At 44.8% G+C, this 288,358-nt stretch overlaps 1 protein-coding gene across 2 annotated transcripts; it reads right to left on the bottom strand.

The window, feature by feature from the left end:
- Positions 1-65,279: 65,279 nt before the first annotated feature.
- TMEM51 (transmembrane protein 51) lies at positions 65,280-269,799 on the bottom strand. Of its 2 annotated transcripts, none has more exons than XM_069240772.1 (3): positions 269,486-269,799; positions 128,635-129,094; positions 65,280-67,739 (listed from the first exon to the last, which is right to left on the bottom strand). In XM_069240772.1, exons 2-3 carry the CDS (start codon positions 128,982-128,984, stop codon positions 67,331-67,333), a joined length of 759 nt encoding a protein of 252 aa, XP_069096873.1. In that variant the 5' UTR covers positions 128,985-129,094; positions 269,486-269,799; the 3' UTR covers positions 65,280-67,330. The 2 variants fall into 2 exon arrangements, with proteins under 2 accessions (XP_069096873.1, XP_069096874.1); XM_069240773.1 differs by lacking the exon at positions 269,486-269,799 and adding an exon at positions 269,158-269,479.
- Positions 269,800-288,358: the final 18,559 nt, after the last annotated feature.

Below are 288,358 nucleotides of genomic sequence, written 5' to 3'. Positions count from 1 at the left end.
ACACCCTCTTAAAAAATACAAGTATGATGTCAAATAATTTAAGGATGTGTTCGTTTAACAATCTATAGACATTGCAATTAGACTGTACAGTTATGTTTACATAGGTATGACCTGTAATGTGCTGCAGTCAATACACCAGGAGCCAGAGTAGGGCAAAAAGATCTGTGAATAGACATGTCAAAGTGTACAGTAAGTGGCCATAGTAGTGGGAACAGCACCCTGCCTAGAGAAAAATAACTACACTGCAATGGAAGGTGAAGTTACAGTGTCTTACCTGTGTGTCACTGGAAGTACTGTTGTATGATAGTTGTTCTGTTTTCCACATCTTCATCCTCTGCGTCCTCTTCGTCACTGTCCACAGGCTCCACAGCTGCCACACGCCCATATCCGGCACCATCCTCCAACAGAAAAGGCACCAGGCGTCTCAAGGCTAGGTTGTGCAACATGCAACATGCCACGATGATCTGGCACACCTTCTTGGGTGAGTACCACAGGGATCCACCTGTCAGATGGAGGCACCTGAACCTGGCCTTCAGAAGGCCAAAGGTGCACTCAATAATTCTTCTTGTACACCCATGTGCCTCATTGTAAAGTTCCTCTGCCCTTGTCCTAGCATTACTCACTGGGGTAAGTAGCCATGAGAGGTTGGGGTAACCAGAGTCACCTGCAAATATCGAGGGATACCTCTTAGCCACACACTCACCCTTAGTGCCAACCCCACACCCATATAACAACAGACACTGGGTGGGGACCATGGGCTCACCTATTAGCCACACTGGGTGCCTCTGGAGTTGAGCTATCACATATGGGATGCTGCTATTCCTCAGGATAAAGGCATCATGCACAGACCCGGGATACTTTGCATTCACATGGAAGATGTACTGGTCCGCAAGGCACACTATCTGCACATTCACATGAGAGCGCTTTCGATTTCTAAACACCTGTTCATTTCTCCAGGGGGTGGGGGAACAAAGGCAATATGTGTACCATCAATTGCCCCAATGATGTTGGGGATATGTCCCATTGCATAGAAGTCAGCCTTCACTGTGCCAAATCCTCCACCTGGGGGAAAACGATGTAGCTGCGCATGTGTTTCATCAGAGCAGACAACACTCTGGTCAGCACGTTTGAGAACATTGGCTGTGGCATCCCTGCTGCCATGGCCACTGTCGCTTGGAAGGAGCCACTTGTCAAGAAATGTAGCACTGATAGAACTTGCACAAGAGGGGGTAACACAGTGGGCTGGCGGATAGCTGAGATCAGGTCTGGCTCCAATTCGGCACACAGCTCTTGGATTCTGGCCCTATCAAGTCTGTAGGTGAGGATAATGTGCCGGTCCTCCATTGTTGCCAAGTCCACCAGGGGCCTGTACACGGGAGATGTCTCCAACTCCTAATCATCCTCAGCGGTTGTAATCTGGAGGGCAAAACGGTGAGCAGCTGGTCATTTTCAAACATCCTCAGAGTAAAATGTATTGTATGTTGTGACATAAACAGAATGTTTACTTGTAGTCCCTAAATGTGCTTATGTCTGATGTGACGCAGTTATGTGCCATGGCCTGCCCCTCACCCCCCCCTGAAATGGCAGACGCCTGTCCTGTGAGGAGGGACAGGTGAAAATGAGGTAATTCCGCTGACGCTGTGACCGTTGCGGGAGGCGGTCGAGAACTGCTGTGCAACTCCTAATTGGTTCCAGTAGCCAATGGTGATGTACGCCGGTGGTGACGGTTACGCACCGCCGCGGACATGACTGCCATTTTCTATTTGTTCACTCACTTGCTACCTGACCTTCAACAGGAGAGGACCTACACTGCAAGTGCTGCTGTGACCTGTGTCTGGAAGCGACCATGGCTCGAGTCTCTGGGGAAAGGGCCCCGGCCTTCACTTCGGAGGGGTTGGAGAGACTGGTGGATGCAGTCCTACCCCAGTACTGATTGTTTTATGGGCCTCCAGACCAACAGGTGAGTACACTGTGTGCACGATGCATGGGGCATGAATGCATGGAGTGCTCTGTGTGAAGGCCTTTTGTAAGGGGGGTTGGTGGAGAGGGGTCCTCGGCAGAGTGCTGCATGTATGGTGGGCAACATATGTGCATAAGGGGATGGGAGGGATATGGTGGGCCATGGGTGTAACAGGCCGGATGGTATGACTGATACCTTTTTTCTATGTTTATTTGTCTGCAGGTCAACGCCCATCAGAAAAAGGGTATATGGCGTGCCATCACCAAGGATGTGCGGACCCTGTGGGTCTAAGACAGGCGGAGCACCCACTGCCGCAAACGGTGGGAGGACCTGAGATGCTGGGCAAGGAAGACGGCAGAGGCCCAGCTGGGAATGGCCTCCCAACGAGGAAGGGGTGCCCATCAAACTCTGACTCCCCTGATCTTCCGCATACTGGCGGTGGCCTATCCGCAGTTGGATGGGCGCTTGTGGGCATCACAGCAGCCACAAGTGGGTGAGTACAGTTTCCAATTCTGCAAATTGAGCGTGGTGGGGTGTTATCTGGGTAGGGGGATGTGGGCCTGTGGGTGCCCCTAGGCCAGGTCAAACATTGCAGCGTAGGTTCCATGTTGGGCAGGGTCTGTTGCACTCCACCCCCAAACATGCTAGTGAGCATCTACTATTGAGTAGGGTTCTGTGGGTCTCAGGTATGCTGCTTTTGGCATTAGGCATTATTCTCCATGGCCTGGTGACTAGCATTACGACTGGTAGTGCATCGCCTAGTGCATAGGGCTGTCCCCTGTGTGTTGTGCACGCCAACGGTGGTGGTGTTGCTGGCATTGACCAAGTGTATCCTCTGTCTCTTCCCCCCCCCCCACCTTTTTGTTTTGTCACCCTGTCCTTAAGTGCATTAGCATCATCTGGCGGAGGAGCAGAGGCACCGGCGACGGGGGGAGCTGCATCCCACATGGCCCTGGAGGGCGAATCCACCAACCCCGAGGGCACCAGTGGGACGGAGGGCGAGGGGAGCACCACAGAGGAGTCTGGAGGGGACAGTTCGGACAGTGATACCTCCTCTGATGGAAGCTTCCTGGTGGTGGCGGACACCTCTGTGGCCACCCCAACTACAGGTACAGCCACGACCCCCCGTATCAGCACCAACCTCCCAGCAGCCCCTCAGCGTGTTTCCCATGCCCGCTCACCGAGGAGGGTGGGCATCACCTTCGCCTCAGACACCTAAGGCCCTGCTGCCCTGAGTGAGGAGTCTATTGACCTCCTGCGATCCATCTCTGTTGGGCAGTCAACCATAGTGAATGCCATCCAGGGGCTGGCAGGGCACTTGCAACAAACAAATGCATTCCTGGAGGGCATTCACTCTGGGGTGGCGTCCCAACAGAGATCATTCCAGGCTCTGGCCTCCTCCCTGATGGCAGCCATTGTCCCTGTCTCTAGCCTCCCACCTCCAACTTCCTCTACCCAGTCCCATTCCCCTCAGCCCCAGCCTATCCCAAGCACACCATCAGACCAGCATGCACCCAAGACAACACACAGGAGTCTTTCAGGCAAACACAAGCACCACACATCATCACACAGGCACTCACACAAACACCATCCAGAATCAGACATGCCAACATCCACTGCCTCCACTGTGTCCCCCTCCTCCTCACGCCCAGTTGCGTCTCCACTCATACCTGAATGCACTACATCCTCAACTACTGCCTCCATCACGCCCGTCATTACACACCCCTCACTGGCAGTCACCACCCCCACATCCATGCACACGTCCCCTGTGTCCACTCCCACTGTGTCTGTGCCCCCTCTTCCCAAAGTACACAAACACAAGCACTCAGACACCCAACAGCCATCCACCTCACAACAGCATCCAGTCCATGCACCTGCATCCAAAACAGCAGACAGATACCTCTAACCACCATTCCCTCTTCCTCCACTCCCAGACCTTCACCCTTTCCTGCACCAGTGTCCCTAAAAAGCTTTTCCTCTCCACCCTTGACCTCTTCCCTGCCCTCCCCCCCCCCCCGGCCTTCACTTCGGGCCAGGGTGGGCAGAACCCAGGCCAGCACCTCAGCCACCCAGTCCACGGCCACTGTAGTTTCAGCAGCTACTGCAGGTGTGAGATTCTCCAAGAAGACACCTGTCAACACTGCCAGTGGGCTTGCACCAGCTGGCAAGGAGGCACCACCAGCTACCAAGGGCAAGGAGGCATCACCAGCTGGCAAGGGCAAAAAGGGACCACCAGCTACCAAGGGCAAGGAGGCACCACCAGCTGGCAAGGGCAAGAAGGAACCGCCAGCTGCCAAGGGCAAAGACAAAGGTCCGGCCACTGCAGGCAGGATGGATAGGGGGCCTGGTGCTGGAGCTGAATCTGAGCACACAACACCAACCATGGCACTTCAGCTGTCCGAGGCTGCAGAAGAGGGCCTGGAGCCTCCCCCCACCACTGCCAGCACCGCCACGCCACCTGCACCAATGTCAGCACCACTGCCAGCAGCACTGCCAGTGGCAGCAGCCCCAGTGGGCAGCCATCCGAGGCTGCAGGGGAAGGGCTGGAGCCTCCCCCCACCACTGCCAGCACCGCCACCTGCACCGCTGTCAGCACCACTGCCAGCAGCAGTAGCCCTAATGGGTAGCCATCCGAGGCTGCAGGGGAAGGGCTGGAGCCTCCCCCCACCACTGCCAGCACCACCACCTGCACCACTGTCAGCACCACTGCCAGCAGCAGCAGCCCCAGTGGGCAGCCATCCGTGGCTGCAGGAGAAGGGCTGGAGTCTCCCCTCACCACTGCTACCACCAGCACCAGCACTACCACCACTGTGCAGCCGTCGCTGCCTGCGGTTGGACTGTAGTCCTGCATCCATGGAGAGTCATGCATCCTGCCCACTGCAAATCTCGTGGGTTTGACACCCACTCCCAAAGTGCTACATCACTGGGCACAAAGCCCCCACCAGAACCAGTGGAAGGCGGCATCCACTCACCCCCTCCTTGCCAGGATGAAGCACACTGGGCACAAAGCCCCCTCCAGAACCAGTGGAAGAAGGCATCCACTCACCCGTCCCTGTCAGGATAAACCACACTGGCCACAAAGCCCCCTCCAGAACCAGTGGAAGAAGCCACCCAGGTGAGAGACTGTGGCTTTGCACTCCCTAGGACCAAGCAGTGGGCAAACCATCCACTTGAGAGACTGTGGTCTTGCACTTCCCAGGACCAAGCAGTGGGCAAACCACCCACTTGAGAGACTGTGGCCTTGCACTCCCCAGGACCAAGCAGTGAGCAAACCACCCACTTGAGAGACTGTGGCCTTGCACTCCCCAGGCCCAAGCACTGAGCAAACCACCACTTGAGATACTGTGGCTTTGCACTCCCCAGGACCAAGCAGTGGGCAAATCACCCACTTGAGAGACTGTGGCCTTGCACTCCCCAGGACCAAGCAGTGGGCAAACCACCTACTTGAGAGACTGTGACCTTGCACTCCCCAGGACCAAGCAGTGGCCAAACCATCCACTTGAGAGACTGTGGCCTTGCACTCCCCAGGAACAAGCAGTGGGCAAACCACCCACTTGAGAGACTGTGGCTTTGCACTCCCAGGACCAAGCAATGGCCAAACCACCCACTTGAGAGACTGTGGCCTTGCACTCCCCAGGACCAAGCAGTGGGCAAACCACCCACTTGAGAGACTGTGGCCTTGCACTCCCCAGGACCAAGCAGTGGGCATGTAGCCCCCTCCCCTTTGTGCTAAGGGCGGTACTCACCTTGGTCTTCTTTGTCGGCGTTGGTATTCCTGGTGTAGGAGGAGGTAGAACAGCACGGGTAACATCGTAGTTCGGGCTCCATGGCCTTGTGGTTGTTCCCTGATTGTCCAGAGGTGATTTGTTTCCCTTCTGTGTACTGTTTCCTCCGTGCTTTTGATGGCGTTGGTACCGCCCCAGAAAAGGTGGCAGATAGGCCTGTTGTAATAGGGTGGGCATACATTGTCTTCCGCCTGGCTGTTGTCGGTTAACGCTTTGGTGCTTGTTGCTACCGCCATGGCGGTCGGTGTTTCAAAGTGGCTGTCTGTGTTGGCGGTTTCCGCCGTGGTCATGATTCCATTTTTTTTCCGCCGGCCTGTTGATGGTATTAACACACTTTATCACCGACTGTCAGGGTTGTAACGAGGGCCATAGTCACACCCCAGAAAATCACAGGGTAAAGTTTATGGAGAGTACTAAACTTGGTTCTCAAACTTGGATGGAGTATGTTGACTCCTTTTAAAGAGCACTGCATGGTTGGGTGAAGGGCAGCGAGGTTACAGACTATCAGGGGCTGCACAAATAGATTGCATGGGAGCATTTGTCTAGTCTTTTTCTACAGTTGCACCAGCATTTGACTGACCGCAAGTTTACTGACCCCAGGAAGTTTGCCACGGAGGCGGACTGCTGGCACAGCACCAGGGTCCAAAAGAAGTTGTATGTGGGGGACTAAGCCCAGGGTGGGCAGAGTCCCCAACGGAAGAAGGAAGAGAGGGACATGGATAAAATTAAGGCGTTCTCAAAAGGGCCCCAAACGAGTTCCGAGGGTAAGAATTCCCAACGCCCTGTTGAAAAGAAGAGTTGGTTCCCTTCAGGAAAGCATGAAGAGAAAGGAACCCCTAAAGTGTTTCACCTGTAATCAGAAAGGGCATTTCAGGGAGGGAGTCACAAGTGTTCCAAGCATGCACAGCCCCCCACCAGTGGGCAGTCATTAGGAGCGGTGAGTGTAGCACTTAAGGAAGAGTTTGCCCCAGTTAGTGGTGGGAAGCCAGCCAAGTTAACCCAAGTCTCCCTGAGTGAGGGTGAGGTGGTCCAAAGAATCCTCATGCCTGAGAACACTAAGAAGTACAGGCAGTGAGTGACCATCAATGGGAGGTGGGTGGAAGATCTAAGAGACACAGGAGCCAGCATGATAACAGTACCCAGGCATCAGGCTAACAGCAATGAGGACAAGGGCAGTTGGCTGTTTGGGCCTGTTCGGAGCTGGCCTAGGGCCGGAGATGTTGCCCAATTTCTCCTTTGAAAATTACCACCTCAAGCCCTGAACATCCTCTTACATCCAACACAATATCAGCAAAGACATTCTACAAAGGCACCATAAACAAACCTCATACAGATTTCGATTTCTCAACAACCACTACAAAACTCGACAAACCACACCTATGGTAAATTCTACCACAACTATAACACTATGGCACCTTCATTCTCATACAAAACACAACTCTGTCACATACCACTAACACATCCACACATCACAAACACAAAGCCCCATTATATACAACTTTAATGCATCCAGACACCCCCCCCAGTTCATACAAAACACTAGCTCTATCCTCTACTTGTTCCTAATAGACCCCTTTTTTGTTTGAATCTGTTTTTATTGCATTTTGTTTAAACATGTTTTACATATACTACGACAGAAGCCCGACATATACAGGTGAAGAATTGGCAGTGATAGACACATCACACCGTATGGTATACTTGTTAAAGGCTTACTCAGTGCGGCTAGAATAAAAGCATTTAGTTGCAAGTTGGTAGATTGCAAAGTCTGTATATTTGCATGCCTAGTTATAGATCCTGAATTAAAAACAATGCACTAAGTTCAACATTTGTAAACAGGTTATAACTATAGTACTAATAAAGGGAACGGTGTAGGAGATCAGGAGGGGAAGTGCTGGGTCCGGGGGGAAGAGTGGGTGAGGGGACTATAGGCATGTAGACACAGAGCCATCTTAATTTAAATTCAGAAAATTGTTAGTGGTGCTCCTCCACTTCTTTGTTGGATATGTTTGTAAGCATGGCAGTGAAGGCAGCGTTGGAACGTAATAGGGTGTGTGGTCACAGGAGGAGTCACTGGGGTCCACGCAATGTGCATAATAAATCAGGTGGTGGGGGGGATTCCGGTACATCAACAGTGTTGTTTTGCGATAGCGTAGCTTGATGTACTGACATTGTGGGTATGGGCGTGTGAAGTTCTGCCTATTTCGTGTCCCAGTTGGTGGCAATTGGGTATCTGCGGAGGCTATCCTCTCGAAGGGCGGTTCCCGCTGCAGTCTCTGAGTGGCCAGGTGCAGGCAGCCATGCTTCATAATTTGGTGGATCTGGGGAGTGCCATCTGCAAGTGACAAGTCGTTTATCTAGTATAAGACCCAGGTCTAGAATCCAGGACACATCTCTATGTGTGTTGTCTTTGCAGACGAGTCCCAGTAGGCAAGTTTCCCAATTGTGTGGTATAGTTCAGTTCACACAGCGAGACAATCGGCCTAATACCATGTTCCAGTAGTGATGTAAGCATGGGTATGTTCATAGCATGTGTAGGAGGTCTGCGCATATCAAGTGACAGCGTAGGCAATCGGCATCAGTTTGTTTATAATATCTATTAATCTTATCTTATCTATTAACCTTATCAAGTTGTGGCTGTTTGCTTAGGTCTTGTGTCTCCTCTGTTTTTAGCTGTAGCAGCTGGTGTTCTATGGCGAGCACCGCTTTGTCTAATTGCTTACTTATGTTCCAAGTCAGTCCCAGGCAATGGCCAAGGAGGGTCACTTTAAAAGCGTCCCATTGCATGGAGCGTGTGATAACAGAGCCTTTGTTTAAGTCAAAGTAGTCGCTAACCTTTTGACTTACAGAGGCTCGAAACGCAGGATCTTCAAATGCTGTGGGCTGCAGCTGCCATGTGGGAATAGGGGGCGGGGAGGCCTGCATCATAATTTAGGTGAAAATACTGGGGGGTGTGATCCAAGTGTGTTCAGCCTAGATAGTCAGTTTGTGTGATTACTGGAACAAGGTCTGGCGTACAGACCAGTCTGTCAATATGTACATGTTGTGCATGTGGGACCGAGTAGGAGGAGTATATTCTAGAGGAGGCATTATGGAACCGCCATGTGTCTAATAAATTCCAGTGGTGTAACAGTTCATTATTGAAAGAGCATTAGAGGACGTAGCAGTGCGGGACAGTGGTGGGAATGAGCGATCTATTTCTGTATCCACAACACTATTGAAGTCTCCCTCCAGCAACCAGGGAAGGCTACTCCAGCGGGAAAGTACATCAGTGAGCATACATAAGAAGGGGCTTTATCAGTATTGGGAGCATTAATGTTGCCAATGGTTATGTGTCTGCCATCCAGTCGCCCCTTAACAAACAGAAAGCGTCCCTCGACATCTGTGACCTTCTCCTCCACTACAAATGAGACCCCAGGACAGATCCATATTAGTACCCTGTTAGAAATTGTGTCTCTAGTTGGCAAGGGGTATGCACCCTGTCCAAGTAGGGACCACAATCCTAGTCAGAACCAGGCACAACACAAACTAAATTATCCTGTGCTCACCCTCTGGTAGCTGGCACAGAGCAGGCAGGTGTAACTTGGAAGGCAATGTGTGAAGTATTTGGCCAGTAACTCATACAACAAGAGTGAAAAAAACACTAAAATGCACCACACAGAATTTAAAAAAATAGATACTATTTATCTGAATAAAATAATGTAAAAATGATCAAGATCCAATGTACATAAGCAAAGTTTTCACTTTTAAAAGGTTGCAAATAGTCTTTATTCACAGACACCTGTAAATGCGTTGAATTTATCACAAACTACCTGGAGTGCGTCACAAAATAACAACGCATCAGAGGACAAGAAGCGCTGAAAAACAGAGCAATGCGTGGATTTTTCTGGCACAGCAGAGGCGATGCGTCGTTTCTTTACACATGGCCAGGAGATGTAGTGATTCTTTTCACGCTACAAAGTGATTCATCGATTTTCCGTTGCGCAGCCTTGGTCCTCACTGTGATACAGGGATTATTTTGACACCCAGGGACGATGCTGCAGAAATTCGAAAGTGCTGGGAAGACGAGGCAGGCGCTATGTTGATAGGGCAGGCGGTGCAGCGATTTTCCAGCCGTGAGACAGGCACTGCGTGGATTCGGACATGTGGTGTATCAAATTTTGTAGGCGTTGAGCCGATTTTCTGACGCACTGGATACCTTTGAACAGGTGAAGTCTTTGTTGGCACTGAGACTTCAGGAACAGGAGGCAAGCTCAATCCAAGCCCTTGAAGAGCACTTTAGGAGAAAAGCAGAGTCCTTCCACCAGAGTCAGGAGTAGCTGGCAACAGGGCAACAAGCAGGAAGTAGTCCTTCAACAAAGCAGTCCAGATGAGTCTTTTGGGCAGCACATCCCAACTTCTGACAGAGTCCAGTTGTATGTCCAGAAGTGTCTGATTTAGTGGAGTTTAGAGACCCATTATATATACACCCAAATGTGCCTTTGAAGTGTGAGAAACTTCAAAGAGTGGTTTTGAGGTGCACAAGTTCCCTGTTCAGCCCAGTCATGTCTGCCAGGATCCCTGTGGGGGTTATCAGTCCTTTGTGTGAGGGCAGGCCACTGGCCTTTGAAGTGTAAGAGAGAGCTCCTCCACCCATCCTGCCGAGGGAGACCCATTCAGAATGCAGATGAATGCAGATGTGACTGAGTGTCCTGTGTTTATGGTTGTCTGGGTGGAATGCATAAGGGGAGCTGTCAACCAGCACAGACCAGACAGGGATTAGAGACAGGCTGTAAGGCAGATGGCACGAAGTGCAGAGAAATGCCCACTTTCTAAAAGTGGCATTTCTAAAATAGCAATATTAAATCCAACTTCACCAATAAGTAGGATTTTCTATTACCATTCTGGCCATATTAAACATGGCAGGGCTACTCCTTTCAGATCAGAATCTAACACTTAAAAGTACACAAGGGCAGTTCTAATGCTGGCCTGTGAGAGGAGCAGACCTCACAGTAGTGGAAAACGAATTTCACTACCAAAAAACACATACGTACATGTCCTGCATTTTACTTCCACTGAACACTGCCCTATGAGTTTACATAGGGCCTACCTTAGGGGTGTCTTATATGTGGAACAAAGGGAGTTTAAGGCTTGGCAAGTAGTTTTACATGCCAAGTTGAAGTGACAGTGAAACTGCACACACAGGCCTTGCAATGGCAGGCCTGAGATATGGTTAAGGGACTACCACACTCAGTGCTGCAGGCCCACTAGTAGCATTTAATGTACAGGCCCTGGGCACATGTAGTGCACTTTACTGGGGATGTGCAGGTAAATTAAATATGGCAATTGGGGAGTAACCAATGTTACTGTGTTTAAGGGGGATAGCACATGCACTTCAGCACTGGTCAGGAGAGGTAAAGTGTGCAGAATCCTAAAACCAGCAAAAATAGGGTCAGAAAAATGGAGGGAGGCAGGCAAAATGCTGGAGGAGGACCACCTTAAGCCTGTCAGGTCTAACATGTGCCACCCCCCAGCTGAAAGTAGGCAGATCACTCAACCCCTTGGAAGCTCTCATCACTAAGGCAAAAGAATCTGGAGAGACCATCAGCACTGGCGTGGTCAGTCTTCGGGAGATGCTCCACCGTAAAGTCCATCCCCTGTAGGGAGATGGACCACTTCATGGGTTTAGGATTTTCACCCCTCATCTACATAAGCCATCTGAGGGGCCTGTGGTTGGTCTGAACCCAGAAGTGAGTCCCAAACAGGGATGGTCTCACAGCTTCTTCAGTGCCCAGACCACAGCAAACGCAGCTCTTTCAATGGCACTCCACCTCTGTTTCTATGGAAGTAACCTCCTGCTTGAAGGGTACAGGTTGCTCTAGGCCCTCTCCTCATTCAGCTGTTCTAAGACTGCCCCTATGCATCTGTCTGCACTATGAATTCCTTGGAGTAATCAGGGACCCTGAGCTCAGGTGCTGTGAACACGGCTTCCTTGAGGAAATCAAGGGCTTTCTGGCAAGCCTTTACCCCATAACAAATCTCCTGTTTTAGCCAGTGAGGCCTAAGAAGACTTTCACTTCAGTTTGGTTTCTAGGTGGTTGTCAAGCCATGATTGTTTCAATCTTGGCCTGGAGGGTGTGCACCTTGCCCCCACCTACCAGGTGTCCCAAATACACCACGGAACCCTGCCCAATCTGGCACTTACTTGCCTTGATTGTCAGTCCTGCCTGTTGCAGGGCCTGGAGCAACTCTTGGAGGTGAAGCAGGTGTTCCTCCTACCTGACACTGTAGATGGCAATGTCATCTAAGTAGGCAGCACAGAACGCCTCTTTACCAGTCAGGACCCTATTGACCGACCGTTGGAAGGTAGCAGGGGCATTCTTCAAGCCAAAGGGCATGACCCGGAATTAGTAATGTCCCACAGGGGTTGAGAATGCTGACCTCTCTTTTGCCTCCTCAGTCAAGGCGATCTGCCAGTACCCTGATGTCAAATCAGAGGTACTGAGGAATTTGGCAGCACCTAGCCTATCAAGGAGCTCATCAGCTCTGGGTATGCAGTGTGCGTCAGTCATGGTGACAGAATTGAGTCCTCTGTAGTCTACACAGAACCAAAGCTTTGGTTTGGCGCCTGGTGGGGAAGCCTTTGGTACCAATACCACTGGGCTGGAGCTGGGACTGTTAGAGGTTTCAATCACCCCTAAAGCTAGCATCTTCACAACTTCCTCCTTGATACTGGCTTTCACCTTATCTGACAACCTGTAAATTTTGTTCTTCACAGGAGGGGTGTCTCCCGTGTCAATGCCATTGACACACAGATGTGTGAGTCCAGGGGTGTGGGAGCACAGGGGAGCAAACTGTCCCAGCAACTGGTAGCAGTCACCCCTCTGTTCTAGGCTCAGGGAGTCAGAGACGTTGACACCCTCTACTGACCCATCTCTTTCCTGTGCAGAGAGGAGGTCAGGGAGAGGTCCACTCTCCTCCTCCACACCCTTTATCTTTCACAAGGGGCATGCCGACTTCAGACCTCATAAAGTGAGGCTTTAATCTGTTTACATGGAGCACCCTTAGGGGGTTTTCTAGGAGTCTGGAGGTCTACTACATAAGTGGCTCCCCCTTACGCTCCTTTATTTTGTATGGGCCAGCCCAGCGATCCTAGGGAGCTCTCGGCTCTACTGGCTCCATGACTCATATTTTGTCATCAGGTTGAAACTCCACCAGAGTGGTCTTCTGGTCATAGCAGCGTATCATCACCTCTTGACTGGTCTCAAGATTGCTTTTGGCCTTTTTCCAGAATCGGTGCATCTGCTTGTGGAGGATCAACATTTAGCTGACCACATCCTAGGGAGTGTTTCCTGGGAGCTTTCTCCCACCCCTCCTTGACAATGCTTAGAGGCCCCCTCACAGGGTAGCCATAAAAAAGTCAAAGAGATGAACCCTACCACATTCTGGGACACCTCTCTGTAAGAAAGTGCCCCTTTTAGCATGGTTACCCCTCACCCCCCCCCACACTTTTTGTCTGATATTGATGCTGACTTGACTGAAGGTGTGTGGGGATCCTGCTAACGAGGCCCCAGCACCAGTGTTTTTTCTCAAAACTGTACTATTGTTCCACAATTGGCACACCCCTGGCACACAGCTAAGTCCCTTGTAAAAGGTACCAGTGGTACCAAGGGCTCTGTGACCAGGGTGGGTCCTTAAGGGCTGCAGCATGTACTGTGCCACCCTAAGGGATCCCTCACCAAGCACATGGACACTGCCATTGCAGATTGTAAGTGATGGTGGGGAGAAAAAGGTAAAGAGGACATGGCATCCCTCTCAGGGTGTCATGCCCAGCAACCCCTGCCTGTGGCAGAGGTAAGTCACCCCTCTAGCAGGCCTTGCAGCCCTAAGGCAGGGTGCAGTATACCACAGATGAGGGCCTAGCTGCATGAGCAATATGCCCCTACAGTGTCTTAGTCCATTTTTAGACATTGTAAGTGCACTGTGGACATAATAAGTACATTTGCTGCAAGTTTGTCACTACGAACTCTACAGCTCAATGATGGCTTCACTGAAAGCTGGGAAGTCTGGTATCAAGCGTCTCAGCACAATAAACCCACACTGATGCCAGTGTTAGATTTATTGTACAATGCAAGCAGAGGAAATCTTAGATATGCCCCCTGTATTTTAACCAACGTTTTAGTGTAAGGCTGACCAGTCTGTGCCAGCCTGCCACTAAAAGATGAGTTTCTGACCCCTTGGGGTGAGGGCCTTGTACTCTCTTGAGTCCGAAACAAAACCTGCTCTGGGTGGAGGTGCTTCACACCTCCCCCCTGTTAGGAACTGAACACTTGGCGGTGAGCCTCAAAGGCTCAGGCCTCCTGTTACAGCGCCCCAGGGCACTCCAGCTAGTGAAGATTCCCACCCCTCAGACGAAGCCCCACTTTTGGAGGCAAGGCTGGCAGGAAAACTAGGAAAAACAGGGAGGAGTGACCACTCAAACTGGGACCACTTCTAAGTCATCCAGAGCTGAAGTGTTCCCCCTTCCCTGCAGAATCCTCCATCTTCCTTTGGGGGATAGGGACCAATAGGGTTAGGAATGTGCCCCCCCAAAGGAAGTGGGCACAGAAAGGGTGTTGCAACGCTCAGCTGTTGGCTACTACCCTCTGACCCCTATAACACCCATAAATCTAGGATTTAAGGGCACCCCTGAACCTGGCTCACCAGATTCCTGGGGACCTCAACAAGAAGAAGAGAGAAGCAAGAAGAAGGACTGCTAAGCCGACCCCAGGAGAGAAGGCTCCAGACACCAACTAACTTGGCCACAGCCCTAACGGCCTGTCTGCACCTTCAGAAGTCCTGCTACAAAAAGGGGACACATCCTACACGACCAGACAGCTCTACAAACCCCCAAAGGGCTGCCTGCCTACCAGAGGACCAAGAACTCCAGAGGACAGTGGCCCTGTCCACAAGTAACCCCAAGAAGAACTCCAGCACCACCCCAGATCAGAGAGTCCTGCCCCCTCTGCACCCGACGCAGAGGGCCCGAGCCCAGGTGGCTCACCGGTCCGGAGCAGGTTCCCAGGAGCTTCTGACCTTGTGTCCACCCTAGTTTAACCTCCCCCTGGCCAACACAACAACACCTGCTGCCTAAATCCAGAGTACCCCCCCTCACCGGCTCTAGAACCAGATGAAGATACCCAACGCCCAAAGGTACCCGTGCACCCGCAGCCCCTTGGCCTTGGGGGGGTTCAACTGATGGTCCAACAATGGTCAGCAGGTGGCTCTCCTCCTTGTTCAGCCTTTGGTTTTCTGGAACAGACCCCCTGGTTCCAGCCTGCAGCATCTTTGTGACCCCCGGGTTACCCTATTGAAAAGCATTGGGAGCCAGACGCTGTGTTGGCACCCGGCCGCCTGTGTGCCGCTGAGAGTGTGTGTTTGGTGCTAACCTGTGTCCCCCTCTGCCGGTGCTCACCTAAACCCACCCAGGTCTGCCCTCCGACATCACAGGTATTTACTTGCCAGCAGATCTTTTTCCGAGTGCCCCAGTCTCCATAGTATCCCATTCTAAATCCAGCCTCAACTTTGACCTCTGCACCCGGCTGCCCCCATCTTGCTAGTGGTGTATGTTTGGGGTCATCTTAAACCTTGACCAGGGAACATCCTAACCCGCAGAGACTTGAACTGTAAGGTAAGAACTTACCTCAACACTGCACTAATACCCCCTCAAAAACTGTTCTGAAAATTGCACTATTAATTTTTGAAAGTGAAAAGTGTCCCTTGCCTGTAAACTGTTTTATTTGCCAAACTCAAATAAAGTACAATTGATACACATATTCAATACTTACTTGCAAACATACTTACCTGCAACCATATCCTTTTAGTTCTAGCAATAAAGTAACAAAATATATGTTTCCAATATAAATGCATTGGCCTGGAGTTAGTCATTGAGTGTGTGCTACATTTCTTGACTGTGTGTGTACAACAACTGTTTTGCACAACCCTCAGATACGCCTAACTGCTTAAACACACTACTACAAAAGAGAGCATTAGTATTATCTACTTTAGCCTCTGTTAAGCCTCTACGGAACCCTGGACTCTGTGCACACTATGGGGGTTATTCTAACTTTGGAGGAGTGTTAATCCGTCCCAAAAGTGACGGTAAAGTGACGGATATACCACCAGCCGTATTACGAGTTCCATAGGATATAATGGACTCGTAATACGGCTGGTGGTAAATCCGTCACTTTTCCGTCACTTTTGGGACGGATTAACACCTCCTCCAAAGTTAGAATAACCCCCTATATCTCATTTCGATATAGTATATACAGAGCTACCTTGCTACATTGGTGGATCAGTGGTGAGGTCTAAGACTTTGAATTTGCTGGACTACTCAGGAAATATCTTAACACAACTAAATTCCAAAATTACCTTTAAATTCAACAGATTTTTTAATTTGACAATTTTTCTAAATTTTTAAAAGTCTTGCTAGGGCCTTGATTAAGTCCCCTTTAGCATTTCTTTTGAAGTTTTAAATGTTACTATAATTAGGGGTAATTAGCTAGAAGTAGGTTTTAGTTACTAAAAGTGATCCCCAACTTTAGTCACAAAATGAGCAGCTCAGTGGACATGGTTGTGGAGTTCAACCTCACCCCTTACCTCCATCTTGGCAAACACCCTGCTGAGGAGGAAGATCTCCCCCTCAGATGGGGAATAAGTTAAGGACCAGGAAGATAAACTTCCCCCTCCTAACCTAACTAGGGCGACAGGGACCCAAGGTCCCTGTCTCCAAGGATAGTGCTCACAGGATCTGGATCTCCCACAGGGGAGTCCAGCTCCTCTAGGAACATTGAGGGCAGTCTCAATGAAGAGGACCTCCTGTTAGCAAGGATGGTCAAAAGGTTAGCCTTGGAGAGACAGCTACTGGCAATACAAAGGGAGAGAGCAGAAATGGGCTTAGCACCCATTAATGGAGGCAGCAATACAACAGCTAGGGACAGGGAGCACTCTCATACCCTTAAAATCACCAAAGGGATTGTCTCAAAGTATGAGGAAGGTAATGACATCACCAAGTGGTTCATAGCTTTTGAGAGGGCTTGTGGAACCAGAAAAGTGAAAAAAGTCTCAGTGGGGAGCTCTCCTTAGGGAACTGTTCACTGTTAAGTGTAGGGATAAGCTCCTCACGCTCACTGGTGCAGATGCTGAAACCTACGACCACATGAAGGCTACCCTGATTAAGGGCTTTGGATTCACCACTGAGAAGTATAGAATTAGGTTGAGGGGGGCTCACAAATCCTCAAACCAGACCTGGGTTGATTTTGTAGACTATTCAGTGAAAACACTAGATGGTTGGACAACTGGCAGTGAAGTGCATGACTATGAAGGGCTTTAGAATTTATTTGTGAAAGAACATCTTTTAAGTAACTGCTTCAATGACGAATTGCATCAATATCTGGTAGACCTAGGTCCAATTTCTCCCCAAGAAATGGGAAATAAGGCAGACCATTGGGTCAAGACAAGGCTGACCAAGACTTCCACTAGGGGTGACCAAAAGAAAGGGGCTACAAAGCCTCCTCAAGGAGAGGGTGGTGAGACATCTAAAGATAAAAGTAAAGAATCTTCTAGAGAGCCCCAAAACCCAGCTCAGGAGGATGGGCCCAGAGCCTCTTCACAGTCTTCACATCGGTACAAAGGTAAATCCTAAAAAGGCCTGGTGTTTCAACTGTAAACAGCATGGAAACCAAAATGGAGACTTGGCATGTCTCAAAAAGAATCCCCCTAGCACTGCACCAGTTAGCACTGGTATAGCCAGTTTTAAGATGGGATCAGCAATGTGCGTAATTCAGTGTGAACCCAGAGTAAATCAGGGTTCACACTGAAGCTACTTTAGTTTCTGAGGAAGTGTTAGATGTTGCAACTCTTGCTGTCTGCGCTCCTTAATATGAACAAATACAGGCATCACCCCTTAATTAATTGGACTAAGATAGAAGCCCTGGGGGATACAGGTGCCAGTGTCACCATGGTGACAGAAAAACTGGTTTCCCAAGGACAGTACTTGGCTGGCCAATGTTGACAATGTGACTAAGGTCCATCCCATGGCTATGGTGAACATAGAATGGGGAGGAGTTACTAGCCTGGAAGAGGTTGTGGTCTCTTCTGCAATCCCAGTTGAGTGTCTGCTAAGGAATGATCTGGAGTCCTCATCTTGGACTAAGGTAGAACTCAAAGCCCATGCTGGCATGCTGGGAGTCTCTGAGATGGTGTGTGTGAAAACTATAGCACAAAGCCGGGCACAGGGTGAACAAGAAATGTTGGAGCCTGGAATAATGGCCCATCCTTCCAAAAGAAAAAGAAGGGAGATTGGGAGACCAGCTTCTGAACAGAAAAAGACACAGGACTCCTCTTCTTAGGGAGAGGGCTTGACTTCCTCTGAGAGAACTGAGCCCATTGAGGTTGATCCTTATCAGGTAGAGTTCTTGGGCTCAGGAGGGACAGACTAGGGACCAGCTGTGCCAGGGACAGAGAATCTGTCCCACTCTTGAAGGCCTGAGGCAGCAAGCAGCTACACAGGAAAAGGGAGGTGTCAGTGGCACCCACAGGGCCTATTGGGAGGAGGGCCTCCCTTACACTGAGGCCAGAGACCCCAACCCTGGTGCAACGAGGAGAGTGGTAGTGCCTCAGCAGTCTAGGTAATCATCCTCACTTTAGCCCATAACATGCCCATATCAGGGCCAAACTAAAACATGGAATAGGTTTGTCAGCTCAACATGTCCCAAAAGGTGAAGAAGTTTTGCAGCTCCTGTGTCACCTGCCAAACAAGTTGTAAGGAAGGTGGACACCCAAAGGCCCGCCTAATTCCACTACCAGTAGTTGGGGTTCCCTTAGAAAGGGTTGGTGTGGACATAGTGGGTCCACTTGAACCACTCACAGCATCAGGAAACCAACATATACTGGTACTAGTGTATCATGCTATCAAGTATCATGAAGCAATTCCACTTAGGTCTACTACAGCTCCTGCAGTGGCCAAAGCCCTTATTGGTATCTCTACCAGGGTAGGGTTTCCTAAGGAGGTGGTTTCTGACAGAGGTGCCAACTTCATGTCGGCTTACCTGAAACACATGTGGAATGGGTGTGGGGTGACCTACAGATTCACCATACCATACCATCCACAAACCAATGGACTTGTTGAAAGATTCAACAAACAAAAAAGGGCATGATCATGGGTCTCCCTGAAAAACTCAAAAGACGATGGAATGTTCTCCTACCATGCTTGCTTTTCGCCTTGTGGCAGGGAGCCTCCAGAAGATGGGGATGGAAGAGCCCCGAACTGTCCCTCCAGTGCCCCAGGGGACGAACAAGAGAGACCTGTCAGCAGGCATAAAGGAGCGTGCTGACATTGAAGAAGGAGAGGGCGCGGAGGCAAAAAGTAAAGCGAGACGACGAAACATGTAACAAGAGGAGGAGGCCAAACTGAGGGAGAGATGATCGGGATCTTGAGGCCGATGCAATAAAGGAGACCTGCCCAGGAGACAAAGGAGTAGCAGACTGACACGGAGAGATCCAGGAAACCTGAAGGGGCCCGCCACGTCCCAGGATGGACGTGGCTTGATCAGGTAAGTGACTGCTTGCGTGGTCATCTGGGGCCAGTGTTAAGGAGGGTGGGGGTGAGAGGAGGAAAGAGGCGGAGGGTCCAAGACACAGCAGACTAGGCAAGGAGGTGCAGGCAAAAATACCTCCTGCGGAATACTAATGCACACGGAGTCCTGTCACTGCAGGGATTCGTGGGGCGGAGTTGGAGACTGAGAAACATAAGTAATAAGCACAGACCTGGTGACACTAGAGCATGTTCGGTAGCACATAAAGAACCCCTCACCCATCTACACCCCTCCCTCTTTGCACGCACAAACTTAATATATCGATAAAGAAAAAAACACTTACCTGACCCAGTCCTTCTTGTCTTTTCCTTTACTCCCAGAGCCCACATGTCGGTGGCGACTGAAGGATCCAGAAGACCTAGGTGAAAGAAGAATGCACAAAGTGAGAAAGTGCAAACCAAGGAGAAAACAAATAAAAATCACACAGAACAAAGCCATTTCTGTGAAAACAACAGAATAAAAAGCATTTCTCTTCTAAAGCACTTCCCTCACTGGTCTGACTTTATGTTATAACCTTGAAGAACAGTGTCCTCCACGGTTAGACCCAATTACAATGGTGTCAGAAGTGGGATTTAGCCTAAGGAAATGAAAGGACCATGGAGGCTAAACCATCTCTAGAAGATATAATCGCCCAACTTGCAGAGGGACAACAACACCTCCAACTAGTGTGGGAAGAGCAAGCAATAGAAGCCCGGGCAGGCAGAGTTGCTACAGAACACCTTGAGAACCCAAGCAACAATCATAGCCAACAACCAACTAGTATATGAAACTGCCCTACAAAAGCTTACTGACACCATTGCAGTCACCAGAGTGCACCCGAACGTACAGAGTTCAGTATTACAGGAATACCAGGAGAGCGAGGATCCTGAAGCATTTTTACCAATTTCGAATGAGTAGCCATGTCCACAAGCTGGCCCCAGGAATGATGGGGACAGTATGTAGCCCCCACTTTTTGACTGGGGCTTTCAGTCAGCTTATCAAACCGTAAATCCAGGAGGGACCACACTGTATAAAGAAGTTAAGAAGGGTATATTGGAAAGAGTCAGGTGCGATAAGGAAAGCTATGCGATAAGGTTCCGTAGAGCAAAAGGGAACCCCTCAGAGAATCCAAGGGCTCTCTTTTATAGGGTTCAAGCCATGGGGTTTAAGTGGCTACCCCCACAGAAAGCACCAAGGAGGAGGTGATACAGACCATACTATTAGAACAGTACCTACAGTCTCTACCTACCAGTACCCAGAATTGGATAAAGCAACATCCGGACGTTGCAGTAGCCACCGCAATCAAATTGGCCCGTGCATTTTAGAGGGCACGTGACTTCAGTGTGATTCCGGTGAAAGGGCCAAACCAAATTCCGAAGAGTAATCATACAGTTCCACCCCTGAAGACCCACCATTGATACCCCCTGGAGACTAATCTTACTGGATGCTTTCCGGCCAGGGAACCCAGTCGAGTCCCTTAATGCTATAATTGTGCTGAATGGGGTCATTTTCGTTGTAACTGTCCCCACAAGATTCCCAGTCCTGACCAATGGAAATAGGACTAACAAATCAGCAGAGGAAAATGCAAAGTAAACACCTCCACGAGAATAATCCTCCTGACTGTCCCGCAGAAAAGAGAGTCCTGTCTACATCAGGGGAGTTCATAGCATGCCAGAGGGAGCACCCCTACCTAAAACACGCCTGGACTTCCGCCGTCTCTGACCCGACAGATCAGGTGGGTCCATATTTTCTTGTTAAAACTGGGCTCTTATATAGAGCGGTTCAGCGGAAAGGAAACCGAAAAACCCAGTTGGTTACACACTACTCATTCTGGATACAGGTAATGCATTTAGCGCATGGATAGGTAGGGAGTGGACATTCTGGGAGGGTAAATATGGAAGAATACCTACTAAACCGCTACTATTGTCCGGGAGTGTATTTAGATATCAGGAGACACTGTAGCACATACCCAAAATGCCAGTTGGTACACCTCAGTAAAGACCCTAAGGCCCCACTGTTTCCTTTACCCATCATTCAGGCCCCGTTTTCAAGACTAGGAATGGAATTGGTAGGGCCCCTTGTACCCTCGTCAAGAGGATATCAATATGTACTAGTTTTAGTTGATTATGCTACTCTGTTCGCAGAAGCCATACCCCTAACCAGTATGACACCAAGAACATAGCCCATGCCATGATTGTTTTTTTTTTCTAGGGTAGGATTCCCTCGGGAACTCCTTACCGATCTGAGTACCCAGTTCATGTCACATCTGATGGCACAGATATGTCAGCTTCTGGGGTAAAACTGGATACATACATCCATCTACCACCCCCCAGACAGACCGCCTGATCAAGGGTACAACAAAACCATCACAAAACTGTTAAAAAAGACAATATCAGAATCTGGGAGGGACTGGGATGAAAAGCTACGCCTAGTCTTATATGCCATTAGAACACATGTGCAAGCATCAACCAGGCATAGCCATTTTGAGCTAGTCTTTGGCAGGTAACCAAGGACTCTCCAAGACATGTAGGAGAGCAATGGGACAAAAAGGAGAAAGCCTGGGATATCTTTACGTATACCCAAGAGTTGAAAGAGAACCTGCACACGATATGGGAGGATGTGAGAGTTAACTTAGAAGGAAACCAAGAAAAACAGAAATGACAATATGATGCAGGAAAAAAACTAAGACGATAGACAGTAAGGTCCTAGTCCTGTTGCCAACAACAGAAAAAAACTGTTAGCAAAGTGGCAGGGCCAATATAGGGTTATAGAAAAAAATAACCCTGGTTACTTATAGGGTCAAGAACCCACAGCACCCAAGAAAGACCCAGATCTATCATGTCAGCCTTCTGAAGATCAGGGAAGAGGAAGACATCCAACCCTCCAGGAGTAGGTCCAACCTCCTCATTACTAAAACTGGAACCTTAGAGATACCCCTACTACCCTTATCGGAAGGAGAGGGAGATCATACCCTCTCTTGGTCCCTACCTATCAGAGGAACACAGAACACAAATGGTAGACTTTGTCGAGAGGCACAGAGGTGTCTTCTTAAAGTTCCCCAGGAAAACATAATATAACACCACAACCAAACGGAGGGAGGGAAAACGGTACAGCAAAAACCATATTGTATCTCAGAAGCCAGGAGACAGATGGTAGAAAAAGAAATACAGGAAATGCTGAAGGTTGGGATAATAGAACTCTCAAATAGCCAATGGAGTTCCCCAATAGTCTTGGTACCAAGGACACAAAGGTCCATACGGTTCTGTATAGACTTCCGGCAACTTAATGCCATTTTATGCTTTGACACATATCCAATGCCCCGCTCGGATGAAATAATCGAAAGGTTGAGTGATGCCCGCTACCTCACCGGCCTAGACCTCACTAAAGGCTGTTGGCAGATACCCCTGAATCATGAAGATAAAGAAAAAACAGCGTTCTCTACCCCTCCAGGCCTTTATCAGTTCACAGTGTTACCTTTTGGGTTACATGGGGCCCCAGCTACCTTTCAGCACATTATTGATGTGGTGGTAAAACCCCATCAGGAATACGCAGCCGCTTGCCTAGACGATACAGTCATATGTAGTCATACATGGAACCAACACTTAGAACAGTTGTCGGCAGATCTGCAGTCCCTAAGAGAGGCAGGCCTAATGGCTAACCCAGAATAATGTAGCATAGCCCAAAGTTCAATCAACTAACTAGGCTACGTTATAGAAAACGGTAATATACGACCTCAAATGTACAAAGCTGAGGCAATCAGGAAGGTACCACCCCCAAAAACAAAACGTGACTTATGTTCTTTTTTTGGGTATGGTGGGTTATCATAGATGGTTTATTCTAAATTATTCCACCCAAGCAGACACATTAACAGACGTACTAGAAAAGAACCGACCAAACAAGATACCTCACTTGACAGAACCCCAATACAACAGCTATCAAAGACTGAAAGTGTTATTGGTCACCAATCCGGTGTTACGATGTCGAGACTTCCATAAACCTTTCCTGCTACAAACCAATGCCTCCGATCACGGATTAGGGGCCATCCTTTCACAAGATGATGAGGGAGGACAGTCCCACCCCATAGCCTACATCAGCAGGAAATTACTACCAAGAGAGAACTATCCAACCCTCGAAAAAGGAATATCTGGCCCTAAAATTGGATGTCGGAGCCTTACAATATTACCTGTTAGGCCGACCCTTCCTACTTCTAATTGATCATACCCCTTAACCTGGTTGGCCCGTCATAAGGATATAAACCAGAGAATGTTACGGTGGTTCTTATCTCTCCAACCTTTTATGTTTCATGTGTGTCATACACCTGGCTCCACACTGACCAATGCTGATTACCTATTGAGATACTCTAATGACCTTTGGCTGAATCAGCCACCCACGGGGGTGAGCGAATGTGGCTGGGAGCCTCCACAGGAAGGGGGCGGAAGAGCCCCGACCCGTTCCTCCAGTGCCCCAGGGGGACGAATAACAGAGACCTGTTAGAACCCATAAAGGAGCATGCCAGCGATGAAGGAGGAGAGGACGCGGAGGTGAAAAGTGGAGCGGGACGACAGGATGCGGAAGAGAAGGAGGAGGCCAACCAAGGGAGAGATGATCAGGATCTTGAGGCTGGTGCTACAAAGGAGACCCGCCCAGGAGAGGAAAGAGTAGCAGAGGAGGAGAAGGTGACGTGGAGAGATCCGGGAGATGTGAAGGAGCCCACTACGTCCAAAGAGGGACATGGCTTGACCAGGTATGTGACCGCTTGTGCAATCATCTGGGGCCAGTGTTAAGGAGGGTGGGGGGGCAGAGGAGGAAAGAGGCTGAGGGTCCCGGACACACCGGACTAGGCAAGGAGGTGTGGTGATTCGTGGGTCGGAGTTGGAGACTGAGAACCATAAGTAATAAGCACGGACCTGGTGACACTAGAGCATGTCTGGTAGCACATGGAGAACCCCTCACCCATCTACACCTCTCCCCCTTTGCATGCGCAAACTTATTATAGAGAGAAAGAAAAAACACTTACCTGACCCCCATCCTTTGTGTCTTTTCCTTACTCCCTATGCCCGCGGGTCGGTGGCATCTGAAGGATCCAGAAGACATAGGAGAAAGAAGAATGCACAAAGTGAGAAAGCGCAAACCAAGGAACAGACGATAACAATCGGGCAGAACTAAGCTATTTCAGTGAAAACAACATATTAAAAAGCATATCACTTCCAAAACACTTTCCTGACTGGTCTGACTTTGTTATAACCTTGAAGAACAGTGTCCCCTACGGTTGGACCCTATTACACGCCTACAGAGGTGCCTAAGGCGGGAGTAGGGTTTTCCCCCTTTGAACTTCTGTTTGGCCACCTTGTTAGGGGACCACTTGCACTTGCGAAGGAAGGTTGGGTGAGACCGCTCCATGGGCCTAAGCAAGATGTGGTGGACTATGTACTTCGTCTTCGCTCTAGGATGGCTGAATACATGGAAAAGGCATCCAAAAACCATGAATCTAGCCAACTGCTCCAAAAGCAGTGGTATGACCAAAAGGTTGCACTGTTGGAGTTCCAACCAGGGCAGAAGGTATGGATTCTTGAGCCTGTGGCTCCCAGGGCAATTCAGGACAAATGGAGTGTCCCTTACTCTATCGTGGAAACGAAGAGTGAGGTCACCTTCTTGGTAGACCTGGGCACTAGTAGGACACTCAAAAGGGTGATCCATGTGAACCGCCTCAAACTCTACTGTGACAGAGCTGATGTAACCATGTTGATGGCTACTGATGAGGATCAGGAAGCAGAGAGTGAACCTCTACCTGACCTCCTCTCATATAACCCTAAAGTAGGGTCAGTTGATGCAATGGTTTACTCAGACACACTCTCTTCTCAACAGTAGGCTGATTGCAGGCATTTCCTGCAGCAGTGTGCTAAGCTCTTCTCCTTAACCCCTAGACAGACACATTTGTGTACCCGTGATGTGGAAACTGGAGACAGCTTGCCTATCAAAAACAAAAATGAATGTCATTCTGACAAGGTTAAGGAGAGCATCAAAGTTGAATTCAACAAGATGCTGGAGTTAGGGGTTATTGATTCCTCAGAAAATCCCTGGGATAGCCTAGTGGTCTTGGTCCCCAAACCTTATTCCAAGGATGGAAAGAAAAAGATGAGGTTCTGTGTGGCCTACAGAGGACCAAACTCTGTCACCAAGACAGATGCTCACCCTATTCCCAGAGCAGATGAGTTGATAAATTAGGTGAAGCAAAGTTTCTCAGTACGTTTGACTTAAATGCAGGGTACTGGCAAATTAGAATGGCACCAGGAGCAAAAAAAAAAAAATCAGACTGCATTCTCTACACCTGATAGGCCTTATCAGTTCACTGTTATGACCTTTGGTCTAAAGAATGCCACTGCCACCTTCCAAAGGTTGGTGAATCAAGTCCTTGCTGGCTTGGAGATCTTCAGTGCAGGATATCTAGATGATATTGCTGTCTTTGGCTCCTCCTGGCAGGATCACTTGATCTACCTGGGGAAAGTCCTGCAGGCTCTGCAATCACCAGGCCTCACTATCAAGGCATCAAAATGCCAAGTAGGGCTGGGCACTGTTGTAGACTTGGGCCACCTATAGGTGGAGGCCAAGTGCAACCTTTTCAAACCAAGATAGAGACAATTCTGGACTGGGAAGCTCCAAAAACCCAGACTCAAATCAGGGCATTTCTTGGCTTAACTGGTTAATACAGAAGGTTTGTGAAGAGGTATAGGCCCATTGTGACCCCACTCACAGAACTGACCACTAAAAAGATGCCCAAAAAAGGTGAACTGGATTCTTGGTTATCAAAAGGCATTTGACACCCTGAAAGGAATCTCCAGACTACTCTAAGCAGTTCATTGTGCAGACAGATGCGTCTGAACATGGGATAGGAACAGTCCTGTCCCAGACCAATAATGATGACCATGACCAGCCTGTTGCTTTCATTAGCAGGAGGTTACTCTACAGGGAACACAGTTGGAGTGCCATTGCCATTGGTTTGGTCCCTGAAAAAGTTGAGACCATACTTGTTTAGTACTCATTTCATTATGCAAACTGACCACAGGCCTCTCAGATGGCTCATGCAAATGAAAGGTGAGAACCCTAAACTTTTGTGGTGGTCCATCTTCCTACAGGTAATGGACTTTTCAGTGGAACGTAGACCTGGGACTGCCCATCCTAATGCAGATGAAACCCCAAAAAGGACTCCAGAACTGCACCAGATCCTAGAGCCATACCCACTCAACATCCGACACCCACAACCCAAGTCCAGGTGGCCCAAGACCAGAAGGTCACCAAGTGCTTCTGACCTTGTGTCCACCCTGGGTTGACCTCTCCTGTCCAATACGATGACACCTGCAGCTTAAATCCAGAGGACTCCCCCTAACTGCAAGAGAACCAGATGAAGATACCTGATACCCAAAGGTACTCCTGCACCCGTAGCCCTCTGGCATGGGGGAATTTGACCGACGGTCCAGGAATGGTCAGCAGGCAGCTCTCCTCCTTGTCCAGCCTTTGGTATTTAAGAACCGACCAAATGGACCCAGTCTGCAGCATCTTTCTGTCCCTCAGGCCCCCCTATTAAAAAGCATTGGGAGCCAGACACTGTGTTGGCACCCTGCACCCAGCCATCCCTGTGCCGCTGAGGGTGTCTGGTTGGTGCTAACCTGTGGCCCCTTCCAGTGCTCACCTAAACCCCCCAGGTCCGCCCTCCGAAATCCCAGATACTTACCTGCCAGCAGAGCTGTTTGTGAACACCCTAGTCTCCATAAGATCCCATTCTAAACCCAGCCCCAACTTTGACCTCTGCACCCGGCCGGCCCCGTATTGCTGCTGGTGTATCTTTGGGGTCATCTTGAAACTTGACCAGTGGACATTCTAATCCCCAGAGACTGGAACTGTAAGTCAAGTACTTACCTCAAAACTGCTCTAACACTCCCCCCCACAGGACTGTTCTGAAAATTGCAGTCGACTTTCAGAAGTGAAAAGTGTTATTTATTTATTTGCCAAACTCAAAGTACAATTGCTACATATGTTCGATACTTACTTGCAAATGTACTCTCCAGCAACAATATCCTTTTGGTTCTAGAAATAAAGTAATAAAATATATTTTTCCAATATAAATACATTGGCCTGGAATTAGTCATTGAGTGTGTGATACATTTCCTGACTGTGTGTATGCAACAAATGCTTTGCACTACCCTCTGATAAGCCTAAGTGCTCAACCACACTACCAAAAAAGAGATAATCAGTATTATCTAGTTTAGCCTCTTTTAAGCCTCCGGGGAACCCCTGTACTCTGTGCACACTATATCTCATTTTGATATAGTATATACTGAGCCAGCTTCCTACACACTCTGTTAACAAAGAGAAGGCATGACAAGAGGATGTCCCACTTACTCCTCATGGCCTCAGCTAGGCCTGCAATCATGCGCTTCAAGATCTTGTTAAATCTCTGAACTAGACCACTGGATTGAGGGTAATAGGATGTGTTGAACTTTTGAGTTACACCACACGCATCCCACATCGACTTCATGTATGCAGACATGAAGTTAGTGCCTGTGTCAGACACTATCTTTTTGGGGAACCCCACATGGGTATAGTTCCCCATCAAAGTTTTGGTCACCACATGTGCGGTCACCATCCTCAGAGATTGACTGTGGGTAGCGTGTGGCGTGATCCACCAAAACCAGGATGAATCTGTTGCTTAGGGCTGTCTTGGGGTCCAATGGACCAATGACGTTGATACTCACCATTTCAAAGAGGGTACCAATGACAGGAAGGGGGGGGAGGGTGCTCAGGCGAGCCTTCAGCTTTTTTCCTGACTTCCTACTGGTCTGTCAGGTGGGACAGAACCTGCAGAATGTATCTGAGGCAGTCTTCATTCGTGACAAATAGAAGTGGGTGACAAATGTCCTGCCAGGGGTATTTCAAGAGCCAAACCTGGTAGGAAGGCCTGGTAACACTGGGTGACCACGAGCACATGTGCTACCCCAGTATCAGAAGCCTTAGGCTCACTATATAGGATATCAGTAATAAGGTGATCCCCAGAGGTTTCACCTGCTGCATGGGATGAGGCAGGTTGCGTCAAGCCTTCAAGAGTGGGGCACTCTTTCTGTGCTTTGCAGAATTCCTCCCTGGTGGGCCCACCCACAACTTGCTAGCCAGCAAGCTCAGGTAGGTCAGCTAGGGCAGCGATGGCCTGCCCAGTGGGCTCAGAAGCCTCCTCCTCAGGGACCCCATCAACATCCACTGTGGGAATTTCTGGGACTGGTTTCACGCACCCCTTACCCTTCTCCTTGGCAGAGGTCTGGGCCATTCTTCCAGGGTCCATATGCCCTTGACACCCCTCCCGGGCAGCCTTGGACCGTGTGGTCATACAGACCCACTCAGGCAATCCCCATCATCTCCAAGTGAGACCTGAGCTCTACCTCCCTCCAGGTAGTGTGCTCTAGGTCATTGCCTAACAGAATCTACAGGCATGGCAGAATTCACAGCTACTTTCAGAGTACCAGAGAACCTCCCCCCACTCAAAGGGAACCAGAGCCACTGGTAGATGGCTCTCACAATTGTCAGCAACTATGACTTGGTGGAATGTGTTCAGTATGACCTGCTCTGCTGACACCAGCTAACCCTTGACAGTAGTGATGCTGGCTCCTGTGTCATGAAGAGCCTCCACCCGTTGTCCATTAATGGTGACCCACTGCCTATACTTAGAAGTATTGGCAGGCATGTGGGGTTTTGGCACCATATCTGCATCCCCCAGGGACACTAGTGTTACCTATGTATGTTCCAGAAAGCTATTTGGGACTACTTCCTCTCCGAGCACTACACTAGCCAACCCAAGTGTTTGCCCACTAGTGGGGGGCTGTGCCCTCTTTGGACAATTTGAGTCGGCCTTCGAGTGACCATACTTGGAGCACTCTTCACATTGGGGAACCCACCTCCCTGTCTTATGGTCAAAGAACACTTTCTTCCTAGGATCAGACTGAGACTGGTTACCACTATTCCCTTGGTTTTTCTCCCCCTTTTTCTTCTGTTGGGAACCTTGACCACCTTTGTAGGTGTCCCCCCAGGGACCTTTTTGGACACTCTGGTGCTAGCCCAGAGACCCGCCTCCTCACATAATCACTGACTTTGCTGCCCTTCACCCAGTCATTCAGTGCCTTACTGGAGTAATCAAAGAAGTCTATTCAGGATTGGTAGGGGAGCTTCAGAATGTCCCTGAATCTTTAACAATACTTCTCAGGGGTCAGTCCAAATTTGGCAATCAAAATGGTTCTCATGGAAGTGTACTTGTTCTTGTCTGCAACAACTAATGTAAGAAGTGTGTCCCTCCCAAGTGTAAGCATGTGTGTTAGACCTGGCAGCTTGTTGGAGTGTCTCCCCTGTCTTTTTGCCTGCTGACCTCCTGTTTTTATGGTGTACTGGACTCTATTTTTGCTGGTTTTTAGTCTCTGCACACTTTACCACTCCTAGTCAGTGCTAAAGTGCACGTGCTCCCTATATAAATAGTATTGGTGATTGGGTTATCCATGATTGGCATATTTGATTTACTAGTAAGTCCATAGTAAAGTGCACTAGAGGTACCCAGGTCCTGTAAATCAAATGCTACTAGTCAGTCTGCAGCACAAGTTGCGCCACCCACATGAGTAGCCCTGTGAACAAGTCTCAGACCTGCCACTGCAGTGTGTGTGTGTGTGTGTGTGTGTGTGTGTGTGTGTGCAGCTTTAACCCCTTCGCTGCCAGGCCTTTTCCCCTTCTGTCCTGAGCCTTTTTTTGGGCTATTTGGGGCAGTTCGCACTTAGGCCCTCATAACGTTTTGTTCACATAAGCTACCCACGCCAAATTTCAGCTTTCAGGAACAGGCAGACTTGAATTAGAAAACCCCATTTTTCAACACAATTTTGACATTTTACTGGGACACACACCATTTTTACTATTTTTTGTGCTTTCAGCCTCCTTCTAGTTAGTGACAGAAATGGGTGAGAAACCAATGCTGGATCCCAGAATGCTAAACATTTCTGAAGAGTAGGCTAAATTATGAATTCAGCAAGGGGTCATTTGTGTAGATCCTACAGGTGTTTCCTATAGAAAATAACAACTGAAACAAAAGAATATTGAAATTGAGGTTAAAAAACAGCCATTTTTCTCCACGTTTTACTCTGTAACTTTTTCCTGCGATGTCAGATTTTTTAAAGCAATATACCGTTACGTCAGCTGGACTCTTCTGGTTGTGGGGATATATAGGGCTTGTAGGTTGATCAAGAACCCTAGGTACCCAGAGCCAATAAATGAGCGGAATCTTGTAATGGGTTTTCATTCTATACCTGGCATACAGCAATTCATTTGCTGAAAAATAAAAAGTGAAAAATAGGTGTCGAGAAAACCTTTGCATTTCCAAAATTGCCACAAGATAAGGTGTTGAGAAGCAGTGGTTATTTGCACATCTCTGAATTCCGGGGTGCCCATACTAGCATGTGAATTACAGGGCATTTCTCAAATAGACTACTTTTTTTACACACTGTCTTACATTTGGAAGGAAGAAATGTAGAGAAAGACAAGGGACAATAACACTTGTTTGTTACTCTGTGTTCCCCGAAGTCTCCCAATAAAAATAGTACCTCACTTGCATGGGTAGGCCTAGCGCCCGCGACAGGAAACACAAAATGGACACATCACATTTTCAGAAAGAAAACAGAGCTGTTTTTTGCAAAGTGCCCTGCTGTGGATTTTGGCCTCTAGCTCAGCCGGCACCTGGGGAAACCTAGCAAACCTGTGCATTTTTTAAAACTAGACACCTAAGGGAATCCAAGATGGGGTGACTTGTGGGACTCTCACCAGGTTCTGTTACCCAGAATCCTTTGCAAACCTCAATATTTGGCAAGAAAAACACTTTTTCCTCTCATTTCGGTGACAGAAAGTTCTGGAATCTGAGAGGAGCCACAAATTTCCTTCCACCCAGCATTTCCCCAAGTCTCCCGATAAAAATCATACCTCACTTGTGTGGGTAGGCCTAGCGCCCGCAACAGGAAATACCCCAAAACACAACACTGACACATCACATTTTCAGAAAGAAAACAGAGCTGTTTTTTTTACAAAGTGCCTAGCTGTGGATTTTGGCCTCTAGCTCAGCCGGCACCTGGGGATACCTAGCAAACCTGCACAGTTTTTAAAACTAGACACCTAGGGGAATCCAAGATGGGGTGCCTTGTGGGGCTCTGACCAGGTTCTGTTACCCAGAATCCTTTGCAAACCTCAAAATTTGACCAAAGAAACACTTTTTCCTCTAATTTCGGTGACAGAATGTTCTGGAATCTGAGAGGAGCCACAAATTTCCTTCCACCCAGTGTTTCCCCAAGTCTCCAGATAAAAATGATACCTCACTTGTGTGGGTGGCCCAGGTGCCTGCAACAGAAAAATGCCAACAACCTGTAGAGACTGAAGGCACAGCACAGCGAGTTGATAAGCACAATTTCTTTTTTAAACATCTTTTAGGCTGACTCTGCTTTGGGGGCCCACGCAAGTGAGGTATCATTTTACTTGGGAGACTGAGGGGAATGCTGGGTGGTATTAAATTTGTGCCGCAGCGGTGATCCTACAAAGAAAAGTGAGGAAAATATGATTTTGTAAGCACATTTTGAGGTTTGCCTAGGAGTCTGGGTAAGAAAATGTTAGGGGATCCAGGCAAGCCACACCTCCTTGGACTCCTTGGGGTGTCTATTTTTAAAACATATCTGGGTTTGCTAGGTTTCCCTAGATGAAGGCCGCACCCGGGACCAAAAACATAGGTGCTCCCCCCCAAACACAGGTAGTTTTGCAATAGATCATTTTGGTATGTCCACATACTTATGTGATGTTCCAAACACTAAAATTGTTAAAAGAAACGCACTTAGGTTATGTTAAAAAGACCCCTCACACACCAACCAAGTGGGTGGCATGCTTCATCATCGGGGTCCCACCAGAGACACCTAGCATGTCACAGGTGTGCTGCGACGCCTGATTACAGCGGAGCAGGTTTTGTCATTTTTACCACACATTCTGGTGGGATTTGGCACGAGGGTGAGTGATGGTTCAGTGGATCAAATTTTATTAACAAGAGATTTCACAAAAATTAAATGCACTGTTAAAAACTGAAAGGCCAAAAAACTGAACCAATGACTCACAGGTCGTGAGCTGTAAAGGCACAGCAAGGCACCAACCGCTTTACAGTCCATTCACACACCTTTCATACATGACACGCACAAGACCATTCACGCTGCCAGCCACGGGCCCAGCACATTACAACACTTGCATCGACAGACAGTACCACTCAAGGGCCCATCACTTACATATGCCCACATGCCTGATACAGCAATCACACCAGTTGATGGTAGTGTGTGGACTGGCGTTTGAAACTGAACACATGAAAATATAAAATGAGCAGTTTACACTCATGGTAGTTCCCAGTAATTCTTCTGGGTGTGGTAATTCTTGAAACAACCACCCACACACAGACCAGGCATTGAAGGACAATCTGGGCAGTACATTTGAGTCTCCCTCTGAATACCTCTTCGAGCACAGACTCTACATTTCTTAGCTGGAAAATCTTTTTTGGGCGTGGGAGGAATGTGCTCAGCAAAGTGGTGATCTTTCAATCTAGCCACATCCTCCACCACTGCTTCTCTAGGAACTCTTGCCTGTTCCACCACAAAAAGGCTCTCTATCACTGACTCCTGAAATTTCACATATGTCATCTTTGACTCTGGAGACCTATCCTTAAACACAATAAAAGCATAAAAAGTTGCAAGTTGAAGAGGTGAATTGCTAACTTCTTATACCAAACGTAAGACTTACGAATAGCAGTATAAGGTTCCAACCTCTGATCAACTCTATCTACACCTCCCATGTGCTTATTATAATCTAAAATGCACACAGGTTTGTGCACTTCAGCAACCTGGCCCCAAACAGTCACGGGGTAAGTACTCTCATCATGTACTTCGCATGTAGACATCCCTCTTGTCTGAAAATTTCAAAGCTAGCAGCTCATCATTCCGCAAGGCACTGCACTGTCCCCTCTCAAGTTTTTGTTTTACAGACAAGTTCCCTTGAATAGCCTTTCCAGTTACAACGAATTGTGCCACAAGCAACAGTGTCCACTCTAAACAATTCCTTGAACAACTGCACTCCAGTGTAGACGTTATCTACATACCCACACAGTATTCTCAGTAACTCCAAAAGTGGGAGGACAACCCTGGGGGTCAATACTGGAATCCCTACCAGTATAGACACGGGAACTATACACATATCCTGTACTACTTTCAGACAGCATATACAATTTAATCCATATGGTGCCCTCTTGCTAGGAATGTACTGCCTAAAAACCAAACGACCCTTAAAGAGAACCAAATACTCGTCCACAGCTATTTCTTTCCTGGAACATAGACCTCTGAAAAACGATCTACAAAATGATCAAGGACAGGCCTAATCTTAAAAAGAGAGTCAGAATCAGGGTGATCTTGTGGCAAGGCTAATGCATTGTCAACAAAATGCAGCATCCTAAGAAGAAGCAAATACTGATTACGACTCATGGTTGCAGGAAATATAGCTGTTGCCATCAAGGGACTAGTAGACCAATAAGAAGCCAGTGACAGCTTATCAACCCAATCAAAAGAGTCAAACCCAAAAACCTTTTAATCTTCTATAAACATGTTTGGGGCAACCCAGAGTTCAGGTCTTCTAATGGGAAACCTTTCAGCCCCAGGTTGCTACACTAATGGCACATCAGTGTCCTCCTCTAAAACAGGCCCTTCATCTGCACTGCCTCAGATGCAGAGTCCGTCTCATAATCATGATCAGACAATGAATCAAAAAGCATACCAACCACCTGCTGAGCGGTCATCCTGCAGCTAGCCATGATCTTTCCTACGAAAAGTAACTGGACAAATGCACCACCAACAACCAGCACTGTGTAAGATAAGTAATAAAGTGTAGCTTTATCAGTAAGAGTTATCATTCAAAAACTATACTGCTGACTTGCCTGAAAAAGCTTGACTCACCAGCAGCTACTCTGCACAGACAAAGCAATCACCAATGATATCCCACTAGAAAGAATGAAAGAATGAAAGAAAAGCAAATTAGAAATAAGAAAACACAAATATCTTTGTGCACAAATTTAAGGGCAATTTCACACACAATCCTGCATTTAGTACACCACCTACAAACATGTCATCCATGCATGGCAACAATAATCCTTTGGAGTAAATTGTTTTTACTTACCTAAAACATGCAACCATGCAAACCACAGGTCAACCACCACAAAAACCACAAGGAGCCACAGCAAAGAAAGCAAACGTTTTGAACTAGAACAAAAAGGAGAAACAAAAATTATCACAAATGCAAATACTTCGCCAGTTGACAAACACCCCACCATCAAGCATTTAGAAATTGGTGCTGAAGTGGATTCTGCCCCCACAGGGGCAGATGGGCATACTAAAAATAGGCCTATCTGCCCCAAGGGGGGCAGAAAATACCTTTAGTAGTGTGTCCCCATGGGTAGCGACCCTTGCCCAAGTGGCCACCCCCCAAACAAAAATAAAACACACACACACTATCCCTGGTGCCTAGGTGGCTTCTGCCCCACTTGGGGGCAATGGGCCCGAAAATAAATAGGCTGATCTGCCCCCAAGGGGGGGGGGCAGAAATGGGCAACAGTTCTATGCCCCCCTTGCCCAAGGGGGCGCCCCCCCCCCCCACATAAATAAACATATAAACAAACATCCCTGGCATTCTAGTGGTTTCTGCCCCCCTTGGGGGCAGATCAGCCTAAAAATAATAGGCCGATCTGCCCCCAAGGGGCCGCCCCCCATCCACTAAACACACACACACTATCCCTGGTGTCTTAGTGGCTTCTGCCCCCCTAGGGGGGAGATGGGCCTAAACTAAAAACAAATAGGCCCATCTGCCCCCAAGGGGGTGGGGCAGAAATGGGCAACAGTTCAATGCCCCCTTGGGGGGCGCCTCTTGCCAAGGAGGTTCCCCCCACATAAATAAACATATGAACAAAAATCCCTGGTATTCTAGTGGTTTCTGCCCCCCTTGGGGCAGATCAGCCTAAAAATAATAGGCCGATCTGCCCGCAAGGGGGGCAGAAATGGCCACAGCAAACATGCCCCCCAAATGGGAACGACCCTTGCCCAAGGGGCTGCTCCCCGACACAAAAAACATTCAAAATAAACAAAAAGAAAATATCCCTGGCGTCTAGTGGGCATTCCTGCTACCCGATCGCATTGCAATCGGGCAGCAGGAATGCTCAAAGAGACACCGGAGGAAGGGAAAACCCTTTCCTTTCCCCCGGTGCCTCTTTGATTGAAACTCGCCGCCCGCCGGAGGAAAAACTCACCTGTTTCTCCATAGGTGGGCTTCTGCAAGCATAACGGTTACGTCCTCGGCACAGGAGCACTGTGCTGGTGGACGTAACAGTTACGTCCCCTGCACAGAACGGGTTAAACTGCCAATTGGACCTGGCAACCCCAAACCTTCCCTTTTTATACATCTAAGGCACCCCTAAGGTAGGCCCTAGGTAGGCCCATGGGCAGGGTGCAGTGTATGTTAAAGGTGGGACATGTACTGATGTGTGTTACATGTCCTAACAGTGAAATACTGTTAAATTCAGTCTTCATTGTTGCAAGGCCTATCTCTCTCAAAGGTTAACACAGAAGCTGCCTTTAAATAGCCTTAAAGGGCAGGTGCCCTCTGAGAGCAGATAGAAATATGGAGTTTGGGGTCTCTGACCTCACAATTTAAAAATACATCTTTAAGTAAAGTTTGTTTTTAGATTGTTAGTTTGAAAATGCCACCTTTAGAAAGTGGGCATTTTCTTGCTTAAACCATCCTGTGACTGCCTGTTTGTGGATTCTCTGTCTAGGTCAGTGTGACAGTTGGGCTGTTCACCCCTCTCCTCTAGACAGTGACACAAATTTAGCTGGGGTGTAGCCTGCATATCCTAATGAGCCATCAGAGCTGGAGTGGAGGGAAGAGTGGTCACTTACACCTGAAAGGACTGTGCCTGCCCTCACACAATGCAGTCTCGAATCCCTGGTGTGTCTGGGGCCTGGCCTGCACAAGGAAGGATCTTGCAAACAACTGAGACTTTCCTTTGAATTCTGCCAACTTCAAAGGCAGAAAGGGGTGTAAGTATTGGACCCAAAACCCCAGACTTTTAGAATCTTTCTGGAATCAAGAGGAACTTCTGCTAAGGAGAAGAGTTGAAGGGCTGTAGGAGGAGTACTGTTCCTTTGCTTTGTTGCTTTTCTGGATTGGCCTGCAGTTGCTGCATCTACCTTAAAAGAGAGCTAAGGATGAACTTTGCTGTGTATCCTTTTTGAGAAAGTGCTTGAAGTAGAGCTTGCATCCTGTTGGAAGTCTCAGGGCTATCAAAGACTTCAGTTTCAACTTTCTACAGCACTGGAACTGTGCGTTTTGAGCTGTTCAACCACCACAATGCATTCAATGACACCGCTGGCCTGCACGTGACCTGCAGACGCCGCACGGAGCCGCACTGCCCAGCTTTGTACCGCTACCCTGGTCTCACCGATGCCATCATGGGACGACTTCACTGAGCTGCAGCTCGCACCACAACCTGTGGGCCCCGCACTCTGGCATCGCCTGCTCACACTGCATCCCCAACAACGCATTGACGCTTGTCATCCTACTGGACCACTTTGGAACCGCCTCACAAAGATCTGAAATCATAAATTAATGGGGAAGGACAAACCATATTGTGGACAGTAGATAACAATAGACTAGGGAATGGTCTGTGTTGTCTCCCCCATGTTGATGTATTGTCTGGTTTTTTAAATATTTTTATTTGTGAATTTAGACTTTTTATTGGAACCTTTTATGGCAATAACTATTATTAAATTACCTTTTTAATTGAATTTCCTTTATCAAAATTGATTGTGTTATACTGTATGTGTGTAGTTTGTTAAGTGGTAACGATTGATCAGTGGGTGCCCTTAAGGGGATTTCTTTTTCATTACTGGACACCGCACGTTGCACCACCCCCACAGCTCTGGTCTCACCAATGTCACTGGACGCAGTCACAGAGCCATTGCCTGCACTGTGACATGTGGACACCGCATGTCGCATCTTCCCGCTTCGCACCGCAGCCCGACGCCATCCACGCCAGCGTTCCTGAGTTCATCAGCCCGGAGTTTGATCTGCAACGCATGTAACTTCAAGGGCCCAACGACCCCAGCACTAACTCCAGCAATGCCGCTCTCCGGAGCTCCCTGTGAGGACCACAACACCCTGCAAATCGAAAGGTACTGTTTGCAGGTCTTTCCAACACAGTAGCTGGCATGCGACGCCGCGGCCAGCCTGAACTGTTGGTTTTGTTGATCACGATGCCGAGATAGCCCCAGGTGGAGCTATCGACTTCAAGGAACTGTATTTTTAAGTTAACTTTAGCACTGTATGTTGGATTCTTCTTGTTTTGGTCTTGTTTTACATAATAAATATTGGCTATTGCTCTAAAACTGGTGTGGTGACCTTTTGAAGTGTTTTCACTATATTGCTGTGTGTTATGTGCAAATGCTTTACACATTGTTTCCGAGATCAGCCCGACTGCTCATGCCAACCTACCATAGGCGTGAGCAGGGGTTATCTGAGCTGGTTATCTCCCTTATCCCGACTAGAGTGCGGGTCCCTACTTGGACAGGGTGCAAACCGACTGCCAACTAGAGACCCCATTTCTAACAATATGTTTCTACAGACCCGCCACCCAGTGCTCCTCAGAAACTCCATGAGCCCTTAGTGCAACTTCATAAGCAGAATACCACTTATCAATGTTATCTCCCACCACATAGTCCTTGGCTATTCGAACCTTCTTGTCTCCAGTAGGTCCTGCACATATGCTGCCACCATCACTGCTGGATTCAGATTGCCTAGCCATGAGCTCCAGCTCTTTCAGACTCAGTTTCATGAGCCTATATAAGTTTCTTCTCAGCTAAGGCCCTTTTATCCTCATCTTGCCTTTCTGCTCTCCTCTCCCTCCAGTTTTTATCTTGTCAACTGTAGCTGGAATTCCCTCTCCTCTTTCCTTTCCCCTGCGGTCAGAGCATGACTTGAAACACTGCTTCCTCCCCTCACAAGAGCAACAAATCCAGTAGTTGCATCCTCAACCACTGCTGTTGGCATTTCCTAGAGAGAGCCATTCTCATGCTCCCCCAACTCATGCTCTTGGGAGCAGGATTCCGCCCAGGCCCTCAGCACCATTTGGAACTCAACCTTCCTAGAAGACCCATGTGTAGGTACCCCCATCCCTTTGCAAAAGCCCTTCAGCTGGTTAACAGTGTAATCATCCAGATTAGCCAGGTCAAACTCCTCAGCTCCATTTGTAGACCCAGCCAGACACATGATGTATAGGATTTAAAAGAAAACTGTAGAGCAGGGAAAACTTGCAAACAAAAAAAGAAAATCAAAAATCAAAATGACATTTAAATGTGGGTGGGTAGTGTACACGTAGCAATTGTATGGCACTGCACAAAACCAAGTCCTATCCTCACCGCTAATCACCAATGTTAGAAATTGGGTCTCTAGTTGGCAGAGGCATGCACCCTGTCCAAGTAGGGACCATAATTCTAGTCAAGGTCAGGCACAACATGACCTAAATTATCCTGTGCTCACCCTCTGGTATTTGGCACAGAGCAGGCAGGCTTAACTTAGTATGCAACATGTAACGTATTTGGGCAGTAAGTCATACTGGAACAGTGAAAACACCACAAAAATACACCACACAGGTTTAGAGAAACAGATGATATTTATCTGAATAAAATAAAATCAAAATGTTCAAGATCCAATGTACATGAGCAAAGTTATCACTTTTAAAACGTTGAAATAGTCTTAATTCACAGAAACCTGTGAATGCATTGAATTTATCACAAACTTCCTGGTGTGTGTCAAAAATAACAATGCAGATGGCCGCAGATAAAGAGGAGCTTTGAAAAACAAATCAATGCATGGATTTTTCCAGTGCGGGAGAGGTGATGCGTTGTTTCTTTACATGCGGCCAGGAGATGCGTCGATTATTCTCCCGCTACAAGGGGATGCGTTGATTTTCCTTCACCCAGTCTTGGTCCCTAGTGCGATGTGGGTATTTTTTTTATGCTTAGAAACGATGCAGCAGGAATATGGTCATGCTGGGTAGACGAGGCAGGCGCAACGTCAATCGGGCAGGCGGTGGGTCAGATTTTGCAGGCATTGCATCAATTTTCCGATGCAATGGATCTCCTTGAAGAGGTGAAGTCTTTGTTGGCCCTGAAACTTCAGGAACAGGAGGCAAGCTCAATCCAAGCCCATGGAGAGCACTTTAGGAGAAAGGCAGAGCCCTTTCAGCAGTCAGGAGCAGCTGGCAGCAGGGCAACAAGCAAGAAAACAGTACTTAAGCAAAGCAGTCCAGATGAGTCCTTTGGGCAACACAGCAGAGCTTCTGACAGAGTCCAGTTGTAGGTCCAGAAGTGTCTGATTTGGTGGGGTCAGAGACCCAGTAAATACACCCAAATGTGCCTTTGAAGTGGGGGAAACTACAAAGAGTCTTTTTAAAGTGCACGTTACCCTTTCACCCCAGTGCCAGGATCCCTGTGGATGTTATCAGTCCTTTGTGTGAGGGCAGAACACTGGCCTTTGAAGTGTAAGAGAGAGCCCCTCCACCCTATCTGCCCAAGGAGATCCATTCAGTATGCAGATGTGACTGAGTGTCTTTGGTTTACGGCTGTCTGGGTGGGATACGCAAGAGGAGCTGCCAACCAGCACCGTCCAGATGTGTATTTTAGAAATGCTGTAAGGCACAGATAGCAGTAAGTGCAGAGAAAAGCCCACTTTCTAAAGGTATCACCCTTAATCAGCCAGGTTAGCTTGAATCCAGTGGCATAGTGAGCACGGGGCCCACGTCTGGGCATACGCGGCACACTTATGGCAACAAAAGCAAACACACACAAATGATGGACGGAATGCAGAACCAATCAAACATTCACCCTCAGTCACAGATCTGGGTTTAATCCATCAATTCTTTTGCTCACTATGCCACCCCAGTTTGGACTCAGTCATATGAAAATCAGTCTTGACCCTGTTCCCCATGGGAACAGTCCAGCCCGAACTTCTAGGCCAGGTCCTCCCTCGACCAGAAACAAGCATCCTGGGACCGGTTTCAGGGTATCACCCTTCATCAGCCAGGCTAGCTTGAATCCAGTGGCATAGTGAGCCCGTGACCCATGTCTAGGCATACCTGGCGCACTTATGGCGACAAAAGCAAACAAATACAAATTATGGACGGAATGCAGAACCAATCAAACATTCACCTGCAATCACAGATCTGGGTTTAATCCATCAATTATTTTGCTCACTATGCCACACAGTTTGGACCCAGCCACATGCAAATCAGTCTTGACCCTGTTCCCTATGGGAACTGTCCAGCTCGAACTGCCAGGCCAGGTCCTCCATGAACCGGAAACAAGCATCTTGGGACCGGTTTCAGGTTATCACCCTTCATCAGCCAGGCTAGCTTGAATCCAGTGGCATAGTAAGCCCGGGACCCAGATCTGGGCATACCCATCTGGACTGCTTTGCTGAAGGACTGCTTTCCTTTCTAAAAGTGGAACTTCTAAAACAATAATATTAAATACAACTTCACCAATAAGTAGGGCCTCCCTGGGTGGGGGACTTATATGTAGAAAAAGGGGAGTTCAAGGCTTGGCAAGTAGTTTTACATGCCAAGTGGAAGTGGCAGGTAAATTGCACACATCGGCCTTGCAATGGCAGGCCTGAGATATGGTTAGGGGGCTACCGACGTGGGTGTCACAATCATTGCTGCAGGCCTACTAGTAGCATTTAATTTACAGGCCCTGGGCACATGCAGTGTACTTTATTAGAGACTTACAAGTAAATTAAATATGCCAATTGGGGAGGAACCAATATTACCCTGTTTAGGGAAGAGAGCACATGCACTTTAGCACTGGTCAGCAGTGGTTAAAAGCACAGAGTCCTAAAACCAGCAAAAACAGTGTCAGTAAAATGGAGGGAGGCAGGCAAAAAGTTGGGGGATGACCACCCTAGTAAGGCTGTCAGGTCTAACATATCCCCCAGCATAAGAAGAATAGTTCACAGAGTAAACCTTGCCCCGCCATCTCCTTCTGAGGTTATTAGCTTCTGGGGTCGTCAGATGGGATTCTTGGCGTAAGGCAATGTGTGCATCTTGCCACCTGAGATATGAGTAGATGGCATATCGTCTGGCAGGGGCATGAATTCTGTGCACATTCCAAGTCAGTACTTTAATGCGACTCACAGGAAGTGTGAGTGGTTAACATGTGGTACACCATGCAGTGCCTAAAGGGCTTGAATGGTGGTCTGCGAGGTGCAATAGTAACATGGGTGGATGATATTTCGAGTCGCCGGGGGGTGGGGGGAGGCCAGGGTAACATTTGGAAGAAAGAACAATCAACAGTATATGCAACCAGCAACCTGGTAAATACCAAAAGAGCAGTAGCCGAGAACATGTGTCCACCCAAACCATACAAAGGCGAAGGCTAAGCGAGACCCAATGTAAATGGGGAGACGTAGGGAAAGGTCTGTGCAGTTCACCAAACAGGGGCCACCCCGTATCATCTATTATGCATAAGATCTGCCCAGCCTTCATGCTTCTCATGAAGGGCATGAATCTCGTACCAGCTTCTGTTGATGCAGCATGGTGCCTTTTTTAAGCTATGGTGTGTTACATTCATATGTCAGGCACGAAGGTGTGTTTAATACAGGAAGCACCCTACAAGAGCAGCTTGAGCAGTAGAATGTGTATGTCTCCATGAGAGACAAACAAGGGGTATTGGGTAGGAACATTTGTCCTGCTTTCGGATAGATGATGTTGTCAGCTGTTTGCAGGGTTATGTCTGGCGGGGCGAACGAGTCTTGTCTGGAAGACCAAGTGGCGATGGAGCTTTCTCTGTCAGAGGAGTGGGAGTTCAGGGTGTCAGGACTGGAGCATTGTTGGGTGTCCGTGAAAGCAGCTGTCTGTTGTAGTACTTGCTGGAGTTCTGCTGTTATATGTTTCAGGTAAGGGGCGGCGGACGGGCCATGCTGTGTCTGCGGTCGTGCCCCATGATGACGCCCTTGACTGTTCAGGGGGCACCCCCTGTGTTTTTGCTCCTGGAGTTATTGGTTTGGAGGCCCACTTCTTCTAGCCAGTTCCACAAGTGTTCTGGGGTGTTGAGGAAGTGTGTGATACCATCTGCGACTATGCATAGTTTTGCCGGGAAAAGAAGGGAATAGCTTAGTCCCAATTTACTCAAGGATCATTTTACTGTGAGGAAGGAGCCACGGTGTCGCTGAACAGCTGCTGTAAAATCCGGAAAAAACATTTTGTTGTTCACTTTCACTTCAGGTAGTTGTTGTGTTTCCCTCAGGACTGATTCTCTATCCTGGTAGTGGAGAAAGCGGATCACCATTGGACGAGGATTGGCGCCAGGTGGAGTTCTGCGTGTGGTGATCTAATAGGCTGAGAAAAATTGTGAGAGTGCAAATGAGGGAAGAAGTTCCCGCAGCCAGGATTCTACGTATTGTACTGGACCACGCCCTTTCGCACCTTCTGGTAGGCCCAACACAAATATTATTTCTTCGGGACATCCCCTCTGCTTTTTCAGCGCGCCTTTCCAATATTTGCCCACATTCCGCTAGTGTTTGTAGGGAGGACTCCAGGCCTGTGATGATCCGTGTGCAAGCAGGTAAGATCCAATGCAACAGTGTCTATTTTGGCTTCCATTGAGGTTCTGGACTGTTCAGTGGCCATTAGTACCACATTCAATTTATCCTCCAAGGAAGTGGGATGCTCGTTACGATCCCTTGTGTCTGGTGAGGTAGCCATTTTTACAGGAGATGCTCGGGAGTTCGAGACGGTGTGCTGTCCCATTGTACGTAAGCGGCCCTTTTAGATATTTCAAACCCTTGAGGTTATGTTGGATGATTGTAATCAGGTTGTTCCGTCAGTGCCCGCTTGTCGGCGACTCCGGATATTGATCGCACCACAGTAGGAGCAGCTCTGGTTGCACCCTTGTGGTTCAGCGCGTCGCTGTGTTAATGTCAGGGCTAGTCCATGCCATGGGAAGATGCTGGGTGGAAGACTGTGTCTGGGGTTCGGCAGCAAGTCTGGGTCCCGGGGCTAGGTAATTGACGCCAATAGGCATCAAGAGGTTCTGGTGTTGAACTGCACTAGGGCAGGTAGCACTTAACAGGTCATCACACCAGGGAGCCACCCGGGAGTTACAGCCCAGCGCAACATGGTCTTCCCAGCAGTATAATCATTCAGGCTCTAATGGTGACTCAGTATTACATTTAAGTATTAGGCCTGGATTTGGTTGTGGAAAAAGTATTTGCAAGAGGATACTTCTGGTGGGGCGCAGAGGCAAGAGTCACATACTTGTCACAGCTGATTCGCCATGTGATTCGAGTCAATGTTGGGAGGCCTTCATGAACTGGGCGAGTGGGGCTGCATGCAGAGCTACTCTATTTTCAGGCTATCTTGGATGGGAAGCAACTCTGCACACTACAGGTTGGGTTATGTGGCCTACAATGGGTATGCGTCATTACGACAGGTTTCAACTGCTCCCCCACTCACCGCTGTGGTCCAAGCCTTCCATTGTGTTGCCAGAGCCTAGCAAGTATTTGCCACTTCTGTCACCTTTGATAGTGCTCTCTTTCCAACGCACGCTATCTCAGTTACGCATTTTAAGAAGAGGGAGTTGGCTGGTTTCTTGATCGGGGGGCAGGTCTCCTCTCCTCCCGCATCAACGGCGCATGCCACTCACCCCCAATGGGTGCATTTCTGGTCCTTCTGTGGTGTTAGTCGGAAGGCTGGGTTGGCACCACAGGTTTCCCTGGGCTCCCAGCTAGGACTCACTCACTTGCGGCCCACAAAACATCTGTCAGGCACTCCTCCACTATTGCAGTGTTCGCAGAACCCACCTCAGTGCATCTCCAATTTTCTGCCAACGGTAGGTGCACTAAGCGCGACAGGGTATGTCGGTCGTGTGAGTGTCAACCTTATCCCACGCTTTGTCCGGCAGCAGGGTGGTGCGTCGTGTGGGTTAAAGTCGACAGACTGGATCTGGCTCTCCCTGGGAGGCCGCAATTCATGTTGATGAGGGGTCCTTCAGCTCCAGTGGTCTTAATGTGTGCGTTTTAGGGCTGGATGGCAGATGTTAGTTTATTTATGATTTTATTTCAGGGCAATAGGGTGGTGTAGCGAAGCCACACTAGAGTGCGACCACCATGTTGGTCATGCCTGCCACGCCACCAAATAGACCCCAAAACATATACTCAACCTTCCATCACACCATCCACAAACATCCTCCTCCTCTTTTTACCAATAACACTCAACCATACAACCCTTACACTCCACTGAACCACACAGTACCTCTTCCAGTGATCAAATCTAACACATGCATAGCGCTTGTCAATCCCCTCTTACACACCACATACACTCTTCTCCAAACACATGACCACCACCTGTACTATTAAAATACCACTCACCAGCAGTAAATCGCACACAAATCCTCTATATAAAACCACTACACCTATATCTTCTCTAACTACTCCACAAAATCAAAACAAAATACACACCAAAATCTCACACACTTTCATAGTACTTCCCATCACACCCACTCCCACCCTCATGACTACACAAATAATACAAATCGTTAACCAACTTTACTCCAAAATTCTCATTCTTCACCAACATCTACCACAAACACCCCAACACAACATTCTTTCACCTCCCCTCATCCATTGCACAATTTAGAGCCTTAGAATATGACCCCAGGTGCTCCACCACCACCCCTAACCAATACTCTTTCCACTATAAACAGATGCAAACAAAAATAAACATGCCACGCTTCACAATTTCACATCCCCATGTCTATTATACCACAAGTCTACTCTACAAAAAGAACACAACTCACCATGTCACTCGCAACCACCATCTCAATCACAGACACACAAAGACCCAACAAAATGGCTTCTAAGCCTGCTGCAAGGTGAAGAAAATATAGAAAAACAACACTACACAACCACCAGGAACATAGTTCTCCGACGGGCTGACGGCGGTTGGAGTCGTGGTCAGCTACAGCAGCGCTGAGTTCAGCGCCGCTGCGCAGATCACAAGTCCTTTTTCCGTCAGCCTTTACATGACAGAGGCCCTGCCATGAAAAGGCTGGTGGAAACTGTGCAAGGTGCCACGGGGGAACCCCGCACAGCCCATGCCCATGACATGCTTTGTAGAAAGTACGTATTCCAATGGTGCTGGTGTGCTACGTTATTGGCCTCAGCTTCCTTAAGGGAGCCAAAACCATTACTGTAGCACTGTTCCCATTAGACTGGCCGGTGAGAATGTCTTAAGACATTTTGCCGACTGCCTCATCCCTGCGAGTTTGGTGGTCAGCTTGTCCGACCACCAAACTCGTAATGAGCCCCAGTTGGCATATAGGGGACTGCTCTCTAAAGGATCACATCCTACCTTCAAAACAGAACTAATGTCATTCATACTCCCCCTTTCTCGTCCAAACCCTACTTCACAAAAGCAGGGTCCCTCAAGGCTTAGTCATCTCACCCATGCTTTTCAACATCTATATGATGTCATTACCGGCAGTGATCAATGATTTTCAACTCGCATGCTACAACTATGCAGATGACACAAATACTCCTTAAACTGGAATGACATAGGAAACTCACAAATCTTCAATTGCCTCAGAGTCGTTGGATGACATGGAGCCATCTCAAACTTAATGCTTCCAAAACAGAAAACACAAATGTGACAATTGGAAAAATTATGATCCACTCTGCACCTGGCCTGACGATCTTGGACCACCTCCTAAAGTATCTAGGGCAGTAAGAAACCTTGGATTTACCACAGACTCCAAGTTAACAATGAATGCTCAAGTGGACAAATTAGCAAGATCAAGCTTCATCACCATGAAAACTCTGAGACGCACATTCCCCCACTTCAGATTTCCACACAAGGTGCAGCTACTATCTCTTATACTATCTAAACTGGATTATGCCAGCGGCCTCTACCATGGATCATCTCCATCTACTATGAAAAAAACACATTCACAACTCAGCTGCCAGACTACTCTATATGTAAAGCCACAAGCCCACACCTCTCCTGCCTTGAGGGCCCTACATTGGTTACCTTCTGCAAGAAGATCTACCTTCAAGCTGCTTTGTATTACCCACAAAGCAATACATGGAACAGGACCGCTTTTCATCAGCAATAAAATCACAAATACAATCAACAAAGAAACCTCAACTCAAGATTGGCACTCCACCTCAAAACACCATCATACAAGAAAAATACAATAGGTGGTACATCTTTCTCTGTTCAAGCAGCCAAACTATGAAATTAATTACCCCAAATATAAGATCCACTGATAATTATCTTATCTTCAGAAGACTACTCAAGAGATGTCTCTTTCCTACATAACCACCATACTCAAACAGCAATGGACTGATTATCCCTGTGCATGTACACATTTTATAATCTGATTATCTGTATTTATCTAGATATGCCTATTGTTTTGTATAAATATGTATAATAACCATTTTATCTTACAAATATATACATGCTTGGGGGGCATGGCCTAGAGAGCCGACATGGCAGACTCTTTCAAGGTGAACTCCTGGCAGTCGTTACATTTATCAGTAACTATCCTACTCACTTCCATCCCACATCCTGCTATTGCCACTGGGGATGCAGTGACGACAATGAGATGCCCCCTTGGTGCTTTGGAGTGGCTGTTCAGAACTCGCAGAGGTGGCGCCGGTGGCTTGAATTCCTGTGACCCGGTGCACTGTGGCTGAGCCTGGCACCGGGATCGCTGAGACAGATTGGATTGCGGGTGTGACCAACTTTGAGGTCCCGAGGGCTGTCACAGCCAAGGTGCAGCCCTGCAAATTCAGCCCCTTGGTGCTGGGATCCTGTGCGGCTTGGCGGTGTGGAGTGGCGAGTCCCGTTTCAGAACGTGCCAGCCTGACGGTAGGTGGGGCACAACACGAACTCTGTTGGAGACTGCTGCCGCCACATCCTTGTCTGGATTCCCCATGACAGATAGCAAGGCAGAAGGGCTCGGCCATGTCCTAGTGGGTTGGACGGTTTCAGTTGGGGTTCCGGTGGGGCGGCATCTACCTGAGGGCCTTCAGATTTGTGTGCACAGTTTGAGCCTTGGTTTGCTGTAGGTCCGGGTTGGGCGATGCCCGCGACACATGCCGGCCCGCGATCACTGTACTGGGCCCCATGTCTGGCAGTGGAGGGTCTCCAGGGCCTTCTGCATCCGGCCGCAGGATTGTCCTTGGGTGAGGGCACAGCACCGAATGCGGAGGTAGATCTGCAGTTGCACTGTCTTGATCAATGTCCGTCACGTCTGAGATGCCCCATGCGATGTCTCACCCCTCAGCCAGAACTCCATTTAACGGAATTTCTGGAGCTCTCACTGGCCCGGACCACAAACTTAAAATGATGGTAGGGTGCATCCGTTGAAACAATAGTTTGGAGTCCTCACGCAAATTTACGATTGTGGGTGCTGGACCCCGTTGGGGTTGCTGCACTGTGGCTTATCCCTTGGTTGCGGAAGCGGTCATGCTAAGTCCTGGTGGAGTTTGCTTCCAGGAACTCCCTGACTTTTGCAGCTGTTTTTGTTAGCCCGGATGTTAATTATTGCCAACCGCTTGTGCTGCCCTTCGGAGACATAATAATAGGTCTGGCGGGTCGTGCATTGGCTGCCACAGATACAGTTCAGTAGAGAATCTGTGATTTCGTCACCTTGGCATGACCAAGGATAAACTTCCCAGGGTGACGGCCGAGCAAAGTACTCTTGATAAATTTACCAGCACAGACAACCCTGCCCTGTTGGCGTCCATCACGCAGTCTGGATGCCAAAATAAGGGCGGTTGGCTCTGAAGTCACCTACTGTGCCAGGATCTCTGGAACGCGGTGGGTTGGATTACGTTGACTAGGCTGTCGGGTGTTGAAGACTCTGTAACAGCCCTCCAGCAGAAAGTCAATAAGCAGACGGTGGTGATGCAAGAACTCGCCACGCGCATGGAGGGGCAGGCTCACCGTAACAATTTGCACCTGGTTTCCGGAGGGTTGTGAAGGTCCTTAATCGGACAAGTTTTTAGGGCAGTGGCTCCTATCCATAAAGCCTGTAGACTCCCTCTTGACATGATTTGTAGTTGAGCATGTCCACAGAGGTGGCCTCTCCTGGGTGCAGGCCCAAGCTTCTTAACTACTTTGACAGAGATGACATTCTCAAACATGCTTGGAATCATGGCAAACTCCTCTTTGACTCACACCATATAATGATGTTTCCAGACTATACAGTGATGGTCCAGCAACAGCATCAATCCTTTATGATGGCAAAGCAGTGACTGCATGAGCTTAAAATTCAATACATGCTGCTTTACCAGGCTCGTCTGAGGGTGGTCTTTAATCCACAGACCCTATTTTTCGATACTCCAGAAGAAGTCTTCACGTGGATGGATGAATCTGTGTCACAAGCCCCAGACTCTGCTGTTCACGGACTCCGACTCATCTCTCAGTGATAAATGAAATCGTCACACAAAGTCCACAATGAAACATCGTAACGGATCTGGATCCTCCTGGAGGTATATACGTACAAATGTTGAACACTAGCAGCTACAAGAAGGTGTGGTAATGCAATTGGACAAATCCCCTTGTGGCACCCGGGCGGGTGCCACCCTTCATTCTTCATTTTGTTTTAATGTTTTTAATGTACATTGGACTGCATTTCTAGAGTAACACGGGTAAGTTTCATTAGTACAAACATCAAGTTGCTTAAGGGGTTATGGGGATTCATTGGTGAATTCCCCTCTTGGGCTCCCGTTGGGTCTAGATGGGGTTTCTTCCACGACAGACACTTCTTGTTCCCTGAAGTACTGGGGCGGGGTTGTGGGGAGGGGGGGGAGCTGGTCTGTGTAACTGTTTTCTATGTAAGGATACTACACAGTCCTTCTACTCATGACTTTAGAGGTCCGCATGCTTGGACCCCCAAAGGTATCCACCATAATTACTGATGGCAAGTACTGTCCTTGATATCCCAGTGGGTCAGATACGTGTGCTTACATGGAATGTCCAGGATGTTATCGATAAAATTAAGCACAATGCCGTGCTGAAGCAGGCCAAAAGACTGGGGGCAGAGATCCTCCTTTTACAGGAGATACACCTTCTGGGAAGTAAGGTACCATGTTTGGGGTGCTTGGGCTATGCACAGACATTCTACTCTGGGTTCAGGAGGGGATCACAAGTAACTGGTATCCTTATACACCATAGTGTCCTGTTTCAGTCCACCAGACTATGGACAGACGCCTTATGCTAGATACATAACAGTGACTGATACCCTATATGGGGAATAGTTTACACTGGGTCGCATATTTGTCCCTGCCATTGGACACTCTTTTGTGGATAAATGTATTAGCTTGTGGGGGACCTGCCAGGAGGACTCTCTCTGATGTGTGGGGACTGAAACAATGTAATGAGCCCTGAAATTGATAGATGGCAAGCCAGGGGTGGCAAGGTGGATGCAGGAGTGTCTAGACTGAGCTTGCTGGTATCCGCATTAGGATGGACCGATGCATTGAGAGTGCATCATTCTGCTGATACCAGGTTCTCTTATCATTTGGCATTCCATGGTTCCTTTTCATGGCTACATTATTTACTAATCCCCACAGGTCACACACAGATTATCTGATGTTGATATTTTGCCAAGGGTCTGTCTGACCATACCCCTGTGATCTTAGGCTTCAAGTGGGCCCAGAGCAGCCATCATTTCGATGGCGCATGTCGCCCTGGCATTTACAGAACCGGACATATAAAATGCTCCTATGTAGTTCGCTCACTGAATATTTTTACCTTAACATAAGTGCAAGGTTCTCTAAAATAGTGTTGTGGGAAGCCCTCAAGTCAACTCTAAGGGGGTAGATATTAGCTATAGTTCTGGCAAGTGCAAGCATAAAAATCATGCACTGGTGACTCTGGAAATGCAGAAGCAGACTCTGGAGGAGAGTGGCTGCAGAAGTGAAGACACTTTGGCACAGCGACCCCTCAGCCAGCAGCAGTACCAGCATTTGCTTATTGAGGATGCCAAACAAGCGTACCAATAGGATGATAAGTCAAGTAGAATGCTACATAGGCTCTGCCAGGCCATGCTTGCAGTCTCCCCGGTGCCCATGGTGCAGAATACCAGGGGCAAGTTGCTATCCAGTCTAAGAGAGGTAGCTTAAAGCTTTGCTGCATTTTATTAAGTTATATGTTCATAGAGACACAGCTGATATACATTAGATAATGGAGTTTAAGATCTGCCCCTACGATCTTCGTCAGACACTGCCCGCGAAGAATTAGACATGTGGATAACTGAGAGAGAGTTGTCTGCAGCTTTGGCAGAGAAGCAAATTGGGAAAGCTCCAGGGCCCAATGGGTTCCCTTGTGAATTTCTTAAATCCTAAATTCCACAACTTGGGGAACAACTGTTGGGGGCAAGAGGAATCAATGCTTCCACCAGATTGTAGACATGCTGAACTAGTTGTGTTCCTTAAACCGGGCCGCTCGCATGAGGATCACTCATTGTACTGCCCCAGCTCACTCCTCAACATAGAGGTGAAACGCTTGTTAAACTTTTCGCCAATAGATTTATTAGATTTATTTCCAACTTGGATCACCCAGATCAGGCTGGCTTTATGCCCCATACAGCCACATGACATAACATATGTGTCTACACCTATGGCCATGGTGGACCACTTGGAGGGGCCAGCAGCAGTGTTGCTGGCAGACATAAAGCCTTCAACTTTGTCAGTTGAGAATACCTATTTGCTCTTCTTCGGAGCACCCATCTTGGCCTCCTATATACTGGTCTGACTGCTTTGGTGCGTGTGGTCGGCTCTGTTTTGTCTCCTTTTGAGATCCACAGGGGCACGCGACAGGGCTGTCCCTTGTTCCCCCCCCCCCCCCACTGTTTGCCCTTAAACAGAACCTCTGGCAACAGGGGTAAGGGTGAATGCCCAGGTGAGAGGCTTTGATTGGTCGCTTGAGTTGTCCAATAAGATAGCACTATACGCTGATGACTGAATATCCTTCCTCACAAATCTTGAGACTTCTGATCCCGCATTTTACAGATCATGCAGGTCTTCCATGAAACCTCTGGGTTATATATGAATATTGATAAATCAGTGGTGTTCCCCGTGGGTGGCTCCGCTAGCAATATGGAGTGGGCAGCTGGATTGACATTAGCTACTAACGGGTTCAAATATTCAGCAGTTTTTTCTCTCCCCAGATCCCACTGTATCATAGTCCCACAACATTGGTCCGCTGCCCAGATTTCAAACCATTGGAGGGTAAGCTCTTATTGGGCGATTTGGGCACTCATACGATTACACTAATCTACCGGTCATTGATCATGAATAGTTCCACCACGTTGTCTGCTCTCTAGGCAGTATGGAGGAGACACATCAACAATATTGATGCAGAAGACTGGACAGAGGTCCTTGGGGCCCCTAGCGAGGCAGCTATATTCTCTCTCCTCTGCCTGATTCAATTCAAATACTTACACAAAGTTTACTATACCAGGCACTGGCTATGGAGTATGGGTGTTGTGGGATCTCTCCTCTGTCTTTGACGTGGGAAGGAGGCAGGCACCTTCATGCATACAGTCTGGAGCCGTTTAACACTGAGGCTCTTTTGGAGGGAGGTGGTGTCCTGTCTTGCAGAGGTACTTTCCTGGGAGATCCCCCTAGATCCAAAACTCATCCTCCTTCACAATACAGAAGGACTGGGGGGAACCAATATAAAAGACATCTGTTATTCCTGGGACTCACATTGGCAAACAAGACATCATCAGTTTAGGAAAGTACCATCTTGCCTGGCACGTTACCCCCATTTTCACTGTATGTATGTTTGTTTTTGCCTATGTGTCACTGGGATCCTGCTAGTCAGGACCCCAGTGCTCATAAAATATGCCCTGTATGTGTTCTGTGTGGTGCCTAACTGTATCACTGAGGCTCTGCTAACCAGAACCTCAGTGTTTATGCTCTCTCTGCTTTTAAAATCGTCACTGCAGGCTAGTGACTAATTTTACCAATTTTCATTGGCACACTGAAACACCCTTATAATTCCCTTATATATGGTACCTAGATACCCAGGGTATTGGGGTTCCAGGAGACCCCTATGGGCTGCAGCATTTCTTTTGCCACCCATAGGGAGCTCAGACAATTCTTACACAGGACTGCCAATGCAGCCTGAGTGAAATAACATCCACGTTATTTCACAGCCATTTTACACTGTACATAAGTAACTCATAAGTCACCTATATGTCTAACCCTCACTTGGTGAAGGTTAGGTGCAAAGTTACTTAGTGTGTGGGCACCTGGCACTAGCCAAGGTGCACCCACATTTTTCAGGCCAAATTCCCCGGACTTTGTGAGTGTGAGGACACCATTACACGCTTGCACTACATGTAGGTCAATACCTATATGTAGCGTCATAATGGTAACTCCGAACATGGCCATGTAACATGTCCAGGATCATGGAATTGTCACCCCAAACCATTCAGGTATTGTGGGACAATTCCATGCATCCCCGGGTCTTCAGCACAGAGCCCGGGTACTGCCAAGCTAACTTTCCGGGGCCTCCACTGCAGCTACTGCTGCTGCCAACCCCTCAGACAGGTTTCTGCCCCTCTGGGGCCTGGGCAGCCTGGTCCCAGGAAGGCAGAACAAAGGATTTCCTCTGAGAGAGGGTGTTACACCCTCTCCCTCTGGAAATAGGTGTGAAGGGCCTGGGACGAGTAGCCTCTCCTGGCCTCTGGAAATGCTTTGAAGGGCACAGATGGTGCCCTCTCTGCATAAGCCAGTCTACACCGGTTCAGGGATCCCCCCAGCCCTGCTCTGGCGTGAAACTGGACAAAGGAAAGGGGAGTGACCACTCGCCTGACCAGCACCTCCCAGGGGAGGTGCCCAGAGCTCCTCCTGTGTGCCCCAGACCTCTGCCATCTTGGATGCAGAGGTGTGAGGGCACAAAGGACAGCTCTGAGTGGCCAGTGCCAGCAGGTGACGTCAGAGACTCCTCCTGATAGGTGCTTACCTTTCTCAGTAGCCAATCCTCCTCTGTGGGTTATTTAGGGTCTCTCCTCTGGGCATCTCACCAGATAACGAATGCAAGAGCTCACCAGAGTTCCTCTGCACTTCCCTCTTCGACTTCTGCCAAGGATCGACCGCTGACTGCTCCAGGACGCCTGCATAACCGCAACAAAGTATCAAGAAGACTACCAGCAACATTGTAGCGCCTCATCCTGCCGGCTTTCTTGACTGTTTCCTGGTGGTGCATGCTCTGAGGGCTGTCTGCCTTTACCCTGCACTGGAAGCCAAGAAGAAATCTCCCGTGGGTTGACAGAATCTTCCCCCTGCCAACGTAGGAACCAAACTTCTGCATCACCGGTCCTCTAGGTCCCCTCTCATCCTGACTAGCGTGGTCCCTGTAACACAGGAGCTGAGTCCAAGTGTCTTTGACAGTCCAGTGCCCCTTCTGTCCAAATTTGGTGGAGGTAAGTCCGTGCCTCCGCACGCCAGACAGTAATCCTGTGAACTGCAGCTGCTCAGGCTTCTGTGCACTTTTGCAAGACTTCCTTTGTGCACAGCCTAGCCCAGGCCCCCAGCACTCCGTCCTGCATTGGCCAACTCGCTGAGTTGGACTCAGACGTCGTGGGACCCTCCTTTGTGACTCCGAGTCGGCCGCTGTCCTCAGATCTTCTAAGTGCCTGTTCAGGTGCCTCTGCCAGTGCTGCTTGCTTCTGCGTGGGCTCTCTGTGCTGCTGAGCGCCCCCTCTGTCTCCTCCTCCAAGGGGCGACCTCCTGGTCCCTTCCTGGGCCCCGGCAGCACCCAAAGTCCTCAACCACGACTCTTGCAGCTAGCAAGGCTTGTTTGTGGTCTTTCTGCGTGGAAACAACTCTGCATCCTCCAGCACGCTATGGGACATCTTGTGACCAAAGGAGAAGTTCCTGGCACCTTCGCTGTTGCAGAATCATTGGCTTCTTCCACCGGGAGGCAGCCCTTTTGCACCTTCATCCGGGGTTTAGTGGGCTCCTGTCCCCCCTGGACACTTGCGTGACTCTTGGACTTGGTCCCCTTCCTTTACAGGTCCTCAGGTCCTGGAATCCGTCTTCAGTGTTTTGCAGTCAGTTGTTGTCCTTGCAGAATCCCCTATCTCGACTTTACTGTCTTTCTGGGGTAGTAGGGTAACTTTACTCCTACTTTTCAGGGTCTTGGGGTGGGGTATCTTGGACACCCTTAGTGTTTTCTTACACTCCCAGCAACCCTCTACACACTACACTAGGCCTGGGGTCCATTCGTGGTTCGCATTCCACTTTTGGAGTATACGGTTTGTGTTGGCCCTAGGCCTATTTCTCTCTATTGCATTCTATTGTGTTCTACATTGTTTGCACTACTTTTCTAACTGTTATACTTACCTGATTTGGTTTGTGTGCATATAATTTGTGTATATTACTTACCTCCTAAGGGAGTATATCCTCTGAGATACTTTAGACATATGGTCACTAAAATAAAGTAACTTTATTTTTAGTAGCTCTGAGTATTGTGTTTTCTTATGATATAGTGCTATATGATATAAGTGGTATGGTAGGAGCTTTGCATGTCTCCTAGTTCAGCCTAAGCTGCTCTGCTATAGCTACCTCTATCAGCCTAAGCTGCTAGAACACCTCTATTCTACTAATAAGGGATAACTGGACCTGGCACAAAGTGTAAGTACCACAAGGTACCCACTATAAGCCAGGCCAGCCTCCTACAATCAGACTGTGGAAAGCGGATTCACCACCAACAGTGGAAGAGAGGGATTGATAATTGCATGGGTCCTGAGACTGCAGTGTTTCAGGCAAGGGGCTGTCCACAGAAACACCAAAAGATATGGCAGCGTTAGGCATAGAGGTGTGGTCCTTGTCCAGATATGCATTGCTGAGGCCCAATTATTTATAGAAATACAAATGTATGGGACTGCAACATGAGACCCAGCGGGATCCTATAATGTTTGTACCTGGGGAGCTTATGGAGAGCAGGATAGACTTAGGGATGGGTACTGTGCAATGTTTTCTGTATGTACTACTGTTCTTTATGGGTATTCAACGTGCATTTACTGCTTCCATGAGTTTGTGGGCCCTTCTGGCCTTCCTTTTTAGCCAAAACCAAATAAAATGTGTTCATTAAAAAAATAGATACATACTCTTAGGCCTGTTTAACAAATTATATTTTAGCTACGGTTAAATGTACATATGTATGTAAGAGTAGGTGTGGGTGTATATATTTATGTATAAATGTATGTATGTACATATAGGAGTATTGCTCTATGCTTGACATGTTCATAAATCATGGCATAGTTTCTATACAAGTTGTTTGATTAGATGCTTATGAATGTTTTTTATTTTATCTATCTCAATAGGTAAATATTATCAACTATTTATCTACAAACATTTCACTATTGAAATAGAGGAAAGCGAAAATTTTATGAAAGTACACAAATTAACTTAAAACACTGCAACTCTTGAAAGTCTGAGTGTCTATGTTTATACAATACAACTTTAAATCTCAATATATTCTATTGCTTACGCTTATATTACCTTACTATGTAATCATGTATCTATATATTTACTACTTTAGTCCTACTGTACAAGAGGAAAACAAATTACTCTCTTTAAAGCTTTACTCTGTCTCACTATCAATCTCTCCATCTTCACTCTCTGACTCATCCCAAGCTCATTCTACTACTATGATCTCCAAAATACCACTTCCTAGACTCTTCCCTCATCTACATCTCCTGGCTCACCCCAAACCTCTGTTTACTATGATCTCTCAAACAACAGTACTAAATTCTCACTCATTTAGCTCTCCTTTGACACATCTCAAACCCCATTTTACTACTATGATCTCCCTAATCCCTTTCTATAGACTCTGCCATCCTCCACCGCTCCTTTACTCTTCCCAAACCTCATCTTACTACAATGATCTCCCAACTAAGACTTCTGGATTCTTCCATCCTCTATCCCTCCATTATTCCATTCAATCCAACTAACAGACTCATGTTAACTCATACCTCCGTATGCATATTCTAATACTGTACTCCTATTTCCATATACTAATCCACCACTAGTCCTTTTGAGTTCCGGTGTAGTGTGCTACTCACCAAAAAGCGCTTTGATGCCTCGTCAGGGGTAGTAACTGCAATATAAAAACAATTACAATCTGATGTCTGAAGAGCAGGTAATCCCCAATGTGGTCCACCAGGCTGAACCAGTAAACAACAGTGAGTGCCAATGTTTGGTAGCTAAGGTTCCCTGTGAATGGCAGAGGCCAGGGGACACAGGGGTGAGAGGGGTTGGTCTAAGGTTCCTTTAGGGTAGGTGGGAGTCCATCCATGCCTGTTGACTGTCTGCTAGGGAATGACATGGAGCATACCGCCTGGAAGGAGGTGAAGCTCAGGTTGCACTTGGAAATGTTAGGACTGATGGAGTGTCTGTGCGTGATCACATATTCTATGGCCGCTAGAGAAGGTACACAGAAGAACCTGCAGTCTTAGACAGTGGTACAGGTGCCTGCCAGAAGGAGGAGGGGCAAGGAGCAGGGAAAACTCACTCCTGAGATTCCTACTGTCCAGGGGGAGGCTAAACTGGAGGGTGATGCCCTGGAACCTAGAGGGGAAGAAGTGGCCAAACTGGGGGACATACCTGAGCTGGCCCATTGGTAGCAGGAAGAAGGCCCCACTATAGTGAAGACAGAGTCCCCCACTCTTGAGGGTATTCGGAACCAGGCCGAGGCCCAGGCAGCTGGTGACACTTCTGGATCTCACCTGATTTACTGGGAGAATGATCTCCTGTATAGAGAGCCTAAGTTTGCTGGTGATACCCCAGTGTTTCAGAGCCTTCCTACTGGGCCTGACTCATGATGTGCCACTGGCCGGTCCTTTGGGGAAGAACAGGACCTTTGACAGGCTTTTAAACCACTTTTATTGGCCCCAAATGAGAAGACCTCAGATGCGTTGTGCAGGACATGTCAAACCTGGCAGGCTAGTGGCAAATCTTAGAAGAGGTGCAAGGCGAATCTTCAACCATTTCCTGTTGTGACCACCCCTTTTGAATGGGTGGGTATTGACATTGTGGGGCATCTGGATCCAAAGACAGCCATGGCCAACTGCTTTATCCTGGTCTTGATGCCACCTGATACCTGGAAGCTATCCCTCCGAGGACAGTGATTGCACCCACCATGGCCTGGGCATTTATGGGGATCTTCACCCAAGTGGGTTTCCCCCACAGAGATGGTATCTGACCAGGGTACCAATTTCATGTTGTTGTACAGGAAAGCCATGTAGAAGGCGTGTGGTATTACCTGCCCATTCACCACACCTTACCACCCCCAAAGCAATGGGTTGGTGTTAGAAACGGCGTCTTTGGTTGGCAGTCAGTTTAACCCTTGTCCAAGCAAGGACTCTCACTCTAGTCAGGGTAAAGGAGACTCGCCCTCAGTTAACGCCGAATCACCCCCTTGGTAGCTCAGCACGAGCAGGCAGGATTAACTTCAGAAGCAATGTGTAAAGTATTTGTACCCAACACACAGTAATGCAGTGAAAACATTACCAAATGGACACCACACACATTTGGAAAAATGAGTAATATTTATCTAAATCAAACAAGACCAAAACAACGAAAAAATCCAACATACACAAGTCAAGATATGAATTTAAAAAAGAATTAGAGTCTTAATCCTTAGAAAACAGTGGGAATGCTGCTGTTGCACAAAGTACCTGGTTAGCATAAAAAATAAAGGCGCATTGGAAAAAGATAGCGATGCATCGATTCCTTACTCGCATGTGAGGCCATGCATCGTTTCCTTTCCGTCGGGTTGGCGATGCGTTGTTTTTCTTCCTTACAAGAGAGCAATGTGTCTATTTCCGGGTAGGGCACCTCGGATTCGCACAGAATCGGGTTGACTTTGATGTCTAGGGATGATGCATGGAAAATCCGGTCGCATGGTATCCAAAAAACGTGCCGCGTGGGGTTTGCATCATTATCAGCCTCTATAAGCAGGTGTTGCGCATCGTTTCTCCAGCCGCGATGCATCGATCTCCCAGCTGCGATGCAGGTGGAGCACTGATTTCAGCTGCGAAGCATCGTGTATCACCCGCGTTGTGGAAGGTGCGCTGAAAATTGCCCCCACACAGCATTCTGTGCGTGGATTTTCATTTCTTTTCTGCCAACTTTACCTTTCAAGGGCCCAGGGACTGGATAGGGCACCACTTGGCAGGGTAGGAGTCTCAGTAGAGAGTCCAGGTGCTGGCAGAAGAAGTCTTTGATGGCCCTGAGACTTCAACAACAGGAGGCAAGCTCTTGCAGATTCTTCTCAAGCAGGAATGCACAAGTCCAGTCTCTGTGGACTTTGGGTCGGTCCACTACTTATACCCCTTTCTGCCTTTGAAGTAGGCAAACTTCAAAGGAGTTTCTTGTTTGTAAGAACCTGCCTTACCAACGCCAGGCCCAAGACACACACCAGGAGGTTGGAGACTGCATTGTGTGAGGGCAGGCACATCCCATTCATGTGTAAGTGTCCACTTCTCGCAGCACAGATGGCTCATCAGGATATGCAGGCTACACCCTAGCTCTCTTTGTGTCTCTGGCTAGAGAGAGGTGAAAACAGCCCAACTGTCAAACTGTCCCAGACAGGGAATCCACAAATAGGCTGAGTCACAGAGTGGTTTAAGCAATAAAATGCCTACTTTTTAAAAGTGGCATTTTCAAACACACGATCTAAAAAAGAAAACTTGTATTTTTAACTTGTGAGTTCAGAGACCCTAAACTCCAAGTTTCTATCTGCTCCCAAAGGGAATCTGCACTTTAATTATATTTAAAGGCAGCCCCCATGTTAACCTATGAGACAGATAGGCCTTACACGGTGAAAACCGAATTTGGCAGCATTTCACTGTTAGGACATATAAAAACATAAGTTTGATTTGGCAGTTTAAAACTGCACACACACAGACACTGCAGTGGCAGGTCTGAGCCATGTTTACATGGCTACTTATGTGGGTGGCACAACCAGTGCTGCAGGCCCACTAGCAGCATTTGATTTACAGGCCCAGGGCACCTCTAGTGCACTTTTCCAGGGACTTAATAGTAAATCAAATATGCCAATCATGGATAAACAAATCAGCAATACAATTTACACAGAGAACATATGCACTTTAGCACTGGTTAGCAGTGGTAAAGTGCCCAGATCCCTAATGCCAACACAAACAGGTCAGAAAAATAGGATGAAGGAGGCAAAAAGATTGGAGATGACTCTGCAAAAAGGGCCAAGTCCAACAGTTGGTTGAAAGGTTCAACCGTAGTCTTAAGGGCATGACTAGGGGTCTCTCAGAACCCACGAGGTGTAAGTTGGACATCCTGTTACCATGCCTGTTTGCCTACAGGGAGGTACAGCAGATTTTCTTGACCAATGGGGCAAAAAGGAGGTCTGCGTTCTCAACGCCAGAGGGGCATTATCAGTTCTGTGTTATGCCCTTTGTGTTGAATAATACCCCTGCCACATTCCAGAAGCTGGTCAAAAAAGTCCTGCCTGGGTTGGAGAACTTCAGTGCTGCCTACCTAGATGACATTGCTGTCTTAAGCTCTAGCTGGGAAGACCAGTTGCACCACCTCCAGGACGTTTTGAGGGACCTGCAGAGTTCAGGCCTCACAATGAAGGCCAGTAAGTACCGAATAGGGCAGAGGTATGTGGTGTACTTGGAACACCAGGTAGGGAGCTGCCAGGTAGTGCCCGTACCAGTCAAGATTGACACCACTCTGGCTTGGGCACCCACCAAGGGTCAGACAGAGGTGAGGGACTTTTTAGCCCTCAATTGATACTACAGCAGATTCATCAAGGGATATGGCACCATTGTTCCCCTATTGACACAGCTTAATTCCAGGAAGCAGCCATGTCAGGTGATCAGGACAGAGGTGTGCCAGACTGCTTTTGTTGCACTGAAGGCGGCCATGTGCAATGCACCAGTGCTCAAGGCTCCCAACTTTTCCAGAGAATTTGTGGTGCAGACAGATGCCTCAGAGCTTGGTGTGGGAGCCGTACTTTCGAACTAAATGAAGAGGGCCTAGATCAACCTGTAGCCTTCATTATTAGGAGGTTACTTCCCAGGGAAAAGAGGTGGAGCGCAATAAAAAGGGAAGCTTTTGCTGTGGTCTGGGAGCTGAAGAAGCTAAGACCCTACTTGTTTGGGACTCACTTCTGGGTTCAGACAGAGTACAGGCCCCTCAGATTGTTAATGCAGATGAGGGGTGAGACTCCTAAACTTTTGAGGCGGTCCATCTCCCTACAGGGAATGGACTTTATGGTGGAACTCTGCCCTGGAACAGAACATGCCAACGGTCTAGGTCTGTCGAGGTTCTTCCACCTTAGTGACGAGAACTCTCATGAGAGTGGGTAATTCACCCCAGTTCCAGCTGTGGGGGGCATGTGTTAGACCTGTCAGATCTTGCTGTGATTTCCCCCTGTCTTTTTGCTTCCGACCTCCCATCTTTTATCCTGTGCTGAATTTTGTTTTTCCTGGCCTTAGGACTCTGGGCACTTTACCACTGCTGACCAGTGCTACAAAACAAGTGATCCATGTCTAAATTGTATTGGTGATTGGTATATCCCCGATTGGTGGATTTGATTTCCTCGTACGTCCCTAGTAAAGTACACTGTGTGCACAAGGCCTGTAAATCAAATGCTACTAGTGTGCCTGCAACACTGATTGTGCCACCAACCTGAGTAGCCTGTAAACACCTCTCAAACCTACCACTGCAGTGACTGTGTGCAGTTTTAAACTGCCGTTTTAGTATAGTAAGTGCACAAACTTTCCAGGCCTAAATCTTCCTTTTTACTACATACAAGACACCACTAACATAGGCCAAAGGCAGCCCCAGGGCAGGATGCAGTGTATTATTAAGGTAGGACATTTACTGCTGTGCTTTACATGTCCTGATAGTGAAATACTACTAAACTTGTTTTTTCACTATTGCAAGGCCTATCTCTCCCATTGGGTAACATGGGGATTGCCTTGACATATCTTTTACGTGTCATTTTCCATTGGAAGCAGGGGTCTCTGAACTCAAAATTTAAAAACACTTTTGGTGAAGTTGTTTTTTGAATTTTGAAAAGTTTCAAAATGCCAAATTTAGATAGTGGGCATTTCCTTGCTTAGCCATTCTGCGCCTCTGCCTGTCTGCTGAATACACGTCTGGGTCAGGATGTCAGTTGGGCTGTTTGTCTATTCTCTGTAGACAGTAACAAAGGGAGCTGACGTGTGCCCTGCATATCCTGATGGTCCATCACCAGGCTGATGGGTTTACGGGAGTTATAGTGGGGGGAGGAGCGGACAATAGGGAGGTGCCGGTCCTCACACAAAGTTTCCAACCCCCTGGAGTGTGGCTGGGGACAGAGCAGAGGAAGGCAGGGTCTTGTGAACTATTTAGACTTCTCTTGGAAGTCTGCCTACTTCAAAGGCAGAAATGGGTATAAGTACTGGACCTCTGACACCTCATAGTTAGAATCCTTCTGGAATGAGGAAATTCTGAAAGGAAGAAGAGCTGGATGCTGTAGAGGAGACAGCCACTCTGCCTGTTTTTTTTGCTGGCCTGCTGCTTCTGTCCTGAGAGTGAATGGACTCGAGTTGGATTTCTACATCCTGCTTCCAAAGGTTCTCCAAGGGCTTGGACTGAGCTTGCCTCCTGTTAAGTCTCAGGGACATCAAAGACTTCACCTGCCAGTGCCTGGGCTCCTTGCTGAGAGTCCTAACTTGACAAGTGGTGCCTAATTCAGTTCATGGACCCTTGGGAGTGAGTTCTGGTGCAACAGGGAAGAAACTAGTGCACTGACTTCCTGGATGATTTTGGAACCGGTGCCGCTCTCTGACCCCGTGCCAATGCGTGCCCCAGAGCTGCGGTCCCCACTGAGTGCAACAACTGCAACCTACAATGCAGACCTGATGTCACTGCAGCACCTCTGAAGTCCCACCACTATGTGAGTCCAGAGTGCCATGTCACTGAGGTCTGTGTTATCCAACTCTGACGCAGAACCTGTGGCCCTGTGGTGTGATCGCGATACTGCAAAGTCGACAACTTGTTTCTTGACCTGCTGGATTCATCAACCTGCCTTGTCATAAGGAACGCCTCGCCGCCAATGCCGCATTCACCTCCTTTGCAACCATAAGGAACAGACACCTCACGTCCCCTGCTGAGAAGTAAGGAACCAAAACCTCCCTTGTGGTATTAAGTAACCGGCGCCGCACTGGCACAAAGCGACATCTCACCTCCTGGAGTCCATGTTACACCTTTGTTTCCTCATCGCTTTCCAAGGTAGTGTTATAAGGGACTATAGGACTCCGTGGCCAACCCTACGCAAGTGGCAGTGGACTATTGGAAGTGCCTCCATCAAGCTGTTTTGATAGCCCCATTTGGATCTATTGTGTTTCTAAGCGCTATACTACATTAAAAGGTTTGAAAATGTGTATCTTTTTTTTGTATGTTGGATTTTTGTTGCTTTGGTCTTGTTTTACTCAGTTAAATATTGGCTATTTTTCTAAACTGGTATAGAGTACTTTTGTGGTCTTTTCACTGTGTTACTATGTGTGTGTGTGCGTGCGCGTGTACAGCTACTTTACACATTGTCTCTGAGATAAGCCTAAATGCCTGAGCCAAGCTACCAAGGGGGAGAGCAGGGGTTATCTTTGCTGTGTGACTCCCTTACCCTGACTACAGGAAGGGTCCCTACTTGGACAGGGTGCAAACCACTGCCAACTAGAGACTCCATTTCTAAGAATGATCAAGGAGAGCAGTAGGCCAAGATATGCTGCATTAGCATCATCCAACCTTGCCATGGTCAAAGCGTGTACCATTGCTTTGCGCCTTGTTAGAGGCAGAAGGTCCAGAGCATTCTTGAGAGAAAGTAAAAGAGCAAAGCAAGAGCCAGTGATGGATAAAATCTGAGGGCGAAAAGATAAACTGTTGTGGAATTTCACTAACTACAGTAAACGGCTGAGGGTGAAAGCCAGACTGCCAGCCACCAGTGATTTGACCAGCTAGCCCGTGCAGTACCAAAAAGCAGTCTTATCAGAGTTGCATTTAAGGTTACCCTGTTTCATCCAGGCTATCACACTGGCGAGACAAACTTTAAGTGTTCTGTTTAATGGCTGGGTTTTTTGTCAATTGAAAATATCAAATGTTTGTTGTCTTGATATGAGATGACACTAAAGCTGTAGGACTAAATCAGAGAAACCAGGGAGGCCATATACATGTTCAACATTTTTGGTGCTAAGAAGAGAGCCCGGTGGCACCCTGTATTTAATCAGTTAACTTACTTATGAGTGAGGAGACGTGAGCATTAACTGACCTCTGTAGCAAACAAAAGAATGATTCCACTGTATGAGAAGTTATTTGTGTCATCCCCTTTGCTGATTTTCAAAGCAAAAGACCAAAGTATGTACTTTACAGTCCTCTACTTACCCCAAAAACGTTTTGCTATGCCGACTGACATTTTTCCGCCACTGTTCTCTGAAATGCATGTTAACATCGCCACAGAGGGTACTCACAATAGAAGAAAAGTGACATTTGTGATACCTCGATGAGCAGCGCCGGGATAGATCCATACCTGTCATTGTTTACTTACAGGTGCATTCATAATTGTGCTGAAGCAACCTAACCTTTAGAATGCTTTATTTTAAATCGCAGACTAGAACTGTTGATTGATTGATTATATGATTAAAACACAGGAAATGTTACGTCCATACATACTCCCATTGCAGAGCCAACGAACGATCTTGCAATCAATAAAGAGGAAGTGTCATTACTCTGGTATTCCTCTTTCTTCACATCCACCCATCCTCACTCTCGTTTGTATGGAAATCTTTTTGACTCTGCTGCTGTTAAATTTTCTGCTAGTTTGTTCCAGTACCAATTGTCGTTTAAATGTTAGCATTCACCTCAAATGAAGATGAAACACACATACAAGTACATGGGACGCCCAATGTTTCCTGATAGAAGCATACAAAGTGGTTTATGACTGACAGGATTTTTCGAACCCTGATCATAAACAGTTGCAACCTAAACATCACCATCTAGCCTTGGAAATGCATACTGTATATGTTGTGGAGTTATAATAGCTAGCAGTAGGTCTTTTACTTTCTGTAAGCAATAATAAAACACTCATTACACAGAAACGAAATTAGTTTAGTTGTTTTGGTAGAATTTGCTATAAAGGGATTTAAAATAAACTCCACGTCATTAAGAAAACTCACTTTCCATGACGACAATTAACAAGGAATACAGAGACTACTTAGCACTCAATACTGAAAGGCACATGACGGGATCATGTATGGATTACATTGAGTATATAAAATGCTCAATTTTTTAATCCATTCCATCGGAATCTATAAAACACTAAATCTGTATCATAGATTACAAATGTACACCCAGTATACAAAACAACCTCACCTGTCAAAACACATGCTGACCCTGTAACATTAAATACAAATGAACAATGCTGTTGTCAATAAAATAAGGAGTTATGTACGGTGGTACTGTGCAATTGTTATTGCGATTTAATTAAACATTCATATTATAATACTTCAATATCCAAATTCTACATTCTTACCGTCGCACTTCAGAACTATTGCATTAGCAATATGTTAATGTATTCACACCACTCTAAACAAACTACATATGCAATTTTCTCCATCAGATACAAGATAGCGGAAAGATCCGCAAATATCTGTACAAGCAAGTTATTTAATATTCTCTAATATTGCATGATTTTTTAAATGACTAAAGAAGCAATTCCTTGAAATTTCGTTTTTATTACATAATAAAAATATTTACATTAATTTTCTCACACAATTCTAAGGGTTCTAAGTCAGATATTTGTGCAACATTCTAAAAAGCTCACAAGTTTCCTATGTGATTTTATCACAAACTCGTGCTGGACATGGTTGTCCGCAATCGTATTATTCCTAGTCCTATCATGCATTACTAATAGTTCATGGCACACTACGTCTTTCCTACAAAATGGGATAACAGAAGAACTAGCCCTCAAATGTTGTAGAATGATAGCAAACTTCTAGGCTTCCTTTTATCAAATGCGCTCAAAGAAACTCTTGAATGCTACTGTTTACATATCATATGAGCACCTGTAAAATGGTGAATGTTACAGTAAGAATAAATTCTGCACTAAAATACCCACGCTGTGGCACAATATCTGAATCAGACTAATGCTGGAGTTAAATATTTAAATACAATTGATGGATTTTTTTTCATTTTTCATGGGTGGTAAGGGAGTGAGGGTGGTAATGCAGTATGTAGAAGGGGCTAGGAGGTTCTTATGCAAATAATATTTTGTGATTTAAGTAGGTTTAATTTGATACTGAATTTCACATATTTATTTTCCTGAACTTTAGATCAAACCTTGCCTTTTAACACTATATTAATAAACAGCTGTGCTGTACGAGCTGTTTTTTTTTCTTTCTTCATATATTGTGTTTGCAAGTCGAGTTATACATACGAGACACAGCAGGTGACTATAAGAACATCTAACTCCAGGTTTGGCACATAAAAATAACATGCAAACAACCATGCTGTTATAGGACAGCCATTATGGAACTGTGCTATCAGCATCACACTCATATTGCAAACAGTTACTACTTGCCCTACTACTTTTGGAACACAATATTCAGTAAACTCAAATTTTGAAAATATCTGTGTAATGGATTACTAAATAAAAGTAGATGAGTTATGTAATTCCACAAAACATTCATGCACACTAGCTTTACAAATTCAAACACTAATCAGATTTAAACGTATCCATAACACTGCACTCGTAATTTAAAATACTAGTGAGATTTGGAATTGCATTACAGAATAGTGGCATTTCCAATAAATAAACAAAACTGTATCCATGCGTCTGGGTGACATATTTCAGAGCCTCAATGTTAAAAAACATCACAAGTTTGCGAATATCTAATGTGGCAGAAATTTCAAATTGCATTATCAAAAATACCATAAATCTATGCAGGGAAACGTAAAAATCATCTTGCACTTTAATTGGCTAATGGAATCTCACTCTCAGTTCTTATTTACAATTTACTGGAATACCGGACTCCACTGTACAGCTTTCATTAAAGTGCAATCCTCTATAATATTTGCACTCCAGTATTCTAATGACAAGGCATCTTGCACGGGTAACAGGTAAAGAACATTTGCTGCAAAGTCAGATTTTTTTGGGGGGTAGGACATGGTCAGGCAAGGGTGGTGTTCAAGCTGATTTATCAGCTAACTTTCCTTATATCTGAATTGAATATTAAAATGTCTCTTTAATGACCAAGTCTCTAGATTTTGCATTTAGACTGGAAATACATGATCTTTGTATGTAAGATTCTGGGGTGGAAAGCTTTCTTGCACTTGCAAAGTAAAGCTGACCAAAACGATCATCACCTTAGAGCACAACAAATTAAACTGTAAGGAACACTGTACAATGTTACATGGTTTGTTCAAACAGAACCGCATCTAAGAATGCCTTATGTAATGCCTTGGCTAGTCACAGTCCCTTTTATATTACTCAGTTCTACAGTTAACACATAGGTAAAACGTAGGCTAGGCATGGTAAATGCAGAAACTGGATGACTATACATTTGAATCTTCGGATGCATTGAATCGGCCAACCCTTCATTACAAATCTGACACCTATGCTGTCTAATGGAAGCTTGAAGTACTTGTTTGGTAGGGTGCAGCCAACATAGCATTCTGTGGTTCGCTTATAAAACCCTTTCATAATTTAATCAGTTTTGAAAATAAAACTAAAATGATCCAAGTAAAGTGTGCAAAGTTCTTATTGTTTAAGTAGCTGGTGCACTTGGTGTATTTTCAATGGTTTTCCCCTCGTATTCCGGAGGTGGCGTCAATGGCACTATAGTTTGGACCAAATCAGCCTTACTTGATAGTTTTAATCTAAAGTCCTTGAGATGGAGTTTGTCAGATTTAATTCTCCGGACTTTTAATGGTTTCACCTCCTTTTCGCTGCGGGAGTTCCGTTTGCTTCGTCGGTGCTCATTGCTAGATCCATCTTTTGGACTTATTGTGGTGGGTGTGTTTTCATCAAGTTCGTTCAGTGACTCGTAGGAAGGCAGAGACATGCTAATCCTTGCATTTCGTTCAAAGGCTGTCTCTTCATTTTCGGAAAATTCTGGGCCCATAACGTCTTCGTAGCTTGGAATTGCATATCGGAGAGTATTTTCATCTTCCTGGCTGCACAACAATATGGAAGATAGCAATTTACCCAAAATAAAATGTAATTTTTACATTCAACTTCAAAACAATCACACACAGTACATGTGTTCTCAAACACAAATTTGTGGTTTGAAAAACTCCAGTAAATGATTAAATCAATTAATACATTAGAATGTGTCCGTGGCAGAAGCACAAAGCTGTAATGTGCACTATTTTAACAGTGCAGTAAACATATAATTCAAACTTGTTTGCTCCTCTAGTAAAAAGTGGATTATAAAAGGCCAGGAACTTAAAGCAGCATTTTTGATACTCAAACTAATCTGCTAAAATTGAAATAGAGAACACATAGCCGCACTACTTTCAGGTGTTTTAAAGTGCTCATCAGAGTTTGCCGCACGTGGTCTGTCTGATTGTCCAGCCAGCCCCACATGCCAACCTTCCAACTCCCTGTGTCGCTGCCATTAATACAAAAGAACATCAATACTGTTGTTTTTCTGTCGGAAAGTTAACAAACTCGGTTGCAATTTAGCCAGCAAAAAGAAATAAAACTAAAGGAAGAAAAAAAACTGTTAAAAATACATGAATGAAACATGGCTGGATGTGTTTTACAATTGCAACAGGCCACGTGGTAATGACTGCTAGTATTTCAGCCACTATAATATTTCAGTGGGTTAAAGCTTCTGTGTAAGCAACCTTCAATTTTTAATCTTCGAGTCCTAACCAGGCTCTGTCAGCCTACAGAGGTCAATAAATGAGAACTACTGAATTGGGTAACAGTAACCTCTGTTTTCTTCAGGGGCTAGTCTGTGACATAGCAATGGCTACAAATCAACCTTAGCTTGGGTAAACTGGTCGCTTAGGGTCTGATTTAGAGTTTGGCAGATTGGTTACTCTGTCACAAAAGTAACAGATATCAGGTTCACCTTATTACACCTGCATTATATCCCATGGCAATTGTAACAAGGCAAACAGAATATCTATCAAATTCTAAATCAGGCCCCTAGTCGTTTTTATTTGCTATGAAGTAGGGAAATGTACAAACCTTTTTGGCTGAGCAGTCTTTCTGCTGTGCGTATGTACATTTGATGCGCAACAGGAAGGCTATCAGACTGGTGCAAAACCTCAGTTCCTCCCTTTTGATTGCAGTTCATGTTGCTGTTAAAGCACAGGACAAATATGTCCTTTATTTTAAATCATACACCGGGGCAATCTTGATCTTACAAGTATGTTCTTCTGCAGCTACACATGTTATTTCTGAGTTATGACATGTCTGTTCCTTGGCAGGAACAGTTACATGACAATGACATTGACATCCCTTTTCAGCTGTGAGTCTCAAGGTAGAAAGAAGTGGGTTCTGTGTCAAACACTCTCCAGACAATGAGCTGTCAGAGTTGGGGTGAATTGGGTCTCTAGATGCTGCTTCTTCAAGTAGGGCAACATTACAATGGGAGTAATGGTCTCTCTTACCAGACCCTAGCTTATCAAGCACTGGCAAAGCCAACAGGTCGGGTTTAAAGTGACAGCGCATCCAAACACAGGCATGTATAAACAATGTTTTCAAGCAATTGCCCATAAAAGTCCTATGTATTGGCTTTGCCACTGCTCATTAGTGGTTTTGGTGGAAGTGCTGCTGGCAGTGTGGTTTTGGTGGTGGTACTGGTATTCGTAGTGGTGATACCAGTAGTATGGTTGGTGATATTACTATAGCGATGCAGATGTTGGTAATGTGGTGGCAATGGTATTGTGATGATGTGTTAGTGATGGTGGTATTTACTGTAGTGGTGGTATTGATGTTGGTACTAGTGGTATTTAGAGCTAACACTCGTGGTATCTGCAGTGGTAGTATTGGTGTGAAACAGTGGTGCGACTGGTGTTATTTTTATTTTGATGCTGCTATTGGTAGCGAAGAAGGTGGTAATAATTAAGGTGCATATTGGTAGTGGAGCTTTTGATATTACTGATTCTGATAAAGTGCTCACATATTGTTGTGTACATCTTTTTGTGAATCACATCGAAAACGTGTGACCTGAATAAGGACATTAAAAGAGAAGAAAATTATTGTTTTTTTCAGTAAACAAGCATTGGCAATGCCAAAAGGCCTGGCTTATATGTTCCAATGCATGTAAAGAAAACGGACATTCACAAACGCTCTTTACATGACTTGTGTGAACAAATACTGTAAATTATGTGAAAGCCTGCCATACTGACTTTGCCAAAGCGCTGGAAAAACAGCAAATAAGGATTGCTTTCTGTACCGAATGAATATAGGACAGAGGTCTTCAAACTGGGGTGAGGGGGGACCTCATGTGATCCCGGGGGGGTGCGAGGCTCTGGCCAAAAGAAGCATTATACAGATAACAGGGCTTTGTTTTAAGCAGAAGCATGTTATTGCATTTTTTAAAAGTTAACAGTATCTAACTGTAATGTTTAAATAGGTCTAGACATATTTAAACATTGCCACCTTTATAAAATAATTGTGAAAAATTCTGAGGGGGGCCCAATGATTTTTATTTTTTGACTGGGGCGGGGGCGCGATATTGAAAGGTTTGGAGACCACTGATATAGGAGATACAGAATTAAATGAAACAAAGCTAGCTAATTGAGTATCCTTTTACTACTACTTCATGTAGTAATAAATACCTTTCTGAATGAGCCTCAACATATCTAAAATGGGTAAATTCACGGACTTTTACTAATAGGGAGCTGGATTTTCAAGCCACTCCACAGATACATGTATTAGTGTCTGAAGTAACACTCCCGTTGTGCTACTTAACTTAGTCCTTTGTGAATTGCCCCCCTACATGTTGAAGAACAAAAAAAGATGATTCCCGGAAAAGAATCAATATTTAATAAACAGAGAAAGAGACCAGCATGAGTGGAATCTTATTAAATCTCAAGTAGGAAATACAGGTGCTTTCTTGCATAAAGAGCAGCCCTAAATAGCAGCAGACATTGAAAGCTAAGCAAAAAACAAATTAACAAAGAAGTGTGAGAAAACCCCCCAAATCATTAGATTAGTTTGTTTTAACAGAGAAAGACTAGCTTGCATAGTATATTGTGTCTCAAAAAGGTAAACAGAAGGTGGGCATGGTAGCACAATGTAACTACTCAAGAAGGTTATCAACAAGAAAATAACAATTTAAAAACTAAACTAAAGTAAGAAATTATGCAAAAGGAACATACACTAGTAAGAATGTGTACCCATCAAAACCTCTGAATCCAGACAAATACAGTTTAGATAACTGTTTGCAAGTCCATTCCCTACAAGAGTTTACATTACTTTTGAAAATGCAACGTACCCATTTGTAAAGCATTAGTTACATCAGTGGGTTGTAAACAATGATCTATAGTACCACTTTAAACCTATGGTTCCATGAGTCTCCTGTATACAACATCAGCCCAGTAATAAAGCACAGAAGACAATCACCAATAGGAGTAGTATAGTATAGTGGTTCCCAGCATTTTGACTTATGTGGACCCCCGCTTTATCGTTACTGGAACCTGGGGACCCCTACTGAATAATTATTAGGCTCCAGGGACTCCCCACTGAGTCATTATTGGAAGCCGGGGAATCCCAGCCTAACCACTGTCGATAATTTGAACTGTAACACAATGCCCAAAAATACAGAAACAAGCATTCATCAAACACACACACACACACACACACACAAACGATAACACATTTTATTTTATTTGCAAACACATATAAATAAAACAAATAATTTTAATGGGAAGGTTGAAGATTTTCTATATTCAATTGAAACCACACATCATCCATACTATATTCTGTTTAATTCACCTGCACTGCTTTCACAAATCAATCTGATGATACGAATTTGATTTTTAGTCTCCAATATCAATTTCCTTGACATTTACAATACATTTGAAAATGCTCATTTGTATATTTAGCACTTTATATACGCTCTCTTATTATCTGTTAATAATATTTAATTATCTAAGCAATTGCAGACCCCATGAGGAGGCTTTGCGGCCCCCCGGGGTCCCGGGACCACATGTTGGAAACCACTGGTATACTATATGAAATATCAGATCAGAAATACTATGCGTCAAGCCTACTATCCCAACAGCATAACAGCCACTATGTGGTTAGGATGTACCAAGTTTATACTAAATCTTAAATGTTTATTGTTAGGGCGGGAATATACCCTGCATAGTAAATGGGAATGTACCCATGGCAGGGGTGTCAGTCTCTTGTGAATCTGGTATTCTGATCTTTTCCTTTGGCTCTGTGGAACATCACACTGATTGTGCATGTGTGAAGAGGCCTAGGACTGTTCTTGGTAATATAATGCCCAGAACCTGTTATATGACCTGAAGGGGCGCACCAGGTGGGGGCCCTTCCTAAGGTGCATCACAAAGTGGTGGCAGCATACTGCGTTTTGTAAATGTTCAGCCTGAGCAGACTTCTCTGTCAGAAAGAATACAAACCATGTAGCCCTCTTGTGAAAAGTTCCACTGTTATGAGAAACCCAGAGCCTTGCACTGTCCTTTCCTGTGTTTGTCAAGTATGTGTATATAGAGAGATATAGTGTGTGTCAGTATTAATTATGAGTATATGTACTGGTGTTATGCTGCGGTTCGTGAACAGAACCGCAACTCGTCCCCCCATCTCATATGCGTGCTGTGGAGATGCAGCGACCCGTGATTGCACTCAGAGTACCTTCATCGTACGCAGGCATCTCCTTCGACTCACCTGAAGACTGGGGATTCTTGTAGTAGACGACAGGAGCCGATTCTTAGCTTTGCAGGGTGACTGGTCAGGAGACATCCTCCTCCTTGGGGCCATAATCTTGTCCTCTGTAGTTCTTCATCCCAAAATTCCTCAGGAGGGGCTTTTGTTACTCCAATCCATCACAAAGGCACTACAATGCTTTCTCTGTTGCATTTTCCCTATCAATATGGGGGGTTACCATATATTTCCTGTCTTTGGGTACATAAGGCTCAGAACTGTATTTCTCTTTGCTCCTGACTGCTGGTATGTCTTGCCGATTCTTCAGTCCTGTTTATGATCCTGTCTGCTAGTAATTCTGATTCTGGTTTTCCATCCTGATCCTTCATATTCCCTCATGGACTTTTCTTGTCCACAATTCTCCGAGTCCTTTTTCAAGCCCTGGATTCCTCATCCGCTCCAGTCCTGTTGCGCCTATTGGGAGTTTCCGTTTACCATCAGTGGATATTTCCCTTAAGGTTTTTCCTCTTGGGGGCTCCTTCTGGAAGGCTCTGTCTGCTCAGGTGTTCCATTCTTAGCAGCACAGTGGCGACCAGAAAGGGTCGCCTCTACCTTGGGTAGACAAGAAGCTTCAAGATCTGGAACCGTGAACCTTCTCTTCGCATCAAAACCACGAAAAGAGATCTGTTCAATGAAGATCCTGACAACTTGGACCAGTGGGATTCATTCTGGATTCCCTATGGTTAGTAGGGCACAGTTTCAACAGACTGTGGAAGTGTATTGTGTGCATTCCTGCGGTCAGAGAGTGGAATACCAGACACTAGTGTGGGGTGAATGAGACAGGGCATTCCTTTGAAATTAAATGAGCACCTTGTTAGCACAGGGCTGCTGACTATTTCTTCTTGTGCACTTCCATTTGCTAGATGGCAGGGGTGAGGCTATGGTTTCTGTTGCTGAAGGTGAGGGCGTTTCTCTGTAGGGTCTAACCTTCTGTCTGTCCCTCACGACTACTTCAGGAAAGCTGAGGACAGCCATGTCCAGAGATATCCCCCTTTACTGTGTCCTTGTTTTGGAAACTTCTGCTTGAAACCAGCTCCACTGCTGCCTTCTATGAGAGTAATCACCTCGCTCAGAAGCAGGAACAGTCAGAAAATTGCATTTAAAAAGGAAGCAAACCACTTCTGGAACCTTGTGCAGTTAATTTGTGTTTCCCGTCTACCGGAATATGTGTACAGAAGTGGGACCCCTCTGCCTCCCACCCAGAAAGGAGTGTGACATTTATCATACATTTATAATTCATTACACTTAGAAATGCTTACTCACTTCTGATAGCTCTAGGCGGGCATTTTCCCTAAGTGGGTGTGTGTGTGTGTGTGTGTGTGTGTGTGTGTGTGTGTGTGTGGGGGGGCGGGGGGGGAATGGAAATGCCATTTTTTCCAAGAGGTCAGGTCACCATTACATCATATCCCAAGGCAGTTTGGAGGAATGCTGCTTTATTCAAGAGGTAGAAGACTAAAATAAGACTTGGGTCTCCGCTGGACCTTAATGGCAGTGCAGACAGAAACCAATAGGTGTGGAGGGATTTGGAAAAATACGGATGGACATTTGTCTCTCTTACATATACATTTTTAAAACATCTGCAGATGACTTAGAACAGTTTTCACAAAATCAGACCAAACTCATTTTAAAAATACGTGATGGCCTACAGTACTCCGGGTACCTCTAGATCATGGGTACTCACAAACTTTTTCTCGGGGGCCAAAATTGCAGTATGGTTTGCGGCCGAGGGCCGCACTGAAGTGACAGCGGGGGGCGGGGCTTAGAGGGGGCGGGGCTTAGAGGGGGAACAACCACCCCACCCCCTTTTTCAAAACAATGCCCCTACCCCAGTAACACACACAGCGCGCACACATACAGCGCCATCTGCTCTCACCCCTACCCCAGTAACACACACTGCACCATCTGCACACAGCGCCATCTGCTCTCACCCCTACCCCAGTAACACACACTGCGCCATCTGCACACAGCGCCATCTGCTCTCACCCCTACCCCAGTAACACACACTGCGCCATCTGCACACAGCGCCATCTGCTCCCACCCCTACCCCAGTAACACACACAGCGCCATCTGCTCTCACCCCTACCCCAGTAACACACACAGCGCCATCTGCTCTCACCCCTACCCCAGTAACACACACAGCGCGCACACACACAGCGCCATCTGCTCTCACCCCTACCCCAGTAACACACACAGCGCGCACACATACAGCGCCATCTGCTCTCACCCCTACCCCAGTAACACACACAGCGCGCACACACACAGCACCATCTGCTCTCACCCCTACCCCAGTAACACACACACACACAGCGCACACACACAGCGCAATCTGCTCTCACGCCTACCCCAGTAACACACACGACATTAAAAACAAATAAATAAATAACCAAAGAGCCTTACCTGACTCAAAGCACTGTAAAGATGCCACAAATGTGGAACAGCAGGCAGGCAGGCGGGCAGCAGACGTGGAGCCGGTGACAGGAAGCAGACGACCAAAGCCCCATAAAAGTTAGCTGCAAGCGCTGACTTTTATGGGGCTTTGGCTTCCAGGATCGTCAGGGCAACGCCATAAACAATGGCCGCCGTATGTAAACATAGAGGAGGGCCGCGGGAGCATGCTCCCGCGGCCCTCTTCTATGTTTACATACTGCTGCCATTATGATGTGGCGTTTGGTGTGCGTCTCGCGGGCCGCCAAGCTAGGTCCGTGGGGCCGCTGGCGGCCCGCGGGCCGTACTTTGAGTACCGTTGCTCTAGATTGAATCCCAACTACTGCCTGACAAAAGCATTCATCAACTGCATAAAGCAGAGTAAACTTAACAGTGTGAGTCACTAAAGTGTCCACTGAGGTAGAACATGCCACACAACACTTGCAAGTAGGACAGCACATGTATGGTGGCAAATACTACAGAAGAGCTGACCTGCACAATTTCTATGTACGCCAATAGGCATTATGGAGCCTGTTGAGTCAGAGTGGAAACCACCAAGAATTAGATCAACATTTTGCAGCTGATTTTCAGTAGTTAATTAGTAGCCACAAGACTAACCATACTGTGGGAAATGGGTCTCCGGCAGGTGGTTACGAAAAGGGTTAAAAAAATGGGATGAAATCTCCAGTATCAAGTTTTAAGTCAAACACGGGGTAGGTTGCCTATTCCAACAAAAGTAGTATCTTGGGGGACAAGGGCTAAGAATCTATTCATTTTATGTCATATTAAATTTAGCAAACATTAGCAACACAAGTAGGTCTCGCCTATGAGAGAGATATTTGCTATGCCAATGTCTTTTAGTCATGTTGCAGAGCAGCGCTGCTGCAAGTTAGGGAAGAAAGTTGCTGAGATACTGCTAGTGCTAGCTGCGTCACAGAGCTTTTTCTGATGAGAGAGGGCAAACAACAAGTGGAGGTTGGGTGGGATGGGCCCAGCAAATGTGGACGGTGCGAGCAACAGAGAAAATAACGATAGGACAAGCAGCAACAACGTGGCAAGCATATCAAAAGGGGCCCAGCATTTTGCAACTTCACCTTTATAGAGAAAACTGGGCTCTTTCTCCAAGCATAGAGAATTTCCTCATATCTCACCCTCTACCTTTATATCAGTCGGAAAAGGTGAATGTGGTGTAGAGTGCTTCAAGTGCCCTCCTGCTGATACAAAGCAAATTACGTAACAGATGTTGAATCAGCACATCGATGAGCGCCTTTATTCTGTTACCCAAGTTATGGAAGTAGGTTAACCAACCGCAGAAGAATGAAGGTTGAGTTTGCTGCAAAAACTCGAACTGACGACTTTCAGAGAACTGTTTTTTTAAGCGCAGCCTTCTCTCTTTAGTCGATGAAATAATGCACGCTTGGCGATGTACCAACATAGTGCCGGATGTACAATTGCTTTGGGACCGATCACACTGAAAAAGGAAATTTGAGCGAGCAAAGCTGAACCTCTGAGCTAAGCTCATTTTGACAATACTATCTATGATTTAAGCATGAGCACATTTACTTATGTCTGGAAATCGAAGCAGGCGGGAGGGGCAGGAGGTTACTGCCTCTTGTACTCACAATGATGCACCTGTATACTGGCAGTCTCTCATTGGCAGCCTCGTGGAAGGTGTCATATATGGCGCTTTTGTACATAATGAAAACGAACAATTAGTTCGAAATTCAGAACCAGACTCACCGCGGTTTATAGGGCTCTGGGGATTCCAACGTAACAAACCACGGAACTGCAGAGTTTGTTTAATAAAACAAATATACAGTTATCACAAAATCAGCCGCAGACTTACAAGAATTTCAGATGCTAAAGCCCTCATCATGGATGTGAACCCACACAATATATAACTAAAGAAAGAACATGATACTGTAAGGAAGAAAAGAAAAAATATTTTGACAAAAAAGTGTCAAACAGTTTTATAAAAGTATAAGGAACACATAGAAGGACAACAAACATCACAACAAAACATTGTTAAAGACAATATTCTTGGCTTAATGTGCTAACACACATTATAAGTACATTAACACCATACAGGGCAGGAAATAAAACCCAAAGTTTATTGGATGCACCCCTGCTTCGAATAGTCCTGTTTTTGTTTCTATGTCAAAATACAGATGGCTGGCAAGGTAGCCTTTGTCATAGGGTGTCTTTAATTTCTATGTCATAGAAAGTAAAGTCTAGAATGACAACTCCATTGCCACCCAACCCGGCTTAAATATAGGATCAAGAAGAAAATGGTTGGAACGTAAGAGAACCCTCATTATAGCAAACATTTAATTTCTATTAGAGTGGACGGAGACAGATACATTTGAACATAAGTGTTGGACTTGGCCCTTTCTACAGTCATCCCAAAGCTTTTTACCTTCATTCGCATGCTTTCTGAACCCACTTTTGTTGGCTTTTAAGACTCTGTTCAATTTACCACTGCTAATCAGGTGGTGTTCCTCTAGGAGTCTTGTTGCAAGACAAAAAGACTATAGAAGGCTGTGTGGTATTGAACAGTATAGGGTTGCATCGAGGTAAGGGGAGAGCTTCTTCAAGGATCCTAACCCTGATATGCACTAAGATAATTAAAAAATCATTGCAATTTATAAAGATGTCTAGCAGTTGGCAGCTCTCTGTGGTAGACCGTGGCCTTCCCAGTAGTATTCGTAGGGGTTTTCTTTTTGATAAATGTGTACATGCATGAAGAGGAATACAGAAGAATGAAGGGCTGGCTGGAATCTTTTGAACAACCTTTCCAGAATTTGATTGCAAAATTTCCAGAGGCAATTATAGTTATGACTGGGGATTTTAATGTTTGTCTTTTTTCTTGCCCAGGCGGACATACAAATGGAAGATGCTTAGGATTTTTACAATGTTTACCTCCCCCCTCATTCCTCCCCGGGTTCCACTAAATGGGAGCGAAAACCACTGAATCAATGGCTGATGAATAATGAGTTGATCTGTTTAAATTGCCATTTTCAAAATGATATTCCTGCAGCTGCAACATTTTGTCAGGGCCTATTGGGAGGACCGATTGATTATAGGTTTACGACTGCCTGGCACTTTGGTCTTTTCTTGGATTTCAAAGTGGCTAAGTATGATGGTAGTGACCACTGGGCCACTGTGGCAGTTCTTAGCCTCTGTGAGCCAAAGGCCGCAGAGAGGTTATTGCCATTAGAAGTAACTTACCCTGAGGCTCACAACCTATCTAGATCCTGCCCATCTTCAGCTTCTAGCTGTGGACAAACTAACAGAAAACCCTTCAATTCTATCAGCGTGTTAATAAAATTGTGCGGTTTAATTTAATAATGTCTAACATGTTGGGCTGTAAAGCTATACAAATAATTAAGAGTAAATCAGGGATAACCGGTCATATTGAGGGGTAGGGCTGGTTTGATTTGACTTGCCAGAAGATAAATTGTGAGTGAGATGAGCATCTAAGAAAGCAGAGGGATGCCCAGGTAAAGCTGTATCTCAGAGCTTGTCAAACCTAAGTCCCAATATAAGCTGTTGATTAAAAAGAAAAAACCTCCTCCTATTATAGTAAGTGGGGCGAGAGGCAGGAAATAATCCTATCAGGGGATCAACAAAAGTTTTGGGCAAAAATTAATGAATCCAGTGACCAAAATTTGGGGACCCTGGTATTTATGATTCCTGAAGATACATGGGCAATGTACCTGGTGGATTTATACGACAACCATTCCTCTCCAGATTGGCCCCAAGGTATCATCCACATAAAGCTTCCTCCTGCTTGGTTCTCAGTAAAAGAGGTAAGGGCAATCATTGACATAATAAAGCTTTCAAGGGCCGCCAGCCCTGATAATATTCTGGTGGTAATGATTAAATAGAATAGTGATTAGTAGGCAATGGCACACTCTCTTGGAAAGGATCAACTGGGAAACCCATTAAAAAAAAATCCTAACTGGACCTTTCTTGCCACCTAAATTGAATTTGAAAAGTAAAACAGTTTACATAAGCAGGACGATTCAAAGCGCCTTGGCCACCATGAGCAATAGCGCGAAGGAGAGGCACAAAAGGAAAAAAAAGTTCACTTGCAGACAAACTTATCAGCAAACGTGCAATTATCCATGTAACAGGGTCGATGGCAAAGGCGTAACAAAACTTCCCCAAGGAGAGACAAACGTAAAGCATTTACCAATGATAACAAAGGATTTTTGAAAGGCAAGCCCACGAACCAGTGATATTGATGGTGCTTGCAGTGGGTGTGGTTAAAAGCTCGCAGATAGATTACAAGAGGCCACAGCACTTGCACGCTCGACCTGAAAAGGGAATGGCTCAGATCCTTCACACTATAGCCTGATTGGCCTTTAGGATATTTCGGTTAAGGTGTTTTCTAAAATCATTTTATTCAAGTTGGAGGACTAGGCCTTAGAACCTAAGATCATACCAACTGAGCATGGGTGCTTTTGGGAAGGTCATTGGACCACAGATCATTGCTTCGCTTCAAGGGCTATCGTTGAGAAGACAATGGAAGTGAATCAAAGGCCTTGTGGCTGTTTTGTTGATTTCCGGACAGCCTTTCATTCGGTGGACAGGGATATCGTATGGAGGAAGCTTGCAGCCTGTGCTTCCTGTAGTCCTCCTAAGTGTGTTGCAAATTCTATATTCCGATAATCTGGCCAAGTTGGAGCTAGATAAATCAGGCCAGTTATCCCAGAAAATTCCTATTAAGAACGGCCTTCAATAGGGGTGTGTTTTGGCCCCACTACTTTTCAGTTTATTTCTGGCCGACCTCGCCACTGTCATATCCCAAACACAGTCCTTTTCTCCCAGAATTCAGAGTCAGCGTAATGACTACCTGCTTTATGCAAACAACCTGGTACTGCTGGACTGCACCCCAATTGTTTTGCGGAGGAAGTTAGACTCCCTTGAAATATATAGTAAGCAGAACCAGTTGAAAATCAATTTAGAGAAGACTAAGGTGTTAGTCTTCGGTAAGAGAGTTAATAACTTCTGCTGGTATCCATATGCCCACGAGGTGGAAGTAGTAATATTTAGCTTTGACGTTTAGGAGGAACTGAAAATGGGACACTCACTAGGGCAGTATTTTTTATTTGAGTTCATTCGGTCTAGAGATCTAGGCCATTTTGAGTAACAAAGATAACAATCATACATGATAAAATAGTATTTGTTAAAAAAAAAAAAAAAAAAAAAAAAAAAAAAAGATAACAATAAAAAAACAGTAATAATCAGGACAGAATAACAATAAGATCAACAGGACTAAGTACTTGATTATAGATAAAAAGTACAATAAATAAGACATGGCTAAAATATTAAGAATAAAAAAGATAAAAGATAAAATATAAAATTCTGACTGACAAACCAATGTGTGCAATTGTTTTCCCATAAGACCTGGCCCTCGTAAAAAAAAAAAAATAACAGTTGAGACTCCTTCTGTCGACTAATGACAGGATGGCTCACATGCCCTTTGAAACAATAAGCCTACGCCGGATGTACCAGGCCTCCGCTAAAAATTTGGTAACTGTAATAGCTACCACGGAGGATGAGTCGTATGTACAGATTCTAGTGGCGTTTGCTCTATCATGTAATGACATATTTTTGCAGAGGGGAATGATCCACCTCCCTCTGGGACTTTTATACAGAGGGCAGAAAAATAGTATATGCTCTATTGTTTCTTTACAATTTTGGCAAGAGATACATCTATCATTTGAAGCGATGTTAGATGACCAGTGAGCCGTAAAACCATTAATAGGCAGTGTACCATATCTTAGTTGGAGATATAAAGCACGGGCGTACGGAGGCATGGGAAGGTTCAAGAAGTTCTCAGGCCAGGGCTCGTGCTTGAATTGGAGGAATTCCATTGTTAGCCTGCCCGCCCCTTTTTGGTGCAAGGAGTCTTCGTTAACTTTCTCCCAATATCTTTTTGTGACAAGTTTCTTTGCATTATCGGGGATTTGATCCGGATAGTTCCAGTAGGAAGGAAAACCTATTTTGACCCAGGCAGATTTCATTTCCTTCAGCCATGGGATTTTCTCCAGTGCCTGGGGGGTGGCTATGAGCTCTCTTATAGCCAGCCTATATGGTTCGAGTTCAACAGATTTCCATAAGCGGATCCAATAGGAGAGAGGCCTTAGGGCTGCTGTGGTTTTGATACTGTTTAGACCTAGGTCTAGCCTTAGAGGGGTCATTGGTGAGCCCATACCTAGCCGGGCAATCTGTCTAAGGAAATGGTTTTCCTTGGTTTGCAGAGTATCAAGGTTTTTGTGGGACCCCCAAAGTTCCGCTCCATAGAGGGCCGCTGCTCTGATTTGGACATTGTAGATCTCTGCAAGTATGTTCAAGGGGCGACTCGGAGCCTTTCTCGATCTACGGACAAGGGCCCCACCTCTCTGGCTTATAATGAGAGCCCCTTTGTCAATGGCTGCCATACATTTGCCTGTGGTCGATAGTCTGAAACCCAAGTAGTCGAACTCTTCTACTTTCTCCAGTGGAATAGAGTTCATTTCTATGCTAACGCGCGAGCGTTTCTTGGAGGTACTATACATCATGAGTTTTGTTTTCTTAATGTTTACATCCAGACCATAGTCGCTACAAAAAACACAGAATTGGTTGATCAGGTTTTGGATTCCCATTGGCGATTTAGATATCAAAATTGTGTCATCTGCATATAGCAGACACAGGATTTTTTTCCCAACCAATTTAGGTGAATCATTTATACAGTTCTCTAAGTAGTGGATGCAATTATTGATATATAGCAAAAAAAGAGTGGGTGCCAGAACACATCCCTGTCTAACTCCTTTTTTAATAGCTACGGGGTCAGTCAACTCACCCCCCTGGTCACATCTAATTTGAGCGAAAGTATTTTCATGCAGTTGAGCAATGAGTTTCAGGAGACCAGATGGCACTCCCATGTTTGATAATGTTGACCACAGCAGGTTCCGGGGGATCAAATCAAATGCGACTCTGAGATCTATGAAGACCACATAGAGATTACCCCTCCCCAGGTCAACATTCTTCCATTTTATTGACATGAATCTTAGGGCTTGGTCAACTGTACTCACTGCAGGTCTAAAGCCTGCGTGTAGGTCAGAAAGAGCTTCGGACTCCATAATCCATTCCTCAAGATGGAGCAAAAGATGCTTTGCATAGATTTTTTGGGCGTTATCAAGGAGACTAATCGGGCGATAATTGGCAGGGATGTTCGGATTTCCTTTTTTAAAAATGGGTACTATTTCGGCCCCTTTCCAAGTGGGAGGAGCGGGGGCCCCTGCTGCAATAGCATTGCAGATAAGGTTGAGATATGGTGCCCATATATCTGGTCTTGATTTGTATAGATCGCCTGGGATCTTGTCTGGGCCAGGGGCTTTTCCCCATTTCAATGAGTCTATTGCTGCTCTTGTTTCGGATAGAGAGAATGTGATCGGGGTAGTCTCATGGTTTATTGGGGCATCAGGGGCCCACAAAGATGCTTCAGAAGGCCCTTCATATAGTTGCCCAAAGTGCTCTACCCATGATGCTGAGAGGATTGATGAGCCAGGTGCGGCAGGGGAGTTGCTACAGTCATCAGTTATTAGTTTCCAGAACCTAGATGTGTCATTAGATTTAGCAGTCTCCAAAATAATAACCCATCTGGCCTCTTCCCAACTTCTGCGTGCCTTAGAACATTCCTTCTTATAAACTTTTCTGGCTGTTCTTAACAGCCCAACATGGCCATCTTCTATTGCTTCCAGGAGAGACAGTTGTGCTTCTCTGCAACAGTTGTCAAACCAAGGAGCGCAGTGCTTTTTGTTAGATTTATTGAGAAACTTTTTTGTGAAAAGATGCTTTAAAGATTGGAACAAGTCAGTGTGGGCTGCTAAGACTCTGTCACCCTCCCTGTTCTCATTTAGGCAGATCATACACTCCATCTGGTTGGCAAGCAGGTTGTAAATGGATGCCAGGTGTTTAGGGGAAGAATTAACAGATTCCCATTTTAGGTTGCGTCTGTTATTTGTTAGAGCCAGCTGGGAGGCATGGCTCTTGGAGTAGGGCACAGTAAACGAAGGAAAAAGTCCTCTGGTTGATAAAATCAACGGGTCATGATCACTCTCAATTTGCTTTTGAACCCTCATATCAAACATGTGGCTCCACAGTCGGATGTCAAGAAGTATATAATCAATACGACTGCTGAGCCCTCCGCGCCTAAAGGTAGCTTGTAGATTTACATCCGAGCGTGAGCGAACGTTGCAGGCTCGGAGGCCATGGGCTAGTGTGATGTCGGCCAGTAAGCGCGCGGATTTATTCAGCCTTGGTCTTTTGTTGGAGACTAGCTGAGGGATGCCCCAATGGGCATCCTCTTCTTTACATATTCCTTGGACTAGAGGATTAGGTTCAAAAGTGACATTAAAATCCCCTCCAATCAAAACAAAGAAGGAAGGATTGTTTTTAAGAAAACTGTCCAAAATGGACAGGACATCAGAATCGGTGTGGGAGCTCACATTCCTGTTATAGATAATAATTAAAAGTAACGGTCTCTCTTCAGAAATCATTATTAATAGGACTGGCAAGTCAGGGCAACCCGTATCTATTTCTTCTTTCTTGCACCTAAGAGAAGTGTTGATCCACACAAGCAGCCCTCCCGATGGTCTCCCAGAAGAGGACTTGCGTGCTGGAATCCAATAGCTTTTAAAGCCTAGTCTATATTTGGGTTCTAATGCCCACGTTTCTTGGAAGAGGCAGATCAGGTGATCATCAATAAGACTGCCCCATCCTGGACTTTGTAATTTGCTTTCCAACCCTGCTATGTTCCAGCTGAGTACCTTATCGAGATCCTCTGTTTTTATGGACCCTGCCTTATTCTGAGGATATTTCCTACAGGGGGAGGAACTGCTAGGAACCATACTAATTCCCTCGGGTATATTAGGACCAGTGGCTTTCTCGCTTTCTCGCTATGTACCATGTGAACCTCGCTGGATGTGGCCCCAGCTATATATGAATTAGGTAGGTTGGACATGCGGGTGGACACCAGAATGTATGGAACAATTGACAGGGACGGAATACATTCCTCGCTGACTTGGCTCGTGGTGCTTATGGGTGATCCCTGGTTAACAGGATCTGCCAAGGTCAAAGGGGCACCAGAGTTAGAGATGCTGAGGGCAGTAGGGTGAATGTCCTCAGCATCACCATTGCTCGGAGCCACTTCCGAAAGGTCGTCTCCTAGTCAGTCTGTTTCAGAAAGAGATGACGAAGGGCAACTGGGGCCAAATAGAGGGATAGACTGTGTGTGGATAGCCGGGGAAGCCCCGTATAACGTTGGCGGTTGTCTACTCTAGGGCAGTATTAAGCAGAGGTTTTTGTTTCAAGCTAGCTGCTTGTTAAGATTTAATTGAAAATTTGGAGGGTTGCCCTTCGCTCCTTTTCTTATGAAGGGAAAATACTCTCCCCTTCCCCGGTTTTTATGGCACGGAGGTCTTCTCCCTTGACCCCTCCTGTGAGTGGGATCAACTAGAAGAGCGGTTCTTAGAAGGCGCTTGTTGCGTCCACCAGGGACCATGGTCCACGGCATAAGGAGGGAACTGAAACTTATCTCCTGGAATTTGTTGGCATTTTCCCAGGCCATAAGATTTTGTAATTGAATCTCAGAGGATGGTGAAGAGACATAAGTCTCCAAACTGCCTTGGAGGAGATCCACGCTAATGAAAGAAGGTGGGCAAGGGAAGTAAGTAATATATTAAGAGATATTAAGTTCCTACATTCAGAGTGTGTTACGATTGCGTCCTAGTCCCCTTTCCAGGTAAACAGATGGTAAAAGAGTTGGTTGCAAAGGTGGCAGGGACGCTCGACCTGGCCTACTTGAGTGAGAATTAGATCTTAAGGCTAAGGGTGGGATGTAATCCAATCTATTCATCCTGCCTCATCGGACCATAAACCAGGATAACAGTGGCATTTCCCCCGCCCCATTAACGTAAAATGTCATTTGCTGCATATCCTTATGAACTGTGCTTTTATCTTCCTAAACAGATTACTTTTTTTAAGACCATTGTTTTTAAATATAGAACAGTGTGAAGGTTAGAGGCAGTGGAACTGCTGTCAGAAATGTGTTATTTTGATGTGGCAAAACGAAACTAAGTTTTATTGGTGGGTTGGTTGGGTGTTAAGCCATTTAAAATTTTAACTGTTTTAATGCTTGTTTGGAATGCTTTATGGAAAAGTGCCTTAATAAACGTGTTTTCTACTCACCTACCACTGCTAATCAGAGCTTGAGTGCTTGTGCTCACTCCTGAAAACATGGTAGAATTGTCTTACACCCAGTTGGCACATTTAATTTACTTGCAAGACCCTGTCAAAGTGGTACTACATGTACACATGGCCTGTAATTTCAATGGTGCTAGCGTGCCTGAGGCACACATTGCACCACCCCACTGAAGTAGCCTTTTATGCATGTCTCAGGCCTGCAATTGAGTCTGTGAATGCTTTTTTAAACTGCCATTTCGACCTGGCAAGACAATCCTCTTGCCAGGCCCAAAGCCAACTTTTTAACAGAAGTAACACACACCTAGGATAGGTCCTACATGGTCCAGAGGGCAGGGTGCAGTGTATTTAGAAGGTTGGACATATTCTTTTAAGTTTTGTATGTCATTATAGTGAAATACTCCTCAATTTTCTCACTACTGTTAGGCCTACCTCTCCTGTGGGATAACATTAGGTTTCCTTATACATTTATTACATGGTAAATTCCAATTGAGCTCAGATAGGAATGTCCAGTTTAGTGCCTAAAGAACTGCAATGTAAAGCTCTCTTTAAAAGTAAAGTCGGATTGTAAGTCACAATTCTAAAAATGCAATTAAAAAAAGTTAGCATTTTCTTGTCCCAGCCATTTGATGTCTGCTGCTGGTTTCCGGGGTCACAAGACTAGCTGTAGCTGGCAGTTAGCCTTTGTGTATTGTTCTCCGACAGTGAGACAAAGGGGAATAGTAGCTGGCAGGATTGGCCATCTCAGATTTGATGAGCAGATGAACTGTCACCTACAATACTTGCACATCACAAAGTCTCTTCCAGCACACCCACAAAGGGTTCTGACACTAGTCCTTTTTGACCCCAGACAAGCTGGGGTCATGGCAGGGAGGCAAGAAATTCCAAACACCTCTGAAAGGGCAACCTGCTGAAGCTTCTACTTCAAAGTGGGCACAGGTATAAACAGTTGACCCTCAGACCAAACTCTTCAGTACACTCCTGGACATATGAACACTACAGAAGGAAAACTGCAGTGCTGGACTGCCACTTTGTTGCCCTGCTACTCCGTTTGCTGAGGAGAAAGATTGGACCTCCACCCTTCATATTACGCTGAAATGACTCCAATGGTCAGCTGACTGACCGCATCGTCTGAGCTACAGGGGGCATATCAAGTTCCAGAGGCTCCCTGCAGCTGTCCAGTAGACCTGCTGCCTGGAACTGCCTGATCCCTGCTGGCCTCTGCTGTAATGAGTTCCTGATCCCCAAGAACTGCCACTCAGATCCTGGACCCTTGGTGTGGCGTCACATAAGCCCTCTTATCAAGAAAAGGAAGAATCTTTACATTTTCGGATCTTCACGAATGGGGCAGTTTGCATCAAGATCTTTCTGCCTACCAATGCGAAGCCCTGGTGAACCAAACTCTACAGCCACTGCCAGCGACCCAACATTTGCACTTCGCGCTACACCATCATTAGTGTGCGGTGACCGCTAACGCAAAGTACCAGCAACAACCATGCACAACACTCTCCCTGATCCTCGCAGCCTCTTCCAAGGTCAGCGGAACTCTCCCCACTGGATTTTAAAGGTCCTTGTATCGGGCTCGCACTCCATCGTGGTCGGCCTGAACTCACGACTTTCATCCATTCTCGCAAGACCAGATACCTGCGAGTAGCGCTTTGTGCTTTTAGGTCCTTTATTTATTTTAAATCTTCAAAATTGCATACCTTCAGTTCTATTGATTGGATTTTTGTTGTTTTGGAGTCTAATAATTTACTAAATTTTACTCTAAGTTTCTAAATTGGCATGGTATTTTTCTTGTGTTGTATTTTCATTTTATTATTGTCTGAAGTGCTGCATAAATACTTTATACACTGTCTCTAAGTTAAGCCTAACTGCTATTGTGCCAAGCTACCAAAGGGTTAGCCATAGGTTAATTTGGTGTTGTTTGTGGTTTCACCGTAACAGAAACTGTGGTTGCAGAACCATTAAAAAGGTGACTATTTTGGAGTCTTGTGGTAGAATTTGCAGACACTACAAAAATGTTCAATTAAATCACTGCAAGATAAATCGAAAGGTAAACAGATGAAAGGAGAACATCTATGTCCAGCTGATTTGTAAGCAAATGGTATCCTTACTCCAACAAAAAAAGTTATCAACACTCCACTGCAAGAGTCTCTGAGGATGAGGAACATGTTTTATATGCTCAAATTGTGACCAAAACAAATTCAGAAAACTGAAGCATAATTGTGGGTGCAGACTCCGATTACCATTTAATTAAGGCCACAAGGACATCTTCATTGAAAAGGAGCATCAGTATACTCATTTACAAGGAATTCTACCTTTATACTGGATTTTAGTCCTTGTTGGCACAGCAGGAAAAATATGTGAAATATTTGTTTCAAAATAATGAATACACTACAACAACCGACGTGTAACAGAAATCAGTCAACTCTGAAAACATCTTTGTAGGAAGTTGGCTCTGTATGTGCTATTTCAAAGTAAGGAATAGCATGCACAGAGTCCAAGGGTTCCCCTTAGAGGTAAGATAGTGGCAAAAAGAGATAATACTAATGCTCTATTTTGTGGTAGTGTGGTCGAGCAGTAGGCTTATCCAAGGAGTAGTGTTAAGCATTTGTTGTACATACACAGACAATAAATGAGGTACACACACTCAGAGACAAATCCAGCCAATAAGTTTTTATATAGAAAAATATCTTTCCTTAGTTTATTTTAAGAACCACAGGTTCAAATTCTACATGTAATATCTCATTCGAAAGGAATTGCAGGTAAGTACTTTAGGAACTTCAAATCATAAAAATTGCATGTATACTTTTCAAGTTATTCACAAATAGCTGTTTTAAAAGTGGACACAGTGCAATTTTCACAGTTCCTAGGGGAGGTAAGTATTTGTTAGGTTAACCAGGTAAGTAAGACACTTACAGGGCTTAGTTCTTGGTCCAAGGTAGCCCACCGTTGGGGGTTCAGAGCAACCCCAAAGTCACCACACCAGCAGCTCAGGGCCGGTCAGGTGCAGAGTTCAAAGTGGTGCCCAAAACACATAGGCTAGAATGGAGAGAAGGGGGTGCCCCGGTTCCGGTCTGCTTGCAGGTAAGTACCCGCGTCTTCGGAGGGCAGACCAGGGGGGTTTTGTAGGGCACCGGGGGGGACACAAGCCCACACAGAGATTTCACCCTCAGCAGCGCGGGGGCGGCCGGGTGCAGTGTAGAAACAAGCGTCGGGTTTGTAATGGAAGTCAATGGGAGATCTAGGGATCTCTTCAGCGCTGCAGGCAGGCAAGGGGGGGGTTCCTCGGGGAAACCTCCACTTGGTCAAGGGAGAGGGACTCCTGGGGGTCACTCCTCCAGTGAAAGTCCGGTCCTTCGGGTCCTGGGGGCTGCGGGTGCAGGGTCTCTCCCAGGTGTCGGGACTTAGGATTCAAAGAGTCGCGGTCAGGGGAAGCCTCGGGATTCCCTCTGCAGGCGGCGCTGTGGGGGCTCAGGGGGGACAGGTTTTTGTACTCACAGTCTTAGAGTAGTCCTGGGGTCCCTCCTGAGGTGTTGGATCGCCACCAGCCGAGTCGGGGTCGCCGGGTGCAGTGTTGCAAGTCTCACGCTTCTTGCGGGGAGCTTGCAGGGTTCTTTAAAGCTGCTGGAAACAAAGTTGCAGCTTTTCTTGGAGCAGGTCCGCTGTCCTCGGGAGTTTCTTGTCTTTTCGAAGCAGGGGCAGTCCTCAGAGGATGTCGAGGTCGCTGGTCCCTTTGGAAGGCGTCGCTGGAGCAGGATCTTTGGAAGGCAGGAGACAGGCCGGTGAGTTTCTGGAGCCAAGGCAGTTGTCGTCTTCTGGTCTTCCTCTGCAGGGGTTTTCAGCTAGGCAGTCCTTCTTCTTGTAGTTGCAGGAATCTGATTTTCTAGGGTTCAGGGTAGCCCTTAAATACTAAATTTAAGGGCGTGGTTAGGTCTGGGGGGTTAGTAGCCAATGGCTACTAGCCCTGAGGGTGGGTACACCCTCTTTGTGCCTCCTCCCAAGGGGAGGGGGTCACAATCCTAACCCTATTGGGGGAATCCTCCATCTCAAGATGGAGGATTTCTAAAAGTTAGAGTCACTTCAGCTCAGGACACCTTAGGGGCTGTCCTGACTGGCCAGTGACTCCTCCTTGTTGCTTTCTTTGTTCCCTCCAGCCTTGCCGCCAAAAGTGGGGGCCGTGGCCGGAGGGGGCGGGCAACTCCACTAAGCTGGAGTGCCCTGCTGGGCTGTGACAAAGGGGTGAGCCTTTGAGGCTCACCGCCAGGTGTCACAGCTCCTGCCTGGGGGAGGTGTTAGCATCTCCACCCAGTGCAGGCTTTGTTACTGGCCTCAGAGTGACAAAGGCACTCTCCCCATGGGGCCAGCAACATGTCTCTGGTGTGGCAGGCTGCTGGAACTAGTCAGCCTACACAGACAGTCGGTTAAGTTTCAGGGGGCACCTCTAAGGTGCCCTCTGTGGTGTATTTTACAATAAAATGTACACTGGCATCAGTGTGCATTCATTGTGCTGAGAAGTTTGATACCAAACTTCCCAGTTTTCAGTGTAGCCATTATGGTGCTGTGGAGTTCGTGTTTGACAAACTCCCAGACCATATACTCTTATGGCTACCCTGCACTTACAATGTCTAAGGTTTTGTTTAGACACTGTAGGGGTACCATGCTCATGCACTGGTACCCTCACCTATGGTATAGTGCACCCTGCCTTAGGGCTGTAAGGCCTGCTAGAGGGGTGTCTTACCTATACTGCATAGGCAGTGAGAGGCTGGCATGGCACCCTGAGGGGAGTGCCATGTCGACTTACTCGTTTTGTCCTCACTAGCACACACAAGCTGGCAAGCAGTGTGTCTGTGCTGAGTGAGAGGTCTCCAGGGTGGCATAAGACATGCTGCAGCCCTTAGAGACCTTCCTTGGCATCAGGGCCCTTGGTACTAGAAGTACCAGTTACAAGGGACTTATCTGGATGCCAGGGTCTGCCAATTGTGGATACAAAAGTACAGGTTAGGGAAAGAACACTGGTGCTGGGGCCTGGTTAGCAGGCCTCAGCACACTTTCAATTGTAAACATAGCATCAGCAAAGGCAAAAAGTCAGGGGGCAACCATGCCAAGGAGGCATTTCCTTACAATCTTTTATTATGGAAATGTTGAAAATTGTAAGTCAGGACTCAGAGGTGAGGATCTTATTTCTTTTTATTTTTGAATTCTGAAGCAACAAATACAGTACCAAAACCAACTATGTTTCTAAGGAATCTTCTGAAAATATAACAGGAAATCACCAACAGGACTGACATAGCCAGCAGCTCCCCGTAACACATTATATTCTGGCCCTCTGAATCGGTTTCCATGTCTTTGTGTGCTGATGGCAAGAAAGTATTGCTGCTTTGTGCCTACGTCATGACATAGTTGTACTCTACATTTCACGGTAGGTTTGCCCAGATAAGCAAGCAGCAGTGTGGGAACGGAGTCCCAAGTACTTTTGTCCGACACGCACGATCGTCCTGCAGGTGAGGTATCTACTGCGATTAACAAATGATGTGGATGAATGGAATGTACATGTGTGTGTGTAATCCCAGTGAAGGCAGGGGTGTGGAATTTATTAAAATATCTACTTGTCCATTGGACATGTTGCTTCTCAAATCTACTTGTCCTGTAAAAAGATCTACTTGTCCCTTTGGTGCCATGTAGTGTGGCGACAAATTATGGCAGCAATCTCATTATGTAAGTGCTCTGATAATAGCCTCTCTGATTATGCCAGGGCTACTACCATAGTAGGGCTTGAATACTTGCAGTTCATTTTGTTTTTATTAAACTTCTATTTCTCTCTCTTTCGGCCGGCTTTACTGTGAGTGATCGCATTCTGCTCTTCCACAAGGAGCATATTGCCACACAAAGTAGTTTTGTTCAGTGTCAGGAACTACAGTGGCAATCAGTGACGTAACGAAACTGGAGGGTGCCCCTTTGTAAAGAACATGGAGGAGCCCCCTCTCCAGACTCACTCAGGGCAGGTGCTGGGCTGAAGGGGCCCCCTGGAGGGGGGCTGTGGGGCCTTTGCTATGCCGCTGGTGGCAACACGTGCTTTTAGAGTTCAAAAACTTTTTTTTGGGGGGGGGGGGGGGGGTTTGCCAGTGTTTGTTACAATGTTGAGGGCCTGTTAGCTCCCACAACAATAAAGTGTTACAAAAGCCATGTCAAAACAAGACACACATTGATGAAACTAAAAGACTTATAAAAATATGTCAGATCAGTTGGCTTTGTCAGTGTTTGTTTATTTTCATGCTTCCCATAATCGTGTTGAAAATGGTTACACTGATTTTCCATTAGAAATATTTTTGGGAAATACTAGCATGCATCAACACATTTTACTAAATGACACTTAATTTGCATATAATCAGAGAGCATTCTGGGAGCATTATACTTAGCCTCATAGCCTAAACTTTTCAAACATGTGTATACACGTTTTTTCTTTTTTGTACTGGAACCAACGTCAGTAGTGAAGTGTGACCTTAAAACATTTATTTACAGCACTCCCCCTAATAATGAAGGCTTTCAAATAATGAACCATAAATACAAGTTCGAACAGCTTTATCTTTTGGAAACACATTACCTCAACTGCAGAGAGTTCCACTCTCTGTAAACAGGCAGCCAAAGGGTTTGTGCTGCAGGGGGTTGGGCCTACTTGTCCCAAGGACAAAGTAAACATAAAAACTTGTTGCCCTTGACCCCAAACAAGATGTCCCGGGCGTCTGGCGATAGGAATTCCACATCCCTGGAAGGGATACTCAACCAATAAGTATGTGCCGTTTTACTTATTCATGTTGGTTGCAGGAGCGATGTTGTAATAAAGTAACTTTCATGCCGTAGTAGTTGAAAGTGAGCGGATTTATTGAAGTACGTAGTGAGAAACAGTTCAGACATCCACCTCAAGGTCTTCTAGATTCTCTTTTTTGATAGAAGTATTGTCCTTCACTTTACATGAGCCAACCTTGTCTTCATTATCACCACCTTGTTGAGCATGATTTCCAGTATCCTGTAAAATTTTGCCTCTACACAAGACAACTCTGTTGAGATTCCACACATGACGATCTTCAGTTCTTAGTGAAAACCTTGATGACTTTCATTGGTTTTGACAGTTTGTTACCGCACACCTGCAAACCAGGATGTTTTATCATAACCAAATCACCTACATTTACTTTAGTCAAATTAACAGAATGTTTTTGACCAAAATGTATCTTCCTATTTCTTATTCTCTCATCCTCCACAGTTTGGTTTCATCACTTGATTTATTACCCCCTACAAATGTATTTACCCATGAAGGTTTTAACACGGTATTAGGATGTCTTCCATGAAACAGTACAAAAGGGGACATTCCAGTGGTTGTATGAGGAGTGAACCTGTACACCCCAATTCTTTTTTTAAACTTCTACTCACCAACTTTTGCCATTGTTTTTAGCTAAAGCAATGGTCTCTTCCAACACCCAATTAAACCTTTCTACCATTCCATTGGATTCAGGATGATATAGAGCGCACTTTTTGTACATAATTCCACAATCATGAAGAAAATCCTCCATTTCCTTAGAAAGTAGTTGCACTCCATTATCTGTTAGTATTGTTTCAGGAGTACCTTCCCTTACAAAGAGATCTTTAAAAAAAATGATCACATGATGTGTTTCAATGCCTCTAGAGAAGCATATTTCAGGCCAACGGAAGAACATATCTATCACAACTATGACATAACTTTCCTGACCATCTCCATGTATGGGCCCTAAAATGTCTAGAGCAATATCTTTCCACGTTTTATTGGGTCGATTCTGAATTGTCATAGGTTGAGTTCTTGGTTTCAAACTTCTCACTAAAGCACATTGCATACATTCCCTCACCAGATGTTCAATTTGAGTGTCCATGCCTGGCCACCAACAACTGGATCGTAATCTTTCCTTGGTTTTAGAGATGCCCAAATGACACTTATGAGCTAGATTCACCAAGTCCTCTCAATTTGACTGGAGGAACTAGTCTAGTGCCACGTGACAGTAAACCATCCTTGGTTGCTAACTGATTCCTGACCAACCAAAAGTCCTTAGTTTGTATTTCCAATCAAGCCTAATAAGATCCATCGCCTTTTGTAAAGTTGGATCTCCCTTTAGTTCCTCACGCCATCTGTTTTCCAATATTATCTCAGTCAAGTTCACAAACGAATTCTGTATAATCATCGGTAGAATCACTATCCTGGTCATCCTTGTCCTCATGCACTAACCTAGATAAAGTATCCGCAATCACATTTTCAACACCAGAAATGTACTTTACATTGAAATTATACTCTTGTAATCAAACCACTCATTTAGAAATTCTAGAGGAGGCTGAGTCAATACCCTTCTTATTGAATATTTCACACAAAGGTTTGTGATCTGTTTTTACCGTAAAGGTAATCTCCCACAAAAAAGTCCTTAACTTTTTAATTGCCCAACATACAGCCAGGGCTTCCCTTTCAATCACAGAGTACTAGCTTTCTGAACCATTGAGACTCCTTGACAAGAACATAATAGTGTTTTTAGGACCATTACCTCGCTGCTGTAAAACTGCCCTAAGTCCTTTGAGACTGGCATAAGTGGTAATGATAGAGCTTTTTTTGGGTCAAAATTCTTAAGTTTGGGTGCCTGAGCTAATTTGAATTTCATTTAATCAAATGCTTTCTCGCACTCATTATTCCATACAAAATTACTTCCTTTCTTCAGGAGACACCTCATGCTGTATGTAATCTCGGCAAAGTTTTTAACAAGTTTGTGATAATACTCTACCATCCCCAGAAAATGCATAAGCTTGTCTTTAATAATGGTATTTACAAGATCAGCCTTCGGAATTACACCCTCGCCTATTATAGTGTGGCCTAAATAATTAATAGCATTTGTGCCAAACTTGCATTTTTCAATTATACAGTAAGATCATGATCTCATAACCTACTCAAAACTTGTCTAACTCTTGAATCATGTTTAATTTTATCTTTTCCATACACCAAAATGTCACCCTGATATATATACAGACTCCCTAACTAATCTTGCAATATTTTCTCCATAACCCGTTAAAAAACAGATGCAGCTGATATCAACCCAAAAGGAGTCTAGTATATCTGAAAGTTCCAAGTGGTGTTATGAATGTCTTGAGATCATTGGTAATTAATCTAGCTGTATCTGATGATATGCTGAAGCAAGGTCAATGGTACGGAAGACCTCTACATCTCCTATCATCATAAGCAATTCAGAAATATTGGGTAAAGGATATCTATACACAAACACATTTATTCAATTGCCTGAGATCAATGCATAATCTCAAAGATCCATTGGATTTCTTGGCAGCAGCAACAGGGGCTACCCAAGTAGTGCCTTCAATTTCCTCAATTATCTCTTGATTTTTGAGTTTATACAATTTATTTAGCATCTTCTTTCTAACGTTCATAGGAACTCCTCTTTCTTTACTACAAAAAGGAACTGGATTGGGAATAAGTTTGATTTTGGGATAATAATCCTCTAAACAACCCAGACCTTTCCTAAAAACACTTGGGAACTCATTTTGTAACACTTGTTGCAGGTCTGTATCTATCTTAATAAATTCCTGTATATTGCTGGAACTAATGCTCTTCAACACAATCGGATTTTCACTGTTGGGATCCAACATGACTGCTAAATGTTTCTGATGCCACCAGCTTATAATGCTACCAACCTTCTTAGATACATATATTTTGCCAGAAGTATAGCAATCTTCATATTCAATCAAACCTACAAAATATTGATATAGATCTATTAACTTACCACCATATGCACATGGTCTAATGTCAGGTTTGAGTAAAGTTACAGTACCCTCCAGCTGATCCTTAAAGAAGTTGTTAGATACAATTGTGATTTTAGCCCCAGAATTGAACAGGACCTTTGTTCTTTTCCCTTCAACCTGAAAATAGTCTAAAGGACCACTTTTGCTCACATTCTCCACTTGTAAGACAATCTGTCCACAATCAAAATCAGTAGTGCGTGAATTTTCATTATCATTTATATGGACTTCTTAAATCTTCTGCTTTGTTTTCCTCAATCTACATACTGAAGAAAAATGTCCCTATGTCTAACAGTATTTGCATACAGCTTTTATGGCAGGACAGATTCTGTCATTAGCGAAATGTCCTGATTTATCTCACCTAAAACATCTCTTCTCTACCTTAGATTGAGTTTTAACCACTGTGTAATCTTTGTTCTCTTTCTTCTTTGTGCTTACAATCTTATCTATATCACTCACTACAGTGCACACCTGATTCGACGAATCACTTTTTATCACCTCTACACATTTCAGAGAATGTTCTATCTTTTTAGCAATAGTTAATACTTCCTCAAGAATGGGTTCATCTCTGAGCCATAATTCTTCACAAACTTTCTCAATGTGACATCCTAAAATGAACTGATGCCTAATTCTCTCATCTGATAATATGCCAAACTTACAGGAGGATGCCAAACGCCTGAGATCTGCCACGTAATTTTCTATAGATTCTCCTTCTTTCTGTACTCTCTTCCCAAAATATTAACGTTACAAAATGGTGCTTACTTTGGGTAAATAGTGTACATCTAATTTGCGTATGCAGGTTTCATACTCATTGAGGTAAACTGCTTCACTATCGGGCACATCTGGGAGATGATCAAATACTTATTGTCTCCAGACCCAAGACAGTAAAGTAATAATGCAGTCCTCCTTTCAGCCCTTAGAGGTTCCACACACTCTTGAATAGCATTCAACTTTTTCCCCCATTTTATAGGAGGGTCACCAGGGCTTGACCAAAAAATGGGGGTGCTGTGACATTCTGCATATTTTATGATGTGCCTAGAACAAGATATAAAATAAAATCACACTGAGAAAGTTCTTCCTTTTTTTCACCAACAGTGCACAAGGTAGTATGCAGATACAAGTACTCTTTTAAGTCAAAATACTTGAATAGTAGAAGCTGTGTACAGCGATGTCCTAAAGGAGAGATTTTTTAAAAACTGCACGTCAGGAATGTGCCTTTAATAAATGTGAAGAAGCTGTGCACATCAGCGATGTGTAAATGCAGAAAACCACGTTCTGAAACCTGTGCACGTCCTTTAATACGAGCTGTGCATATCAGCGATGTACAGAGGGGAAAAAAACACCAACTAGTGTAACATAACACGGAAAACAGGGCCACGGCAAATGGAAACAGCATCCACAGACGTCTCTAGGCACCGGTAATGTCGATCAGAGGAGACACTGACGCGTCCACAGGCATCTCTAGGCAACAGTAGAGTCAATCGGAGGAGACGCTGAGATGACTCCACGGCAACTGGAGACCGTCTGTGGTAACCAAGACGTAACCAAGGATAAGTGTGAGCGTACCGACATAGCAATGTTTAAAAGTAAACAACAATGTATGCACGAGGAGAAGGCCTTGTGAATCCAACGGAAAAGGATAGATAACACAGGACCAAGACGGTGAGAATCCAACGTTATACACTGTCTACCGATCGTCAACAATTAACTGTTTAAGAGAATGAATTGTCCAGGAGATGTCTAAACAAATATCTCGACGAGGTGATGAGAGGACTCACCAGGTTGGCCTGCCATGTGCTAGGGTAAGGCAGCAGTTGAGACAATGTTGAGCTGTGAAATCTCCCGTTTAAATCCCAGTCGTCGTCAGTGTGATAAAGTAACTTTCATGCCATAGTAGTTGAAAGTGAGAGGATTTATTGAAGTATGTAGTGAGAAACAGCTCAGCCATCCACCTCAAGGTCTTCTAGATTTTCGCACAACCTTCCTGGAATCCTCAACTCCATCATTCTAAGCTGATATCAGAGACTGACATCAGTACCCAATATTACAGATGTCCTACTCTCCCATTCCATTTGCAACCCTAGGTGACAGCTTTCTGGAATTTTCTTTAGATTTTTCATTTCTCCTTAAATGGGTTTGTTCTCCAGCATTACCTAAAGACCAACATCAAAGTTTTGGAAAGGATACTGTGCCTTAAGACCAATAGAATTTCTGAAGGAACTGGCATATACCTGGCCTTTTCAACCCTGGCTTTCAACATAGTAGACTCTTGCGCTCCTTCAAATCGCAAAGAATTAAACGGCAGCATGGTTATTGCTATTTGAAATGGCATTCCAGCAGTGTGGTGGTGTTTGAAACTTGTCTCCTATACCTGATTACTATAGGTTTTACAGAACAAATCACATCTTAAGACTGGTGACCTCCAATGGCGAGAACCAATATTAGAGAACAGCCTTTTGTGTTATGTTATTCCAGGCCATCAGCAACAATTAAATCCTGGAAACATTCAGTTCAGAGCTGTTTAGGCTGTAATCACACAGCAATCATTCACACAAGGCACAGTCTGATAAGAAGGTAATTCTTTGGTGCCCAATCTTTGATGTTACAGGGCTCGATCAAACTATATTAGACTCACTTCCCTCCCACACTCTTTTGTCTAACTGTCCCTCTACCACTCCACTAAACAACCATCCCCAACTCTCCCTACACCCTTCTCCCCTAAAAACACTAGTCCAATCCAATCTGAGCCCCAACCTGCCCTTCCCAGACATATTCTCTACTCACCTCGTCCTGATGTACCGGGCAACCTCATTCTAATCCCTCCATTCCAACCACAGTCCTCTCACATATATATATATCCCACCATTCCTGTCTCCTATCCCTACCCACTCTTTCTACTATCTTGGCATTCACCCTATGCCCTCCTCCCTTCCAACCGCTCACGCAAATGCCTAGTGCTCACCCATTAACCTCGCTCCCCCATTCCCTTCTAATGTCAAACAATCTCCTCAGCTAGCGCACCCGTCATCCGATTCCCATCTATGCAGATGAATCTCATCACCTCTGATATAAAATCCCCTTAATTTCTTTCCCAAGTTTCTTGTCTCTCTGGCTTACAGTGTACACAAAATGGACTTCTTCTCATAATGAGTTTCACAACTGTCATCCCCATTATCCACACTAAACTACTGCTCAACTCCTAATCCCCCACCTAGCGCTCACTCCCTGAAGAAAAGGGTCTGGGGTTTCAATCTCCCAAGAAACAACTGCAAACCGAGACCTAACAGAACAGATCTCACTTTAGATAATCCTACGTAGCTTGGAAAAACTATGGGAACTTCGACATAACCAACAAGCCAACCCATAACAGGGCACAAGGCATCTCCTCCATCCCAACTACTCGGAACTACAGACATCCCAGATCATACCTTTCCAAGCAGGAATGTGGGACTCGCCAATCTCATCCACGTTTCCATCATACACTCAAATTGTCAGCAATATCACTCACTCAACATGCTACATGCAACATAACTACTGATCTGCAGCTAAACACTGACTGAAGCTTTCAGAGAGAACTGTGGACCTCAACTTTGACGCCCTGTTCCTCACAGAAGCATAGCTGAATGACATCTTGAACAATGTCCTAGACCTTCTACTCTCAACATAATTTCATTCTCCACTGTAATCAAGAAATCTGACAAGGTTGTAGTGCAAATTTAATTCATAGGAGCACGTTGAGCTGAAAATTACTTCCAACTTATAATTTACCTTCTTTCCAATTCCTATTTCTCGATATCAGTGCCGCAAGATCTCCAATCACAGAATGAACATCATACCAATTTAAGACTTCTTGCAATACTTACAATTCCACCAGAATTCTACTTCTTCCTACCTGGTTGTAAAAATGAAAGTCTCTGGAGCTCAACGAGGATCAAGAAACACAGAGTCCCTGCTGCACAAGTCGCTGACTGTTGGGCATGAACATTCTATGAGAACGGCATTCTCTAGTAGTGCAACAAGGCTTATGAACCATCTCACACCAGCAGTTCATACTTTCTCCTGTCTGCTCACATACAAATACAATTCCCCTTATTTGAAAGGCACTTTGGTTGAAGTGGGGATTCTTGCTTGCAACTCCACTGTTTAACTGACTGGCTTTTTCCTGTTACAAAATGTTTGTTCTTTCTGTTCTTATGATCACTTACTGGTAACTTACTATGTTAGTTAGCTAACTCCTTATCTTTTACAGTCCCTGGTGGTATGAACTAGTTATTCTTGCTTTCCTAGTGGTAATATGATGTTTTTCTAATATTTTTAGGCAGCACTTATCTCTTGCTCTCTTGTAAAGCACTCTAAATGCCTATGGGCCAAGTCTACACTGTGTAAAAACAGCAAAAAAAAATACATCATAGTTCCTTATGCCTGTATCTTGTTTGACATTGCCAGGAAGTGAAAGTCTAGTAGATTGATAATGATTTATCAGGATCATTGTTGCCTGGGTGAGGTTCTTTGTTTTACACTCTAAGAAGTTTCAACAAGAAGTTTTAAATTGCATACTAACTTTTCATTGTCAATTCTGCTTATGAATCACTTTGTACTCATTTTTTCCTCTTACTTTAGTGAGATAGGTTAAGTGGATTATCCAGCAGACAGGTACTGATATGTTTAGAATTGGTGCAGATCATGAGCCAGATTAGAAGTCAATCTTATTGTGCAAAGGTCAGGAAAATAGAGCCTTAAAAGCTTTGGGCCAACTAGAAACCTGAACTCTGGCACTTTCATTCTGGAGCAGAGTCTTTGGAGCACATCCAAGCATCCTCATTGAAAGACTGCATCTTGAACTTGGTCTTCGCAGCCTCAAGTCGAACGCTGGTAATTTACTGTTCATTATATATTTGTCTCAAAAATGTAGCTGAAGTATAATCTAAATTTAAAATAGCTTTCCTTGAACATATTCAACTCTATGAAATAGCGATTTGTAGCTGCAGCTTTTTTTACCCTAATCTTTCAATGAGATTAAACATGAGCCTGAAGATCAGAATTTCATTTTATAGATATGTTTGTTGGTGAGATACATGGGACAACCAGATTGGTCTGAAATAGTTTAATACAATGTGTAAGAAATACGATTAGTTGAGGGGGGTGAGTACCCTCCTCAAGTAATAACAGTCCTAGTCAGGGTGAACCATTAAAGTCACTAAACAAACATAAGCTCAATCCACTGTTACCTATGGCACAGAGAAGACAGGCTTACAGGCAATGTGTAAAGTATTAATGCCATACCAAAAAAAGTAATGAAGTCAAAATACAAAGCAATATAAATCCCAAAATGAACAAGAAAAATAGAGTAGAATTAAAAACAAAACGATGATCTAAATCCATTTGGGCAAACCGGAGATATATATTTTTCATTTATAGCTAATCGCAACAAGATGCACAAAGTGCCAATAATAAAGTTTTTTTTTTTTAAGGCAAATGTAAGTTCAAAGTAGAAAAAGATCTTAATTTACCATCAACTTTTACATAAATCTATTCAACCATACGTAATGGAATAGATATACCAATCTAAAAGTTACCTGCCCCATTCCTCATCCCACCTAGATAGTCAAAAGTCTTTCTTATATCTTTAAAGTGATTTTCTGCTCCAAATTACTAAGCATAGGACCAGCCTTTTCACCAATTATAAAGAGGCCATACTTTCCGAACAGTGACTGTGGTCCTACAGTACTTGCATAAAAATACCCTATACCAGATCGGATACCTCCCAGGTATGCCCTGCCATTAAAGTGACGGCTTAATTTAGAACATCCAGTCCCCTACTGGCATGCCCAATTTTCTACTTTCTAAGGTAAATAGGCTTAACGTAGCATGAGAAGCTTCTCACTGGCTATCCCATTGCATTTTTATAACCCATTCCTCCAGTCTAGGGGTAGTTTGAGACTTCCACTAGGCAGTAATTAATGATCTGGCTACCAACATAGCTATAGAAAATATCCCATGCTATGGTCTTCCGGGCTCCCTGTGTCTAATACGCCAAGAAAAACCATTTTAGAGGAATCCAGAATGGTTCTCCTTATTGTTTTTATTCTGTGCCTGAAATATACCTCCCCAAAATGTCTTTAAGATATTGCACAACAAGAACCTTTGTAGGCAGTCCCCATCCAGATCACATTTGGGGCATTCCGAGGCTCAGGAGGGATACATTTTGGTCAATATATGCAGAGTAAAATATACCATCCATCCATCAAAAAAATGCCATGCACTGAAAATAGGCTTCCGTAAGATTCAAATAGATCAAATGAGAGTAGGTTTCTCCTCTGTGCTTCCCCTAGTTGATTTCCTGTATGCCGTTCCTGTTCTAATCTCATCTGTCAAAGAATTCAAGCTGGATTCAGGTGTAACTCTTTGTACCAAAATCCAAGTTTAAAATAATAGTTTTCTGCATCAAACAGCTTCTTCACAAGACCCTGAGAATCATTTATATCTGTCCCCACCAAATTTTGTACAATTGCTCTTAATGAGGGGGGGTGGGTGACAAACCGTTCATGATGGCGGCTGCAACTTCATGACAGGAGGCGGCAATTCAATCTCATAAGCCACTCCCGCCCAGGCCCCGCAAACTGTTCCAGAAGGTCTACGCCAAGGGCAAAATCAACACCCACACCCAGGGCACGGGGTGAAGTAGGACCACAGAGCACAATGAGGCAGAGCACGTGCATAGCTGATCAATGGCACGCTTGCACCAAGAGGGGCCTCCCCATTCCAAAGTTGCATGGACCATGGTTGGTGAACGCCCCCAGCACCCAACAGACCTACCAGGGCCACGTTGCAGGGGCAGGGCCCTGAAGATCACCCAGGACTGTGAACCCTATCAGTGGCCCTGGCCAGGAGATGTCCCGGAGGCCTACGCATGAAGGAGGGCAGGCATCCACACCTTGGGGGCCAGACGAATGGGCTGCGGTCCTCTGTATGTCTGGCACCTCTAGGTGCCATACTGGGTGCAGGTGGCAGGCGCGCCCAGCACGCACCCAGAAGAACCACCTGGAGGCCCCAAAGCTGGTGAGGGAGGCTCATAGATTTTCCCACGGGCTGGCAGAGCATCTTTATCCTTTGTAACTAGTTGCGCAATGCGACCATTTCCACCCTCCGCTATTGCTTCATGAAGCCCATCGGGGGACTGGAGATCTCCAAATAGGCTGGTGGTTGAGACAGGCTTGCTGCCCATCCACAAAGACCGAGCAAAGTAGGTTTATGCCGTGCTCCCCTCCGGCCCACATCCATATCACACTGACAAGCGTCTCGTCCTCCCAACAGTGAACTCATGCCTCATCTCACCCACAAGAGAAAGTGGGGGGCTATAGATAACAACTTGAGTCATAAACAGGCTGCGAGAGGCAACAGACCCAGTGGCCGCATTACGATAAACCCAATGACTGGCTCTATCTCCCCATACATACCAGAGAAATTCTTACCCCTCAATGTAGTCTGGGAGCTCCCCTCTGACCCCCACCCCCATCTCCCCTGTTCTCACCCCCAGAACAGGTGGCAGCACTGCGGATACTGAGAAGACTCCCAAACCCAACACATATAATCCTGTGAAACAGTAAATCATGACCACAGACGACACACACCTGCTGTGGGGGGGGGGGAGGGGGAGTCCATGCAACAAAGGCAGGCTGGGAGGCAAAGGGGCATTGTTCATAATCCTGCACAGCATCCGCCCTCTCTCCCTCCATCATCCGCAAAGATGTGAAAATTGCAGGTAACAACGACCACCCAGCAAACCAAAAAAAGACAGTTCCGCCACCTCTACTCTAAAGGTACCAGGGAAAGTGGACACGCCAACAGATGTCGCTCCCTCACAAGTCACACTTGAGCAAATCCTACAAGCTATCTTTTGGATGTGCTACACCATGGAAACACAAATTGAGGGAGCTGGACTAGAACTGGGGCTGCCCAGCCAAGACTTAGGTAGAGTTGCAGATAAGGCTACAGACACTGAACAGCGTATCTCTGTGGCAGAGGACCCGGTCCATACAGTACGCATGTAAGTTGTCTGCCTAAAAGAAAAATTAAGCTACCTAAAATGATGGGTGGAAGATTTGGAGAGATGCTTCCGAAGAAAATCTACGATTTGTTGGCATACGGGAGGGAGCAGGGAGTGATCATCCAGAAGAGTTCCTCGCAACTTGGCTTGAGACATGGATGCCTAGAGACACACTCTGAACATGCTTTGTCACTGAAAGGCACATAGATCACTGGCGGCACAGCCAGCTCCAGGGGCTTCCTGATGACCGCCAATTGCCAGATTTTTGTTATATGCAGACTGAAATACCAACTTCAGACAAACCAGACTCCAGGCCCCTTTTACGCTCGAGTCAACAGTCAGCATATATCCGGATTATACACTACAAGTTCAAAACCAACATGAATCTTTCTGATGTTAAGCAAAAACTAAAAGACCTGCAGCTGACATATCTTAATAGCCAAGCTGAAAATCCTTCAAGATGGAAACACTCACTTCCTTGAATCACCAGAACCTGTATGTGACTGGTTGGACATCTAGACACCAAGACCTGGAACCCCCACTTGTGGATCCACCACTGGAGAGCACCATTCAAAACGTATACCTCCGTAAACTGCATAAAGACTCGGGTGAGGAGGCTCACAAGGTTGACAAAGCACTCTACAAGTTGAGACTGCCAACCCCAAATGACCCTATGAGACGGATGAAGATGACAGCAACACAAGAGTCTGTCCGCTGACTTCTGGAGCCCCCTAGGTGTATCCACCTGAGACCCCTGGGCAGACAACTACCAAATGAACTATCTATTTCCTTTTCTAAACAATCGGCTGTGTGTATGGCTTAACCTCACAGGATTAACATGACACACATCGGCCCAATGGCTGGGTCAGCCACACAAACACTCAATCATGATCCACCTGGTTGACTGACCGGCATGGAAACTAACCCACCTCCCCAATGACAAATGTTATTATGGTTGGGTAAGGGCGACAGATGCGTTATGCTGAGAAGTTTAGGGAGGGAGAAAGTTAGAATGTATGTTAGCTCTATAGTTCGGTTTTATGTTATGTTCGAACTTACAACAAGTAGACTACAAATGAGGACTTTCCAATAGACAGCATGTACCACAGACCTGATATGGCCATAATGCATGACAAGTTCTTTCATGGAACATCAATGGCCTAAATAACAAGATTAAGTGAGGTGCTGTATTCCAACACCTCGAAAAGCACTGCCCACCAGTGGTACTACTTCAGAAAATTCAACTACTGGGCAACAACTATTCTGTCCTGTTTAGAAGTGTTTATACTAGAGTGCACCACACCAGCTACACCACAATATCTAGAGGGAATGCCATCTCACTTCATAAGCACTTCCTCTACATGTCACAATACATTACACCACATCGGCAGAGTCACATGAAACATAGGCGAGGCACGCGGGACTATCTATGTATGAAAATTTCTGAGTGTGAACTTAAAAGCCTCCTACACCAAGGATCTATCAGCAGACAATTCATTATCCCTAAAACAACTGTCAAATTCTGGAGTAATCAAAGCAATTTAATCTACTTCCATAGAACAGTTGTCCAAGTCCCACCAAGTGGCCTTACCCGGTGTTTGGAAAGTGCACTTGAGAACCACCGCCAAGTGGTTGGAAAGCCATGGTGTGAAAAAGATTAAGATTGTCAATGGTCGAGGTAGAACAGAACCTAGATCCAATTTGACGCTGACCGCAATGGGGCACGAGGCAGACAGAAAACTAGGATCTTCCCGGTCAAAGATTTTACCTTCTGGCTTTAGTCCTTTAAATCCCAAACTACTAACTGGAGTACACTTCTACAGCCCCCGCCACCCCCAAGGACAAGGGAGGCACTTAGAGACTCACAGAGTAGCAGGAAGAGGGCAACATGAGAGTGCAGTCCAGGTCCAGTTGCCAATGGTCAGCTGGGTAGTTACAGGGAAAGGCCTCCTGGAGCTTGTTGTGCCCTTGTAACTTTCACAGGCGGTCCGCCTTATCACCCTTGGAGAGCTCAGTTCTTCATTGCCCAGGGTAAAAGCGGGAAAGCATGTCCAGTCTTCAGGGCTCTTCTCAGTCCACAGACAGGAGAGGAGGTCTAGTCCTCATTTGCTATTCCACAAAGGTCCAGGAGTATTTAAAAGTGCGTGCCTGGAGATGTCACATACATACTTGGCATGAGATGACGTGGGAATGACTCCTGAGCATACCCTAACCAATGGGGTAAAGGTTTCTAGGGCTAGCTCTAGTAAATCTGGACATTTTCAAGATAGCTAAAGTCTTTGACCACACTAGACCTGGGCTCTGGGGCTGGGTTGATGTGTGTGGGGAGTGTACTATTCCAATCCTGGTGTTTTCCCACATCTAACCCTAAAATCCAGTTTGAATCAGGTCCTGTACCCAGAAAAACCTAAGATACCTGATAGAACAAAAGCTGAGTTTTCAGCAACCGGACAGTGGGAAAAACACAAATTGTTTTGGCATCCTGTTTCCTTCCTTTGAAATGAACCCCGAATGTTATATGTGAACCCATCACACCTGTCCAACAGGCTTTGATGCCCTATGTCAAAAAGAGGCCTACTGGGATTGGGGCATGTCTGCTGGGGGAGGAGCTAGAACGGCCCTGCCCAATTTTCAGCTAGCATTTGCCTGTTACAGGGGAGGTCTCTTAGAAGTGCATCCCAAGTGCCATATGAAAAACTTCACCAACGAATTGGACCAGAAATATATATTTCTGAAGTCCAAGAAGTAAATATGTAGCTGTTTCTTAGCCTGGGCTAACATTTATTAAATGTAATATTGCATCTCTATGTTTTTCTTTGGAACAGCCATCCTAGCTGCAGTGAAAATAGCAGTTAGTGCTTTTTTTCATCTCAAGGACATGTTTAATATTATACAGTTATATGTCCTACTTTTAAATACCATGCACTTTGCCTTATAAGCAAATAGGGCCTGCTCAGGGCTGGCATAGATATTTGAAGCAAAGGTTTAGGCCTTCAAAGAGGCTATTTTGACAGGCCGATTTTACAGTTTTAAAACTACCTAGCCAGGCTATAATCATAGGGCCCCAGTCAAATTTTACAGTGCTACTACAGTGGGTGACACAATGAGTACTGCAGCTGACTGGTAACATTTCATGTACATACCCTAGGGACGTAGGTACTATACACTAGGGACGTATGAGTACACCCATCTTACAATGTTGAAAGGAAAAGCACATGCACCCTACCACTGGTTAGCTGGGGTGATGTGCATAGAGTTCTATAGCCCGCAAAAATAGGGTTCATGCAAAAGCATCCAGGTTGAGGCAAATTTCCACCACAATGTGTTACTTTGAAAATTATTGTTAAAGACACAGATGAGTGCAGTCATTCACTTCGTAACTGAAGGGCCACCTCTCAGCACAAACTATGTGTTTTTCAAAGGAGGGCTAATGAGCTATTTTAGTGTGGAATCATGATGCTTAAACTCACAATTGTCCAAGCCACCTATCCCCCTACCACTGTGGTACCTACTGAGCAATGCAGGAATTCTAAAGATAAATATTTGCATATACAAATGGACAATCACTGATGTCCTCTCATCTTCAAAATAGTTTCCCAAATAATTCCAATGATGCAATTTTTTATAAAAGCAAAAGAGGGAGAAAGACAAGCCTGGTACTGGAGTAGAGATGGACCAGGAGTAGAGTGATGGGAAAGCACTTTTGTTCTACATATAACTGTGACATTTTTGTATGGTACATTAATTAGCACTGATCCTAATAACGTGTGATTAAGTGTGCTGGCACAATCATACAGAAATTTCATATTTTTAGCCGACATTTATAGTAGTACTCACTTAATACTCACAGAATCCGTGTACCTATTTACATCAAGCTACAGCAAAATTACACAAGATTATGCTGAATTATGCGATGATCGTAACCCTGCTTTTCAAATGAACCCGAGGATGTATTTTGCTTTAAGAAAATATCCCTAAATGCAACAGAACATGAACAGCAGCCGCTCAAGCTCTGCTTCTGTGCTCTTGCGGTAGAAATTTTTTCCCCAAAATTACTTTAAATTATGCAAGCAAAGGTCATTTTCAGTAATTCAAATTTTGTTCGAGATGGAAAATGGAATTCAAACATATGCATGGTGTACTCCGAGAGAATTTAGGGAGCTTGTGAGTTGGGTTGACTTGCAGCTGCACCTTTGATTCTGTAGGCTGGTGTTACTTATTTGCAGTGCTCGAAGCGATGAACGTAGGCCTATAAATATAATATGTAATATATAAAACTAGTCACCCTGTTTTACATGAACCCAACCACCAGAGTCAGAACCAATTACTTTATATCGGAAGAGTGGGAACTAAGGAAGGTCACCAGACACGGTGCCCTCTTTCACCCTTGCTTTTATCGCTGGCCATATGATGCAGATCTTATACTGTACGGTCAGATTGTGCCATACCAACTTATACACAAAAGCATGCAGTATCTATTTACACAGACGATAACATGCTAGTATACTTGACGGACCCAGCCACTCTTTAAACAGAAATACTGACAGAGGATCTAGATAGATTTGGCAGCCAGTTAGGACTGAGAGTGAGAAAGCAAAAATCAGTTCCATTTCCAATGGGGTCCCCTCTGCCAGATGCCAAATAGTGACCTGCTACCCAGGGAGATATCATGGGCTAAGGACCTTTAGAAATCCAGGAGTACAGATAACTTCTATGGAAAGTAACTGGCTCGAGTAGGGTGATCACCCGTGATAAAAGCCTTAACGGACGGCATTTGTCTGTAATTTTAGCCTTTCACCAAAAAGACAACTGAGGCAGGGTGAAATTACAGGCAGATCAGTTTTCCCAGCTGGATTGAAAGGCAGGAGTCTCCTGTGCTCTCAGGGAGGAAGGGGCAGACAGATAAGAAGCAGGCCTTCTTGCCAGGTTGTCTCCTTCCCTAAAGACATGAAAATGTGGGCAACTGGTAAATCTGCAAATGTAAAGGGGCTTGAAAACCTGCATTGACTTTAATCAAAGGAGTCACTTGATGCTTTCTGATGGCAAAGATATTTTCTTTTAGAAAGGTACTGTGATGATGTTCCAAGGTGAGCTGTGAAGTCTGTGGTTTTAATGGCGTGTTATAAAGATGTTTAGTACTAGGTATAAACTGTATTTTATGCAAATCTGTATTTGAGAAGCACTTTAATGTATTTGCGCATTTTGTAGCAGCCTATATTATGATGTAAATATATTTATATAGCGGTCACTAACCCCCTGACGAGGCGTTGAATGCATGTTTAAAATGAGGACTTACACACTCAGAGTTCTTTCGGGGACCCCGGTACCTCATAGTACTAACAAACATTAGCAAAGCCACTAAGGCTCATCTACGTAAGAGTTATTGGCTTTGCCCAAGTGTTTTAGCCATGTTATATACCAGAGTGGCTGCTGTTCAGCACAGCCAAAAGTTAGTGGCATGGTGGAGTGAAGTAGAGTGGCATAGGAACAGTGGAGTGCAGTTGTTTAGAGTGCATTGGCGTAGAGTGCATTGGCGTAGAGTGCATTGGCGTAGAGTGCATTGGCGTAGAGTGCATTGGCGTAGAGTGCAGTGGTTTAGAGTGCAGTGGCATGAGTGGCTTGGGACAGAAAAGTGGCAAAGAGTGCAAAGGAGTAGAGTGGCATACAATAGGTTGGCAGAGATTGTAGAGTAGTGCAGTGGCAGAGTGCAGAGTAGACTCGCATGGCAAAGTGCAGTGGCAGAGTGGCGCAGAGTACAGTGTAGTGGGGTACAGTACAGTTTAGAGTGCACTGGCATATAATGCAGTGGTTTAGAGTGCAGTCACATGAAATGGTGTGGGTCAGAGTCTAGAGGCATAGAGTACAGTGGAGTAGAGTGACATACAATAGAGTGGCAGGGTGCAATATGGCAGAGTGCAGTAATACAGAGTGGTGGAGTGGCATAAAGTTCAGTAACAGAGTGGTGAAGAGTGGAGTAGTGTAGAGTGGTGCAGTGCAAAGTAGAGTATAGTGCTGTAGAGTGCAGTGGCATAGAGTGCAGTGACAGACTGCAGTGGTTTAGAATGAAGTGGTACAGAGTAGACTACAGTGGCGGAGAGTGCAATGTTGCAGAGTAGAGTGCCAGTGCACTGGTGACAAGTGGCACACAGAGCAGTGGCAGAGTACAGTGGTGCAGAGTAGAGGGCAGCGACGTACATTGCAGTGGCATAGAATGGCATGGGGTAGAGTAGAGCGGCAGAGTGCAGTGGAGTATAGTGGCACACAATAGAGTGCAGAGTAGACTCGCATGGCAGAGTATAGTGCTGTAGAGTGCAGTGGTGTAGAATGCAGTGGTACAGAGTAGAATACAGTGGCGGAGAGTGCAATGTTGCAGAGTAGAGTGTCAGTGTACTGGTGACAAGTGGCACACAGAGCCGTGGCATACAGTGCAGTGGTGCAGAGTAGAGGGCAGTGGCGTACATTGCAGTGGCATAGAATGGCACGGGGTAGAGTAGAGCGGCAGAGTGCAGTGGAGTATAGTGGCACACAATAGAGTTTAGAGTAGACTCGCATGGCAGAGAGTGCAGTGGCGTAGTGTAGAGTGGTGCAGTGCGGAGTAGAGTATAGTGCTGTAGAGTGCAGTCGAGTGGAGTGATGCAGAGTAGAGCAGTGTGACAGTGCAGTGGCGCAGAATGCAGTAGCACAGAGTAGATTGGTGTACAGTACAGTGGCCGAGAGTGCAATGTTGCAGAGTAGAGTGTCAGTGCAGTTATGTGGAGTAGAGTGGCACAGAAAGCAGTGGCGTAGAGTACAGTGGTGCAGAGTAGAGGACAGTGTTGTACAGTGCAGCTGTTTTGAGTGCATTGGCGCAGAGTGCAGTGGCATAGAGTGGCATGGGATAGAGTAGCACAAAGTGCAGTGAAGTAGAGTGGCATACAAGTAGTGGCAGAGAGTGCAGTAATGGAGAGTGGTGCAGTGTCAGAGTGCAGAGTAGACTTGTGTGGCATACAGTGCAGTGGTGGTGAGTGGTGCAGAGTGGAGTATTGTAGAGTGGTGCAGTGCAGAGTAAAGTATAGTATAGTGCCTAGAATGCAGTGGCATAGAATGTAGTAGTACAGAGTAGAGTGGTGTAGAGTGTCAGTGCAATGGTGTAGAGTGGTACAGAGAACTGTGGCATAGAGTACAGTGGTGCAGAATAAAGGGCAGTGGCATACAGTGGAGTTTTTTAGAGTGCACTGGCAAGGGAGCACTCAAAAGGATACTATAAATAAGGTTTTGGCAAGGGAAGGGACGAACTCAAGCTGCATAGTCTAAAACAAATAAAGCCAGCAAATTGAAAGCAACAAAATGTGAGTTACAAACCACAAGACCAACGGCAAGCATCGGTCGAATGAATTTGCAAGGATGCACTTAAAGTGATAGCCGTGGGATACTTTGTGGGGAAAGTCCAGTATTTTAGTCCAGTCCCTATCTTGCAGAGGTTTGGTCACATCAATCACCCAGGTAGAAGACCTGGAGTGGTTTCCATATTGCAGGAAAGGTCTGTACACCCATTCTATCAGTTTGCCACCAGCTCCTATGGTGTAGAGCTTCTGGCACACCTCTTGTAGGGTTAGTGTTAGGTGGCAGACATTAAATAGGACATTTAGTGATTATTTAATGTGGTTGCAAGTAAGGAGTTGACCAGGGTGAATATGGAAGTCTACCACAAGGGTTTTGAAATTTAGTAGCTTGCCATCCACAAACAAATCTCCCATTTTTAAGATACCTGCAGCATGCCACTGATGGAATTGCTATGAGCAGAGCTGCCCTGTGCGAGTGGGAAGGCTTAGCAAAGGTAGTGCAGGAGCACAGGGTTTCTTCCTGTCAGTGAGTTTACAGGTTCTAGCAAGGCAAGAGAAAGCTGTGCATAATAACCCCGGATGGTGATCCGTAGAATGGTCAGTAGGAAACAGTGAGCAGTGCAGTAAGCCTTCCTTAAAAGTCTTTAATGGTTCACCCCATCTCATGCAGGAAGGTGGGCAGAAAGACAGCGAACTGCCCATTGGACCTGTGCAGCTGACTAATAGCATTTTAAGTCCAGAGGACCTTATGCACCCACAGTCACGGATAGCTTTAGAGTAGAAAGAGCTACCCAATGGCGCTGCAGCGACCAAATCAGATATGTGGCATGTCTGAAGAAGGAATGAAGGACGCGCAGGGAAGGTTTGCAAAATAATACTATCATTGGTGCAGCACACCACCTTCTCTAGTGCCACGTGGCCCACTACAGAAAGCAGAAGAGAAGACCAAAAAGCAAACTGGTCTTGGAGGGACCATGACGCTCAGCTGAGATTTCCATCCTGCAAATCAGTGGGAGAATTATAGATATTAATCACTAGGTATCAAAAGGTAGCTGGTTCCCAGTTCAGTCTGCGATCTAATTGTATATAAAAGGGGAAAACTGTGCCATATGTTAAAGAAACACTAATTACATTTTAAAATGTTTACATTTTGTTTGTGCAATTTACATCCCAAATATTTTGAAGATTGTATGTGTACTTGACACTTATAAATAACCCAGATCACTAGTTCGGCTTTTGCTCAATTTCAAAACCATTTAAAGACCTGGACAAAGCGGGCAATTGCCTTACACAAGTTTGCGAGGGGTCTGGCCTCTGCTCACCCTTCACAAGCACGAACAGCAGACAATTGCACCAGATATGTTTGCCAAGGTGGATGGGGGTTGCTTGTTCAACCACTTGACAGTGCCTCTTCTGTGTGCAGAGACAACTCCCCAGGTACCCAATACCTTTTAATAGTCATGGTGGACTCATCTTGTCTGATTTTAGGAATTGTCCCACCTTGTTCTTCTCTTCCTTATTTATCCAGTTCTTAGCAACAACCCTTTGAATCACTTGCCGTGGATCTCCCATTTGATCTCAATTTCATCCTTCTCTTTTATTATCTTTGATTGGTAGTCCGGGCTCCCATTTCTGAGATAAAGTAGAGTCCCAGACATACGCTCTAGTGCTGTGAGACTACAGACAAGTTGTCGGTACCTCACATCCTGACATTAGGTGCGAGACAGTCACACACACCATCTGCCATGCCTCTTTAAAAACAATTTAGGTTGAAAGTCCATGGGCGGTTGGGGTGAGCCAGATGTTTTGTTCAATTTGTTTAACCCATAGGGTGCCCCGGACGAGATGGTTTCGCCCTCGGCACCGGTTCCTGGTGCCGTAGACGAAACCAGCTCGTCCTGCTATGGGCTCCCAGGGGGAGCGCTAGGGCTACCCTAGATGGCTGAGCACCCCCCTCCCCTGGGCAGAGATGGAAGGGGAATCGCTTACCCTTCCATCCCCGCCCCAGTTTCTGACCTCCGTGGCGTCTGATGACATCAGCGCGCTTTCACGCCTAGACCTCAGAGGCCTTCCCCCCGGGCTGGAAGCGGAGGAGAAATGCAAAAGCATTTCTCCTCCGATCACGTGGAGGGGGCAGAGAGGCATGAAATAAGAGGAAAGGTGTGTGTTTTGTTTGGGGGGCAGCCCCTTGGTCAAGGGTCGCTCCCGGGGGGCCAAATTATTTTTAGGCCATTTCTGTCCCCCCCAAGGGCAGATCGGCCTAATATAATTAAACCACAAGACACCAGGGATTTTTTTTTGTTTTTTATACTAAAGCATAAGGGGAGTGGCCCTCTTGGCAAGGGCCACTCCCTGGGGGGGGGGGGGGGGGGGGGGCAAAATATTTTTAGGCCTTTTCTGCCCCCCCCGGAGGCAGATCGGCCTAATATAATTAGGTGGATCTGCCTGGGGGGGGGGGGGGGGGGGCAAAAACCTCTAGGCACCAAGGATATATATACATTTTTATTTACTTTGTGTTTTTATGTATGGGGAGCGACCCCTTAGACAAGGGTCGCTCTCCTGGGGGGAAATTGTATTTAGGCCATTTCTGCCCCCCTTGGGGGCAGATCGGCCTATTTTTGTTAGGCCAATCTGCACCCAAAGGGGGCAGAAACCTCTAGACACCATGGATTGGTGTGTGTATGTGTGTGTTTTGTTTTGGGGGGCAGCCCCTTGGACAAGGGTCGCTCCCCATGGGGGCACATTATTGTTGGCCATAACTGCCCCCTTTGGGGGCAGATTGGCCTATTTTTGGAAGGCCCATCTGCCCCCCATGGGGGGCAGAAAGCCTGCCAGAGACCAGGGAAGCTTTTTTTTTTCAAAATAAGAGGTTGGGGGTATGGTCATACCCCCACCCCAAATGAATGGGGCCAAAGTTGTTCTGCCCACCAGTGGGCAGATTGTGCAATTACCCCCATACACACCCCGGGGGGACAGAAAGTCTACTAGATGCCAGGGAATAAAAAAAATAAAAATAGAGGGGTGGTGGTTACCAACCAGTATGGGCCTGGTTATGCCCCCACCAGAACGGAGGGGGCTAACAGTCTCCCCCACACACTAAAACATCTTATCCCATAGCAAGCAAGAGGACATTTGATTATTTTTGGTTTTTGGTTTACATTTGGGCCTTGAGAGCTTGGTAACTCTCAAAGTCGTCCCACTTGGAATGGTGAGGGCTGCACTTGTTTTTTTTTTTTTTTTTTACTTTGGGACGCTGCCATTTAGAAAAATCCACAAGACCTAGACACATCTGAAAACTAAACATCGAGTTGATTCCAGGATGGTGTGCTTCACAGGCACCCGCACCATTTCCTTACCCACAATGTCCTGCAAACCTGCAACTTTGCTGGAAAGCACACATTTTTCCCACATTTTTGTGATGGAACCTTCCGAAATCTGCAGGAATCCACAAAATTCCTACCACCCAGCACTGTCATCTATACCGATAAAATTGCTGCGGCACTTCTCAGCCTAAAAATGTTTTTTTTCCAAACTGCCCTTTTGGACCAACTTTGGTTCCCCCTCAATTTCAATGTGTTTTTGGCTCTTCCTTATCACAAACACTTGGCCCTCCTACACAAGTGAGGTATCATTTTTATCGGGAGACTGAGGGGAACGTTGGGAGGTAGGAAATGTGTCCAGGTGAAGTGATCCCACACAGAAATGTGGGAAAAAAATGGTTTTTTTTTTTTTTTTAGCTAAATTTGAGGTTTGCTGAAGATTCTGGGTAAGAAAACATTGGGGGATCCACGCAAGTCACACCTCCCTTGACTCCCTCGGGTGTCTATTTTTCAAAAATGTCTGGGTTTGGCAGGTTTCCCTAGATGGCTGCTGATCCCAGGACCAAAAATGCAGGTGCCCCCGCAAAAACAGGTAGTTTTCTATTTGATAATTTTGATGTGTCCAGATAGTGTTTTGGGGCATTTCCTGTCACGGGGACTAGGCCTACCCACACAAGTGAGGTACCATTTTTATCGGGAGACTTGGGGGGGGGGGGGGGGGTAACGCTGGGTGGAAGGAAATTTGTGGCTCCTCTCAGATTCCAGAACTTTCTGTCACCGAAATGTGAGGAAAAGGTGTTTTTTTTAGGCACATTTTGAGGTTTGCTAAGGATTCTGGGTAACAGAACCTGGTGAGAGCCCCACAAGTCACCCCAACTTGGATTCCCCTAGGTCTCTATTTTACAAAAATGCACAGGTTTGGTAGGTTTCCCTAGGTGGCGGCTGAGCTAGAGGCCAAAATCCACAGGTAGGCACTTTGCAAAAAAACACCTCTGTTTTCTTTGAGAAAATGTGATGTGTCCACTTTTGGGGCAATTCCTGTCGCGTACCCACACAAGTGAGGTACCATTTTTATCAGGAGACTTGGGGAATCATAGAATAGCAAAACAAGTGTTATTGCCCCTAGTCTTTCTCTACATTTCGTCTTTCCAAATATAAGACAGTGTGTGAAAAAGGCGTCTATTTGAGAAATGCTCTGTAATTCACATGCTAGTATAGGCACCCCAGTATTAAGAGATGTACAAATAACCACTGCTCCTCAACACCTTATCTTGTGCCCATTTTGGAAATACAAAGGTTTTCTTGATACCTATTTTTGACTCTTTATATTTCAGCAAATTAATTGCTGTATACCCCGTATAGAATTAAAACCCACTGCAAGGTGCATATCATTTATTGGCTCCGGGTACCTAGGGTTCTTGATGAACCTACAAGCCCTATATATCCATGCAACCAGAAGAGTCCAGCAGACACAACGGTATATTGCTTTAAAAAATACGACAGTGCAGGAAAACGTTAGAGTAAAATGTAGGGAAAAATTGCTGTTTTTTTCACCTCAATTTCAATATTTTTTTTATTTCAGTTGTTATTTTCTGTAGGAATCCCTTGTAGGATATACACAAGTTACCCATTGCTGAATTCAGAATTTTGTCTACTTTTCCGAATTGTTTAAGTTTCTGGGATCCAACATTGGTTTCACACCCATTTCTGCCACTGACTGGAAGGAGGCTGAAAGCATAAAAAAAATCATAAAAATGGGGTATGTCCCAGTAAAATGCCAAAATTGTGTTGAAAAATGAGGTTTTCTGACTCAAGCCAATTTTAGGGGGACAAAACCACAAGCCTTCTTCTGCAGCCCTTTTTTCCTATTTTTTTTTATTTTTTAAATGAACTTTTTACTGTATTTTGGCTAATTTCTTGGTCTCCTTCAGGGGAACCCACAAAGTCTGGGTACCTCTAGAATCCCTAGGACGTTGGAAAAAAAGGGCACAAATTTGGCATGGGTAGTTTATGTTGACAAAAAGTTAGGAGGGCCTAAGGGGGAAAAATCCTGGCAGCGAAGGGGTTAATCTAGCATAAGGTTAATTACCTTAATGTTTCCCAAACTGTTTGCCAGGGGTTTTAAAATGTTCAGAAACATAATCAAAATGTTGGTGGTACTTTCTCTTCAAAAAAGATTGTGTAGATTTGGGTATGGGTGATGGCCTTGCCGCAGTACTGAAGGGCATTAATTTACTACTGAACAAGGAAAAATGTGACACCTGAATGTAGCATACTAGGAGGCAATTACAAAAAGACCACAGTGAATTAATAGTGCCATGTTAAAAAAAGAGTGAATAAATGCACTGACAACATAGTGAGGCATGGCCTTTCTTGCTGTGTCTTTAACACTGATGTTTGTTCTTGAATTTTTGTCCTGAATTTTGACCCTTTGCCCTGCATTTTTTTTTTACAGTCCTGACCAGAATTTGCCTCAATGCCAGGTGGTCATCCTAGGCTCGAGCAGAATCCCGATAAATTACTGCCAACAGGACGTTTACCACTAGTAAAGCTGTTAGTACTCACTGTGGTGTTTGTACTTATTCCAAGGCTGCATGTACATTATCCCAAAAACACTCTTTAAAAAGCTGAATTCTGTTCTGATAGACCTAATCTGGACCAAAAAACAAAGCAGATTGCATATGGTCACAGTGCAGTGCCGATATGGACTGGTGGGACCGACAGTGCCAGATATTAGGAAATACTACCAAACAGCGCAATTACAATTTGTGACTGAGTGTTAAAATGCAGAGCGGAATGCAGACTGCTGGCAGGAGCACCGATCAGTGAGACGCTCTAGCTGTACTGGAGGTGACATGCGCTTGTGGACGTACCCCTCGTGTGCATTACGTTAGGAGCATGGCAGATGTACCTAGTCATACTCATGACTCCAGCTGATCTGGGAACTCCCTGTGTTGCGAACATTAAACTGAAGATGCCCAGATTTAGAAACAATGAAAGCAGATCTAGATGACTCAGGAACCAGTCATTACATGACTTTATTTAGAGCTGGCAACAGACAAGTTTCAAATAGAAACTGGACAATACGTACACTACTTTTCAATTATAAGTGCATGCAGAAAACGCTGAGGTACGGTCACCGACGCCTCCATTCCCCTGCAGATCATACACTAGACTTACAAGAGTCTGTGCAAAGGTGAAAGTTATTATAAATACACCCAAACTGTAAGCGCGCACGACATGGGCACTAGATTGTGGGAAGGACTTTACAGTCAAGCAACAGGACTAAGCTCTTGCTCACACGCACCGCCGCTAGTCATGCCAGATTACACCTCATATATTTTAACTTTCTGCATGGGACATACATCACTTCCGACATTCTAAACAAGATAGACCACACTAAGATGAAAGACTGACCCACATGCAAACAAACGGACAAGACATACCTACATATGGTATGGGCATTCCCAAGGCTACAAGGCTACTGGATACAAATCAAGGACCGTTGCAAAGCATACCAACAAGGAGCATTAAAAGGACATTGAGGAAAACAATTGTGAACTTTACCATCCTATTGGCCAAAAGGCAGATAGAGATATATAGGATGAGTTGCAAGCTCTCGACAGCAGACAACGGGTTACGAGAAATGGGCGAAAGGTGTACAGCGGAGGACTTCCGGATCAGAAGCGTAAAGAAACTTGAGGGGTCCCACAGCACATGGAGGGGCTCCCGTCAGGGCTCACTCAGGAGCACTCAGGCCAGGGTACTGTGCTGAAGGTGGGCCCTCGAGCTGGGTCATTCTCTCGCATAATCTTTAATGAAGAAATGTTTTAAAAATGCGCTTTACAAAGGTGCCTTCACACTAGTTCAGTTGTATACCTTTAGGCACTATAAGGGATTAGTAGAAATATTCTCATGTTGCTGACAATTTAACACATCAAGGAGAAATAAGACTATAAAGAGGATAACAACCCTAATAAACAATGTGGTCAGGCGTTACATTTTTAAAATATAAAAATTAGTTCAAGTAGCCTAACTGTGAGCACTGCAACCAAACCGCAGTTTATTACCAAACATGCAATACTCTACGCACTACTAGATTAAAACAGAGGGTGGAGTGGTACGATCCAAAACATTTTAAAGTGTAACCTTTTCAGGATTTATCCGTTTGGTCACAATGGGGCTTTGGTCTTCTGAAACAATCAATTCTCCTATAGGTCTCCCTCGAAAAAAAACACACTCCAAGTACATTTCTGGAATATGTGGTGAACTTTATTATGCAAGAACAACATTTTGCTTCAGCTGCCAGCTCAAACCATTTTTGGTGGGAGGTTACCCTTTATTCACAAATTGTGTACCTGTAACACACTTATACTGTGAAGTTGAAGGATTGTTCATTAAGGTGGGAAACCACTCCTAAATATGTTTGACACAGACTGAGTCCATCGGGAGTGTGGAGGTAGTGTTTGATACCACACCCAAGACAATTTGATATATCTTGCCTTGATGTAAAATAGTGCTGGATGTTCAGCCATGTTTCGAGGGTGACCTTAGAATGGGCTCAGCTTTTTATGTCAAATAGACCCGACCCTTGAATGTTTAGCACAATCATATTTGAATAGTTTGCTTCTGACAGTTCTTTCAACATAGAGATATAAAAATAGATAGATTTGACAAGCAGACACCCAAATGTTCACACGATGAATTTCTGCCAATGGCTTTTAGGATTAATGAATATTCTAGGTTTATGCATGAAGAGACCTTCAGAGGTTATAGGATATGTCCACTAGGCTCCTTCTCAAGGGGAACACTAGCAGATTGTTCTTGCGTCTCACCGTGAATGATGTGCCAGGCCAAAATGAAGATCCATCCAATGGTACAATCTGAGCACACTCCAAGTTAAAACCAAAGCAGACAAACATTGGCTATTTGATCCTGCCGATTTCAGAGATGTAGTCTTCTCGTTTCTGCAATTCTTTGGTCTGCACCAGTTGAGATGATTTGGGATTCAGAAGAAGATTTTTAAGGGATGGCAGTAAGATTTGTGACTCAAAGGGATACAAAATTTAACAGGAATACAGTGGATTTCAAATGGCCTATTTATTGTGATGCTAATACAGTGAGGGGAATAAGATATACCAATAATTTACCAGGTTCACGGCTCAGTATAAAGGCTAATTTTTGGGTCGGAGAAGGGCTACAATAGCTCAATATAAAAGCCACAACTCTATAAAATCTGTGATCAGATAGGGGAAGAGTGTAAGTGACTATGCCAAGGACAAAATGCTCAGAGAACTGAGCACAACCCTGCAGATCTTCAAATCCTGATTTACTGAATTGTTTTATGCCCCCCAGTTTCAACATCTAGCCTCAGGCAAGAATACATGGCACCAATAAAACTTAATTCTTTAACTCAATCACGATGGATTCCGTACAAATAGGAAAAGTCACTCCTTTTGACTGGAGCTCTCCAGAATAGTAAGATCTAAATACTTCATATATTTTGTAGTACATTGTCCTGTTGATCTATTGTCTCTTTAATACGGGGTGCACCCTCACGTGAAACATTATGTCATGCTAACCATTATTTTTTGCCTAAGTAAGGAAAAATGTTTGAGAATAGTCAGCCTACCATCCGAATTCAATATTAGCAAGCATTTGCAATGCAATGGGTCTCGCATTTGCTCGAGTTAGAGCTATTAGCATTGTAAATTTCTAACCAGACTTTTCTTGCAACATAAACTGAAAATTAAAAGTAAAACAGTTGACATAAGCGAGCCGATTCACAGAGCCACGGATGCCATGAGCATCAGTGTGAAGAGACACACAGAAGGAAAAAGAAGTTCACTCAGAAAAACTTATAGACAAAAGTGCAATTAGACATGTACCAGGGGCAATGGCGTTTGCCCCTCCCCAAGGAGGGACAAACGCAAACCTTTTACCAATGTCAAAGGACTTTTGAAGGGCAATCCCACGAACGAGTGGTAATGATGGGCGTGGTTAAAAGCCTAGATACATACCAACACGTCGGAAAAGAAGCGCTTTGCACTGCTATGCTCGACTAAAAAGTGATATTATGACCTTGTGATATGAGTGGCCCCCACTTCCTAATATCGTTAATGACTTTGTACTTGACTGGGATATTTCCAACCAAGTAGTGCCATGGAAGGGTTACTGGTTTGGGCCGGGACTAGAAGGACTGCATATTAGCGATTATATTTTTAGGTGCTGAAAAAGCCCATCTTTGGATTTTCCTGTAGTATTTCTGGAAAGGGTAGGGTTTAGGCTTAACATTCGGAAGCCATATCAAAGTGTTACATACAAAGCAGGCAGATATAACAGTCTTAACATTTATCAATTAACCTAATTTCTTTAAGAAGAAGGACATGAGGCTTTTTAACTTTTCACTACTGATGCAACCAACACACAGGGCACCTCTCTGCTGCGAAGTCTGGACCCAGTTGTGTTTATTTTTCAATGTGATGGGTTCCCCAGCTTCCAGCTATTGGGAACTTTTTTCCCCACTTCAGATGACCATTTAGGTAGCTACCAGTTATTTCACTACAGTGATTTTCTTTAAGTAGTGGCAGGCACCAAGGTACCTGAACTTATCACTGATTTAAGGAAGTGATCCTTGGGAAGTTCTGGATGAATTTCTGATCTGCTTTGGGATGAATGCTGGGTTTATAGATTACAAAACATATCCAGTATTTTTTCAAATTAATTTTCTAACTCTGGAAAAGAGGGTTAACCATGTTAAGTTTGTGAACTCACAGTTATTCAGATAATACGTAGTTAAAATTTTGGGACCTGCATGAAAGTTGGGGAAGATTACGATAAAAGGACAGGTATCCTCGTCAAATCCAATAATCCATCATGCATAGAACGGTAGTGATGCTAATCCCATTTATAGATTTCCATCTTTAGTCTAGCCACATTTTTTCAGCAGAACGTTTACTAAACTCAGCTCCTTCATTGGCTGCATGGGCACCATCCAGTAGATGCATTATTCGTGGGCTCACCGACTTCCTTTATCATGGTCATCAAGCCCTTTTTTATACGTCACGTTTGCCCACTGGTGTTATTGGGCCTTTCTGCTACATCTTTTGTTTTTTTCTTAAATTAAATCTTTATATTTGCTTTTCAACAGGTGGATACCACGTTCAAAAAGGAGGTACACAGAAATAGCTAATCGCAACACCCATGTTGTAAAAAACAAATACAGATAAACGACCCACTTCCCATACCACCCCAATCCACCTACAGACACAAAAAACATATTTTGAAGCATAGCAGTTCATGGCCTTCCCCACATTCATAGCATCCCAGTCTCTGTGGACCATACTAGTCAGCAATTCGCAGCATTTGGCACAGGCCGGTGTACACTCATTTACTAAAATCTTACGCATCTAGGGAATGGTCTTCCAGGCGCCCCTATCTTCCCAAACTTCCTTGGGCAGCCTCTATTCTCATATGTTGCCTTCTCTGCCATCATAAATCCATCCATCCCTCTTCTCCATGTATCCACCTCAGGGCACAGCTCCGAACCCCATAGACCGGCGATATCCCTTTTAGCCACCACCAGCCCAATGTTACAGAATAAAAGTTGAGCCCGGGGCAGGTCGATATCATTGGGGATTCCTAGAAGAATACATTTGGGATCTAGTGGGACCTTTTCAAACAGCACCCCTCGTAACGCCCCTAAAATCCTTGTCCAATATTCCTGTATCACAGGGTATCCCTAGATAGTATGGAGGAAGTCCCCAACACTAGTTTGGCACCGGAGACAGTTCGGGTGCTGCACCCTTCCCATAGTATACAACCACTGCCTGTCATATTAGATCCTATGAAGGATCTTGAACTGAATTAGTCACAACTGTGACTCGATGGCCACCTCTCACCTCCCAGTCTAACGCTTCCATTTCCCCTATATCGGACTCCCATCGTCTGACTAGTCTAGATAGTGTGTCAGGCATATTATTGTTAATGGTCCTACACACCATGGACACAGCTTTGGTGTACAGATACTCCATCAACAATTTGCCTTCTAGTGGGGCATTTTCTGGTATGGTCTCACCCGCAAAGTCATCCACCCTCCAGGCATGCCTCAATTGCAAATATTGAAACAATTGCTTTGCATTAAGCTTATATATGTCCTGCAGTGACTCATAGGACATAAGATCCCCCCCCTCCATCACATCCCCAATCTTTGAGATACCAATACGGTTCCAGGCCTCAAAGCCCGTCAGCTTACTGATTTCTGACAGCCAACTTCCCTCCCACAGAGGGGTCGCCCTAGTGGGCCTGTGCAGCCATCCCAATACTTTGGTAGCTTTAGTCCATGCCCCGGTAGTCGCCTCAGTGGCCGCAGTAAGCGCTTCTCTCGCCCACCTCCATACAGGTATTGGAGACATGATTTCCCCTCCCACTGCAGTCTCTCCAACCGAAAAGTAGGATGATCTCCTGGGGCATGTATCCATTCATTGATGTAAATCATGTGAGCTGTCTAGTAATATGTCTCCAGATTTGGCAGAGACAGCCCCCCACTATATTGATTCTTTTTTTAGCATTATAAGGGCAATGCAGGCTTCTTTGCCACAAAAAGAGCTGCGTATCTCTTGCCAGAGACTGGAAAAAAAAAATCTAGCAGGATTCGGTAGTACGTATTTTGCAAAACTTATAATGCTTTGGGAGAGGGATCATCAGAGTGAGCGGGAGGTTTCCCCAACGCCCTATAGGAGCTTGACAGGCTCTTGTCACCGTCCCCAAATTACAGATATAACAAATATCTGCCTTATGTGCCATGTATAGTCCCAGATATTTAAACCGCTCTTTTGCGTATTGTAGATGACTTGGGAGAGAATGAATTACCACATCCTCCGGTGGGACGTACAACACAGATTTATCCCAATTGATCTGGTAGCCACAGTAATGTCCATATTCTGCAAACACTTAAGAGTCATTGGAGGGTCTCAAGGTGCTTAGTCAAATATAAAGGTATATCATATGGGTACAATGAAATGCGCTCCTCTTCCATCTCTCCCTCTTTCAATTTAAATCCACTTAAATCTAGATGCACCCGAATCTGGCACACCATTGATTCTATTGTGAGGGCAAACAGGGGAGATAAGGGGCACCCTTGACTAGTCCTCCTCGCAATGGGAAACGCAGAAGAAAGAATGCCATTCACCCTGACCGCAGCCACTGGGCTACAGTAAAGCAGCCTCACCCATTCTCTGTATCTAGGATCGATGCCAAATCTCTCCAGAGTACCTTCTAAGAGGGGTCAGTGCACAGCATCAAATGCTTTTTCGGCATAAAGGGCCAGGAACAGGTGCAAAATCCAAGTGATGTAGTACAGTGTGTATCCAGTTATGCGTATGTCTTAGATTATACCTTGTGTAGCGTCCCAGCGTAAAGCCGGATTGGTCCCTATGGACCAAGGGAGTGATAACTATGTAGTCGCATCGCTAAAACCGTGGCTAGAACTTTCACCTCTACATTAAGGAGGGAAATTGGTCTATAGGAGGAACAGTATGTTTTAGGCCTCCCTTCCTTGTGGATTAACACTATTTCTACCATTCTCAGGTCCGGGGGGGGAGGGCCCCTTAACCTCTCGCCTCCAGGAACATATCCAACAGATGAGGAGATAGAGTACCGCTAAATCTTTTAAATGGCTCAGCTGGAAATCCATTGGGGTACAGGACCTTCCCAGAGCGCAGCTTGGTGATGGCCGTTTTGATTCTTCTGGGGTGATCTCTCGTTCTAGCATCTCCCTAGCCTCTGTATCCAAGACTAGGACACTAAGGCCCTGCAGATATCTCCCAATCTGGCGGTCATCCTATAGCAGACGTGCTGCATATAACTTCTGGTAACATCCAGCAAAAGCCTCCGCTATGCCTTTATTGTAAGTCCTCTGCTGCCCTTTCGAGGTCACTATGTCCTCTATCCACCGGTCTTCCATTTCCGGGCCCTAGCATTCTTCTCTACCACTTCCCTATATTCAGCATTCACAAGCTCCAACTGACGAAGGGCAGTGGGGGTCCGGCATTCGTCCCAGTGCCTCTTCAAAAGCTAGAAGCTGTCTCTCGTTCTTGGTCAGGGTTTCTGACTTTTTCCTTCTCTTCTGTGCCACTAAGGCCTGGGTGCTATCTCTGATCACGGTCTTATAAGCTTCCAAGAGCACTACCAGAGACTCAACCAATCTCACATTTTCTCTGAAATAGAATTTAGTATCCACCCGCAACCCATGTGCCACCTCTCGGTCCTGCAAGTCCCAGGTTCCCAGTCTCCATCCCCGCTGCCCCTCTCCACTTCTCCCAAACTGCATGAGCAGAGGCAACTGATCAGACAAACCTCGGGCCAGATAATCCACCTGGAGAACAGATCCTACCTCTCCTGCTGGTGTGAAGATATATTCCACCCTAGAGAAAACCTTAAGGCTACAGAAAAATAGGAGTGCTCTCTTTCAGCTGGATGAGCCCGCCCCCACAGGCCAGGCAGTCCTAGAGCTGTCACAAAGTGGTATAATGGAGCGGGGGCAGACTCGGTCACTCCAGATCTATCCGCTGCCTTCACCATCACATAATTAAAATCACCCCCTATCACTTGGAGCAAAGGCTCAGCCTCCAATAAAATCTCTGCCAGTTTCTCTTGCAAGGGAGACTGAAGACCGGGCGGAGCCTAAGCACTCAGGAGTAGTATCTCTTGTCCACCCCAAGACCCCTGCACCCCTACTTATCTACCTGCCGGATCCGTACACTGCCTTATAGATCAGAAGGGAGGGAATTTATGAATAAAAATCGCCACTCCCTCAAGCCAGATGTCAGCCGCATGCGCCAATGTAAAATAGGGCCCTCTACCCAAGACCTTACACTTTGTGCCTTTGAGATGTGTCTCCTGCAGGAGCACTACATCTAGGTGTAGCCTCCTAATATATTGGGGCACTAACCCACGCTTAACCTTGTCCCCCAATCCATTGACATTCCAGGATAAGACAGAGAGGGCCTGTGGATCTACCTTGGGAAGCCCCAATAACCCAGAGAGGCCATGACTATTCAAAGGATGGAGAAAGTATGTGAGATCGCATCGTGCACCTGCTGCCCCCACAAGAGCCCACGAGATGCCCAGAGCCTGACCTCCCATCAGAGGAGACCTGCAATATGCCTGTGTTTGCAGATTCCTTACTCTAAACAACCAACAAAAAACAAGTCTCCTCAAAACAAGTAACTATACCTCCCCCCTTCCCACCTCCAACAAACCCCTGTGAGTACAAAACCCCATCTACCGCCTCAGCAGGAGTAGAGAGGTCTGTGCCCGATCCCTTCAGCTCAGATCTGTCGAACTAAAACAAGGGTACCCGGTGAGGAAAACAGTCTCCCTGGGACACCCCACGTAACAAACCAAGTTACTTTAGATTGGAGAGCACTCCAGTACCAATTCCTGGTCCTTTCCACATTAGGGGGAAGCAAAAGAAACCAACCATGCTCCTTCGGCCTCATATTAAGGTACTGCCTCCACATTCCTATCACCTCCGCTGGCCCCCAGGGCCTCCTCCTAAGACTCTAAGTGACTAATTGCCTCCACCAAGGTATGTGGAGACTCAGTCTCTGACTCAATGTCTACACCCGAACCAGCCATCTTTGGGTCTAGAGCAAGATCTTCACTTCTGTGTGAACCAGCTTCGATTTCCTTCCGAATCAGATGAATCTGCTCCACTCCTTGTCACCTGCTTCTGCCACCAGGGCGTGCCTCTATCCCCTCTCTGTCTCTTCCTGCCCCTTCGCCTGGGTGCAGCCACTCCTTTGCTTCCACTCCCTCTTTGTCCTTGGGCCTGCAGTCTGTCCACTGACCCCCCGCCCCAAAGAGCGCAGGACGCTCCTCTACCCACGGCCACACCTCCTCCAATGTTTGCAAGAAGAACGTTTTTCCTTGGAACAGGACCTTCAATTTGGCTGGGAAAATGTGCATGTACTGCAGTGAAGGCTGTGGAGTTTGGCCTTCACTGAATCAAACATGCGCCGCTGCCTCTGGATTTCTCTGGTGTAATCGGGGAAGACCAAAATCTTATAATTTTCATGGCAAACTTCTCTCAGTCTGCGAACCTCCTTCAAGATCATGTCTGTCTTGAAAGTGGGCAATTATTGACCTGGGGGGGCCCCCCAGAGGGGGTCTTCCCCGTAGCGCCTGATGGGCACATTCATTCACAAATCCAGCTGAGAACTTTCCAGCCAGCAGGACTCGCTGCTGCCATGTATCTAGAAAGCAATCCATATTTGTCCCTTCGGCCCCCTGCGGGAAGTCCACAAATCTCAGGTTGTTTCTGCGGGCCCTGTTTTCGGTGTCCTCAAGCCGCTGCACAATATCCTTATCAAGGACCCTGACTTCCGCCATTTCTTTGCAGAGATCGTGGACAGAGTCTTCTGTCTGATATTGGAGTCTCTGCAGACGTGACACAGGAGGGAAAACTCTGATCATACCTCCCCAACCCACCCCTCCAAGGCCTCTCGGTAGGACTGAATTGCAGACAGAAGAGCAACATTGTCTGGCACTGCATGGGGCTCCAAGGCTGCCGGCGGTAGGGGGTGTTAGGGGTCACCACCTTTCGATCCAAGCGGCCCTGCCAGGTCAGCTTGGGATCTTTATCTTGTACCCACCAACACACCTGGTCTCCTCCAGAGACACCAAGGGATGTCCCACGGCAAGACCTTCTCTAGTAGCAACCTCAGGCTGTTCCAGCAACAGGCGACTCGCACACAGCCAAGAGGAGAGGGAGGTGGGGGAGGGAGCCCAGGGTAGGTAGCAGGGAGGGAGGATATCCGTAACACCCTGACCCCCAAGACCCAATCCAACCAGGCGCCTCCGCCGCTCACAGATGTCTCCCTGGGGGAGGCCCAGGCCAACCAGATCACTCCCGTCTAAGCCGCCCCACTGCAGAGGTGGTGGGGAGCCGGATGCAGAGAAAACCAATTCACAGCTGTATGATGGGGAGGGCGGCCTGCTTCATTCCTTCCTGGGCACTTCTCTGCACTACACAAGCTGCTGGAATCCGCTAATTGACACCAGCCCCAAGGCCGCTCCTAACTCCGGAGAAGAGTCGCACAGGATCTCGCCGGTGATGCTAAGGCGTCATCCACCACCACTATCTCCCTCCTTCCATTCGTGCTATGGAGTCCCCCCCAAGGAGGTCTATCCACTGAGGGCCACTGCCACACCAGTGTCTCTCTTGTAAAGATTGCAGAGCCCCCGGAGGTGGGTGAAAGAATGCCACAGACAGGCAAGCTAAGGGGAACCTCTTATTACCCCGTCACACGCACAGTCATCATCAGGTAGGCCTCCAATCCTTTGTCAGTCACTTTGCATCTCTTCTGGCCCCCGGGGGAGGGGGGGGGGGGAGGGGAAGAGGACCCCCTATAATTATCCCCCTTCCAGCAGTCCCCCCTCTCCCCCTCCGGCGCGATCCTGCCGGTGAACCTAGGGACTCGCCTATCTCGCTGCAGCGTGTGTCTCCCACGAAGCCCTCGTCACTCTCCCAGGACGAGGCCTCCTCTTGCTACCTCCAGGCTCCTCTGGGCAGATCCCGCAGCTCTTGGCTCTGCTCCCCTGCACTATTTTTAATCAGCAAAGATCAATAAGGTGAGTGGGTTAACCAGTGATAAGGACCTTTCCAATAGTAGTTGTTCACAATATTATGCAGTGGATCTGATAAACTACATGGTAAGGCTGTTTGGTTTTTCCCTTGATATCAAAGCCAATACTGTGAAATGTACTGATTTGTGCATATTAAAGTTAATGTAACCTTATTTAATGTCTCTCTATGTATTTTATTTAACCGTTTTGTACTTTTGCAATTTAAAAAGAAGAAAAAAAATAAGTCTTCCATGTCACCAATTTCTCATCATTGCTAGCCACTGAATCAACAGATATATGTAACATAATAAACGGACTATGGTTTATGGAATGATGTATCTTAACATGAGGACCCAATCAAACTCTCAAAGCCACATAACCCTAACATTTTGCAAAGAAACACACATTTCTGTAACTCCTTTAAACACCATAAGCAGCTCTCTATGACCATCATTGCTTATTATGGACACCACAGCTCTAGAATGAGGGTACAAGGTACTCTTATGGGGGGTGACTGGGGTAGGAGGTAGCAAATCGGGGACTACAGATTGTGCACTCAAAAAAACTTGGTATTGCTTCCCATAAAGCATCTTGTGAATGTGATTTCCAGTTAACAGAAGAAAATTCCCACTAGGAAGTTGAACTTGCAGAACCACCACTGCAAAACTTTAGCAGCTTCAACAATGGAGACCATGGATGATTAGCAATCCATCTCCTGCACCAGTGGTCTGACACTTATTTAGGAGGCAAGTGCAACCATTGTTTACAAAAGACCATTAGGACAAGGGCTTTCTGGAACCACCAAGTTGCAGGTTGAGAGAACAAAAATGAAATCATCTAGGCTGTACTGGAACACTGTAAATGAAGGCACGCCCCTCACCCACAAGCATCTACAACACTCCATGGTAGCCAGTGTCTAGGTCTAGTCTAGAAGTAATACAAAAAATGGGTAATGAAGACAAAAGCACTCTAGGATTATGTCAAAAACGAGGAAGACTCAAGAAGGTGGTGCACCAATTACATTCAATTTCTCCTGTTTAAGGATCAGTTCACTATTATGTGTGCTAGCTGCATGGGCGTCAATTCACCAAACTTAAAAGGCAAATGTGGCTATCTTCCTTTACCCTCCATGATTACTTATGCAATGAGATCTTTAGCTGCTCAATATCTTCCTGCTTTACGCTGAGAAGCAAGGAAACGAGTAAGTTATGTTATTACCTATTCCGTGACCTGGAAGAGTATGGCTTACACATTGGTGTTGCATTGAAAGCTTACCTGTACACTTTCCTGTGCAGTTATACAAAAAAAAAAAAAAACACACTGTAAATGTTTTTCACAATAAGGAACTTACTCTTCTTCCTGATCCCGGTCTTGGGGAATGGCAGATGTTGCCCGTGGACTTCCCGGAGCATCCTCAAGTTGTCGTTTCTTCTTCTCGCGTATTGTCAAGCAGATGGCAAGAAGCAGCAATACAATTCCTGATCCAACTAAGACATAGGCTACCGAAAATGTTTTGCTCTTTGCTGGGATGTTATCATGTGGTTCAGGTTTGCTACTGTTTCCCTGCGAGGATGGATGTTTGTCATTGCTGCCAAATCCAGGAGCCATATTCCACACTGCCATTATAATACCAAGAACAAGCATTCCAATTCCTAATGCAGTCAATGCATAATGAGAACCAGAGGATCTAGAATTTGCCATGGCCTGCGGATCAAATAAGGAGTGCAAGGCTAAATTTAATTCACAACATCTTCCTTCTTCTGCAAATTAATATCCAAAGTTTTGGACTCTGGGTAGATTCATCAGGGGCTCTGAAAAACAATGTAAAAATTAAATGTACATACAAAACAAACTTTATCTACTGATTCAGAAATGAGATGCAATTTACTTTTACACATAGAACACTTTCAATAACCCAAAATAAACAAAAATGGCACATTACACTCTTATAACATTGACAAAGTTAAACATGCAGGACTTCATTTGAATACCGAATCAACGGTCAGCCTTATCGCATTGTAGCCGGGCACAATATATTTTGGGAAATCTCAAAAATATTAGCACATGGCAGAATGTAAGTCAGGTTTCTTTCTTCTCAAACCTTTCCTTATACTCATTGGGTACGGGAAACTGGAATATCCTTTAAAGTGAAAAAGTTCAACTGACTCGAAAAAGGAGCTCACAACCATTCCAAGAGCATAACCATTCTTGATAAATGCATTGTTGATCTCAGAACTCCACCACAAGTACTGTAAGACAAGATATTTAGTACGACATACGAAAACCATGTAAAATAATTGCTAGTAAATGAAATTATCAAAACTATATGTGGACTAAAATCCGTCAGGTACCAAGAAAAAGCTGGTGTGGTTGAAGTACTGAAGTCACTACTTTCAAGTCTTAAAAGTCCAAATGCTGAAAACGTGCAAATTAAAACCTCCATTGGCCTTACATCATGTTGATGGTCTAAAATTATCTGAGGAGGGCTAAAAACCATCACATTTAGAGGTAAGCCATTTCAGGATCAGTTTGAAGTAACTAGCCATAATGCTGCACATTCTAACTAACCCTGTAGCTCAAGAATTGGTGTTAGTCCAGCTGTTTAAAGAGTTTGCTCTCAATTAAGGATGGTTCCATGCATAAGTAGTGTATTAGGTTTCCAATACTGAACCAAAAGTAAAGATGACAGAATCCATACAGGAGGCAATTGGCCAATCGGCACCACAGCACCAGCATTCCATAAGCTGGAATGACGTTGTGCAGGAACCCTAGAGTCTAAGAATGTTTTCACACCAGGTCTTCTATACTTCAAATACTGATGTCACTATGCACAACTTGATTATTAATGACATATAAGTTATTTTTTTGGAGTGCAATAATTAACTTTGTGATTGGCGCACTCTGTTCTTGACTATGCAATCATCTGAACTTTTGGATGTAGGCAAATACACAAAATGCTAACAACCAAACAAAGTACTTTCTCACTATGTATTCATGTCAGAGCAAATGGACGTCACCATAGCAATTGATGATTGTCCAAACACGCTTAAGGTCTGTGAGACATGGACAAGTGGATTAGGCTTTTGCACCATTGAGCATCTTTCTGGACCAGTACTGGAGCTAGTAGTTATAATAATAGTGTGGGGGAACTACATTTGCCCTGTGAACCCAGCTCGACTATGGCAATGCATGACTGGAGGTGGGAATGCGCAAAGGCAATACTAGTAAGCTGGTGTGGAAGACCTAGACAATGGCTGGTAAACATTATGCTCAAAACTGAGATTTCACCCTTATATATGGTTATGTTGTTAGATCCTATTCTTATCTTATCATATCAGAGCTAACCACCTCCTGTTTAAGTCAGCTGCCTCCTTACCTTAGAATTACTGCAATTAAGTTATAGTAGCTGTGCATGTTCGCGGTAGAGGTGGTGTTGAATGCCTCCACCTGAATTGTCTTCTCAAATAACTGACACTGGAGAGAAGGACTTGGCACTGTTATAAAGATTTCACTGGTTTCCATCTACACCCACAAGACTTTCTTCCAACCCTTGACTTCTAGAATGTTAATATATGCTTCTACTGCTGGACTATTCACAGTTGTAAATGTAAAATTCAGTCTTCTGACTAGAACAGTTCTGCAATCTAAAGTGAACTTCATATAGGTGAAACATTCATGTGGATTATTTCCAGTAGAGGTCATTTTTAGGAAACTAATTTGTTTTCTTTTTTAGGTATTTCGGTTTACTAAACACACCATTCAAAGTTGATGTCTTCCGCATTTCTTTAGCCTCTGCGACCTACTTTTGTTTCCCTTTATTTATTTTTATTTTTTTATTTTTTAAGATGCCCCGGTCCAACCCAGGACACCACGGCATAGATATTTATTTGAGACTCACGGGGATCCCAAAGCCTACGCGGCCCCTCCAGCTTCCCGTGTGCAGCTCCTATGCTGGAGCCAGGATCTGTTTCCCTGCTCCACAGGCGCACGAGCAAATCCTTTCTCTACACCCGCGGAAGGACCAGCTCACTGATGTTGGGTCCCTGAGGCAGAAAAAGATTTGAGTACTGCAATGCTTTGCTTTCTCTTTCTTTAAACCATCCCCAAGGAGATGCCTCCCCATCCCCGTCAGCAGAGACTGGATCAGCAGATTTATGCCACTCCCCACAAGTATTAAATGTCATAAAGATGTACCCACCTCGGGGATAATTTGAAGAGATCAACAGAGCATCACACACTCTATATATCAGGTCAAAAGTCAAAACTAAAAAATTTAAAGAGGAATACCTCAACCCTGTGGAGCTTATTTGTTCATCTTAGGCTAGTTTTGCTCTGCATTGCAAGCTTTGACCCCAGAAGCATTTTCAACAGTCTCTCCTTGCCTCTAAAGGGGTGCATTATGCAGAGAGCTGGATTTATTGGTCCCTGGGCTAGTAATCTCCTGTGGCTGGCTCCCGGTGCGCTCCTCTCCTGCTGGTGAGGCATTCTGTGAAGCCCTTCTGCTGCCAGTCAACAAGCAGAGCTGGCTCTTTCCAGCACTGCCTGAGCACCAGAGAAGTCAGGCTTTCTTGAAGGCACTCATGTGGGCTTTGGAGGAGGTCTTCCCTCAACTTGTCCTCAGAGGGCATAAGTGGGCCCATGGCTATGGCTGTAGAGAGACCCATCCTACTCCTTGAGATCAGCTGGTAACAAAGTCCTTAGCTCACCTTCGCAGGATGTCATGGGGCTTCTATTTTCAACTGGTCATTGTTCCTCTGTTGTTGCCACTCAGGTCCCAGGGTCTTCTCAACTATCTGTTCGTTATGCAGGGTTTATTAGGTGGATGTAGAAAGTTCTAAATTTCAGGAAGCCATATCATCCCTCCATCCATCCATGTGCCAATCCTCTTGCACAGCATTATGAGACAATCCAACAAAGCACCATTAAGCTTCCTATGAAGAGTGCTCTACTGAGGACCTTAGCCCCATCCCTACCGGACATCACAGCCTGACACCTTCCCACTAAAATGTCAAAGGCGAGACCCTCCTGTGTTGGCTTTGGATCTCTGGACTTCCTAGTTTGTTTAGTAGGCCTGTGCTGCCTAAACTCCCAGGTGCAGGGTGAAAAGCTGATTATCAGATACAGATTTTACCCATGTCCCTTATCCCTTTCAGGAACTGAATCAATCTCTGATAATTGATTCTTTCATGAGGGGAGCCCTTTGTTCCCACTGATATGGAGCAGAAAAATTAACTTGGCCCAGCAGGGAGGAACACAGACCTGGAATCTGATTATGAGCTGAACCAGAGAAATATGGCTATTTCTGAAGTACTATTAGATGTTTATTTGGAATGTTGGGACTGGCAAAATCAGTTTGACATCTTGCTGGACAATATTGGCCTAGGTGAAGCAAAACTACACTTTAGAGCAGATTTGGCCTATATGTATAATATAGTGAAAGCTCTACATATTTTTTCAGTAAACCCTATTGAATTATCTATGGATGACCATCAATACTGTAAGAAATTCCCCAGGTCACCATCTATCCTTGGAGAGTCCCTACTGCAAAAGTCTACCCATGCTTAATTACTGGGCTGTGTGCGATGGTAGTCTCATGTGCGCTGCCTGCACACAAGTGTGCACAAGTGTTCCTGTGTTATTAATGCAGCACCTCTTACCCTAGCTGAGCAGCAGCAGCCTCATCTTAAAAGGAGTATACTGGTGATAAATCTACTTAGTCCAATTACTACGAGTTTACAATGAGTGAGACTCTGATAGGGAGACTCACCCACAGTAAAGAGCAAATATACACAATCAAAAGCGAAAAATGCTGGTGGAGTAATAGGCGGAACCTATGTGCCTCACAGGAGAACAGTAACTTACTGAGGAGGATTTCTTGAACACTTCAGAGCACAAGGTAATTCACAATTCCTATATGAACCCATTCAAGTAATGTTTGCCTCTTTGTCCTGTCGGCTACGCAGACAATTTCGAATTCATTTTTAGGGTTGAGTGTGCAATAGCATGCGCTAGCAAATGCGTATTGCTTGCGATACACTGATGCATTTAGAAAAGGGCTTGGAGCCTGCCCGTTGCTTATCATTTGTTGGATTGCCTGGCCCTCTTCTTTACAGCCTCGTAATTGGTCATTGCTGGCATATCATAATTTCCATTCCTATCTGTGGAGCAGAGACTAAGCACTGATTGGGTCAACTTAATCCATTCTGTGCTCCAGATGAGATTGAGGTACTATTTTTATTTTATTTTTTAAACTTCTAGTGCTCTGCAGACAGAAAGCTCGTGGCTGGCAAAAACATCCCCAGCAGGACAAACAAAATAGCAAAATTGTTTATTCTATAGTTAACATTTTTTATTTTGCCATGTCTTCTTTCCTCACTTTGCACTCATGTTTTGTGTTGTATTTTTTGCTCGTGGGTGCTGTTCTCAAAAGATGACTTCTATCTTGGTCTAAATATTTTAATACAGCATTATTTCTTTTTTATGTATATTTTTTGTAACTATGCTAAAATATAATTGTGCAGTACGCCCCAATCCGCATTGTGCAGTACACACCAATCCGCCCCACTCCAACCCAAACCACTAACCCCACCCTCCCCACTCCACTCAATCCAAAAACATACCCCACTCCGATACTCCCGTCCCAAAACCGTCTGCCCCACTCCAAATCCCAAAGCAAGCTGCCCCACTCCAAATCCCAAAGCAAGCTGCCCCACTCCAAATCCCAAAGCAAGCTGCCCCACTCCAAATCCCAAAGCAAGCTGCCCCACTCCAAATCCCAAAGCAAGCTGCCCCACTCCAAATCCCAAAGCAAGCTGCCCCACTCCAAATCCCAAAGCAGACTGACCCACTCCACCCCAAAGCAATCTTCCCCACTCCACCCCAAAGCAATCTTCCCCACTCCACCCCAAAGCAATCTTCCCCACTCCACCCCAAAGCAATCTTCCCCACTCCACCCCAAAGCAATCTGCACGACCCCAACCCCAAGCAATCTGCCCAACCCCAACCCAAAACAATCTGCCCCGATCCAATCCAAACCGCTCTCTCCAATCTAGTCCACCTCCCCCTAATCCAATCCACCCCACTCAATTCCAATTCCCCACTCCAATCCACCACTATCTACCCCACAAATCCAATCTCCAATCCAGACCAATCCAATCCACCTCAATCTAATCTACCCACTCCAATCCACCATAATCAAACCCATTCCACTCCAACCCACCCCACTCCATCCCACTCCAGTCCAACCCATCCCAATCAAAACCACCAGATTCCAATCCACCCCACTCCAACTCAAACCATTCCAACCAACCCCACTCCAATACAACCCAATCTACCCCACTCCAATCCACCCGCCTCACCCTAGTCCATCCACTCCAATCCACAACAGTCCAATACAGTTCCCCTTAATTCACCCCACTCCAATCCACTCCATTCCAATCCAATCCACCCACTCCACACCATTACAATCCATAGCACTCCATTCCTCTCCACCCCACTGCAGTAAACCCCACTACAATCCAATTCACCTCACTCAATCCAACTCACCCCAATCCACCTCAGAGCAATCTACCCCACTCCAATCCACCCTACCACACCCAAAGTCCAAACCACCCCAATCCAATCCACCCCATCCAATCCACCCCATCCAGTCCCCCCACTTCAATACACCCCATTCAAATCCAATCTGTCCCCTCCACTCCAGCCCCCTCCAATCCGCCCCACTCTACTACAATCCACCCCACTCTACCCCATTCCACTCAACCCCAGTTCAGTCCACTCCAATCAAATCCAGCCCACTCCAATCCAAATCACCTTAACCCACCCACCCCAGTCAATTCAGTCCACCTTAATCCACCCACTCTTGTACAATACACACCACACCACTCCACTGCAGTCCAAACCACCTTAAGCCAACCCACCCCACACTAATCCAATCCACAATAATCAAATACACCTCACTCCATTCCAGTCCACTCCACCCCACCCCACTCCATAAAATCCACTTCACCCCCATTCCACCCAACCCTAATCAAATCCACCTCAATCCAACCCAGCCCACCTCAATCCAATCCAGTCCACCCAACTTCTGTCAACTCCAATCCAAACCGTCCCACATAAGTCCAGGCCATCCCACTCCAGTGCAGTCCAATTCAATTAACACCACTCCGGTCCAATTTACCACATTCCAATACAACCCACCTCAGGGCAATCTACCCCACTCCAGTTAACTCCACCACAGCCCCAATCCAATCCAATCTAAGCCACCCCTATTCAATCCAGTTAACCCCACCCCACTTTAGTCCCATTCACCCCACTCTACCCCAATCCAATCAGCCCACTTCACTCCAATCCAATTCTCTCCACTCCAGTCTAATCCACTCCCTCCAGTTCACCCCACTCAAAACTACCAAATCCAATCCACCCCATCCTAGTCCTATCACTTCAGTCCAATCCATCTACTCCAATCCACCTCTCTCTATACCAATTCAATCCACTCTATTGTACCCCACACAACACTCTCTGCCACGGAACCATTGAACTCTACTCTCCTTCACTCAACTCTACTCCCCCACATAACTGTACGACACTCGACAACACTAATTTTTAGCAATGCTGAACAGCAGACACTAATGTAAACATGGCAAAAACACATTGCCGAAGCCAATAGCACTTGTATAGGCGAGACCTATTGGCTTTGCTAATGCTTGGTAGGTCTTGCTACTGGAGGATATAGCGGTCTGCCATACCTCATGCAGCAACACCAAACATTTATTTTTAGATGAGCTTTTGGTTCCTTTACAATAGCCACTGTTTTGTTTAGTTTAGTTTAGCCCCCCCCCAGCCCTTGCTTGAAAAGGTGTTTTTCACATTTTGAATCAGAGTAGGGTGAGATGGGTGTAATAGTTGTCAGCAGAGCTGGTATGTGATGTATGGCAGGAAGGCACTGGAGTTTGTATTTTCATAATCCAACATAGATAAATCAGTGTGAGCTAATCACTATAAATAATGCTATTCTTTGGCATCCTGGACAGGAAGAATCTTTGTAAATTTAAGATGATGAATGGTGCCTCCCCATAATACAGATGAACTTTGATCAGACAAAATGAGTTAAGCATCATGTTTGGCTCATAAATGTCAGAGAGACTTTACAAATGGCAGGCAAGAGCAGGTTTCCTTTAGCTCAGGACCAGTCAAAGCCAGACTGCGATGGAGTATTAACCTCCAAATGAAGCAGGTAGCAATGGAGAAGTGACACAGACGGCCTGTTTGCTTTTGTGCTTGCTTTTGTCAGCAAATCAAAGTGGGATCTGCTGGTTTTGGGATGGTTCGTTTTAGTACATTCTGTCCTTTTACATGGTATAAATTTCAAGGCAATTTGTCTTTTTATATTCATGCTATAAAGTAAAACTTGAAAATTAGTAAAAAAAAACTGCTCTACAGATTGTTTTTCAAAAACATTGAATCCTGGAATTCTAATCAGTAAAATCCTATTCTGTAGGTTTTTTTACTCTGGCAATAGGAATGCTCCTATAACGTCCTAAAAGTTGTTTTCTGCAAATACAAAATATTTCTTTAAAAACCTGTTTTTTTTTTTTTAGCAATTCACTTCATAGCATAAGGAGAGTTGATTACAACAGCAGTAGTACATCAACATTTGAGAAAGCAATCATCTGATCATAAACCACGGGACACCATAGGTGTAGGTTAAATTCCCAGGAACACTTAAATGAAATATCGCAGGGAAGGAGTGAGCAGTCGATAGAATTCCCACACTTTCCCCCAAATCTTTAGTCCATGTCTCCGGATTCATTCTGATGCTGTCGGTGTTGTGGGTATCCCCTGGTGGTGAGGTATATTCCATTTACCCACCATTTTATCACCCCTGTCTCCTTCCCAAATGGCCTGGATCCCCAGGAGAACACTTTTTAGGGACTAATCCACAGTGATGTCAATAATCTCCTGCAGGAGGTTGTAAACTACTATTGGAACATGGGGTACTCCCGAACCATGCAGATGAATGAAGGCGTCTAGTGCTCCACCACATTAAAGATAAGGTGGGGATGGGGTTCTTTCCATATGGTAAAATCTAGGTGCAGGAATAGTAAATCCTGTGGAAGTATTTAAAGTGAAGCAGTCTCAGCCTCATTAAAATGACTATTTGTGAGCAGGCATCTTTTCATCACACAAGTCATTGTCGTCGATTTTTTCCCCCCTCCCCTATCCTTTGGGTTTGGAACTTCATCAAGGGACCAAGGGCCAGATGTAGCAAATTTAAAATTTGCGAGGTGCAAAGTGCGAGTCCATGCGACTCGCACTTTGCACCTCGCAAATTGGTATGCAGTACGGTGTCTCAGACACCGACTGCAACTCGCTATGGGGTCGCAATGACCCACCTCATGAATATTCATGAGGTGGGTCGCAAATTGCGGCCCCATAGCGAGTATAGGCACTCGCAAACATGGAGGCCTGCTGTCGTCAGCAGACCTCCATGTTTGTGACTGCTTATAAATAAAGCAGTTTTTTATTTTTTTTTAAGTGTAGCCCGTTTTCCTTATAGGAAAACGAGCTACACTTAAAAAAAAAAAAAACGAAACCTTTAGTTTCGGTATTTTTTCAGGGCAGGGAGTGGTCCCTTGGACCACTCCCTGCCCTGAAAAAATATTTGTGGGTCCAGTCACAAACTGGAAGGAGTCCCATGGGGACCCCTTCCAATTTGCGAGTGGGTTACCATCCACTTAAAGTGGATGGTAACTGCGATGCCATTTGCGACCGCGTACGCGTCGCAAATGGTATTGCATACCACTCAGACTCGCAAATAGGAAGGGAACACCCCTTCCTATTTGCGAGTCGGAAATGCATATTGCGAGTCGGTACCGACTCGCAATATGTATTTCTGCATAGCAAAGAGGCATTTGCACCTCGCAAATGGCGATTTTCACCGTTTGCGACGTGCAAATACTTTGCTACATCTGGCCCCAAGAGTATTTTCTATCAAGGTTTGGTATAAACCAGTTATGATCTTGTCTGAAATCCAGTATGGCATTCAACCTGTGTTTGTATTTGTCAAGGGCATGTCTAAGTTGCAGGAATCAGAAAAAACTGGTACTTATATAAGTTGTATTCTGCAGCCAAGTTTGTGTAGTATTTCATGTGATTCACGGTCCAAACATTCCCCCACTTTGAATATATGTATGACATCACAGGGAGGCCCACCAGCCCATTCGGGGATTCAGTTATGAACCAGAGGAGGGTTTCTTTAGTGAGTTTTTCTATCCAATGACACCACCGTTAGTGGCAGTACCAACTACTGATTATTTTTGCATGAAGTGGGAGAAAGGCCCAGGGCTTCTTATTATAGAGTTGTGCTAAAACACCATAGCATTCCAGGTAGTGTAACTTCAGCCAAAGTATTGGGTCTCCGCAGTCCCCAAACATTCAGTCCTTGATGGGGGCAGCCCAGTAGTAGAGCTAAAGCTCCAGGATTCTCAGTCCACCTTCGTAGAGTGGTTGGACACATTTAATGAACGCCCCTCTCGCTGGGACCCTATTCCATGGGACAGAAGTCCGATTAGATTTCCATGGTTTAAAGAAGAGGAAAGGTAGTTGTTAAGAATATTCTTATCACTTAAAAGGTTCTTCATAAACCTTTATTAGGTTTGTAGCATGTCTGTTCAACCACCTCCGGCAGCGAACCGTTTGTAACAGACAACATTCAGATCTCCCCCAGAAGCTTGACACTGCCTGGAATGCAGTGACCTGAAAGTGATTGTCAATGCATTCCAGTCAAGTGATCTAGTGCAAACCACAACACATCTCCCTCTCTGATATCATATCAGAATACAACAGTAAATAATCAATATTAAAATAATAAGCTTCTAATGAAAAAGATTAAATCATGGAAATCATGTGTGTACAAAAACGATAATGATACATCTTATATACATACCCTCACTTTATGTATAGCAGTATTAGGCTCCCTTATTCAATTAAATTCTTCCATTTCATGACATAATTATGCCTGTAGTTTGTAACTTTCCCCATACATAGTTTGTGGGCCAAGTAGGTTTATATCTCTCTCTTCTTAACAAAAACTCTTTTTCATCATTCAAATCATCCTCACCATGGCTCTTTTTTTAGCATAGTTTCTGAACCAACCTTATTTAATTTTGTTAATCTAGATATAAACCAGACATGCTCCCCCCAGTCTCAAATTGAGACATTCCTTTTAGGAGAAGCTATCAAAAAGAGACGTATGAATTTTGAATGCCCCTTTCTTTTTTTATTAGGTCTTTTCACTAAAACTCTGTCACCACTTTCTGCACCCAATTCCTTGGAAATTGTTCAAGGAAATGGACACGGTAGCACGTCAGTTCCTGTGGTGCGGGCACCCGTCCCAGACTGGCCCTTAATACCTGCCAAAGAGACGTCTACGATGGGGGTCTGGGAATGTCCAATATTTACTATCACCACCTTGCGATGCATCTACTCGTAATAAATGATTGGATGGGAGGGGGCTGGACGGATTCAACATACCGACTGAAGCTCCAAGCGATAGGTTACCCCAAGGTTCTTGAAGCATTATATGGTCGTCCAATACCCCGAGTGACCCCTGAAGTGACCAATGTGGTCCTGTTGGGCTGGCACGAGGTCCAAAGAGTGTCGGGTTGGTGGGGCTGTCTTACCCTACAGACCCCATTATGGCATGGGGGGTGGTTGGCAGAGGTTTCAGCGCTGGAGGGATTTCAGAGATGGGACAGTATAGGAATCTCCACGCTGGGAGACGTCTGGGGGGGGGGGGGGGGTGCACACTTGCAATCCTTTGAAGAGCTTCAGCGACTCTTCTCACTCAACAAGTCTCAATTCCACAGGTACCTGCAGCTCCACCATGCATTACAGGTGTACGTCCGAGCGGGGGAGACCATCCCTGAGTATAGTCCCATGGAGGCGAAGGTGCTAATGGGGAGCCTGGGCGAGGGTGGGGTCTCACAGATCTACCGCTCCCTGATTGCTAACACCGCTCGGCCACTAGATGGGCTTCGCCAAAGGTGGGAGGAGTGGGTGGGCCCCATAGAGAAGGAGGACGGGAGGGAAGCACTAATGGCCCCTAGGACCCTAACCATGGCCACCCAATTTCGAGTGTTACAGACCTATCTGTACACAGCATACCTCATGCCCATTAGGTTACACAGAGAGGGCCTCCAGCCCCGGGCTGACTGCCCCCGATGCTCAGGCCCGGATGCCTACTTTTACCACATGGTGTGGTCCTGCCCGACTATAGTGGCATACTGGAGGGCGGTCGCGAGGAAGGTCTCTGTGGTCCTGCGGGAAGAGGTGGAAGTGGCTCCGCTGCCACTCCTGCTAGGGGTCCTGGGAGGAGTGGGGTTGAGAAGAGCGGACCGAATCTTCCTGGGTGTGGCATGTTTGGTGGCCAAAAGAGACATAATGATGGACTGGAAGGCCGGGCTGCACAAGCGCTGGCCAGATAGAGACGAGGAGTAGACTGGTGTGCTCAACGCGAAAAACTTGTATATGAAGCCAGGGGGTGCCCAAATAAATACAACAAAGTGTGGGGGAATTGGGAGGCCACGTGGTGTAATTAACTTGCTCATAAGCTGCACGATCCACTGTGGGGAGCCTACCACTAGTAGTAATTAGTGGGGGGAGGGGTCTTCCTCTTTTCCCCCTTTTTCATTTCTTCCTTTCTCCTTTAGAATATGTCTGTGCAATGGTACATTGGATGTAAACCTCTTCTATGGTAGCTTGTTTGAGGCTTGGGAGGTGACTGTCTCTAGATTCCAATTGGTATTATGTTGTGTGTATTTAATTTTGTTGTTTTTGCAAAACCAATAAAGTTCTTTATCAAAAAAAAAAAAAAACTTGCACCGACCTGAAATTTTGATTCATGTGCACAGTTCTTAGCATCATAGTGAGTTTTATATTTAATTTGATGTTTGCTCCTACACAGGACAAGGTCATCATGTGGAAAGTTCACATTTTGTTCCCCACTTATTTTTAACCACACAGGTTTGAGTTTACAATTTGGTTTCCTGCCTTAAAGGGAAACAAATGGAGCTATAGATGTTACACTATTAGAAGTGACACGGTGTGCCTACCGGGTTTCTTTCAACATTTCTTTCATGGATGTCTTATTCAAGAGCGCACACTGTGCACAATTTTTTATCACCTTATTCATACTCTCTGCTAGGGCTCTCCTGAAAATGAGTTATTGACAATTCTTTGAGAAAATTTCCAGGGATATAAACTGTACCACATTATAAGTTATAAGAGTTTTCAGAACAACCTCCCTAGAAAATTATTTTTAAAATGTGATTACTATTTTAGTGTTTACCATAGCCACAACCTTTGTGACCACCCACTCAGATGTATAGTCTACCAGCAGCATACCACATCGTTCATCATTGGCTAGAAGATCAAAAGGCCCTGCTATATCTAGACCTAACTTAGTCCATGGCTCCACTGGAGCCTCAACAGGTGACAGAGGAACTGTGTGAATTTTCTTTGTTTTGTCATTATTTGCACAATGCCAGCAATCCTTTACCACAACTTCAACCTCTTGATCCATTCTTGGCCACCTGTACCATTCATGCAAAAAAACCTTGGTGAAATTGCTCCCAAAATGGCCTTCAGGAACCAAGTGGATTAACTTCTGTCTCAAAACATCAGGACGTACCCCCAGTTCTCCCCTTAAAACTTTCCCATCACTAATGCTACGTTTGTCTTTTACACAAAGAAATCCTTCCACATTAGTTGGTATTTCTTTCTTGTTTGGCCAACCATTTACAATGAGTTCCTTTAATGTAGATAATTCGAAGTCGTTTGAATTAGCAGTATCCCACTCACTTTCCTCCAGGACTGATTCACATACCCAATTTACAGCTACTACTTCACAAACATCTACACTGTGGTTGATTGGCAGTCTAGAGAGACAATCTGCCATTGCAGTCCCTGCTCCAGGTGTATACTTAACTCACTCAACTGTAAAATTATAACTGGTCAATCTATCTGACCACCTCCTGATCCTAGGAGATACCTTCTCCATCTCCTTACATAAGAAAATACGAGTAAGTGGTCGATGATCCGAACGGACAACAAATTGTATTTCCCAGTTAAATAAAAAAAAACTTAAAGTGTATAATTCCCAAATATACACCTAAGGCCTCTCATTCAGTAACTGAATAACGTTCCTCAACACCTCTTAACAAGTGAGAAGCAAAAGCTATCCCCTTACTTTCTCCATTTACCATTTGGGCTATAACTGCAACCAAACCCTTCAGACTAGAATCAGTCAGTAAAATTGCCTTCTTGTAAGCATCAAAATGTCCCAAAGTTGATAATCTTCCAAAGCTGCATTTAACACTGTTGAAAGACTTATCACATTCTTCAGTCCAGTTGAACTGGACATCCTCCTTTAGCAGCAACCTCAATGGGTGAGAAACACTAGCAACATTTTGGATACGTTTTGAACAAAATTCTGCCAAATCAAGAAATGATCATACGTGGTCTTTGTTTTCTGGTTTGGGAGCTTCTACAATACTGTTTGCCAAATCAGTTTTGGACTCATACCTTCACTTGAGATGGTTTGCCCCAGATAAGTTACAGTGGATACTCTGAACTTACACTTTTCTTTTTTAATCACCAAGCCTGCATTCTGTAAGCGCTTTAAAACTTTCCACAATATTTCATTGTGTTCACATTGGTTTCTTCCATATGCCAAAATATCATTCTGGAAAAACAAAACTTTGTCCAACCCTTCTAACACTTTCTTCATGACCCTCGGAAAGCATGCCACTGCAGAAGCCAGTCCAAAAGGCATCTGGATTAATCTAAATGCTCCCAAAGGGGTTTCAAATTATGCTAATGGCCTAGAATCAGGATGGGGCATAACCTGGTGGTAAGCAGAGGACAAATCCATCACACTGAATAACTTAGCAACTTTGAATAAAACCAGAGTTTCAGAAATATTCAGAAATGGTTGACAATCAACCCAGATGTGTTTATTTAATCCTCTCAAGTCAACACACATACAAATCTCTTTACCCCATCCTTTGGTGCTAGAACTATGTGGGCCAACCACTCTGAGCACTCAATTTCTTCAATTACTCCTCTTTCCTTTAATTTTTTAATTCTTGTTTGAGTGGTGGTAACATCATATAAGGAACTTTCCTTATTTTAGACACACATGGTATTGCACCGTTCTTGAGAACAATACAATGTTCAAAAATCTTTAGTAACCCTAAATCATCTCCAAATGCTTAAGGAAACCCAGAAACGATCTCATCTGAGAATCCTTCATTCCCCATTATTAACACTTTCTGTTTGGAATTTGGATTTAATATTATCCCCATGTCCCTTTGATGTCTCCAACCTAAAAGGTTATCACCCCTTTTCGATACATACACTCTCCCAATTGTTTCACGTTCATCAAATTGAATTCTCATCACCGAATAACCCAAACATCTATTTTCTTGCCTCCCTACCCAACAGAATTTATATCTTGTGGTAGTAATTCCATTTCTCCATTCCCAAATATTGAGTTCCAATTCTTGTCACCAAGATTTGTGTATAGTGATCCTGAATCAGCAAGTACAACAACACTTTTTACTCCTACCACAATTTCACATTCCGGCATTTCTATTGGACTGCGTCCACACATCCATCTTCCTTTATACTGAAAATAAAATGTTCTTCAAATTGGTCTTCTCCTTCAATACAACTCACCGCCTGTTGCTTATTCCATCTACATACCATGGCATAGTGGCCTTTCCTACCACATCTCTTGCAAACTGCCAACCTTGCGAAACATGCAGGACTATTCGAAAGATGTCCTTCACTCCCACATCTAAACATCTCACAACTCCACCTTTTGTTGATTTTAGAGTATACTTTTGAGAAACTTTCTTCTCAAGCTTTTTTCTACCTTCTTGTTCTTCGTTCTCTCATGTTTGTCTACTTCAGTGTCTGCATTTCTACCAACTCCTCTTACTTCATTCACAGACTCATCCACAAGAGTGCTGCCATTTTCTTTTCCATTACGCACATAAAAAACCCACTTACTAGTATCCTCCATACCTTCAGCTATAGTCTCTTTCAAAGTGGGATTTTTTTATTTTCTAATAAATTTTCTTGAACTTTTACATTGTTCAAGCACTTGACAATATGGTCTCTGACAAGAGAATCAGTTGTTTAAATTCACATCTACAAGTTTTACATTTTCAAGAGTGCAACATACGTGCTAATTTTCTCCCGTTTCCCTTGTACTCTTGTGAAAAATGTGTAACTGTCCAGAACAACATTAATCTGTGTACCAAAATGGTTCTCCAACATCATTACAGACATGTCAAAAACATTGTCTGGTTCACCCTCCCCATGACCAATGATGATTTCCTCCAAACGCTCATACACATCTCCCTTCCATTCCTAAATTATGTAATACAGCTTGTTTGCAAACTGTAAAAAAAAAAAATTCTACCCCAATCGCAAGTAATTATGTATCAATATCTGCTTCATCTTTACCATGGCAAAATAGGATCACCCTTATCTAAAAGGAAATGAGGCGGTTCAGACAAATTAGCACCTGCCATAATGTCTGAATATTTGAATTGTTAGTAACTCTAGAAGTAGTTTGGGCTAACTACCTACTTTTCAGTTGTTTAAAAGGACTAGAGTGTGCTGATCACTAAAACAAAGACCAGCAAATATCATGGATATAAACATATTTTATATACATATATGAAAAAATAAAGTTCTGCCTCATTTATTTTCAGCAAATAATTAATCTCAAAGGTGTGCAGATCACCGCTTGTTGCCGAGTGGTCCACGTGTCAATAAATAATTAAGTATCAATGGTGTGCGGATCACCGCTTGTTGCAAAGTGACCCGCCTGAGAAGGATTAATAAAAAATGCACGTAGGGATTAACAATCAAGTTTTCCCTTGTACATAAGAAGAAACATCGTTGCAACAAAACTGCTTGCTCTCCACTACTTACGTTCCTCAGCTTTGTCCAATCACGCTTGACCGAACGTCACGTGCTCATGACGCCAATCACGCTGGACAGAACATCACGTGCTCACGATGTCATTTTGCTCACAGACAGCAACGAGAGCACACCTCTCTCCCGACTCAGTGCCTTCAACCGATCGCACATGCACCAAGGTTCCGCTCACACCTCGGATCGGTGCACTGCCATCACCGGTCACAAAATGCGCTGAAGTTCTACCCACACCTCGGGTCAGCAAAAACATACAGATTGGTTCCACACTCTCTTGGCCGCTCCCCTCTCGCCTGGGTGTCCACAATATCACTTCAAAAGACACTTGATATGGGTCGCGTGGGTTCCGATTCATCTAGGAGGTTGGCAACAGTTTCTCCTAGAATACGCTTATCACTTAAAAGGTTCTTCATAAACCTTTATTAGGTTCATAGCATGTCTATCCAATCTCCTCAGGCAGTGAACCGATCATAACTGACCACATTTAAATCTCCCCCAGAAGCTTGACGGTTCACTCAAAGTGATTGTCACCGCATTCCAGCCAAGATATCTAGTGCAAACCATAACAGTAGTGTAAAGAGGTAATTTGCAGCATGTGAAGGATTTGAGGGAGTGATATCAATTTATAGAGGGCCCGTCTATCAATAAAAGAAAGCAGAAATTCATCCCAGGTCTCAATTTGCCCCTTAAATTTGGTCAGAAGTGGTAGGATATTCAAATTCCAAAATTATCTTTCGGGGGTTAGAGAAATGCGGATCCCTAAATATTTAAAAGGTCCCTACATAGTATGTAGATTAACTCCTGAAAGAAGGCAATTTCTGTCAGGGGAACAATCCTTGATTTAGGCCAATTCATCCTGAAATCTGAAGCATCACTGATTATTTCAAAGATGTGCACAAGTCTCAGGATGGATATGTGTGGTTTTTGCACATACAAGAGCATGTTGCTCATATATATATATATATATATATATATATATATATATATATATATATATATAGATAGCGATAGCGATTATAGTGATCTGGTCCTCCAACAACACTCCTCAATCTATGCCCCATACCTGCGCATCCACCCTAATCCACTTTGCCAAAGTCTCCATGGTTAAGGTAAAAACTGGCTAAGGCAGAGGGGGCATAAGCCGTTTCAGGTGCCTCTTTCAATGGGAAAGGGATGAGACAACACCCCATTTACTTGGACCAGAGCTCAGATCCTGGAATAAAGCAGCTTTACACACACACCCATAACCTAGACTTGGTGTAGGAAGACTTCTCAGAGTGAGACTGTGGGCAGGTATTTTATTATCAGGTTTGCGACTTCTACAGTCGGAACAGGGATAGCTTTTTATAATGATTCATAGTATTTAGCAAATGTTTTCCCTGTGTACCTTCTGTTCCCAAAGTCTGGGTCCACCAACTCAGCTACTACCCAGAGTTCAACCCCCTGATTTTCAAGCCAATAAACCAATTTCACTGTTTTACTCTCCGATTTGTAAATTCTGTATTGCAAATCAGTAAGGCTACATTTGGAGGCATCAATTTCTGTCTGAGGGACGTTCGCACTACAAACATTTTAATACATTTTTCCCAATTAGTGTCCACCTCATATCCATCACTCATTTGTTCCAGTGAAGCGTGAAGGCCATGAATTTCCCATCTCTCTACCTTTGTGCTGTCCCAAAGCATTTTTTTAAAATATATTTGTATTAGTTTTATAGGTAACAAGTACCGGCATGAGCAACAATCTGTCTGATCTTCCCCTCCCTTAGTCCCCTCCCAATCAGTAGATGGTCGCTCTGTTTCTAGGACTGTCTATCCTGTCAGCAAATCCGAACAAAGTTCGGGTCTAGTACTGGTTTATTGGTTGCAGTCTTTGTCACTGTCTGTTCCATCAACTGATTGAGATTGGTCTAATACGGTTTCGTTCAAATTCTTGAGGCAATCAAGCAGGGAGTCCCATTGTTGTGCCATTTCTACAGGCCTGCAACTCCTTGCAGCCACCTGGTGTAACACTCTCCCCTCTGCGTCAGCCAATTTTATTAATGCATCCTGCCTTTTTTTGTAGATGTGGGCCCCCTGCGTCTTTCCAGTGTAGCGTGATCTCCCTTTTAGCTAGTATCAATGCCAAATCTATATACTTGTTAGTGGATTTCATGGCGTTTGGTTGAGGAAAGTCCCACAGTAATGCCACCAAAGGAGACAACGGGAGTCTTCTATCTGTGACTGCAGTTATACTCTTAAACACCCCTTCCCAGTAGAGCCCAAGCCCTGTGCAGCTCCACAGCATGTGGGCGAGGTCTGCTCGGGGACATTCACCGAGTCCAGCTGTAAACATGTTCGCTATTTTATAGGGGGTAAGGTATGCTCTGTGGAAGACAGACAGATTAATTCATTTGAAACGGGCGTTCCTAGGCAGTGTGTGTGTATGCGCTGTGATTCTAGCCCATCGCTGCTCATGCTCATGTATAGGGGTCCCTCTGTCCGTCTGCCATGTTATTTGTAGTTGGTCTGGTGGGAGGAGTGTATCTTTTTGTAATGCCCTATAGAGGGCGGACACCAGTGTACAGATAGCCTGACATCCAGCATGTGTGGGCAGTTCGTTCAATCCCAATTCCAGTGCCGTTGTATGAGGTTTGTTAATGAGCTATATAATAGAAACAACCCCTGGGGGACATCGAAGTGCTCCCTCAGATCATTAAAGGTCATTAATTCTCTGTTGCTGAACAGGTCTCCCAATAATGTAATGTTATGTGTGGCTAGTCTCGAAATACCCATCGGGTCAGGCCGCCTATCAGCTTTTCCGGTGCGCATGGTAGTTTAGGTCGAGTGCGCTGTAAGCTATGCTTCCAGCAGGTACCTAGGATGTGTACTGCAGGCGGATGTAGTGCATGTCGCCCTCTGGGATTCATTAATATTTCTAGGAGGGCTGCAATTGGGTGCCCTGTGTAGTGTCTCACGCCTGTCCCCTCTCTTTCGGCATGTATTGCTCTCGCTAACCATTGCAGCTGGCAGGCCAGATAGTAGATTTCCACATTCGGTGCGGCCAGTCCTCCTTCTGCTGCGGGTCTTTGGAGCGTACTTATTGCTAGTTTATGCCTTCCCGCTCCCCAGATGAAAGCAGTCATAGTGGAGTTAATATCCCGGAATAATGAGTGAGGAACAATTTGGCGGCAGGGTTGAGAAATAGTACATCAGTCTGGGTAATGCTACCAATTTTACTAGTGCTATTATCCCTGCCACCGATAGTGGAAGTGTTTTCCAAAACTGGATATCTGATCGCATTCTCTGACCCACCCGGTGCACGTTTCCCTCCAATAGATCTTCAGGCTTGTGATAGATGTGTACACCCAGGTAGCGAAAGGAGGAATGGGTCCAGTAGAGCCCTCACGTGTTTCCCACCTTTGGTGCTCCCTCCCTCAATGGGAAGGTATGAGATTTCCACCAGTTAATGCGCAGTCCCAATAAATCTCCAAACCTTTCTAGCAGAGCCATTACTCCCGGCAGTTCCGTTTCCGCGCCATCCAGAAAGAGAAGCATATCATCTGCGTAAAGCACGATGTGGTGATGTTGACCCTCGATATAGAGACCTTTGTAGTAGTTGCCTGATCTCGCAGCTTGTGCGAGCGGCTCCATTGCTATTGCAAATAGCGGAGGCGACAGAGGGCATCCCTCTCTAGTGCCCCTGCTGACTAGATATGGCTCTGACATTGTTCGACCCGTGCGTACGTGCGCCCTAGGTTTTGTATAGAGCAGTTTTGTCCACCGGAGAAAGCCCTGCCCCAAGCCCATTCGCAACATTACCTGGTCTAAAAAATCCCACCAGAGACTATCGAAGGCTTCCTCAATGTCCACCGCTATAATTGCTGCGTTTTGCAAGTTTGGGGAGCTAGATTGTAGGATCAAGACCAGTCGTCTAATTTTCATGGCCGTGCTACGCTGAGGGATAAACCCATTTTGGTCTAAGTGAATCAGTGTCAACAGGTGAGGTAAAAGCCTGGTAGCTAGAATCCGGCTGAGTATTTTGTAGTCCATATTTAGCATGGACAGAGGACGGTAAGAGCACACATCCGGTGCGGGTCTGCCTGGTTTTAAGAGTGGTATCACTATGGCTTTGTTCTTGGACTAAGGCAGTGCTATTTCCCACACCTCTGAGTAGAGTGCGCAGAGTTGCGGGGTCAGCAGGTCCAGGTATGCACCATATAACTCCAGAGGGAGTCCATCCACCTGGGACCTTTCCCCTAGCCATCGCTCCCACAGCCATGGTGATGTCCGCATGGGACCCTGGTTCTGACAAGGTCTGCTGAACCGCCTCCCCCAGTCATGGGAGCAGGAGATCGTCCAAGTCCTGCAGTTGTGCCGGATGCAGAGCCTCCGACGTTGGGGCATATCACTGGGAGTAGTAGCTAGTGAACCTGTCATTAATATCCCCCTGCTTGAAAAGCCTTCTTCCCTCAGGGTCTTCAATCTCCATTACCAAAGACTGAAGCTGCAGGGGAGCCTCAGGCCAGGCCAGTAACAACCCCGCTCTGTCCCCTTCCGCATGCTGTCTGGTCATGTCTGGTCATGTAGTTTTTATAATCAAAGCATCTCAATTTCTCTCCGGCTACGGCAACCCTTTCTCTTGTTTCCGTACGGAGGGGGGATAATTCCGGGGCACCTGGTCTCCTTTGTTCAATGTCTCTAAGGTCTCTCTCGTATTTCCGGATGTCCTCCTCTAGGGTCTTCCTAGAGGAGAGGAAATTTCTTCAGACTTTACCAGAACTAATATCAGACTTTGCCTGTAGGAACTCTAACTTTAACATTTTGGGTGTTTTTAATATTCACGTTGATGATGAATATAACAATCTGGCAAATACTCTGTTGACGGATCTAGCAGCTTTAGATCTGCCACAGTTGTTCCAAGGCCCCACTCATATTAAAGGAAACACCATTGACTTGGTGTTTATTAAGTTGTCAAACCTTTCAGTTTTGCCTCTACTCCCTCTAGTTTGGACTGATCACCATCTAATTTCTCTTTCACTCGCTCCTACCCCTGCACCCCCACAGTCCTCATCTAGCACTACCACCCATCGCCCCTGGTCTAAGTTAAGTCACAAAAACTGGATAGCTAGTTTAGAACGTCATTGTCCATTCTCCGCTACTAATGAGACTTGCTTCGCATCAACATTTAATGAATGGATTTCTAACTCCCTGGACAATGTTCTTCCGGCTAAGACCATCCATAACATTGCACGTACCAAGAAGTCCTCTTGGTTTTCTCTTAAGATACAGCAAAATAAAAAGATATGTAAACAGTTAGAAAGGAAATGGAGAAAAACCTATGATGAGGACTCTAAACGTGAATATAGGGCAGCAATTAGAGACTATCAAGCAGAAATTAAAACCGCGCAAGTACTGTTCTATGCTGCCACAATAGAACAATCCTTCAATCCTCCTAAAGAAATCTTTACAATTTTTAAGGAATTATCTCAAGACCCTTCTCCTTGCAGCCCAATTCAAGCATCTTCGGAGCATATTAACAATTTGACAGCTTTCTTTCATGAAAAAGTTCTTGATATTCAACACGGCTTCTCCCACCTCTCCGCACAAGAAGCCACTACAGCATTTCAAGACCCTTCGAAGGTCACCTTCATAGCGTTTAAGCCTCTGACCGAGAACCTAGTTCTCGATCTCCTACGCACTATTGTCGTAGTTTGGACTCTTGCTCTGAGCAAGACTGCTGGTCTCAGGATGACAGTACTTTCGTTTGTAGGTGGCTAAGTCTCTACCTACAACTATTTGTAACTGTTGTCTAAACCTTACCGGCTTACTAGCAGTACCTCACCAGAAACACAATAGTAAAAGGGAATTTGTAGCAGTCGCTTACGCATGGATTCAAAGTACAATATCTCAGGGTTGTCGTGGTTAAACGGAAATTACCCTTTTCTCACAGATTTATTATGTCTCATACAAACAAAGGCAATAACACAGATGCAGTAAAGTTATAATAGTTTTTATTCAACATAACTGCAATTTGTGATAAGTTGCATGAACTGCAATGATTAGGATAATGAATATACCAAGCAACAGTATTATAAAGAGGAGAGTCATTGTTATAAAGACCCCCACCATTATGCAATATATGAAAGAAATATATGTATATGTAAAAGATGGAATAAGCCCTAATACCCTAAGGAGAGTAGGTCTAAACTCCTACCTAAAAAAGGAAGAGCTGGGTTCGTTAAACCTAATCTGCCAAAGCCGTGTCCATGAGAGGAGCCCCCAACCCTCGTTACCTTGGAATGAGGTCTCTATCTCAGACTCCGCAGGGACACGAAGGCTGGGTCAGTGTCAAGATGACTGCAGCATCGGTATCAGCGATGGTGGCGATGCCCTCTGGTCGGAATCCCTCTGATTATCTGTCTAAAAGTGTGTTGTATTTATACAGATCTACAAGGTCCCCTGACATAAGTGTTATTCATAACAATAGATAACAGGCATGCTTGGGACGGCAATTAATATCAACAATCCCTCGAAAGTATAGAGAGGGAAAATCCCTAAGTGTGAATGCCTACTGTATGTTTGTCTTTCGTGCTTGATCTTGACTCCTTGGCGCAGTGACACTGATAATAGAACCCATAACAAGTGGCCTAACTATAAACAAGGCCGCCATTTTTTAAGGAAATAAATAATTAAATGGACTAAGCCAGAGCAAGCTAAGTAGGTTAAAAGTCACTGGGTGACGGGGGCACGAGTATACAAGCCTACGGCTAAGCTAACTCCTGTTAACCCGTTAAAACAAACTAGGATTCACTACACCCTCCCCATTGCCGTAACAGGTATGATGAAGGTAAAGAAACCTAATCGCTAAAAAGCTGCTACCGAACTAAAAAGTCAAAAAACTTAATGATAAAATAAATGCTGTGTTATAAAATTCATTTAAAAAACATTTCAGAGACTTTAATATCAACGATGACAAGTATAGCAAACTTTTAGTATAATTGCTACTTTATTAGAATCGGGAACTGGCAAGCGAATTCATCAAATTATGTGCTATATGCAGGATCTTGAAGAATGTCATCGAAGTCACCATTCAAGGTTCTCAAAAATGAGTCAACATCGTCTGAAGTGAAATCGAGAGCTGGACGGACAAACGGGTCCACAGAGCAGAAGTGAGCCATAGTCATCAGTGTATCGACACTCGCTGCAGTGTCCTCATCCATGTTAGATCGTATAACAGAAGGCTCATAGGTGGCCTCGCGGAGCAACCTCAGTCTCAAGGGGCATGACCGTGTATGAACCCTCATCGGGGACATCAGCAGTTCGTGGTCCACAGGAGATGTCGGTGCAACAGCAAGACAGACCATAGGCAGATGTTCAAAGAGACACCATATGCAGCGGAACACCGGTTGTACGCACCACAGTAGAGGCCGGAATGACAATGACCAGTCAAATTCCAGTTCCACCAGCAAAGGTGTACCGAAGATCCGAACCATGCGTTCACGGCACAGCGGCGTTGACGGGAGCGGCTCCATGGATCTGTGTCACTGGAAAAAAACAACCACCGCGAATCAGAAAAAATAGCAGTAGTAGTCCGCCAATTAAAGCCAAAATAATTGGAAAGCCACCAAACACACTGGAAAAGAGAGAATGGATGGCTGATGGGATGACTCCGAAGACAGTCTGGAAGATGGACACGAAACCAGACCCGTCAGCCTTAAAGAAATGAACAATCCCAGTTGTGCTTGAAGCATTGAATATTCTGGACACCAACTCTCCAAAGTGTTTGGGGAAATCGGTATTTAAAAGGGATTGTATCTCGGCTGATGATCTCGCAACCTGGAGAGCATACGTCTCTTTTGCGGATGTCAAGGCGACCTGTTTTTGAAACAATAGGGCCTTCAGTCTACTCAACTTGTCATAGTTCACATTAATAGTATCAATGTGGGGTCACATTTCAGATACTTGTATCTCTCGTGTGGGGGGAAACAAAACATGGCCACAACACGTAACGACCTTCGTGACTGAGATTGCGTAGGCAATTCCAGGTCGCAAGCCGCAACAGCTGTCATCGCTCAGAAGAACATAACTCCCATTAGAAAGAACATGAAACACTGAACGAATCAAGGGGACGGGAGTACCCTTCAGAAAACAGGCCAAATTCGCGACCCCCGCATTGCAAAGACCGTGAAGAGACACCTGTTTGCATATCATGGAATGACGAACAGTAGTCTCACATTCACTTCCGCTAAGAAAGACCTCTTGTTCGCCGTTCAGACATCGATACTCAAAGGGCAACTCCCACTCTTCCTTAATAAAGCTACCTCCTAGCCGTTCATATCGTCCCACTGCAAAATGTTTCAGGCAGCTTGAGAAACGAAACGATGAAAACGGTAAATTAATAATGCCGTGTAAGAGACAGATAGTTGAAGGACTCTCTGCTACCGTGAAGGGCAACTTATCTAATTTTTCTACTTGGAACAAGGTGAAACGAGCCTCTCTTTTAGCCATTGTCACTTGTTCCCTGGAGAAATTAAAAGCAGCGAATAGTTCACTTCCATTAAGGTATTTCCATGGAATGTGGCCACTTTTCAGCATCTGCAATGCCCAACTCAGCTGCATGATGGAACGCAGCTGTGTTTGCCCATGATATAACCGAGACAAATCAGTCTGAGTGATATCAATAGCAGATGACACTATATTCGACAGGGAATAAATCCTGTTGGATAGCGTGTTCATGCCATTGTCGACAACAGCCAATGTGTTTTCCAAATTCTCTTTATCAAGTTGCCGTAAACGTGCAGCAGCCTCAATTTGAGAAAGTTTCCAAATTTCATTATACATGGCATATAAAAACCGTTTTGAGCGTTGTTTTCTAGGACCTAATAGGAAATCTTGTAGGTCTATACTGTCAGAAAGAGAAGAGTATTCAGGTGTTGTTTCACCGCTGTTAAGGTGTTCGTTTGTACCCATTGTTGGCACAACTTGCCCACACTGTATGTTGTAATTATACCAGCATGCTGACCTGACAAAAAGCGAGGGTCTGGTCTATGAATGGAAAAACCCCCTGAAGAGTTCAAAAAACACCTTTGACATTCATCAGTATCGGTGGGCCATACCAACCATCCCCCGGGACTGGAATGTGAAGAATTATAGTCACCAGCCTTAACCAATGCATCTAGCCTTTCCTCAGAAACATTTAGAAAGTGTTGCCAATCTTTAAATTTTGTCGGTGTAGGGATACTGGGTGTGTTTAGATCCTTTATTTTAGCTAATCCCAGACATGATGTCTGCTCAATAGTGTCATTTAAAAAAATCATTTGCACAGGAATTAAGCAAGCTCGAAACAAAGCCTCCCTACCCTGTATCTGCCAATCTTGCGTTCCCCATACACTCTTCAAATCGATAGTGTTCTTCCAATATTCATAACCCTCAATCGAAAGTCGGGAAACAAACGGATCTGAATAAATCAGTTTTGTATCTGTTAGCAACAATTTTCCAATGTGTGTCGTGGGTATTTTAAAATAATAAGATTCAGCTTTCGTTGTATCATGCTCAGAAAAGTATGTGAATTTGTCAATGTAGTACTTTGGACTCCCCACCCGTGGTGTTGAACAATGTTCCCATTGTGTGTAGTTAAAAAGAGGCCTATATCTAGTTGCACGGTGCAGGTAGTGATGTCCCCAATTATTAAAGCAGAACATTTCACCATAATTCATTGTAAAATCATATACATCATCACTTCCAAAAGCGGAGTAGTCCTTCATTTCAGTTAGCATGGAATCCACTGTTTGGACATCCCAATCATCAGAGACAACATTAGGTGTAATAAAATCAGACATAGAAATTTTGAACACGTATAGTATTTGAATTATCTCTGTAGGCCCGTATATATCGAACAGAACTTTGTCCCAAACAATCCCATCAGAAATTGGAATAGCCGTAATATTGACAGGGGACAAATCACGTCGAACCTTATGTGATGAATGATGTGTTAAAATTACATCAACAGGCTCCACTGAGGAGCGATCAGCAATATAGTGACCATTAATTAGTAAAAAGAAAACAGTCACAAAACCAATCCATAAAAACAATGCAATAAATGTCAAACAGAACCAGAGATAGTTCCATGGATATATCAAATAGTTATTTTTAAGCCATTGATAGAACTTGCCACCTCTGGAAAGTTTGTCAGTCTCAGTTGAGGATGAATCTGAAGAAAAATCATCAATGTCCGCAAAATAGCCAGAGGAAGTCTCCGCAAACACAGGACTCATCGAATTCCCATCCACTGTTCGTGGAGGTTCATGATAGATGACGTTACCAGTCGTGGAAGTGTTTGTGTAAAATACAGCCAAATCCTGTAGCGGTGTGTTCTCCGAAGTTGTTACAGGAACCAACAAAAGTTCATTTTCCGCCCTCCCCATGGTCGAGGAAGTGTCTGGAACAGCAGTCGACATAGTTGCAAAGTCAGTAGTAGTGATATTCATCCTACTATGTAGATGGATGTCCTGTTGGGTAGTGAAAGGGGATCGGGAACCACCCAAGGGACCTCCTGGTCTACTGTGAAGAATCGGCCACATGGTGTAATTTGATGTCATCAATGGAGATGAATCTGTTTGATTTGGAACCAGACAATGGCGGAAGGATGACAGTCCTGGTGCCTTTTATCCCCAAGACCGGTACAGGTGCTCTGTATGCTGGACCAAACTCTTTTTTCACAGCGATCTTCTCACGAACCAGATCCCCAACATTAGGAATCCAGCCAGTCGAAGTTTTTTGCCAAATCCCTTATTCCCAAGGTGGCAGCGCTTGCAGATGATTTATCATCACGGAATTGTTGAAGCTCCTGTAAAACAGCGAGACGTTCTTTTATGTCAAATGGTGTTTCTGCTGCCACCATACCAGCGGCATCAAGATCGGGAACATACATAGTTGTCCCAAAGAGAACCTCATATGGAGACTTTCCCCTCAAGGACCGTCTTGGCAGATTATTCAGTGCTCTCTGGACCCCATATAGGTGATGTAACCAACTGCGCCTGAACCTAATACTCGAGCTGTTAAGGACTGCTTTAGATCACGATTCCGCCTCTCCACGACCGAATTTCCCTCGGGATGGTATGGTGAGGAGTAATGGAGTTCAACACCCATCGTCCTCATGGTGTCCCTGAAAACCTTAGAGGCAAATGCAGGGCCCTGGTCCGAATGGAATGCTGCAACCGCATATGTACCGATAAAGATCAGCAAATCTTTTATAACAGTCCGGGCGTCAGCCGACCGCTGTGGCCATACCCACAGGAATCTAGAACAGGATTCTACAGCCACTAAAATGTATTTGTATGCACCATCAGGTTGCAAAGGACCACAATGGTCCAGGTACACACAATGGAGTGGCTTGTCTGACACTAAGAGAGATGTCTGCGGAGGACGTCTGATATTCGAGCCCTTAATCTGCTGACAAATGTCACAGCAAAGGACATACTGTTTAGTCCGTCTGCATAGACCAGGCCACCAGTACCGTTGTTGTAGAATGGTGATAGTGGCCTGTATACCAGCATGTGCAGAAGCGACACCCTCATGTGCAGCTGTAATCAGTTCCAATCTTTGGTCTTCATTTGGGATCACTCGATCACCAACATCAGGAATTGTTGCAAAAGCAACATTCTGTGCACTGATATGATAGGTATAGTTCGAAGGGTATCCTTTCGGAAGGGACTTGCCTGCAGCCGAGGCTTTAACAGCAATCAGTATTTCATTATCCAACCTCGTCCTAGAACGAGTCACTGCAGCCACAGAAGCCGTAGCTACTGATGCTTTGGCTGCTTCGTCAGCCAATGTATTACCGGCAACATGTATTCCTACACGTTGGTGCCCTAATGTATGTACTACATGGACACATGGCAGCTTATCTTTAAGATCAGCCACCCTTCCCCACAACATTTTGTGTTTAATGGTGTTCCCTTTACAGTCTCTAAACTCGTTCAGTTTCCAATGAGTGAGGTATTCATTGTATGACTGGACGCAGTAATACGAATCACAGACAATCAAAGTCTGTGTTCCTGGCTCTGTATTTTCGAGCGCTAGAAGAAGAGCCTTAATCTCGGCCAACTGGGCTGTGCAGTCCCCTAAGGTATGTGTGTAGGTATTATGAGGATGGAAAACTCCGTCTTCCATTACCCCGCACACGGCTGCGCAAGCTGCAGAGTATTAATGTTTAGTACCCACAGCCGGTTGTGCCGATCCGTCAGTATAAATGATTCCTCCTCCACCCCTCCATTACTACAGTCAATCTAACTAACAAACTCTCATATCCGCAACTCAAATTAACTCATAATAATACTAAAACTGTACTCATTATTAAATTATACTAATCCATCACTAATTCTTGTTGGGTACCGGAGTAGCGTGCTACTCATCGAAAAGCGCTTCAACGCCTCGTCAGGGGTAGTAAGCGCTATATAAATACGATTACAATACAATACAATACAATAACTGTCTTTTGGCAATATGTGTAAGGGAGCGGGGTACTCCTGTTCATACTGGAGAAACTCCTGTGTCTGAAGTCTTGGGTCAAACACATATTCAACATCAGTGGCAGTCAGAGACGTTGCCCACTGAATCCAGCGTGGATGCAATGCCTTAGCGTTAGGAATGCTCGCTTTAGTGACAGCCTCTAAGGCCGGAACCGGGGAGACAACAATAATGCGTTTCCCCTGGGCAAGCGGTCTCTCCTTTAGGACGGCAATCTGAACTGCCGTCAGAATTGTTTCAGTAGGAGCAAAACGTTTCTCTGCATTGGAGTACAAATATGATTTGTATGCAATTGGCACCGTGTCACCCTCATTAAAGGTGACATAGGTAAATCCTAGGGCACCAACTATTATTCTGATGACCAAATTTGTTTTATTGTCCCGTGTGTACAAGTGTCTAGCTTCCAGCATGTCTCGTTGTATTTCCCTTAGGATGTGTGTGTGTTCAATTGTCCATCGCCTGCTAGAATAATTGGGCTTAATTAAGTCATATAATGGTTTTACGCGTTCAGCATAATCTGGAATATATGTTCTGCCAAAATTAAAGAAACCCAGTAATGACTGCAATTTCTTAAGCGTGTTCGGAGACTGTAGCTGAGCACACTTCTCCAGGAAGTGCGGGCCAGGCTCTTCCCCTCGTTTGATAGCACGTATCCCAGGAACAATACACTAAGAAAGGAAATCTTGCTTTTCATAAAATTAAATTTATATCCGTAGGCAGCAAATCCCAGAATTATCCGATCGACCCTTGCAAGATGAATGTCAAGGGTGTCATCAGTGAGATAGATATCATCCACATATTATAATGCCTCGGAATCAAGCTCGTGCAAGATTGATGTGACACGGGACGAAAACAGTCCTGGGCTGTTCTTATAACCTTGGGGTAAACGACAAAAGCGTTTCTGAGAACCAAAGGAAAATGCACTTAGGTCTCTACTTTCATGTGCTAAATTCTGGCAGAAAAAAACATTAGATATATCCAATGTAGTTTTGTATTTTTTACGCACTATATTATTAATTAGCGCTGTGCTGTGTGAATTTTGTATAGCATACGTGCGTGCATGACTATTCAAGTGCCTATAACCAACCACTATTCTATATGAATGATCATGTTTCTCAACGGGAAATAGCGGATTATTCATTGCCGATGTACAGGGCTCAATTACTCCCTGGTACTCAAGTTGTGACAGTATCTCCGTCACTGGAGCTTTTGCTTCATGTTTAACAGGGTATTGTGGCTGCGGGTGCGGTGTAGACCGAACGGGAATTACATGACAAGGAGAGTCCTTGTCCCATCCTACATGATTATGGTATAATGCAGGTGCCTGCGCTAAAGCCCATTCAGCAGCATAGGCTTGTTTGTCTGCCTCCGGAACAAGATCGGAGAAAGAAGGCAAAATGACATCTTCCCCATGTGGGAGCTTGCGGACATGTTCAAGTGGCCAATCCCTCTCGGCCAACAGGATATCACTAGTAAGTTCATCCCAAAATATTACACTAATAATACGTTCTACGTCTCCCTCTATCTGAATTGTTAAATCAAAAACCCGATCGGGTGGGAGTACGCGGCCATCCGCCGTTTCAACTGCGATGTAATCGCTAGTTGCTGTCGCATCCAGATGATCTTTCAGACTCTGGCGACATATCGGGACCTCTGCCGCGCTGTCCAACAGATTCACTGCCCACCTCTTGTTCCTCAACAGTCTTCTCAATACTACCAGCATTTTTAATGGTCAGTGCAGCCACTTTCTTTTTTTTAAATTGTGGCTTTTGTTGAGGAGTCTTCTTCTTTTTTAACAGTAGACTGTGGCGAGTCTTTCTTTTCTTTCACGTATTCCGGACGTCGATCTTGACGGCCCCCTCTCTCGCTACGTCTATCCGGTGCATCCTGAAAGGAACGAGAAGGACGTGAATCAGTATATCTTTCTGGAGTTCTAATGTTATCCCTATTTCTGAGATTATACCTCCTTTCAGAGTACTCCGGATGAGGAGAATCAGCTCTTTTGTTTCTCCTATCCTTGAAATCTTTTTGTTTTTCCCAGAGCTTCTTAGAGCCCTCTTGTGCCTGCTTCGTACCTTCCTTATGGGTGGTATTTGGTATGTTTAATTTTTTAGGTTTGGCTCCCAAACCATCCCATACTAGTATAGGTATTGGATATTATTCTCGGCAGCTGTCTCTCTTGTTCCATATTTGGAGTTTCCCGGAGATGCTGGCGTATTGCCAGTGCCACCGCTTCCCCTTTAATATTACTTAGTATTATCGAAGAGACAGCATCAAAGTTACGCATCAATTTCATCCCCAGATCCAGGGCCGGTGCGGCCCCATGTTCATTTTGTATTTGTTTCAACACTTCCGGTAAATTGGCAAGTGTAGGGGTACCATGTGTGGAAGTATAAACGGCAGCGAAGACTGTACCCCATGTGGCACATTCATCCACCGAGGGAACCATCCCAAACGGCAAGCACGTAGTGAGCAATCTATGTTTGTCCTGCGGCCCCGTATGGGGGAACACAGCTTCCAGCTGATTTGTTTTCTGGGCAATCCAGAACGGTATTTTTTCCTGTTCCGTGGGCACTTTACCCATAATAGTATGCACTGTTTGTGGATTAATCCCGATAGCTAATTGATATCCACCAGCTACTGGCGGTGCTGGACACGCTGGGGTAGTATTCAATGTTCGCATCACAAACTGAACCAATCGTCTATAAAATGCCACTAATTCATTATATAATATTCGCAAATCTGCGATCGGCATACTCTGGATGCCTGGGTGAGGTGTATATGTGGCAAACATAGGCCATGTAGGTCCCTCATTACTTAAAGGACCTAGCCTCACCCGTCTTAGTACATGTGGTAGGGCGCCTTCAAACCAGTTCTGGTGTTCTTGATATGTGAGCGATATTTCATGATACTGGTATGCTTCGTATCTTACGGGCACGTCCGCAATGTCATATATGTGAAATGTGTGCGACCGTTGGTCAGCCTCAGGAAAGGCAACCCAACAGTAAAATGTTTCTGTTTGGTAGGCTTCACTCGCTTCTAAAATCATAGTAACATCCCGCCCTCTTCTGTAAGGCCATGCGCTATTAAATGTTGTGTAAGTGCATTTCTAGCATTTGCAGGAATGTCTATGGCATTGGCCATATTTGCTTTAGAGAAACGGAACACCAAAATAGGGGAAGTCTTTCCTTTTGTGAGTTCGAGCTCGAACAACCTACAGCCTAAGCGGGTGTTACCTGTTTGGCTGAGGAGGATTCTCCCAAAGACCACGGACGTCTCTGTATAATGGCACTGAGGGTACCTGTTGTCTGTGAGACAGTGATAGTCAGGGTATCCGTAAATTAGTGCCTAAACACCATCGTTGGTGGCGCCATGTCGTAGTTTGGACTCTTGCTCTGAGCAAGACTGCTGGTCTCAGGATGACAGTACTTTCGTTTGTAGGTGACTAAGTCTCTACCTACAACTATTTGTAACTGTTGTCCAAACCTTACCAGCTTACTAGCAGTACCTCACCAGAAACACAATAGTAAAAGGTGATTTGTAGCAGTCGCTTACGCATGGACTCAAAGTACAATATCTCAGGGTTGTCGTGGTTAAACGGAAATTACCCTTTTCTCACAGATTTATTATGTCTCGTACAAACAAAGGCAATAACACAGATGCAGTAAAGCTATAATAGTTTTTATTCAACATAACTGCAATTTGTGATAAGTTGCATGAACTGCAATGATTAGGATAATGAATATACCAAGCAACAGTATTGTAAAGAGGAGAGTCATTGTTATAAAGACCCCCACCATTATGCAATATACGAAAGAAATATATGTATATGTAAAAGATGGAATAAGCCCTAATACCCTAAGGAGAGTAGGTCTAAACTCCTACCTAAAAAAGGAAGAGCTGGGTTCGTTAAACCTAATCTGCCAAAGCTGTGTCCATGAGAGGAGCCCCCAACCCTCGTTACCTTGGAATGAGGTCTCTATCTCAGACTCCGCAGGGACACGAAGGCTGGGTCAGTGTCAAGATGACTGCAGCATCGGTATCAGCGATGGTGGCGATGCCCTCTGGTCGGAATCCCTCTGATTATCTGTCTAAAAGTGTGTTGTATTTATACAGATCTACAAGGTCCCCTGACACAAGTGTTATTCATAACAATAGATAACAGGCATGCTTGGGACGGCAATTAATATCAACAATCCCTCGAAAGTATAGAGAGGGAAAATCCCTAAGTGTGAATGCCTACTGTATGTTTGTCTTTCGTGCTTGATCTTGACGCCTTGGCGCAGTGACACTGATAATAGAACCCATAACAAGTGGCCTAACTATAAACAAGGCCGCCATTTTAAAGGAAATAAATAATTAAATGGACTAAGCCAGAGCAAGCTAAGTAGGTTAAAAGTCACTGGGTGACGGGGGCACGAGTATACAAGCCTACGGCTAAGCCAACTCCTGTTAACCCGTTAAAACAAACTAGGATTCACTACACCATAAAATCAGGCTCTCCCCTTGATTCTGCCCCGCCGTCTATATTAATCCTCGGCACGGACGTTATTGTGCCTGTTTTAACTAGGATTCTCAATAATTCTCTCACCTCTGGTCAGCTTCCACAAAACTGGAAATATGCTGTCATCAAACCTTTATTAAAAAAGCCTAGGCTTGATCCAAGGTCATTGAGCAATTATAGACCAATTGCCCTTCTGCCAATAAAATCTAAAATTATCGAAAAACATGTTAAACAAATTTCAGGCTTCCTCGAGGATTACAATCTTCTACATCACACTCAGATGGGTTTTAGACCTTTGCATAGCACGGAATCTGCCTTGTTGGCGGTAACAGAGGACACCCGTCAACACTTGGATTCAGGTGCCTATGCAGCAATTATCCTTTTGGATCCGAGTGCTGCATTCGATACTGTAGATCATAATATTCTCCTTCAGAGAATCTCTCGGGTGGGTTTTTCAGGGACCCCATTTCAGTGGCTCTCTGACTTCCTGAAGGACAGGACCTTTCAAGTCCTTGATCAATCTTTTTTTTCTAAACCTCTGCCACTCAGTTGTGTGGTGCCACAGGGCCCCTCTCTGAGCCCTACTCTTTTTAACATTTATATGTCCCCCCTGGCAAGAATTATTGAGCCACATGGACTATCTCTAGTATCTTATGCAGATGATACTCAATTGGTCTACTCCTTCTCTGCTAAGAATACCCAAGAACAGGCTACCTTATCTTACGGTCTCACAGATATCGCCAGATGGATGCTAGAGAGGAAGCTTAAGCTCAACGATGGGAAAACAGAAGTTATGATCGTCGGGAATCCTTCCTTACTTAAGTCCCCATCCTTAGCCGTGAACTTGCCTAAGGATCTACCTCCGCCTAAAGATTCCATAAAAAGCTTGGGCTTTTGGCTAGACCCGCATCTTACAATGGAATGCCATTCTACGAAACTGGCAGCTACCCGTTTCTGCTTTCTAAGAATCCTCAGGAAAATATTTAAATTACTTCCATTTTCAGCCAAAAGACTTCTTACTCAGGCTCTGATACTTTCACGTCTCGATTATGGGAACGTACTGCTCCTGAGCTTTCCTTCGCATATTCTAAAAGAGACTTCAGGTGGTGCAGAACGCTGCTGCTTGCCTACTCACAGACACCCCCAGACATTCATCTGCCACTCCAGCCTTGGCTTCCCACCATTGCCTTCCGATTGAACGCATTATTTTTAAAGCTATGGGTTTCATTCACCGAGCCCTTTGAAACAAGGGTCCAGTCTTCCTCTGACGAATGATCAATCCCTATACCCCCCAGAGAATACTCAGATCTTCGTCAGCTTTTCTAATTAACTCCTTTCATGCTAAGAAAGTTAGATTGGGGGTAAATCCTTCGCCTGTAGAGCAGCTAAGATCTGGATCTCCCTCCCCTTGGAACTTCGTCATGAAACGTCAGAATCTTCTTTTCGTAGAAAACTGAAAACTGTATTGTTCCCTGTTTAGGTCTGTTCCTCTTACCTGGTGATCTTCCTCAGCACTGGGAGGCTTTCGGGTAGCCATGCGCTCTACAAATCCTCGAAACTAAACTAATGGATTGCCTAAGGGCACCATCTTCAAGCGACTCCACTCTGAGTCCCCAGTTTGGTATTCGTGGTTGGTCCCTTTTCCAGGCCAACATAAGTAATAAGGGGTTGTGATCTGAGACCGTGCGACACAGGTATTCCGCCGCTATTGCTACACTATTTACTTCTGGGGACGCTAAAAACAGATCCAATTGGACATGAAGGTCATGTATGTGAGAGTAAAAGGAGTAGTCTCACTCCGTGGTGTGGAGGTGTCTCCAATAGTCTGAAGTCCCAGTGTTGTTGCCAGCTTGAGAATGTTTTGGCCAGCCTATTAGTTGGGGAGCGCTGCAAGGGAGGATGGTATCTGTCCAGTTCTGGGTAAGCAATGCAATTAAAATCACCACCTATAATGGTTGCTTGGGTGATATGGGGTCCCAGAGTGTGAGCACTGTAAAAAAGGTACCCGGTTCCTGATTTGGCACGTAAATTCCTCGAGTGTTATATCTCTGCCCTCCAGTCTCCCAGTTACCAGGACATAACGACCCTCTTTATCTACAATTTCATGTGTTTTTTGAAACGGTATTCCCAGTCCGATCAACAGCAGCACCCCCTAGCAAATGCTGAGTAGGTTGTTGCGTATATTTGGCCTTGCCATCTTTTAGTGATAGCCTTAACTTCCTGTTCTGTCAGGTGTGTCGCTTGAATAATTTCTATACAGCCCCCTCTTCTTTTGCGTTGACTACAGACTTTGTATCTTTTACTCCTACTGTTCAGACCCTGACATTCCAAGTAAGAAATGTATAGGTTTGGTGGGGGAGGGGGTGGTTCCATAAAGAGTATTTACATGAAGTGTATTTATCTCTGACCCCTCGCACCCAATGGTTGTGGGTTGACAAGGATGTGCCCTTGGAATTGACAGGTATGATGGAGCCGACACAGCTGAGAGTGACAAAACTGTAATAAACTAAACAGTAACCCCAGAACCCCAACTCCCTCTCCCCAAGACCAGCATCTAAAACTATACCCGTCCAAACTTTCAACAGCTGAACTAACATTGTATGTTCAGGGTCGTGGTACAAAAGGCCAAGAGCAAGCTTCACTGGCATGCCCCGCGGAGCCCATTTATCCAGAGTCGTGTTCCATCCCCATGCCGCGTCGTCATTAGCGCCAGAGGACCGCAGCAGGTTAGGTGGGGCCCCGGTGGAGCGCGGTCTCAACATATTGTCCAGTTTCTTGTGGGTGCCTTCCAAGCCATGATGTAGGCCCACCGGCCCACCCAGATTGAGGCAGTGGAGTTATTCCCTTCCCTTTTGTGGATGAGGTGATAGTTTGTAATCTTATAGCTCGGAGTTCCTTACAGTATTTCATCCTCGGTGTTACCTTCGGCAGGATGTCGGACGCGTCGTGGGAAGAGAAAGAAGCACTGCTAAATGTGGAGTCGTGGTCAGGCAAGACCTCAGAGGGGTGAGACGATTTGTGACCCCCCCGTTCAGGGATGCTGCAATGTCCACCACGTCTCGCATTTCCTGTAGTGCTTGGTGGCGCAGAAGCGCCGCAGCCGTTCGTCGCCTTCCGGGTCTTCCACGTGGTCTGGTGATTGCCCGATTTGTCCCCGCTGGTGGTTCCGCAGAGGCAGAGTCATCCGATTCAAGCCATTCCCACACTAGTTGGGGTGTGGTGCGGAAATGGACCTTGTTGGTGGTGGTTATCCCTAGTTTAGCTGGAAACAGCATGGCATACTGGATTCCCTGTTCCCTGACCTTTTTCTTAGCCTCACTAAAAGACGCCCTCTGTTTTTGTGTTTCTCTGGTGAAGTCCGGGAAGATCATTATTCGCTGGTCCCCCATTCTGATCTCCCCTTTCAGTCTCGCCTGGGTCAGGATGTGGTCCTTGTCCTTGAAGTGGAGCAGTTTGGCAAGGACCGGACGTGGCCTCGCCCCTGGGGGTGGGGATCTTGCTGGCACTCTGTGAGCCCGTTCAATTGTAAAAAAAAAAAAAAAGGTGAGACCTCCCCCAGGGACCATCGCCTTCGGTATCCACCGCTCCAAGAATACCTCCATGTTTGCTACTCCCTGCTCTGCCCTCTCTGGGAGTCCCACCAATCGTAGGTTGCTTCTGTGAGCCCGGTTTTCTACATCCTCCGCCTGTGTCTCTAGGGTTTTGACTCGTGAGCTGAGTTCGGATAAGTTGTTGGTCAGTGTTTGACAGTTCGGGGCAAGTTGTTCCAGGGATTTTTCGTTCGATACAACTCTATCCGTCAGGCGGCGATGATCGTCTCTGAGCAGGGTCAGATCTACCATTAAGGTGTCAATCTTTAGCTCCAGGGCCTCTTGAGATGCTTGAATCACCTGGAGTATAGTGTCCAGGGTGGACTCTTGGGATATGTTGTGATTACTGGCCATTTGTTTGCCGACTTGCCCCTCCGGAAGGTTCTCTCCTGCAGGTTCTCCGTCTGGGCCTTCTTGTTCTTTGGGCTTGCCCATTGTTTCGACTGTCGTTCTCACTCTTGCTGTGAGGGCAGGCCGCCGGGACCAGATAGTGTTCAGGGTCCAACACCACCACTCGGTCAAGGAAAGAGAGCAGATCTCGGGTTGTCCGGGATGCGGGCTCCATGGTTCGGGCCCAGGGTTTCGCCGTACAGGCCCGCGCTCCACAGGGCCCAACCCAGCACCTCACAGCACAGTCCCGGGGCCCCCAGCAAGGGTTTGGGCAATCTCTGTTTAACTCGGGTTCTCACCAGCCTGACGGGGCATGCCAGCCGGCACCGCCCATCCAGTCAGCACGCCCGCGGCAGTGCTCCTCGGGTCTCAGCTATTCTCGGTGCTAGTGGTAGCGCAGGTCCCCTCGTCCCAGCGTGCTGGTGTTTCAGGGGTTCATCAATGCAAGGGAGGGGTCAATCTTCGTCTCCCCACGACATTCTCATACTCTGCAGGAAATGGAGGGGGAGTATGGGGGCATCAATAACTTTTACCTGTATCCGGGGTGCCAGTAATAAGGACACACCCCCTCTCCAGCCGCCAGAGGCTTACTGCCGTCACTCACCCCCGGTGCAGGTCTTCTCGGGGTCGCCGGTCGGGGGGGGGGGGGAAACCCTCTCTTGTCCAGTCTCGAAGGGGGCCCCCCCCCTCGTCAGTGCCCTCACTCTGCACCTGTAGCTCGCAGCAGCGCTCCCGGGGCTCAGCTCCACCGCTGCGTCCCCGCTCACCTCCGTTGTGCGGCCGTCAGAACACAGGAGCCTCTCAGGTCTTCATGAGAGGTGTTTTTCAGTGCACCTGGCTCTTGGCATTGCCCGGCGGACCCCGGCCGCACTCCCACATGGGCCGATGATGCAGGATATGTCAGGCCCTCGGAAGGCCGCCGGGAGCTCCACTTCAAGCGTGCTGCTCCATCGGCCTCAGGCCACACCCCCACTGTCCCAAAGCATATGAGATTATACTGCCTCAAACTAATTTATAGCTTCCCAAATATGAGGGAAGTGGAGACGGTGGGTCTGTTTAACTGAACATATTCCTCAATTTCATCTCATACTTTATCAGAAAAATGACCACTGCCTCTACGATCCTCCTGAGGGTCCTTTCAACATAATTTGATTGGGAGTGGTACAACAGACCACTAGGCAGTGTTTGGGAACCAGATATCTCTTTCACATCTGCTTCTGGAAAAAACGTAGTCCAGTCTACAGTAAGAGTGGTGTGCTCCGGAGTAAAAAAAGCAAAGGTGTGGTCTGAAGTGTGGACAACTCTCCAGACACCACTCAGTCCAAGTGTGTCTGTCCAGGTCATCACAGCTGTGCATTGTGTGACATCACCCGTTCCCTTCGAGTCCACCCCCGGATGTATGACAGAATTAAAATCCTATCCCACCTCCAATTTCCCAATGGTCATCTAGGAGCACCGCTGACAGTGCTATCATGATACAGTTGATTACGGTAAGGGAGTCACAGATGTCACAAATTACCAAGAAGTTCCCTCTAACTAGCCTAGCACAGACACATATTGTCCCAAGGGGTCATGTCGAAGAGCAGTCACCATTAGCGGGAAATATCTTAGGTGTAAGATGGATAGTCGATTGGAGCCTCTTGTGAATCCTGCGTGATAAACCCTGGTAAAGCCATAACAGCCAAGGAATTTACACTGCATGCACAACAGGTGGGTTTCTTGTAAGCAGAGCAAATGAGGTGTGTGTTTCTTAAGAGTAATGTAGGGCAACTCCTCCTTTAACCTTGTTCTTGAGGTCTTTGACATTCTATCAAATAACTTTGATGTACTTACCTACCCCCATAACGATCTTCATAATTCCTAAAGGTTTGGGTATCTGCCAAAGTTTCTATGCCATATGTACAGTGTAAACAATAAACAACAATGTCCCACCCCCCTGCCTTCCCCTCCTCCATACTTCCCAACATGAAGCATCTGTCAGCCAAAAGCAAAACATTTAGACTTCAGAAGGGTCAGTGACCCAACTGACCACATTTTCAATGAGCAAATGCTGTTATTTGCAGAATGGGGGCTCGGGGTGTCTGGGCTAACATGAAATATCTTGTGTCTCGGAGTCAGGAAGACTTACATTTTTAATGCTTTTGTAAAGGGATTTGTCAATGTTCCTGATTAGAGGTAGTTTGACCACAAAGAATTGGAATGAAAATTGCCTCATCACAGGAGCCTGTGGAGGCCTGAGCATCTCTCAGCAGGGTTCGCTTTTGTAGCAAACCCCGTTGAACATTCCTCCTACCTAGAAGATGTCTTCATCCTCTCAATGAGTAATCCGGTTATAGGTATATGAGCAACGTCATGCAGCCTTTTCTTATTGTTGCTGCAAGTTTATGTTTAGCAGGGTACAATCAGCATGTGTTGTAAATGCATTGCTCTAAATTTTTGTTTCACCACTTAAAAGGATTTGTGCTATTGCGCTACCTTTTTTGTGCAGTCGGGAAAAATCATAATTCTGGAAAAGTCAAACTGTGCTTCTTCTCGCTCTCGTGCCACATACAGGATCAGATCTTGTTTGGTATTGTACAGAATTCCGACATTCTGAGGTCTGGGGCAGGGGTGTCAGGAGGGAGCTTAGGAGCCAATGACCTGTGCATTTTTTTCCAGAAAGAAACAGGACAATAGCTCCTCATTGGGCAACCAGGATTTGAACCAGTTTGTCAAAACTAGGGCAGGGGTTTCCAACTAGTAGCTCAGGAGCTACTGGTAACTCATCAGTTCGCTTAAAGTAGCTCATGGAAGCCCAGCCCAGGAGGTCAGAGCACGTGTCTGGGCACACTAAAGGAGATAGTGATGCTCATTTTCAGATGCTTGGAGTTGCAGCTACCCAAACCATGGCAGGTCTCCACACTAACCAAAACATACTGTGAAAGCCCTCTGCAGTGAGAAAACCTGCAACCTGACCACACGTCTTTCCTTGCAGTCCATCAAAGTTGGATAGAGATTGGCCATGCTGCACGCCATGTTCCTTCAATCAAAGTGTGTGAATTAACACTCGTTATGAAAGAATGACAGAAGACACAAAAGTGGTTTTGCTTTCGTAAACAGAAGCTGCTTGCATCTGGCTGATCACATTTATCCAGTGAGATGTAATTAGGTGATGTGGCACAGTGGTGTAATTTTTAATACTGTAACAAGCAAATAATGACAGTTTATGTCAGCTGCGGCCTGTATCCTTTTAAAGTGGTGGGGCAAGTGAAGTGGCCCATCACTTTCCAAAAAAAAAAAAAAAAAAACTCCCACAAAAAGCCCCAATAACACTATCTAAAACACAAACACTACACTTACATGCACTACATGTTTACATACATTACACACATGCATTACACACACACACAATAAAAAGTTACTTACCCATGGGCTGCGCGTCCTGCTCATGTGCTTCTGCTCTCCAATAGAGGAAGAGCTCCCATAACCAGTCCAGACGCTGCTCTCATGCTGTTAATCAGCATTAAAGAAGCACCTGGATTGGACGGAGTGTCCTGGCTGGACGCTCCTTCAGGACCTGGAGACCTGTGCCTGGTCTATACCCAGCTGTTTTAAGACAGCTGGGTGGAGAGCTTCAAAGTGCGTGTCACTTTTGGCCAGCGCAAAGCAGCAGGCTAAAGTGACGCACACTTTGGAGCATCCAGTCCAAGCACTGCCCCAGCCCTTTGCTGCCGGAAGCAGAGGTAGTCCTCCCCTACCTCTGCTTTTGGCAACAGAAGGCACGCCCAGCATGTCTCTGGGATGGTGCACACTGCGTACGAAGAAATAAAATGGCAACAAAATCTTTTCATTGCCATTCTATTTCTTCCTGCTCAGCTTGCAGCGGGCAGGGGGCGATGCTCCCCCACCCTAGAAGAGAAACCACCACTCTTTAATTACCTTTTCACCCAAGCCTAGTCATATTGTAGCAGTGATGATGTTCATGAATAGCTTAGGGTAATATTTGTTGATCAAAAGCAGCTCCCTTCATAGAAAAGGTTATAGACCCATAGATGAGGGCCTTCTTTCCCCTCTGGGAGTTTCAACACATGTATGTATTTGCAGCAAGGCGTTTCACCCTTTGGTCCTAAAGGCCTGGGACCGCAAACAAAGTTCATCCTAGACTTAGAAAATGTGGGTTTGTGCCTCTTTTGTGCATTCTGACAGGTCTTGCATGTTCTGACGGAGTAAAGTGAACTTCCACCTCAGCATCCCCCACCCCCAATTTTTTCCTCCAAGGTCTTTTCGGAAGGTCTGATTGGTTTAAAGGAGAATTTCTGTGAGATCTGTGCGGGCATAGGGTGCTATAGGTGTGCTGGATTGGTGACTGTGTAGTCAACCCTGGGGAGGTTGGTGACTGTGTAGTCAACCCTGGGGAGGGTGGGTTAATGTAAATATATGTATGTATGTATGTATGTATGTATGTATATATTTTGCCCTGGTGTCCAGAACCAGGGGCATTATCCACTCCAACCTGGGCCCTTTTAATGGGAGCTCATCACCCAACTAGAGTGGACTGTGTAAGTCAGGACAGGACCATACCTTGGCTCAGTATTGATTCCAGGCATCACCATCAAGGGCACCATTGTCCATCCACTGGCGGTCAGGAGGGAGCTCCACAAGAAAACACTGCACAATGGGGGATAATAGACCGGAATGGTCACTGGCCCCACCTCCTAGTCAGGAATGTCCTCCAGGTCATCTCCGTCAAGTGGGAGCGGGCGCCATATTTAGGTCACTGACAATTGTATTTCATCCCTGCATAAGCAACAACCCCAGCCACAATCTGATCTCCAAATGGGAATAGCAGGAGTGGAGGGAAGTGGTCCTTCCCAGGGAAATTAACCTTACTGCATCGCTTCCTCTCGCTGACTGCATTTTAGGCTACTTCCCCATTCAATGCAGCATGCGGTGGTGGCTCCCTCTGGCTTTTGGGAAGGTCTTGCATCTCACGGCCTTTGCCAGCGTCATATTGGATAGGTGTCTCCTCTTCTCCCCCGGCCCCTGTAGTGCCGACTCTGATTCTTTAGGGTAAGAAAGGGGCCGGTGGAAGGACGCTCTGGCCAAGCCCTCTGCGTCAGCTCCCATCCCCTCCTCTGATTGCGGCAGCAGCTTCTCCGATTGCCCAGGGAGGATGTCTAATCCAGATTGGTATTCCAAATGCCACCACCAGTCCAAGTCATATCCACCTTCTCAACCAGAATCAGGGACCCCCCCTGGAAGGGCTCCTCTCTGTGTGGCAGTGGAGAAATATGCACCACCGGCTGTGGGAAGATTACACCTCAGGGCACACAACCTGCTTCCAGCCCCAAAACAGCAGGATGTTGCAAGATTACTGTGGTCAAGTTGGGAGCTGGTTAGTTCCCACTCAGCATCTAGGATCACCGCCCCAGAAATCTGCAAATACAAATATTAATGTATTTCCTTTTATTAAGTCATGGAAAAATGATTGATTATGAACATCGTTTGCCTGAGGATACACATATCATAATAATATAGACAAACAGTGCATTGGCACTGCCTTGGCAGATAGAAACATGCCAATGTGTAAGGCTGTCACAGATATCAATCATATGGGTTTCCAAAGTGATATAGCTATCAAACATACAAGGATACATGAAGGTTATGACCACAAGCTAGACACAATCTATGCTTTCTACTTTTAAGGTCAGTGACAACTGATGCCAAAAAGAGCCATCATGATCTGGTGCCGAACCCACAATCATGTTGTCAACATTGATGAGAAAATGGCCATAGAGATATGGGGGACATACGCTTCCAATGACCAAGTGTAAAATAAAGCACAGAATATTGACACGGACAGAAAATTTAAAGAAAGAAACGCAAGTCATCATGCGATTTAAAGCAAACATATTCGTAGTAAAGTGTGAAAAAACACCTAGTAATAAGCGTAATTAACTAAATCAATATTATTTGAAGTCTCTGCAAGAATCAGTCCTTCCTGCAACAGAACCTCTGATGCAGTTTAATAGTGGCATAATTCTGTGCAGGGCACTAGCAAAATTAGGGCTAGCTCAGGAGGAAACTAGCCATTAATAATGAAGGCAAAGAGCCCTTGACCTGGAAGTGTGTTAGAGACTCGTACCCGACTTTCGAAATGTGTACATAAATGTCTATATAGCATAACTCTACCATACATGTATTCAAAATAGGTGGCAAGGAAGAAAACTGGCACGTTCAGTTGTTTGTGCTTTACTTTCTTTAAAGTGGCTCAGCGTCTGGGAGCCGTATGCACCAGCAGAAGCAAGGACAGTGAACTGTGAGCTTATTCATCTGAGCAAAAGGTCAGGTTTAATGCTGGAAGCAGCTGCCATGAGTGAGAAGAGCGACAAATGTTTAGGTTTTGGACAGCCTTAATCCATTTTCTGGGCAGTGCATGGCCTGCTCCTAGCCTTGGTAGGTGAAGCCAGACTGGGTTGTGTGGTGCACCGAATGCTGGTTTACTGACATAAGGCAGGAGGACTCACAAGTTGCAAGGAGTGGCTTCTCGGATTGCTTGGACTGCTTTTAGAATGTTCCATGTGTTGTCAAGCAGGGTACTATCGCATTCATCTCACTGAGATGGGATTACCTGAGGGCAGTCATGATTAGGATGGTGATGGGTGGAGCTACTATATAGTTCCCCAGTAGCAAGAGTGAGGCCAGGCAAGACAATATCAGAAGCTTATAGAATATTCTGAGGCACTAGGCAGGGTTGTCCTCTCTCTCTCCTGCTCTTTGTCATAGTTATTGACACCTCGTGGCTCAGTTTTGCACACAGGGCCATGACAGGGGAGTACTGTGGGAAACCACTAATAATATAATCTCATTGTATGCAGATGACCTCTTAATTTACCTATGGGATGGAACAACCGGGATCCCTTGGGCCTTAAATATACTTGAGGAATTTGGGGGACCCTCATGTCTGAAAGTCAACAGGAAGAAAACATGTATATTCCAACTACTAGCAGACACGGAGCGACCCGTCCCCCATCTCTGAGCTGACCCTTGGTCTCCCAGCATGTTTAAATACCTGGGGGTACAAATATTCCATGACCCATGGGATCTCCGAGATGGAAACCGGAGTATAGCCCTCCGGTCCCTGCGTTCTTATGGAACATTGTGGCGCTCCCTTCGACGCTCAGGTGTCCTTGTCCAAAATGATTATGCTGCCTGCTTTGCTATATTTCTTCATTAACTTACCAGTGAATGTTCCAGTACGTTGGTTTAAAGAACTAGACACTCTCCTTTGGGAACTCCTTTGGGACCGACATCCCTTTCTACCCTCTGCAGACCCAACGATGGTGGAGGCCTGGGGGAGCCAGACTTTGAACTATATTATTTAGCTGGACACCTGCAGTGGATGGAACATGGCTTGCGGGTAGGAACCAACTGGACCTGACCACGCCCAAGGGAAGGGTCAACACTGACCTGTTGTTGGCTAAGATGCTGAACCACAGGGTTCCTCTCCCAACGCAGAGTACGTTGCTAAAGGTAGTCCTGACTTGCTGGCTACGGAGCCTGAGGTGCACTGGCGTGAAGGTCCATATGCCCCCGAACTGCGCTTGACGGGCATACCTTATGGAGCCTCAGCACGCCCCTTATTCGCAGGTCAAATTCGGACATGGACTGAGGTAGGGGCGACGACACGGGAGACTATTTTTTACAACTGGTATCCTAATGCCATTCGAGGAACTCACTGCAGAGACTGGAGAACCACTGGTGAAATTTCTTATCTATCAAACACTGGTGTCGGCGGTGAGGGATCTGTAGAGTACCGTGAACGCGGAGCCTGAGGTGCATAAAATACTTCAGCTCTTTCTGACATCAGGGGAAGGCACTCACTTAGTCGCCCGGTTCTACGGCGTTCTTAACAAGCTGACTCGGAGATCTCTGCACTCACTGAGAACCAAATGGGAGGAGACGCTGAGAGGAGAGGTGACAGACGCAGAGTGGCAGAGGGTGCTGGCCCATCCTCACAAGGTGTCACGCAACTTATGCTTTAAGTACACTCAGTATAATTATGTCCATAGAATGTACTTAACCCCCCAAAGACTTAGGACAATTTACAGCGGGGAGCCCAGGGGATGCCTCAAATGCAGGCAGCTGACCCAGACTTTGACCACATGACATGGGAGTGCCCTGGGGTGCAGCAGTTCTGGTGCTGGGCGCTGGGAGCATTGGGGGAGGTCCTGAACCAGCCCTGAATACCGGGCCTCTCTTCCTACTAGGGTTATACCTCAGACCCACCTCCAGAAAAGTTGGTCATAGGTTTTTAGATCTCCCTTTGGTATTGGCTAGGTGCAGGATAGCAATGGTCTGCAAGCCCCCCACAGGTCCATCTCTGGTAGACTGGAAACAGGATGTTACGAAATGGGCACAGACTGAGAGGCGCATGTTGAAAAGGGAGGAGGCACGAGGAGTACTTGGGCAGCCCAGTGCACCCCTACGGTCTGTGGTGCTAGAGATGTGGGAGATGCAGGACGACGGCCGGGAAGTGGACAGGGTGCGTACCACCTGATCAACCCCTGACCCAATCCCTGAGTGGATGAGAGCCCGAGGCGGGCAATCGCCCAATACCGACCGCACTACAAGAACACTGACAAGGCTGATGGGTGGAAACTGCTGGGGATACACCACTGCGCTGTACCCCAATAAGATGCACCCACCGTGGACATGCCCCATAGCTAACTAGAAAGAGCTTACCCCACTGACAAAGACTGTAAAGTATAGGGACGATGACACCCCCTACTAAGGCCCCCCACACACTTCAAGTACCTCCACATACTTCAGCAAAGAAATGTTCCTCAGGAGCTAGATTAAATGTTATAAATTTTGTTCAAACGTTTGATTGGCAACACTAAGATTGTGCTGAATAATGGATCTCAGACGTGACACCCCTAATGTAACGATCCGTGGGTATATGCATGCTGACATTCTAAACGGACCTTAATGTATAAATCTGAAAAAGATTTGGTCCCATTGCGATAAATGCCAGAATACAATAATACTATTGAATTCCGTGTAGGACATAAATAACATGCTATCCCTGCACTGATTATGAGAAGTAACATTTTGAAAATACCAATAAACAATTTTTTTATTTTTTTTTAAACAGGGGGCCATCTTGATTAATAATCTTCCATTATTATTAGGTGAAGAATCTTGTGCAGTTGGTCTGGAATAAACATCCAATTTAGAGCCTCCGATTATGAGTGTAATCAGGATCATCATTAAGACATGTCTGAAGGTCTTTGTCCATGACAGTTCCGCTGGTGTAAAGAACAGGTTATCATTGTTAGTTCTTCTATGGGCAACCCTAGTTATGTGTGATAGGCATCTATGGATTCTGCAAGGCTATGTTAAACTTTGCCGCATTGGCTGGAAAAGTGCATTTGTCACTAGCCAACACCATCAGCTACAACCACTGATCAGTCTGCTTCTGAACATCCAGAACAGCCTGACCCAGTCTACTGATGAAGCAGGGTGGCTACCAGCAACATAATTTGTAGTACTGTCATAATTTGTAGCACTGTAGTCCTCTGCATAAAAGTCTCTACTTATACCCCCTTTATCGAATCGTTCCCAATCCCTGAAAATGTTTCTTAATTCCGATTCTGTTTTCACCCTCAGCTTGACAAACCATGGCATACAGACCATGGCACGGAAACCGTTTGAAGACAAAAATTAAATACTTCCCAGCCTGATTCTCTACTACCGGAGTCTTGTGTGATTTTATTAACACTGAATAGCTTTGCCTCTGTGCGGGATCCCAGAACACTTTATACATGAAATAAATCTATTTAAAAAGTAACCTATCTTGATGGTAACACATTGCCCTTTATATTCGCTATCTTATTTAAATTTAAGAAATCTAAGTAACTCGCTAGCTATATTAAACTAGTAGAGATTAATAAACTCAAATAATCTTTTCCTTTTTAAAGACGGATAAAATATAGAGACAAACAAGTGGAAAGGCATACACAAGCTTGAGGCATAAAAATAAAAAAATAAAACAGAAAACACTGCGTGTTGCCTTGAAGGCCCTATTCCTTAAGGAACAGCCTGCTCAGGGAGCTGGAAACCCGTTCTTCTTGAAGCTCTTGATAAAGATCATCATTTTGCTTGTGCTTGTGGTGGCAAGAATGAAGGATGCGAGGCAGCTGCATTGTGTTCAAACCGTTCTTTATTCTTTTCCTGCCACTAACAACAAGGCCCACGAGGAGCCGGCGAGAGCACCGCCGAGTCGCGTCTTCGCGCTCCGCTTTCCTTCTGTGTCTCCCGCCGCCCCCTGACGTCACGACTACCCTCGATGCGGATTGGCCGTGACGTCAGGAGGCTATAAACATTAAGGAAGGACAAACCCTGTCCCCGACGTCTAGTACGTCAACTCACGTACGACATCTCCCCTTTTAACAGAACAAGAACTTATGGAGATTCATCTCATAACAAAATCTTCGAACCTCTTGGGAGCTCGGATATGCCTCATTGGCCTACTAGAAGTATTATACTGGGGTGAACCCACCCCGACGGCGCATGCATCCTCTTGATCAGAACTCATCATGTTGTGATTGTCACTCTTCGCAGGTTCGGTCCTGCTACCATTCTGTCCTTCGACATTCGTCAAGCCGCGCCATGCTTTCTCACATCGCTCTGCACTTCCATGCCCGATTCGCTCTCTCATAGGAGACGTACTCACATACTCCTCATCACTACTGACTACATCCCTGGCTCCACGACCTTGCCACTCATCCTCATCGTCCGTGCTTTCGGTCCCACACGCACGACTACCTCTCATGATGATTTCCTCCTGACCAGCCTTGAGCCTGATGATGTCGTCCTTGCTTCGCCATCCCCTTCCTTCCAAACAGACTGCCCCTCTTGTCACTCCTTGCACCCGTACAGGGGTTTGAAACACAGACTCTCCTTTCATTACCTTGTTAGGTTTCTTCACCAATACCCAATCCCCCTTCACTATATTTTTAGTTTTGGCTCTATTCACATTGTCAGCATACCGCTTGTTGCTTTCCTGTTTAGCCATTATTCTTTCTTTGACTCTCAATCTCTCGTCAGATACCCCCTCATTTTCCTCCCTCATGTCATACCACTTATTGAATTTGGGGGTAAGCTCACTCATGCATCTTCTCCCTCTCATCAAGTAGAATGGAGTGTGTCCCGTAACTTCACTGGGCGTGTTGTGAAAAGTGTGTACTTTGTCTGCTAGAAACGCTTTCACATCCATATGGGAGGCGACTGCCTGTTGCACGCCCTCTTTGAGGAACCTATTCATCCGCTCGACCTGCCCATTGCTCTTTGGGCTGTACAGCGGGGTCTTCTCCTGCTTAATCCCTAACCTGGACAGAAAATCCTTCATCTGCCTGGACACTAGCTGGGTGCCATTGTCGGAAACCATGATCTTTGGCTGCCCCTCAATCGCGAAAATTTTCGTCAATGTCTTGATCACTCGTTCAGTGGTAACTTCCCTGACGAACTTGTAGTGAATCCATTTGGAGAAGTAATCCGTGAGGACGGTGAGATGTCTACACTCGTCTGGTAGCAGTGTGAATGGGCCCGCGAAATCAATGGCGATCTTGTTCCATGGGCCGGCAGGAATGTCCACCAGTTGCAGCTCCCCTTTTGCCGTCTTCCAATGCTTGTCGGCCCTTAAGCACGGTCCGCACCGATCAGTGAAGCTGCAGACGTCGCTGCATATCCCTGGCCACCAGTAGTACTGTTGGAGGAGATTTTTTGTAGCGGTACTGCCCGGGTGACCCTTATGGGCAATCCTGATTAACTTGTCTCTCAAACTTTCCGGAGGTACAAACAGCTCGTGCCTCTTCACAAAGCCGCCCTCAATGGTGAGTTCTGGGCTGACCTGTTGAAAACTCCTGAGTGCTCCGTGCAAGTTCCGGACCGGGGGCCATCGAGACGTCATGTGGTCCATCACCCTTCGAATAGTCGTGTCCTTCTCCTGAGCCGTCAACCACTCTTCCTCCGATATAGATCCCTCGCACATGGCTGTAGCGTCAACCATTGCTACCACGCATTCCGTGTCATCCAGGGAAGCGTCCTCGTCACCCGTGACTGGTATGCGCGATAGGCAATCCGCCCTGCAGTTGAGGCCACCCTTGATGTGTCTGATGTTGAAGTGATATTCTTGTAACTTGGACAGTAAACGTAGGAGCCTCGAGCTGGCTTTGCCATTGCCACGTCCTTTCCCGTCCATCATGTATATCAAGGGTTTGTGGTCAGTGACCAGTTCGAACTCCCTGCCCCACAGATAGTTCCTCAGTTTCTCCACGGCCCAGACGCATGCGAGCGTCTCCCGCTCGATGGTGCTGTAGTGCTTCTCTGCTTCGTTCAATGATCGGGATATGAATGCCACTGTGTTCTCCTTCTTCCCTTGAAATTGGCAAAACACTGCGCCGATGCCCTTGGCACTAGCGTCAACCGTGATTACGTTCCGGAGATCCTTGTTGTAAGGCTGTAATATTGGAGCCGCGGCGATTGCCTGTTTGACGGATTCAAAGGCATCATTTTGTTCCTGCGCCCACGTGTACTTTTCGTTCTTCCGTAGCAGTTTCCTTAGAGGTTCCACGGTGGTCGCGTATCCTTGCATGAACTTGGAATAGTATTCACTGAGTCCCAGGAACGATCGTAAGGCGTCCTTGTCTCCTGGGCAAGGGGCATCTCGTATGGCCCTCACTAAATCATCTTTAGGCGCAATGCCATTTGGAGTAAGCACATGCCCTAGGTATTCTATCTTCCCTTCCATGAACTTGCATTTGTCCTTGGAGACCGTCATCCCCCTTTCTTTTAGCACCTCCAGCACTCTGCCTAGCAGTTCCAGGTGCCCCTCCACATCTTCCGTGTGTATCAAAATGTCGTCCTGGAAGGCTTCAACTCCCTTCATATCGCGGAATAGAAGATCCATCAGCTTTTGGAAGACGCCCGAGGCCGATGCAAGGCCGAACGGAAGGCGGACGTATCGGTATGCTCCAAACGGGGTAATAAAGGTGGTCAATTCCTTGGAATCCTCCGTGAGACATACCTGGTGGTATGCGGACTTCAGGTCTATCAGGGTGAAAAATCTCGATCCTGATGTGGAAGCTAATATCTCCTGAATGTTGGGCAGAGGATGGCAATTCACCAGGATATTTCTGTTCAAGGATCGCAGGTCAACACATAACCGAATGTCCCCTGTCCTCTTCTTCTTAGACACCACGATTGCGGACACCCACTCTGATGCACCTGCTTCCTCTATTACTCCTTCCACTTTCAGCCTATCCAGAACAGCTTTCAGCTCGCCCCTTACAGAAAGAGGAATCGTTCTGACCTTGTGCTTAATTGGTATGGCACCCTCTTTCAACCGTATGGCATGCACAAAACCCTTTACACACCCTACCTTGTTTTCGAACACGGAATCAAATTCATCGAGAACCTCAGCTAATCCTTCATGCAAATCCTCAGGCTGCACATAATTGACCCAATCATCTCTCAGAACTATGGGATCTTCTGCCCCAGGGACTAGCACCACACACAGCTTCGCCAGGTCCTTCCACCCCACAAGGCTCCTCCCTTTTTCAGCTACATATATCTTTGTTCTCACCGTGCGCCCTCGAAAGGTGAGGGAGTCCCAGAAGTACCCCCTCATCACTATGTCATGTTCCCCGAAGGCCTTTGGATTCGCATCCGTCTCATGCAGTCGTACATCCTGCCATTTCAAATCAAATGTCCTATCAGAGATCAGGGTAAGTGGGGAACCGGAATCAGCCGTAAATGGCAATTCAACCGCACCAATCATGACAGAGCCAATGGGCCCCTTCACTCTTCCGTCCTCATCATAAATGGACAACACAATGTCCGCATCCGCATCCATGTCACTCTCGCTCACCGAGCTCACTCTCATGCCCGTACTGTATTTCTTGGCTTTACATACGGCCGCAAAGTGGCCCATCTTCCTGCATTTAGAACAGCTTTTGGACAAGGCAGGGCAAGTCCTGCTGTCCGCTAAGTGGTCCCTTGACCCGCATCTAAAACAAGCGAGCGACCTCCTGCCTCCCCCTCTATCACTCGTCGCCCTGTCTGGAGTCTTGGGCGCATGTTTATGCTTGTCCTGCACATAGAACACATTTGAAGCCTGACTAGTGCTCGCCAGTTCCTTAGAAGACATCATGGAGCGTTCCACTGCCTTTGCAATGGCCATCACTTCTTTCAGTGAAGGATTCCTGCATGCAAGCAACCGTTCCTGCACTTTCTTCGAATAGCAGTAGAACACCACCTGGTCTCTGATGTACGTATCAGTCATCTCCGCAAATTCACAGTCTTGGGCCAAAACTCGTAAGCACGCAATGTACTCTTCGATAGTCTCTCCTTCCTCCTGTTTCCGCAGTGCGAATTTATGGCGCCCCACCATGATGTTACACTCCTCAGCATACTGCAGCTCAAGTCGCTTAACAGCCTCCTGGTATTCATTTAGAGGAGTAGTAGCTCCAGGGGCATTCATATAAACCGGCAAGCTATCAAAAACCTCCTGGCCTGCCTTCCCCAACAGTCCGAATAACAGCGACTTTTTCCGCTCGGGGCTATACCCCTTACCATCAATGGAGACAATATAGTTCTCAAATGCGCGCAGCCATCCCTTCCATTTCATGCACGGCTTACCAGGAGAGTCCAGGAAGAGAGGAGGCACGCAGATATGACCGGTCTGCGACATGACGGAAAAGCGGGCTCCGCTCCCGGAGAGACCACTAGATATAGGTGCAGCAGCGACTATGGAAGTCTCCTGGGCAGCGCGGGATGATACCCCAAGACGTCGGACAGCCGAGAACCACCAGTATACGGGCCACTTCCTATACGGTGTGCACAAGTGGGCAGGAACCCCGGGGCGCAGGCCTACTTCCTGATCCTCACGTGGCAGGGATCGTCAGATATCGGTCGCTTGGGGCTCCCCGGCATCAGCTTACCGAGAGCAGTGCACGTGGTCATCGGCGGGGAGACATCAGCGCGCTCCATTAGCATCAGGAACCATCAGGCATGGAGGGCTTCACTCGTGGGCCATGTTAGAAGCTGTGACCCTCGTCGCCATTTGTGGTGGCAAGAATGAAGGATGCGAGGCAGCTGCATTGTGTTCAAACCGTTCTTTATTCTTTTCCTGCCACCAACAACAAGGCCCACGAGGAGCCGGCGAGAGCACCGCCGAGTCGCGTCTTCGCGCTCCGCTTTCCTTCTGTGTCTCCCGCCGCCCCCTGACTTCACGACTACCCTCGATGCGGATTGGCCGTGACGTCAGGAGGCTATAAACATTAAGGAAGGACAAACTCTGTCCCCGACGTCTAGTACGTCAACTCACGTACGACAGTGCTGTATTTAATTCAAACTGATCGGATTCCTGGGAAAGAGGGAGGGTTGCTTCTGAATTCAGAAAACATTGATATGATGCAGAACCAAATCATTATATCCAGAAACATTGAACGTAATAATACGTTCTATTTTCCAATACTGCAATAAATGTATAGGAATAAGAACGGTAAAAAAACACAGTTTGAATAACAACAGTTATCCAACGAGAGTATGCACGGTAATTTGACCTACCTGCGCCTCGATCCAGGAGTAATTATCTGAAACCGCATTTTAATTAGCAAATATGTACCGATATCCAGGTTGCTGACTGACAAACTTCTCTCACTGGAAACGTTTCTAAATATGACCGCAGTAGCTATTTGTCCTGCAGTTGCTTTGCCTTTAGAGCAACCCATGGATAACATAGCAGTGGGCCTAATTAAACACATCTAGAAGTAAAATATTTGGATGCATTCATCTCTGTGCATGGAGCTGTATTTCACAAAACGTTTAATGGACAGACTTGTGCCATCATTTTCAAACAATACCATGCCTACCTTTTAAAATATACCGTACGTACGGACCTCTCCCCTGGTAAAGAATAGGGGTTATGGAAGGGATTGATAAATGTACAAATCTGATAACTTATGGTAGAAAAGAGGGGTGGTGTTGAAAATGGCCCTTTCTGCAGTGTTGTCCCCAAACTTGTGTCTTTCTCCTCTTATCACTTCTGACCCTCTTTTTGTTGGCTTTAGGACTCTGGACACTTTACTACTGCTAATCAGGGCTAAAGTGCACCTGCTCTCTAATCCACAACTTGATATAATTGGTTTACACTTGTTTAGGTTAGGTAATTTACCTGCAAGTCCTTTGTAAAGTGATATACCATCTACCCACTGACTTTAAATCAAATGCAACTAGGTGGGCCTGCAGCTCAGACTGTGCTACCCACAGGAGTAGACTTTCAAACTTGTCTCAGGCCTGCCACTGCAGTGCCTGTGTGCACAGTGTATTGACACATTGACTTGGCAAATCTAAATACTGGCTAAGGCCTGCATTCCCTTTTTACTACACCTAAGTCCCCGTTAAGGTCGGCCCTAGACAGCCCAGACAGGGTGCTGTTTATGTAAAAATATACTTTTATTTGCTACATGTCATAGTAGTGACCAACAGTCTATTTTATTTGTTACTGCTGTGAGTGCTACTTCTCTTATAGGATTGCATTGAGAATTCCCTTATATGTGTCTAAGTGGTAATTCCTGATCTGTGAGCAGTAGCGTCAGCATGTTTGGTATGTTTGGAAAGGTAGTGAAAAACCATGCTTACTGGTGTTGGTGGATTTTTCATTACTATTTAAGAAATGCCACTTTCAGAGAGTGGGCATTTTTCTGTGTTTATACCTCTAGTGCTTTGTAGCCTGACTCATCACGTCTGGGGCAGAGTCACAGCTGTACTTGGTGCATACTTTTCAGACTTCCATAGCACATGAAGGACTGCGTGTGACAGAAGAGGCATCTGCATACTGCTAGTCATCTTGGGCTAGGGAGAGGGAGGGTTGTTCACACCTAACATATCAATAGGCTGTGTCCTGCCCTCACACAATGGACTGATCACCCGCTTCTGGCGTCTGGAGACAGGGCTGGGTTAACAGGCTATTGGGCTTCACTTGAAAGAGTCTCTTTGAAGTTACCCCCGAATAAAAGCATTTTTGAGTATAAGTAGAGGGGCTCTTGCCCAATGATTAGAGCACTTTTGGAACTGGGACTGAACTTCAGCCAGACTGCTTAAAGGACTCATCTGGACTGCACTTCTGTTTGTTGCCCTGCTGCTTGGTGTCGGCTGGGTGGTGCAAAGGACTCATCTTGGATTGCTTTTCTGTTTCATGGCCTGATGCCAGCTGCTCCCTGACTTTGGGCTGCCAGGAGGAACCGCCTAAATAGCACCTTGCTTCATTGTACTGGCCTGCCTGCACCCCCCCCCCACACTCCCTGGTGCCCCTCAAGTGCCTCCCAAGGAGCCTAGCACAGGGAGAAGCCCCATTTCCAGCTCCTTGGCATTGTCTATAATCGGGGCACTGTAGACTCCATTTCCTGCATGAGGAGCATCTTCATTTTTGTTATTAGACCGAACACTTGGTGAGAGCTTCTTTGCGTTGCTCCCTTCTGCTGAGCTCATGGTGAGTAGTTTACTCGACTCTTGGATCGTGAGGAGTGTTGTATAGTGCTCAGAGGCAATCAGCAGATAGGAGCGTGGCTCCTAGTGATCTGTACTACTGCACCAGTGCTTCACTTGTTGAGCATGGTGCCTTTTTGCGGCTCGTCACAATCCCCCTTCAAGGTGGGTGTGAGGGAGGCCCACCATCATGCTGCCTGCCCCAGCCCTGATGAGAGACAAGGGAGAGTGGGACTGGAGGAGACGAGCAGCTTTGGAGGAAGCCACATCAGTGAGTAGCCGCACCGCACTGATGCAGGTGGCTGCTTTGTGAAGCGCACTATGCGGGGAACACAGAGAGGTCTCTATGCCGACCCAGAAACTGTGTCCCCTCCACCCACCTTTTTCTTTCACATACCTTCCAGAGCTTTCATTCAACCATTCATGGAATGGGGAGGAAACCTCGATGGAGGGCCTGTTAACGCTAAAAGAAATGTATTGCATCTTGTGCGATAGGAGCTTCCGGCCCCGACTCAGTGGACTGGCATCCACCATTTAACCTATAAAGAAAGCGCAGACACGCTGTGACCTTCTTGCAGGAGGTGATTTGGGGTGACAGTTAGGTATTCTGCAGTTCACTCTGATGGTCTTATGCTGTCATGACATCTGCTGTGGTTTATGCCCTGGTTTATTATGTTGTTTATACCTGGTTATAGCAACAAGCATATATCCGGATCAGCATTGTCTGCATAGTGCGGGTGTGTTTTTGACACATTTAAGAAACCTTTCTCCTTTCGCGTTACTCTAATGTTGTGACATAGTGCGGTTTGTTCAGTGATGACGTATGACATAACATGCAATGTGAGAATATCTCTTTCTAGTTGCCCTATGATGGTTAGACATTTGCCCGTTTGGCAAAGTATTATTGATTTATGTTGTTTTAGTCTACCGTTTATGTGCAATACAGTTTATCTAACCTGATGTGCATTCTTTTTTGTAGTGTATTTATTGTTTCACTGGTGTATGTACGTGTTTACACATTGCCTCTGGGGATAAGCCTGACTGCTCTGTGCCAAGCTACTGGGGTGAGCACAGGTTATGTAACGTACTCGTCCCGACTAGAGTGGTGGGTTCTGCCTGGCTTAGTTGTATACCCTAGTCAACCACAAACTCCATACCGATCTAACAGGTGGGTTCTAAGAACCACTTTACTGTTTTGGGAAATCTGAATTTTCTACTCCACATGATTTTAACCTTGTGCACACTAAGCAGCTGCAACAAGCGTTGGCAATTCCAATAGGTCTGGCTTTAAAAGAATGTAGTGTGGTAATGTAAATCATTACATGTACATAGCATGAGAATAGATATGTATTTGTGCATGGGAACAGATATGGATTTGTGTGGAAGCAAAGAACTCTAGAATAATATTGGTGCTGGTGAAAGGTCAAGTGATGGCTATACTGTCAAGCCAGACCTAAAACTCTATGTAGGTTAATGACTGCCCTTCCCCTGTCTGTGATGCTGCTGGTGAAAACCAAAATACATTATTTAGTTTTCTAACACAATTTTATAGCATTCCAATGATGTGTGTGCCTCTAGATAAATAAACAGAATGATCTAAGCTGTGGGGAAGGCAAGCATGCTTTTGTGGAAGCACACAACTTCTGCTCACACAAAATGTGTACTCCTGGCTCCCACCTATTGTGTGGAGCCAAAGCACCACATCAGTGATGCTTACATAATTGTCTGGCAAAAGCTGCACTGTCAAGCCAGACCATAAAAGCTGCCTGCTGTGACAGAGGTTACAGAGTACATTTATGCATGGATTGAGACTGGGGACCTTAGCTTTTACTATACTCCGCTTCCACACAGAGAACAAGCATTTAATTGGGGAAAATATATTTTCAAATATATTGAAGAAAATCTTTAATTACTGGTGATGTCTGCCTGTAGGCTGTGAATGCTTCTAGGTGATCTCTAAAAGAACAGAAGTTTAATCAAATAGAAATCAAATGTAAAACCCCAGGTGACCCCGAATATCTAAATTAAAATATATAGGTATGGCGGTCAAGGAATGTTGAGAATATAATGTATTTTATGGACTCCATTTTAGACTAAACTGTACAAAAAATATACTGTGATACAACTTGTTTTGCAATTATTGACCATGTACAAATAAATCACACACACACACCCATTCACCCTCCATCCTCACCTATTCATTTTCACAACATTAAAAAGCATACATATTGACCTTTATTACAAATATAGTACCCTTATATTAGAATGTTCACCTAATATATTTCTCAATCTAATTCAATCTATGTCAATCACAATTAGACGCTTCTTGAAAGACAGACATAACATTTACAAATGTACCACCTTTTTCCTTATTGACTGAAAACATTTGATTCATAGTTCCATCACTATTCATATACGTTCTAACATGAAAATGACATAACTCAATTCATACTTCCTTATCCCATATGAGATCAACAAGGTTTTGTGTGGCTTTTTTCCATTCTAACAAGAAAAAAACAAAAATCAATGGATTTATTTTCTCATATCCCATACAATATCTACAAAGTTCTGTGTGGGTTATTTTCAACACGCGTTTCAGCAAAGCTGCCTTCTTCAGAAAATGCCACTTTTCTTCATTTGGATGATGGATTTACGTATATCTTGTCTTTTATCTAATCTATAAAATACAACATTACCTCAAGGGCCATACCAAATTTTCTATACATTTTCTAAGGAAAAAATACGGCCCACTTGGTTAAGGTCAGTGTTCCATTTCTATGTGGTTATCTCCATCGTACACCGTGCCAAAGATAATGTTCCCAATATGAAACTATATCCTCACTGCTTTCTTTACACTTCTCAGTGTGCCAACACCATAGAGAATTAGTATAGTTGCACTTCCTTCATTATGTATCATCTTTCTTCCTATTAAATGTCACATGCTGTTAGATAAACCTCTTTTGTAACCATTCACTCATGTAATTATTAATAATGTGGTGCACCTCTTATTGCCTCTAACCATTCCAGGAGTGAAATAACCAATATACTAAAATTCGTGCACCTACCACTAAGCGCTAGATGAACTTTTCTCAAAATCCTTAGCACTTCAGAAATGGTTCATAAACTGTTTCTGTAACTAAAATTACCTTTGAGTGTCACTCAAAAGTGGGGGCAGAAGATCTCATTTCCTTAACACCTAGGTGTTTAACCGCACCTGCAGTTGTACAATAAGTTGCTCTCCTGATTTTTAATCTCTCCGTCAATTACTTAAAATGGCACTCTAAGTATAAGTCACCTCAATTATCACAACAGCTCGCAAAAATACTGGGAACATAAAAAAGGAACATCCTCTATCATCATATTATATTTATTTTATGTTTATAATGCCAAATCCTACCTTCTGTTCTCAACCTATTTCTTAAAAAATGGACAAATTCAATGGACCTACTTTGGACATTAACTTCATGTCACTCAATAAAGCATTTAAGGTAGCTCTTGCTGACGAAACTAATTACCCTAATTCTGAATAACTACTGGCTTATAATTCTTAGAGTGGAAAAACTCCATTTATCTCCTGAAATTATTTAGTCTGAAAATACGAATCTAGGAGGCAGTGGAACCAACTATGCAGCACACTGTTTCTGTTGGACTAATGATCGGCGCACCTAGCATATTCCCTGCAGTATATTACGAACTTATCGCTAAATCACCATGTTAATCGCTGCTATGCACATATGTACTTTGTAAAACTGCAAACTCGTATTGGGAGATCCTGCAACTGCCCTTGTTGTAAAAAGTACTGTAGTGCGTATCCAGCTAAAACAATGGCGCCCAGCACTTAGTGTCAAACCTACCACAGAACCAAGTTATCTAAGGCCTCTAAACTCACTAAGACGTTTCTGACTGTTTAACCGTCCTGCGGGACCAACTAGACTCTGTACCACAATTAAATCTTCATACAGCTGCTCCCGTGTGAAATAGTGGCAGATATGCCTGTGCTCTCATGCTAGAGGTAATGGGATCAGTGCGTAAGAACATGGAAAAAGGAACTGTGTCCACCATCTTGGAAAGGATACACCTACTCATTTCGCTGTGTGTAACAAAAAACACAAATGCGCCCAGGCTTGTCGCTCCCATAATATATGAAATGGATAAAAGTCCCACAACGGTGGCACTAGAATGCCACTGACCGCGAGTTCCATGTATTTTATAATCCTAATTGACACCCCTAGAAAAACATCTCTTATATCTAGAATATTCATACCTACAGGGGATATTAACAAAATCTCCTTACTGTAAGAATCTCAAAGGGCTCCCTCATCCTTTTTTACTGACTCATTCACCCTTCACCCTTTTGGGTTTATTAACAGTTACTATACATAATGGCATTCTCCCACGGATTCTTACTATTCAATCCTTTCCTATATGTATCCAAGATAAAAATCCAAAACACCTCTCAACATTTTCTTATTGCTGCTGTAACTTGGCTTCCTGTATTGACTATTCTCTTCAAAACTAGCCACCTTATTTGGTCTGACGCTTGTCCTGTGTTCAAATAATGCTTCACTCAAAGAGCATTAATCTTTTCTGCCCTGATAGACTCAGTTTCAATGGTTAACTCGCATGCCTTACATTGCATGCATTTATAATTGCCCCTAACTGGATCCTTACCATCTATGGTCTTCTGCACAAATGTACTCAGAACCGGGACATGGGATGTTACTAAGCAGTCTTTGAGGTTTTTATTGCGACTATGGGCAAATAATGGTCTAGGGATTACTGTATCCTGTTCCACATCTGTGTTCAGACTACGCCGCTGAGTATTAAGGACGTGACGAACCTTCTCATTGAAAGCGGAGTGTCTTGTAATACATACTTGTTTGGATTCCTTCTTTTGTGATTGTCCGTGTAGCAGGTGGACTCTATCGATATATGTGGCTCTTTTATATGCTTCTCTGAGCAATCTGTGAGAACATCCACTTGCTAAGAATATTTCTTTCATTGTGGTCACTTTGTCGCCAAAATCTGCTAAACTGGTACAACTGCGTCTGAGTCTCAAAAACTGGCTAAAAGGGATGCTATGGCTTTGATTCCCGAGGTAGTGGCTACTAAAGTGTTAAAGGGCATTCAGTCATGTATGCTTCACATATAGGTCTACTTCTAATTCACCTCTGTTATGGTGTATTAGAATATCCCAAAACTCGATGGCCGGATTACTAATGTTTAACATACATTTCAAATTTAGGTCACATAGGTTAAGCCACATAATGAATTTGTTGAGTTCTTCCAGTTTTCCCATCCAGATAAAAAATATATAACATGACCAGTGGTTCACTGATTCACTAAAAGGGGCAACCTCATTATGAATAAATCTGTCTTCAAATGCGCTCATGTAGATGTTTGCTATGCTGGGCGCACAAGATGCACCCACATTTACTCCTTTGTTAAAGTTGTCCTCCAAATTCAAAGAAGTTTTCTTTGACTACAATTGTTAAACGTTCCAAAATGAATGCCGTCGGAGCTTCTGCAAGATGTTGTTTCATATAGCTATCCAGTGCTACAACTGCTACGTCTTGGGTGAGATTACTATTAAATGCTTCAGTATCAAGGGTGACTAAGACTTCGCCCTGGGGAATAAACTTGAGTCCTTCGACCATCCTTATCATGTGCTCTGTATATATGATTGAATTTTAGGAATTTAGCAACTTACACTTGCACCCCCACACCTGCATACTGGAACCAGATCTGGTGGCCATGCCTTCTCTTAGCTGCGTTTAAGCATAGAATGACCTGCTGCTGCACATCGGAGTCTCCTCCTCGGTCTTGAAATCTGAAAGAAACTAAATTTCTGGCTCTTCCTCTAGACCAGACCCAGGATCATACAACTCCTGCTTCAGAGTCAACATAACCTCCTGGGTCATGTGTGTGCTATACAAATACACATATTATAACAAGGCATAAGACACACAATGCACTTTGTGAGTCATTCCATTCTAGCTACTGAACCACAACTGCCCCCCCCCCCATGGGCCCAATACAGATTAATTTGAAAAAACAAATTGTTTAAATAACTGATCTATTACTATGTCCGCATCGTGGGTTTATCTGCTGCCACAAGATGCTCCTCTTGACCAGCTTCTATTTCATAGCTCTAGTTCCCATGGCTGTAAGGCACAGCAGTCCACAAGCAGTTCGGCTCGATGTTTGGTCAGTCTGTTACAATGATAGCACATTATTCCTGGTTTTTTTCTTAAATTTCGCATCCTGCATTATTGCATATTTTTATGGTTCTGTGGCTCAAAGTTTAGAAATAAAAATATTCGAAGGTAAAAAGGCAACTGATATTTATGGCTGCTCAAACAACCACAATATGTCAGCCAAATTGCCACAATGTCACTCCCAGTTAGCACAACAATGGCTTATTGACTTAAGCAGTGACACACCTATCTACTTCTACAAGCCAGTTTTTTCCTGTTTCTTCACGCCATATGCTCAACGAGATGAATAGTATACAACCTTATTCCATGGTACGTCAGAAACACTATTTCTAGTAATATTTACCAATTGAAACGGTCTCTGGGCAAGTGCAGGTGCTACAAACCTAATCCCTTTGAGAAACCAATGTAACTGGCCGAGAGAGCAGTTTTTTACTGTTGGCCATTCTGGGGATCCACAAACTTATAAGCAATGTCCACAAGCTTTTGATCAGACTGGCTGGCTGTTGCCACAAAAAGTTTTTGGGAGCCGCCACGTTAGCATTGACAGGGTCAGAAAACCGTCCCATAGACACTGCTTCAATTACAATAAGAGTGTTATGGTGGGGGTGGCAGTACAATACACCCACACGCAGTGTTAGCACTAGGCATAGCCAGAGTAAGCAGCTGCCCAGGGCCCGCTCCTGCTCACTAAACCACCTTTAAGAAGACTTCAGTGTTACACACTAATGAAGCAGCAGTGGTGCAGCGCGACACGGCTAATGAAGCAGCAGTGGTGCAGCGCGACACGGCTAATGAAGCAGCAGTGGTGCAGCGCTACACGGCTAAGGAAGCAGCAGTGGTGCAGCGCTACACGGCTAAGGAAGCAGCAGTGGTGCAGCGCTACACGGCTAAGGAAGCAGCAGTGGTGCAGCGCTACACGGCTAAGGAAGCAGCAGTGGTGCAGCGTTACACGGCTAAGGAAGCAGCAGTGGTGCAGCGCTACATGGCTAAGGAAGCAGCAGTGGTGCAGCGCTACAAGGCACAGCCATGGCCTAAAAGGGCTTCAGAAATCTAATGGCTGCATCTGCACGATAACAGCGTTTAGATGGGTACTTGAAGTGTCCTTAAGTGTGAAGAGAGCCCCGCCCCAGTTTGAATGAAAAGAAGGGTGTCCTGCGAGACTCACAACAAAAGAAAGAACCACCCGCATCACAACAGGCACTGATTGAGTTTCAAACAAGAATTGTATAACATTTTAAACATAAACTGTAAAACAACCCTGTCGACGTTCTGGTAATGGTACCAGTGAACTAAGAGGCACATCATGGTACATGTGTATTCTATTGTGGCCTAGATTCTTATTGAACACAGTACGAAATTATATACAAACACAAGAGGTGTATGTGCAGCGAACACCCTGTAAGTTTGAAAGTACTCTAACTGACAATGAACAAAATGGAGACTTACGAACTGAAGCCTATGCCCTGAATCACACAATTTGGTTCAGCAGGGAAGCCAGGATTAATCTTAGACATTCCCGTTAGTTTATCCTGTCCAATGCAGCCAGTAGATGGGATTTTCTTTATGAAATTAAAGCCTAATGCTTTGTCTTTAATTTTTAATGGATGAGACCGGAGCGTGGGTGACAGGCAGGATCCACATTGTATTTTTCAGTTATACACACTGCAAACCATGTCCATAGACATAGGAGTGCTTCACAATAGACACAGAGTAAGTTATTATTATTCTTTTTATTTTTTAAACGGCAAAGGGATATTTGCCTGAATTATCAGGATGCTGAGCAGAGGCCAGGATTAGTGCCTGGATCCCCATGATGCATGATGGGCAGCTTTAGCTAGGCCACAGTCTCGAAAGCGTGGAGCACAGCCAGCAAAAGATGAGTAGAGGCAGGAGAGTGATGAAACAGAGTAGAGCATGGAGGAGAGATGTGGATGAAAGAGGGGCAAGGCCAGTGAGAAGAGGCTGGGGAAAAGGGAGAGGTTAATGTAAAGGGGGCAGAACCAGGAAAAAAAGTTGAGGCTAAAGGGAAAGGTCCAAGGTGAAAATTAGTGCATGGCTAGAAATGGTAGATATAAGAGGTGGAACTATCAGGAGAACTTAATTGGAGGGGAGAGGGAATGGTGAGAGGTGTATATAAAGAGAGTAGGACAACAAAGAGCAGGTAAAATGCTGAGGCATAAGAGTCATGGGAGAGGTAGAGGTTACAGCGGTAGAGCCAGCGAGAGAACGATAGAGACCTGGGAGATATGAGAGGTGACATGTACAGCATGATGTGAGAGATGTATGTGATAGGGGAAGAATCAGTGAGAATGTTATGAGATTGGGGAAGAGATGAGGTGTTGTGTAGAGCATGGAGGTAGATGTGGATGTAATAAGAAGCTAAAACAAGTTACGAGACCTGGGGGATTGGGGGTGTAAAACAGGAGAGGTGGATGTAAAAGGGATAAATCAGAAAACAAGAAAGGGAGCAAAGAGAAGTGAAGGACAGTACATGGACAGGAGATGTAAGAGAGGCAGAACTACCAGGAGAACTTAAGCGAAAGGGAGAGGAAGGGAATGGTGAGCGATAGATGTAGAGGGGCCGAATTAGTGAGTAAGGTAAGTGCCATGGGGAGAGATGAGGACAGTAGTGGATATAAGAGGAACAGAAAGAGAAGGGACAAATCTAGGATAGCTATAGATATAAGAAGCACATAATTAACAAGATAAGGTTAGAGGCTGGAGGAGAGATAAGAAAGAGAGTAGAGCAAAAGGGGAGAGATCTGTGTAAGAGGGTCAGACTCGGTGAGAAAATAAATTATTCTTTGGGAGGACTGAAACGTAGAGGTGTATGTAAACGGAGCAGAACCAGTTGGAAGAGGGGAGAGGGCAATGTAGAAGGGATAGAACCAGTGAGAAGAGGAAAGGGGATAGATGGATTTAGGACGTCAGAATCAGCAGAGACGATAAAAGGCTGTGTTGAGAGTTTAAGATTAGGCTGGGGAAGGGAAGGGAGCTGTGAATGCAAGAGGGGCAGGAACAGGAAGAGAAGGTGAGAGGCTAGGTGGAAAGAGGAGAAATAAAGAGTAAGGCATTGAAGGGAAAGATGCAGAATCAGAGAGAGAAAACGTAAAGTTTTTGGGGAGAGATGAGATGTAAAGAGGAGATAATTCAGAGGGGAAGTGGATACAACATGGACTGAACTAACATGAGTAGGTAATAAGCTGGACAAGAAATTAGATGAAAAGCAGAACATGGAGTGAGAGCTGTATGTACGGGTTTCAGAATCAAAAAAGAGAGACTAGAAAAGAGGTAAAAATATCTTTGACCAGTGAGGTTGAGCCTTCTGCCAAAGTTAGCCGCTCCCTATCTCTTTACTTTCCAGAGATGTGTCATTCTTCACCAAGGGTTGTCTATCTTGACCCATCCTCCATGTGTGTTCTGAATGTCAGCCAGTTCTGTGTGTACTCTATTGCTCATCTTGACTCTTCTATTAAGTCTCGCTCCCAGTGGGACTCCATCCTGCCCATATCTTGACTTGAGATCTAGAGATATTAGCACTTGGCCTGACTAACGTTTACAATATCTTCTTGGCCTCATCAGCAGTTACTATCCATGTAAAAAAAAAATTAAACTGTGGTCATTCCTCTCCTTAAAAAACCTTCTTCTGACTTCTCTTTACTGCCTTTTTCTTGAATGCCCCACAGTAATTGTATGCAATAGGAAAAGGGCAGAAGTATATTGTGAGAACTTTACTGTGAGCCAGGGGCAGTAGGTGATTAATTGGCAGCATCATGATGGACACCGTTGTTTACGATTTCGTTTTTTTTTTTTTTTTTTTTTTTAGAACTGATGATTTCGTTTAATTTAATTTGGATAAGAGTTACTCCTTTTACAAACCTGTCTCTCTCTCTCCTAAGGTGGCAATAGCGAACAGTAAAAGCCTACTCCAGGAGGAGGTAAAGATATTGGAACTCAAATATAGTATGTTATACTAATCTCACCCGATAAGAGCTATATCCAATCAGCCTAGCTATGTCTTTTAAAAGGGACCAATTTATAGGTGATTATGGAATGAAACACCAAAAAATGCGTTCTCTGACTACTAGTGACACAATACCCAATAAGTGCTGTAAGGCCCAGGCAATAGGCTCGACTCTAATAGGAAAGCAGATAATCCGCAGTTGACTGACTACCTATGGCTGGGGCCAGCTAGTGGGGTGTTCTAGCTTTATTATTGTGGATAAATGCGGCTCCTGTATTGGCTGCTGGTGCACAACCTAAAATCCTGCTGCAGCATTAGGGTTCTACCCTAATTAGGGTTGTTGTAGACAGAGTCTGTCTGACTGTTCTCACAAAGTCAACAGGCTTATTGTCATGCGCAGAATGACAATGAGCCAGCGTGGGCAAGCACAGTATGATGTGCGCCTCCTCCCACAACAAATAATCCCACACCTCAGAGAGTGACATCAAGGCACGGGAAAACTACTACTTTTCAGAAGCACAGCTAGAATTGACCCTAAGTGGGATATGAGGAGAAGAAATGGTAGTGTACAGAAGAAGAGGTGTGGGAGAGCTGAGGAAAAATGTGGCATTCCACAGAGTACAACAGTTAACATGAAATTATCTCCCAATCAATGAACCTGTCTGAGTCGGTAGCCAGTAGGTTCAGGGAGGCAGATCTTGCAATAGAGGCTGGAAGATCGAATAGGTTTGATTAGTTGCCTAGGGTGTGACATGTGGATGCTGTGAATGGTCTTGCAATCAATTATCTCTTCAACCAAGATCCAATGGATTTACCAGAGAGCAGGCCGAAGCTGGTTATTACTTCTTATGCTAAATGCGAGTCTCATGGCATGGTTTTGGTTACGCTGGAATTTAGGAAGTCTCTTCTTGGATATAGGGAGATGTAACTCAACCTTGTTTTTTAAACACTAAATCTATGCGATTCATTTAGGTCTTATTTGCAAAACAAACACCATCTCCTTGAACCAATCTATCCCATGCTGCTACATTTCCTTTCCATACTGCACAGTCTAACTGTATTAGGTCCCTCTTGTTTTGTTGTCTTAATATACTACTTGTATCTTTAGTCACTGGGTCCCCGTGTAGCCTTTGACAGTATTTTTGTTTCCTGGCCATAAACATTTGTCCCTTTTTAGCAGAACAAAAAAAATATATATATATATATATATATATATATCTTTAAGTTAGTACAGCTCTTTGTACCTCTTAAAAATTAAGTTTGAGAGTAATTACTGCATTTAGGCACTTACTGTGCAGGTGTGGTGCAGCCATTGGTGCTTCTGCCTGCCAATATATTAGCCACCCCACCTGTGCATGACATTTGTGCCATATTTTCCTAACTTTTGCAATTGATGTTTTCTGTTGTTTACTGTAGCATTTGCAGGTCACTCACCCGAGCTAGCATGTATGCTTTTGTGTTTATCACCCATGCTGCTAAAAACCAAATGCCTTATCTTGAACTTCACTGGTGTAACACGAGGGCTGGAGAGTCACCTGTAGTCCCACTATATAGCCCTGGGACCATCTGTCTTCGTATTTTAATCATGCACTAATCTGGAAACAAATAGTGAACATCAGAGTGATCATATCAGTTTTGGAGAGAGATAGGCCCAGATCTTTTATCCAGTTTTATAAATGTAAACTATTTCCAATTAATACAGCTTTAAGGTATACATACATATTTTATTTGGGTTATTATTTATATTTTGGGAGCCATTTCAGTGATATCAATGTCAGGTACGTAGTTTCTTGCAAAGCTGCTTCAACAATGCCAGAAAATTAATGATCAATTGATGTAACTTCATGTGGTGTCACTACCTGCAATGTTACATCTTATAGGAGCCCTCACATATCCTATGCTGCATGGGGCCCCTTAAATCCTAGAACCAGCCCTGCCTACGCAAGGTCGAATGAGGGTAACATTTAGATAGGCAAAATTTGATTCTGGAATTGCAATAATTAAAAAAAAAAAAAAAAAAAAACATTTTTACCACAGGGTTGCCGGATTGACAGACATTAACTTTTGAACACACTTTGGGGCCATTTTAGATTGTACAAGAGTCATTCTAAGATTAAAGCACCGGGCCTCCATCTTGAAATTATCACAATTACCGTATAGCATTACTCATCTGTTTGCTGGAAGTGTACAGCGACCTTCCATAACTGCTAGCACATGACTGAAATCAATTCAGGGTGGCACTACATTTTCACCATCTTATAATTCGTTTCCATCATTCAAATACGGAAGTGACAGCCCTCACTGTGAGTTCAGAGAACCTAAAAAAAAAGAAGGTAAAATAAAAGGAATGGCAGACTGCAAGCCAAAAATGGTCACCAAGTACCAGTTCGCCATGTACAGTATCTTTGCTTACTGGACTGAGAGTGCAGGGCATTGCCAAAGAGAAGGCAATGACCAGTGGGTTCCAGAGGGCACCAGAACTAAAAGGGGCGAGGGGCACAGGCAAGGCCACTACCTCCACCCAGAGGCAAAGGCTAATGGGTAATGTTCTACAACAAGAGCCAGGAGTGCCTTCTCCGTGAGAGTGGAAGAGCATCGCCCGCTGAAAAAATGCCCCGGAGCAGTTGAAAAATAAAAATGCTAATAAAATGTATTTATTACAGTTTTATTTTTCAGCTTCCCATCCTTGACCGAACGTCGGGACGGGGCAAATGCTGCTGAGTGGTTGCAGGGAGCTGTGTGCTGTTTAAAGTGTGCATGCCCCTTTGGTCAGCCATCTTGAGATGGTCAGCCAGACATGCGCATTTTACAATTCTCTAAGAAAACAAAGGACTCCAGTGCTCTTAAGAACACTGAAAGAAGTCGCTCTCGCCAATCCTGATGCTTCTCTTATGCTGTTTAACAGCACGAGAGCAGCATCAGGATTGGGTAGTGCAGCTTACTGGGCCTGGAGCTTCGAGGAGGGAAGACAATGGAGGGAGAAGGACGTTGTAGCAAGTCAAGAAGGTAAGTGCATTTTTTTATTATTATATTAATGCCGCCTCACCACTCAATATACATGGCAGTCGCCACTGCCAGGATCCAAAGATCATGTGCAGCAGACTGAAAAATTTAGAAGGTGCCGCCAAAAGCCAGATTCTGCCCCAGATCCCACTGCACAGAGTCAAAATCTATTTACCGTTTCCTGTGCCCGAGGTTAAAGCTGTGTGCAGCAGGCTCCGGGGGTTGGTAAATGGCTACAGTGTGAGGCCAAAAGCCGCATCCTGCACCCAGAGTCCCAGAGCTCATTGCGCAGACCAAAGGTTGTGCACAGTGATTTCAGGGACCATACCAAGTGGACAAAGAGCATAATTGAAAGTAACACCATGCCCCTAAGGCCACATCACTGTTTCTACTTTAGTCAAAGAACTGTATTGAATGCAGTTCATAAAACTACCGAGCTTACAGATTACAGAACAGTAAGCAACAAAACCAAATTTTCCCAAACCCTGTTAATGACCTCTACCAAGGTTTTGTCAATGTAAATGTGCATACATGTCTCACAAGTGTGATTTCCGGTGCCCCCATGCACAAACTGAATGGTATCTTTTGTGCTTGATTATTGTACAACTATGCATATTTAAGTCCTGACAAATACTGGTTCTCCAGCTCTAGGCTTTTATTATTATTTTGCCGTTTTATATAGTGTTTTATATAGGGATTGGAGCGCTTTACATGAGCGTCAGTGACATTACACAAGATCACACTAAATGTTTATCATTGGCACGGGGACAGTAAGTGATTTGACCAGAATCACAGGATGGTGAGCTGATGCCCAGACTCAAACCCGTTTCCCCATTTCCAAAGTCAGCAGCTCTGGCCCTAATTCCAAGTCTTCTTCCTCTCATATTAGCAGCCGGTGATCAATAATTGCCACTTTAGTGGAGAGGTGTGCGCCGGAAAATGGTTTGCTTGTAAGTGAAATGCGTCACTAGCTTGAAAGTATTTCAGAAGGCCTCACCAAAATGACATTCATCACTATTGGTATGATAACATGACTTTAAATGTTGAAACCGCACGAGTGGGTGTCTGTAGCAGACAAACACTTTCACATATGAGACTTAGCATTAAAAATTTACACATGATATTTATACATCATAGTAAATTGTAGTGTGCTCTGCTTAGATCCCTATTAGTAGCAAGAGGGCAAAAAAACACTTCTCTTCCCAGAATGTTGTTAACCTATAACCTATAAGCTTGCGAGTGGGACAGCTAGATGAAAGCAAATTAACTTTTTTGAACTGGCTTTGCAGAAGATACTAGCAAAGCACCTGGTCAGATTTTTATGAATGCTGCAGCCGACAAATGCTATTTTGTATGCTAGTGGTCTTTTATGCATAAATTGGATTATCTATATCTCTCGTACACACACATATATTCACTGAAAAAAAACTAAAGTTAAAGTAACAATATAGTTAGGTGTAATAAATGGACCTGTTTTTTTTAAATCCTCAGAATTCTCTGAAAAAAAGTGAAATACCCAAAGGTTAAAGTAACATAGTCAGATTAATTTATCAGTGACAACATTAAAATTTTGAACTAAAAAAAAAAAAAAAAAAAAAAACACACCACCACCACCACAAATTCACCAATTACAGTTAGCAGTGCCGACTGTAACTTGTGCCCCCGCCATGCATTGCTAATGACTTCACATATGACATCATTTATGACATCACTGATGATATCTCAAATTACATCATGGGCTCCTTGGGGCCTTTTCAGGTTGGGGTAGGGGGGCAACCCTCCCCTTTTAGTTAAATTATGGCGTGGAGGTAGGCTCCCTAGTGCCTTTTTAGGGTCAGAAGGTGGTGGGGGGAGCTGGATCTGTCTCCTTTACACAGCCCAGGGGATGAGGTGGCTCCACGTGTCATAATGTAATTGAATGCAACCAGACCGGCATTTTTTTTTTTTTTTTGGGGGGGGGGGGGGGTAGGGGGGAGTGGGGGGGACTAGCAGGGTTGCTGCATTTTTTGCTGCCACAGGGCATACAGGGTCAGGGTATCCCTAACCTGACCCCTTATACTATTTTTTAGAATAACTTCAGGAGGGGGACTAAGTGCCCTGAGTCCTGTAATTGCTTCCAGCAACACTTTTCTCATGTATCCCGCAGCCAAAGTTCTCGTGGGAGTCTGACTTCAGTGGGACTGAAATGGCCCAAGGCAAAAAATAAATAAAAATAACAGCACCAATCAGAACACACTATTTTTAAACTGGCGCTCCTGTGAGAGTCTCTAAGACTTTTGAGAGTATAACTGCTAAAATATACAATTATTTTGTATCCTTAATTTCTCAAAAACTACTGAACACCAAATCACTATCAATACTATCTGCCGAGCAAGAGCTAGCTCCTGATGAATATGGTGTAGTTCCGTTCATCAGTTTTTTTCTGTAGCCAGTCTTAAAGAAGTCTACGGAAAATACATTAGGCTTTTTGTGTTTTGGGACCTCCCTCTTTTCTCTGCCCCTACTTGACTGATCACCCTGAAACTTGCCAGCACCTTTTTGCAAAGTTTACGGAAGATTTGTCAAACAGTGTTGAAATTATTAGTAACGCAAAAAACGCTTTTCCTCTAGAAGAGCAGACCTAACTATAACTACCTAGTGGCGACCACCATTAGGTAAAATAAATATACACTGCTTATTATCTTCGATTTTACATCACTCATGAGATGTGCTATGACATCATTAATACCATTAATGTGACATGTGAAATGAAGTAATTGTTGATGCTACTGTGCATGGTGAGGGCATGAACAATAGTTAATTCAGTTAACAAAAACAGCTGAATTCGTTTTTATTTTGTGTTTTTTAAAGTGAAAATATAATATTTTCACTGTCATTCTCACCTAACTATAACATCATTTTAACCATTGTTTTTTCAGTAAATTTCTAAGGTTTTTTCCCAATGTAATATAAGATAAAATAAATGCACTGAAATATAACACCAACTCTAGGATATTTTCAATGCAAAGTAATATTTTATTACCATACCTTGTTAGGAAAGGGGTTGCAGCCAGGTCGTACTCCTAACCTGCTACAAGCCCCCAGATCCCAATGGGTGGCCATAACTCCACTGCGGACCAAGTCGTATGGTCTTGCAGCGCACGGACACTATTCTTTATTATTTCTATTTTTTACTAACTGCTCTGCAGTACCATAAAATCACACTATGCCAGCGCTCAGCCCCGCAGTACAACGAAAAAGGCTCACTAGTTCCAGGAAGCCAGCTTTCTGGGTCTGCCAAATTTAGTGTAATTCTGTTCAGCCGTTTTGGCTGTAGAGCTGCTCAATACTTCAATGGTAAACGGCATGGGGAAAAAACATATTTAAAGACACCCCTCTTCCTTTTTCTCGGCCCCCCCCTTGACAGACCACCCCAAAACTTTTCATTAAGGAGCAGAGCTGACAATCTTTTGTGGAAACTTTCATGAAAATCTGTCAAACAGCACCAAAGTTATTAGCAAACCCAAAAAAGCAATTTCCTTTTGAAACACAGTCCAAACCAGAATCATACAATGCTGGATGCAGATTTGTATATATATATATATATATATATATATATATATATATATATATATATATATTTATTGTGTCATACGTAACACACACACACACGTGTATGTCTGATATGTTTTGGAGATATGACCACCATAACGGTCTACCCCCACATAGTTTATGTAAATGTGTAGTATTTTCAGGTTTTGTTAGGTGATGTGTGCTTTTGCGGGGGTGGGGGGGTAGAAGTGGTTGTGTGTGAGAGACGTGGTTAGTGTGTGATCTTCTCCCACATCTCTGGCACATGCTGGCATTATAGTTGATTAATGTTTCAGTATCCAATCCGCAGTGTAGCTCGTGTGCGTCTAAAACAATAAAGACCTTCTCATGTTCCATTTGGGTGCTATAATGAAGCCACGGCCTTTCATATTACATATAAAACATTGCCTGGTCCCCAAACACGTTGGCTTTGGCCCCAGACAGCTTGGGGAAAAAGTGCTGTTCGTTTTATTTATGGGTCTGCAAAATTCTCATAATTTGTGCCAAATTATTTAAAATTGCACGAAGTACAAAACAGCATTTAGTGCTATACTTTAGTGCAAAATGTAACCGTGGATCAATTTTGGACAAAAGGGCTAATTTCAAACTGAAAAAAAATAGTGCAAAAACACAAGTGGCGAAACCATAGCTGTTCGTGCTCTTGTCGTTAGTTTGTTCCCATGCTCCGACCCTAACATTTTCCCACAAATATGGCATAACTATGCCACGTGACAAAACAGCGGAATTTCAGGAATTTGACATAGCAAGAATAATGTAAAATCTGTGATAAAATAATGACGTCATGGAAATTTCGCCCGGGCCTAATTTAACATCGGTTAACTAAGCCCTCCTGCTCGCAACAACGCTTTATATCCAATTTGGAAAACACCTGATGCAAAAAAAAAAAAAAAATCCTTGGGGCTAAACAAACAAATGCTCATCTCAGCCCAGCCTCAGAGTCAACTCTCCATTTTAGTGTAGGGTTGTTTTCAGAATTATATTCTATACCTGCAACACCCTTCGCGTAAATAGGGCAGGTTGTGTGATATGTTGTAAAATATTACGTCATTCAAGCAGGAGAACGCTCTTGAGTTTAGATGAAAGGACCACCAGAAAAAGATTGGGGTGCACACTTTCGGGAATAACTAGAAACAGGAGAGGAGTTACTGTCAGGTTGCACATTATTAGTAAACATGTAAAACCCAGAGTCCCTTATGGATTACATGAGGAAATACACTACAGATCAAATCCACTCTGGATAACACCAGCACCACCACCACTCGAAATTCGGGTTCAAGGCTGAAGAATTTAATTTAGCACACTCAAGAATTAGTTTACACACATTCCAAGAGGTCAGTGAGTGACTTAATCTTAAAAGCGCCCAAAATGGTTTCTATTTCACATACAGAAATATTTCCCCCGTAGACAACACTAATCACGACAAAACCGGTATCAGTGTTAAGGTTTCTATTTCAACACCAAGTTCTGTATGCCCAGGAATCTATTTCGAAGCTATTCTGTATTGTAGGTTTAATGTTCGGGCTGTGGGTGCTCTTGGTTGAAAAGCAACCCTGAAAGTGTGGGCGTTTGTGGCTTAATGGTTCTCCATCATGAGGATCCACCCTCACTCTAGCATCATAATTCATGTGAATAGGTTACCCTAAACATAGTAGCAAAGGCAGCATTCGACTAAAGAACACACTACGTGTACTTGTTCGATGTGTTGGGCAGAAAAATTCACAAAATTGAAAGCAAACGCCAGGAAGAATTGTTTCCTTCTCAGCTGAAACTGCTATGCAGGAAAAATATCTGGCAAATAGCCAGTCTCGAACAACAAATAACTAACAGACAAACAAATAGCAAGATAGGATCTTCATATTTATTGTTAATTATTTGCCTGAAACATTCGAGCCATTTCATGATATCCCAAGTGCATGTACAGGTCTCTCGTAAACTATAGATACGCTCTCCCATTGCTTTTGCATAACAATATGTGGCTCTTCCCAATCTTACTGCAATATGTAAATCTATCCAATTGATCTCTCTGAATAAAGGTTGCTATTTAACTAATTTGACCTCAGGTACTGAATACACAAAGGTTTCCTTCGGAAATACAAATAGGAAGATAGTGATAACAACCAATAAGCGTGTTTCTCTTTCTGCCTGGCGAAATTATGTTTGTAGTTCAAGTGACATTACAGCAGCAGCAGTTTCTTCATTTTGAGCGTGAGGGCGTTGACCCACCACCCCGGTTGCCTCCACAGTCGTACTGGCAATATAAGTGCCAATTTGTCATAAAGTATTTACTTACTGCGGGCGCGTTGTGTTTTACAGGACTGTGTGACATGTCTGGGTTGGGAAGGGCGTGGCCAATCCTGCTGATTGGCAGACAGCAGCTAAATCCTGGTGTGCATGTCTGGTTGGACAGGTCTGTTACTGTGTCCAATCAGACATGCGTGTTTTAGGCATCCGAATCGCGCCGCTAAGGAGCCAGTGGGAAACTTAGTACAGCTGCCCAAGTCTCCTTTGGGGTGCTAGGTTCCCCTACTCACACCAATCCTTGCTTTGCTCTCATTTTGTTTACTAGTAGAATCAGCATGAGTGCAAGGCACGGACTGATCGTTTTTAATGCAGATTGAGTTCAGTCTGCAGTGACGTTGAGGTTGACAAATGCTTGGCAGAAAGTGTGTGGATGGGATTAATGAAGTAAATAGTGTCGTCCCCACTGCCCAGAGTCAGCTCTACAAGCCCAATCAGGTGCTCATAAACCAGGTCCCTGCGCCCGTGCACAGTACCGAAGGACGGCCCCTGGAGCTCGCCCCCGCCCCCCCAATCCCCCGCTCCCCCCCGCACCACCACCACCACCACCACCACATGGGCTGCGGGGGGCTTTCTTATGCCACAGCCAGGCATTAAGGCTACCTTTACAATTGTGGCATGAGCGACAATTTAACCAGTATATCACATAATCTGGAGGGAGGATGATAAAAAAAATGAAATGTAATTTGCCTCTTTCTATCAACAGAGGCCCACAAGAGAAAATGACACATTGAATTACTTAGAGGAGTAGGGCCTTCTATCATCCCTCAAAACTGAAAGGTAGGTTAAGCATACCAATACAGCAGAAGGTTCTGAATGCCATGAAGACACTCTGACCAAACAAAGCACCACTGATTTACTGACATTCTATTCGAATTATCTGCCAAATCCTTAGCAACTCCTCTTAGCAAACATCGGAGATCTGCATTTTGAGAACTGGGGAACGTAATGAAGAAGGGAGGCTGTGATCAAAGTTATCTAAATACTGGAGAATAATCTGGAGAATAATCTCAACCAATAGGTCTCATGTAAATCTATTTTGCTAAAGAGACTGAATGTAGACATCCCATTTCTTTTACTACCACTACTAGGACAGACTTCTACCTAGTTTGATCAACTCATATTACACTGGTTTTGTCATAAAGAGGCAATCATTAGCCAAGAGTGTTACACCTCACAGGAAAGACTAAAGAGAGGGATACACCGGTAAGGGTTCTTACCTGGAATGACAGAAAAGTGCTTGATGACTTCAGCTGATGCTTCCTCCTGAACACTTTGGAGAAACACAGGATAAGAAGCCATGTTTTAGACATGGCAACTGCTATATATGAGACGTCTAATGTAGTAAACATCAATGTGCACCTACCATGGCACTGAAACCGGGGGTGAATTTCATCACCTCACACCTTTGCTTTTAGTAGCTGAACCCCAGGCCCAGTAATCTGGATACTGATCTGATAACCAAGAAATAGAGTTTGTTGAGGTGTGGGAGTTGGGTGAAGACAGCACCTCAAATATTCTTCTGTGCAGATGACATTCTGCTCACTCGGACTAACTAGACAGCTTCTCTGTTTTCTTTACAAAAAAATACCCAATTTAGAATCACTTTGGAGTTAAACATACACTTATTAAAGTCTGATAGTCTGGATACATAGACGTAATTTTCCCCAAGGGATTAACTTAAATGGTGGGAAGGGTAGAGATCATTTAAATTCGCATCTTTTCTTTCCACAGGCTAGTATACATGTTTTTTTAAGCCATTCAAATATGCTTCCAAGTTAGTTTCTTTTTTGATCTTCAGGCAATACTAGGGAGATTTGTGTGGATAAAGTGCATGCTCAAATTCACGAAAATGGTTCATACTACCCTACAAATGAGGGGTGAAATTGCTCCTTTACTGACACAGTATATCATTGCCAAGTAGTCAGTATGACTGATTCCTGGCTGTAAGTGGCCAGCTGGCCATAGTGCTAACTACTACAAATTTACATACATCTCATAACCAAACCCCTATACAATTCTGTAATATTCAGTATACAAATAAACGCTTAAATACCATTTCCTTTCAGAAGGGACTGTCCAATCCCCTTCAATAGTAGTTCAACCAAAACACCCACAATGTTTAACCCAGACTTTAGCCATGGAAGAAACACCCAAAAAAAAAAAAAAGTGACCAATTAAATCCTTTATACAATACACATATGTTTTTGATGTGCTGAGTGGGCATGGCAGTTGTTAAGCTTAATCACTGGCTCCCATGCAGAAAACTCAAAAGGGTGGCATGTAAGGCATTTACAACTTAGAGACATTTGTCACAACATTCAACTGATTTAAGGGACTAGTGTATCCAGTATACAAATCAGTTCTGAGTCCTACAACATTTCTGAGATAGCCTTACATGGGGAAGATAGTATACTTAAAAAATAATTGCCTAAGGATGGAGGTAGAATAGAAAACTTTAAGGAGAGACCTCATCCAGACCACCACAGGCATAAAGCACACAGTGACAATTCGTTTGGTACCTCACACTGTGGTAGACGGCATAAGACGGAAGAAATTGCGCCACGGGATCGGAGCTTAATTCATGGTGGTAAGATTTATTGAGCACAAGAGCCACCATAAACACGTTGTGACAGCACAACCGCTTACTTCCAACTGTTATCGAGCATGACAGAACATCCTACCTACTTACATTCCAATATCCCAACATTCCAATTCTAGTACCTCGCTAAAATTCGACAACTGCGTTCAGACACCTATGCACCTGAACAATCACATTTCTTTTCACTTTCCAATGAAAAAAAACAACAAAACACCAACCCAACAAAAGCAAATAAAATGCAAAAAAAAAAACAAACAAAAAGCACTAAATCACTGAAAGCAAAATATCATGTCTTTATACATGTCAAGATGAACGTTTCAGAATTTTCTACCAAAAAAAAGAAAACAAAGCTTAAACTTTATTTTTTTACTATGCGTGAAGAACTGGGTAAACTTCCGATTATAAACCACTGGTTGCTTCCTGAATCGGAGTGGAATCTATCTGGAGCAGTTGCTCCTGAGGACAGTAACTCCAACATTTGATTCAGGGACCGAGGTCAGTGACTTGGTCAGAGGGTGAAGGGTCCTGTACCCTCCTACCGTCACATTTGACCAACTTTTCCTAAATTCCACCAGTCAGAATCATTGAGTCATCAAATCTGATCACACTCCCACATGCCTTGTGTAGCACAACTGGATCATTATTTTTTTCTCCTTTTTCTCCTTTGACCTGTGCCATTTTTTGATGCTTACCATATCTCCAGTTTCAATAGTGTCCTTACCCAGTTACGCTCATCACATGTTTCCTTTTGTCTAATTTTGGCATCAGTCACATTTGTATTGACTAGGACATCATACTCCTCATGTTTAGTTCCAAATTATACCTATCTGCTCATCCAACTCGGACAAACATTTGTGGCCAGCTTCCTTCCCCTCGTGGAACACTTGTGTGGCAGACTTGGGACTTTCTCTATAAAACCATAACATTGAGTGAACCGCATTCAAAACAACACACCTGTTAGCTGTTGCCAATTGCACACACAGAGCCAACACCTTGATCATGCGCTCAACTTGTCCATTAGTTTGGTGCGGTAAAGTGAAGTATTGAGATGCCTGGCATCACCTTCCATAAGTAACATCTCCATCTCCTCGCTCACAAACTGAACCCCATTGTCTGATATAAGGAACCTAGGAAACCCTCCTTGAGAAAACTTTCTTTTAAAAATTCAATAACTTTGTCCTGGGTTCTGTGACAAACTTCTCTTCAGGCCATTTTGAGTAAAAATCAACTGCTACTAGAGCGCACCGTAACTGGCTTGGCAAACGTTAAATGGGCCCACCAAAAAAAATGCCAATTTTTCCCCAGGATTTAGAGGGGCACTCAATTGGTTGCAAAGAAGACTTCCTGACAACCAAACCCTTCTCAGTACCCGAACATGAAAAATACAATTACGCAAACTGGTCATTTTCCTTATCCACAGATGGCCACTAGGATGGGGTTGCCTGATCCTGCCCTTCGTTAAGGTCGTCCCTACCTGTTCTTCATGGCCCATTCTGACCAACCTGAGTCTGTTTCTTTCCTGGTTGGATCAGTTTCTCTCCTCTCAACAACCCATCTTCTATGGATAATTCATTGTGCATTTTCCAAAAAGGCTGACACCAACACTCTAAGGATCTCTCTGTTGGGCAACCTGTTTTAACAAAGGACATAATCAATTTCAGTACCTCGTCTTGCTTCAACTCTGACTTCCATTCATCCTCAAACAATGTGCACATCTCCTCCAAATCCATTGCCGCATCAGACAGTCCTCATCCACAACATCATTCTCATCATCTGGGATACCTTCAGGTGCTTCATACCTAGACAAATAATCAGCCCGCACATTCTTGGCACCCTTGATATGTACTAAGTCAAATTGATATTGTGGTAGCATAGCAGTGAATCTCGACATTTTAGAGGTCTGTTCCTTTATTTCTTGTTCCTCTAGAATCGCAACATGTGGTTTCTGTTCAGTAACAATAGTACATTCTGGTTCCTAGACACATGCTTGGAACTTTTGTTTTGCCCATCAGCATACCAAAAGGTTGTTTTTCAATTGTGGAATGAGGTATCTTTGACTTTATCAGAACTCATGAAGCAGAACAGATAATCCTTCATTTTTCCATCAAACTGTGTAAGGATTTACCCCCAATCCTACATTGAATGCATCAACTGCTATCCAACATTGTAGACTCAGGTTAAATGGTCTCAAACCCTTTCGACTGGCTGACTTAACCCAATCAAATGACTCATGGCATACCTTGTCCTATTCAAAAGCTACATTTTTCTTCAAAAGAGTGGTCAGGGGTTTAATATAGGATGCATAATCTGGGATGAACTGAGAGTAAAACTTGCACATACCACTGAATGACTTCAAGACAGACTTATAAATTGCTGGTTTTGCATAGATGATGGCATTCACCAGCCCTGGTCTTGGATCAATACCATCACTTGAAACCACATGTCCAAGATACTCAACCCTGGCCTTGCTGATCTCACATTTCTCTAGCTTTAACACAATACCCATTTCTTGGAGAACTGACAAAACGTGATGGAAAAATAACATCATGCTCTACCCTTGAGGTCGCAAAAAATGACACGTCATTATGAAAAGCGACAAACCCGGTTATATATTTGAAAGGTTGATACACGATTCTCTGAAAAACAGATGCCACAGAGGCCAACCCGAGCTACATACAGCAATACTATAAAGTTCCAACAGGTGATACAAAAGCTGTGTAATTCCTTGACTCAGGTTCCAAAACCATCTGGCGATAAGCAGGCACTAAGTCAAGTTTAGAAAGCCAACTTGCACCCACAACCATAGTCAACAAGTCAGAAACTCTAGAAAGGTGGTGGGAATCAACCCAAATGGCTTTGTTGAGTCTCCGCAAGTCAACACAGGCTCTTAAATCACCATTTTTCTTCTGAGCCACAAGAGGAGATAGCCACAAAGAACAGTATAAGGGTTCAATTATACCACTCTCACATAAATTTCTCAGTTCTTTTTCCAGGTCCCCCAGTATTGAAAAGGAGACTCCAGGTTTGACTGAATTTGACACACTTTTGCAAAGTATCCAATCTTAAGGCATTTTCTGCAACACACATTTTTAGCTGGGCATTGTTTTCTTGACCTAAAGAGCTATAGGTTCCCACATCTAAAACAAACATTCGTCTGTTAAATAAAACAAAAACAAAAAACCCTTAGCTGTCTTTGTGATGTCTTTACTCATTGCATGCTCTTTTGTGGTGCTTCTGCTTTTCATTCGCACATTCCCCACAATGTTGGTTTTTTTTCAAGTTTTTACTGATATTTGTGATATCTCAATATTTTGTGCGATCCACAAAGTGTCTTTGAGGGATGAATTGTTTAGTGATAAGAGTTTCTGTTGAGTAGCTTTGCTAGAGCAATTGCAAATTAACTGATCACGTACCAGACGATTAGTAAACTTCTCAAAAATTGCTTTCTGCTACAAGTCTCCTGATTGCTGATACAAATCAACAGAGATCCTTTCTCCACTTAACTGTTTCCTCATGAAGAATTTGTGTTTTAACACAGCGATGCTTGGATGGGCATTAAATCGTCTTTCCAGTTTTTCTGTATATATTTATGTAATGGTTGGTCTTTTGTACCTTCAATTTTCTTAAGTTGTTTTAATATTGCATGGCCTTCAAACCCTAAAAAGTGTAAAAGAAGGTATTTCTTTATCTCTGGGTGGACTGCTGAAGCACCAATTGCCCCCAGATAAGTTTGAAATGTATCAAACCAGTTCTTCCAACATACAGCAGCCTTACATGGACACTCTAAAAATGGAGAATGTGGGTTAACAAACTGCAAGGCTAAAACACAACTGAAAGAGTGCAGCACAAATGTATATATATATAAATATAATAACATTTCTGCATAGCCAATATTTTTAAATAGAAAAACAGTAACAGTTACAAACAAAAATAATACACTTGTTACTTTTCTTCCCACACTGTTCCACATTAAATGCTTGATAATAATGAATTGTACATGTAAATGTGTTTAAAACGCCAACTGAATTACAAGAACGTGTCTCACTGCTGAATAATAATAATGATACACAAAATCCTATGAACGCAAAGTGTGTGTATGATTGCTGAATAGAATCAGATAATACACACAAATCCTCTGAAGCAGTATAGCAGATGACAATGTTTTTGCTTAAAAAAAAATCACAGAAATACATATACTGTATTTTCCTGTGAGACGGTGCACTGCCAAAGATTGAACTAGTAAGATGGCTGCCAATGCGCGCTGATGTCATAGTGCACAAACAACGGGTTTGCTATCTAGTGCTGATGAGAATATGCCACTGGAGATGGCTAAATGCATTCTGTGCTGGTATAATGCCAAATTTTACTAGTAAAATGGCAACATAGCATGGACGTCACTATGCACACGATGAATGTGCAGTGTATCGATGATGAGGGCATGGCACAGAAAATGGATGAAAAAGTGCCGACCTCTAAATTGCAGCTACGCGCTGAAGTATTTGGACTGCACGACAGTAAAGGCAAACGCTAACGGGCTCAGAGTAAAAGTAGACAACAATAAACTAACAAGCAACCAGGTTATGCGCTGACTCTGCTGGCTTAATCTGATAAATCCTCAATATCACAAAGCCACACAAAATAACCTAATCTTGCGGTTGAAAGGCCAATCTGCCTGTGTTGGTTCATCTTAGTCCTGGCAGCTCCTGCTTCCGATCGTCGCCAAAGAGAATTTTGGAAGACGGCATAAGACGGAAGAAATGACACCCCAGGATCGGAGCTTAATTCATGCTGGTAAGATTTATTCAGCACATGAGCCACCATGAACACGTCATGACAGCGCAACTGTTTACTTCCAACTGTCTTAAACTGTGACACAACATCCTACTTACTTACATTACAGTACCCCAACATTCCTATTCCATTACCTCTGTAAAATTCTACAATAGAGTTCTGACACCTATACACCTGAACTATCTCACACACATACCTGTGTTTTGCCAAATTTAACTACAATAAAAGGAGGGAACAGGGAGATTTTTGGCCCAGTGAACACTCTCCCAAAGACAGCTAATGAAACTTTATGAAGTACACTGTTCCATAAATGAGGAAGAATACAGGTATACACAGGGATAATGATAGTCAGTAGCTTAGGAGCCCTCACACACCCAATTGGATGTCAAGCTTCATCACTAGGCAACCTCCTAGTCAGACCGGCGCTGCAATGTCTGACGGGCCACACCTTATAAAGGTGATGGTACTTAACCGGAGATCCTCTACCAAATTTGGTCAGATCTCTGATGAATACTGGCTATCGGTGTATGTAGGAGAGAGGAAGAAGTGAAAGTTAAAATTGGTTCAGAACCATAGCCGTCATATTTAATAATTCAGAAGTAGGTTAAGGCCAAGATTAAAAGAAAAACGGGAGTGCTAATGAAGATAATGCTCGGCTGCACTTTAATGGAGGAAACTAGGTAGTGCCCCAGATCCTGTGATACTAGGTCAACATGTTTCGTGTCTCAGTGGTCACTAATGATCCAGTGACGCTTCTTCAGGACCGCTACTACTACTTCTCCTATACTGATACGAAAAAAGTTAAGTACTGGTCGGTCACTTACTTATGTAGACTGCACGTCATAGTCCGTTAGGCCAGCAAGTTGCCCATCCCATCATAGAGTACGGGCTTCCTAGTAATACGCAAGCCTCAAAACCAAGAGTGTCATAATTTTCCGCTACTTGGGATATACGGGGACCTACCCGGGGCCGTGCTCCTGTAGACCAGTAAAGGCAAACGCTAACGGGCTCAGAGTAAAAGCAGACAACAATAAACTAACAAGCAACCAGGTTATGCGCCGACTCTGCTGGCTTAATCTGATAAATCCTCAATATCACAAAGCCACACAAAATAACCTAATCTTGCGGTTGAATGGCCAATCTGCCTGCATTGGTTCATCTTAGTCCTGGCAGCTCCTGCTTCCGATCGTCCCCAAAGAGAACTTTGGAAGACGGCATAAGACGGAAGAAATGACACCCCAGGATCGGAGCTGAATTCATGCTGGTAAGATTTATTCAGCACAGGAGCCACCATGAACACGTCATGACAGCGCAACTGCTTAATTCCAACTGTCTTAGACTGTGACACAACATCCTACTTACTTACATTACAGTACCCCAACATTCCTATTCTATTACCTCTGTAAAATTCTACAACAGAGTTCTGACACCTATACACCTGAACTATCACACACACATACCCGTGTTTTGCCAAATTTAACCATAATCTTGGACCCTCAGTCTTCGTGGTTGTGGTGACAAGGCAGACGAAAAACATGTATGGTTGCAAAATAAGTATTGAAGCAGATTGGAAACAGGCAAATCTGGCTAATTTGACGTATTGTATAAAAAAAAATATATATATATCTTTAAGTTGTAATCCATCAGAGAACTGGCTAATACTTATGTGAGTGCCACAAATTTGGGTTTGCCTCAAATCTTAAGCTGTTTGTGAATAAATACCCATGTACACAGGGGTGAAATGAATATACTCCATTATGCCTGAATGTTGTTCATCAACAGATAAGTGAAATCCACAGACTTAACAACTCTACATCATAATACGCCTAGAGATTTTATTACTCAAACATGGTTAATGATCAGTATGATCTCAATGGAACACTGCTACTTGGGTGTAGTTAGTACACTCAAGATCCTCAAACCTCATCTTTTTAAATGAGGGGGAAATGAAGGGGAAGCGGACAGATTATATTTTTATGCAAACTGACTTTTAATTGTTGTACACTGTTCTGACACTGAAAGCATTATTATAAAGAGAACGTGTCTGCAGTCAAAGTAAGCCATAAACAAGCATTAACAAAGCCAGTCTGGCGTTAACTGCTAGCTATTTTATCTTTTTCGTTGCTTGTTTACCATGGTTTCTATAAAATATTGTTATGAGTGCTGCCAAGCCCTATCCATCATTAAACCAAAAGATTGGGAAAAAAATGGACATTTATTTGGAATCAAAAAGCACATATAATGAAAGTAGTCATTAACAATAAAGCCAACTACTTTGTGTATGGATGTGCTCCTTGGCAAAAGGAAGAATGCGGTCACTGACAGTGAAGTTAGCCAATGGCTGAGGGTGGTCTGAGCCACTGTTCTATGCTGAAGTGGGAGAAAATACAAAAAGAATAACACAGCAACAAGTATATATAAATATATATAAGTATATACTTACGAGTAAATACTAGTTTTTACTAAAAATCAAAAGATCTTGGCTAATGTCATATCTAATGAGAATAATCCAATATGAAATGGAGGCTTTGGGAAACGTATTGCCAATCACCTTTCTTCCATTAGTCACAGAGTGCCTAGAGTAGTGGAAATCTCCTTATAATACATGTTATTCCGTAATACCCGTATATTTGCTTCTCTCGGATTTCCTTCTAGTCGGAGACTTGTGATGCACCCAGGTGCCGATTATTAAGAAAAGACGTCAGAACTAGACTATTATATTAGAGATTGCTGTAGCGGGCTATACGGCCATTAAAGGCCTGCTCAAGCATTAAAGAACCGAGCGGAAGGCAAGGACCTTTAACAAGGTAGTGGGACTTTAATTGCCGGTATAGCTCAGCTACGAAGGGTTATAAGGCTATTAAAGCATTCCCCCCCTAGAGGGCAGAATGTTCTTGTTTGACTTTTTCCCTTACGCAGGGCCATCCCCAGTATTTTTGCCTCCTTCCTCCTGGTTTTTCTGACCTCTCGCTGTTGGCTCTAGGACTGAGCACTTTATCACTGCTGACCAGTGCTAAAGCGCAGGTGCTCTCCCATCTAAAGTTGGTATGATTGGGTTATACCTATTTGGCATGTATAATTTACCTGCAAGTCCCTTGTACAGTGGTATCAATATACCCAGGGCCTGTAAATTAAATACTACTAGTGGGCCTGCAGCGCTGCTCGCGCCACCCACTGAAGTAGACTTTCAAACCTGTCTCAGGCCTGCTAGAGCAGGGCCTGTGTGCACAGTTTTCTGCCATAGGGACCCGGCATCTAAATTTACTTGCCAGGCCCAGAACTCCCCTTTTACTACATGTAAGTCACCCCTAAAGGACGCCCTAGCTACCCTACGGGCAGGGTGCTATGTATGTAGGAGGCAGAACATGTGCCAGGTTGCGTGGCCTGTCCTGGCACTGACAAACAGCCTAACTTGGTGTCTCACTGCTATGAGTGCTGCCTTCTCATAGGATTGCATTAGAAATGCCCTGCCTTATGTGTAAGGGGTATTGTCTGATTTATGAGGGGTACCGTAGGCGTGTTTGGTATGGTTGTGATGGTGATAATAAATGCTATTTACTGGTGTAGGTGTAATTTTTATTACTATCACAAAATGCCACTTCTAGAAAGTGTGCATTTATCTGTGCTTATGACTCTGGTGTTTTGCAGCTTGACTCCAATCCATGTCTGGGCAGAGTGACAGTTGGGGCTTTGTGCATACTTTTCAGACAGCCTGTACATAGGGAGGGTGGAGGTGTCACAGAGGTGCATCTGCATACTGAATAGTCCTCCTGGGCTGAGAGAAGGGAGAGGCGGGGCACACCTACATTTGTAAAGGCTGTGCCCTGGCCTCACACAATAGGGTAGTTAACACCCCACTGATGTTTGGAGCCTGTGCTGAAGGAGGGAGGGGGCACACCCGGAACAAGTTGTAACTAGCTGGAACCTCCTCTCCCTGCCATTGCAAAACATTGTAAGGACTGAGTATAAGTACAGGGGAATTTTCCCCACAATTTGGAGACTCCTTGAACTTACCTGGAACTGGACACAGACTGCTGGAAGGACTCACCAGGAACCGCCATGGACGACTGCTGCTGTGCTGACCTGTGACCTGCTTGGTCACTAAAGAGGACTTGCTTCATACTCCTTTTGCTAGCCTGCTGTTGGGCCCTCCTCCTGTGGGCCTTTTCCTGCAAGCTTTGCTCCCCAGGGACAGGGTGCTGTGGCCCATGACCCCTGCCGCCTTGTGAAGCACGAGGAGTGCTTTAATATTTGCCAAAGTTAGTGCTTGGGAAAGCACTTTATCTTTAATCCCTCCCAAGCGCTGTGAGAGTGCCCCTTTGTGCCCAAAAGACACCACCGTGGCCCGGGTTCTTCCAATGGAATAAAGCGCTTTGTGAAGCGCTTTTGCTGCCGTGGTAATCACCGGCGCAACCCGTGAGCTAATCATTTCACTTGCGTCAAGAAAGCTGCTCTTTGTGCCCCCGGGGCACCAACAAAACTGAAAATGGAGAACCCGGAGCAAGTGTGCTCCTAGCAGTGCCCCCGGGGCAGCGATAGCTCTGAGGAGTGCCCTCGGGGTACCAGAAGGCCCGTATCTGGGCCCAGATGACGCTGGAGATGGGCATTAGAGGAGGAAGGCTCTCCCTCCCCTGCAGAGCCCAGAAGGGCTCTCTGTTGGATCGCTGGCGGGGCAGAAGCCTCGGCGGAGGCTCTCCCCGCGCCGCCGGTCCTTGGTTTGGCCCTTGTGAGAGCCAGTGTTGATCTTTGCCCCCCCTTTTTTTGTGGAGGGCCAGTTAAGGCCCGGGGAGGCCTGCAACAATCATGGGTCCTGGGATGGGCCCGCCCTTGAAGTGGAGGGGGTGTGTGGCACCCCCCTCCTCCTGGCATTCTTCCCTGATTTTGGCCCACCCCTCGTGAGGGCCCCCCCAGTGATCGCGAGCCCCGGGAAGGGCTCATTAGGAGTACAGAGGGGGTGCGTGCCGCCCCCTCTCACTAAGAATTGTCAGGGAGGCCCCCACGTTGCACAGAGGAGCGCCGTGGACTCTTTCTCCGTTCTTCTAGGCACTGGAGGTGCCTGCTTCATCTTATCCAGGTACTTATTAAGGACCAATATGTAGAACTAAGTTCTTTCTAAAGACTTTGCTGATTTATATATTGCCCACCAGTTTGATGATGTTTTTATATATGTGTGCACATGTTCCTTTTATGGACATGATTTGCTGATATGTATTCCTATGACTTGCCATATGTTTCTAATGTTCCTACTATGGGCGTTTTAGGATATTCGTATGACAAGTGCTTTGGTGTAAAAACTTGTTTCCTGACTACTGCTTATGTTGCAGAATACTGAGTAACCTGTGTGTTATGTGTGACTACTGCTAGTTTGCAGAGTAACTAATATGTGACCTTCTGACAACTGCTAAGGTAGCAGGATACTACTGATATGTGATGTTTGGTCTCCTAATTGTGTTGTGTATAATACAGTATATTTTCATATAATCTGGTGTTGTGTTTCCTTGGTGGTGGGGATATTGCGTCACGTGTGTTGTGTGTGTTGTGCAAATGCTTTACACATTGCCTCTCGGATAGGCCTGACTGCTCAGGCCAATTTACCAAGGGGGTGAGCAGGGGTTATCTTGGATGTGTAACTCTCTTGTACTGACTAGAGGGGGTAGGTTCTGTCTGGCTGAGGTGCATACCCTAGCCAACCAGAAACCCAATTTCTAACAGTTCTAATAAATAAAACAAAGTCCTCGCGGATTAAAATCCCCTCGGGCTCCGTAAGTCCTTTGTTGACAGCTGTTGCTCCCAACATTTCATGTTCTAATATTACTTATTACCTTTGAGTTTCTATGTCACAATGCCTGCTCTCAGAGTTAGCAGCTAAGGTGAAAGGTAGGTCCGGCCACGGATTGTTATTAAAGCAGCCTTTAGCAACAAAAACTGAAAGTTGCTTTTCTTTCTTCTGTTTTACTTTTCTAGCTTACAGTGATAATGGCACTCCTTAGATAGTTAGAGGATAGCAGAATCTTTTGACATATTTAGAGCTACTACAGTTTTTTTTTTTTTATTGTATTGAACTGTTTTTAATATAATTTTGCATCAAATATCTGACAGGTTTTTGATGTCTTTCATTTTGCATTGGAGGCTTCATTTCTATTCTTCATGTTTGCATACATGCTTGCTCTTTCATATGAAAGAGATACATACCAAGTGGTTTGCAGGAAACTGGTGTGACTATGTATTATACGGGATAAAGTACCCCACTGGCATACATGATAAGGATATTGAATATCACCTCAAAGTTCCAATACTTTATAAAGGAACTCAGCCTTCGACCCCGTTATTGAACTCCTCGGTGACTTGCAAAAGCCTTATAACGTTTCACACGGGGATTTTATTCCTTATATAATTTTGTGCATAGCATTTCAAGCTGTGTTAAGACATCACAAATTGCCATAAAGCACAGTAAGGTAATTAGTTTGGGTAAGATTCTACTTCATATGAAATTCCAAAACTAATAATCTTGAGACAGAATGAAGGATAGATTTTCAGCAAAACCTTTTCCATTCAGTAAACATTGTCCAGTCAAGAAGCTTGTTAACCAAGTTTCATTGTTAGATAACACTGCGAGTTCCAAACAACTTTGGGATAGAGACAATCCCTCAAGGACACCTTTCACTATTGAGGCCTTAAAACCGAGGAGAAAAAAAATACTTCAAGTATAAAGAGTGTTCTGAAAACACAAACGCATTCAGGGACTAAGGTAGTATTGTGAACAGGTACAGGTAAGTATAAAGTGGATGACCGAGGTAGAATCACGATTACAGCACACAACTCCTACATAAACAGAGAACACACGACTTCCACATTAGCATAAAAAAATAGTTTTAAAGGAAACAAAATGTATGATTACAAGGCGGTAACTGTGTTACTTTTGATCATCAAGTCGGTTTTTTGAGTTAAAAACAACTTATAAAACGTAAACCAGTTAGAACACGTATATATTTTTTATAAATTGCTTAGTCATTGAAATCAATATATAGTCATCAGCATATTATAGAGAAAAAATAGTTGTAGCAACTGTGTCTCATAAGACATACCGTGTAACGTTTTCTGCTATGTTTTGAACAAGGGGATGTCAAAATTGAACATCTTCCTCTCTTCTGATTACATTTGTGGCATTAGATGCTGGAATGCATCCATTAAAAACAAACACACACACACACACACACACCAACTACCAACAGCAAAAAGGTGGACACATTCTACACAGAAAAAGATGCCAGTTGTTGGACTGTTCTTTAAATCATTGTCATGGATAGACTTTAGCCTAGAAACCCAGGCTGGTGTTATAAATCTAATCTTAGCGAAGAGGTTGGCGCCCCCACACAACACCCCCCAAAACCCCCTGTGCCACCAACACCCCCCCAAACCCGCCCCACCCCCAAACTTCCCCCCAACCCCCCTCACCACTCCAATTGTTTGGATCACGGACTGTAATTTTCTTTCCAAAGAAAATAGACAGCAGTAGCCAGGGGCAAGGACTCCTCTCCTGCCCCAGGAATGATATAAACAGGGAAACAGGAATGCCCAGAAAACCATAATACCCTAGTCTGTCAGGTGTACCTCTAACAGACCCAGAGGAGAAGAAAAGGAATTAACACAGTGAGCATCATTTAAAAAAAAAAAAAGTGCATGGAACTCAAAGCTACCAAAGTGATAAAACAGAGTTTGAACGATGCTTGTCACCCAGGCTGAGGAAACAAAGGTCTGTGGCTACCTAAGAATGCAAAAGCCCGCCTCGTGCAACAATAACCTAAAAGATATGAGAATCAACAAGAAAGCACATAAAGACAATAAAAAGTACAATGGTGAAGAAATGGTAATACTCCAACATAAAACAGTTCCAAGAGGCCCATGAGAACTGACATTTAGAACACAAGGCACCTGAAATGGTGAGAAAACTCAAAGGGGAGCAACCATGACCCTGCATGAAGAGAAGATAACCACCACTTCTTGTCACATGAAGAGAGGCATGGAGGACAACTCCAGAAATCAAGATACCTACAGGGCAATGGCCTCAGGAGACTCATGAAAAAGCTTGGTCAAATCTAAAAACAGGTCACTTGAAGGGTCCTAGCATAGCAAACATGAACTTGCTAGGGCCTCCATGAGTCGTGAAACAGCTAAATGCTTAAAGAAGAATCAAAAGAGAAGGCTCTCTCTAGTTTGATAACATCTGATTTGATCCAACTACTCCCAGATATTGGCCTACTGATGTTTATTTAGAGTTTGGCCTGCTTCATAAACCGACATGGACTGGAGAACCACTCATTACCTAATCGGGGGTGCCAATTCTCTCCAGAACACAATAAGATCCAACTAGCCATGGACACCTAATTGACGTAGGAGAGCTCATGCCAGCTCCCCTGAGCTCAAGCCATTCACCAGCCTCTGTCTCCCAAGAATGGCAGACAACATGCGTGTGCTACAGTGTGTATCCAGAAAACAACAGACCAGTAATTGCCCACTAAATTGTTGAGAAGAAAAAATAAACATTGGAACAGACCACAAATCCATCCTTGCACCCCCAAAGTGGAGAAGGAAGACAAATCAAATCATAACCATACAGTGGGAGATTTGCAATGTAAAATAGACACGTCCATTAGAGAGCTTGGGCAGAAAAGTAAAAGCAAACTTGGCACAAGGTAGTCACAATAATAACCCCAGAGGGAACAAGAGAATCCATAGGATTCAAGTCCACACAAAAAAGTTTCCAGAACATCCACAATCATCGAATTTTCCCTTATTGGGGGAAACATTGCAATGCTTCATGATTGAACACTTCTTTAGGCAGACACATGTTCATGGTCACAATGGTACTTGAATTCCTAACTAGGGTTGGGCGACAAATTCAACTACAGCGGAGTTCACGGAGTTTTGCCCACTCCGTTTTCTGCTTGGACTGCGGAGTTCTGTCAAAACTCCAGCCGCCTCATAGGGGAGTATTTTTCTTGCGCACCACACACATGATTAAGAATTTTTGACCAGGCCACTACAACGCCTTCTCAACATGGATGGTTGCGGCAGGTCACGATTGTTTGCGCTGAGAAAGCTGCTGCTGAATCTATTTGAGAGGCAGACCGAAGCAGCACCCTCTGCCGGGCCGTACGGTGCCATTTGTGCTGATTTTACAATGCAGAACAAGCTCCCAGCACTAAACAGCAGGAGCAGCGCAATGAGCTGGAATTCTCCATGCTTGCAGAACTCAGTAGAACCTCATTGGATTTTTCTGTAACTCTGTGGAATTCTGCTGAGTGATACTATGCGAGTTCTAACCAGGCCTACTCCTAACCCTCTGGCTAACTGCCCGAGATCCACGAGTGGTGTGCTCAAAAAATATATAAATAAATAAATAGATAGAGACCTGAAGCACTCTGACAAATAAATATGTCCCAAGCGTCCAGCACCATGTTACAAGCACTGACAAGCAGATAACGGGACTCAACAGGAAAACTGCGCTTTGATGCTTCCATGATTAACAGGCGAGACAAAAGGGGAATGATCCCAAACCCTCAAAATAGCAGAAATTAAAGAACATTTAGCAATGCGCAAGAGAAAGAGGGGGCCTCAAAACAAGCTGACGCCCATCTATACGATATATAACATGCTCGATCAGAAAGTAAACTAAGAAACCTGCACAGGAAACAGGAACTGAAATCAGAGGCCCCATACATACCTCTGGCAGCCAGACGCAGTCAAAACGGGGAACTAATAAAGGGATACAAAAAAGCTATTCCGAAAGGTAAATACCCTTATTTTCTCCAATGAAATGAGTAAGAGGCCATGCTGGGGTTAGAAATCATGCCACAGATCTAAGAGGCGAGCACTGTACAAATTGAGACTATTTGTCCTCACAAATAAAAACTTTGGGGTCTAGGTTTACCAACAGTCTCTTTAACAGGGTCAAAATGGAAATCACCCCATAACTCCCGGGCCAAGAGTCGGACACCCGAGTCCTAGGCCTCAAGGGAGGCTGCTATGAGAATGCAGTAGCATAAAAGAAACAGAGCTGTATAACTGCCCTACTGGCCTGTCACACAAATAACACTTCAACTGGAAAAGACCTTTCACTGTACATATATAAATATCTATGTATACACACACACGCAGCTCTATTTTTTGTAAGCGTCCACAAGAAGAGGAAAATATTGACATTCATTGATTTAATTTGTAATTGAACAGGCCAGATAACGGTGATTAATATTCGTCACGAGTCATTAGAGCACTCACTAAGCCCAGACTGAACTGAAAGTTCAAACTGGACTTCGTCTACCAAATTAGGGTGACAACCCGTCCGTAAATTTCACGGACTGCCCGTAATTTCGCCCTGCCGTCCGTAGTCCGTGACGAAAGGTTTAAAGGACAGCATTTGTCCCTAATTTTAGCCTTTCACCAAAAGGACAACAGAGGGCAAGGCGAAATTACGGGCAGATCAGTTTCCCCAGCTGGAGTGAAAGGGAGGGAGTCTCCTGTACTCTGAGGGATGGAGGGGCAGACAGATAAGAAAAGGCTTTCTTGCCAGGGTGTCTCCATCCCTGAAAAAATGCAAATGTGCCCAACTGGTAAATCTGCAAATGCAAAGGGGCTTGAAAAACTGCATTGACTTTAATCAAAGGAGTCACTTGAAGCTTTCTGATGGCAAATATTTTTTTTTTAGAGAGGTACTTAGAGAGGTACTGTAATGGTGTTCCAAGGTGAGCTGTGGAGTGTGTGGTTTTAATGGAGCGTTATAAAAATATATTAATATTAGGTACAAACTGTATATTATTAAAATCTGTATTTGAGAAGCACTTTTTTTTATTTAACCAAAATGTATTTGCGCATTTTGTAGAAGCCTGTATTATGATGTAATTGTTTATATAGCACTTACTACCGCTGACGAGGCATCAAATTTATGTTTAAATAAGGACTTACACATTCACAGTTCTTTCAGGGACCTTGGTACCTCATAGTACTAACAAACATAGGTCTTGTCTACGCAAGAGTTGTTGGCTTTGCCAATGTGTTTTAGCCATGTAATACACCAAAGTGGCTGCTGTTCAGGGCTAAAAGTTAGTGGCATAGTGGTGTGGAGTAGCGTGGCATAGGAGCAGTGGCGCAGAGTACAGTGCAGTGGGGTACACTGCAGTTGTTTAGAATGCATTAGTGTAGAATGCAGTGATTTAGGGTGCAGTGGCATGGAGTGATGTGGGGGCACAGTAGAGTGGCATAGAGTGCAGTGGAACAGAGTGGCATACAACAGAGTTGCAGAGAGTAGTGTAGAGTGGTGCAGTGGCATACGGTGCAGAGTAGACTAGCGTGGCAGAGAGTTGAGTAGTATAGAGTGGTGTAGTGCAGAGTAGAGTATAGTGCTGTAGAGTGCAGTTGCGTAGAGTGGAGTGATGCAGAGTAGAGTGGCATAGAGTGCAGTGGCATAGAGTCACCTAATTCAATGATTTGTTTTAATCATATAATGGTATTTGTTTCAGAATTAATAAAAATGTGCTTCATTTGTACTCCTAATATATTCTGAAGTTTATTTAAATGTTGTCATGTGATAGATAAAAACTGTTTCCTAACCCCAGTATCCAGCAAGATTGTTGCATAAATCCTCTCACTTTGAAGTCAGAGAAAGTAAAGTAAACACTAAGGGGGTCATTCTGACCATGGCGGACGGCGGTCGCCGCCCGCCACGCGGTTCCCGCCGAAAGACCGCTCCGCGGTCAAAAGACCGCGGCGGTCATTCTGGCTTTCCCACTGGGCTGGCGGGCGACCGCCGAAAGTCCGCCCGCCAGCCCAGCGGGAAACACCCTTCCCACGAGGACGCCGGCTCAGAATTGAGCCGGCGGTGTGGGAAGGTGCGACGGGTGCAGTTGCACCCGTCGCGAATTTCAGTGTCTGCTAGGCAGACACTGAAATTCTTTTTGGGGCCCTCTTACGGGGGCCCCTGCAGTGCCCATGCCATTGGCATGGGCACTGCAGGGGCCCCCAGGGGCCCCGCGGCACCCCCTACCGCCATCCTGTTCCCGGCGGGAGAACCGCCAGGAACTGGATGGCGGTAGGGGGTGTCAGAATCCCCATGGCGGCGGAGCGCGCTCCGCCGCCATGGAGGATTCTCAAGGGCAGCGGAAAGTCGGCGGGACACCACCGACTTTCCGTTTCTGGCCGCGGCTGAACCGCCGCGGTCAGAATGCCCAGCGGTGCACCGCCAGCCTGTTGGCGGTGCTACCGCCGACCTCCGCCATGACGGTAATTACCGCCAGGGTCAGAATGACCCCCTAAGTTCCCACTGAAGACAGAGCCTGACATTTGACTTTGTTCTTTGAATGCACAGCAAATGTGATGAGATAAGAACAAGATGTACAGGCCTGTTTACAAAAAGGGAGCACTCTGAAGGATACTGTAAATAAGGTTCGGGCAAGGGAAGGGACAAACTCAGGCTGCATAGCCTAAAACAAATAAAGCCAGCAAATTGAAAGCAACAAAATGTGAGCTACAAACCACAAGGCCAATGGCAAGCAACAGGGGGAATGCATTCCCAAGGAACCCCTATGAATGTACTTAAAGTTACAGCCGTGGGATACTTTGTGGGGAAAGTCCAGAAGTTTAGTCCATTCTGTATCTTTCAGAGGTTTGGCCACATCAATCACCCAGTAGTATGACAAGAATACTTGTAGTGGTTTCCATGTTGTAGGAGAGGTCTGTACATCCATTATATCAGTTTGCCACCCGTTGCTATGGTGTACAGCTTCTGGCACACCTCTTGTAGGGTTAGTGCTAGGTGGCAAAAATACAATAGGGTATTTAATGATTATTTAAGGTGGTTGTAAGTAATCAGTTGAACGGGGTGAAGATGGTAGTCTGCCATAAGGGTTTGGAAATTTAGTAACTCGCTGTCCAGAAACAAATCCCCCAATTTTAAAACACCTTCAGCATGCCTCTGATGGAGTTACTCTGAGCACAGCTGTCCTGTGTGAGTGGGAAGGCTTAGCAAAGATAGCCCAGGAGCACGGAGTTTCTTCATGTCAGTGAGTTTACAGGTTCTAGTAAGGCAAGAGAAAGATGTGTATGATAACCCCGGATGGTGATACGTACAATGGTCAGTAGGAAACAATTAGCAGTGCATTAAGCCTTCCTTAAAATGTTTACATATAAACCCCATCTCATGCTGCGAGGTGAGCAGAAAGCCAGCGAGCCACCCTTGGGACCTGTGCAGCTGAATATTAGCATTCTAAGTCCAGAAGACCTAATCCACCCACAGTCACGGGTAGCTTTACAATGGAAAGAGCTACCCGAAAGCGCTGCAGCGACCAAATCAGATGTGTAGCATGTCTGAAGAAAGAATAAAGGACGAGCAGGAGGTTTGCAAAATAATGCTATCATCGGGGTAGCACACCACCTTCATTAGTACTACTTGGCCCACTGCAGAAAGCAGAAGAGAAGACTAAAAAGCAAACTGGGTTTGGAGGGACCTTGACGCTCTTCCAAGATTTCCATCCTGCAAATCAGTGGGAGAAGGGTAGATACTAATCACTAGGTATCAAAAGGTAACTGGTTCTCAGTTCAATCTGAGATCTAATTGTATATAAAGGGGAAAACAGTGCAATATGGTAAAGAAACACTAATTATATTTTAATATTTTTACTTTTTGTTTGTGCAATTTACATCCCAAATATTTTGAAGATTCTTTATGTACTTGACACTTCGGGATAACCCAGATCCCTAGTTTGGCTTTTGCTCAAGTTCAAAACCATTTAAAGACATGGACAAAGCAGGCAATTGCTTTGCACAACCTTGCAAGGGGTCTGGGCCCCTGCACACCCTTCACAAGCACGAACAGTGGACCATTGCACCAGAGGAGTTTGCCAAGGTGGATTGGTTTTGCTTGCTCAACCACATGAGATTGCCTCTTCTGTTTCCCGCCTGTGTGCAGAGACCAACTCCCCAGGTACCCAATACTTCAATAGTCTTGGTGGTCCCATCTTGTCTGATTTTAGGAATTGTCTCATCTTGTTCTTCTCTTCCTTATTTATCCAGTTCTTAACAACAACCCTTTGAATCAATTGCCGTGGATCCCCCATTTGATCTCGATTTTATCCTCCTCTTTTATTATCTTTAATTGGTAGTCCGGGCTTCCATTTCTGAGATAAATGTAGAGTCCCAGACATACACTCTAGTGCTGTGAGACTACAGACAAGTTGTGGGTACCTCACATCCTGACTTTAGGTGTGAGACTGTCGCCCACACCATCTGCCCTGCCTCATTACATTTATTTTAGGTTGAAAGTCTATGGGGGTTGGGGAGAGCCAGATATTTTTGTTCAATTTGTTTAAACTAGCATAAGGTTAATTACCTTAATGTTTCCCAAACTGTTTGCCAGGGTTTTAAAATGTTCAGAAACATAATCAAAAGGTTGCTGTTTCTTTCTCTTCAAGAAAGATTAGGTAGATTTGAGTAGGGGTGAAGGCCTTGACACAGTGGTAAAGAGCATTCATTTACTACTGAACAAGGACGTAATGTAGCATACCAGGAGGCAATCACAAAAAGACCACAGTGAATAAATAGTGCTATGTTAAAAAGAGAGTAAATAAACGCACTGACAACATAGTGTGGCATGGCTTCTCTTCGGATGTCTGTAAAACTGACGTATTTTCTAGAATTTTTGTCCTGAATTTTGACCGTTTGTCCTGAATTTTGTACCTGAATTTTGACCCTTTGTTCTGAATTTTTTACAGCCCCATCCAGAATTTGCCTTAATGCCAGGTGGTCACCCTACCAGCCCTACATGACTCTCTTGCTAAGAACAGAAACGGGAGTGCATTCTTGTCACTTCTAACACCCTGCTCCCCAAGAAAAGAGCTAAACTCAAAAGTAACAACTATTTACTTATCGGAGTTCTGTTTTTAGATGCGTGTTAGTGTTCAAGCAAACATATGACACATTGGGACAGCCGTATTAGAAACTTTTATGCATGTGTACGAGAAGCAAGCATTTTAACTCCAATTTTAATTGTATTGTTGAATACCACACTTGTACTGATTACAGAACTCATTTATGAATTATGAGCCTGTGTGTGCTGGGTCTCTACCGGTGCTAACCTGCTCTCGTGACATAAGCTTTTACCCTTGTTCTATACAACCTGGAAAGCATGCAATATAAAGCTAAAGGTAAGAAAAATTATATCGTTTAGTGTGAACGGCATGGGTTGATAAGGCAGTGTGGAAAACACGATTCACACACAGGCCTGCAAATAATGTTTCAACAGTGTTTCAAGAAGTAAACCTTATATATTGCTCTGATCGCTATAAATGCCATCTTGTGGTCTCAGGCTTTTGACAGAGAAAAAATCACGAGAGACCCAAATAAGCAGCTACATAAATAAATTAAAGGACCCAGGTTGTTTTTTTTTTTTTTTTTTTAAATAGACCCGTCTCAGTATTTAGGCTCAGTTCCATTTAACAATAAACTGTCAGTGAAAGTGAAAATGTGCTGACTTCATGTTAGAGAGAAAACATGGGACCAAAGATATCTCTAGCCCTGTACCATCCATACTCAATAAAACTCCCTCCATGTAGAGGAACGAAATGGATTGGTGCACAGTGCAGGACATTGCTAGGGTGACCCACCCCATGCCATCCAAGGTAATGCCCACAGTCTTGAGCCTTCAATCCATAAATAATTTCCGGCATGTGTATTATTCTAATCAGTTTAATGGAAGTATAACAAAAACTGCAACATCCACAATGCATTAAGCTGCTCTTAAAAACACAGAACTGGGTTCTGCGCGTATGACAGAGCTAGATGACCACCTACTAAGGCAGGCCTAGTTGAATGTTCAAGTGTCCCTGACTCTCTCGGGTCCACAGCTCATGGAACTCATGGAGCACAGGAGCCTGCCAACCAGGGAGAAGGAGACACCCAGTATGGAGGAGAGGCGCATAGATTCAGCAGGAGAGCATGCCCCACCGTTTCCAACAAACTGCATTCCACTGGGGTGCACTCTTCCAGACCCATACCTCACCACCAGAAGAGCCAGAGCACCAGTGAACAAATGAATGAAAATATCCACCTACAGGGCTGGAGCGGAAGGTGGCGGTCAGACTATCGGGTAGGTTGCGAGACCTCTATTTCAGGCCCCTTTCAGACATACCCTGACTGACAAAAACCATCATCCTGGTAGCTATAAATGGTGCAGCTGGTTCTGTGGCACCAGGACCCAAAGGTCTGAGGGACTTTTCATCCCCCCTCCCCAAGTAGAGCTGCAAGTTATTACCAAACCAGAGGACGAGGTTCCCTAATTAAATTAGGACCCGTTGCCATTGGTACAGGAAATGTAAAAGGTGAAAAATATAAAAAGAAAAAACTCTCACTGATAAAAGACAGAAACAAACAAAAAGTCTGTTCGGAGGAACCCATCCCCAAGGTGAGATATAGCCTAAGTTAGGAACTGGATGTATGTATTTGTCTTTAAATTCATTTTAGAGATAAGCTAGGTAAACCCTTTATGTGTAACGAGGGAACCCTCAGGACGTATGCACTGGGAAGAGGAGGACTGGTGAGGAGGTAATGGGCCGACTGCATAGTTGAGCATAAGTAGTCTGGCTAATGTGCAGGCTTCAGCTTAAAAGAAGGCTTGTTTATGTTATTTAGCAAATCTTTGAGCTTACTGTGCCAGTGTGTTTACATTGTTTACCTCTCCATCTTTTTACATAATCAGCGTAAGCTGCTTTTCAACACAATGAGCTTGTTCCAGGCATTTCACCTACTTCTTTGCTGATAGGGAGAAATGGACAGGGAGGACGGCTCAGAGTCTTCAAGTCCCTGTATGACCTAGGACTAGGTTATAGTGGTCCACACACTCACCTACATTATATTTAACTGAAAGGGCTGGTTATCTAGCATCAGTATGCAGTTATTACCCAATTAGAGAAATAAATGCTGACAATCTAAAGCATAAAGCACCTTGCAGTAAGAAAGTGAAGAGTAACTCACTTTAAACCAAAACTTTTTGAATTTGGATTTCTGCAGTTTATTTGCAGGAGTTGTCTTTTGTTTATTCAGACAGTTCAGAGTCACCGCAGGAGATAGAATCATAAACATCCCGGCAAGTCAAGCATAACCACTTGATATGCAACTCCTTTTAAAGTTTACAATTAAATCTCCACGTTACTAATATTATTTTATATCAAATCGGCAAATTACAAACCATACAACTTTACAAATCATAGCTTTCGTACCAACGTATGGCTTTAAGATGATGGCAGAGGCCCTGATTTACCCAGAAGTAACTCCGCTCTAGTAAGCCTTTCCAAGCATCTTTGAATCCACTTAAGATGTACCTGCTTCGCTGCTTTAAGTATCCACAGCCAGATACTATAACAGGGGGCTACAGAATTTTCAATGCTTGCCTCCCATTTAGTTACCCTTCCACGTTTAGCTAAGAACCTTAAGATAGCTTACAGAAAAGGAGGACTAATAACATTTGGTTAGAAATGATCACGCTCCAGAAGACGTAGACATTGTGTGAATACTTTCACAGAACTGCAGTTTCACATCGGACCTCAGAACTTGCGGACCTCTTGAAAGATCTGTTCTTCTTTTTAGCATCTGGCTACAGAGCAGTGTGTTGGGACAGCTTAAGTGATCAATACAGAGTCAAGGCATTTCATGGGTGGTTAAACTGTTTCAAAGACTTTAATCTGCGGTTTTGATTTGTAAAAATGTGTTCCTTACTACACACACAATAAGTACAAACATATTAGCAATACAAATCACTTCTGCAGTCCTGACAGAAGCTTTACATCAAATGTCATAGCTGTGTTGGCTCCAATCACCCGGATCCTTGACACTATAGATATCTCTTCTTCGCTCTTCACAGTGCAAACCAAATGTGCTGGCTTGCCAATGCTCATTACACACGTCTTCCGGCTCCTGCTTCAATTAGACATGATGCAACTTTTTTCTTTATTTCCAGTTGTGAAATATATCTTAAATCAAATCTTTTCCTGCTCTGAGCTCAGTAGTTTTTATAACACATAGAAGGCAAAAGCGTATAAGTAAATACATTAGGGATTGGCTCAAGTTATGGACACCAGTGACAAGGGCTTCAACTTGAGAGATCTCAATTTACAAAGCACTATTGGTTTAGAGGGAAGACCGAGCAATATTAGCAAGACAATATTAAAATTCTATTGCAGATGTGGGGAAAGGAATAGCAGGTTTCATCAAAACTTAGATTCGCTAAACACTTATGCAGTTACAAGAATTTTTTATATTGAAAAGATTTTAAATGTTCTACTGCTGTTATTAAGTTGTACAAAACAAGGCTAACTTTGCTGTCCGCATTACAAGGAAAAACAGAGATTTATAAACAAACATTTCTTGGTCTGTTTTTACTTTGCGGTTAAACAAAGGAGGACTTATCATGAGTATTTCTTTAAGCCTCAAAGTCAAAATATTCATATTTCCACCAACAAACCACAAACCTGATTGTAGCCATGTTACTGGGTAAAATAAACTGGGTCAAAAGAGCACAAGAGGTTTTTATTACAAAGAGACTAGTAGCAATGCCTGATTTCATAAACACCTCTGTCTGAGAACAACATGGAAGGACGAGTTTTTCAAGAACCAGGCTTTCGAGTTCAGATATTTTAAGGCACACATGCATGATCCTCCCCTAATTGCTGACAACCTTGAATCAGAAATCTAGAGGAAAAATAAAAACACGTCTGATATGATCGGCTATGTTTTTACTAATGCTCACTGTCTGCAGGACTGAACATCTTTGCATGTTGTTTGAAAGGATCAAGGACAAAGATCACTCGTCTTCAGAAAACCCAGATGTTTTCTGTGACACTTGGACAGAGCAGGGACCACCATTAGCTGTCAGCCCGTGTCTGAATATAATCTATTGTCAGAAGAAACTGACCCAGAAGCATGGAAGGGGGATCAGGGGAAAAATTTCCAAAGCTGCCATCTTAGCTCTATAAGTGATCACAAAGTTTTACAGGAGTGAATTGACTTTGGACTTCCGGCATAATAAAACGATTAGGTTTGACAAAGAGTTGAGCATGTTAGTCTTACTGGAGTGAAGGGGCTTTCCACCAGTGCATAACCACACCATACTATATGCAGTGTGCTTCTGCACGTGGGGTTAAGAGATAACAATATGGTGAGAGAGTGGTTTGGAGCTTCCCTGCCTTTTGACGAGGGCAAGGAGCTTAGGATGGTGACCTCAGCTAAGAACTGGCGTTCAAGGCATTGGAAAGTGAAGATAAATTCTAAATGCAAAGTGAAACAAGCACTAGCAAAGTCAATAGGTCTGGCGGTTGGTTCATTAGCTTTGTCAATGCTGGTTTAGCCTTCTAGTGGTATTTGTAAAACTTTTTTGCTGGGGGAGCTGTTGGGGTCTCTCACATATAAAAAAAAAATGGCTAACAGCAAGACGTGTTTTTAATTTAAAAAATGACACACGTGGCATTAGTACATAGAAGCCCCTGGTACTGAAGGAAAGTACTTTGTTTGCAGATGTGCTCTTTGTACAAGACCATTATGCCCAGGGACAAAGCTCCGGAGGGAGGTAGAGGATGTTTGAGGTGGAATATATTTACCAGTGGTATCTGGGCCCTCCTGGTCGGAGTGCGAACTGTTCTGACAACAGCAGGAGTGAGAATGAAACGAGCAGGCAGAACACATTGGATATCAAATTATGGACTGATCAGCCCCAGTTACATTGAGTCAATGTTCACCGCAATCAGCGGAGTTTTCTTCTTTCGCTGTCTGTAGTCCTACTTAGGAGAGACTCAGTCAGTTTTTGCAAGGCTCGCAGCTTTAGCACCATGTGACTGACTCCAGTAATGTCTCAAATTCTCAACAGCGTTGTCCTTCTGACCAATCAATGATGTGCATTCATCGATTGGTCAGAAGACCCTTCCACGGTCCCAAGTGGATTAGGGTCGATTAAAAACCACATGCTGTCACACTGGGGGTCACATTGACCGGACTTACAGCACCAGTAATATCAAAGTCATGCCTACTCATATGTGTAGTGGTGCTTGTTGGAAACTCTAAATTAAATTTTCTAGTTCTTGCAGTACCGGGGATTTTACAACCCAAATTATTCACCAATGGCCTGCTTGGTGGCCTACAGTCATCTCGTCCCCGATGCAGCAGCACTGGTCAGAATGTTTTAAAGTGGCCATCACACCATAAATGGGTGCTTCAAAATCCTCATAGTATATCCGACAATAGGTAGGTTTTATGTAGTACCATGGCACACCTCACTATAAAGCATGAATAGTGAGTGTCCCTAATACCCGAATAGTGCCTAGTTTGTTTATATATATATATATATATATACACATATACACATACACACACACACACATATATATATATATATATACACACAAACATACACACACACACACACATACATAGATTTCGTTCATGAATACCCGGTGGTTACTTCCAGTTTAAAGTACAGGCATGTCTTGAACCACTATTCAAAACAATGCACAAAGTGTAACTATAAAACATTTTGGCTTGAATAAAGGACTAGATCAACTGTTCACCTACTTCTGTCTCTAATGTAACTAGAACATGCATGCATATGGGTATTCACTTATTGAAATTAGATATAAATTTACACATTTGCATAGGTGCCTCGGGCCTCATGTCACGTGTAACGTCTTCAAATGCTATTGGTTTTTCTTTATATATCAGATTGCATCATGGGCCCTTTTTGTTTAAATAACAGTTTCTGGGGCCTCAGTAAACTCAGAGGAGAGAGTGCTGTAGAAAAAAATCTAGTACTGCTGAAGACGCTGCCTGAAATGTCAGAAATGAGTGGAGCAGAGTTGTAGCTATGTGTTTCCAAATAAACAAATATAGTGTTCCATTTTGAAAGCTGTGGAACAGGAAAACTAATATTACTTCCTCCTGGCCTGCTAGTATTACTCCATAGCTGGCTGCTAAATTTGCATTTAAAAAAAAAAAATCTGTATAACTCAAAATATTTCACCCTCTGATTGTATAGCTTACATGTTGCTCAGTGTCAGATATCACATCCTTAGCAAATCCTGACCATTCAGTCGACAACACATTGCAGGCTGTCATTTTTGAGAAAGTGCGTACAATGCTAAAAGTAGAACTACATGACCGGAATTAACAGGACTTCGTCTAAGAGCACGGATTGCTGAAATATCAGAAAGACACAACAACCAGCTTTGCTTCGTCAAATGTTTTCTAGGCACACGGTTCCCCTGTCATTTGTATCTTTGTGATCCATGATGAAACAATCACATTTAAACCATCATATTACCAAATACTGATAATATATACCTGGTGCTTTTGCTTTGCTACATCGCGTAGTGCGCTACTGTCAACGATTTTGCATTACACCAAAACAAATATTTTGATTACAAAGCCATTCAAGTGATTTTTGTATGTGTCACAAGTGTGCCACAGGAGCTCCGTACTATTAGAGACACTTTCACTAAGTACGGTTTCGTATCAACAGCACCTTACATGTTCAGGGGCTTGTAATTTTGCTTCTACCATTAAATATATATATTTTAAACAAACAGCTAGGAAAGTACTGCTGTCTAAAACATGACCAGGTGCTTCGCCCACTAGGTTAGTGGCTCTGACAGCCACAGCAATGCACAAAGTTGATGTCCTAAGCTTGGCCTTTCCTGTGTGTTCACTGTGCACACCTTATTGTGGATGGTCAGAAGCAGACAGGCTTTTTCCACCTTCTTATGCAGTGCTCTCTAAGCAACAGTTGTGCAAAGTCTACACAAGGGATAAGATATCATGTTTTTGTAGGAACTAAAGGCTCGATTTAAGAAAAGTGGCACTGTACCAAGTGCGGCACCCTAGCACCCCCGACGCCACCATGTGTGCGCCATATCTAAGATGCAACACACCATGGCGGTAGTTAGGAAAAGTTAGGGAAACAAGCATCAACATTTTTGATGCTAGTTCGGAGATTTGCAGGGTTAGGTAAACTTTTTTGACACTAATCCTGCAAAGCCCATTGAGGCCCGCTGTAAACAGTGTGCCTCCTTTTAACCCCTGCTCTAAGAAGACATTAAAAGTGCTGAAAAAAATGACGCAAAGAAATCTCTAAGATTTCTTTGCACCATTTATTCGGTCCCCCTAATGGGGAACGCCCTCTTTGCATACATTATGCATGGTACAGGCATGATGTAGCACAAGGGGGTACAAAGTGGCTCAATGCATGCATTGTGCCACTTTGTAAATTTGGCGTAGCGATTTTGGCTTTATTGTCCGCCACGTTGGGATCAAAAAAAAAAAAATGACACTAATGTGGCACAAGGGGCTCTTATATCTGTCCCTAGGTTGCGTAGAGCGGTAAAGTTGACGTGTACGCTACAGTTGGTGCTTTGGGTTGTGTGCCTAATGAGGAGTTTTATATTGACCTTAGACTGGCTTGTTACTAGAAGAGGCTCAAATTCTTCTGAAGTGTACAAAGTTTAACACTTGTGGTCATCAGCAAGTATTGAAAAAGAGATGCCAGATCCTCTTCTAGTGGTTCCAGATGCACTTGCTTTGGATGCCACTGAATCTATCTTGGAGGCTGCCCACCTTTCCTACAGAGCCACAGATAAAATGATTGTTTATCTATGACCACTGATTCCCATTTTTCTTCTATGAACATTCTACTGCCATCGGCCACTATCAAGCTGTTGGCCTTGAATTCCACCCAGTATAAAATACAGGATGAAATTTGACACCAAGTAGGGTGCACACAGCCTTCCACAACAAAGAAATAGACTGGCTGCAGAGTTTACCCTCCTTTTATCTGCGGGCCATGAACCTCAGACAATGTAAGACCCTAATAAACTATCAATCAATATTTAAGTCACAAAAATGGGTTGATGTTTCTTAAGTGTAAGACTAGCGGCTCTGGAAACTATCCCTAAGAGCACAGTCAATGTGTCCTGCAAAACACTATTGAGGACTGAATGTTCAAACTAGCTTACTGGTAAAAAGACAATCTACAGTTGTCAGTGGCCTCTAAAGCACAGACGGTGTGGGGGGCGTGTTTGGGGGCTGCCCCCTAGTAAAGAAGAGAGGAACATAATGTTGATGTTGGGCCACACACATGTATTTACAAAAAGGTGAAAAGCAGGTATTTCAGGCAAAACAAAATGTGTTTTTAATGAAAAGCTACTGAGTAGAATGAGAAGCTATTTGCCAAATTGAAGAGACTCTATACTACACCAAAATGCGACAATTTTCATAAACTAAAAATCTGATATTAGGGGCACAACTGCATTCATGCAGTTTGAAATTGTAACACGTAAGATTAGTATAACCATACTGCCGGTTAAGCCTGCAAGGGATCTCTGGGTCTCATACACATCCTGAGATAATGTATTCTTTTTTGCAACCCTACCCCTTCCACAAAGATTCTCGGTGTCATCATATGATTGAGAACCTAATTGGAAGGGGCAGGAGAGAAAGTGATCGTATACAAGTAGCTAGATGCCAAGGTAAATGACAGACCACTTGACTTTGCATTTTATAAACTCCCTTTGTCACCTATAGATTTTTATAAAATTGTACTGAAAACTGCACCATTTTAACATCAAACAAGGGAGTCTGGGGTGGATCAAGCTTGTTTGGTACTTCTTGAAAATACTGGAAAAATTCACAACTGCCCTTTAAGAGCCTCAAGCTTTTTTTTAGCAAACTGAATTACTGCTGAATGTTCCCGTAATATCTTCGGAGTTTTGGGTGCCTTGTGTTATTACATGCTTCATGGTATTCAGCAGATTTTCTTTGCTAGCTCACAGGTTTCAACAAGTAGAATTTATAATGGTTATTTTTTAACTTAGCATTTGAAAACTCTTCCTGATTCTACAGCTTGTCGGCTAGTGTTACTGGGCCTCGCCTGTGTGAGCACCCTCCCCAGGCTTAGTCTGCTGTTGGGCTTGGCTTGGTACTAAGCATGCTCTTGCTTCGTCACCTTCCACTGACCCCTCAGCCAGGTCTGTTGTTGCTAAGGCTGCTTTCTTTGTCCTCCCCGGTGCTACATTGCTGTGTCAAACAATGGGACCAGAGAAAAGAACACCATCCACATCACACACTATCATCCTCTATTTCACGGAGTCCCTTTGAAGGTAGGCCAGTCTGTCAACAAACTGGGATCTTGCATGCGGCATCTCCAGAAACAGTCCAGGCAAGAGACAATCCACAGTCCTGTCTGCAATTCAAAGATAGTGAATACAAGGTAGCACTAAATGCATAGCTCAAAACCTAACTTTTCCAAAGGGGGTGGCGGTGATGGCAGTGTGAAGGCGTCAGAGGTAAGTGCCACTTGTACTTGCTCGGTTTCATTAAGTTTGATTCAGTGTACTTCTGGATCCCATAAATGCACTTCAGGGTTTAGTTGTGACTTTGCATTGGGCAATTTTTAAACTAGAGCTGCTGAAAAAAGTGCACAGTTCAGTGACTCAAGCCAAGTACACAACAGAGTACATTAGTGTCCTTATGCCATGCGTACATAGATACTAGTGTATTCCATGAGAATGTGACATTTCATTGTGTACTTTGTAAGCATAGCACAATGTAATATGGCTTACTGTATTGTATAGAGTTTGTTTATTATTTAAAAAGGCTTCGTAGCAGGTTGTTGCTAAGGGGTGTGTAAAGTTGTTTTGCCAAAGGATGGTTCATCCAATATATTAATGCTACCAAGAATACGGATTCATTTTCAAAGCTAACTTCCCTAACTTGACCCACCTCAATCCATTTTCCAGCCCACCACATACCCTATTTAGTTGGGTATGCTGCGTTGCTTGTTGGGAAATCTGAAAGAAACACCCTGCTAGTATTAATGACTAAGCTACACCCCTGAGTATTCCATCAGCTCAAGTCTATAACTCGGGTCGAGTGTCTTTAACAACTAGTTTAGTCCTTGGCAATGGGCTATAATGCTATACTATGGACTACTTATGACTTGGCACATCACATATGACTTCATAATAATGGCATGCATGGTAACGTTAAAAAAATTCCATTATATGTGGAGAAAAAAAGCCATTTCAAAGTGCTTTTAGCAGCACAACATATCATAATACACTCCCATTATAAATTTAAGGCTGTGGTACTACTTTCAACATATGGGTTGGCTGGAATGGACACCGATACAACCAAGGCTGTGTTTTTTATATATAGGTCAAATAAAGCAGTCTTTTACAACATCAATTATTTCATCCGTGTAATTATACACGCAATCAGTTTACAGAAAACACAAGCATTACTGTAATTACACTCAATAGCAACACACATCGCTGTTCATATTCCAATCAACTGGAAAGTTGCAGTATCACTTTTTAGATGGTGATGTCCCCTCAAAGGAAGCTAAAAATAAGGCTGTTGCACTTTCAAGAAACCGATGAGGGGGGAAAAGCAATAATTAGTCACTTCAGTGATGCAGTAGATATAATCTTATCTAGGGCATCAAGCGTGTTATCAGAGCAGTGCATTTTAAGGGCTGTATGGATGTACATATAACCATAACTGGACAATTTTGGTGCTAATTTTTTTGCTTTGTATCAAAACCACAAAATTCCCTGAAAGGGACATGTGCAGGGAAATGTGTGACCTTTACGAGACATTCTATGGTAGGAATTAAAAGCGCAATGGGGTTAAACAACAAAAGTTTGTTGTTCCTGGTCTTTGGATAGCCAATCGCTTTACACCTATGGCCCGTTTTTTTTTTTTTTTTTTAAAAAGGTACAGACATGTAAGTCGGTTCATTTGACTCACAGGTTTTATCCAGTTCATGAGGTGCTAAAGTGTTTATTAAAAAAATCAGATTCAATTAAATAATTAAACACATAGGCCCAACTAGAAGCCACATTTAAAAGTACATTTTCCTGTCTAAAACTTTGCATGACCCGTGTTTGCTTGACTCACTTGAATTGCTAATATTAACAAATTTCTGCATGCTTCAAATAAATGGAAAAGTTTCCAACGTAACCTTTGCACGGCCTATGCATGATGCTAACTTACTTCTAAAACAATGAAATCTACATTATTTTTCTCTTTTACTCTTTTCTATCTGACTGACCTGCCTTGGAATTTCAAAACTTCCTAAACTAATATGAGAACTTGCTAAGTTTATGGTGTATAGACGTATGATAATGGAAGTGATGACATTAATTTGGGAGGCATGGCCCACTGTTTTCCTGACTTAATCCTGCCTTTCACTGCAACTTATGACGTTACCTTACCTGATGCGCCAGAGGCGCAACGACCGAACGAGGGGATGGGTGGCCGACAGCGGCGATGCTGTGGAGATGAAAGGGCGGGCCCGTGGTGACGCGGTTTCCAGGAGAAAATGGCAGTGAGACTGGGGAAAAACTGAGGTGGCACATAGGTGCACGGATCCCAAGGAGACCAACGTCGGGCTGTGTGCTTGAAACTCACCCCAAAGAGTGGCTGTGGTCCATGGGTGACCCAGCTGGCCGCATGAGATGGGGGGCTGCCGGCCAGCCTTGGACCGGGATGATGCGTTGCTGTGGCTCCCTCTTGGGTGCCCCTGACCCGTTGATTATGTGGAGGAGATTGGAGGAGGGTCGCCAGTGTAGGATTGGGGCAGCCCGCCGGCCGTCAGGTGAGTCTGCTGTTACAGCGGACTTTTGAGAGCCCCCTCCCCACCCCCCGGGAGATGCTGAAGACCATCAGAGGGGAGCCCAGTGGAACTACGCTCCCTTCCCCATGCTTCCTGGGGGAAGGGGGTGATCCTATGCATCCACCTGGTTTAAGGGCGGCGTTGTGGAGGCCTATGCTGCCGGCGGCCAGAGAGGGGGGCACACCTGGAAACCCTCCTGCCCAGCGGAGTGTCCACTGAGCCTGCCTGTAGCAACCCCCCTCGATCAGGAGAAGATCAGCAGAACGGCCGGGCGTAAATTCCAGCTGCATTGCCACTTACTGTCCAGTAGCTGTTGAGTTGCAGCTGGCGCCCCTGCAGATATTGAAGGGGCTTTATAGACACAATATATGGTCTTGGAGCACTGACCGGAGGAGGACAGGTTTCCCCTCTCCCCCACCTGAATTCCTGAATTGGGGCCCCTGAACCAGAGAGAGTAGTTGCGAGAAAAGGGGCCGGTGATTGCGGCTCCTTCCTGAGACGCAGGGGCCACTGGTGATGCGGATTGGAGGACACCGGCCCTTCAGTGGCCGCCCTGGGACCTGCCTGGATCTGCCTCAGATGGGAGAAGTGATCTTTACTGCCATGCCACAGCGGTAGAGGCTGTGGAGCGAACCCTCGGACCCCGCAACAAGCCTAAAGACAAGGAACCAAAGCCCCCAAACAGGTTAGGAATGATAAGTATACCAAAACAATAGACTCCTCTACCAGGGTCGATCCCTCGATTCAGCAGTGGGCTTGTTACTGGCCCTTCAGCAATCCAGAACAGTCCTGGAAACTAAGGTTGATGAAGTGGCAGTGGAGGTCTCACTGCTAAGACAAGACCTGCACAAGGTTGCAGTAAGAGTTACTGCGATGGAGGAGCAGATCTATGAATTAGAGGACAGGGCTGACACACATGGTGAAGAATTGGAGGCAGTGCAAGCAATAAAGATCTTCTCTGGCGGGTGGACGCAGCCGAAAATCGCACAAGACAAAGCAACCCATGTTTCGTGGGATTCCCCAAGCGAGCAGAGGGAACCAACATTCCTATGCTCTTGGAGACCTGGATTAAAATCAATTCCCCTCTGCGGACCTCTCTACATGCTTTGTGATCGAAAGAGCTCAGAGCATTGACTCCGAGAACAGCAGTAGGTGCATCGCCGAGATCCCTTTTAGCACATTTTTTGAACTATCATTGACAGATGTTATTCTCCTGGTGGCGCGAAAGCTGGAGAAACTCACTTATGACTCCTCCCCCATCCTGATCGTCCCAGACTATTTGAGAAGTGCAAAAGAAATGCAGATCCTTTGACGCCGTCAAGATCAAACTCCGAGCAATGCAACTCAGATACATGCTGCTATTCCTAGTTAAAAATAGTTATTTGTCAAGAAAAAGCATATTTCTTTGAAACACCGGAGGAGGCGTGGATATGGGTGAAGGAGCGATCTCAGAGCATTACAAAACAGAGGACTTTGACAGCAACAACTGGGAGCACCGCATCAAGATCCAGGCCCAAGATGTAAACAACTAAACGTAAAAGAAGAACTCACCTCAAAAAGCCATGCAGTGACCCTCGTGGGAAGACTCGCAGAAAATGCTCGGCAGACAATCCGTACTCAGAATCTGACACTGATGCACGTGAGGGGCTATCCACTCATCACCGGGAGTACTGCGGGCCCTCGAACTCCCAGAAGAGAGAAGCTGCAGATCGGACCCAGAGGTGGAAGAGAATCCGTCCAGTGAGGTGGTGCGATTAAGCCAAGCTGACTTGAAAACTCTAAGGTCGACTACAGACGGACAGAGACACTGAACAGTGGCTGTATCGGGGGGAACAAACTGTAGCACTGAAGGGGCCCTCCCTTGGCTTTGAGACACAAAAGGCTTGGTTGGGGACCCTGACCTGCTCGAAACCTCCCCACCTTTTTTTCTCTCTTCTTCTTGTCTTTCTAACCTAACTCCTAGATTCCGTTTCCCCTCCATTCTTCCTACTCCCCTCTTCACTGTAGATTGGGATAGGGTGGTTGACAGACCCCTTGGACTTGACCCGGCGACGTGATCGCCATATGAGGAGAATGTGGTAGTACGCATGCGGGAGTGGTGTGAGAGGTAGGGTGGGACATGGGAGGGATTATTGCATGATGGTAACGTGGTTTATCCAATTGTTTAAATCTGTTTATTATGAAGCTGGGTGGAAATATGTTATGCTTAGGATGTCTTGTGATATGGGAGTGGGGGAGAGACATACAAGAATATAATACACCTGCTGCTATGCCTCCATCTAGCACCAAGATAGAGGCACGAGCTGTCCTTACCTGGAATTTCAACAGGTTAGTAAATAAAGTCAAGAAAGGGCTGGTAGCGACCTTTATAAAGTGACAAAAAACAGACATTGTTCTCCTGCAAGAGACACACCTTTGCTGTAACCGTTGTCACTTTCTTGCCCGTGGAGCCTACACCATGCGGGGGCATGCCAGGTTTACCTCTGTGATATTGCCTGGCTATCCTTGCTCGGAAGAGTCTCCCCTTCCAGGTCAATAAGCAATGGTTAGACCACAACGGAACATACGCTGTGGTGCAGGGACTTAGGGGTATGAAGGCGGTCAACGTTATTAGTATTTATGCACCACTTCGTAAGTTCACGTACACTGCCACAGCTGAAATCTTACGGGAAACAAAATCTACACTACATATTATTGGGGGAGATTTTAATGATGTACTGACACCTGCACTAGATAGAACACAAGTAGCTGCCGCCCCTGCAGCATCCAGACCTACGCCCTTGCAGCAATTAGCTAACACGCTCGGATTAACAGATATATGGAGGCGCCATAGCCCCAACGCAAGATGTTATTCCTATTTCTCAGGGGCCCATAAAGTCTTTTCTAGGTTAGATTATATATTTACATTTCCAGGAGAAGTGGGAACAATAAAAAGAGCAGAATACCCTGCGAGGGGGCTGTCTGACCACTCTCCCCTATGGATCACTATTGGTCGATGCCAGGACTGGTGATTCAGGTGGAGGTTGAATAACTGGGAGCTGCGGGATGCTACACTCCCGCTGGAAATTAGAAGACACAAAACTGTATTTTAAGGAAAACCATACCACTGTTAGGTCAGCTGTGACATTGTGGGAGGAATATAAAGCGAAAATAAGAGGCAGAACACAAAATTTTGATACCCATAAAAAGAAGACAATGCTGGAGGCCCAAAAAGATATGGAAGATGGATTAACAGCCTTAGATGATCCCTCCCCTCAGGTGATTAGACAAATGGAGGCCTTGCGGACGAATAGAAGGTGCTAGCTACTAATGAGATTAAATCCTACTTCCGTGGCAATCAGCATCGCCTTTATGAGGTAGGTGACAAGGCAGGGAAATTGCTGGCATGGTTGAGCCGAAGGGAGTTTGAGGCGTGATGGGTGGCTTTGATAGAGGGTGATAAAGGGCTGGTAGGACACTCCGATGAAGCCATTGCGGTGGGTGGGGTAGTTCATCCGTTTTAATGCAACCCTCTACAGGAAGAGACCGTTAACCACCCAGACCCACGTAGAAACAGACCTAAACGCTATAGATATGCTGCGGAGGACGACGAGTACTTGGATGGGGACCTTACCCTTGCTGAGGTGAAAGACGCAATTGATGAATTATCCACTGGGAAGACCCCGGGCCCTGACAGTTTATTTTCTTAAAGACAGGCAGACCTACTTGCCCCTCGTCTACTCAACCTTTATGTTGCACCAGGGAGGAGAAAATCCTCCCCCCAGACTTTCGGCAAGCCACAATCGTGGTCATCCCCAAATCAGTTGGACCCCCTACACGATGTGGATCATATCGTCCGATCGCGCTCTTTAATGTAGAGACCAAAATCCTGGCTACGGTGCTTGCTACTAGACTTTCGAAGATCATTGCACCCTTAGTCCATAATGATCAAAAAGGGTTTATGATGGGGGGGGTTCAACTAGAGGGAATCAGCGTTGACTTCATAATTGGATGGCGACGGTAACCTCCCGCCCTGACCCGCATGTCTTTTGTATCATTAGATGTGGAATAGATTTTTGACACAGTCCACTGGCCTTACATGAAGTGTGTCTTACATAAAATGGGGATTGGGCCCGAGTTCATTGAATGGGTGACCGTCCTATATACAGAGCCCTGCGCAGCAGTCTGGGTTAATGGTATGTAGTCGGAGGAATTCTCCATTGGTGAAGGCACTAGACAGGGCTGCCCACTTCCTCCCCTCCCCCACATTTGTTTGTCCCAGTGCTGGAGCCCCTAGCCTGTAAGAACTGCAGAAATCCTGATATAGAAGGTTTCAGATCTGCCAGCTCATCCATGGAAGACAAAAAGATTTCTTTGAAAGCTGATGACATACTTTTATATTTAACCCATCCCTCCCTCCGCCTCACTCTCTGCCATGTTTCAAACTTTTGAGACATACGGTACACATTCTGGGTACACCATAAATTGGGCAAAATCTATACTCTACTCACCCTCTGTGATATGGCCTGGCAGCTGAAAGTGACAAAAGAAGGCTTCAAGTACCTGGGTGTTTATGCAACCCTCAAACCTGTCCGGAGCCTTGCAGATAATATATTCAAGCTTATCAAGGAATTTCAAGCAGATGAAAAACACTCCCCGTTAAGGTGATGGGCAGAGCAGCTCTGTTTAAGATGATTATCCTCCCCAAATTTGTTTATATAGTGCAAAATACTTACTAAAAACTGCCAGACAACCTCTGTACCACAGTTGACAGAAAGCTAAGACACCTCCTGTGGAATAGGAAACATCCTGGAATAAGTCTGCAGACGCAACAACAAAAATGATACAACTGAGGTCTTGCTCTGCCTGATCTTATTGTGCTACTCACCTGTTGGTTATTAATGACTGGGACTGTGTGGAAGGAAATCACCCTACCTATGCACTGGAAAGGACACAATTTGAGAAGCACTCGTATCTGCACTGTCTTTATTGGGGGGCGGGGGGGGAGTGAGACTTTTGCTGCCTTCCACACAGGTGGTTATAGAGGTGTGGCATAGAACCAATAGGCGTAATGAGTGGGTGAATAAAATCACGAGGGAAACCCCGTTATGGGTGGGCAAGAAATGTAAGGAAATAGTAAAGCTGCGTGGCTTCAATGGATGGGATAACATGGGTATATCCAAGGTAGGCGACTTATTGGAGGGAGGAGACCTCAGACCCTTCCCACCGCTTCAACAAGAATTCCAACTCCTAGACACACAATAATTTAAGTATCTTCAACTGCAACATGCATGGGGAGTGGAAACAATACCTGATGACCTACCGGAATACTCGCCCCCCGAAGGCAGGCTACAGATGGGGTAAATACCTGAAAAAGCAATATTGACCATATATAAAACTCTTAATAACAATTTGCCTGACACCATGCAAAAACTTAAGTGCAACTGGGAGGAGGATGTGGACATGTTGGAGGAGGTAGACTGGAAGGCTGCACTCATGTTCCCTAGGGAAGTGGCAATTAAGGCCAAGCTCCGACTCATCCAATTCAACATACTCCACAGAATTTATTAAGAAAGAGTGTGCTTACATAGGATGGGACATATATGGCAGCTCTATGACAGTAGAGGACGCTCGCGTAAATTTCAGAAAATATGGAGCGCATGGATCAATTATTTTGACCTGGACCCAAGACCAGAATCCAGTCCGCAGCAGGATGACTGATGAGTAAACTCCATGCTACCTGTTTGCAATGTTATGTATATGTATATTTTTGGTGAATAGCCGAATGAACTCGCTGTCTGCCACACAAAATGCTGGTCACTTAAGGACATTCATGCCTTCCCTGATTCAATGTTAGAATGTGGTTTATGAAACGAAAGTTTTGTTACTTTTCTTCTCAAAAAGTCATAAATACATTTATTTAAAAAAAATGAATGAAAGTGATGGAATGAGAATTAACTTACAATTCATACTAGTGTGTTTCAGAGAGCAAAGCTTGCTTTTATGAAAATGCAGTCATGTATCCAGAGTAACTTTGAAAGCAACAATATATGATATATATGTTAGACTGTTCTTTGTTTATCTCAGCTGAAGCTGTTCCCTTCTCAAGAAATCCTCGGCCCATGATTGGCTGTTAAATATTTCCTGTGATACATTAATACAAACGTTTACAATTTAAATAATTGTAACTATTGAGACTCCCTCAGACTCAAATGCTTTGAGTTATTCATACAGATTGCTCTGTGCCTAAGCTATTCTTTATTATAGTCTGTTACAGTATTCTTCATGACTACTTCTAGCTTCTCAAACTAGACTTATTTTGAAAGCTTGTTTTCTCTTTTTGCTAAATGTTTTACTAATTTAGACTACTAGAATAGGGATAGAATTTGAGACATGCTTCATGCAATGCTCTGTAGCTGTTGACTGCCTAATAAAGAACGACTTGGGAATTTAAGAGAAAAAATATTTTAAACTTAATCAATTCTCATTATTGACTCCGAAATAAAGAAATTGTGATGTTTATTTACTGATTTGAGAAACTGTAGGTTACACCTATACCTGTCCCCAAGATCCCCTCTTGGGCCAGAGGTGTAGAATATTTTATATATTTAGGATTCTCCACTCTCTCAGAGATTAGACAAGAGTGAGCCATTTTTCTATAATTAATGCCCTTATAACTTTTCCCTATTGCATGAACAATGTGCATGACATTTCAAACCCCATCATAATGTAAACTAATAAATTTGACATTATCATCCAGAAAACTGGGCAAAAGTTATTACAAAACAAAGTGTTTTTCTTATGGACCAAGAAAATAAAACCCAAACTACAGCCTTGTTATTGTAGACCAATAGGCATGCAATTATGCAGGATAAAAGTATGCAAAAAAAAATGCCTTGGCTGCAGACCCCCCTCAGAAAACGGATGCCTATAAGAAAGAAGGCGAAAGTAGCCACGCACTGCCTGGCCCAGATATGCAGAGTTGGGATATTGCTTGCATAAACCACAGACATTTTTTTGAACAGCATAAATAAAGGTCGTCTGAACCGGGGAGATGTCCTTCTGTGTCAACTGTTGTATGACCTGCTTCGCTTCTGTTCATAACCTAAACGACCGGTTGTCTCCATTTCAGATTTCCTAAACTCCAATACCCTTTCTTCCACCAAGGGACAGCAGATAAACCTTAGTAAAACATTAGCTACAAGTAAAAATTATTTAAATCGTAGGGGGTTAGAAAAAGCACACGACTGGCCAAGCTACATTTCTTTTTCCCCAAGCAAAGGAACAGCGGTGACCGCCAGGATGCCCAACAATGATGACTTTAAAAAGCTACTTTGTTTACAAATGCTTGTGATTGATAGATTGAGAAGACAGTTGGGAAGTGGTACTACTAAAAACAATACATCAGGGTCTAACACAGTTCCCAGAACGTTCCTTTCCCTGGCCCATAAAATGCTTTTAGTCGAGTTGAAATAAACCTTTATTTTCTTTTTTAACGCTTTCTAACTATTCATAAAACTAATGTATAACAAAATAACGTTTTGAAGCAATTTTAGTTACATCAGATTGAGGGATTCGGCTTAGAAATGTATTATCAGACGTACTTGACCGCGTATTTACCAGGCACCAACGGGGCACTGTATTATGTTCACTAACAACAAACGTCCATGGAGCACCGAATGATATGGGGGCAACAGCTCAGAAGATTCCAAAGTCCATAACCTTAACTGTATCTTTCTGTACTAAACGGCTTTCATGCAAAATCAACTTGGTGTTGCCGAGCAACAGCCACGCTTGTGTACAACATGGCTAGAAAAATATTGGCAATGAAACTATAAAGGAGTCAGGAGAGGGGTACTCTGCCTCTTTTTGACCTCCGAGTACCACCAGGGACATGGCTAGTTAAAAGTCCACCCTCTCTGCACAAATTTGGGTGTTGGGAATCCGGGGAAATTATGTTTACAGCGATTGCCAGTATAGGACAGGTTGCAAGGATGTAGGTGGTATTTTGGGGGGTAGACAGTCACATGTGGTTGGACTCACTCGTGGGGGGGTTATGGGAGCACAGGCAAAGGAAGACCGTGCGGAAGTTCTTCGAACATGTCAAAGAGTTTTCATTAAAGGATGTTTGGGAGGGGAACTGAAAGAGATATTGGGGAACTAACTGCTTTTATAGAACATGGGTGTTCCAGCTTGTGAATTTGGAATAGCAAATGTAATTCGTGTAATGCCCATGACTCATGGCAAAGATGGAGTAAAGATGTACAAGACGTCAATGCAAGCTGTATTAACTAGGTTCGTTGGCGTAAACTCAATAAAAAGAAGTCGAAAAAAGCACGCACCGCCCCCCAACTCCTCTGTGCCCTAAATTCAGCACCACACGGTTGTCCATTTTTAAGACCTTTCATATTGGACATTTTAAAGGAGGTTCTCGAGGGTTGGCAAAAGGAAAGGAAGAAAAGTAATTTACTGCATTTCGTTCTACAATGTAGAAGTAATCAAAACAGCATAGATAGAAGAGAGCAAATACAATGCTGTGCTATTTAAACTAATTGAACACAAAATGAATTGCTAAAGCCAAAACAAACTTTAAAACACACGTCCAACTCGGGGATAATTAGAGGATGCTCCAGTACTACAAAAGGCACGGTTGACACCATTAGTCCAGAGACTGAGTTTAATACAGTACCGCAAATGGTGTGGCTATCACTGTTGATCCAGGTAGGCAAAATGTACAACACAAACAACTTATCCTTTATCCAATGAACACTGCAGGTAGGTGTGCCCCTCACGTGCCAGGGCACATCCACAGTCACAAGAAACTCCAGCACCCTCCACTGGCTACTCATCATGCCCTAGGGTTGGATTCCTTTACTGGAGAAAAACCACGCTGAATTACTCCGAAGGCTGCTTCGCGAAGAACGACTTATGCTTTACTTTATCAAATATGCCATAGTCCAAAATTACACGTTGGCGCTCATGCGAACACCTTGATGTTACATGACAGCTAGATAACTGAAGACAATGAACCTACTGAGATATCACAAAGCTACAAGATCGTGCTCATGCAAATGCCTTGATGTCACATAACTGAACACAATGAACCGGTTGGATATATTGCAAAGCTGAAAGATGGCACTCACGCAAACTGCTTGACGTCACACTACAGCTCACAAAACTGTACATAATAGGCCTATTGGAGATATTGTAAAGCTACAACATAGTGCTCATGAAAACACATTAAAGTCACACAACAACTCGAGTAACTGAAGGCGTGGTGCCGCCTGGGTGGTTATCTTTTTCAATGGAGCGTTGGGCACAAACTTCTTTCGGTTGTTAATGTTCAAGACTGACCTGCAACAGTGTTTACCAGAAAGGCTGAGCTCTTATTTTTTTTTTTTTTTTTTTTTTTACTGTTGTCCTTCAAACCTGCATGAGTTTCACTGAACAGCTCAGTTTGATCCTTCCAAAGAGCAAGAAAAACTATATGAAAATGTCAACAATAAAGCTTGATCCTCGTCAAGCTTCCCAGCACACACAAGGAACGCCACAGACCTTCACAGCTAATTTTAAAATAATAGACAATGCTGCTCTCCTGTTATTTGTTATCAAGACTCAGTAAAAGTGTGAGGCACGTTGTGTTGAAGAAAGGGGGCTTCACAAAAACAGCTTGCGCTGATGAAATGAAGCACCGGAGAGAAGAAGGTAGGAGAAATCTTTTAACCGTCTCAGCCACCAGCTGTCTAAAGAGTAACTGCCAAAGCGAAGGGTGGCCATACACTGGACACACTCCACAGCCCCGACGGGTGATAGGTGGCTAGCTGATATGCAAGAACGGGGCGTTGCTGAAGAGGGACATCTGCGAGGTATACGCACGGATGAAAATGCCAAGCAGGATCTAGAAATGTCATAGGATATGTTGACTAGCCTGTCGGAGGGGCACTCACTGGTACCCGCTCCTCACCTGGTCTCAAGATGTCAGAACAGATGACGCCCCGCATAATTGACCCGAGAGCTTGGTCAGCGTTTGACAATGGATGAGCCCCTATATGTTGCTGAAATTTGAGGGAGTTGATTGTGGGTGGTGAGGAGTACTAAGGCTGAGTCCCCCCCACCCCTTCTTCCTCCCCAGGCCGAGTATACTCTGCCCTCCCCAAGGTCCGGTCCCAGATGAACTGCTGTGTCTTTTAATGTAAGATTCCCATGTATATGTTGCAATTTTTCCTACTGCGATGCTTATAATATGCAGTTGATTCCTTGGGCATCCCATGGACTAATGCACTCAACACATGGTCTCCCTGTGTGGCGCCATAGAGCACATGCTATTTTTAAATGATTTATCTTTGAATCAACATTAATGAAAAGATGTTAAAAAAAATAAAAACAACTGCCAATCTTCAGAACTCTACCATCATTATGTTCTAAGATCAAGTGCCACTCTTAGCGAAGTGACAGGCAATGACTCCAGCGAAGTAGTACCACTGCCAGGGCCGGCTTTAGGACAGTGCTATCGCACCGGGTACTGACCTGAATTGCGGGGCGCTGACCTCAGGGGGCGCTGTGTTTAGCAATAATTTAGAAACCTGCAATTTAAAACAGCGTGTGCCTCCAGCCTTCAGGAAACAATTAAAGTATCAAGATACCTCTTGTGATTAACGTTCCTGCTAGGAAGAGAAATTGAGTTTTGTCTAGACGAAGCTTTGACTCGAGATAAGTAGCGTAGAGGGCTAAAGTGCCTGCTGCAAAGAACAGAACTATATTTTATGTGGATAACGGAGTGGATTTGTAAAGCCAGCCTTTGCCAGCGCTTTAAAACAAATGAATGTATGTGAAAAGGGGGGCTATGGAGAGATGAGGGGCATATTTACTGGGAGGTAGTGAGGGAATCCGAGGAGACAGTCATGGACTAGGGTGGCACCAAAATAGATTGCTGCACAGGGCCAGAGATAAAGCCGGCCCTGACCACAGCAACCTTAGTAGAAGGTTCTTTGGCTCTTACAACAGTTTAAGCACCTGTCTTTCTTTCTCGTGGTGAAAAAGTGGCTATAAGCACTTTGTGCTTTGGAAACAAACGTTACAATAAATAAAACCCTAATAGCGTGCAAATATATGAACTCATGTGGTGTCCTTAAAAAAGTTTGAATGCCATGATAGGTTTTCATTTGTACACTCTTACGTATGAATCTAAAGGAATTAGTACAAAAGTATGAACAAAAGCCCCAGGCAGACAGTGTCACCTGTCCCATCCTTCACACTTTTTGTTTTAGTTTAACCCCGAAGATCCATGACATCTTTTAGTTTAATGAGCAGGTATTACAAATAGAGATACTAAAACATTATTGGTGTCCTCTGGGAGAGTAGTTCCCAACCTCTAATCCAAGGACCCTGCAGGTCAGCCAGGCCTACTCATAACTTCCACGACGGCTTTCACGAATTAAATGTTTAAATAAATAAATTAAAATTGATAAACGTACATAGAAATAAAGAAGCAAAATTGAAAATCGGAAACCTTTTTCTACATATAATTGTGAATTAAACTAAATGTTTCCATATTTTACATGCTTTGTGTGTACTGTTTTTTGTATTTCTGTGTATTCTTTTAAAGTTCGAATTGGAGAATTTGCAAATAATTACTCAGGTGGGGGGGGGCGGGGTGAGGAAATCACAGATCCTGAGGGTCCACGGAAGTCAAAAGGTTAAGACCCACTGCTCTAGGTGGTCATACTTCCTGGTTATTGCAGCCGAATGGAGTACTGGTTTTAGGGGCCCTGGAGAAACTAACCCTAATAGAGATTGGATTACTTGTTTACATTTTCCACTCAGTAGTTTCAAAGGGGTAAACACCAAACCCCTTTACCAAAGTTCTGGCTGGTGGCAGCACGGATGTTGTTCTGATGTTTAAGAGGTGATGCCTATGTAAATTACATCCGCTGACCCCAGGTAATCAGGGCCCCCTTTGCGTTATGTTTTTGTAATGTATGGGAATATTTGTCAACACCATTGGAATTCTATTTGTATCATTGACTATAAGCTTGGGGGCAAGTGATCGAGAGCACTTTCGGAAGTTAGAGATGAGAATTCACAAAATTGAACAAGTGCAACACAGAAATACATAAGTAACTTAACAGATAGGTTATGTTGGGGTGACGAAAGCTCCCCTGCATGGAGCTAGACAGTAAGCACTCCAGCCTTTAATTCACCATAGCAAGCTGTAGCTTTCAGCACACACAATGACAATGTATATGTGCTAGAGGTACTTTTATGACACAGACTAAAACCCAAAGGATGGATCTGTGGTATAGAGAGGTATATGGTGTGTGCCCTATTTACAAAGCACGATTTCCTTCAGCAGTGGCAGTGGTATTGTTTATAGTGGCAAGGTAGGTCTTTTCATAAACCTATGCCAAGAAGCTGCACCTGTTTTCCTCTCGTCTTTTTTTAAAGAAGACAGGTGTGTGTGTATGTGTGTGTGTGTGTGTATGCATGTATGTGTGGAGGGTGAGTACATGAAGCATGAGCCCGGAAGAGTGCGTGTCAATCTAGGCACTGACAAAAACATGCGTTACAAACAACTCAACACAAAAAAGATACTGTACACCACAAGGGAGCCTTCATGGGGGAAACAAGGCCAACCAACATCACTACAAAGGGAGGGGCAGCGGACCTCCAGCAAAGCAGGTCACCTTCCCAGGAATTCGAAGCCCCATAATAACTACCACACGGAACCCCAGAAACTAAGGAACATTGTACATGCTTGCCCCACAGCAGCCAAAGCTGCCTCCTGCAGTAATCACTGAAGAGGGGTACTATTGCACACCTTTTGATTTACTACTTTCCATTTATGTACAGCATTATGCCATGGGTGACTTAAGTACTTATTCCTTTCAAAAGTTAAAGCACTGGCTGGGAATTTCGTTATTGACTTGTGTTAGTTTCAGATTTGAGTCTCCCAAAACCACCACCCAGAGTAGTTTGAACTAGTAAATTTTAGTACCCTCAGCTTCAAGTGCTAACCGGGTGTAGGCTAAACGGGTGTACTTTGTGCTCAGTTGTAAGTCCCCTAGCAAGGTTCAGTCCTAAGACACAAATGTTAAAAAGCTGCGATTGACAAAATTTTAGCCCAGAAACCCCTGACTGGTCTAGGACTCCTGAAAATGCTCCCACAAGCCATGTACCCATGGCCTGCAAACAAAAGCCTTTTTTCTTGAAAAACGAACGCATCTGGTTTCAAATGGTCATACAAGCTGCTCCTATTGAAACATTACGAAACCGTCAATTAGGTTTCACTAATATGCCTTCTTCAACATTAGCCCTGTAATCTGGCACCTTCTACTGTGTCCAAAGAGTGCTTAATTGATAATTTTACCTTTATTCCTCTTTTTTTCTGAATTTCAACTTATGATGTCATCATCTAGAACTAAGTTTATTAAACTCTCACCACCATCGATCCAAGAGCAGCAAACCAGGAAAATATTTGCAACATCAACCAATACCGATCCCTTCCTAATAACCAACAATCAATTCTCCTTCTGATACACCAGATAGTAGGACCCATGCCTGATGCTTAAAGATCAATATCGTTCACAGCCAGCAGAAGTACACACTGCCCTCAATCCATTAGCTGTGGTCGTTTTAATGAAGGTAGGCAAGGCGGGAATGGTGCAGCAAATGTGAAGTTGACGGAGACTTGTTCCCTTAGAAGATACTGAGAATTTGACTTCTCCCAAAAACAGCTGAAAATAGTAGAAGAGAGCTGAAAGAGGTCCCAGCGTTGCTGACCTGATGAAGGGAGTACCACCAGGTCAACAAGGAAGACAGGTGATTTATGAAACAGTACAAGGGTGCACTGCGGTCTTCTTTTCAGGCACTGCTTTCTTTTGAGGCACTGGTTATAAAAATAAATTAACTAGACAATCTTAGCAGTGCACCCAAAGAATTTGCATATGAGAACATTTACCGTTTAAGAGGTGGAGAGAACTGTTTAAAACTAAATGTGCCCAGCATACTCCGGCACTGGAGATCCAGTATTGCCCCCACACCGATAGAATGGATGACGGCCATGTATCAAACGGCCACCCATGAACAAGTGATTTATAACCTACAGGACCAGGCAGAATATTTGCGGAGGTCTGGCGTCCATTCCTGACAAGACCATGAAGCAGCTGGTGGATGACCAACGGCCAATGACCAATGGTTAGGGAAGATTAACTATCAATTACCCTCTGAGAACTTTAGAACCTTGGAACGTATCTAATCTCCCATTGCCCCCTCTTTCTCCTTCTAGCTATTCTCTCCTACCCTTCTTTATCCTTTCTTTTTTCTCTCTTTATTAACCCCTAGACCCCTCATTTTGACATACGCTCGGGACTTTGGACTAACCAATATGACACCGCACATCGCTCCCTAACACAAATAATGACTGAGACACCAACTCATATAAGAAGTAGCCACTCTTTATTTGACTTCACCATAACTAACATATACACTACCTACTCCTAGGTAGTAGCTTACAACAGATGGAGAACTACAGAACGATTTATCCCTTGATCCGGCCAGGCTAGCTTCAGGATACAAGGATTCCCTACCTATCCCTCAGTTTCCGCCTTTCACAATCCTCCCAGACCTCTCTTCTTCCTTTTCTTCTTTTTCCTCCCCCATCCCTCACTTCACATGACAACCTCATCTCTCTCTTACCCCAAGATCAACCCCTCCACACTACCCTACCCTCGTTCCTTTCTCCCTTATTCCCCCCCACCTGTTTTCTCCTTCTCTCCTTCTTTAAAAAAGAAGGGTACAAATCTCAACTATGCAATTAGGAATTCATGTTTGCCTGACTGTACGTGTACATATGTCCATAATGGAAATAATTGTGGCAAAAAACAAAACAATGTTTTGAAAACTAAACAGGTTATTTATATATTGTATGTACCGCCTCATATTCGTAATAAAACCTTTAAAACTTAAAAAAAACAAAAACTAAATGTGCCCAGTTATCCAGGATGGCAAGGAATAAACAAGTTAGTTTGTGTAGGAACATAGATCAGATGATAGCAACATCTCAACACTTGAAAGGACAACACTGTGGAATGGAATGATTGCCGTACTACATTATTACAATTCTGTGCCATGGAGATGGATTCTGCAGACCTTGATGGGGCTTAGTAGGCCACAATAATGTATTCACACACAAAATTGCCCTTTTCTGAGAACTCAAGTCATCACAGTTTAGTGCTGTGAAGATTAGCCAGTGCAAATGGGCACAGAAGGGATCTGCTCAGTGTGGTGTTTTATGATCACATCTGCAAAGATTGGATAGCTGGTCATTCATAGCACATTAACATTATATGGCTATCTTCAACTCTGCAGTGGAGAAGAAACCAAGATTTCTTTGTGAATTGGTGTGAAAAAACAGTCAATTGCTCTTCTAATGGGTTCTGCAGGCATGTCCCATCTGCTTTTATGGGTGCTACTCAACAGGAGACAATTTGCAAAGCCCTCCAAACCCCGATGACCCCCAATCTCAACATCGCAAAATGTAGCAGTCAACATTTAAAAGGGTCCCTACTTCACAAGGATAGCAGCCCTGCAATAATCAGAGTCAGATTCACATTATCCCATTTTGCCACTCACCCTTTCCCAAAGCTCGGTTAAGTAAACTCACAAAGTATGAACTTTCACAAATCAAAAAATAAAACTCACAATTAGAACACAGTGTATCTATTCAAATTTTGTTAGGGATTATCGTCATCATCATCATTAGTAGTAGCTTTCGATTCTTGATTTTAAGAAACATAATAGAATTGAGGACCTCAGTACCCAAGCACTTACAACACTAAACCATAAACCACCCAACATACAGTGCACCATGGTTTAACAACGTATTCAAACATATACATTTAATGTATTTATTGATTTCATCTTAGAATTTTGGAAAGTATCAACTTTTCTCATGAAGGATACTGCAAAACCTATTGCTCCTGAGTAGTTTCCACATAGAATTCTCAGGTTGATTAACAATACTTCGAGGGGTGTGGTCCCTATGCAGTAGACCCAGAAGGTTAACCACCTCTGATCCTGGTGACAACTTCCATCTTATGCACAGGCCTGTCTAAAAATGTCAAGCATCTACCTGTACGATTGCTTACACACACTTATACGCTCTCCACAACACTTCATAGTTGAGTCCATCAGCACATGACGTGCCATGTTTGCAGCAGGCCTCTGAACCTCAAGCGTTTCACCCAACATCTCCCATACAGGACATACTACGAACAACATCTTTACGTCCAACATACTTTGAAAGAGTAAGCATGACCCCAACGAGGCTTATCTAAGGTATGAAATACTAAGTAAATGCAAGTAATACAACAACTGCTACCAAACACGGAGTAAAGCATGCAGTTTTGGGTGAATCATTACTGCACTCCATTTACAATCAGCTGAAAGCTGGTGGGGAAAAACATCAAAATCCAATTGGCACTCCAGTCTTAACTGGTGCAGTGATAAAATACCATTCACACACGTTTTAGAAAGATGTGGACCTCTAAGTGAGGCCAAAAGGACGTAAGGCTAGAAGTCTAGAAACATCTGACCTTATAAGAGAGTACAGTCAGACATTTTGGCAATACTGTAATCAAGAATCTTAACTCAAATGTAATGAAAAAAGGCAGAACTTGACTAATCATAGAAGGTTTATGAATGCACAAATTGAGTGATGTTGAGTGCAAGACTGGTGGTTTCTGCACATATGTGCAGTCAGGCAGTGAAAGAGTTACATCAAGTAGAAACAGTCGGACACCACCAAAAGCTTGCATGATCCTCTTCCACTGCACTTTTGTTGTTCAATTGATTGCCAATCGCAATGAAAGCATCAGATTGTTGAATTTTCCCTAGTGTGGCAAGGCTCTGAATGGAAACACAGCAAAAGTAAACATATAAATAATTTAATAGCAAACTTCAACCAGAATTTGCTCATCCAGATATTCTTAGTTACATCAGCCATAAACATTATGATATACAATACATTTCAAGTCCTCTCCTTGACCATTATATTTGAAGTGGGTTTCTCACAGACTATTCACAAAAGCTGAGGTTTTGAATTTCAACACTGGGTGTGGTTTTTAGGTTACTATGCAATGGGGGTTTGTGACATTATGGCAAACATATTGTATTCTATACATACTGTAATGGTCCGGCTCCTCCTGCTTGTGGCTTACTTGGTTCAGGAGCCATCAGCCATTGTCTTGTACATTGTCAATCATGTCTAGCATCTTTACACAGCAGCATTTTAGCCATGTTCTAATACAAGAGCCTTTAACGTTCAGCAAGATTTCTAGATAGAGTAGAGCACCTTGAGGGTAATGTATCTAAACATAAAACCTAACTAGAACACAATAATTAACCTGAATAATGAAGAAGAAATGGAGGGGGAGCATGGCTAACCGTGCATGAAACAGGCTAGTATAAGGACCCACGCCTGAAACCAGATCTGAAGAGCAAGTGCTAGCAGCTGGAGGACCCCCAGGGGGTGGCTGTACTGAGACTCGAGACCCCAGGGACTGGTCCTTCCCTGCAAGTCCCTTGATGGGGAAACAGCACGAAAGTGCCAGAGCGGTGCCCTGACACCCATAAGACCACATGTTTGGCTTGCCGGCTACAGCGCTGGAACCGTTAGCGGGGGGTCCACAAGGGTGGGACCCTCGAAGGAGATGCCGAGCTGTGGGCCTGAGTGGGGTGATAGCTAAATGGAGGAGGTGAGGGCTGCTTTCCTCCCTGACCCTGCGTGCAAACAGCTAGCAGGTGTCTGCATATTCACCAGGGCACAGCAGAGAGGCACCTCACTTGGGTTTGCAAACTGCAGACACTTGTGGAGATTCATTGCAGATCCTACCGCACACAACACCGGATGACTGGGTTCCCAATACCCATGTGAGTGCACCCTTACCGCCACAATTAACCTAGAGATATAGGACTGAGGGGATTCCGAATGCCCACTAAACGGCACCTGTTTCCCACCAAGCAAAAGTGTCCCATGAAAGTGGACATGGGCCACACACAGACCATATGGGACACCCTACCAGGGGCCTTATTAACATGCATGTTATGGTTCCTATCACAGAGGATGGTGTCAGAAGGACCAATGACACTCACTGGCAAGGACAAAGAACGCTGCACCAGGTGACAAGATGGACCAGATCCTATCTGCCGTCAATTCTTCCAAGAAAGTTTTAGAACAAAAAGATAGAATCAGTTTCCCTGGATGTTGGTCTCCGGCGTGACAAACACTGGCAGAGTGAAGCGCAGTGAAGGCTGTGTCAAAGAGATGGGCCCAATTGTGTCCAGCTTGCAGATACAGATGTCCGAGATGGCCAACAATGTAGAGACCGTGAGTTGCAGAACACGGAGACGTAGAGGGATGAAGCCACTAGAACAACATTCGAGTGGTAGGTTTGTCTGAGTGAGTGGAAGGACATGGTTGCCAACCCTGAGGGCTGCCTGTCCAAAGATGTGGGCTCAAAGGGACCTATCACCATTCTTCGTTCTGGAAAGGGCACACTGGGTACCACCATGCCCAGGGCACTGCCCTTACCAGTGGTGGCAAAACTGCTCCACTATCGCACACAGCGACTCAGAGAGATGGCACAGGGAGAGACTAGATATGCCTTCCTCACATGGAACACGCATGACCTAGGGTCAGCTAATAAAAGGTTCAAGATACTGGCGATGCTGAAGGACAGAGGTGTGGATGTAGCCTTCCTGCAGAGGCGCATCAGGCAGATAGGAAAATACCCAAACTGAAAAGCCACTAAAGAGGCCAAATCCAAACCCCAGGCTACACATTCTTTGCCTGGGGGGCCCTGATATGGGTTTCACTGAAGATACCATTTGAACTGTGAGGGGGAGGTCAATATTGATAAGGATAGCATGTATATGATTGTGCGGGGGAGACTTCATGGCTTGCAAATGACAATGGGGAGCATCTACACCGGAAACATGGGACAGACCCAGTTTTTAGTGTCCCTAAACTGGTGCTGTCCCTGGATGTGCACAGTCCGATAATCATCTGAAAGGATTATAACTGTGTGCTAGACATAGACCTGGACAGATCTACCAGACTGTTGGTGGACTCGCCTAGTGTGCGATGGCCAGGGACTTCTGCGATTAGCTGCAACACTGGGGTTTAGGTGACCATTGGCAATAGAGGAAAACTGGGGAGAAAGAGCACTCCTGCTATTCAGCAGTGCATGACTTACAAGATCGCTTGACTGACTGGCATGCTCCCGAGGACTAGACGAGAGAATCATACATAGAGCATACTTGGACCGCATAATCTCAGACCATAACCCCTAATCATGCCCGCAACCTGGTGTAGACAAGTGCGCCTGTCCCGACATGGAAGCTAAGGGTGTCGCACCTGCAGCCCATGGTCCAAAACCTGCTTGCAAATTTAATTAGCTACTACCTCTATCATAAGTGGCACCCGGTAACCCACACTAATATAGATAGGATACCTTTAAGGCAGTGACATGGGGATCAGCATCAGACAGGCAGAGGGTGTTCAATTATATCACTAGAAGGGCACCTGTCTAAGTTAGAGTATGGAATCAGACTTAGATAGAACATACATTTCAGACCCAAGGATCCACCACTGACTACTGGAGGAGAAGAAAAATCATACTGCCAATCTGGAAAAGCTATCTGCATTAGATAGATGGTAGTACTTCAGTCCCTCACAATTTGAAGGAGGCTGACCCTGCAGATTACTCTCCTAGCTGTTCCAGTCACCGGACCAGCAGTGTCCCATTACAAATATCGCGGGTCCGATGGGTATGCTCGTCTACACCCAGTGAGAAAGCCACAGGGCAATTTCCCTATATGCTGCCTGTATTTTACTCTACGTTTCTGACCCTGCACACATCCTCAACAGGATAATGCATATCCTCAACATGTACCGCCAGCACTCGGCTTATATCATTACTTGGGACAAATCCCTTATCTATCTCCTACATGGTCATGTGCAGCGCCTGCCCAGAGACAGTGCAGTGATGATGGTGGAGGAGGGCTTCTGATACTTGGGGATCTGTAGCACTACTGACCCTAAACACTTTCATACCCATAATCTTAAGCCCCCACTCAGACGCCACTGGAGAGATGTCCATCACTGGAGGGCTTTGCCCTTATCGCTGCTTGGGAAAATGGCCTTACTCAAAATGATGGCTTTACCCAGATTCCTCTATGCCATACAAAACACACCGTACCCAGCCTCAACCACCTACTTCCAGCAATAGATTCTGAACTCCAGACACTACTCTGAGATGGTGGTGCAGCATGAATAGCCCTTAAGAAGTTGACAAGGAGCTGGTATGATGATGGTATTGTGCTCCCAGACATACAAAACGATTACTGGGCAGCACAGCTCATCGCCGTCAACCACTGGGCTCAGCTACCACATATGGACAAACTTGTCTTGAGGCCGGGGGCTATATATAGGAGAGCCATGCATTGCTGCATTTCCTGGTCTGACAGTGGTCACCCGTTCACTCTGGCACAGAGCACACATGGCTTGGGATGGCGGGAAAGAATTACACAGAGCCCTCTGGGACACCACTCAACTGGGCACACTGAGAACGCAACAAGGATTTGACAGATGGGACCTCATTGGCCTCTCCAGGGTTGGAGATCTGTGGACACCGGATGGGGTAACCCGGTTCAGCGACCTCCAACTCTGGTACCAACTGGCGCCCACTGAGGTCTTTTGTTACTTGCAAATACAACATGCATTACAAAAAGTATTGCCCTCAGAGTGAGGAACTCCCTGCATCCTCGCAACTTGGGGACAGGTGTAATGCCATCTGTATTTCACGTGTTGCTCCATCTTGACCTCGGACTTCATTTTGTGCTTAGCTTAGCTTCAAACACCGTCATATTGGTGGTGCAGGTATTTTTCCGCAAACAACTTACGCAACATGTTTTTTGCTCCTCTCGCTCTCTCACCAAGGCAGGAACATAACTTGGAGGAGTGAGGGAGAGATAAGGATGTACCAGAGAATGTTTATGGTACAGCAGGGAACAGTTCAGTCTTGTGAACGCACCTCCGGATATGGCCAATCTCTAAACATGCTTTTTTTTTTTTTTTTCTTTTTTTTTTTTTAAACACTGACCTGGTACAGCCAGCATTTGAACAACTTACTGTATGTGAGGTGGAGTTCCTAGAATTCTCCTTTCTAGCTTTTTTAAAGTATATAAGAGGGAAGCTTGATGACCGGGGTTAGAGGAAACTCATTTCCAGGAGGGGACGCCTTGCTCGGATTCAGTTATGGGTAGTTCTCTCTTTTTGAGAACGTTTGGGTTCAAGACATGAAGCTGGCAAAGAGGTGATGTCTAAGTCACGTCCCAGGGTGATGGATTTTTTATTTTATTTATATCTTTGCATTGTGCATGATATATATTTCACTACATATAGATATATTATCCATTGTTGATGTAGTGTATTGTCTTTGTTTCTATGATCATTATTATTCTACTGCTGTGATTATTTTCGGAAGTGCACTTGTGCTGCTGCCTTTGACAAACATTCACTTTATTTTATCCTCCTGTACAAACATTTTGGGAAGTGCCTTAATAAATCTATTACTCAGACTAAGAGTGCTGAATTTTTGGCATTCCTTTAATTTTATCTTCTCTCAGTCTGAAGCAGGCAAAACAACAGGCTACTAGAGGAATGTATGCCCAGAAAAACGCTTTCCATTACTTAATCGTAAACTGACAAATAATGCCCCCGACACACTCACTCACCTGAAGGAACAATGAGATCTGGACCTTGAGGGCCTGGAAGCTGATGAAAGACTTGCAGCCTTAGCATCCCCCCCACCCACCTCCCTGGGAGGTGGCTCTTCGGTACTGATTTTGTCTCATCCAGTTCAGACTTCTACATAGAAGCTACTATGCCTGTATGACCTTGTGCAAAATGGGCAAAACCACCTCCCCTCTCTGTTGGCAAAAATGTGGTCAGGGCAGAACATTTTTCGATGTGATTTAGAGTTGCCCGGTCATCCAGCCTACCTGGGAAGCAGTAGTCACTTGCATGACAGGGGTGTGTGGCAGCAACATGGAGGCCATCACAAAGAGGTGTCTCTTAAATGTTTGGGATATGTACGACCTTACTAGGTTAGACTAGATGTGGATGACACTGAGGTTAATAATAGTCAAGCGTAACACTACGAAGGTGGAAGGCTGAACTGGCCCCCAAGCAGCAGGATAGGGACAATGATATGGACTGGTCCATGCTGGCCGAAGAGCAGGCTATCAAAGATAGGGCTGTCCCCATAAGTGGACCAAAATTTGGGGGACCTGGAACGAGTATAGAGGGGGACTTTTGTAATAAAAAGATAAAGAGAGAAAAGAGAAAGCCACAGGGTGTTCACCCCAAATGATCAGGAGCTTTGTCAAGAGGTAGGACAGGACCAGATGGAGGCAACAGATATCTTCTTGACACAAGCACACGTCCTGCAACTGACCTCGACTGATAGCAAGGCCCTAGGAGGCCCAATGATCAGACCTGAAATGTGGGCAGACAAAGAAACACGCAAAGGGGAAAACCCCGGGCACGGACAGCCTACCTGCTGTGCACTACCAGACCTATGAGGCCCTCCTGACCCCCCAAAAAACAACAGAGGTGGATGCAGCAGCGCTGGACTATGGCTCCCTCCCAGAATCCTCCAGAGAGGTGTTAATGGTACCAGTGCCTGAAACATCCAGAGATCTGTATGAAGTAGTGGCCTACAGACCGCTTTCCATACTGAATCTGCTTTATAGAATTCTGAGAAAGGTGCTGGCCAATCGCTTATTGTCACACCTACAACATCTAGTACACTCTGACCAAACTGGTTTTATCTCCCAAACAAAATCTCACTCAGTATGAGGAGACTCACAGGTTCTGGAAGGACAGAGCACTCTCACTACCCAAGAGCAATAGTCCTGACAATTGATATACATAAGGCCTTCGATACCCTGCATTAGGGGTACCTCAAGAGGTCATGTGAAAAACGCTGCTCAGAACCTTCTAGGACAGAGTGTTAGCACACCTGTATTCTGAAGCAAGAGCAAGGGGGCAAGTCTGAGGCCTTCCCAATTTAACTGCGCACCCCATGTGGTGTCCCATGTGCCAGTCGCTAATTGACTAGGAGGTGGCGCCGTTTGCCAGCATACTCTGAGCTATGGGCCCCAAGGAGCAGTATTCTGGTCAGAGATGGTGAACATGTGGGCTCCCTATACACAGATGACATGATGCTCTTCCTTTAGAAATCGGGACACTGGGGTGCTGAGGAGCATGGCACAACTGAAGGAGCTAGAGACAGTCTCTAATCTACGCAGCAACTGGGAAAAGACCTGTGTGACCTGTGCAGTCCCATTGAGGCATGACCAACAAGAAACCCCAGCACTCGTGCAACTCGGGGGGGGGGGGCATAAGGGTGAAGCCCAGACTCCTTAAATATCTTGGGGCCAAGGTTTCCCTCATAGATGTAGGCCTATTAGAAGGTAACCAAAGTGTGGCCCCCTGTGTGGACTGCACAGCAGTGTGACATTGTAGCGCCTATTGAAGTTACCCAATTTGGCCAGCATCACCCTTTCAAGATGACTGTATTGCCTAGAGTGTTATATCACATTGCTAACCTCCCAATATGGATCCCGCAGACCTAGTTTAAATCCCTCAAAGCGTTGATATGGGATCTGATTTGGGATGGAGGGAGACACCAGATAGTGCTCCATACCCTACAACTGTTGACCTAGTGCACAGGACTAGGAATCCCCAACTATTACCTATATTACTTGGCAGCACTGCTAAAGTGGCTAAGTAGGTGGCCGGTAGGTCAGAAAATCCAAGAACTAGTCGAGCTTGGGGCGCTCCTTAGAGAGGGAGCACTGGTGGCACTATTGATAGGGGTCAGACTGGGCCTAGAAGCCTAAACTCTTGACTGTTGGTCTGCACTTTTAGAAATGAGCACCGCACAGGAGTAGGTGAATAAGACTGCATGCACCAGTGTTGCCCCTCATCGGGCTGTCTACACCGTGAGGTGGCTATTTCACAAGACAATGAATGAGAGATTGGCTGGAATTGGGTGTGGACACCCAGGGACACCTCTTCAATGAGGGCACCCTTAGAAGCCTTTTAAGCCTGGTGATGGATAGTGTTTCTGACATACGGAGTGATTACGCAAAACCCTGCACAGTCGGAGGGGGAGGCATGTCCCTAGAAATAGACGAATAATACACTGCAGACCCTGCTCATCATTGGTACGGACATTGACTGATCACCTGGCTTTACCAGACAATGATTCTAGAGACTTCGGATGAAAATTCAAATAAAGGCTCTCGCCTAATTATTAGTGTACAATTATAACTCCATCGTTATTCTCTTTCTCATGTTCATTTCAGAGCAATATATTGTCCCCTTTTAATCTCCGTCATCCAACATCGACACAGGCCCAGTCCAGGAATTCAATTATTTATTGTGATTTCATCAGTATTTTCCAACAGCAACAGTTCAATTCCGTCAGCCAACACATGTTTCATCTCTGCTATGAGTCCCCACGACTTCCTCAGGGCTGCAAACAGCATATAGTAACCATAATAGATCACACATTTCTAATATAGTCTTCTTACAATCCCCCACCATTCATGGGGAAACCAAACACAATAATCCTAAATCATATGGTACATGCATTAATTTTCCTCTAAAACCACCCATTGAGTAAACTAGAGACCTCGGATGGCCTACTAGGTGTTCGAACCAGGCGGGAGAGAGTGCTGGGCAGTTATCTGAGAGACGCAGTGGACACAAACACCAGAGCACTCGTACAAAGTATCACGAAACACAAGATTTAAGTAGAATTAGTTTAATTTTTAACACGCCACACCTCACACTGCATAGACTGAATATGATTTTGCAGACCCTATCACACAACTGCCCTGCCTGACGCTTATTTTGCGCATATGGTATGGCATTGCCCAGTGGTAACCTACTTCAGGCAAGGCTGGTGGAGGACCTGCAAAAGACCCAAGATAGACACAACATGTATATGGCTGAAATCTACCTGCTATGTCTTTCTGCCAGCGGCGTGAGAGATGGGCCGGAAATAGGTTTGTACACCTTGCTCTCTGTATTACTTGCAGAGATATAGCACAACATTGGAACTCCCCAATGGGCTCACCACATAACCATTGGAAGGTGGAGAGGATGAGTTGGGCAGCGGCTGAGGGAGCAATCTTTAAGATGGAGGAGGCCAAGGGTCTTTGCATGATTCCCCTGGCAGGCCAATGGCTGGAAGTAGCGACCACATTCCTCGCACAAGACCAAAAGGATGCCCCCACCTACCCAACTCCAGAAGCATAATGTGGTAGAGCTGCTGTCATAGCGTAGAGCCCCAGACCTAGACACTTGAGTGAAACCTTGCATGGTGCTCCCAGCACCCCCGGCTACACCAACAGCACAAAGCAACTAGAGGGCAACACGGACTGCAGCTCCCAACAACTGCCTAGTTGCAGACTGGATCTGTTTAATGTTTATTATAAGTTCTACAGTTACACACCCTCACTGTCCCACTGGCATTAATATACATCAAACTGTCATGACTCTCATGCTATATGTTGTTGTGGCTGTGCAGGGCGAGCCACATCATTAGCTCATGCAACTTTATACCGAAACAACCCTATGCATGAAGTGATTTACTTGTTTGTATGCATTAATGAAAACACAATAAAAATATTGCTAAAAATGAAGTATAAAAGGATGACAAAGCTAAAGTCACAAACACATCACACAGCAGTACTTTTCATAACACAACCGTTCTTACTAAACCAATATATTACGCAGAATGTATAACGTGCTGCCACTGGTTAAATCTAATTAGTTCTAATTGCCAGATTTTGTGCCAGATCATGCCTTACTTCTGAGTTTTTAACCAAGTTTGAGCAAGCCAATGGGAGTTACCTCTATGGCCACGAAATGGCCCGAAGGCAATGTGAACGCTGTTTAGAAATTCACATGCAGTAATTATAAGCCACATTTTTTCAACTTCAGAATCAGACCACTATTCTAATGAAACTGGGGTGGTTAAGGTGTGTGTTCATCTATTTCATTTGAGGTTTTCTATTATTTTTCAGCAAGTGTAGAAACATGTTCTATGCCATGAACATTAACTCAGACACCCTCCTACATACATGCCAACATTCTAAATGCTATAAGAGCTCCAAGTTTTTCTGCATCTGATGTGAGCAGTTGGTTAATATTTCTATCGGGCATTCCGATAATTCAAGTTGTGGATTTACAATTGGAAAGAGCAAATGTCTCAGACCGCAGTTTATTTACTCATTTCAGGCCCTGGAAACCAGATGATATCTATGGATCACTGGGGTTCAAGAATGCAGTTGATTTCGCCTACAGGGGATGAAATTTAAGTCAACTGTTTTATATCAATATTTCGGTGCAGGCCTGCCCTTATTGCAACCTCATAATGGTGCCATAAGATGAGCAAGCAATCCCAGAAACATTCCCAGAATACTCAAGCACCAATTAATTCAAAGGGCAAAATGCCTCTCAAATAAGAACTGCAACAAAGAGGACTATGGATAATGACAATTAGAAACAAAATGATCACCAAGGACTGATTTCAGGTTGTGAGTCACCCATGGTGAGGTATTTACCAGTCAATACATACCATTACTCTGAGTGAGGTATTTACTATGTACGGTAAATATCTCCTGTTCAGAGGTACCAACATGGAAATAATACATTGTTTGCAGAGAGGAATTTTATTCCACAGGTTTTGCCGTATGCTGGGTCTTCTCCCGCTATAAATTTCAGAAGGTTTGACCAGTGCAATCCATGCACAAACATCTGTTGTCACAGGGATCAAAAGTTAGCACTCAGCTTGCAATGAAGGATTGAATAGTTCAGGTGTTGCTATTTCTCTTCTTCATACTTTCTACTGAGGTACGACAAAGCAGTACCAACTTAAAGACACATTTACCAAATTAAAAAATACCCCAAAACTTTACGAAGCCATTCAGACACTGCACTTCATACCATGGTTGACAGCCAACATGAATATCAATGCAACATAGATGACATTATCGTGTCTAGTAGCAGATGTAGAATGGAGGATGAATCAATGCCCCTGTTTGACCTCCATGGACTACAGAAACTAATAATGTGCACCTAGGCCATGTCCCTCAAAAAGCAGCTGTGAACATCTATGGGCAAAGGGATACGATCCAGGAATATGCAAGGGCAATGCTGAATGGGCTCACACAAGTGAGTATCAATGGGAATAGCACGTTCTTGACCACCTTCTCGAAGACATCAACAGGTTGTCATGCCTCTCAACAGCTCCAAATTCATTAATCCAGAAAGATGTGCAATACTTATGTCACAAAAGGACTAACTTCGTTCCTCTTGGACAGCTGGAAATGGCATCTCAAAACAGTGATTAGAGAAACTAATGGCTGCAGAAAAACTGCATCCAGGAGGACCACTGTTGAAGTTCTTTACAATGAAAACTCCTACTTATCTCCTGATTCTTTACTGTGACCCGAAATACAAGACCATGCAGACTTTTCCTTCAAATTATTTGAAGTCATTAGGCTAATAGATGACCCTGAACTCCTACAGTGCCACACAGCCCAAAAAGAGGGGAATGGTCTCAACAAGAAATGGGTAGCACTCAGCAGCAAAGAACATTCCTCCAAAAAGATTTTAAAAAGTGTCCACTGATGTTAAATTTTACACAGATCATATAGAAAGTCACCCTCAAGAAGGTACAGAACCATCTGAAAGGCCACATCAAGGAGAAAATATTCAATCATGCCACACCATTCAGTACATTCCATAAGGCTTAACTGTAGCAGGCAGAGACCTAAAGATAACACTTGCAAAGTGCCTGAGCTAGGCTTCTGGATGGAACATCCACTTCTGCACTCTGAGAAAAGCTCTTGGGCCCAGATTAGATGAGCAGTTGGACTCAAAGAATAGTACCAGACTATTACAAGTTGTGCACCTGTAAATGGGGAATACCTATCTACATTTCTGCACCGAAACATGCACGTCTCCCCCATCAGTAGGCCCATTTTCACCTCACCCTTTGCCTGCTTACAGCAGGTGACACGCCCAAGAGAAAATGCACAGGAAAAGCAGTTTTCTCAGTGTTTGTGTTATAATATTGCCAGTAACTACCATTATTGGTCTAGTCCAATCAGGGATTTTAGCACATCTGTAAAGAAGGGCTAAAAGTACTCGGGCCACAAGCATGCTCCTTCAATTCCCAAAGATAAAGAGATTTAGATTCTGATGATGTCACAGAACTGGGGCAATAAGCATTGCTTACAGAAGGCAACACAGCTCCTAATCAGAATGACTGGGAATGTCCAAGCTGCAAAACGACATCAATTCTCCAGCTGATCCAACGTCTAGCACCAGAAATTCTCAGGAAGGATAAAAAGGCACAACCTAATCCATCTGCCTGGTAATTCGCCACAGGGAAAGCCTCATATAAGAAAAGGGGAAGTGAAGGAATCTCACCCCATATGCTATGTCAGGTTTGTATAAATACTGAATCCATCACCATTCCGTGAAGAGAGAGGGCCAGGCGTGACCTGCATTCTGGTGAAAATCCATCTTCTCTTCAATGAAACACAGTTTTACAGTTCTTCTGAGGATGCTGTTATCCCAGGCCCTGAGGCCCAGCTCTCCAAATGCTGCTGCATTGTTCTTGCTCCTGTCTTCTTGTATTTTCCCCCCATTTTTGAGGGCCTTCTCCGTGGCTTTTCCTTCATTCGAACTGCCTTCTCCTTGCTTTTTCCCCCATATTTTTTGGGTGCCCTCTACTTGCTTTTCCCTAGTTTTCACTGCTTTCACCCCCCATTTTTGTGTGCCTTCTCCTTGCTTTTCCCTTGTTCTCACAGCTTTCTTCTTGCTTTATCCCCCATTCTTGTGAGCTTTCTCCTTGCATTGCCCTCATTTTCACTGCTTCTGACACAGTCTCCCACAACACCCTCATCAACAGACTCCACAACTTAGGAACACAAGAAGACGCCCTCAAGTGGATCGCCTCCGTCCTCACAGGACGCACTCAAAGCATTCACCTGACCCTTCACTTCAGCACGCAAAGACATCATCTGCGGCGTACCCCAAGGATCAGCTCTCAGCCCCACCCTGTTCAACGCCTACATGACCCCTCCCCCTCGCAAACCTCGTCAGATCCTATGGCATCAACATCATCTTCTACACCAATAATCTGCAACTTATCCTCTCCCTGACCGATGACCCGGCCAACACCAAAACAAACTTTTCCAACGTCATGACTGACAATCACCTCAAGCTGAACTATGACAAAACTGAAGTACTCATCTTTGGGAGCAACACCTCTGCCTGGGACGACAGCTGGTGGCCAACCCAACTCTGACCAAGTCCTACCCCTACAGACCACAACCTAGAGATCGTTCGTACTCGAAAGTCAACTGGCCATGAAACGTCAGGTCAACACAGCCCCCTCCTCCTGCTTCCACAAAACTTGCATGTCATGCAGAATCTTCAAATGGATCCTCACCGAAACCGTCTCTCAAGCCCTTGTCACCAGCCGCCTCCACTAAGGCAATGCCCTCTGTGCCGGCATCTCTACTCAGCTACTTGGAAGACTGCAGGCCGTTCACAACCCGGCAGCCCGACTTGTCCCTGACCTACCCAGATGCACTCATATCACCCCTCACCTGAGTAACCTTTAATGGCTCACCGTCCAGAAGAAATAACAATTCAAGATCCTCACTCTTGTCCTCCACGACCTCGGATGCTCTTACATTAACCAATGTTTCACTAACCCTCCGGAGACCTCTGCTTTGTCTCTCTCACCCTGGCACACACATCACGCATACGTCATAGCCGCTGGTGCAGCCTCACCTTGACATACATTTCTGCAAGAGCCTGGAATGACCTGCCACCCCACTTCTGGGCACTCCGCTCACTGACGAACTTCAGGGAGAAGCTTAAGACCTAGAACTTCGACTAGGCCCAGCACCCAGATACCCCGCTGAGTGATAGTACGTGCTATACAAATGTGTACTGATTGATTGATACAGAGCCTGAATCATTGATTGTGCTGACAACTAGGAATAGCAGCCTCTGACTGACGCATTCCCTGACACAAAAACACCGAAAATAGCCCCCTCTGATAGGTGATTTTACAGTATCTCTGCTTATCTAGACAAGAACGCAAAGCCCTGAGAGTTCTGGACAAACCAGGAATTAACAGAGATGAGAGAGGACAAAAGTGGTGGTGAACCCAAGAAACGATGTTGTATACTACTGTGCCGTTAGTGAACTGTAAATTGCTGAAACGTTTAAAAAAAGTTAATACAACTGTTTCTCCCTGATGGTAAACCAAACTTTCCTCCTATTGAATATGGGAGAAGGATGACCTATGTTGTGAGAGACGAAAAGCCAAACAATATCTTGTTCTGAGAGGCAACAACCAGGAACTTTTTCATAGCTTCAGGAGCTGCCACGTTGATGCCGCTGGAACACCTCCAAGCCTTCTCTAGAGAATGGTTAGCAGGGCCAGTCATGCAGGCGAGAGTGCCTAATTTGAACCGGTGGTTACCATGGGGGCCAACAGCACTTATTTATGGAGGCGGTGGGGCCCCTGGCCCTCTTTTTTGGGACTGGCATTTATTATTCCTCATCTAACATTTCGTAAGAGCACAACAGGGAAAACTCACAACAGAGAAAGAATGAGAATGGGAAAGAGAAAGACTGAAAAACAGTCAAAGGGAGAAAGCGGGAACCTGCAAGAGGAGCTAATGGGGCAGGAGTATCTGGACATCAGTTAAAGAGGCGCAAGGATGTTTCCAGGCGATGCTGCCTTGGTGGCCTGTTCGTAGGTGCGGGCCGTGGGATGCTGAAAGCTTCGGGTACCAGCACTTATTCTTCAACAAATTAAGCACTGCAGGCAAGCATAAACGAAGAGCTATCAGTGGTATCACTATATTTGGATCAAAAAGAGATGATCAAAGACAGCATCCTTATTAAGAACTGGTGATCCCAGCAGTTCTGAAATAAAGTAGCTGAGCACTACTGTCACAAAGTAAATAAAACTATATCGAGAATAGAATGAAAGCGAATGCTCAATCTCTCGTACTGTATATGTTGCAATGTACACAGAGAGTAGCCATTGATCGGAAAACCATACTTTGTGGCAAAAGGTTAGCGATGTTTGCCAACTACAGTGTGACTGCCTTCGTTCTACTTTTTTTCACAAGGATGTACCTGTTGATTTATATTCTCGGAAATTCACTGGACAACAAACACTCCCTGCCGCTTATGTGGACCGACATGCCTTGTTTGATGCTGCGAAAATACAGTTTTTTAATCATTTTTTCAGCCTCTATCCTCCACAATACATGCCGTCCCTGGACTTCAAATTTGCACGGCGTAGGCTCGGCATTCGTATAACTCTTCATATAATTTGGGAAGATACAGCATTGGTAGCAGCTTATGCTTATCGAAATACTACAAATCAATCAGACCCTACAAGTACGACGGCGTGCAGCAAACACAGGCTTTCGCGTGTTACATCTGCAACGGGCACTTTAGGTGTTTTTTGTGGCCAGTTTACAAACCAGTATAAATAGTCGCGAAAAGTGTTAAAACGACACTCGTTCTTGCGCATCAAACCAATAGGCTTTAGGTTCCTCCAGCTACAAGGCAATGTTAGACTTACGACAAATTGAAAGGTGAGCATAGTTTACGCTAAGAGCGTATGTGTCAATTCTTCTGACCGCAAATGCCATATGAAGTAATTCGTTTGGCGTAAACAAATTGAAAAACTCAAATTATTTCGGTTATTAAACTGTCAATTGTTTTCAGTTAAATTCACTCATACACCTTAAGGCATTTCCAGTAAAGTTCAAGTTTTAACTGGTAACGTCAGTGCACTCTCACTAGAACTTCGACAGTTTAAGGACCCCAAAAACCACAAGAGCAAGACGGAGGTGGCCAGGGATACACATAGCTCACGGTCCGTATACTTCGCCCATTCTCTATGGAGCACTCACAAACCAACAGGAAAAAAATGAAACCGGCAGTCAATTAAGTTCACAAACAAGCCCAAATGCTCAACTTCCTCTTAAAACACGGAAACTTACATTTTTTTTTTACTTCTTGCGACGGGCTTTCCCTAGACTGTCTGAGTTACAGGGAGCCTTCCTTGCGAGGCTCCCCGATGAAAGAGCGATACCTTCCCTGAGCCCCAGGGTGGGCGGGCAGCAAGCAGCCTCGGCTCGGACAGGGCGAGCGTGTGCACTAGGTGAGGCTCTGGGCCAGGCCCACGCCTACTCGATTACTTCACGTCCTCGGTCCAACTTCCCGCCGCGAGTACGTACTCCCTGTCTCTGTGACTGCCTACAGTCTGGCCCCGGTCGCAGCATCAGCGGCGGCCTCCACTCACACCGGCAGGTAACTCTAGTGCCTCACCTGAGCCAGCCCGGAAGCTCTGGTCCAGCCCGAGTGTGGTATCAGGAAACTGAGGCCCGCCCAGCCTTGGGTTTTACAGCCCGACCATCGGTTTCGGAAGAGAAGCCGGTGGTGTGTGCACACGGAAGGGCGTTCCTCGTATCATCATATCAACAGCACACCTGGCACGCACTGCCGTGAAGGCAAATAAAAACGCATCACGTTTCACCTTGAGACTCTGGCATTGTTTTTTCGGATATCCTTGGAAAGAAATTATTTTCTCTTACTGCGGCACGTTTTTAATGCACTTATCGAATAAGGCCCTGTTCTAGTAGGTGGGCCAGGCCCACCCAAACATGACCTTCGGCCTTCCCAGTCACAGCAGAGGAGGCCACAGAGAAAGCACCGATTAAGTTCTGGCTCCGATATCAATGGACAAACGTAGTGATTTATTTTCACTTTATTCACATAAATCAGGGGACATCAATGAACCTCTACAATACATTTTCAAGTGCATTGTTTTAATAATAGCTGTTTTAATTATGCACTGAGAGAAAAATATGACTTTAAATGATTTTCCCCACTTTTTACTGGGTGAGATGAGACATTAAAATACTAATCTTGCCAGTAAAAAGAAAACAGCCCGGTGGCAAGCTTGGGTCATGTCTGAAGGCAATCTGCAGTGGGAAGGTGTGTATTGAGAGCAGACAGGGGTTTACTTGCCAATGATGCAGCAGGTGCAGAGGCACACGGGCTATGAATAGCTTTCTGCACCTGTCTCTGTGGCGGCGTTCTGAGAGTGTTATATAGTTTACTGTGCAGGATTCATGCAGTAATATACTGTAGAATGGGGCATGCAGTATATTATCCAGATAGTTTCAGTTCATGCCTTATTGGATGAGCAGCCATAATGTCGAATAACCATGCCTACTACAGTAAGTTCGCCTCTCTGTTCTCTGCCGGATGATGTAAAAAAGTAAATAACTGTTTTATCTCAAGTAAGAAGTTGTGCTGGGCTGGATTTATTCTCATCAGTGTGGCAAGGTTATCAACATGCACATTTCATATTCTGATATCTTGTCACAGTACATTGTGTATCCCCATGTTATAGTCAAGGTACTAGAATTATGCAATTTGTGCCGCTATGGTGGTTTCTGCATAATTCTTGCATACTCTGCAGATTTTTAAAAAAAATGTTTCTAGCTCAAATGGTTCAAAAGTTGCTAAATTACTGCAACATGTGTTGCCACACAGTTGAAGGCCGTTGGCAAATGCTGCTTGGTCAGTTTCCTGTTGCTTATTGCAATAGTTGGGTGGTAAACTTGTACTAGTGAGGTGTAACCTATGCCCAGATAGTGATAACAAATGAAAAAATAAATGACAAAGTGATGAAGTATTACTACCACAAAAAGTGCCTCATTATCTGTCTATCCTTGCTGCATAATCTAGTCAACCCTGCTGCATAATTTGGTCCCCCTTAGCATAGTTTCAGTAGTCTTACTCTTCACATGTTCTAACAATGGTACTGATCAAAATCCAGTTCAATAAAGAGCTACCAAGAGTTAAGCAATATGGCATGATATACACACAGTAGGATTAAGGCTAATTATCCAAACTTGCCTCACAGCTTAATAATTCATTCCGTAGTTATATTTAAAAATTGACATCGCTAACTTTTGCCACAAAGTATGGTTTTCCGATCAATGGATACTTCTGTGTACATTGCAACATATACTTCATACTGCTATGTTAAAACGAAATGTGTACAATTTTTAAAACAAAATTCCAACTGTTCTATTTGGTCACATTTCCTTACTAGTGTTTGGTTACTTTTTTTTATTTCACTGTATAGCACTAGGTTAGATAAGGTTTGCTGTTACAGTGAGAAGTCACACAGCTGATGAGTCATGCACAGAAGCTGCAGAGCATGTTGTCCTTTGACCTTCAGTACCAAAGTTGCAACACACATACACATTCAGAAAATACATGCTGTCTGCTGGCCTCAAATGAGTTATTGCGTCATTTCATCAGCAATATTTTTCACAACCATCTAGTGTTTAATGATCGCAAAACACACCACATACAAGCACCTGCCATATGCGTAAACACCATGTTTATCGCTATATGCACAACACATACACACGCAAGGCTCAAACGAACGCTGCACACAGAGCCGCCACACCAGAATGGCCACGCCACACACATATGCAAAAACACCACATGCACGCACACCTGTACAATAATCACTCAAACTACACTTGGGCATATGTAGATCCTATATACTAGACACAAGCACAGACTTTCACTGTTCCCAAACAGGGCGTCAAAAACTGCAAAGCCCTACAAGCTCTGAGGTTTTCACTCCCATGAGCTCAATCTGCCTAGAATATATATGTCACAATGACCAAGAATGATTAATGAAATCCAGCTGCCTAAAATTAAACACTATCTCCTCTCCTCACACCTTTCCGTTGCACAATGAGTGGAAACAGAGTTTGACCATGTTAGCACATGAGATGGAGCTCACAACAAACTTATGTGTGGATGAGTTTGTAAGAAAGTTTTCAAAGAACAACAGGGCCTATATTACAGATAAGGAGCACTGTCGCTGTTTGCATCACTGCTTACCTTTAAAAAGCTGCACTGGGCGCAAACAGGGACAGTGCACCCTGTTACAAGTAATGCCTCCCCCTGCACTGAGTACAGCGCTTTCTGTCAAATACGGAATGATTGTTTATAAGTATAGAAATCATGTGTTTCACAGTGCAAGAGGCATGCTTCCTGCAATGTAAAGTGGGGAGAGAGATCCCTTTGCCAGTAGGTGCTGTTAGTGTCTGCACCTGCCTACTGGGCGATGTCTTGGGGTTCCATGGTAGCCCCTTGGCATCCTCCAGAAGGATGGCTTAAGGTGGCACACAGACTGTGCGTTTGTTGCATATTGTCAGTGCGCATCCTGAGAGTCTTTTTACCCCTCACCTGTGACAATAAAATGGGGTGGGCGCAGAAGTAAGGTCAGTCATTCCTTTGCATGGTACCTTGCTCCCATGAAAATGAGGGTATTCGCTCTGAAGATAACATTGGCTCTATTTGTGCGCCAGCGCTATCAGTACCATAGCAGGAGCTGGGGCTGAACAAGCAGTCCCCGTTCTGTAATACCACAGTGCCTCGGTGCACACAAAGTGGGCCAATGAGCCTCTGGGGCTCTCTATGTGATACGTCCCAGATATTGACCTCTTTGACTGTAATTACCAGTTTTAACATTGCCAGCCATGAAAAGGCTCTCAAGTATCGAGAATGCTGCTTTGGTTTGTTCCTACTGTGTTGCTGTTTTCTACACGTTTTTATCATTGAAAGCAAAAGAACAACATGAAAATAAACAGTTACAAAGATCACAGTGTGCAAAGAAATAGGTGTTGGGCAAATTGCAAGGAGTAAATAGCCAGTCTACCTAGTGCAAAGATGTAAAGGCTTGGGTGTGGTTATAGGGACCTCCTTAAACTTCAACTACTGTTACGATCAACAAGTGATGGGCCTGACTAATATGGATATCAGCTTTTACTCTCAAGTAACTCTCCACATGCTCTTTATGACTGCTTTGGAAAAAATATACTGTAAGACTAGAGCTTGTAGGGTACCTCCAGAATTGTCAAAAATTGAGCCTGCCATTGGCCCACCTGAACACACTCTTGGCCCATCCAGATAAAAATTCCTGGAATTGAGCCTGTATCGTTTATGAAGAATATTTCAGGTTAGAGTTTTTCAGGGGCGTAGCTTGGTCAGTAAGATTGAGGGGAGTGAGCTTCAGATTTTACATCAATCATGCTGGCATATAACATTAAAATAAATTATACAACAAGCAGTGCTTAATTTGTAAATAAAAACATGCTGGTGCCCAAAACCCTCCTCTTAAACACGCAGCTGCTGCAATTAAATGTGTGAACACGGAATACTGAGGCAGCGTAATCCTGAAACCATCTTGGGCTTCTTCAATCCATTTACAACCACTTCCTGCCTCTTCAGCTCACTCTTGCAGCTTTCTCTTTTCTCCCATAGTGACGCTTTTTTGTATTTCTCTTTCCAGTTTTTCCCATATGTGTCTTTTGCTCTCAGTAAATGCTTGAGACAGAAAAGTGCCGGCCCTCAAAAATAAGTGCTGGTGCCCCGCACTGGAAACCACAAACACAAATTAAGCACTGACAACAAGCAGGGCACATGAGAGGGATTTAAGTGGCTGTGGAAAGATAGTGGAATACGAGTTGTGGAGTACAAAGTTACAGACATCACAATAATTAGTAAAATAACCAATATTCTTTAGAACTTTCAAGACAGAGTGAGAGACTGTGTTTTTTGTCTGTAAATTCCGACGGGCACCTGAGCATAACTGACTATAGGCATTTGTACCCAACTATTAATCAGAAAACACATATATGGGGGAAGGTGTGGAGAGAGCCAGGCAACTGTTCTTAAAAATTGAGTTTCATCTTTTGAGCTTGCATAAGTGGAACCCTTCAGGGGTGAGTGGTCAAGATTCAGGCCCTTTTGGTGCTCTGCCTGTATTTACTGCCCAAAGCCATAAGCATGCCTGTAGGTTTGCTTCTAGAATCACTCCTGTATAGAGTTAATCCAGCCATCAGTGACAAAGCACTGTGGTCAAAACCAAGAACAAGTTTATCACCTGAGCAGTAATCTCCCCCTTTTTTGTAACTATCCTTGGAAAAAGTTCACCATCAGTAAAGTGCCCTCAAGGTCCCTGTGCCTTTCACAAAACATTTTGTTTAAGGTCTGCCCCTTGTGCAGGGCACCTGGGAACTCTGCAGTCTCACAGGGAGATTAGGCCTAATAAAGCCACACCAGAGGGACTGTGATCCGTCTCCCAACAGAGCCCCCAAAGCAGCTCATTCTTTCAGTAGTCCATTCAACCCAATTTTCCACTGAGGGTGGGGCATTTCAAAGGTATATCCTTATTCTTATAATCGTAAGTGTCAGGGAAAAAACGTTTCCAACCCTCCACAGAGTGAAGCTAAGAAAATACAAACACCAGGCAAGGTTCCAGAACAGATGAAATGTTTGTTGAGGTACCAATGTTTATTGGCAGGCCAAAGTAGAAGGCAGACCCACATCCCTTTGAAACAAGCTTCTTCTTCCCTGAGACATTCTTGTCGGGCAGTTATATAGGTTGGAAAGTACTGTCACAGCAAAACCCCAAAAGGGGACATAGTCCAAACTTTGGCAAGCATATACAAAATTGAAATGCTGGATATGCACAAACTACAAGACCACAGAATAACATTATACATAATGTAGTGGGGGCAAAAACAAGTGAACAGATGACAGGTGGGCAGTTGGTAGGCAAAATGAAGCTGTGATCTTGCTTGTGCGTTCCTGACTGGTTCAACTTAATGTGTGAGACAGAGCTAAACTTAACATGGCTTGGAGAGGTTTGTTTGCACAGCTGGCGTAGGTGTCCGAGAGGTCAGCAGGGAAGTCTTGGTGTTGAGATGAAATAGTAATGTGAAGGAGGGGTAACCACTCTGTGAATGAGAGGGGGAGCACATGAACAAGCAGTGTGGTCAGGTACAGGAACTAGCTAGCTTTATGGGATTCATATAATGCGGGAGATAATTGGAACTTAAGTATGATGTCCATGTGGTATATACATAGGTATATATATTTTTTCTCAACAGTAAGGTCCATATTCTTAAGATGGTGGAGGGTTCTGAGCACTAAACGTCAGGTGCTAGACAAATTATGTTCCTGCAGACTTGACTAACACCCGCCCAATTACTGAAACCTACCTAAATTACCAGCCAAGCAAAGACTGTTTTTAAAAGCTCATCTTTCAGAAGCCCAGTGTATTTTTTATGTGGCCCTTCATCTGTTTTTCAGCTCCTCTGCTGCTAAGAGCCTTAAGGCATACTCTTTACAATGGTAGGCCTTTGTTAGCTGGCCTCTTACTGCAAATGTGGTGGGTCTGATATGGAGGTACCACTTCAGAAGTCTGGAACCAAGAATCCATGCTGCATGTCCACCAGTCTGTGACATTTTTTCAAATGTCGAGGCATTCAGTGTTTGCTCAGCGTTGTCATTACTGGTATAACATTATACCTCCACTGATTGCCCACTGACCCAGAGAATGAGTCTCGAATTTACCATATGAGGAGCACATAAGGTTGTTTTGTTACAGAGGGTTTTCCCTGGGATCGCGAAAACTCGAACCAGCTAACTGACATATCCTCATTTCTTTAACCCAATAAGCTGTGCTGTTCACTTAAAAATGTCAGGACTGAAATAGCAGTAACATCACAGAGACATCCAGAAAAGCTACTGCGTTTTGCGTTTATTTGGAGGGAGGGGCGGAGGGAGTTTTTTAGACCTGACTAGATTGAACACTTTTTTCTTTGGCATCACACTACCATTACTTGGAGCATTCCAAAGTATTATAATAAGGGCCTTGCCAATTTCCTAGAATGGCTGTAAATACTGATTTTTATTTTCTTACCAAGTCTTTTTGAAGATTACTACGCCATCCAGTTAGGCCCCAGCATGAGCCTTGTGTGGTCAGAGGATTTTTTCTACCAGTCTTTGGAACATGCATGAGTCTGTGTGTTTTAAACAGCACCACACACAACCAGATGTGTACTTGAGGAATGTCAAAAGTGATTTTCTGTTGATCTTCGTTTCTCATACAAGTTCAACAGTATATTTGTGAGATTTGTGATGTCATATACAGCACCTGTCTTAAGCAAAAGAGAGACAATCATCAACTCAGGGCATCAAAAATGTATCAGTTCTGGATATTTTATGATCTCACAAAACTGATACCAAACTGTAGACTGTTCTCTGATCTGGAAATAAACACATCCATTGCACATTTTAGAGCCTTAGAATATGACCCACTACCACCCCAACCCATACTCCTTCCACTCTAAACAGACACAAACAAAATAAATAACATGCCACTCTTCACAACTTCGCATCCCCATGTCTTTTACACAAAAAGCTCTCTACAAAAAACAATAGAACTCACCAACTCATTCTCAACCACCATCTCCACCACTGACACATGCAGACCCAACAAAATGCCTTCTAAGCCTCCTGGATGAGGAACACAATATAGAAAAACAACACTATTGCAACCCTCATACAGTTAATATCAGCTCGAATGACCCACCTGCTGAAAGTTCAAGATATACTGCTCACTGTTCTGCAAAACAAAGTCACACCACCACCAAAACAGAGTCTCTAAATTGCCTACTAATAAATACTTGATCACTCTCTAAAAACAAGCACCACATTTATGACCTATTCACTGACACACAGCCTGAGTTACTCTTCATAAATGAATTATGGTTGGAAGATGACATGGCTCCAGTGTAGCATGAAGCCATTCCTCTAGGTGAGGGTTCTGCAAAGTCAGTCCTGGAGAGCCGGGTCCATGCCAGATTTTTAGCATATCCACATTTAGAAAAATGTAGAATTCTGAAACATCTTGTTTCTAAATGTGGCTATGCTAAAAATCTGTCATGGACCCGGCTCTCCAGGACCGACTTTGCAGAACCCTGCTCTAGGTAATCAAACTATCACACAAAATAGTATAGACAAAAGATGAGTTGGACTAGCTGTTATATTCAAGCAAACAATAAATTTCACCAAAACGGACAGCATTTCCATACAAGGTTGTGAGGCCATCTTCACCAGATCCAACCCTACACCAACTTCCTCCTGTAGCTTCCTCCCCCTTAACAGACAAGCACCTAGCAATGCAACATTCCCAGACACTTTTCTTTGCATAGTTTCAAAACTTATAACACTACACTCCAACCTTTGCATTCTCTGGGACCTAAACATTTGGCTTGACAAACCCAATATGCCCTATCCAAAAACTGTCATCACTGGCCTAGTCACACTGAACCTACATCAGATTGTACACAACCCCACACACATCCTAGATCTCATTTTTGCAAATCCCGAACTGCTTACTTTTGAAAGGACTACTCCGATCACATGGTCAGGACACATTTGGTAGCTTTCCAACATAAAACACCACCAAGCAACACAGCCAAGACCACCTTAAATGCATCCACCTATTGACCATGGAACAAACTACATTTTACATACTTAGAAACTGGTCTAGACACAAAAAAATCTATTAAAAAAACATTGAGTAGTTACAGGAAAATGTTGATGTTCTAATACCACTGAGGCAAATGAAAACAAGCCCCTGTAGAAATGCGGAACTAAAAAAGATAAAAAAATAAATCAGAACACTGCAACAAACCTTGCTCAAAACAAACAGCGATCAAGACAAACTTCACCTATGCATACTTGACAGATTATACAAATCAACAATCAAAAAGCTAAAAAAGGTACTATTCAGACAGAATTCTAAATGCTAAATCTGCAAATTAAGAATTTTATAAACCTAAATACATGGAAGGAACTCATCCTATTACCCAATAATTCGCAGACAAACTGACAAACCATTACACAACCAAAGCAGGCACATTGGTCTCATATTTAAAACGAAGGAAAACCACCAGCACCTATCCATTTCCAAAAATTCCCCCCAAGAGTAAACCAACCCAGCCTCTGCATTCCTTCAAAAAAATATTACAAAGTGAATTTATGGATCTGGTCAAAGCAAGCAGCCTTCCAGCTGCCCTTCTAACCCTTGTCCACCACACATTTTCAATTTTTTTTTTTATCTACATCTAATGCACACCAGTAAGAAGATTCATCAGTAATTCTTTAACTACGGGAATGTTTCCAGAAGACCTAAAAAGGCATACATATGCCCCTTATTAAGGAAAACAAACTTAGACCCACATGACCCCCAACAACTACAGACTGGTTACAATGGCCCTTTCCTGGGCAAACTGATAGAAAAAGCAACATTCACCCAGATGTCACAATTAATTGAAGATAACTCCATAATTTCAGACTACCAAACTGGATTGCCCAGAACGAGCCACAGAATATGCCCTCATCACCATTTGGGATGACCTTAAAAACATAGTAGCCAGCAATGGAATTGCTGTACTACTTCTCTTGGACCTCCCAGCTGTCTTTGACACAGTTGACCATGACACCCTAATACAAAGACTCTACGTAGCCAGCCTAGAGGGGACTGCTCTCGACTGGATCACATCCTACCTTCAAAACAGAACAAATGTTATCTATACACACCCTTTCTCATCCACACCTTACTTCACAAAAGCCAGGGTTCTCAATGCTCAAACACCTCACCCATGCTTTTAAACATCTACATGAAGTCACTACTGGCAATGATTAATGATTTTCAGCTCACACGATACAACTATACAGATGACACACAAATACTCTTAAAACTGGAAAGCCCCAAGGGCATTGAAAACTGTTTTGCTTCACTACAGACCAAGAGGAATTACACAAATACTGAAAGGAATTTCTGAAATTCTGAGACACTCTGTAGGAGGCTGGACTGGCTTGTAGTGAGTACGAAGGGGTACTTGCACCTTGCACCAGGCCCAGTTATCCCTTATTAGTGTATAGGGTGTCTAGCAGCTTAGGCTGATAGATAATGGTAGCTTAGCAGAGCAGCTTAGGCTGAACTAGGAGACGTGTGAAGCTACTACAGTAGCACTTAGTGTCATATGCACAATATCATAAGAAAACACAATACACAGTTATACTAAAAATAAAGGTACTTTATTTTTATGACAATATGCCAAAGTATCTTAGAGTGTACCCTCAGTGAGAGGATAGGAAATATACACAAGATATATATACACAATACCAGAAATATGCAGTATAGTCTTAGAAAACAGTGCAAACAATGTATAGTTACAATAGGATGCAATGGGGACACATAGGGATAGGGGCAACACAAACCATATACTCCAAAAGTGGAATGTGAACCACGAATGGACCCCAAACCTATGTGACCTTGTAGAGGGTCGCTGGGACAAAATAGCCCACCCCAAGACCCTGAAAAGTGAGTGCAAAGTGCACTAAAGTTCCCCAAAGGACAAAGAAGTCGTGATAGGGGAATAAGGCAGGAAAGACACAAACCAACAATGCAACAACGCTGGATTTCCAATCTGGGGTACCTGTGGAACAAGGGGACCAAGTCCAAAAGTCACAAGCAAGTCGGAGATGGGCAGATGCCCAGGAAATGCCAGCTGCGGGTGCAAAGAAGCTTCTACTGGACAGAAGAAGCTGCGGTTTCTGCCAGAACGCAAAGGGCTAGAGAATTCCCCTTTGGAGGACGGATCCCTCTCGCCTTGTAGAGTCGTGCAGAAGTGTTTTCCCGCCGAAAGAACGCCAACAAGCCTTGCTAGCTGCAAATCGTGCAGTAAGTGTTTTTGGATGCTGCTGTGGCCCAGGAGGGACCAGGAGGTCGCAAATTGGACCAGGAGGTAGAGGGGACGTCGAGCAAGACATGGAGCCCTCTTAGCAGCACGTAGCACCCGTAGAAGTGCCAGACACAGGCACTACAAGGATGCGTGAAATGGTGCTCACCCGAAGTCGCACAAAGGAGTCCCACGTCGCCGGAGACCAACTTAGAAAGTCGTGCAATGCAGGTTAGAGTGCCGTGGACCCAGGCTTGGCTGTGCACGAAGGATTTCCGCCGGAAGTGCACAGGGGCCGGAGTAGCTGCAAAAGTTGCGGTTCCCAGCAATGCAGTCTAGCGAGGTGAGGCAAGGACTTACCTCCACCAAACTTGGACTGAAGAGTCACTGGACTGTGGGGGCCACTTGGACAGAGTTGCTGGATTCGAGGGACCTCGCTCGTCGTGCTGAGAGGAGACCCAAGGGACCGGTAATGCAGCTTTTTGGTGCCTGCGGTTGCAGGGGGAAGATTCCGTCGACCCACAGGAGATTTCTTCGGAGCTTCTAGTGCAGAGAGGAGGCAGACTACCCCCACAGCATGCACCACCAGGAAAACAGTCGAGAAGGCGGCAGGATCAGCGTTACAGAGTTGCAGTAGTCGTCTTTGCTACTATGTTGCAGGTTTGCAGGCTTCCAGCGCGGTCAGCAGTCGATTCCTTGGCAGAAGGTGAAGAGAGAGATGCAGAGGAACTCGGATGAGCTCTTGCATTCGTTATCTAAGGAATCCCAAGAGACAGAGACCCTAAATAGCCAGAAAAGAGGGTTTGGCTACTTAGGAGAGAGGATAGGCTAGCAACACCTGAAGGAGCCTATCACAAGGAGTCTCTGACGTCACCTGGTGGCACTGGCCACTCAGAGCAGTCCAGTGTGCCAGCAGCACCTCTGTTTCCAAGATGGCAGAGGTCTGGCGCACACTGGAGGAGCTCTGGGCACCTCCCAGGGGAGGTACAGGTCAGGGGAGTGGTCACTCCCCTTTCCTTTGTCCAGTTTCGCGCCAGAGCAGGGCTAAGGGGTCCCCTGAACCGGTGTAGACTGGCTTATGCAGAATTGGGCATATCTGTGCCCAAGAAAGCATTTCCAGAGGCTGGGGGAGGCTACTCCTCCACTGCCTTCACACCATTTTCCAAAGGGAGAGGGTGTAACACCCTCTCTCAGAGGAAGTCCTTTGTTCTGCCATCCTGGGCCAGGCCTGGCTGGACCCCAGGAGGGCAGATGCCTGTCTGAGGGGTTGGCAGCAGCTGCAGTGAAACCCCGGGAAAGGCAGTATGGCAGTACCAGGGTCTGTGCTACAGACCACTGGGATCATGGGATTGTGCCAACTATGCCAGGATGGTATAGAGGGGGCAATTCCATGATCATAGACATATTACATGGCCATATTCGGAGTTACCATTGTGAAGCTACATATAGGTAGTGACCTATATGTAGTGCACGCGTGTAATGGTGTCCCCGCACTCACAAAGTCCGGGGAATTGGCCCTGAACAATGTGGGGGCACCTTGGCTAGTGCCAGGGTGCCCTCACACTAAGTAACTTTGCACCTAACCTTTACCAGGTAAAGGTTAGACATATAGGTGACTTATAAGTTACTTAAGTGCAGTGTAAAATGGCTGTGAAATAACGTGGACGTTATTTCACTCAGGCTGCAGTGGCAGGCCTGTGTAAGATTTGTCAGAGCTCCCTATGGGTGGCAAAAGAAATGCTGCAGCCCATAGGGATCTCCTGGAACCCCAATACCCTGGGTACCTCAGTACCATATACTAGGGAATTATAAGGGTGTTCCAGTAAGCCAATGTAAATTGGTAAAATTGGTCACTAGCCTGTTAGTGACAATTTGAAAGAAATGAGAGAGCATAATCACTGAGGTTCTGATTAGCAGAGCCTCAGTGAGACAGTTAGTCACTACACAGGTAACACATTCAGGCACACTTATGAGTACTGGGGCCCTGGAGAACAGGGTCCCAGTGACACATACAACTAAAACAACATATATACAGTGAAAAATGGGGGTAACATGCCAGGCAAGATGGTACTTTCCTACACAACCCCCCCCCCCCCCAAACGAAGGACAATAAGACTAGCCATGACCTGATGAGTCTTCATTGTCTAAGTGGAAATATCTGGAGAGTCCATCTGCATTGGAGTGGCTACTCCCAGGTCTATGTTCCACTGTATAGTCCATTCCCTGTAGGGATATGGACCACCTCAACAATTTAGGATTTTCACCTTTCATTTGTTTTAGCCAAAGTAGAGGTTTGTGGTCTGTCTGAACAATGAAGTGAGTGCCAAACAGGTATGGCCTCAACTTCTTCAGAGCCCAGACCACAGCAAAGGCCTCCCTCTCAATGGCAGACCAACGCTTTTCTCTAGGGGTCAACCTCCTACTAATAAAAGCAACAGGTTGATCCTGGCCCTCAGAATTAAGTTGTGATAGGACTGCCCCTACTCCTAATTCAGATGCATCAGTTTGGACATAGAATTTTTTAGAGTAACAAGGGCTTTTCAGGACAGGTGCAGAGCACATGGCCTGCTTCAGCTCCTCAAAAGCTTTCTGACAGCTAGCTGTCCACAATACCTTTTTAGGCATCTTTTTGGATGTGAGGTCATTAAGAGGGGCTGCAATGGAGCCATAGTTCTTAATGAACCTCCTGTAATACCCAGTGAGGCCTAGGAAGGCTCTCACCTGAGTCTGAGTGGTAGGGGGAACCCAATCAATAATTGTTTGGATTTTCCCCTGAAGTGGTGCAATCTGTTCCCCACCAACAAGGTGTCCCAGATAAACCACCTTCCCCTGCCCTATCTGGCACTTTGAAGCCTTGATAGTGAGGCCTGCCTTTTGCAGGGCCTCCAAAACTTTCCATAGGTGGACCAGGTGATCATCCCAGCTGGAGCTAAAACAGCTATATCGTCCAAATATGCTGCACTGAAAGCTTCCAGCCCTTGCAGGACTGTGTTCACCAACCTTTGAAAAGTGGCAGGTGCATTTTTCAAACCAAAAGGCATTACTGTAAATTGGTAATGGCCTCCAATGGTTGAAAATGCAGTTTTAGGTTTAGCATCTTCTGACAATTTGATCTGCCAATACCCTGCAGTCAAATCAAAAGTGCTTAGATACTTGGCAGATGCCAGTGTATCTATGAGCTCATCTGCCCTGGGTATAGGGTGAGCATCAGTTTTGGTTACAAGGTTGAGACCTCTATAGTCTACACAAAAGCACATTTCCTTCTTTCCATCTTTGGAAAGGGGTTTTGGTACAAGTACCACAGGAGAAGCCCATGGACTTTCAGAGTGCTCAACCACTCCCAGCTCTAACATTTTCTGCACCTCTTGCTTTATGCAGTCCCTGACATGGTCAGGCTGCCTATAGATCTTACTTTTGACAGGTAAACTGTCTCCAGTATCTATAGTGTGCTCACACCAAGAAGTGGTACCTGGCACAGTAGAGAAGAGTTCAGAGAATTGATCTAGGAGGTTTATGCAATGGTCTTTCTGCTCAGGAGTAAGACAATCAGCCAAAACTACACCTTCCACAAGAGCATCTTGTTCTGTGGAAGAGAAGAGATCAGGTAGAGGATCACTGTCTTCTTCCTGTCCCTCATCAGTTGCCATGAGCAGGGTGAGATCAGCCCTGTCATAGTAGGGTTTCAGGCGATTGACATGGAGCACCCTAAGGGGACTCCTGGCAGTGCCTAAGTCAACTAAGTAGGTGACTTCACCCTTCTTTTCAACAATTATGTGGGGTCCACTCCATTTATCTTGGAGTGCTCTTGGGGCCACAGGCTCCAAGACCCACACTTTCTGCCCTGGTTGGTACTGAACCAAAACAGCCTTCTGATCATGCCATTGCTTCTGGAGCTCTTGGCTGGCCTGAAGGTTTTTACTGGCCTTTTTCATATACTCAGCCATCCTTGATCTGAGGCCAAGTACATAATCCACAATATCTTGTTTAGGAGTTTTTAAAGGTTGTTCCCAACCCTCCTTTACAAGTGTGAGTGGACCCCTAACAGGGTGTCCAAAAAGAAGTTCAAAGGGGCTGAAGCCCACTCCTTTCTGGGGTACCTCTCTGTAGGCAAAAAGGAGGCATGGTAACAGGATATCCCATCTCCTGTGGAGTTTTTCAGGGAGACCCATAATCATGCCTTTGAGAGTTTTATTAAATCTCTCCACCAGTCCATTTGTTTGTGGATGATAGGGTGTAGTGAACTTGTAAGTTACACCACACCCCTTCCACATGGCCTTTAAGTATGCAGACATGAAATTGCTTCCCCTGTCTGATACTACTTCCTTTGGGAAGCCCACCCTGGAAAATATTCCCAGGAGGGCCTTTGCCACTGCAGGAGCTGTAGTGGTCCTTAAAGGAATTGCTTCAGGATATCTTGTGGCATGGTCCACTACCACCAAGATAAACCTATTGCCTGAAGCAGTAGGAGGGTCAAGGGGGCCAACTATGTCAACCCCTACCCTTTCAAAGGGAACCCCATCCACAGGCAGTGGAATAAGGGGTGCCTTTGGAGTGCCACCTGTCTTGCCACTGGCTTGACAGGTTTCACAGGACTTACAAAAATCTTTTGTGTCCTCAGACATCCTAGGCCAATGAAACAATGGAACCAGTCTGTCCCAAGTTTTCATTTGTCTCAGGTGCCCAGCTAGGGGAATGTCGTGTGCAAGAGTTAGGAGGAACTTTCTGTGCTCCTGAGGGATCACTAATCTCCTGGCAGTTCCAGGTTTAGGATCCCTTGCCTCAGTGTACAAGAGGTTGTCCTCCCAGTAAACCCTGTGAGAGTCACTGACATCCCCATTAGCCTGTTTGACAGCTTGCTGTCTGAGACCCTCTAATGTGGGACAGGTTTGCTGTGCCACACTCAGCTCCTCCCTGGCAGGCCCCCCTTCACCCAAAAGCTCAGCAGTGTCTGCTTGAAGCTCCTCTGGTGTAGGTTCTGCACAGGGAGGGAATTCTTCTTCCTCAGAAGTTGAATCCACTGTAGAGGGAGGGATAGTAGGAAGTGGTTTGCTTCTACTAGCCCTAGCTTTAGGGAGCACTTGGTCCATTGTTCCAGGATCCAAGCTTCCCTGTCCTTTTTGCTTTTTGGCCTGAGCCCTGGTTAAAGCAAAAATATGCCCTGGGATGCCCAGCATTGCTGCATGGGCCTCCAACTCCACATCTGACCAAGCTGATGTCTCCAAATCATTTCCTAGTAGACAGTCTACAGGTAAATCTGTGGCTACCACAACTTTCTTTGGACCAGTAACCCCCCCCCCCCAGTTGAGATTTACAACAGCCATGGGGTGGCTAAGTGTGTTGTTGTGAGCATCGGTTACTTGGTACTGGTGACCAAGTAGGTGTTGTTCAGGGTGGACCAGTTTCTCTATGACCATAGTCACACTGGCTCCAGTGTCCCTGTAGGCCTGAACCTCAACACCATTTATTAGGGGTAGCTGCTTGTACTTATCCATATTAAGGGGACAAGCAACTAAGGTGGCTAAATCAATAGCCCCCTCAGAGACTAGTATAGCCTCTGTGGTCTCCCTAACAAGACCAACCCCAACTAAGTTACCAATAGTGAGCCCAGCTACTCCCTTGGATTGGCTATTAGTAGGTTTGCTCCCACCACCACTGCTATTAGTAGGGACACTAGGTGTAGCAGTAGGGGTTGTAGTGGTAGGAGGCTTGGTGCTTTTCTTTGGACAACTGGGATCTGTTGTCCAATGGCCTTTTATTTTACATAAATAGCACCATGGTTTCTTTTCCTTGTTTTGATTAGAAGAGGATTTGGGTACACCACCCCCACCAGAGTGTTTTAGTGGGCCTGATGAAGACTCATTTTTAGATTTGTCCCCACCCTTGTCAGAAGACTTACCATCCTTCTTCTTGTTGCCATCTTTGTCACCCCCTGTATGAACTTTTCTGTTCACCCTTGTTCTGACCCATTTGTCTGCCTTCTTTCCCAATTCTTGGGGAGAGGTCAGATCAGAGTCCACCAAGTACTGGTGCAACAAATCAGACACACAATTATTAAGAATATGCTCTCTCAGGATCAAGTTATACAGGCTGTCATAATCAGTAACTTTACTGCCATGTAACCACCCCTCCAAGGCCTTCACTGAATGGTCAATGAAATCAACCCAGTCTTCTGAAGACTCCTTTTTGGTCTCTCTGAACTTTATCCTGTATTGTTCAGTGGTTAAGCCATAACCATCCAGGAGTGCATTCTTAAGAACTTTGTAATCATTAGCTTCATTTTCTTTTACAGTAAGGAGCCTATCCCTACCTTTTCCACTAAATGATAGCCATAGGATAGCAGCCCACTGCCTTTGAGGGACATCCTGTACAGCACAGGCCCTCTCAAGTGCAGCAAACCACTTGTTAATGTCATCCCCCTCCTTATAAGGGGGAACTATCTTGTGCAGATTCCTGGAATCATGCTCTTTTGCAGGATGACTATGGGGAATACTGCTGCTGCCACCATGGGTTTCTAAACCCAGTTTCTGTCTCTCCTTCTCTACTTCTAAAGTCTGTCTATCCAAATCCAGCTGTTGCTTCTTGAGCTTCAGTCTGGTTTGTTACACTCTCAATCTATTGAGCTCCCTTTCTAACAATCTGTCATCAGGGTGGGTGGGAGGGACATGCCTTGAAACAGAAGTATGGTGAGAATGGACAGATGGAGACCTGTCCCTTACAGAGGGCACCCTAACAGCTTGGCTCACAGAAACATCAGTACCACTGTGGTGAGAATAAATGCTTTTGCTATGATGTGAGACAACACTATTTGTATGGTGTGACTCAACATCATTACCAACTATGCTAGACTGTCTAGTAATGGGCAGGCTAGGAAGTTTCTTTCCTGAATCTTTTCCTGGAGGAGTCCCTGGATCAGATTGGGAACCATTAGCTACTTTTTCAACAGATGGGGCACTTCTTGCCTTATCTTGTTCTCTAAGCATATTAAGTAACAATTCCAAGGAAGGATTCTTCCCTACACTCAAACCTCTCTCTATGCAGAGACTCCTTGCTCCTTTCCAGCTAAGGTGATCATATGCAAGTTTGGACAGATCAACATTTTGGCCTGTGCCAGAAATTTTTAGAGAGAGTTAAAGTGATAGAAAAAGAGAAAAAAGTTTGTCAGAGCTTTTAGAAAGACAGAGAAAAAAAACTTGTAAAACGTTTTAGAACTTTTTAGAAAGTTAGAAGTACTTTTCAGTACTTAGAAAAGAGTGAAAAGAGGAAATGCAAAACTTTTTGGCAATGTGTATATACACTGAACTTGTTTTGTATATTTTTCTCTTATGAAAAGTACAATGACAAGAGTGGTAAGTAGTCTCAAAGCACTTATCCCACTGCTGCACAACCAATGTAGGAGGCTGGACTGGCTTGTAGTGAGTACCAAGGGGTACTTGCACCTTGCACCAGGCCCAGTTATCCCTTATTAGTGTATAGGGTGTCTAGCAGCTTAGGCTGATAGATAATGGTAGCTTAGCAGAGCAGCTTAGGCTGAACTAGGAGACGTGTGAAGCTACTACAGTACCACTTAGTGTCATGTGCACAATATCATAAGAAAACACAATACACAGTTATACTAAAAATAAAGGTACTTTATTTTTATGACAATATGCCAAAGTATCTTAGAGTGTACCCTCAGTGAGAGGATAGGAAATATACACAAGATATATATACACAATACCAGAAATATGCAGTATAGTCTTAGAAAACAGTGCAAACAATGTATAGTTACAATAGGATGCAATGGGGACACATAGGGATAGGGGCAACACAAACCATATACTCCAAAAGTGGAATGTGAACCACGAATGGACCCCAAACCTATGTGACCTTGTAGAGGGTCGCTGGGACTATTAGAAAATAGTGAGGGTTAGAAAAATAGCCCACCCCAAGACCCTGAAAAGTGAGTGCAAAGTGCACTAAAGTTCCCCAACGGACAAAGAAGTTGTGATAGGGGAATAAGGCAGGAAAGACACAAACCAACAATGCAACAATGCTGGATTTCCAATCTGGGGTACCTGTGGAATAAGGGGACCAAGTCCAAAAGTCACAAGCAAGTCGGAGATGGGCAGATGCCCAGGAAATGCCAGCTGCGGGTGCAAAGAAGCTTCTACTGGACAGAAGAAGCTGCGGTTTCTGCTGGAACGCAAAGGGCTAGAGAATTTCCCTTTGGAGGACGGATCCCATTCGCCTTGTAGAGTCGTGCAAAAGTGTTTTCCCGCCGAAAGAACGCCAACAAGCCTTGCTAGCTGCAAATTGTGCGGTAAGCATTTTTGGATGCTGCTGTGGCCCAGGAGGGACCAGGAGGTCGCAAATTGGACCAGGAGGTAGAGGGGACGTCGAGCAAGACAAGAAGCCCTCTTAGCAGCAGGTAGCCCCCGGAGAAGTGCCAGACACAGGCACTACGAGGATGTGTGAAACGGTGCTCACCCGAAGTCGCACAAAGGAGTCCCACGTCGCCGGAGACCAACTTAGAAAGTCGTGCAATGCAGGTTAGAGTGCCGTGGACCCAGGCTTGGCTGTGCAC

The sequence above is a fragment of the Pleurodeles waltl genome, chromosome 6, assembly GCF_031143425.1.
Source record: "Pleurodeles waltl isolate 20211129_DDA chromosome 6, aPleWal1.hap1.20221129, whole genome shotgun sequence".
Taxonomy (NCBI): domain Eukaryota; kingdom Metazoa; phylum Chordata; class Amphibia; order Caudata; family Salamandridae; genus Pleurodeles; species Pleurodeles waltl.
The sequence above is the reverse complement of the archived record's forward strand: the minus strand, read 5'-3'. Positions and strand labels throughout refer to the sequence as shown.

Bases quoted from the DNA above. Each gene is read 5' to 3' on its own strand.
- TMEM51 (XM_069240772.1), bottom strand. From the start codon at position 128,984: ATGGCAAATTCTAGATCCTCTGGTTCTCATTATGCATTGACTGCATTA. The intron at 67,740-128,634 runs GTAAGTTCCTTA...ATTGTTGTGCAG, and splicing joins GACCGGGATCAGGAAGAAGA to CCAGGAAGATGAAAATACTC.